At 42.6% G+C, this 210327-nt stretch overlaps 1 long non-coding RNA gene and 86 other non-coding genes across 88 annotated transcripts; all 87 read right to left on the reverse strand.

Moving 5' to 3' along the window:
• Positions 1-32273: 32273 nt before the first annotated feature.
• Positions 32274-32345, reverse strand: trnam-cau. Its single transcript has one exon. It is a non-coding gene; the product is annotated as a tRNA-Met (tRNA).
• Positions 32346-32643: 298 nt separating this feature from the next.
• trnal-aag lies at positions 32644-32725 on the reverse strand. Its single transcript has one exon. It is a non-coding gene; the product is annotated as a tRNA-Leu (tRNA).
• Positions 32726-33528: 803 nt separating this feature from the next.
• Positions 33529-33610, reverse strand: trnal-aag. Its single transcript has one exon. It is a non-coding gene; the product is annotated as a tRNA-Leu (tRNA).
• Positions 33611-34413: 803 nt separating this feature from the next.
• Positions 34414-34495, reverse strand: trnal-aag. Its single transcript has one exon. It is a non-coding gene; the product is annotated as a tRNA-Leu (tRNA).
• A 997-nt stretch (positions 34496-35492) lies between these two features.
• Positions 35493-35564, reverse strand: trnam-cau. Its single transcript has one exon. It is a non-coding gene; the product is annotated as a tRNA-Met (tRNA).
• A 5467-nt stretch (positions 35565-41031) lies between these two features.
• trnal-aag lies at positions 41032-41113 on the reverse strand. Its single transcript has one exon. It is a non-coding gene; the product is annotated as a tRNA-Leu (tRNA).
• An 811-nt stretch (positions 41114-41924) lies between these two features.
• On the reverse strand, positions 41925-42006 carry trnal-aag. The gene has a single exon. It is a non-coding gene; the product is annotated as a tRNA-Leu (tRNA).
• Positions 42007-42447: 441 nt separating this feature from the next.
• Positions 42448-42519, reverse strand: trnam-cau. The gene has a single exon. It is a non-coding gene; the product is annotated as a tRNA-Met (tRNA).
• Positions 42520-42816: 297 nt separating this feature from the next.
• Positions 42817-42898, reverse strand: trnal-aag. The gene has a single exon. It is a non-coding gene; the product is annotated as a tRNA-Leu (tRNA).
• Positions 42899-43339: 441 nt separating this feature from the next.
• Positions 43340-43411, reverse strand: trnam-cau. The gene has a single exon. It is a non-coding gene; the product is annotated as a tRNA-Met (tRNA).
• A 297-nt stretch (positions 43412-43708) lies between these two features.
• trnal-aag lies at positions 43709-43790 on the reverse strand. Its single transcript has one exon. It is a non-coding gene; the product is annotated as a tRNA-Leu (tRNA).
• A 441-nt stretch (positions 43791-44231) lies between these two features.
• Positions 44232-44303, reverse strand: trnam-cau. The gene has a single exon. It is a non-coding gene; the product is annotated as a tRNA-Met (tRNA).
• Positions 44304-44600: 297 nt separating this feature from the next.
• trnal-aag lies at positions 44601-44682 on the reverse strand. The gene has a single exon. It is a non-coding gene; the product is annotated as a tRNA-Leu (tRNA).
• Positions 44683-45493: 811 nt separating this feature from the next.
• Positions 45494-45575, reverse strand: trnal-aag. Its single transcript has one exon. It is a non-coding gene; the product is annotated as a tRNA-Leu (tRNA).
• A 441-nt stretch (positions 45576-46016) lies between these two features.
• On the reverse strand, positions 46017-46088 carry trnam-cau. Its single transcript has one exon. It is a non-coding gene; the product is annotated as a tRNA-Met (tRNA).
• Positions 46089-46572: 484 nt separating this feature from the next.
• Positions 46573-46644, reverse strand: trnam-cau. Its single transcript has one exon. It is a non-coding gene; the product is annotated as a tRNA-Met (tRNA).
• A 298-nt stretch (positions 46645-46942) lies between these two features.
• On the reverse strand, positions 46943-47024 carry trnal-aag. Its single transcript has one exon. It is a non-coding gene; the product is annotated as a tRNA-Leu (tRNA).
• A 2255-nt stretch (positions 47025-49279) lies between these two features.
• trnal-aag lies at positions 49280-49361 on the reverse strand. Its single transcript has one exon. It is a non-coding gene; the product is annotated as a tRNA-Leu (tRNA).
• A 441-nt stretch (positions 49362-49802) lies between these two features.
• trnam-cau lies at positions 49803-49874 on the reverse strand. The gene has a single exon. It is a non-coding gene; the product is annotated as a tRNA-Met (tRNA).
• A 381-nt stretch (positions 49875-50255) lies between these two features.
• On the reverse strand, positions 50256-50327 carry trnam-cau. The gene has a single exon. It is a non-coding gene; the product is annotated as a tRNA-Met (tRNA).
• Positions 50328-50627: 300 nt separating this feature from the next.
• On the reverse strand, positions 50628-50709 carry trnal-aag. Its single transcript has one exon. It is a non-coding gene; the product is annotated as a tRNA-Leu (tRNA).
• Positions 50710-52823: 2114 nt separating this feature from the next.
• trnal-aag lies at positions 52824-52905 on the reverse strand. The gene has a single exon. It is a non-coding gene; the product is annotated as a tRNA-Leu (tRNA).
• Positions 52906-53348: 443 nt separating this feature from the next.
• On the reverse strand, positions 53349-53430 carry trnal-aag. The gene has a single exon. It is a non-coding gene; the product is annotated as a tRNA-Leu (tRNA).
• Positions 53431-54427: 997 nt separating this feature from the next.
• Positions 54428-54499, reverse strand: trnam-cau. The gene has a single exon. It is a non-coding gene; the product is annotated as a tRNA-Met (tRNA).
• Positions 54500-54799: 300 nt separating this feature from the next.
• On the reverse strand, positions 54800-54881 carry trnal-aag. The gene has a single exon. It is a non-coding gene; the product is annotated as a tRNA-Leu (tRNA).
• Positions 54882-55498: 617 nt separating this feature from the next.
• trnam-cau lies at positions 55499-55570 on the reverse strand. Its single transcript has one exon. It is a non-coding gene; the product is annotated as a tRNA-Met (tRNA).
• A 297-nt stretch (positions 55571-55867) lies between these two features.
• On the reverse strand, positions 55868-55949 carry trnal-aag. Its single transcript has one exon. It is a non-coding gene; the product is annotated as a tRNA-Leu (tRNA).
• Positions 55950-56580: 631 nt separating this feature from the next.
• trnam-cau lies at positions 56581-56652 on the reverse strand. The gene has a single exon. It is a non-coding gene; the product is annotated as a tRNA-Met (tRNA).
• A 1028-nt stretch (positions 56653-57680) lies between these two features.
• trnam-cau lies at positions 57681-57752 on the reverse strand. Its single transcript has one exon. It is a non-coding gene; the product is annotated as a tRNA-Met (tRNA).
• A 485-nt stretch (positions 57753-58237) lies between these two features.
• On the reverse strand, positions 58238-58309 carry trnam-cau. The gene has a single exon. It is a non-coding gene; the product is annotated as a tRNA-Met (tRNA).
• Positions 58310-58607: 298 nt separating this feature from the next.
• On the reverse strand, positions 58608-58689 carry trnal-uag. The gene has a single exon. It is a non-coding gene; the product is annotated as a tRNA-Leu (tRNA).
• A 998-nt stretch (positions 58690-59687) lies between these two features.
• trnam-cau lies at positions 59688-59759 on the reverse strand. Its single transcript has one exon. It is a non-coding gene; the product is annotated as a tRNA-Met (tRNA).
• A 298-nt stretch (positions 59760-60057) lies between these two features.
• On the reverse strand, positions 60058-60139 carry trnal-uag. The gene has a single exon. It is a non-coding gene; the product is annotated as a tRNA-Leu (tRNA).
• Positions 60140-61138: 999 nt separating this feature from the next.
• On the reverse strand, positions 61139-61210 carry trnam-cau. The gene has a single exon. It is a non-coding gene; the product is annotated as a tRNA-Met (tRNA).
• A 1043-nt stretch (positions 61211-62253) lies between these two features.
• trnam-cau lies at positions 62254-62325 on the reverse strand. Its single transcript has one exon. It is a non-coding gene; the product is annotated as a tRNA-Met (tRNA).
• Positions 62326-62623: 298 nt separating this feature from the next.
• trnal-uag lies at positions 62624-62705 on the reverse strand. The gene has a single exon. It is a non-coding gene; the product is annotated as a tRNA-Leu (tRNA).
• Positions 62706-64569: 1864 nt separating this feature from the next.
• Positions 64570-64651, reverse strand: trnal-uag. Its single transcript has one exon. It is a non-coding gene; the product is annotated as a tRNA-Leu (tRNA).
• A 1864-nt stretch (positions 64652-66515) lies between these two features.
• Positions 66516-66597, reverse strand: trnal-aag. The gene has a single exon. It is a non-coding gene; the product is annotated as a tRNA-Leu (tRNA).
• A 441-nt stretch (positions 66598-67038) lies between these two features.
• On the reverse strand, positions 67039-67110 carry trnam-cau. The gene has a single exon. It is a non-coding gene; the product is annotated as a tRNA-Met (tRNA).
• A 381-nt stretch (positions 67111-67491) lies between these two features.
• On the reverse strand, positions 67492-67563 carry trnam-cau. Its single transcript has one exon. It is a non-coding gene; the product is annotated as a tRNA-Met (tRNA).
• A 1246-nt stretch (positions 67564-68809) lies between these two features.
• trnal-aag lies at positions 68810-68891 on the reverse strand. Its single transcript has one exon. It is a non-coding gene; the product is annotated as a tRNA-Leu (tRNA).
• Positions 68892-69344: 453 nt separating this feature from the next.
• On the reverse strand, positions 69345-69426 carry trnal-aag. The gene has a single exon. It is a non-coding gene; the product is annotated as a tRNA-Leu (tRNA).
• A 453-nt stretch (positions 69427-69879) lies between these two features.
• On the reverse strand, positions 69880-69961 carry trnal-aag. The gene has a single exon. It is a non-coding gene; the product is annotated as a tRNA-Leu (tRNA).
• Positions 69962-70958: 997 nt separating this feature from the next.
• trnam-cau lies at positions 70959-71030 on the reverse strand. The gene has a single exon. It is a non-coding gene; the product is annotated as a tRNA-Met (tRNA).
• Positions 71031-71327: 297 nt separating this feature from the next.
• trnal-aag lies at positions 71328-71409 on the reverse strand. The gene has a single exon. It is a non-coding gene; the product is annotated as a tRNA-Leu (tRNA).
• A 631-nt stretch (positions 71410-72040) lies between these two features.
• On the reverse strand, positions 72041-72112 carry trnam-cau. The gene has a single exon. It is a non-coding gene; the product is annotated as a tRNA-Met (tRNA).
• A 472-nt stretch (positions 72113-72584) lies between these two features.
• Positions 72585-72656, reverse strand: trnam-cau. The gene has a single exon. It is a non-coding gene; the product is annotated as a tRNA-Met (tRNA).
• Positions 72657-73140: 484 nt separating this feature from the next.
• trnam-cau lies at positions 73141-73212 on the reverse strand. The gene has a single exon. It is a non-coding gene; the product is annotated as a tRNA-Met (tRNA).
• Positions 73213-73697: 485 nt separating this feature from the next.
• Positions 73698-73769, reverse strand: trnam-cau. Its single transcript has one exon. It is a non-coding gene; the product is annotated as a tRNA-Met (tRNA).
• Positions 73770-74067: 298 nt separating this feature from the next.
• Positions 74068-74149, reverse strand: trnal-uag. Its single transcript has one exon. It is a non-coding gene; the product is annotated as a tRNA-Leu (tRNA).
• A 999-nt stretch (positions 74150-75148) lies between these two features.
• trnam-cau lies at positions 75149-75220 on the reverse strand. Its single transcript has one exon. It is a non-coding gene; the product is annotated as a tRNA-Met (tRNA).
• Positions 75221-75704: 484 nt separating this feature from the next.
• Positions 75705-75776, reverse strand: trnam-cau. The gene has a single exon. It is a non-coding gene; the product is annotated as a tRNA-Met (tRNA).
• Positions 75777-77189: 1413 nt separating this feature from the next.
• Positions 77190-77271, reverse strand: trnal-uag. Its single transcript has one exon. It is a non-coding gene; the product is annotated as a tRNA-Leu (tRNA).
• A 5645-nt stretch (positions 77272-82916) lies between these two features.
• trnal-aag lies at positions 82917-82998 on the reverse strand. Its single transcript has one exon. It is a non-coding gene; the product is annotated as a tRNA-Leu (tRNA).
• Positions 82999-83441: 443 nt separating this feature from the next.
• trnal-aag lies at positions 83442-83523 on the reverse strand. Its single transcript has one exon. It is a non-coding gene; the product is annotated as a tRNA-Leu (tRNA).
• Positions 83524-85072: 1549 nt separating this feature from the next.
• On the reverse strand, positions 85073-85154 carry trnal-aag. Its single transcript has one exon. It is a non-coding gene; the product is annotated as a tRNA-Leu (tRNA).
• Positions 85155-85588: 434 nt separating this feature from the next.
• On the reverse strand, positions 85589-85670 carry trnal-aag. Its single transcript has one exon. It is a non-coding gene; the product is annotated as a tRNA-Leu (tRNA).
• A 1549-nt stretch (positions 85671-87219) lies between these two features.
• trnal-aag lies at positions 87220-87301 on the reverse strand. The gene has a single exon. It is a non-coding gene; the product is annotated as a tRNA-Leu (tRNA).
• Positions 87302-87735: 434 nt separating this feature from the next.
• On the reverse strand, positions 87736-87817 carry trnal-aag. The gene has a single exon. It is a non-coding gene; the product is annotated as a tRNA-Leu (tRNA).
• Positions 87818-89380: 1563 nt separating this feature from the next.
• On the reverse strand, positions 89381-89462 carry trnal-aag. The gene has a single exon. It is a non-coding gene; the product is annotated as a tRNA-Leu (tRNA).
• A 434-nt stretch (positions 89463-89896) lies between these two features.
• Positions 89897-89978, reverse strand: trnal-aag. The gene has a single exon. It is a non-coding gene; the product is annotated as a tRNA-Leu (tRNA).
• A 6594-nt stretch (positions 89979-96572) lies between these two features.
• On the reverse strand, positions 96573-96654 carry trnal-aag. Its single transcript has one exon. It is a non-coding gene; the product is annotated as a tRNA-Leu (tRNA).
• Positions 96655-98203: 1549 nt separating this feature from the next.
• Positions 98204-98285, reverse strand: trnal-aag. The gene has a single exon. It is a non-coding gene; the product is annotated as a tRNA-Leu (tRNA).
• Positions 98286-98725: 440 nt separating this feature from the next.
• Positions 98726-98807, reverse strand: trnal-aag. Its single transcript has one exon. It is a non-coding gene; the product is annotated as a tRNA-Leu (tRNA).
• A 431-nt stretch (positions 98808-99238) lies between these two features.
• Positions 99239-99320, reverse strand: trnal-aag. The gene has a single exon. It is a non-coding gene; the product is annotated as a tRNA-Leu (tRNA).
• Positions 99321-100689: 1369 nt separating this feature from the next.
• On the reverse strand, positions 100690-100771 carry trnal-aag. The gene has a single exon. It is a non-coding gene; the product is annotated as a tRNA-Leu (tRNA).
• Positions 100772-102273: 1502 nt separating this feature from the next.
• On the reverse strand, positions 102274-102355 carry trnal-aag. Its single transcript has one exon. It is a non-coding gene; the product is annotated as a tRNA-Leu (tRNA).
• A 6367-nt stretch (positions 102356-108722) lies between these two features.
• Positions 108723-108804, reverse strand: trnal-uag. The gene has a single exon. It is a non-coding gene; the product is annotated as a tRNA-Leu (tRNA).
• A 4152-nt stretch (positions 108805-112956) lies between these two features.
• On the reverse strand, positions 112957-113038 carry trnal-uag. The gene has a single exon. It is a non-coding gene; the product is annotated as a tRNA-Leu (tRNA).
• Positions 113039-114962: 1924 nt separating this feature from the next.
• trnal-uag lies at positions 114963-115044 on the reverse strand. The gene has a single exon. It is a non-coding gene; the product is annotated as a tRNA-Leu (tRNA).
• A 3039-nt stretch (positions 115045-118083) lies between these two features.
• Positions 118084-118165, reverse strand: trnal-uag. The gene has a single exon. It is a non-coding gene; the product is annotated as a tRNA-Leu (tRNA).
• A 1925-nt stretch (positions 118166-120090) lies between these two features.
• On the reverse strand, positions 120091-120172 carry trnal-uag. The gene has a single exon. It is a non-coding gene; the product is annotated as a tRNA-Leu (tRNA).
• Positions 120173-125951: 5779 nt separating this feature from the next.
• On the reverse strand, positions 125952-126033 carry trnal-uag. The gene has a single exon. It is a non-coding gene; the product is annotated as a tRNA-Leu (tRNA).
• Positions 126034-128512: 2479 nt separating this feature from the next.
• On the reverse strand, positions 128513-128594 carry trnal-uag. The gene has a single exon. It is a non-coding gene; the product is annotated as a tRNA-Leu (tRNA).
• Positions 128595-129402: 808 nt separating this feature from the next.
• trnal-aag lies at positions 129403-129484 on the reverse strand. The gene has a single exon. It is a non-coding gene; the product is annotated as a tRNA-Leu (tRNA).
• A 13000-nt stretch (positions 129485-142484) lies between these two features.
• Positions 142485-142566, reverse strand: trnal-aag. The gene has a single exon. It is a non-coding gene; the product is annotated as a tRNA-Leu (tRNA).
• A 3013-nt stretch (positions 142567-145579) lies between these two features.
• On the reverse strand, positions 145580-145661 carry trnal-uag. Its single transcript has one exon. It is a non-coding gene; the product is annotated as a tRNA-Leu (tRNA).
• Positions 145662-147013: 1352 nt separating this feature from the next.
• On the reverse strand, positions 147014-147095 carry trnal-aag. The gene has a single exon. It is a non-coding gene; the product is annotated as a tRNA-Leu (tRNA).
• A 782-nt stretch (positions 147096-147877) lies between these two features.
• trnal-aag lies at positions 147878-147959 on the reverse strand. The gene has a single exon. It is a non-coding gene; the product is annotated as a tRNA-Leu (tRNA).
• Positions 147960-149506: 1547 nt separating this feature from the next.
• On the reverse strand, positions 149507-149588 carry trnal-uag. Its single transcript has one exon. It is a non-coding gene; the product is annotated as a tRNA-Leu (tRNA).
• Positions 149589-150940: 1352 nt separating this feature from the next.
• Positions 150941-151022, reverse strand: trnal-aag. Its single transcript has one exon. It is a non-coding gene; the product is annotated as a tRNA-Leu (tRNA).
• Positions 151023-151804: 782 nt separating this feature from the next.
• trnal-aag lies at positions 151805-151886 on the reverse strand. Its single transcript has one exon. It is a non-coding gene; the product is annotated as a tRNA-Leu (tRNA).
• A 4319-nt stretch (positions 151887-156205) lies between these two features.
• On the reverse strand, positions 156206-156287 carry trnal-uag. Its single transcript has one exon. It is a non-coding gene; the product is annotated as a tRNA-Leu (tRNA).
• A 1190-nt stretch (positions 156288-157477) lies between these two features.
• On the reverse strand, positions 157478-157559 carry trnal-aag. The gene has a single exon. It is a non-coding gene; the product is annotated as a tRNA-Leu (tRNA).
• A 2283-nt stretch (positions 157560-159842) lies between these two features.
• trnal-aag lies at positions 159843-159924 on the reverse strand. The gene has a single exon. It is a non-coding gene; the product is annotated as a tRNA-Leu (tRNA).
• Positions 159925-161465: 1541 nt separating this feature from the next.
• On the reverse strand, positions 161466-161547 carry trnal-uag. The gene has a single exon. It is a non-coding gene; the product is annotated as a tRNA-Leu (tRNA).
• An 18665-nt stretch (positions 161548-180212) lies between these two features.
• On the reverse strand, positions 180213-209792 carry LOC118319219. 2 transcript variants are annotated; one of them, XR_004795923.2, is made up of 4 exons: positions 208604-209792; positions 185301-185433; positions 184945-185018; positions 180213-182751 (listed from the first exon to the last, which is right to left on the reverse strand). It is a non-coding gene; the product is annotated as an uncharacterized LOC118319219 (long non-coding RNA). The 2 variants fall into 2 exon arrangements; XR_004795924.2 differs by having other exon boundaries at positions 180213-182786.
• Positions 209793-210327: the final 535 nt, after the last annotated feature.

The raw sequence follows: 210327 nt of genomic DNA on the forward strand, positions 1-210327 counted from the left end.
CGCTAAATCTCGTTCACACTGGTGAGAACAAAGGTGAAATCACAGAGAGCTACGACAACCACTGCCGAGCGGCGTTCTATTTTTTTGTGCGGCCACGGCACTGTGTGCCAAATCTGTCACACAGTCTACTGCTGTGTCTCAAGAATACCCATACCTCAGTTAGTACACTTACATGTGTTACACTGCGTACACAGCACACTCACTGACATGGGGCATGAATTCTGACAAGGTAGCGTTGTCCCACATCGAACACGGCTGTGGTGCCGCAAGTCGCCATGAACGTGGCTCGTCAAGATCACGGCTGCTTTTGCTCACTGTTTCAACAGTGTACGCACCCATTGGTGGCATCACTTGAAAATATTTATTCTGCCACACAGCCAAGATGGAGACCACTGGGGGTCCACTGTTTTCCACTCCACTTGTTGATCACTTTGAGCGCACCATCTGGGTGCTTGTGGTTTGTAGTGCATGTTGCCGTACTTCTCGGGGAGTACACAGATGAGACATTTTCACATCTCTGCTTTGTTTGGTGCTTTGTTCTGCTGTTAGTCCTTCATGGAGTGTCAACAGTGCAATTTCCAGCACTCTGTCCACTTCCTGGGCATTACTTTTCCAGATATTTGGCCATACAAAAGGTGAACTTTTATCCTGCTAGTGGTAGAAGAGGAACGGTCAGAACCCAATTACAATTTGGCAGTATCTGTTAATGTATCCATCCAAACAGTCCCTTGCCTGCATTATGGTGGGTGAACACAGGTTTTCTAGTGAACTATTTCGTTTAAGAGAAGTACAAAATTAAGCATTTGTAGAAAAATGTCCACTGTTACCTTTGTTTCCAGTGTTAATGCTCATCCGGGCTACTCACATCTTGACATGAGACTGAAATCCTCCAACTGTCCAATAGGTGCATTCATCTTCTTCTTAGTGAACTGCTCATCTCCATTCTTTTCTTTTCTCTCACTGTACAGCCATCCGAGGAGAGTTGGAACAACACGCAATAATGGCACAACACCCACAAGTGTTTTCCCCAAATGATTAACTGCTGTATAACCAATTTCTCAGATTGTTTCTCCTTTCATTTATTGTTTTTGTATCTTTGAGTTTCTTTAATTTCCCATCCCACGTGATATCCTTTCCTTCTTACAAGGTTTCCTCAACTCTCCTATACACTATTCTCTTCTCACCAACCCCTCTTCAATGTTGTTCTCTCATGCCCTCCCGATCCCCTCTAGCTCTCTTTTCTTCTCTGCTCCTTTTTCTCCTGTCTTCTCCTCTCCTTTCACCTCTGGCTCTTCACTTTTCTCCCCAAGCATTTTCCTACTTTTTCTTGGACTTGTGAACGTTCTGTGGAGTCACCGGGTCTTCTGTTAAGCTCCTCCTAAACCCTGGGAACAGGAGATAAGGAGGTGGAGGAGGTAGATCCATCCTCCTCAGGGTCTTTTTCCCTCATACTCCATCTCAAACCCTGTGATCTCCTTCTTTGCTCAAGCTCTGAGTTTCTCACTTGTTTTCCTGCAACCCCCCCCATCTCATTTTCCTGCAATATACAGAATTTCTCTTGCATGTTTTTTATTTCCAACTTTTACTTCTTGTATCTTCCTATATGTTTGTAAGCGATGTTGTTGCCCTGCTACTCCCCATGTCAAATGTCTTGTCTCTCTTGCTCTCTGTTCATCTCCCTCCCTCTCCCTATCTTTCCCACTGATCACAGCGGCGCCAGCGCTTTAAGCTGTGTGGATCTTCAAAAGAGCAACAGTAACTCCACTTTTCTCCTGGTGGCAATTTCTTCCTTGCTAAGGTGCCAAGGATGTTGGAGCCAAAGTCTTTGCGAGGCGTGGAGAGGAAAAGTGAAGGGAGAAAAAAAAAGATGAAAAGACAAAGAAACAGATTAAATACAAAGCTCAGTGGGACGAAAACAGAGGGGAAATCCAGAGTGAGAGCAAACACAATGTGAAATTCTCTCCTATGACATTGTGTTTGAGGATCACGGCAGGATTGGTGCTCAAGTGTCAGAGAAAATTCGACTTAATAAGTCAATCTAAGAGAGGCAATCTTTAATGGAAGGGTATCTGGAGTTCAACATGACACAATCACGCAATTGGACTGAATGTGTTGCTCCGCCACTCACTGAGCAGAGTAGATAAAACTCACTGGACTTGCTGATCACTGTACGGGCACGAAGGAGTGGGCAAACGTTTCTTATTACCCCTCCCAGCATTGCGCTTTAGGGCATTTCCAGGGTAGAGGCAGTTACACTTCAAGTTTGCAACACTGAAGAGATCCAAAACGTCTACTTCACGGTCGTCTGACCAACAACATGCCAGTAACTTTACATCTGAACTCAAGGGATAAGAAGGGTACGGAACCTCATTGCATTCACTGAATAAAAAAAATGTGCCACTTTTTTTCTCGTAATTGCGAGAAATGATCTTGTAACGACGAGATATGAGATCTCGCAATTGCTGCTTAACACAAGACAGTGAGTAGTCATGGCGCTATCGCAGTCGATCTGCTTTTACTTCCTTCTCGATTTGAGACACTGGGATGACGTGCATATTAGCATGTCAACATTGCACAGGCATCTCAAGACGTTGGGGTTATTCAGGCGGAAAGCCCTGTCTGACGTGCTGGAAGTCTCTCTTCTCCTGCCGGAGCAGTTAGACCAACATGGGATGCTTTATGGATATAAATTCATGCATCCGAAATGCATCCAGCCTGGCTTGGTGGCGACTCAAAGAACTGTCCGGCACCTGCTCAAAATCCTAGATCCCCGAGGAGTAAAGCTGAGGAAACGCCTGTCCACAAATCCAGATCAGTATCTCGTAATTACGAGATTTTTTTCTTTTCTCAATAGTGATAACATGATGTAAAGACACATTCATATTTCCCCTTCAAAACAAAAAGGGGGAAAATGAATGAGAGGTAAACTGTGTGGTGAGTGAGAAGAACAGAAAATCCATTAAACTTGCACTTGCACTTACTTAACCTCTCATTCCTGCTTCCTCTATCCACAAGCCCGGGCCTTTGAATTTAGCACAAGAAATTCAAATTAAGTTCCTACATCTGTGGCTGAGCATTTAGAATCTAATCTGTCCCCTGTCTCTCTTGGATTCTGGCTTTAAAAGCTGCGCTCCGAAAGTTTGACATCAGGGGGTTTGAACTCGGCTGAGAGGTTGGCAGGAGCCACATTGTTCTTTCCCACACTTTGCTGCTGTAAGGGTGAGTGTCAGAGACAGAGCTGCTCATTAGGAGGAGAGTCGGTGGGTATGCACGACAGGCTGGATTATGGTGAGCGGCTGGAGGGACAGCAAAGAGGGAGGTGTGTGCTGGCAGATGCAGGACAGAGTGACAAAACCTGAAGTGGGATAAAACGACACTCCAGACACAAAGTACATATGTAGTGTGTAAAAAGCACTGTTTCTGTCAATTTCTACATGAAGTATCAACTTGAAGTAACAACTTCCCTGTCTCATTTCTACAAGAGCAACATTGTGTGGCTGTTATGACATATTGACAAATTCCTGGCCACAGCCACATTTCAACAATAGGTATGATGGCTACAACTACTAAATATTGTCCTGCTAAATAAATGGATGCAGTGCATTATAATATTGATATCATCATAAATAACAAAGGCTTTTAGTGTTATTACTTGTGACTCTTGTCCTTTAGTAGCAAAGATAAGAATGGCTTGATGCTATTGTAAAGTCGGAGGTTGGGGGTGGATGGATTGACTAACAAGATCTCAGACTTTAACATGAGAGGCAGCAGTGAATTGATAGTTTCACACAACCGTCATCGGTATCATTTGACCACCACCACGATCTTTGCCTAACCACATATGCACAAACGGCCAGTTAAACTTACACAAACGTTTCACCATCACTGATTCCCAAAAAACAAAGTTAACAATAATAAACCCTCCATCATAGTTTCTAAACATCATTTCAAGGTGCCATAAATTATGGCTATAGTTGTTCACTGTAGAGTGTCTTGTCACACACACCTCTTCCCTTTGCCGTGAAACACATGAACACTGGGCCGCAGCTGTACAGAATATATTTGTATAGTTTATCATTACGCTACACCTGTTTGGTGTGTTCTGCCTCATTGTTATCTGTTGTAATTCACCAACCCCTTCGGAGCTTAGTATCAAATCTTATCTGTGAACTACAAGGACAACAAATGTCATGGTCTGATGCCAGCTTTGTTCCTTGAGGCATCCAAAATCAATTTAAAACAAACTGACGAGAGTCCAGCCCAAATATCACTGATATGTTGGAAAAACTACTTGCATCCGCAGGATGTTCTGGGAGAATTTTTTAAAAAATAAATAATTTAATGTGTAATTAAGATGGATAACTTTTGTTCTACTTTCTTTTTTTCTTCATTTATGTGGTGAAAGCAGAAAGGATTGAGGAGAGGCAAAAGTTAAGCAGAACCATATCATTTGAATGTTAATTGTATAAGCTACAGTGTGTTTGCCCTGCTATAGGCAAGGATGCGCCCATTTCCTTTATTAATTACTCTTCCACTGAGTCTTGTCTTGGAATCTACTGTTTTGTTTCACTGCTTTAAAACGTACAAGTTTGTATCCCCAGCTGAACCGCACAGATAGTGGCGCAATTGTACCTAGGTTGTTACCTGAATGGGGTTAACAAATGGGCTGTCATTTGCATTCACATTCAACTGAATCCATGAGAACGCAGCGGTCGTACTTGAGCGATGACAAAGAAACCACAGGAGGAGGGAAGACAAACACAAGGGCAGGCACATATATATAATGTTTCTCTTTTGTTGTCTTTGATGACACATAAGGTCAATATTCTAGTTGTTACCACGGTTTGGAACAACGTTAGAAGATCAATAACTTCCTCTCCCTGTGCGTGGCCTTATGTGCAGTGCTGATAGCTTGTTTTGCTTGGCCAAGAAGAAAATTGGCAAGAGTGCTCCATCCTTTCTTCTCTCGAGAGCAAAGAACCCAAATCGCAGAGACAGTGATTAAACACAAGACCAAACTTCCAAACAGAAGCGCACAGTAAATTTAACAATGGGACCACTCGGTGGAGCAGTGAATAACTGTGACTGAGGCAGGGTAGATACAATAGTGACGGTAAGAAAGCGGGTGAAAAGAGGGACAGGTTATGGTAAAAGAAGAAGAACTAAGGAAATGCCGAAGTATTTAATAAGATATAAATGAACAGAAATTATGACATGCCATGAAGGTAGTATTGTCCCCGTCCTCTCATCTTACATTCCCCCTGCTTCTCTTAAAATGCAAAGCTCAACAACTGCTTCCAAAGTTTGCCAAAGTCTCTCCTGTACGTTAGAACGACAACAATACCAAAGTTATTCTGAATCAACCAACTAGTTCACCCCCTTCACCTTTCAATCTGAGTTTCTAAAAACAGGAATGGTTAATTCAATAATGGTTGCATTCTGTTTGGGTGCTCCTGTTGTACTTAGAAAACACCTTTAGACTCAAATATCCCGTTTATACCTGGCATTAACATGCATTTTGGGTAATCCGATTGCAGTCGGATAGAGCTTGTCCACTTGATGTACAAGTAACTTGAGAAACGTCGAGGACAGATTGTGATCCGATTTGGCCAGAACTCTTCCATAGTCAAGGACACACTCTGACCACAGTGAACAATGTAATAGCAACTGCATTTTCAATCCACACACAATATATACATTGGTGGAAATATCGATCGCACATAACCGTTCAAAACTTGCGAGATAGCAGCAGCTAGCAGCCGTTAGCCAGAAAACACACAAAGTCGGCCTTGCTTTAGTCCTCATGTTATTCAAGGCACCTGTGGATAAAATGAGAAAGAGACCAAACCAAAAGTATGCAAATAAACAAGACTGCCTCAAAGATGGCTGCCATCTTTTTCTATTGTCTTTCTTTGTCTATCTTGTTTTGTTGTTTTTTCGTGGTGCTGTGCAAATGGGAGAAGGGTGTTACATGAACTGGACAGAGCAATCCGTTTGCAATTTGGTCTCAGTGTGGACACTGGAGACACATTGATAATACCAGGTGTGAATGTGAACAGGTGAAAATCAGATACAATCTGGATATGAAACATATATTAGTGCTGGTGTAAATTGAATCATAATGCTGCAGACAGAAATCAGATAACTTTAGCTATGACATAATACTACTAAAAGTGGCATTATTGGTTAAAAGTGTGATTGGGGAATTTTTTTTACTGTGAAATTAGAACATTGAGCAGAGGCATTCAAAATTTAGAAAAAAGTCTATTATGAAATAGAAATGAAGTCATGAAAACGGGAATGAAACAGCAATACATGAGTTTGTGTTTAATTGTTTTACATCATAGCAACAATGCACACCTGTGAATGTCAGCAAACAGCTCAAATTTAGAACTTTTTGTGCTGCAGCCAAGAGCTGCAGAGCATGAGCTAAAAGAGACCCACGAGGCACAACACCCAGAGCTCTGCCCTGTGAAGCCAGACAGATGCCAAGACAGATGGACATGAGCTGATAGAAAGTCGACAGAATGAAGGAAGCTCGGAGAGGAGTTAAAGGAAACAGATGAACAGGGGACTAAAATGAAACAGAGATCAATTCTTTATCAATGTACCCAGAAACTAAAATCCCTTTTGGCTCAACATTACCATAATTGCAATTGCCGCTGGTTTTTTCTTTGTTCTTCCAAGTGTCCATAACAATTGATTTTACTGTTCATTTAATTCATATATTTCCTTGTTGTAATTGCCAACTCATTCCCACGTGACTCCTATGGATATCTTTGCACAGCTTTTGTGCAGAGAGAAGGATAAAATAAAAAAGCAGGGAGGATGAAAAGCAGGAGGAGAACAAGTAGACTTTTGTGCAAGTACTTTCTGAAGAGACGTGTACTGAAGTTTGAAACAACTTACTGCTGTGAGCCCCTCTTTACATTCTGCTCACCCAAACTTGGAAAACCAGCTACCTGTAGCGCCATCAGCATCAGCATCACTACCATCTGACTTCAGACATCTTGTGAAGGCAGAACTTCCAGTCATCAAATTGGAGAGATTAGTGCGATATATGTTTTCAGTTATGAAGTGCAGAATCTTTAACAATTTAACAAATAAAAGCTGTAATGGCCCTTCATAGCAAAAAGGTTCCCCACTCATGCGATACTGTGTGCAAATACTGTAGGCACACAAGCAAGGAAGCAAATGACCCTGACCAACTTCAGATGAGTATTGCACCACTAAGAGGGCCGATCGATCTACACAATGGTACTACAATGGTAACATTTGCACGGACGAGTATCTTTTTATTTAGTCAGACACTAAGTTGTTATTTGTGCCACACTGATGAAGGAGAATTGTCATATATGCAGTTGATTTTATTCAAATAGTGTTTAATTTAAAAAAAGATGGAATACAAGTGAAAACTAGAGTGGTACTCTAGAGCTTACACTCGAATGTATACCTCCACCAAGGCCCAAGAGTTTCCCTTAAATTCAATCAAGCTTAAGCAAATTGCTCACACTCATAGATATCAGTCATCAACATCCCTTGTATTATTCACTGGGAAATCAGTGAAAATGGTTGAAAAAACATACAAACAAAACCAATGGCCTTTTGCACAATGTTAAAGATAGTGATAAGAACTTCCTCAATCAGCCCGTTTGTCCAGATTTGCGTCAAAATTTGCCGTGTCCCATCCTCCCATCTAGTTTTGTGGAAATCCATTCTGGAGTTTCTGTGTAATCCTGCTGACAAACAAACTATTCAACTGACAAAAAAACAAACAAAAACATAACCTTCTTTGCAGAGGTACAAAAGCAAGCTACATTTCTTCCAGTCATTGACTGTGGTGTCATACATGTAGCCTGCAAGTGGCAACCTCATTGGCTAAAGCCACTCAACACCACAAACCGCATCTGGTGTTCAACATTGCATGAATACGTATGAAATTGTACATCCCATTTCTGTAAAAAAAAATATACCTTCCCGCTTACCAAATCCTCCCCCCCTGTGGTGAGACAGGGAAAGAACATTTCAAATATAACCCGCATGATAGCAAGCACGGTGACATCTCCATCCAACCATCCATTTTCTACCGCTTTATCCATTTAAGGGTCACGGGGGGCTGGAGCCAATCCAAGCTAAAATTGGGCGAGAGGCGGGGTACAGCCTGGATAGGTCGCCAGCCTATTGCGGGGCCACATACAGAGATGGAAAACCATTCACACCTACAGTCAATTTAGAGTCTTCAATGAACCTAACCCCATTCTGCATGTATTTGGACTGTGGGAGGAAGCAAGAGAACCCACACCGGGAGAACATGCAAACTCCACACATAAAGGCCCCGGTTGGTTTGAACGGGGATTCGCACCCAGAACCTTCTTGCTGTGAGGTGAAAGTGCTAACCACTACACCACCGTGACATTTGCCCTTTTTTAATTGTAAAAGAAAAATAACATTAAAACCAACAAAACAAATGTGATCATACATTTGCATGTCACTCCAACATGAGTGGAGTGCCGGGTTAACAGCTGCTCAGACGCAGCGACAGAACAGAGAGCCAGAAAGTCAGTGGTTGTAAATGCTGCTATAAATGTCTCCACGACCCTCCCCTGGGCAAAACTCAGAAAACTTGAACAATGAAAATGATACCCAGCTATTACAAAAAAAATGTAGCTTCCCATTAAAACTCACACTTATTACGACGCATTCGAGTCATTTTAAGCCACAGATCTGTGATCACTCGTGAGTGATGTTACCACCCAGGCCTTTGTTAATAGCTATTTCACTCTGGTGTGTGCGACTTAATAGCCAATAAGCAGAGGGACTCCCATATCCTTTTTGTGAACAGACAACTGAGGTGCACCTCCACTCCCTCTGCTCCTCGTCCGCCCCGCCTGTGCTTATCTCTCCTCCCCCGCACTCATTCTCCATTCCCTCTCAAGGCCTTTCCCTCCACCCACTCCGCACCTCCACTCTTTCTTTCTTTCTCTTTATCTCTCTCTAGCTGCTCATGCTGGACACTGAAGTAAGATCCTTGGTTGCTGACAGCCCACCTCTCCTCCCACACACACACACACCTTCCTCAGAGCCCACGCAGCGCACAGATCAGGACTTCCTTTCAAGTCTCCTTTCAACTCACCAGAGTGCATTAATATGAATACACGTCTCATTATTCCATGCAATTGTACACATTCAAAGTCATCGGCCTGCCACTCAAAAGCCGAACATGATAAACTGATCCTTGACAAAAAACAATCGTCTGAAGTGCGTAGGTACACATTGTGGGGGGAAGGAAATAGATGAACTAACGTACTCATAAGTAGAGGGGACAAGTTGAGCCTTTAAATTATTTTTATTTCTTTTTATTTCTTTTACCCTAAACCAGAAAAATCCGCATATTGGTTTGAATCATAACACAAGGCCCCAATTCAAGCATTATATTGCCTTGGATGTTATTTTCTTGATAGCGATGGGGTGAAAAGCCTTTTTTCTCTTCAAATTCTTGTTTGATGAAAACAAACAGAGTTATCTCACTGGCAGAGACCTTCTCTTTCTTTCATAAACAGCAAAGTTTCAATAGTGAATATACATTCATTTATTTAGTAGGGTGAATTTATTGTGGAGACGTCTGCAGTTTGGTTGCATCAGTCTCCTAACATCACCCTCTTTTTGATACCTCTTATCGCTGTGCACATTGTCTACGAGTGGTGTGTATGTTGTTGCACTAGATCAGTGTTACTCATTGCACGGCAAAGCTTTAATTGGTGGCTCGCATTGCACATCCACCGCGGCCAATACACAAAGCCCAGAGAGAGCTCCGAGTTTCAATGTGTAACTGAACGCAGCATCGGCGTTCTGTGCAGTGACCCCTCATGCTTTCCATGTGAATAAAGGCAGCGAATACAGTACCAGGTCCCAAATGCGACCAAAAATCTGCGTAGTGCGATCAAAAAAATGATTTGGTTGCACCAGTGCACCTGACATTGAGCTGCTCTGTCTGTGTGGAGCGTTACGTTTTTTCTCCACCAGCCTACAGCGAAGAAGACTACCACGGTCTGAGCCAATCAGAGGCAGAGAAGGGCAGGCCTTCGTCTCTCACTGCCGGTCACACGCAGAGCACACACAGAGGGGCAGACCTAGGATAGCAGAGAGTGAACTGGTCTAGAATCTGGTTGTACTTCACCAAAATCAGTGGCGACAAGGCCCGTTGCCACAAGCGTAACAAATGTTTCGCAAGTAAAGGCGGTAACACGAGCGTTCTGTCGAAACATTTAGTGAAAGTGAAAGTACACTACTTCAGCTGGTCCAAGCCACAGACCAGCCCAAAGTCCCTTCACAGCCACAGTCAGTGGGAGGATGACTGAGGAGAGGGTGCTGAGGGGGGAATTTGTATCAAGATTCAGTGATATGAATTAGTACAAAGACATGTTCAACTTCAACGCATGCATACTTACCCTCATCCCAGTATTAAGGTAGGCCTAAGACTTGTTAGGCGCTGTTGTGTGACAACAAATTAGGCAGATATGTGAGGCTGGAGTGGATTTTGTTTTTTGTGGTGGCTTGCCTGTTGACTTTATTCTGCTACTGCAGCTCACTTAATAGTGAGGATCACTGCACTAGATAAGGGACAGGGCATCATGCATTTCTGTAAACTCGCTTGTGGCTCATGCAGACACTTTCTGACACGTTCCCCACGTGTAAAGCTCCTATTTCTTCTTATTATTAGTTAGTTAATTTTTGTGCGTTTCAAAGTAAAAGTTGTACATGCAACCCCTTTATCAGACTTTTCTTGGTATTTTAAATGAAATCAATTGTACTTCCATAAATCTTTAATAGATCCTCATCTTTCACTCACATTCCATGCAGATTGCGGACAAAGGGACCAGGGACTGCTAAAGTCAGACTCTGCTTTACACGGTGCCAATGTTGATCCTCCACCCTGCTGATCTCCTGCTGGGCCAGATCTCTTGCTACAGCAGCTCCCTGGCCGGAATTCACCATTTACATTACCACGTTTCCAATTTTTGTCAAATTATGCATTTTTATGATGCATTATACATTTGATCACAAATTATCCAGAAATTCCAGCTGGGTTATAATTAGTTTTCTTTTCTCTTTCAGAAGTAGTGTGTTAATGCAAACGTTTTTTTCCCAAATTCTGCATCGTGACCAATTTTAGATTGCAACACACACAATCATCAGCCAGAAATTCGCCTTTAGAGGAAATGTACTGTGCATAAACAGGAGTTTAGAGACTTTTATTTTGTCAACTGTATTTTTTTTTTTAAATGTGACTATAAACAATATGTTAATTTGGAGCAACATCTTTCAAAGCAGGCGTGTTGCTTGCAGCGCTGCAGTGTACTGCTGACTTGCATGACGCACAAGTGGCAACCCACTGTGATGTCACCCAGGGGTGGGACTGACTGGGAGCGGACCCACCTACACCTGCAACCTGCACCTATTGGACGTTACCAGCTGTCCATCACCCTGTATCCACTGAAGCAATGCATCCGGTGATTTATTGTCAATTTTACTGTAAATGAGATCACAATTTACAAAATGAACATCATACTGTATTGAAGGAGACTTGAAACAAGAGGTTGAGACCATAAACTCCTTGGGAAAAGGTTTACTGACGTTAGAAATCATGTGAGAAGCAGTCATTTTCTCATAGACTTCTATAGAAACTGACTTCTTTTTGCAACCAGTGGAGTCGCCCTCTGCTGGTGATTCCAGATAATACAGGCATCAGGCATTCAGCATTGTCTTAATTTTCCGGGCCCAGAAACTATTATCATAGTCTGTTGTGATGCACTATGTTACACAAAGGGTTTCTCTGCGACTGCTCCTTTCTCTACGGCTGCATTTTTGTCATTTCTAACTCAAGTGTGGTCCTTGAGTTAGACTCACTTCTCACAACACTATCTCATTATCGGTAAAATGCACCATCAAGTAACAACGTAAATCTGGCTTTGAGTGCCAAAAATATTCGTCGAAATGTAAATTATTGGTTTGTAACTCTACAAGTTGACACGTACTGGACAAGCACAGACTCACACATCAACTGGAGGTTTTGCAAGAGAATGAAATACAGAGCTGTTACTCACAGCTGCTGAGCGGTTTCGTCTTTCACAGCGTCCGTGATTCACAGCCAGTTATTAAGGCTCTATACAGACTCAAAGGGAATCCCTTTCAATCCAAGGGCAACAAAGAGTCCTCTTTCTGTGAGTGGAATAATGCCGTGTGCTCGCAGTTAATGTTTTTTCTGCATGTTTCTCACTGTAGTACTGGATGCCAAAGTTTGCTTGTGTAGTATGTTCTGAGATACGTCTCCACCGTAATGGAAAAATCCATCACCATGGCAACAGACAGGCACCTTTCCTGCTGTTTTCCCAGTGTTTCTAATTTCCAAGGCAATGTAGGGAAAGGGTTAATGTGCCTGGAGATGATCTGTCCACATGCCAGCACATGCTCTTAGACATACTTTGGTAAGACAACACCACTGCACTCTCATTTTATAGTCCATTCCCATTGTGTATATGTGTTTTGTGTTCTTTTTTTCAGTTTGCCATCCCTGACCTGTCCATAGCTACCTGTGGATCATTACCTCGTCAGTTCCTCTGACCTGCTGCCTGCTTCACTGGCTGCACCTCATTAATTATCGGCCTCTGTGTGCTGTCAGTGTTTTCCCACAGTATTTGTCAGAGCTACCGTAATGGTTTTTGTCCTACTTCTCGAGAGGCCATTGTACCTTAAGCGTATAAAATCACAGAACACGACAGGACAGACAAGTTAGCGCACTTGTGGGAAGTGCTGCCAATCCAAATGTGACAGATCAGAACAGTGCAGAAGCTGATTCTGCCTGGAGGGTTGTTACAACAGTAAAATAGAAGCAGGGAATTAACTTTATTGACACTAATTATGTCCTTTCTGGTCTTATCCACCAATCATAGCGCTTTACAGTACAGTTGCCATTCACCTGTTCACATACATTCATCCAGCGCTGCTTTATCTAGTGCTTTGTCTGCCCAGTCCACCCAGGGTCAATTTGAGTTTCAGAGTCTGTGGAAGGGGCGATATATACGACTGATAATTGAGCCACTGACCCTGCAATAGTCGACGACCCACACTTAGGTGAGATGGGGTCCACACATTTCTACTCCTTGCACGTCACACTTTTCCTCCTTAATTCCTGTTTGTCGACAGTACCCTTTAATATTTTTTTGCTTAATGTGGAAATCAGACTAGACTGTATGTTTGTCACTCGAGATGGTCACTGTGTGACAGGAAGTCATAAATACAATTAACAAACAAAAGCCAAAATAAGCAGATTTGTCCTGCAAATGCCCAAGGCTACATTAGCCGCCACTAGCATTACAAACCAAAATCTTAGACATAACTGTCAGCTGTCCAGTTCCATTGTGGGTAATATGCAAAGCAGATTTTCACAAGGAAAACAAATGTTTGACATAAAAGGAGGAGATTTTTGGTTTTGATATATCTTTTTTCTATTCATTCTAACAATGTCACAGTGGTGGAATGCTTGATGGGTAGAGTACACTCATGCTAATTGACATGAATACTGGTCTTTCCTCTGATCCAATAGCCTGAATCAATTTTTATTGCCAATAGTAATTCAGCTTAACATCTCCACCATTCATAGTCAAAGGCTCTCTCAACCATTTCCCCTAAGCAACAGGAAAAAGTAGAAATTGGAAACTGCAAAAATAAAACAGCAAAGTCAGACTCTGTGGCGCAATGGTAGTGCATCTGACTCCAGATCGGAAAGGTGCGTGTTCAATTCACCTCAGGGTTAAATGTTCTCCCGAACTTCCCTGTTGTGGGATGATTAAAGGAATATCTTATAAACCCTTTGCGTTGGGCCTCAGTTTTCACCACCTTTGAACTTCAAAAGGCTCATCTTCACAAGGTATCTCAGTAAATGCCCCACATGAAGTATATAACCTTTCCCACGAGTTCTTAACAGACTGCACATATTCAGTTGCGCTCCATGCTTTTTTTTCTAAGTCATGTCCTGCACCACATTCACAAACACCTGGCAGATTGTACCTCTGCTCTCTGCTGCACTCCGCCTTTTGTTCATTTCCTTCCTCGGCTGGTGCAAATGTTTAACCTGTTGTTATTCCTCCAGCCCGGAATTCGGGTCACTTGGATGAAAATGTTACTGTAGCTCATTGTGTACACAATTCTGATTGGGAAGAGGCTACGCCTGTGTTTATAGAACGTTTCGTTTACAAGTGATTGAACCGGAAAGTCCGAATCTGTCAATATCTTTCCATCTTTACCGGACTTTCGGCACTGTCTTTTTTCTTTCGCGCTGTTTTTTTCTTTTGGCGCGGTGTTTACACTTTCGGCGCTGTGATTTGCACTTCAGGGCCACCGTAGTATATTCACATACGCACACACACACACACACACGCACATACACACTCAAACACATGTTCACTCAGGCTGTATATTCACATACACTCACACACACACACACACACACGCCATTAAGTTAATTAACTAATACATCTTTCCAGGCTCTGGTCACATTTATCACAGTGGGTATAATGTTACTCACAGGGGACAGCGGGCGATGGCCTGTAACAACAAAGAGTTTTTCAACAAAAACGTATCTACGTTTCTAAGGGGAGCAGAGGGGGAAAGACAGGAAATGGATGGTGGAAAGGAACAGAATCAGAGGGATAACTCACACGCACATACACACACACACACACACACACACACACACATTACCTTCCACAGGTTGCTATGTCAATACATGCAGCTTCCCAGTGCAGTCATGTGCCTACATCACAGCTGGTTTACTTATGGAAGACTAATAATGGAAGACCCTGTAATGGAAGACTGGAACAACCATCTATCCCCCTTTTCACTTGTAATATCCATTACTAATATTTGTTTATTATCATATAACAGTTTTGCTCTAAGACATAATTTGACCTTTTGGCTTTTTTGCCCAGAATAAAATGAAATGTAAATAAATGTGAAATGACAGCCAGCCCCAAGGTACTTCGCTATGAGGTAATGACTACAAGATCAGCAGAGGAAAATGACATAAATCTTCTCATTTAACTCAAAGAAGCAAATAGACGTCTGAGCTGTAGCACCGTTGCTGCTAAATTTACCCCAAACTGACCCAGAATCCGAAATTGAACTCACAATTGAGCTTTAAGTGTGTCCGGTAGCTTCCGCTTGCTACTAGCAGTGCAGATAGCAGAGTTTTTAACTCATTGATTGACTGTTTCTTACCAATATACATCTGCAGTCCGACTCTTTAAGCATGCGCTGTCTTTTCATGATGATTCAGAACTGTGTGAGAAGTTACAGCAAAGTCCTGAGAACATTTATTTCTGCTGCTATTCCAAACTACTACTCCTGCCCAGGATTAGAAAGCTGATAGGAACTTGTGTGAAAGACAGACCAAAAACAGATATTACAAGAATAGTGAATTTTTACACACACACACACACACACACACACACACACAAGAATAACTTATAGAGGTCCACAGCGGTACCCATTCAACGCAGGTCGGCCTGAAGTCGGTATGATGGGATTAGATTCAGTAGTTTATCTGTCCGTGAAATGTAATTCTGAAGTAAACTCTTACACACGGTACAATAGCCTTTCATTTATTCCCTGCACGCAGAGATATGAAGAGTGGGTGTGCCTCACTGTAGCGGATAGCAGATGATATCCCTTAAATGCACATTATATTACAGCACTCATCCACGCTAGCAGGCATTCAATCCAGAGAGCTGTAGGATATGAAATTAGTATGTAATATGATTAGGGAAGGATGTAATACAAAATAATTTAATTTGACGGAGTGGGTTCAAGCCAAACAAAAGAAGACAGAGAGAAGGAACGCTCTTTTTCCTTCTCTGTGCTTTTCTTCGGCATGATGGGATCGGGTTTTTCCATTAACACTGCAGCGATGACAGGTTTACAATGCTCTCTGTTGGCACTCAAACTCAACTGAAGGCAGGAGATAAGAGCTTCAGCCCGCTACCTACTGCTCCGTCCCTGCTCGGGTCTCTCTCACGCTTCTCTTTCTCTCTAGTCTCTGGTTTGAAAGTGGATTTGTTGGCGGGAGATAAGAAGATGAGCAAGCGCAGCCTCTTTTATTTCTGCTCGCTCGCAAGCTCCCCTTCCTCCTTATAAGACTCTTATATTCACCTACAATCTTAGACTCTCTCATTCAGTCAGCAGCCTCCTGTTATATCCCCCGCTCTCAGTCCTTTAGTTTCACAGTCTCACATCCTCCAGTTTCTGATACTTAACTGGAAGACGGGCGATAAGAGGAGCGGCTTGATACCTGCTGCTACATCCCGGATCATTCACTTCATTGGATTTATCCATCTCTCGCTGTCTTTTGCTTTCCTGCAAAAAAATGGATAAAGGCAGACAAGGTGTCTCTTTACTCCTGGGATGATCATGAAAAACATGTACTTGAGAAAAGTTTTGGTGATTCACAAACATATACATTTTAAAAAAAAAACTTTCTTGATCTTATAAAAAATAAGAAGCAAAATGTATAAACGTCTAATGTTCAGTCAATCACTGACTTTTTTGTCCACCACATGACCATATTATCACAAATGATTATTTACACATCGAGCAGACACAGAGCAATGATAGCATTAAATCTGAGTTGTGATTTATACAATTTCGTATCATGAAAATCAAATACCGTTGCTCCTTTTTGCTCTGTTTGATCACCAACTCCTGGGGAAAATCTCTCTCTTTAGCTGCTAAATCCGCCACCGTGTTCACCTTTGAGGATCCATTTTTGCAGGTAGCACCAGGTCTGTTTATCACTGAAAACAGGAAGTTTGATCTGAGCCAGACTAAACCAAAACGGCAAAGTAAAACAATAAGCGAAAACAGACATTGAAAAGCTCCGTAGAGCAGAGGGAAACTGCAGTGGGGACAGACGTTCTGTTTGGCTTTCTTATGGTTAAGATAAAAAGCAATTAGCACCGTTTTTTAAGGAAAAGCAAAAAAGGACATTGAACTTTGAGTGAACAAGCTTCGGTCAAAGACAAGCAGTAAACATGCAGAAAGTGATTGTTATATGTTACTAATCATGTTGAATCCCTAACAGATTTGTGATCTCATTTGAATTTGGAACGGCTGTGGCTCAATTGATTGAGTGTATTGACCATTAACTGTAGGTTTTAGTGTATGGCTCCTTTCCTCCATGTGTCCTTGAGCAAGGCACTCAGCCTGATGTTTATTTATGTGCTGTATATGAGAAACTGCAAATTATATCCGAAAGGTGGCTACCTGACCAAACAATATATTCTTTTGCATCCCTAGTTCATTTTTTCTCCAGTTCTGAACCAGTGCCCATTTTTATCCATTACTGCCCAGATGATTAATGATGACACTGATAGATGAGTGTATCAAAACCAGCCCAAGCTTCCCAAGAAAATTGGAAGAAAAAGACATCAATTAAAAGATAAATCCTTTTTCGATGTATAATTGCATGCAACGGTGCCTAAAAAACACCGTGTTCACAGTAGAGAAACAGACACTGTTGTGTTTTTTTTAGAAAGAAGAGTAGAGCATCACTTCAGTGTTTTCACAGTGGAGTAGCAGAAGTGACAGGGAGCTGGGTGGACACACTGTTTCCCCGTTTAGGAGCAACACACATATTGGCCAGCTGTTGGCACGTGGGCAGTGTCTGGGCAAGGTAACAAACATCCACACTCCGCTGCTGCAGTGCTGCCAGCGACCACTGCCTGCGGACACACTCCTCTCTGGAACAGAGAGGGATGTGGCAATGGCCCCCCTGCTGCGTTCTGAATTGCTCTGGTGTGGCACCAAACACTGCCACTGCTGGAATTCAGCAGCTTTGGCTTTTATTCAGAAAATGTTGTATTGTGCAAGTGGACGGGCCCACAGGAGTGACTGATGGGCCTGAGCAGGATCAGAGATGGAGATGCATGGACTCCACTCTCCTACCTAAACTCACCAGCTGTATCTTATGAAAGAAAGCGTTATAGATTCTTACAAATTTAAAGTTGAATACGTGCACAATTAAGTACGCCCTTGCCGTTTACCTGAGGTAATCTAGAAATTGCTGTGTAGCTGACATTACTCACTGAGTCACTAGCTTAAGTATGTTTTTTCATACGCTAATGACTTTACTTGAGTTACTATGATGTAATCTTTTCACAATTGAGTTTTAGCCTTTTCTGTGACCGTGTAATTGCAACTGGTGGCCATACCGACAGCTGTTTAGCTGAGACTGCACTGAGACTTACGCTACTTCCACTTCTCCTCCAAACTCCGTCGAAGGACGTCGCTTATCACCGTCTCCATAAGGTAACATATTAACTATGCATAAGTAGCTCATACAATCCCACTTCAAAATCACTGAACTATCGCTTTAAACAACCAAGGCTTGTGTTTCAGATGGAAAAAACAGAAACATTACAGGAATGTAATAACATACAAAATAAGGTTTAATTAATTATACGGCACATGCTCGGTTTCACAAACCCTGGATGGTATTTTCACATTGCAAGTAATCTATTCCAGGACTATGATATGTTTTTATTTTACAGAGAGGCTTTATTCATTGAAATTCTGTCCTCAGCATGATGTCTATATTGTAAGCGAAGATCTCGGGATGACATTGTACTTTTATTTAGGAATCTTCAATAACTTTTACAGCGAAGGCTTTGTTTCTTTCAAACAGCATGTCGCTCATACTGGAATGAAAAACCTCATATTGATTTGCAGACAGAGAGAAACAGAGAGGCAGCCGGTGCTTGAATGAATGAATCACTGTCAGAGAGCTTTTGTCTATTATGGATACATTGTATTGCCTCTCTAGAATAAATATGCAATATATTGGTTTTTTTTCCACATCATGGGAAGTGAAGGCATCACTTCTTTTATTTGTGTTAACACTTCATCTGGCGAACGCATGAATCTTTTATGTACAGACAGGCATTCAGGGTATTAGCGACACAGTAGTCGGAAGCAGATATGGAAGCAGTACAGGGTTGTGTGTCAGAAGAGCTTGGCGTGTGGGTGACGCTGGCAGGGAGTGCACTGGCCTTAAAAGCTGTAAAGGTCAAATTTCCACTAGTATCAGGGGAAAAAAAAAACAAGAATAGGGCAGTGGAGGAAAGAGAGGATGTTATAAAAGAAAAACAAAGTTCTTGGGTGATTGGTGTTTTGCTCGACTTGCCCATTAACCGCTGAGAACACATAGCAGGTAATCATGCACTGTCGAGTATACACTGTGGCTGCATGCTGACACTTAACAGCAGATGTGTGCGGTGTTGTTTTCAACTTTTTGGGTTTGCAGGTCACTTGTCTACCTTCTCTAACCGTATTGTTAGTCACCGACACTCCCAAAGCCATGGAGTTAAACGAAACGCAGTCCCCAACACATATAGGCTACACAAACGTCTGTTCAGACCTAACATACAATGTCACACGTTATACATAGCTGACAAAATGGCTGACTACGTCCTCTCTTCAGGCGTGTTAGTTAGTTGGTTGGTTTTCTTAAGGAATCAATCAACATTTTGAGAAATCTGCTTTCTCAATTTGTCTCTGAGAAATAAATTAGACGATTCACTCAGCTCTCATGTCTTTGTTAGGGACTTAGGTGAAGCTGGAAACAGCTAGCCTAGATCTATGTCAATTCCCACTAAAAACTTTTGCAGCTGCCTAATGAACCAAGTGTACCTTCTTTGTTCAATCTGTACAAAAACATGAATGTAAAAATGAGAATTTGTTGTTTGAGAGTGAGTGAAAATGTTGGCTTTTGTTTTGCCTTGGTTCGTTGTTTCATAGCTTAGCTAAACACATCCTGATTCCGGTTACATAGGCTTCCTAATAAACAGATTGGAGAAAGAAAGAGATCCAGGGGTGCAGTGTGGCTGAGTGCAATTGAGCAGAGGAGGTCAATGGCCGATCCTGTGACAAAGTAGGACAGGCAGGATTCTTAATAAACACCATCTTCAAAGAAATGAGGTTCAAGCACGTCGAAGGGTTCGGCCGAATACCACGGTTTAAGGCAACATCATAATTTTGTAGCGAGACAAATGTTCGTATTCAATCATGATCATATTTTCCCGGACAAAAAGATAATTAGGCTTTCTGTTGGGAATAAAAATGAAGCAAGTAGCATTAATGTTAAGAGATTCAGTTTTCAGCTTGGTGCCTGTACCAGTGTTATCCATATTTCACATCACGGCGTTAAATATTTTGAAGACTGGTGCAGACAGCCTCATCACGTCTCCTGGAATTCAAAAGATGCTGGCCAACGACGTAACATCTCAGATATCTCATATTTTCTTTGATTTTACACTTTTAAAGCATGTCAATGCTGGGTTTAATTTGGTTAGGGTAAAATCAAACGACAACTTCCTTCGAACCGATCAAAACGTCAGCACTACAATAAAAAAGCCCATCCATCTACCGCTTTTCTTTTGCTTTTCTGCCACATTTTAATATCTGCCAACGTCAGAGGAAAGGGAAAACTCTGGGGCAGAAGGTGCCGCTAATGCGCCCGTTAAGCTGGTTGCCAACCGCCATTAAAAACCAACAAAGAAGAGTGTGCAACCAATCGCGTTGCGACCCCTTAGCTGGCTGTACCTCCATCTTAGTTAAGAATGTTAGCATGCCATAGTTTGCTAATCACCACTAAGCAGTCACTTGCAGCTGAAGCTACTTTCGTCTCCAGCGTTGCAGGTATTTGGTCCCAAACCAAATTACTGGACAATTTAAATGTAAGAATCGATAGTAAAGCAAAATAAATAGATTTTGTAGGACTGACTTCACAGGATTCTTAACACTACACATTACTCAAAAGGCAATATTGTTTTCACTCAGCAGTGTGAGGCAGAGAGCAAGAGACAGAGAGAATAAAAGAAAGAGCAGAGAGGGTGACAAAGAGGAAATCATTGCTATGAAGCTCCTCTTCGACAGAAGCTTCTCCTGTATGAGTCACTGTCAGGCTGCTTCTGCCCACCGCTGATGGAAAATCCTGTTGATGAAGCGCCAGTGCCTGGCTAATCCAAGGCCTTTGGCAATGGAGGTCAGTGGAATCAAACTGGTACAAAGGGGGAAACAAAAGCAGCTTTTCTTCGGCATAGTCAATAATCTGGAACTCAATTTGACCTCCTACTGATATCCCAGAGACACAGTCCATTCGTTTTTGGATTATTACTGATTCAAAGATGAGTAAAAGCCTTTGTTCTGGTGGTATTAACAGTGAGCGGACGGTGGGTACTGATAAAGTCTAATTAGAGTTTTTAAAGTAAAGTTTGTGTTTCTGACATGAACTATTAACCAGGAGCAATATCGTTTCAGGAATATTAGGGGTTACGGTTAGGGTGGGTGATAGTTGGGACATTGATAGGGCTACAATCCCCACATTGTGTCCTTTCACCCATCCTTCTGACCATATTTTATCTGGAAATTAAAAAGGGACTAGAAATAAATTTGTAAATTTTTTAAGAAATGAATGTATGAAAAATTCGAAAGCAGCACTTGCAATATGACACAATAATATGGGTTAGGGTTAGAATATGATATAATTTCCTCAAAATAAAATTGTCAAGTGCATGTTTTTCTCCTTGGTTTTTAAAGGGGGATGTGGTGATGTGTGGTGATGTGCTCGGGGAAGTAATTTGATTTTCCCACATATTAATCATCAACCTAATGTCCTGTTTGTATCATGAACTACTCCGCACGCATGCAGTGCCAGATGGACAATACATAGGTGTATCTGCGTCTGTGCATGCATGCATGCATGTATGCATGCTTGTGTGTGTTTGTGTGTGTGTGTGTGTGTGTGTGTGTGTGTGTGTGTGTGTGTGTGTGTTTGTGTGTGTCTGTGTGTGTCTGTGTGTGTGTGAGAGAGAATATGATGTGTTCATCCTCTGTGGGGGCATGTTTAAAAAAGGTAGAGGACTTCTTTGACTCTGAGTTAAAGAAAAAAGACAGACAACAATTGAGGACTAATCTAGTGTCCAGTTCAATTCAAAGTGAGAAAGGTGTTCAAATCCAGTAAGGTTCAACTGTGTTAATTGATTACTGAAGGCTGCATCTGATAGTTGATGGATTGTAGATAGCCTCCTGAATTCCTTTTCCCACTCTCGCCTCACTTTTTCAGTCTTCAGAGAACTGACAGTGCATACATATTGGTCCACCTGTCTGCACCAGTCTTCAAAATATTCAACGCCGTGATGTGAAATATGGATAACACTGGTGCAGGCACCAAGCTGAAAACTGAAACTCTTAACATTAATGCTACTTGCTTCATTTTTATTCTCAACAGACGGCCTAATTATCTTTTTGTCCGGCAAAATATGATCATGATTGAATACGAACATTTGTCTCGCTACAAAATTATGAAAATGAGCCCATTTGGTTGCACATCAGTGCTTTTTTATGAGCTGCTGCAGTAAAGAGGAAAAACCAGACGGATACACGACTGGACTGCATGATGGACTCACTGTGGGTGTGGTGCTAATTTTTGAAAACATGCAAGATGAATTCATCTACTAGAAGTCTAATCCAAGCAGAGCAGAACTCACAGTCCTGCTGTAGTCTTTGAATTAATGGTTCATCAAAGCTGGTGATGTCCAAAACTGGAAACTTTAGTTTAGCTGTTAATCTTGAAATCTGAAGTCAGTAAAGAGGCCCCTCACTGGTTTTTCATGTCATATGTGTTTCTTTTGTTTTTTGGCGCCACTTGGACATATTGTCACCTCGTACATACAGTGATTGTTAAACCTTATGTTGTTGGCAAACAGTTATCGATTTAAGAATCCTTGCGTGTGCGTGTGCGTGTGCCCGTGCGTGTCTCAGTGAGTTATTTTGCCCTCCCTGTGTCTGATGCTTTTGAGGGAGTAAGTATATTACAGCAGCAGATATGTTGTGGAATGTGAAAAGTTCAAATATAGATTGAAGCGACTTATGCAAATTTTGCGTTATCCGCTACGTGACATTTGCATTTTCTGATGTGAGTGCTGCAAAATTTGCATCTTCTCGCGTCTTTGCATTGACTTTGAATGCAGTCATCATTGTGCATTGTGCAAAAGAATTGGTGTTTGGTGTGAACACACCATAATGCTTTCACCCTGAACTTTCAGAATTAAGAGCCAGAGAGGACACTGTTAATATTACTTTATATTTACACCAGTTAATATCAAAGTTGTCCTTAACTTTATATTCATGTAATAAATATACAAAAGTCCATTAGAGGTTAATCTGCAAAAAAGACAAATCGGTTGTAATGATTATCTGCTTAAAGTAATCTATTTGACCCACACAGACGTGATCATGTCCGACTTATTTTGAAACATAAACTGCCTCTACCTGCAACGTAACCTTCTAACCACTTGACCAGACAGTAGTTTTCCACCAGTGGCAGAGTCCATTTGAAAAACGTCACAAAAACCCAGACAAAGCAAATAACAACAACTCTGTGTTTGCTGCCACTGTGGCCCCATTAAAACAACTGGCTGCCACTGACTCTTTGGGGCCTTTCAGTTTTATACTCAGACAAGCCACTGCAGGTAAACAATCTACTGGGATGCTGTGTATGTTGCTTTGGGTAGAAGGTGTCCAGCAAATGGCCGATTTGTAGGTGGTGACCTGACTTGTGTCAGTCTCGCAGGAACAATTTTATCAGTGGTTGGAGACTGTAGAAGGGAGGGGGGGGGGGGGGTTTGTTTGGACACCTTCAGCTTTGGATGTTGTCCAGCATACCAAAGAGAGTGTGGGTGGTGCTCATGTAAAGAAAAAGTTCCTCTCCATGACTTGGAGATTTGTGTTTTTGCACAGAGAGATTGACACACAGAAGCTCTGACAGAGTGATTGGCGTGAAAGCCTCTTAAAGGATTTCCGAAAGAATGAGATGCAGATGACAACTGAGCGATGGAAACTCTGCAGAGGCATATCTAAACACACACACACAGTCACACACACACAGACTCACAAAGAGAAAACAATACATACCACGGTTTCACGGCTGATGGAAAAATAAAACATTTTCTCAAAAATCTATTCAGCTTAAAAAAAACAAAATCACACATGAACACACTGTTACGCACCATCTTCATATTGATCAGTAAAGCTGAGGAAGGCGCTTGCCATCTTCATTAAGTGCTCAAGTTTAAGTCAGCATGAAGGTGAGAGAAATGAGAATTAGGGGTGTGTGTGTGTGTGTGTGTGCTTGTGTGTGTTCTTACATGACTACTTTACAAAACAGGGTTTACTGCTGTACCTTTTTCATCTGTAAAATGTTGATATAGTAAGTATAATAAGTAACACGTTGTGTACATTTTGTTGCAAGTTCAATGCAGGATCGGAATACATCCTCCACCACTGATCAGTGCACACCGTTGCCTGTGTAGTGCAGAAAACATTTTGTCCATCTCATTGCTTCCTTCCGTAGAGGCTTCTTTTTCTTTCTGTAGCTGCGTGAAGACCGGTGAGCCTCTGAACTATACTCATCCACTTCAGTCATCCGTCCCATTAAAACCTTGCAGGTCATGGAACGACAGTGAGTTGAGGGTCATTTGCTCCTCCAGACAGTGCTGGGCGTTGTTTCACAGGGGGGCGATGCTGCCTGCAGTGGGCACACACTTGAAAGCAGGGAGCAAGAGTCTCCTGTGCACAGCAAGCACCACTCATAAAACACAGCCACATGACTGTCGGTTACTGCTGCTACTGCCCGCACAGCGGCACATACACAACAAATACACAACATCCTTTCCTTTATTGCAATTGTTAGCTGCGCAAATTGTATTTCATGAGGTACATACAGATGGTACAAATGGCACAGATGATGCGTCAACAGCTTCTCCCATTGTAAAAAAAAAATTAAAAAATGTAGTCAACTTATCCAGGGGTTGCCATTTTGTGCTGGTGACGTCATTTGGAGTCTGCACAGTAGTGATCGCTGATACACCTGCTCAACCAATAGTGAATGAATTACAACTGTCAATCATGACATTGTCCTTAGCATCAAATAATTAAAAACACCCGCACCGGAGACAATTAAAGGGGCAGTTAGCGATTTTGGAGAGAGCTTGTCTGTCTCTTTGTTGTTGTCGTCGAGATTTTACGTCTCTGGTCGGGCCACGAACCCGGGACCTCTGGTAACCCAGGCTGTGAGGAAATGATCGCTGATTTTTACAAAATGTGTATTGCCTTAGAATCGCTTACTGCCCCTTTAACACTTGAACTACCTAACATGTCAGAAGCCATCTTTGGCAAAAAGGTATTTGACATGTACTGTACTGGACCATGTCCCATCTCCTAACATGGAGCAGCAGCATTCATGACCTATGCTGCAGCCATCCACCAGGGGGCGGACAAGATGTTTTGGCTTCCTTTTTGGGGCGCTGTCATGTATGCATGTATGTATGTATACACTGTCATTGCTCTCTCACTCCTCTCATTTCCCTTCACTTCTTTACTGACCGCAATCAAATAAATGCAGAATGTGCTAACTGTGTGATATGTTGTATATGTGTTCTTTTTAACTTAATTACTTGAACTGGTATGTACCAACCAGGAGTAGCATTCTTAATTCCATTGCATTCTGTACAATACAATGACAATACATTTTATTCTATTCTTTCTATCTAAATGCCTTCAAAGCTCAGGTCAGCTGATGATATTTCCAAATATAAAAAAAACAAAACATTGATTATGCAAAATTGCTTAACTAACTCAGGGAACACTTTTATGCTGGACATTACAGTTCTAATTTGAATTCCTGATACTGCGAGATACATTGCCCTCCACATTGTTGTCTTCTCAGGTTTCCTAGAGGAGCTTATCAGTAAACGTCTGGCAGATGAGACCCCCCTCTCTTTTTCTTTTCTCCCCGGAGACAAACGTCTTCATATAAAGAAGTTCAATTTACTATCTCTTCCCATCTCTAGCAGTCTGTATCTCCACCTAAAGCTGAGGCGAAACTTACCCCTGTCATCTCTAGACCTGGTTACACCTCTCCCTCGGCTTCATAAGTCCCTCGTAAGTCTTCAAAGGCCTAAATAGTGCGAGTAAAAACATAAAACAGGGTTTTAACTGTCTTACAAAGGAGATTGTTCTCCCTTTACACAGTTTTAATACTAGAATGCAGAGATTTAGCCGTTTGGAGGCACATTTCTGAACAATGGACCACGAATCATATTACTTTCCCACTCGGCATGGATCAGGAAATCACAAGGATTAATAAAACACTGAATAAATGATATGCTGAATCATGATCATATTTGGAAGGTCACTGAAGGTACACCAATGCCAAAGACACTAGTGTGACCACTGTACACCATCCACATTTCATTTGTATCCAAATTTGCTAACTGGCAATGTTTCTGCTGCACAACCTGTACAGCTGTATTGGTGCATCCACTCACTTTGCTGTCACACATAAACATGAGAATGAAAAAAGGACGGAGGGAGGATCACAGCGCTAAATGGCTATCGCACTGGCGCGTCAGACATGAATTTGCGTGCTCGCGGTATTCACGTCTTCGCATTGACTTTGTATGTAATCTACTCACAACAATAATTTGCGTCGCGTGCGGTGTGAAAGCAACCATAACTCTCAGCGGCAGATTGCACGTATTGCACATACTTTTATCTTTATATATCAAATTTTATTGTACAGTTTTTCACTTATTGCTCTTCTCATTTTACAACAATACTTTTTATTTGGTCTTTTTTTGCGCCAAAACACCAATGCAAATCACCTGTATGTGAAAGCCTACTTAGCAATAAGCACAATCCTGATTCTGGTTGATGAGCTTGTAAATGTAAGGGTGATGGTTAGGGTGACATGGCAGAGAATCAGCACGATTACTTTACGGAATATAAGCAAATACATTGAAATACACAAACTTCCCAGGTCTATGGTACTTCTACCTCATATCTCTTGTAGTAAAGTAAGACAAACTATTTTGGCCTGATGGCTTTGATCTGGATTAATGCTTAGTGCACTAAAAAAAAAAGATTCTCGATGTAAACATACATATATATACCATCTGTATGTGTACCAAAATAAATTGCATTGAATTTATACAGAACGTGATCTACAATATTGGAATGTTGTTGAAAATCACCTGGACTGCATTAATTGTTTTCTATTGATATTTATGACCTGACATACCTGTATGCATACTGTAAGTTTAGTCTTAAGTGTAAATAAAATATTCGTAGATGTTAATGTAAATTCAGGAATTTCCCAGCTTGGAATAAATAAAGTAACTTTCTATCTATCTATCTAATGCTCAGGGTTAAAATAAAGCAAGGGATTTATAAGACAGTATTTCATTGCTGCATTGCATGAATTAAAAAAAAATAGAGGTTGAATAAATGGTTGGATGGGCTAAGATAGATAATGAGAAAATTGTTTACAAAGCACGGCTATTATTGCCTGCAGGTCCATTGTGCAGCATTTTTAATACAAATAAAGTTGGTCTGAAGTGTCAGAAAAAGAAAGCTGTTCACTTAAGCTCTCTTGGCCTTTGTGCATGCAATTTTGAGATGGTCCCTGACCTATGTTCATACGTTTCCTACTTCTAGGTGCTCATCTTAAACCCAGATTTAAGGTGAGCACAGAGGGACTTTCCTTCTTCAGGAGATGAATGCCAGATTCTGGATACACTACACATCAGTTTGCACCATGACGCTCCAGCATCCTAGTAATTCATCAACAAGCAAAAAAATTTTTTTGTGGCGTAAGCAGCCATGACCCACAATGCCCCCATCTTGTACACAGATTATTCTCCCCTCATTCCTCTACAGTGCTATGAAATAAAGGTATTACATGTAATTACGTTAGAAATAAAAGGGATAAAGAGCACTTTTATATAAGTTATATAAGTTGTATGAATAATGATACCCATAACAAAATGATGACTAGATTATGGTACTGGGTACAAGGGGTATTATGTTGATGTGACAGGTAAACAGAGTGAGGAATGAACAAGTATTAAATAATATTGAATATTCGAATATTCTTTATGTTCGTTTCTGTTTTGGGTGCAGAATGTCTTCATATGTGATTTAATGTCTTTGCATTTGTTCACAACCCTAAAATAGTCCTCAACATTTTTCCATTAGTGCGTTTACGTTAGAGGATGAAACAGAGCTGTTAATTATAGTACAGGCTGTGACACCTATATAAACCATCATACTGTATGTAATTGGCAGTTGTAGCTGAATAATAAGATTATGTTGCTAAATTTGACTGATTCAGTGGATTATATGACTGATTATTAATAAAAACAAAAATTGAACCAGGAAGGCTTCTGCAGCATACTGATGACATGCTCTAAGCTTACAAAAGAAATGAGTGGATGGATGAACAGGGGATAACAGTGAGGGAGAAGGGGCCAGATCTGCCCACAGCTACAAGGTCTTATCCATCTCTCCTCATGTGGACTATTTTTACCTCCCCCTTAATCCCTTTATTTTATTTTTTTTAATCTTAACACACACACACACACACACACACACACACACACACACACACACACAGATACACGGGAATGGAATCACACAAGTGTGGTTGCAGTCCTATTTGTGTCCAAGTGTGTGGATATGTCTGCCTGTATTAGTATCTAATTGTCATACTTTTACATTTATGTATGCACATGTGTGTGTGTATGTGTGTGTGTGCGTGTGGTTGTGTGTGTATGTGTCTGTGTGTGTGTGTGCTTGCATATTTCTTTGATCAATGCGAGCAGGGCTTGCACTAAGCTTGCTCCTGTCTGTCACAGAGGCTAATCATGGGCTTAATGTAGCAAGTTGGGATGTGGGTTTGATATTATATAAAGAAAGCGTCACACACACTTTACTACTCACATGCAAGCAAACACACAGAGACACACACACAACCCCCCACAGCCACATATTACATTATGGATTACAAGTTTTCTTGCTTTGGATAGAGTGAGACACAAGGAAAAATAGTAGTCACTTTTGCAAATCACTATCTGTGCACTAATTCCTGGAAGCTTAGAGATTTAATTGGCCAACAATGACAGCAGAGGTCTTACTTTATGTGAGATGCATAAAAACTTTCAGAATATACATTTGGAGAGTTTGATGTTGTCGGACGAGCCAAAGGGTGCAAAAGTGAAATTGTGAGGGCATCAGTGGGGTAGGAGTGCAATCTAACAGACTTAGATAACTAAAAGTAATGACATAAACGGATTTTTCTGCATGCTTAGATCTGTGGCAGTGTATCTATAGTGTGTGCTCCAATTAAAGTCAACTGAGCTGAGCAAATTAAACTTTGATGGACTTCTGCACACAGCGATCCCTGCATGTTATTGGCACTAGCCTCCTGTGAGTCGATGTGCCTGGTGCAGTCTGTGATTGTATTGTGTATTCTTAGCTAAAGTGAGATCCCATATTGACAAAGACGCGAGGGCTAGCAAAACGTGAAATTAATATGATAATCATAGTAGAGGGGCAGTAAGCGTTTCTAACGCAATACACGTTTTGTAAAAATCAGCGAATATTTCCTCACGGTCCTCTAGCTGTCAATTTTGCGTTTGCGCTGAATAAAACCTGGGTTTTCTGCTCAGTCCTGGCTCTGTAAATCGAAAACAAAAAAATGGTGCTGTCTGCACCACACAACACTGTGTGCAGTTTGTAAACATCACTCCCGACACCTTAAGAGACGTGCTAGTGAACGGCGTTACACCTCAGGGGTTTTGGCATAGTGGTTAGCGCATCGGTCTCCCATACTCAAGACTGTGGGTTCGTGGCTCAGTCAGTGCAATAAAATCATCAACAACAAACAAAGAGAAAAACAAGCTTTCTCCAAAATTGATTGAAGGATTAGCCAGTTTGGTATAAAGATTGGTTTGTTCAGCTGGTATAGCTTAGTGGGGTACACTGCTGACTGTGATACAGCTCATTTGGTTCAATTCCCCGTCAGTGTGTGGCTTAAATCCAGCGTGGACCCTTAACACTACCTGCCTACCTCTGATATGACAGAAACAAGTTATTATGAGTTGCTTTAGACAAAAGCATCAGCTAAGTGAATTTAATGTAGATTAAAAAATGTGCATCATGTCAAACATTAATGGTCTCATGATGTTATCAAACAAAATGTGTCCCCATTGACTCTTACATAGAGCAACCAACACTTCAAGATCACTTATTTACATGGTACTCACTACATCACACGTGTTCCAGCTGCATTGTTTCAGTCATTGGACTACTGTCAAAATATATCCTAATGTAGAATAGACATTAGACAAAGGTAATAATAAATTAATAATAATCGACGCACTTTTGCGTGTGCTACACAGTAAAAGCAGGATCATAAATAAAACAAGCATTAGAACAGTTGCTTTTTAAAAGAAAAGTCTTAGACCTTTTTTGAAGGCTTCGACTGTCTGTGGGGCCCTCAGGTGGTCTAGAAGTGAGTTCCACAGATGAGGGGCAGCAGATCAGAAGGCGCGGTCTCCCATGGTCCGGAGTTTGGTTCTGGGGGGATGAAGGCGGTTGTCATTTTGTGAACGGAGGTTTCAGGTTGAAGTTTGCTGGGTGAGGAGTTCCTTGAGGTAGAGTGGAGCATTGCCATGGATGCACTGGTGGGTGAGCAGAGCGATTTTGTACTGGATCCTGGAGGACACGTGGAGCCAGTGAAGGGCGAGAAGGATGGGGGTTATGTGTTAATATTTTACGCACTCTCATCAGGATCCTAGCAGCACTGTTTTGTATATGCTGGAGTTTCTGCAGACTCTTGCTAGGGATCTCGATGAGAAGTGCGTTGCAGTAATCCAGCCTGGAGGAGACAAAGGGGTGGACGAGTTTTGTGGCATCGGAAAGGGTGAATGTGGGGCGGAGTTTGGCAATTTTCTTGAGGTGGAAGAAGGGTGATTTGCACAGATGTTTGATATGATTTTCAAAGGTAAGGTGTGGGTCCAGTCTCACACCGAGGTTGATGAGAGGGGGATGTCTTTTATGGAAAAGCGGATGGTGGTTATGAGGGATGACTGGACCTGATGTGGGGTGCCGACAAGAATTGCTTCAGTTTTGGAGCTGTTTAACTGAAGGAAGTTCTGACTCATCCAGGCCTTAATCTCCTCCAGGCAGGAGGTCAGTGTGGATGCTGAGCACGAAGATGAAGGCAGAGCAGCAGAGGGGGTTGGGTAAGTTCTGAGGTAGAGTTGTGTGTCATCAGCGTAGCAATGGAAATTTCATGCTGGCTGATAATGAAGCCAAGGGGGAGCATGTGCAGAATGAATAGGATTGGACCAAGAACATTCAAGGTAGGCATAATATGGAGCCCCGCAAGTTTCCTTTAGCAGAGGACGGTTTCGATCCATCGACCGTTGGGTTATGGGCCCAGCACGCTTCCTCTGCGCCACTCTGCTCTTCTATATTTGAAAAATTATCCCCCCAAATATTTGTGTGATCTTCATTCATTTTCTAATATGCACCTTGAAAGTAAGTACAAGACAGCGCTAGAACTGAATGATTTCAATTCAATTCAATTCAATTTTATTTGTATAGCGCCATATCACAACATACATTGTCTCAAGGCACTTTACATAGTGAGGTCAATATTACAATATTACAGGGGAAACCCAACAAATCCCACAATGAGCAAAGCACTTGGCGACGGTGGAGAGAAAAAAACTCCCTTTTAACAGGAAGAAATCTCTGACAGAACCAGACTCAGTTGTGGGCGGTCATCTGTCTCGACCGGTTGGGGTGAGGAGAGAAATGAGGAAGAGGTGGGCAGAAAGAGGGTGGGAGGCGAGACAGTAGGAGAGAAGAGAGAGAGAGGACAGTTGTACAACCGCCGCTGTAATCTCTACCAGACTGATACTTATAATTAAAAAATACAAAGTAAAGTGTCGTAATGCGTTACTGGCATGCAATAAATGCTCAAACCAAAATCATGAAACATGTTATCTCCCCTCCATTGTGAAAGTACCTTCCTGAACTCCTGATCTTGAAGGATTCAACATTCAAAGGCCTGTATGATGTAACTCTAATCCATAACATACAGACCAGGTCTTTGAACAGAGTGAAGTGGCAGTGGTGGGATTGGACCCACGCCTCCTTAGAGACTGGAGCTTTAATCCAGCGCCTTAGCTGGAGTAAGTTTTGGGGTATTTTGTTCTGCTTACTACCGTCATATGGAATGTGCTTGATGAAGATCCTTCTCATGGCATTGGACAGTCAAGGTAGGCATAATATGGAGCCCCCCAAGTTTCCTTTAGCAGAGGATGGTTTCGATCCATCGACCTCTGGGTTATGGGCCCAGCACGCTTCCTCTGCGCCACTCTGCTCTTCTATACTAGAAAAATTATCCCTCCAAATATTTGTGTGATCTTCATTCATTTTCTAATATGCACCTTGAAAGTAAGTATAAGACAGCGCTAGAACTGATTGAATTGCAAGGTAAAGTGTCTTAATGTGTTACTGGCATGCAATAAATGCTAAAACCAAAGTTCATGAAACATTTTATCTCTTCCATTGTGAAAGTACCTTCTGGAACTGCTGATCTTGAAGTATTCAACATTCAAAGGCCTGTATGATGTACCTCTAATCCGTAACACACAAACCAGGCCTCTGAACGGAGTGAAGTGGCAGTGGTGGGATTTGAACCCACGCCTCCTTAGAGACTGGAGCCTTAATCCAGCGCCTTAGACCACTCGGCCACACTACCTTGATAAAGTACTTTTTTTCTTCCAAATTGTGATGGCTTTGTGTAGAAACATAGTTCAATCTGGAGCAAGAGTTCTGCAACGTATCGTGGCCTCTTTGGGCAAGCCGCTTCATTGGAAAGTTACACAAAACACACCAAAGGGAAGAATAATCTTGCTAACCCTAAAGTTTTGTTTAGCTCTAATCTAAACCGCGGAAATGTCAACATGGTGGAGGATATCAGCACTGTTTTGATGATCTTTCACCACCATTACCTCTATGATGTCCAGGGACACTTGACCAAAGATTTCCATCAACAAGCGGCTATGTCAAGGCCAACATCACCAGCTTTGGGATATTTTGTTCTGCTTATGACCTTCATATGGAAGGTGCTTAATGAAGATCCTTCTAATAGAATTGGAAAGTCAAGGTAGGGATAACATGGATCCCCCCAAGTTTCCTTTAGCAGAGGATGGTTTCGATCCATCGACCTCTGGGCCCAGCACGCTTCCTCTGCGCCACTCTGCTCTTCTATACTAGAAAAACTATCCCCCCAAATATTTGTGTGATCTTCATTCATTTTCTAATATGCACCTTGAAAGTAAGTACAAGACAGCGCTAGAATTGAATGATTTGCAAGGTAAAGTGTCGTAATGCGTTACTGGCATGCAATAAATGCTCAAACCAAAGTCATGAAACATGTAATCTCTAACATTTTGAAAGTACCTTCTGGAATTGCTTATCTTGAAGTATTCAACATTCAAAGGCCTGTTTGATGTACCTCTAATCCGTAACACACAAACCAGGCCTTTGAACAGAGTGAAGTGGCAGTGGTGGGATTTGGACCCACGCCTCCTTAGAGACTGGAGCCTTAATCCAGCGCCTTAGACCACTCGGCCACACTACCTTGATAAAGTACTTTTTTTCTTCCAAATTGTGATGGCTTTGTGTAGAAACATAGTTCAATCTGGAGCAAGAGTTCTGCAACGTATCGTGGCCTCTTTGGGCAAGCCGCTTCATTGGAAAGTTACACAAAACACACCAAAGGGAAGAATAATCTTGCTAACCCTAAAGTTTTGTTTAGCTCTAATCTAAACCGCGGAAATGTCAACATGGTGGAGGATATCAGCACTGTTTTGATGATCTTTCACCACCATTACCTCTATGATGTCCAGGGACACTTGACCAAAGATTTCCATCAACAAGCGGCTATGTCAAGGCCAACATCACCAGCTTTGGGATATTTTGTTCTGCTTATGACCTTCATATGGAAGGTGCTTAATGAAGATCCTTCTAATAGAATTGGAAAGTCAAGGTAGGGATAACATGGATCCCCCCAAGTTTCCTTTAGCAGAGGATGGTTTCGATCCATCGACCTCTGGGCCCAGCACGCTTCCTCTGCGCCACTCTGCTCTTCTATACTAGAAAAACTATCCCCCCAAATATTTGTGTGATCTTCATTCATTTTCTAATATGCACCTTGAAAGTAAGTACAAGACAGCGCTAGAATTGAATGATTTGCAAGGTAAAGTGTCGTAATGCGTTACTGGCATGCAATAAATGCTCAAACCAAAGTCATGAAACATGTAATCTCTAACATTTTGAAAGTACCTTCTGGAATTGCTTTTCTTGAAGTATTCAACATTCAAAGGCCTGTATGATGTACCTCTAATCCGTAACACACAAACCAGGCCTTTGAACAGAGTGAAGTGGCAGTGGTGGGATTTGGACCCACGCCTCCTTAGAGACTGGAGCCTTAATCCAGCGCCTTAGACCACTCGGCCACACTACCTTGTTAAAGTACTTTTTTTCTTCCAAATTGTGATGGCTTTGTGTAGAAACATAGTTCAATCTGGTGCAAGAGTTCTGAAACGTATCATGGCCTCTTTGGACAAGCCGCTGCATTGGAAAGTTACACAAAACACACCAAAGGGAAGAATAATCTTGCTAACCCTAAAGTTTTGTTTAGCTCTAATGTAAACCGCGGAAGTGTCAACATGGTGGAGGATATCAGCACTGTTTTGATGATCTTTCACCACCATTACCTCTATGATGTCCACGGACACTTGACCAAAGATTTCCATCAACAAGCGGCTGGCTCAAGGCTAACATCACCAGCTTTGGGATATTTTGTTCTGCTTAGGACCTTCATATGGAAGGTGCTTCATGAAGATCCTTCTAATGGCATTGGAAAGTCAAGGTAGGGATAACATGGATGCCCACAAGTTTCCTTTAGCAGAGGATGGTTCCAATCCATCGACCTCTGGGTTATGGGCCCAGCACACTTCCTCTGTGCCACTCTGCTCTTCTATACTAGAAAAACTACCCCCCCAAATATTTGTGTGATCTTCATTCATTTTCTAATATGCACCTTGAAAGTAAGTATAAGACAGCGCTAGAACTGAATGATTTGCAAGGTAAAGTGTCGTAATGCGTTACTGGCAAAAAATAAATGCTCAAACCAAAGTCATGAAACATGTAATCTCTTCCATTGTGAAAGTACCTTCTGGAATTGCTTATCTTGAAGTATTCAACATTCAAAGGCCTGTATGATGTACCTCTAATCCGTAACACACAAACCAGGCCTTTGAACAGAGTGAAGTGGCAGTGGTGGGATTGGACCCACGCCTCCTTAGAGACTGGAGCTTTAATCCAGCGCCTTAGCTGGAGTAAGCTTTGGGGTATTTTGTTCTGCTTACTACCTTCATATGGAAGGTGCTTAATGAAGATCCTTCTCATGGCATTGGACAGTCAAGGTAGGCATAATATGGAGCCCCCCAACTTTCCTTTAGCAGAGGATGGTTTCGATCCATCGACCTCTGGGTTATGGGCCCAGCACGCTTCCTCTGCGCCACTCTGCTCTTCTATATTTGAAAAATTATCCCCCCAAATATTTGTGTGATCTTCATTCATTTTCTAATATGCACCTTGAAAGTAAGTATAAGACAGCGCTAGAACTGATTGAATTGCAAGGTAAAGTGTCTTAACGTATTGAACTCTCGCGGTAACGTATTGTGTCACTTCCGGTTGATGTCGCTTCTGTGAACTGTGTTTATCCACCGCTCCTCCTCGTCTCTCTTTAACACTGCGGTTTCCTCTATCTATTGGGAAACGATCCGCTCCACTCTCCCTTGTTTAGTCTAAACACTCACAGCTGTCTTCCTATTCCAGCGACTCGCTCGCTAACTCACAGCTCTTATCTGCGCTCCTCACCGTAGCTTAGCTAGTTAGCTTTAGCAGCTAACAATGGCTTCTTCCTCTCCTGCTGTCTCCTGCTCTGTCTGCTCCATGTTTAGTTACTCCTCTGCCTCCTTTAGCGATAGTGATACTTGTAGTAAGTGTAGTTTGTTTGCTAGGATGGAGGCGAGGTTCAGTCTGTTAGAAGCGCGACTCTGCACCGTGGAGAGTAAGTCGTTAGCTGAGATTGTTAGCCAGTCGCCGCTAGCCGGTGCTAGTCGCTCCAGTGTAGCTTCTTTAGCTCCTTCAGCTCCCCCAGCAGCTCCCGAGCAGCCGGGAGGACAGGGCGGCTGGGTGACTGTCCGCAATAAGAGGCATAGTCCTAAACTGAAGCCCACGGTTCACCACCAACCACTTCACGTCTCTAATAAATTCTCCCCTCTCGACACACCCGCTGAGGAAACAACTCTGATCATTGGTGACTCTGTTTTGAGGAACGTGAAGTTAGCGAAACCAGCGACCACAGTCTGTATCCCAGGGGCCAGAGCAGGCGACGTTGAATCCCACCTAAAACTGCTGGCTAAGGATAAACGTAGATATGGTAAAATTATTATTCACGTCGGCAGTAATGACACCCGATTACGTCAATCGGAGGTCATGAAGATGAATATTGATTCGGTGTGTACTTTTGCAAGAACAATGTCGGACTCTGTAGATTTCTCTGGACCCCTGCCCAACTTGAACAGTGATGACATGTATAGCCGTACATCATCACTAAACCGCTGGTTGTCGAGGTGGTGTCCAGATAACAATGTGGGCTTCATAGATAACTGGCGCACCTTTTGGAGAATTCCTGGTCTGATGCGGAGAGACGGCATTCATCCAACTTTGGATGGTGCAGCTCTCATTTGTAGAAACCTGACTCGGTTACCTAGACGGTCAACCCCGTGACTTTTCAGAGTTGGGACCAGGAAGCAGAGTTGCAGTCTTACACGCTTCTCTGCGCTTCTATTACAGCAGTCACCCCCACAAAACCCCATAGAAACTGTTTCTGCCCCACGACCACTTCAACTATCTAATCCAAAGGGAAATAAAAGAGGTGTAATTCACACAAATCTCATAAAGATCAACACAAAGCCTATAAATGAACCTAACAATAGAACAATAAAATGTGGATTATTTAATATTAGGTCACTCCCATCTAAATCTTTGTTAGTGAATGATCTGATAACTGATCAGCACGTTGATTTATTCTGTATGACTGAAACCTGGCTACAGCCAGAAGAATATGTTAGTTTAAATGAATCAACACCTCCCTCTTATAATAATACTCATATTCCTCGGACCACAGGACGAGGAGGAGGAGTAGCAGCAATCTACCAAGCAGACTTATTGCTTAAGGCTCGACTTAACCATAGTTTTAACTCATTTGAAAGCCTAACTCTTAGCCTCCTTCACCCTAGCTGGAATTGTCAAAAACCAGTTATTGTAGTCGTTGTTTATCGACCACCAGGCCCTTACTCTGAATTTTTATCTGAATTTTCAGACTTTTTATCTGAGTTGGTGCTTAGCACAGATAAAGTTATTATAGTGGGTGACTTCAACGTTCATGTGGATGTTGCCAACGACAGTCTTAGTTCTGCCTTTAATTCGCTCATAGACTCAATTGGTTTTACTCAACATGTAAACAAACCCACTCACTGTTTTAATCACACCCTCGACCTCGTTCTGACCTATGGCATAGACATTGACAATCTTATAGTATTTCCTCAAAACCCTCTGTCCGATCACTACTTAGTTACATTTGAATTCTCCATTAATAACTTTACTGAATTTGGAGAAAAGTTCTATTACAGCAGGTGTCTATCAGAAAACTCTGTTAGTAAATTCAAAGAAACAGTTCCTTCGTTATTTACTCTACTGCCATGTGTCGATACAGTGCAGGATCGTTATCAAAACTTTACTCCCATACAAATTGATGATGTTGTTGATAGTGCAGCAGCCTCACTACGTTCCACACTTGACACTGTCGCCCCTCTGAAAAAGAAGACAGTCAAACAGAGGAGGATAGCTCCATGGTTTAATGCACAGACACGCGCTTTAAAACAGACGTCACGTAGGTTAGAAAGGAAGTGGCGTTCCAATAGTCTAGATGATTCTCACCTAGACTGGAAAAATAGTTTAATTACATATAAGAAAGCCCTCCGAAATGCCAGAACCAATTATTTTTCTTCACTAATAGAGGAAAATAAAAACAACCCCAGGTTCCTCTTCAGCACTGTAGCCAGGCTGACTGAGAGTAAAAGCTCTACTGAACAGTCTATTCCTCCAACTCTAAGTAGCAATGATTTCATGAGTTTCTTTACTAATAAGATTATTACCATCAGAGAAAAAATTTACCAGCTTCTTCCCACTAATGGCACATGGTCCAGTACTGTAGGTTCTGAACCAATAGTATCGCCTAATTTTTATTTAGAATGCTTCTCCCCTATAGATCTGGCTGAGCTGACTTCACTTGTCACTTCATCCAAGTCATCAACCTGTCTTTTAGATCCTATTCCATCAAGGCTATTTAAGGATATATTACCTTTAATTAATAATTCCATATTAGATCAGATCAATTTATCTATATTGACAGGCTATGTACCAAAGGCCTTTAAGGTGGCAGTAGTTAAACCTCTGCTCAAAAAACCAACTCTGGACCCAGATATCTTAGCTAACTATAGACCCATATCAAACCTCCCCTTTATCTCTAAAATCCTTGAAAAAACTGTTGCTAACCAGTTATGTGACTATTTACACAGGAATAGTCTGCTTGAAGACTTTCAGTCAGGTTTTAGAAAACATCATAGTACAGAAACAGCACTACTGAAGGTTACCAACGACCTTCTCATGGCCTCAGACAGTGGATATGTTTCTATTCTCGTCCTTTTAGATCTTAGTGCTGCATTTGATACCATCGATCACAAAATTCTGTTACAGAGACTAGAACACATTGGGATTAAAGGAACAGCACTAGAATGGTTTAAGTCCTACTTATCTGATAGATTTCAGTTTGTTAACGTTAATAACAAATCTTCCATGCATACAAAAGTGAGACATGGAGTACCACAAGGTTCTGTACTGGGACCGATACTTTTCACTCTATATATACTTCCTTTAGGCAATATTATAAGAAAACGCCGCATCAATTTCCATTGCTACGCTGATGATACCCAGCTGTATTTATCTATAAAGCCAGATGAAACTAATCAGGTCGACAAACTTCTGGATTGTCTTAAAGACATAAAGGCCTGGATGACTTATAATTTTTTACTTCTAAACTCAGAAAAAACTGAGGTCATTATACTCGGCCCTAAACACCTCAGAGAAACATTATCTGATCATATAGTTACTTTGGATGGCATTACCTTGGCCTCCAGCTCTACTGTGAGAAACCTTGGAGTTACCTTTGACCAGGACATGTCCTTTGACTCACACATAAAACAAGTCTCTAGGACAGCCTTCTTTCACCTGCGCAATATCAAGAACATTAGAAACATCCTCTCTCAAAAGGATGCTGAAAAACTAGTCCATGCTTTTGTTACTTCTAGACTGGACTACTGTAATTCATTACTGCTAGGATGCCCCAATAAGTCTGTGAAAAGCCTCCAGCTAATCCAAAATGCCGCAGCTCGAGTTCTGACAGGAACTAGAAAAAGAGATCATATTTCTCCAGTGTTAGAATCTCTGCATTGGCTTCCTGTAAAATTTAGAATAGAATTCAAAATACTGCTCCTAACCTACAAAGCCCTTAATAATCAAGCTCCATCATATCTTACAGAGCTCCTAGTTTCATATTATCCCAATAGATCACTTCGCTCTGTAAATGCAGGATTACTTGTGGTTCCCAGAGTCTGTAAAAGTAGAATGGGAGGCAGAGCCTTCAGCCACCAGGCTCCTCTCCTCTGGAACCAGCTCCCAGTTTGTGTCAGGGATGCAGATACCCTGTCTACATTTAAAGTTAAACTTAAAACCTTCCTTTTTGATAAAGCTTATAGTTAGAACTGCTCAGGTGTTTAATAAACCATTTCTTTATTATGCTGTTATAAGCCTAGACTGCTGGGGGAACTTATATCATGAGCATCTTTCTCCCTCTCCCGTTCTCTCCTTCTCCCTCTTTCTCTCCCTTTATATCTCTCTCCTTCTCCCACCTTTTCAATCTCTCTCTCTCTCTCTCTCTGCCCCCATGTATCTACATTACATGTCACTAACTCTGTTTTCTCTCTCCCCTAGTAGATCTGACCCCAGATCTGCAGGATCCAAACCCGTCATTATTATTATTACTATCATTATTATTAATAACATCATTGTATTTATAAGTATCAGTTTTCACTAATTATAAGTATCAGTCTGGTAGAAATTAAAGCAACTGTTATACTACCCCCCCCATCCCCCGATATGTTTACAGTACATGTCACTAACCCTGTTTGTGTTTTCTATCTCTCCTAGTGTATCTCTGACCCCAGAGCTGCAGGACCCAAACCCGTCATTATTATTATTATTGCTATTATTAATATTAATATTAATATCATCACTATATAATGACAACAACATAATTGTATTTTTTAATTATAAGTATCAGTCTGGTAGAGATTACAGCGGCGGTTGTACAACTGTCCTCTCTCTCTCTTCTCTCCTACTGTCTCTCCTCCCACCCTCTTTCTGCCCACCTCTCCTCTCTTCCTCCTCTCTCTCCTCACCCCAACCGGTCGAGACAGATGACCGCCCACAACTGAGTCTGGTTCTGTCAGAGATTTCTTCCTGTTAAAAGGGAGTTTTTTCTCTCCACCGTCGCCAAGTGCTTTGCTCATTGTGGGATTTGTTGGGTTTTCCCTGTAATATTGTAATATTGACCTCACTATGTAAAGTGCCTTGAGACAATGTATGTTGTGATATGGCGCTATACAAATAAAATTGAATTGAATTGAATTGAATTAATGTGTTACTGGCATGCAATAAATGCTCAAACTAAAGTCATGAAACATGTAATCTCTTCCATTGTGAAAGTACCTTCTGGAATTGCTTATCTTGAAGTATTCAACATTCAAAGGCCTGTATGATGTACCTCTAATCCGTAACACACAAACCAGGCCTTTGAACAGAGTGAAGTGGCAGTGGTGGGATTTGGACCAACGCCTCCTTGGAGACTGGAGCCTTAATCCAGCGCCTTAGACCACTCGGCCACACTACCTTGTTAAAGTACTTTTTTTCTTCCAAATTGTGATGGCTTTGTGTAGAAACATAGTTCAATCTGGTGCAAGAGTTCTGCAACGTATCATGGCCTCTTTGGACAAGCCGCTGAATTGGAAAGTTACACAAAACACACCAAAGGGAAGAATAATCTTGCTAACCCTAAAGTTTTGTTTAGCTCTAATGTAAACCGCGGAAGTGTCAACATGGTGGAGGATCTCAGCACTGTTTTGATGATCTTTCACCACCATTACCTCTATGATGTCCACGGACACTTGACCAAAGATTTCCATCAACAAGCGGCTGGCTCAAGGCTAACATCACCAGCTTTGGGATATTTTGTTCTGCTTAGTACCTTCATATGGAAGGTGCTTAATGAAAATCCTTCTAATAGCATTGGAAAGTCAAGGTAGGGATAACATGGATCCCCACAAGTTTCCTTTAGCAGAGGATGGTTCCAATCCATCGACCTCTGGGTTATGGGCCCAGCACGCTTCCTCTGTGCCACTCTGCTCTTCTATATTTGAAAAATTATCCCCCCAAATATTTGTGTGATCTTCATTCATTTTCTAATATGCACCTTGAAAGTAAGTATAAGACAGCGCTAGAACTGATTGAATTGCAAGGTAAAGTGTCTTAATGTGTTACTGGCATGCAATAAATGCGCAAACCAAAGTTCATGAAACATTTTATCTCTTCCATTGTGAAAGTACCTTCTGGAATTGCTTATCTTTAAGTATTCAACAGTCAAAGGCCTGTATGATGTACCTCTAATCGGTAACATACAAACCAGGCCTTTGAACAGAGTTAAGTGGCAGTGGTGGGATTTGAACCCACGCCTCCTTAGAGACTGGAGCCTTAATCCAGCGCCTTAGACCACTCGGCCACACTACCTTGATAAAGTACTTTTTTTCTTCCAAATTGTGATGGCTTTGTGTAGAAACATAGTTCAATCTGGAGCAAGAGTTCTGCAACGTATCATGGCCTCTTTGGGCAAGCCGCTTCATTGGAAAGTTACACAAAACACACCAAAGGGAAGAATAATCTTGCTAACCCTAAAGTTTTGTTTAGCTCTAATGTAAACCGCGGAAATGTCAACATGGTGGAGGATATCAGCACTGTTTTGATGATCTTTCACCACCATTACCTCTATGATGTCCAGGGACACTTGACCAAAGATTTCCATCAACAAGCGGGTGGCTGAAGGCCAACATCACCAGCTTTGGGATATTTTGTTCTGCTTAGGACCTTCATATGGAAGGTGCTTAATGAAGATCCTTCTAATAGCATTGGAAAGTCAAGGTAGGGATAACATGGATCCCCACAAGTTTCCTTTAGCAGAGGATGGTTTCGATCCATCGACCTCTGGGTTATGGGCCCAGCACGCTTCCTCTGCGCCACTCTGCTCTTCTATACTAGAAAAACTATCCCCCCAAATATTTGTGTGATCTTCATTCATTTTCTAATATGCACCTTGAAAGTAAGTATAAGACAGCGCTAGAACTGATTGAATTGCAAGTTAAAGTGTCTTAATGTGTTACTGGCATGCAATAAATGCTCAAACTAAAGTCATGAAACATGTAATCTCTTCCATTGTGAAAGTACCTTCTGGAATTGCTTATCTTGAAGTATTCAACATTCAAAGGCCTGTATGATGTACCTCTAATCCGTAACACACAAACCAGGCCTTTGAACAGAGTGAAGTGGCAGTGGTGGGATTTGGACCAACGCCTCCTTGGAGACTGGAGCCTTAATCCAGCGCCTTAGACCACTCGGCCACACTACCTTGTTAAAGTACTTTTTTTCTTCCAAATTGTGATGGCTTTGTGTAGAAACATAGTTCAATCTGGAGCAAGAGTTCTGCAACGTATCATGGCCTCTTTGGGCAAGCCGCTTCATTGGAAAGTTACACAAAACACACCAAAGGGAAGAATAATCTTGCTAACCCTAAAGTTTTGTTTAGCTCTAATGTAAACCGCGGAAATGTCAACATGGTGGAGGATATCAGCACTGTTTTGATGATCTTTCACCACCATTACCTCTATGATGTCCAGGGACACTTGACCAAAGATTTCCATCAACAAGCGGGTGGCTGAAGGCCAACATCACCAGCTTTGGGATATTTTGTTCTGCTTAGGACCTTCATATGGAAGGTGCTTAATGAAGATCCTTCTAATAGCATTGGAAAGTCAAGGTAGGGATAACATGGATCCCCACAAGTTTCCTTTAGCAGAGGATGGTTTCGATCCATCGACCTCTGGGTTATGGGCCCAGCACGCTTCCTCTGCGCCACTCTGCTCTTCTATACTAGAAAAACTATCCCCCCAAATATTTGTGTGATCTTCATTCATTTTCTAATATGCACCTTGAAAGTAAGTATAAGACAGCGCTAGAACTGATTGAATTGCAAGTTAAAGTGTCTTAATGTGTTACTGGCATGCAATAAATGCTCAAACTAAAGTCATGAAACATGAAATCTCTTCCATTGTGAAAGTACCTTCTGGAATTGCTTATCTTGAAGTATTCAACATTCAAAGGCCTGTATGATGTACCTCTAATCCGTAACACACAAACCAGGCCTTTGAACAGAGTGAAGTGGCAGTGGTGGGATTTGGACCAACGCCTCCTTGGAGACTGGAGCCTTAATCCAGCGCCTTAGACCACTCGGCCACACTACCTTGTTAAAGTACTTTTTTTCTTCCAAATTGTGATGGCTTTGTGTAGAAACATAGTTCAATCTGGAGCAAGAGTTCTGCAACATATCATGGCCTCTTTGGGCAAGCCGCTTCATTGGAAAGTTACACAAAACACACCAAAGGGAAGAATAATCTTGCTAACCCTAAAGTTTTGTTTAGCTCTAATGTAAACCGCGGAAATGTCAACATGGTGGAGGATATCAGCACTGTTTTGATGATCTTTCACCACCATTACCTCTATGATGTCCAGGGACACTTGACCAAAGATTTCCATCAACAAGCAGGTGGCTGAAGGCCAACATCACCAGCTTTGGGATATTTTGTTCTGCTTAGGACCTTCATATGGAAGGTGCTTAATGAAGATCCTTCTAATAGCATTGGAAAGTCAAGGTAGGGATAACATGGATCCCCACAAGTTTCCTTTAGCAGAGGATGGTTTCGATCCATCGACCTCTGGGTTATGGGCCCAGCACGCTTCCTCTGCGCCACTCTGCTCTTCTATACTAGAAAAACTATCCCCCCAAATATTTGTGTGATCTTCATTCATTTTCTAATATGCACCTTGAAAGTAAGTATAAGACAGCGCTAGAACTGATTGAATTGCAAGGTAAAGTGTCTTAATGTGTTACTGGCATGCAATAAATGCTCAAACTAAAGTCATGAAACATGTAATCTCTTCCATTGTGAAAGTACCTTCTGGAATTGCTTATCTTGAAGTATTCAACATTCAAAGGCCTGTATGATGTACCTCTAATCCGTAACACACAAACCAGGCCTTTGAACAGAGTGAAGTGGCAGTGGTGGGATTTGGACCAACGCCTCCTTGGAGACTGGAGCCTTAATCCAGCGCCTTAGACCACTCGGCCACACTACCTTGTTAAAGTACTTTTTTTCTTCCAAATTGTGATGGCTTTGTGTAGAAACATAGTTCAATCTGGTGCAAGAGTTCTGCAACGTATCATGGCCTCTTTGGACAAGCCGCTGAATTGGAAAGTTACACAAAACACACCAAAGGGAAGAATAATCTTGCTAACCCTAAAGTTTTGTTTAGCTCTAATGTAAACCGCGGAAGTGTCAACATGGTGGAGGATATCAGCACTGTTTTGATGATCTTTCACCACCATTACCTCTATGATGTCCACGGACACTTGACCAAAGATTTCCATCAACAAGCGGCTGGCTCAAGGCTAACATCACCAGCTTTGGGATATTTTGTTCTGCTTAGTACCTTCATATGGAAGGTGCTTAATGAAAATCCTTCTAATAGCATTGGAAAGTCAAGGTAGGGATAACATGGATCCCCACAAGTTTCCTTTAGCAGAGGATGGTTCCAATCCATCGACCTCTGGGTTATGGGCCCAGCACGCTTCCTCTGTGCCACTCTGCTCTTCTATATTTGAAAAATTATCCCCCCAAATATTTGTGTGATCTTCATTCATTTTCTAATATGCACCTTGAAAGTAAGTATAAGACAGCGCTAGAACTGATTGAATTGCAAGGTAAAGTGTCTTAATGTGTTACTGGCATGCAATAAATGCGCAAACCAAAGTTCATGAAAAATTTTATCTCTTCCATTGTGAAAGTACCTTCTGGAATTGCTTATCTTTAAGTATTCAACAGTCAAAGGCCTGTATGATGTACCTCTAATCGGTAACATACAAACCAGGCCTTTGAACAGAGTTAAGTGGCAGTGGTGGGATTTGAACCCACGCCTCCTTAGAGACTGGAGCCTTAATCCAGCGCCTTAGACCACTCGGCCACACTACCTTGATAAAGTACTTTTTTTCTTCCAAATTGTGATGGCTTTGTGTAGAAACATAGTTCAATCTGGAGCAAGAGTTCTGCAACGTATCATGGCCTCTTTGGGCAAGCCGCTTCATTGGAAAGTTACACAAAACACACCAAAGGGAAGAATAATCTTGCTAACCCTAAAATTTTGTTTAGCTCTAATGTAAACCGCGGAAATGTCAACATGGTGGAGGATATCAGCACTGTTTTGATGATCTTTCACCACCATTACCTCTATGATGTCCAGGGACACTTGACCAAAGATTTCCATCAACAAGCAGGTGGCTGAAGGCCAACATCACCAGCTTTGGGATATTTTGTTCTGCTTAGGACCTTCATACGGAAGGTGCTTAATGAAGATCCTTCTAATAGCATTGGAAAGTCAAGGTAGGGATAACATGGATCCCCACAAGTTTCCTTTAGCAGAGGATGGTTTCGATCCATCGACCTCTGGGTTATGGGCCCAGCACGCTTCCTCTGCGCCACTCTGCTCTTCTATACTAGAAAAACTATCCCCCCAAATATTTGTGTGATCTTCATTCATTTTCTAATATTCACCTTGAAAGTAAGTACAAGACAGCGCTAGAACTGAATGATTTGCAAGGTAAAGTGTCTTAATGCGTTACTGGTATGCAATAAATGCTCAAACCAAAGTCATGAAACATGTTATCTCTTCCATTGTGAAAGTACCTTCTGGAACTGCTGATCTTGAAGTATTCAACATTCAAAGGCCTGTATGATGTACCTCTAATCCGTAACATACAAACCAGAGCTTTGAACAGAGTGAAGTGGCAGTGGTGGGATTGGACCCGCGCCTCCTGAGAGACTGGAGCTTTAATCCAGCGCCTTAGCTGGAGTAAGCTTTGGGGTATTTTCTTCTGCTTACTACTTTCATATGGAAGGTGCTTAATGAAGATCCTTCTTATGGCATTGGATAGTCAAGGTAGGCATAATGTGGAGCCCCGCAAGTTTCCTTTAGCAGAGGATGGTTTCGATCCATCGACCTCTGGGTTATGGGCCCAGCACGCTTCCTCTGCGCCACTCTGCTCTTCTATATCAAAAAAATTATCCCCCCAAATATTTGTGTGATCTTCATTCATTTTCTAAAATGCACTTTGAAAGTAAGTATAAGACAGCGCTAGAACTGAATGATTTGCAAGGTAAAGTGTCTTAATGTGTTACTGGCATGCAATAAATGCTCAAACCAAAGTTCATGAAACATTTTATCTCTTCCATTGTGAAAGTACCTTCTGGAATTGCTTATCTTGAAGTATTCAACAGCCAAAGGCCTGTATGATGTACCTCTAATGCGTAACACACAAACCAGGCCTTTGAACAGAGTGAAATGGCAGTGGTGGGATGTGAACCCACGCCTCCTTAGAGACTGGAGCCTTAATCCAGCGCCTTAGACCACTCGGCCACACTACCTTGTTAAAGTACTTTTTCTTCCAAATTGTGATGGCTTTGTTTAGAAACATAGTTCAATCCCGTGCAAGAGTTCTGCAACGTATCATGGCCTCTTTGGGCAAGCCGCTGCATTGGAAAGTTACACAAAACACACCAAAGGGAAGAATAATCTTGCTAACCCTAAAGTTTTGTTTAGCTCTAATGTAAACCGTGGAAATGTCAACATGCTGGAGGATATCAGCACTGTTCTGATGATCTTTCACCACCATTACCTCTATGATGTCCAGGGACACTTGACCAAAGATTTCAATCAACAAGCAGGCGGCTGAAGGCCAACATCACCAGCTTTGGGATATTTTGTTCTGCTTAGGACCTTCATATGGAAGGTGCTTAATGAAGATCCTTCTAATAGCATTGGAAAGTCAATCCCAATTCCCAATCCTGATGGCTTTGTTTAGAAACATAGTTCAATCCCGTGCAAGAGTTCTTCAACGTATCATGGCCTCTTTGGACAAGCCGCTGCATTGGAAAGTTACACAAAACACACCAAAGGGAAGAATAATCTTGCTAACCCTAAAGTTTTGTTTAGCTCTAATGTAAACCGCGGAAGTGTCAACATGGTGGAGGATATCAGCACTGTTTTGATGATCTTTCACCACCATTACCTCTATGATGTCCAGGGACACTTGACCAAAGATTTCCATCAACAAGCGGCTGGCTCAAGGCCAACATCACCAGCTTTGGGATATTTTTTTCTGCTTACTACCTTCATATGGAAGGTGCTTAATGAAGATCCTTCCTATGGCATTGGACGGTCAAGGTAGGGATAACATGGAGCCCCACAAGTTTCCTTTAGCAGAGGATGGTTTCGATCCATCGACCTCTTGGTTATGGGCCCAGCACGCTTCCTCTGCGCCACTCTACTCTCCTATATTAGAAAAATTATCCCCCCAAATATTTGTGTGATCTTCATTCATTTTCTAATATTCACCTTGAAAGTAAGTATAAGACAGCGCTAGAACTGAATGATTTGCAGGGTAAAGTGTCCTAATGCGTTACTGGCATGTAATAAATGCTCAAACCAAAGTCATGAAACATGTTATCTCTTCCATTGTGAAAGTACCTTCCGGAACTCCTGATCTTGAAGTATTCAACATTCAAAGGCCTGTATGATGTACCTCTAATCCGTAACATACAAACCAGGCCTTTGAACAGAGTTAAGTGGCAGTGTTGGAATTTGAACCCACGCCTCCTTAGAGACTGGAGCCTTAATCCAGCGCCTTAGCTCGAGTAAGCTTTGAGGTATTTTGTTCTGCTTACTACCTTCATATGGAAGGTGCTTAGTTAAGATCCTTCTAATGGCATTGGAAAGTCAACGTAGGCATAATATGGAGCCCCGCAAGTTTCCTTTAGCGGAGAATGGTTCCGATCCATCCACCTCTGGGTTATGGGCCCAGCAAGGATCCTCTGCGCCACTCTGCTCTTCTATACTAGAAAAACTATCCCCCCAAATATTTGTGTGATCTTCATTCATTTTCTAATATTCACCTTCAAAGTAAGTATAAGACAGCGCTAGAACTGAATGATTTGCCATGCGTTACTGGCATGCAATAAATGCTCAAACCAAAGTCATGAAACATGTTATCTCCCCTCCATTGTGAAAGTACCTTCCGGAACTCCTGATCTTGAAGTATTCAACATTCAAAGGCCTGTATGATGTACCTCTAATCTGTAACATACAAACCAGGCCTTTGAACAGAGTTAAGTGGCGGGATTTGAACCTAAGCCTCCTTAGAGACTGGAGCCTTAATTCAGCGCCTTAGACCACTCGGCCACACTACATTGATAAAGTACTTTTTTTCTTCCGAATTGTCATGGCTATTACCTTCCATATGAAGGTACTAAGCAGAAAAAAATATCCCAAAGCTGGTGATGTTGGCCTTGAGCCCAGCACGCTTCCTCTGCGCCAATCTGCTCTTCTATACTAGAAAAACTATCCCCCCAAATATTTGTGTGATCTTCATTCATTTTCTAATATGCACCTTGAAAGTAAGTATAAGACAGCGCTAGAACTGAATGATTTGCAAGGTAAAGTGTCTTAATGTGTTACTGGCATGCAATAAATGCTCAAACCAAAGTTCTTGAAACATGTTATCTCCCCTCCATTGTGAAAGTACCTTCCGGAACTCCTGATCTTGAAGTATTCAACATTCAAAGGCCTGTATGATGTACCTCTAATCTGTAACAAACAAACCAGGCCTCTGAACAGAGTTAAGTGACAGTGGTGGGATTTGAACCCACGCCTCCTTAGAGACTGGAGCCTTAATCCAGCGCCTTAGACCACTCGGCCACACTACCTTGTTAAAGTTCTTTTTTTCTTCCAAATTCTGATGGCTTTCTGTAGAAACATAGTTCAATCTGGTGCAAGAGTTCTGCAACGTATCATGGCCTCTTTGGGCAAGCCGCTGCATTGGAAAGTTACACAAAACACACCAAAGGGAAGAATAATCTTGCTAACCCTAAAGTTTTGTTTAGCTCTAATGTAAACCGCGGAAATGTCAACATGCTGGAGGATATCAGCACTGTTTTGATGATCTTTCACCACCATTACCTCTATGATGTCCAGGGACACTTGACCAAAGATTTCCATCAACAAGCAGGCGGCTGAAGGCCAACATCACCAGCTTTGGGATATTTTGTTCTGCTTAGGACCTTCATATGGAAGGTGCTTAATGAAAATCCTTCTAATAGCATTGGAAAGTCAAGGTAGGGATAACATGGATCCCCCCAAGTTTCCTTTAGCAGAGGATGGTTTCGATCCATCGACCTCTGGGTTATGGGCCCAGCACGCTTCCTCTGCGCCACTCTGCTCTTCTATACTAGAAAAATGATCCCCCAAAATATTTGTGTGATCTTCATTCATTTTCTAATATTCACCTTCAAAGTAAGTATAAGACAGTGCTAGAACTGAATGATTTGCCATGCGTTACTGGCATGCAATAATGCTCAAACCAAAGTCATGAAACATGTTATCTCTTCCATTGTGAAAGTACCTTCCGGAAGTCCTGATCCTGAAGTATTCAACATTCAACATTGGACCCACGCCTCCTTAGAGACTGGAGCTTTAATCCAGCGCCTTAGCTAGAGTAAGCTTTCATTAAGCACCTTCATATGGAAGGTGCTTAATGAAGATCCTTCCTATGGCATTGGACGGTCAAGGTAGGGATAACATGGAGCCCCACAAGTTTCCTTTAGCAGAGGATGGTTTCGATCCATCGACCTCTGGGTTATGGGCCCAGCACGCTTCCTCTGCGCCACTCTGCTCTTCTATACTAGAAAAATTATCCCCCAAAATATTTGTGTGATCTTCATTCATTTTCTAATATGCACCTTGAAAGTAAGTATAAGACAGCGCTAGAACTGAATGATTTGCAAGGTAAAGTGTCTTAATGTGTTACTGGCATGCAATAAATGCTCAAACCAAAGTCCTTGAAACATGTTATCTCCCCTCCATTGTGAAAGTACCTTCCGGAACTCCTGATCTTGAAGTATTCAACATTCAAAGGCCTGTATGATGTACCTCTAATCTGTAACAAACAAACCAGGCCTCTGAACAGAGTTAAGTGGCAGTGGTGGGATTTGAACCCACGCCTCCTTAGAGACTGGAGCCTTAATCCAGCGCCTTAGACCACTCGGCCACACTACCTTGTTAAAGTTCTTTTTTTCTTCCAAATTCTGATGGCTTTGTGTAGAAACATAGTTCAATCTGGTGCAAGAGTTCTGCAACATATCATGGCCTCTTTGGGCAAGCCGCTTCATTGGAAAGTTACACAAAACACACCAAAGGGAAGAATAATCTTGCTAACCCTAAAGTTTTGTTTAGCTCTAATCTAAACCGCGGAAATGTCAACATGGTGGAGGATATCAGCACTGTTTTGATGATCTTTCACCACCATTACCTCTATGATGTCCAGGGACACTTGACCAAAGATTTCCATCAACAAGCGGCTATGTCAAGGCCAACATCACCAGCTTTGGGATATTTTGTTCTGCTTATGACCTTCATATGGAAGGTGCTTAATGAAGATCCTTCTAATAGAATTGGAAAGTCAAGGTAGGGATAACATGGATCCCCCCAAGTTTCCTTTAGCAGAGGATGGTTTCGATCCATCGACCTCTGGGCCCAGCACGCTTCCTCTGCGCCACTCTGCTCTTCTATACTAGAAAAATTATCCCCCCAAATATTTGTGTGATCTTCATTCATTTTCTAATATTCACCTTGAAAGTAAGTATAAGACAGCGCTAGAACTGAATGATTTGCAGGGTAAAGTGTCCTAATGCGTTACTGGCATGTAATAAATGCTCAAACCAAAGTCATGAAACATGTTATCTCTTCCATTGTGAAAGTACCTTCCGGAACTCCTGATCTTGAAGTATTCAACATTCAAAGGCCTGTATGATGTACCTCTAATCCGTAACATACAAACCAGGCCTTTGAACAGAGTTAAGTGGCAGTGTTGGAATTTGAACCCACTCTTCCTTAGAGACTGGAGCCTTAATCCAGCGCCTTGGCTCGAGTAAGCTTTGAGGTATTTTGTTCTGCTTACTACCTTCATATGGAAGGTGCTTAGTTAAGATCCTTCTAATGGCATTGGAAAGTCAACGTAGGCATAATATGGAGCCCCGCAAGTTTCCTTTAGCGGAGAATGGTTCCGATCCATCGACCTCTGGGTTATGGGCCCAGCAAGCTTCCTCTGCGCCACTCTGCTCTTCTATACTAGAAAAACTATCCCCCCAAATATTTGTGTGATCTTCATTCATTTTCTAATATTCACCTTGAAAGTAAGTATAAGACAGCGCTAGAACTGAATGATTTGCAGGGTAAAGTGTCCTAATGCGTTACTGGCATGTAATAAATGCTCAAACCAAAGTCATGAAACATGTTATCTCTTCCATTGTGAAAGTACCTTCCGGAACTCCTGATCTTGAAGTATTCAACATTCAAAGGCCTGTATGATGTACCTCTAATCCGTAACATACAAACCAGGCCTTTGAACAGAGTTAAGTGGCAGTGTTGGAATTTGAACCCACGCCTCCTTAGAGACTGGAGCCTTAATCCAGCGCCTTAGCTCGAGTAAGCTTTGAGGTATTTTGTTCTGCTTACTACCTTCATATGGAAGGTGCTTAGTTAAGATCCTTCTAATGGCATTGGAAAGTCAACGTAGGCATAATATGGAGCCCCGCAAGTTTCCTTTAGCGGAGAATGGTTCCGATCCATCGACCTCTGGGTTATGGGCCCAGCAAGCTTCCTCTGCGCCACTCTGCTCTCCTATACTAGAAAAACTATCCCCCCAAATATTTGTGTGATCTTCATTCATTTTCTAATATTCACCTTCAAAGTAATTATAAGACAGCACTAGAACTGAATGATTTGCCATGCGTTACTGGCATGCAATAAATGCTCAAACCAAAGTCATGAAACATGTTATCTCCCCTCCATTGTGAAAGTACCTTCCGGAACTCCTGATCTTGAAGTATTCAACATTCAAAGGCCTGTATGATGTACCTCTAATCTGTAACATACAAACCAGGCCTTTGAACAGAGTTAAGTGGCAGTGGTGGGATTTGAACCCAAGCCTCCTTGCCATGCGTTACTGGCATGCAATAAATGCTCAAACCAAAGTCATGAAACATGTTATCTCCCCTCCATTGTGAAAGTACCTTCCGGAACTCCTGATCTTGAAGTATTCAACATTCAAGGGCCTGTATGATGTACCTCTAATCTGTAACATACAAACCAGGCCTTTGAACAGAGTTAAGTGGCAGTGGTGGGATTTGAACCCAAGCCTCCTTAGAGACTGGAGCCTTAATCCAGCGCCTTAGACCACTCGGCCACACTACCTTGATGAAGTACTTTTTTTCTTCCGAATTGTCATGGCTCTTACCTTCCATATGAAGGTACTAAGCAGAAAAAAATATCCCAAAGCTGGTGATGTTGGCCTTGAGCCCAGCACGCTTCCTCTGCGCCAATCTGCTCTTCTATACTAGAAAAACTATCCCCCCAAATATTTGTGTGATCTTCATTCATTTTCTAATATGCACCTTGAAAGTAAGTATAAGACAGCGCTAGAACTGAATGCGCTAGAAATGATTTGCAAGGTAAAGTGTCGTAATGCGTTACTGGCAAAAAATAAATGCTCAAACCAAAGTTCATGAAACATGTTATCTCTTCCATTGTGAAAGTACCTTCCGGAACTCCTGATCTTGAAGTATTCAACATTCAAAGGCCTGTATGATGTACCTCTAATCTGTAACATACAAACCAGGCTTTTGAACAGAGTTAAGTGGCAGTGGTGGGATTTGAACCCACGCCTCCTTAGAGACTGGAGCCTTAATCCAGCGCCTTAGACCACTCGGCCACACTACCTTGTTAAAGTACTTTTTTTCTTCCAAATTCTGATGGCTTTCTGTAGAAACATAGTTCAATCTGGTGCAAGAGTTCTGCAACGTATCATGGCCTCTTCGGGCAAGCCGCTGCATTGGAAAGTTACACAAAACACACCAAAGGGAAGAATAATCTTGCTACCCCTAAAGTTTTGTTTAGCTCTAATGTAAACCGCGGAAATGTCAACATGGTGGAGGATATCAGCACTGTTTTGATGAGCTTTCACCACCATTACCTGTATGATGTCCAGGGACACCTGACCAAAAATTTCCATCAACAAGCGGCTGGCTCAAGGCCGACATCACCAGCTTTGGGATATTTTGTTCTGGTTAGTACCTTCATATGGAAGGTGCTTAATGAAGATCCTTCTAATAGCATTGGAAAGTCAAGGTAGGGATAACATGGATCCCCACAAGTTTCCTTTAGCAGAGGATGGTTTTGATCCATCGACCTCTGGGTTATGGGCCCAGCACGCTTCCTCTGCGCCACTCTGCTCTTCTATACTTGAAAAACTATCCCCCCAAATATTTGTGTGATCTTCATTCATTTTCTAATATGCACCTTGAAAGTAAGTATAAGACAGCGCTAGAACTGAATGATTTGCAAGGTAAAGTGTCTTAATGCGTTACTGGTATGCCATAAATTCTCAAACCAAAGTCATGAAACATGTTATCTCTTCCATTGTGAAAGTACCTTCCGGAAGTCCTGATCTTGAAGATTTCAACATTCAAAGGCCTGTATGATGTACCTCTAATCCGTAACATACAAACCAGAACTTTGAACAGAGTGAAGTGGCAGTGGTGGGATTGGACCCACGCCTCCTTAGAGACTGGAGCTTTAATCCAGCGCCTTAGCTGGAGTAAGCTTTGGGGTATTTTGTTCTGCTTACTACCTTCATATGGAAGGTGTTTAATGAAGATCCTTCCTATGGCATTGGACGGTCAAGGTAGGGATAACATGGAGCCCCACAAGTTTCCTTTAGCAGAGGATGGTTTCGATCCATCGACCTCTGGGTTATGGGCCCAGCACGCTTCCTCTGCGCCACTCTGCTCTTCTATACTAGAAAAATTATCCCCCAAAATATTTGTGTGATCTTCATTCATTTTCTAATATTCACCGTCAAAGTAAGTATAAGACAGCGCTAGAACTGAATGATTTGCAAGGTAAAGTGTCTTAATGTGTTACTGGCATGCAATAAATGCTCAAACCAAAGTTCTTGAAACATGTTATCTCCCCTCCATTGTGAAAGTACCTTCCGGAACTCCTGATCTTGAAGTATTCAACATTCAAAGGCCTGTATGATGTACCTCTAATCTGTAACAAACAAACCAGGCCTCTGAACAGAGTTAAGTGGCAGTGGTGGGATTTGAACCCACACCTCATTAGAGACTGGAGCCTTAATCCAGCGCCTTAGACTACTCGGCCACACTACCTTGATAAAGTATTTTTTTCTTCCAAATTGTGATGGCTATTACCTTCCATATGAAGGTACTAAGCAGAAAAAAATATCCCAAAGCTGGTGATGTTGCCCTTGAGCCCAGCACGCTTCCTCTGCGCCACTCTGCTCTTCTAAATTAGAAAAATTATCCCCCCAAATATTTGTGTGATCTTCATTCATTTTCTAATATGCACCTTGAAAGTAAGTATAAGACAGCGCTAGAACTGAATGATTTGCAAGGTAAAGTGTCGTAATGCGTTACTGGCATGCAATAAATGCTCAAACCAAAGTCATGAAACATGTTATCTCTTCCATTGTGAAAGTACCTTCCGGAACTCCTGATCTTGAAGGAATCAACATTCAAATGCCTGCATGATGTACCTCTAATCCGTAACATACAAACCAGAAATTTGAACAGAGTGAAGTGGCAGTGGTGGGATTGGACCCACGCCTCCTTAGAGACTGGAGCTTTAATCCAGCGCCTTAACTGGAGTAAGCTTTCGGGTACTTTGTTCTGCTTACTACCTTCATATGGAAGGTGCTTAATGAAGATCCTTCTAATAGCGTTGGAAAGTCAAGGTAGGGATAACATGGATCCCCACAAGTTTCCTTTAGCAGAGGATGGTTTCGATCCATCGACCTCTGGGTTATGGGCCCAGCACGCTTCCTCTGCGCCACTCTGCTCTTCTATACTAGAAAAACTATCCCCCCCAATATTTGTGTGATCTTCATTCATTTTCTAATATGCACCTTGAAAGTAAGTATAAGACAGCGCTAGAACTGAACGATTTGCAAGGTAAAGTGTCTTAATGCGTTACTGGTATGCCATAAATTCTCAAACCAAAGTCATGAAACATGTTATCTCTTCCATTGTGAAAGTACCTTCCGGAACTCCTGATCTTGAAGTATTCAACATTCAAAGGCCTGTATGATGTTCCTCTAATCCGTAACATACAAACCAGGCCTTTGAACAGAGTTAAGTGGCAGTGGTGGGATTTGAACCCACGCTTCCTTAGAGACTGGAGCCTTAATCCAGCGCCTTAGACCACTCGGCCACACTACCTTGATAAAGTACTTTTTTTCTTCCGAATTGTCATGGCTATTACCTTCCATATGAAGGTACTAAGCAGAAAAAAATATCCCAAAGCTGGTGATGTTGGCCTTGAGCCCAGCACGCTTCCTCTGCGCCAATCTGCTCTTCTATACTAGAAAAACTATCCCCCCAAATATTTGTGTGATCTTCATTCATTTTCTAATATGCACCTTGAAAGTAAGTATAAGACAGCGCTAGAACTGAATGCGCTAGAAATGATTTGCAAGGTAAAGTGTCGTAATGCGCTACTGGCAAAAAATAAATGCTCAAACCAAAGTTCATGAAACATGTTATCTCTTCCATTGTGAAAGTACCTTCCAGAACTCCTGATCTTGAAGTATTCAACATTCAAAGGCCTGTATGATGTTCCTCTAATCTGTAACGTACAAACCAGGCTTTTGAACAGAGTTAAGTGGCAGTGGTGGGATTTGAACCCACGCCTCCTTAGAGACTGGAGCCTTAATCCAGCGCCTTAACTGGAGTAAGCTTTGGGGTATTTTGTTCTGCTTGCTACCTTCATATGGAAGGTGCTTAATGAAGATCCTTCCTATGGCATTGGACGGTCAAGGTAGGGATAACATGGAGCCCCACAAGTTTCCTTTAGCAGAGGATGGTTTCGATCCATCGACCTCTGGGTTATGGGCCCAGCACGCTTCCTCTGCGCCACTCTGCTCTTCTATACTAGAAAAACTATCCCCCCCAAATATTTATGTGATCTTCATTCATTTTCTAATATTCACCTTGAAAGTAAGTATAAGACAGCGCTAGAACTGATTGAATTGCAAGGTAAAGTGTCTTAATGTGTTACTGGCAAAAAATAAATGCTCAAACCAAAGTCATGAAACATGTTATCTCTTCCATTGTGAAATTACCTTCCGGAACTCCTGATCTCGAAGTTTTCAACATTCAAATGCCTGTATGATGTACCTCTAATCCGTAACATACAAACCAGAACTTTGAACAGAGTTAAGTGGCAGTGGTGGGATTTGAACCCAAGCCTCCTTAGAGACTGGAGCCTTAATCCAGCGCCTTAGCTGGAGTAAGCTTTCATTAAGCACCTTCATATGGAAGGTGCTTAATGAAGATCCTTCCTATGGCATTGGACGGTCAAGGTAGGGATAACATGGAGCCCCACAAGTTTCCTTTAGTAGAGGATGGTTTCGATCCATCGACCTCTGGGTTATGGGCCCAGCACGCTTCCTCTGCGCCACTCTGCTCTTCTCTACCTGAAAAACTATCCCCCCAAATATTTGTGTGATCTTCATTCATTTTCTAATATACACCTTTAAAGTAAGTACAAGACAGCGCTAGAACTGAATGATTTGCAAGTTAAAGTGTTGTAATGCCTTCCTGGCAAAAAATAAATGCTCAAATCAAAGTCATGAAACATGTTATCTCTTCCATTGTGAAAGTACCTTCCAGAACTCCTGATCTTGAAGTATTCAACATTCAAATGCCTGCATGATGTACCTCTAATCCGTAACATACAAACCAGAACTTTGAACAGAGTTAAGTGGCAGTGGTGTGATTGGACCCACGCCTCCTTAGAGACTGGAGCTTTAATCCAGCGCCTTAACTGGAGTAAGCTTTGGGGTATTTTGTTCTGCTTACTACCTTCATATGGAAGGTGCTTAATGAAGATCCTTCCTATGGCATTGGACGGTCAAGGTAGGGATAACATGGAGCCCCACAAGTTTCCTTTAGCAGAGGATGGTTTCGATCCATCGACCTCTGGGTTATGGGCCCAGCACGCTTCCTCTGCGCCACTCTGCTCTTCTATATTAGAAAAACTATCCCCCCAAATATTTGTTTGATCTTAATTCATTTTCTAATATACACCTTGAAAGTAAGTACAAGACAGCGCTAGAACTGAATGATTTGCAAGGTAAAGTGTCGTAATGCCTTACTGGCAAAAAATAAATGCTCAAACCAAAGTCATGAAACATGTTATCTCTTCCATTGTGAAAGTACCTTCCGGAACTCCTGATCTTGAAGTATTCAACATTCAAAGGCCTGTATGATGTACCTCTAATCAGTAACATACAAACCAGGCCTTTGAACAGAGTTAAGTGGCAGGGGTGGGATTTGAACCCACGCCTCCGTAGAGACTGGAGCCTTAATCCAGCGATTTAGCTGGAGTAAGTTTTGGGATATTTTGTTCTGTTTACTACCTTCATATGGAAGGAGCTTAATGAAGATCCTAATAATGGCATTGGACGGTCAAGGTAGGGATAACATGGAACCCCGCAGGTTTCCTTTAGCAGAGGATGGTTTCGATCCATCGACCTCTGGGTTATGGGCCCAGCACGCTTCCTCTGCGCCACTCTGCTCTTCTATACTAGAAAAACTATCCCCCCCAAATATTTATGTGATCTTCATTCATTTTCTAATATTCACCTTGAAAGTAAGTATAAGACAGCGCTAGAACTGATTGAATTGCAAGGTAAAGTGTCTTAATGTGTTACTGGCAAAAAATAAATGCTCAAACCAAAGTCATGAAACATGTTATCTCTTCCATTGTGAAATTACCTTCCGGAACTCCTGATCTCGAAGTTTTCAACATTCAAATGCCTGCATAATGTACCTCTAATCAGTAACATACAAACCAGGCCTTTGAACACAGTAAAGTGGCAGTGGTGGGATTTGAACCCACGTCTCCTGAGAGACTGGAGCCTAAATCCAGCGCCTTAGACCACTCGGCCACACTACCTTGTCAAGGTGCTTTTTTTCTTCCCAATCCTGATGGCTTTCTGTAGAAACATAGTTCAATCTGGTGCAAGAGTTCTGCAACGTATCATGGGCTCTTCGGGCAAGCCGCTGCATTGGAAAGTTACACAAAACACACCAAAGGGAAGAATAATCTTGCTAACCCTAAAGTTTTTTTTAGCTCTAATGTAAACCGAGGAAATGTGAACATGGTGGAGGATATCAGCAATGTTTTGATGATCTTTCACCACCATTACCTCTATGATGTCCAGGGACACTTGACCAAAGATTTCCATCAACAAGCGGCTGGCTGAAGGCAAACATCACCAGCTTTGGGATATTTTGTTCTGCTTAGTACCTTCATATGGAAGGTGCTTAATGAAGATCCTTCTAATAGCATTGGAAAGTCAAGGTAGGGATAACATGGATCCTCACAAGTTTCCTTTAGCAGAGGATGGTTTCGATCCATCGACCTCTGGGTTATGGGCCCAGCCACTTCCTCTGTGCCACTCTGCTCTTCTATACTAGAAAAACTATCCCCCCCAAATATTTGTGTGATCTTCATTCATTTTCTAATATTCACCTTGAAAGTAAGTATAAGACAGCGCTAGAACTGATTGAATTGCAAGGTAAAGTGTCTTAATGTGTTACTGGCATGCAATAAATGCTCAAACCAAAGTTCATGAAACATGTTATCTCTTCCATTGTGAAAGTACCTTCCGGAAGTCCTGATCTTGAAGATCTCAACATTCAAAGGCCTGTATGATGTAACTCTAATCCGTAACATACAAACCAGAACTTTGAACAGAGTTAAGTGGCAGTGGTGTGATTGGACCCACGCCTCCTTAGAGACTGGAGCCTTAATCCAGCGATTTAGCTGGAGTAAGTTTTGGGATATTTTGTTCTGTTTACTACCTTCATATGGAAGGAGCTTAATGAAGATCCTTATAATGGCATTGGACGGTCAAGGTAGGGATAACATGGAACCCCGCAGGTTTCCTTTAGCAGAGGATGGTTTCGATCCATCGACCTCTGGGTTATGGGCCCAGCACGCTTCCTCTGCGCCACTCTGCTCTTCTATACTAGAAAAACTATCCCCCCCAAATATTTATGTGATCTTCATTCATTTTCTAATATTCACCTTGAAAGTAAGTATAAGACAGCGCTAGAACTGATTGAATTGCAAGGTAAAGTGTCTTAATGTGTTACTGGCAAAAAATAAATGCTCAAACCAAAGTCATGAAACATGTTATCTCTTCCATTGTGAAATTACCTTCCGGAACTCCTGATCTCGAAGTTTTCAACATTCAAATGCCTGCATAATGTACCTCTAATCAGTAACATACAAACCAGGCCTTTGAACACAGTAAAGTGGCAGTGGTGGGATTTGAACCCACGTCTCCTGAGAGACTGGAGCCTAAATCCAGCGCCTTAGACCACTCGGCCACACTACCTTGTCAAAGTGCTTTTTTTCTTCCCAATCCTGATGGCTTTCTGTAGAAACATAGTTCAATCTGGTGCAAGAGTTCTGCAACGTATCATGGGCTCTTCGGGCAAGCCGCTGCATTGGAAAGTTACACAAAACACACCAAAGGGAAGAATAATCTTGCTAACCCTAAAGTTTTTTTTAGCTCTAATGTAAACCGAGGAAATGTGAACATGGTGGAGGATATCAGCACTGTTTTGATGAGCTTTCACCACCATTACCTCTATGATGTCCAGGGACACTTGACCAAAGATTTCCATCAACAAGCGGCTGGCTGAAGGCCAACATCACCAGCTTTGGGATATTTTGTTCTGCTTAGTACCTTCATATGGAAGGTGCTTAATGAAGATCCTTCTAATAGCATTGGAAAGTCAAGGTAGGGATAACATGGATCCTCACAAGTTTCCTTTAGCAGAGGATGGTTTCGACCCATCGACCTCTGGGTTATGGGCCCAGCCACTTCCTCTGTGCCACTCTGCTCTTCTATACTAGAAAAACTATCCCCCCCAAATATTTGTGTGATCTTCATTCATTTTCTAATATTCACCTTGAAAGTAAGTATAAGACAGCGCTAGAACTGATTGAATTGCAAGATAAAGTGTCTTAATGTGTTACTGGCATGCAATAAATGCTCAAACCAAAGTTCATGAAACTTTTTATCTCTTCCATTGTGAAAGTACCTTCTGGAACTGCTGATCTTGAAGTATTCAACATTCAAATGCCTGCATGATGTACCTCTAATCCGTAACATACAAACCAGGCCTTTGAACAGAGTTAAGTGGCAGTGGTGGGATTTGAACCCACGCCTCCTTAGAGACTAGAGCCTTAATCCAGCGCCTTAGCTGGAGTAAATTCAGGGATATTTTGTTCTGCTTACTACCTTCATATTGAAGGTGCTTAATGAAGATCCTTCCTATGGCATTGGATGGTCAAGGTAGGGATAACATTGAACCCCGCAGGTTTCCTTTAGCAGAGGATGGTTTCGATCCATCGACCTCTGGGTTATGGGCCCAGCACGCTTCCTCTGCGCCACTCTGCTCTTCTATACTAGAAAAACTATCCCCCCCAAATATTTATGTGATCTTCATTCATTTTCTAATATTGACCTTGAAAGTAAGTATAAGACAGCGCTAGAACTGATTGAATTGCAAGGTAAAGTGTCTTAATGTGTTACTGGCATGCAATAAATGCTCAAACCAAAGTCATGAAACATGTTATCTCTTCCATTGTGAAAGTACCTTCCGGAAGTCCTGATCTTGAAGATTTCAACATTCAAAGGCCTGTATGATGTACCTCTAATCCGTAACATACAAACCAGGCATTTGAACAGAGTTAAGTGGCAGTGGTGGGATTTGAACCCACGCCTCCTTAGAGACTAGAGCCTTAATCCAGCACCTTAGCTGGAGTAAGTTCAGGGATATTTTGTTCTGCTTACTACCTTCATATTGAAGGTGCTTAATGAAGATCCTTCCTATGGCATTGGACGGTCAAGGTAGGGATAACATGGAGCCCCACAAGTTTCCTTTAGTAGAGGATGGTTTCGATCCATCGACCTCTGGGTTATGGGCCCAGCACGCTTCCTCTGCGCCACTCTGCTCTTCTATATTATAAAAATTATCCCCCCAAATATTTGTGTGATCTTCATTCATTTTCTAATATGCACCTTGAAAGTAAGTATAAGACAGTGCTAGAACTGATTGAATTGCAAGGTAAAGTGTCTTAATGTGTTACTGGCATGCAATAGATGCTCAAACCAAAGTTCATGAAACTTTTTATCTCTTCCATTGTGAAAGTATCTTCTGGAACTGCTGATCTTGAAGTATTCAACATTCAAATGCCTGAATGATGTACCTCTAATCCGTAACATACAAACCAGAACTTTGAACAGAGTGAAGTGGCAGTGGTGGGATTGGACCCACGCCTCCTTAGAGACTGGAGCTTTAATCCAGCGCCTTAGCGGGAGTAAGCTTTGGGGTATTTTGTTCTGCTTACTACCTTCATATGGAAGGTGCTTAGTTAAGATCCTTATAATGGCATTGGACGGTCAAGGTAGGGATAACATGGAACCCCGCAGGTTTCCTTTAGCAGAGGATGGTTTCGATCCATCGACCTCTGGGTTATGGGCCCAGCACGCTTCCTCTGCGCCACTCTGCTCTTCTATACTAGAAAAACTATCCCCCCCAAATATTTATGTGATCTTCATTCATTTTCTAATATTCACCTTGAAAGTAAGTATAAGACAGCGCTAGAACTGATTGAATTGCAAGGTAAAGTGTCTTAATGTGTTACTGGCAAAAAATAAATGCTCAAACCAAAGTCATGAAACATGTTATCTCTTCCATTGTGAAATTACCTTCCGGAACTCCTGATCTCGAAGTTTTCAACATTCAAATGCCTGCATAATGTACCTCTAATCAGTAACATACAAACCAGGCCTTTGAACACAGTAAAGTGGCAGTGGTGGGATTTGAACCCACGTCTCCTGAGAGACTGGAGCCTAAATCCAGCGCCTTAGACCACTCGGCCACACTACCTTGTCAAGGTGCTTTTTTTCTTCCCAATCCTGATGGCTTTCTGTAGAAACATAGTTCAATCTGGTGCAAGAGTTCTGCAACATATCATGGCCTCTTCGGGCAAGCCGCTGCATTGGAAAGTTACACAAAACACACCAAAGGGAAGAATAATCTTGCTAACCCTAAAGTTTTGTTTAGCTCTAATGTAAACCGTGGAAATGTCAACATGGTGGAGGATATCAGCACTGTTTTGATGATCTTTCACCACCATTACCTCTATGATGTCCAGGGACACTTGACCAAAGATTTCCATCAACAAGCGGCTGGCTCAAGGCCAACATCACCAGCTTTGGGATATTTTTTTCTGCTTACTACCTTCATATGGAAGGTGCTTAATGAAGATCCTTCCTATGGCATTGGACGGTCAAGGTAGGGATAACATGGAGCCCCACAAGTTTCCTTTAGCAGAGGATGGTTTTGATCCATCGACCTCTGGGTTATGGGCCCAGCACGCTTCCTCTGCGCCACTCTGCTCTTCTATACTTGAAAAACTATCCCCCCAAATATTTGTGTGATCTTCATTCATTTTCTAATATGCACCTTGAAAGTAAGTATAAGACAGCGCTAGAACTGAATGATTTGTAGGGTAAAGTGTCCTAATGCGTTACTGGCATGTAATAAATGCTCAAACCAAAGTCATGAAACATGTTATCTCTTCCATTGTGAAAGTACCTTCCGGAACTCCTGATCTTGAAGTATTCAACATTCAAAGGCCTGTATGATGTACCTCTAATCCGTAACATACAAACCAGGCCTTTGAACAGAGTTAAGTGGCAGTGTTGGAATTTGAACCCACGCCTCCTTAGAGACTGGAGCCTTAATCCAGCGCCTTAGCTCGAGTAAGCTTTGAGGTATTTTGTTCTGCTTACTACCTTCATATGGAAGGTGCTTAGTTAAGATCCTTCTAATGGCATTGGAAAGTCAACGTAGGCATAATATGGAGCCCCGCAAGTTTCCTTTAGCGGAGAATGGTTCCGATCCATCCACCTCTGGGTTATGGGCCCAGCAAGGATCCTCTGCGCCACTCTGCTCTTCTATACTAGAAAAACTATCCCCCCAAATATTTGTGTGATCTTCATTCATTTTCTAATATTCACCTTCAAAGTAAGTATAAGACAGCGCTAGAACTGAATGATTTGCCATGCGTTACTGGCATGCAATAAATGCTCAAACCAAAGTCATGAAACATGTTATCTCCCCTCCATTGTGAAAGTACCTTCCGGAACTCCTGATCTTGAAGTATTCAACATTCAAAGGCCTGTATGATGTACCTCTAATCTGTAACATACAAACCAGGCCTTTGAACAGAGTTAAGTGGCGGGATTTGAACCTAAGCCTCCTTAGAGACTGGAGCCTTAATTCAGCGCCTTAGACCACTCGGCCACACTACATTGATAAAGTACTTTTTTTCTTCCGAATTGTCATGGCTATTACCTTCCATATGAAGGTACTAAGCAGAAAAAAATATCCCAAAGCTGGTGATGTTGGCCTTGAGCCCAGCACGCTTCCTCTGCGCCAATCTGCTCTTCTATACTAGAAAAACTATCCCCCCAAATATTTGTGTGATCTTCATTCATTTTCTAATATGCACCTTGAAAGTAAGTATAAGACAGCGCTAGAACTGAATGATTTGCAAGGTAAAGTGTCTTAATGTGTTACTGGCATGCAATAAATGCTCAAACCAAAGTTCTTGAAACATGTTATCTCCCCTCCATTGTGAAAGTTCCTTCCGGAACTCCTGATCTTGAAGTATTCAACATTCAAAGGCCTGTATGATGTACCTCTAATCTGTAACAAACAAACCAGGCCTCTGAACAGAGTTAAGTGACAGTGGTGGGATTTGAACCCACGTCTCCTGAGAGACTGGAGCCTAAATCCAGCGCCTTAGACCACTCGGCCACACTACCTTGTCAAGGTGCTTTTTTTCTTCCCAATCCTGATGGCTTTCTGTAGAAACATAGTTCAATCTGGTGCAAGAGTTCTGCAACATATCATGGCCTCTTCGGGCAAGCCGCTGCATTGGAAAGTTACACAAAACACACCAAAGGGAAGAATAATCTTGCTAACCCTAAAGTTTTGTTTAGCTCTAATGTAAACCGTGGAAATGTCAACATGGTGGAGGATATCAGCACTGTTTTGATGATCTTTCACCACCATTACCTCTATGATGTCCAGGGACACTTGACCAAAGATTTCCATCAACAAGCGGCTGGCTCAAGGCCAACATCACCAGCTTTGGGATATTTTTTTCTGCTTACTACCTTCATATGGAAGGTGCTTAATGAAGATCCTTCCTATGGCATTGGACGGTCAAGGTAGGGATAACATGGAGCCCCACAAGTTTCCTTTAGCAGAGGATGGTTTTGATCCATCGACCTCTGGGTTATGGGCCCAGCACGCTTCCTCTGCGCCACTCTGCTCTTCTATACTTGAAAAACTATCCCCCCAAATATTTGTGTGATCTTCATTCATTTTCTAATATGCACCTTGAAAGTAAGTATAAGACAGCGCTAGAACTGAATGATTTGCAGGGTAAAGTGTCCTAATGCGTTACTGGCATGTAATAAATGCTCAAACCAAAGTCATGAAACATGTTATCTCTTCCATTGTGAAAGTACCTTCCGGAACTCCTGATCTTGAAGTATTCAACATTCAAAGGCCTGTATGATGTACCTCTAATCCGTAACATACAAACCAGGCCTTTGAACAGAGTTAAGTGGCAGTGTTGGAATTTGAACCCACGCCTCCTTAGAGACTGGAGCCTTAATCCAGCGCCTTAGCTCGAGTAAGCTTTGAGGTATTTTGTTCTGCTTACTACCTTCATATGGAAGGTGCTTAGTTAAGATCCTTCTAATGGCATTGGAAAGTCAACGTAGGCATAATATGGAGCCCCGCAAGTTTCCTTTAGCGGAGAATGGTTCCGATCCATCCACCTCTGGGTTATGGGCCCAGCAAGGATCCTCTGCGCCACTCTGCTCTTCTATACTAGAAAAACTATCCCCCCAAATATTTGTGTGATCTTCATTCATTTTCTAATATTCACCTTCAAAGTAAGTATAAGACAGCGCTAGAACTGAATGATTTGCCATGCGTTACTGGCATGCAATAAATGCTCAAACCAAAGTCATGAAACATGTTATCTCCCCTCCATTGTGAAAGTACCTTCCGGAACTCCTGATCTTGAAGTATTCAACATTCAAAGGCCTGTATGATGTACCTCTAATCTGTAACATACAAACCAGGCCTTTGAACAGAGTTAAGTGGCGGGATTTGAACCTAAGCCTCCTTAGAGACTGGAGCCTTAATTCAGCGCCTTAGACCACTCGGCCACACTACATTGATAAAGTACTTTTTTTCTTCCGAATTGTCATGGCTATTACCTTCCATATGAAGGTACTAAGCAGAAAAAAATATCCCAAAGCTGGTGATGTTGGCCTTGAGCCCAGCACGCTTCCTCTGCGCCAATCTGCTCTTCTATACTAGAAAAACTATCCCCCCAAATATTTGTGTGATCTTCATTCATTTTCTAATATGCACCTTGAAAGTAAGTATAAGACAGCGCTAGAACTGAATGATTTGCAAGGTAAAGTGTCTTAATGTGTTACTGGCATGCAATAAATGCTCAAACCAAAGTTCTTGAAACATGTTATCTCCCCTCCATTGTGAAAGTACCTTCCGGAACTCCTGATCTTGAAGTATTCAACATTCAAAGGCCTGTATGATGTACCTCTAATCTGTAACAAACAAACCAGGCCTCTGAACAGAGTTAAGTGACAGTGGTGGGATTTGAACCCACGCCTCCTTAGAGACTGGAGCCTTAATCCAGCGCCTTAGACCACTCGGCCACACTACCTTGTTAAAGTTCTTTTTTTCTTCCAAATTCTGATGGCTTTCTGTAGAAACATAGTTCAATCTGGTGCAAGAGTTCTGCAACGTATCATGGCCTCTTTGGGCAAGCCGCTGCATTGGAAAGTTACACAAAACACACCAAAGGGAAGAATAATCTTGCTAACCCTAAAGTTTTGTTTAGCTCTAATGTAAACCGCGGAAATGTCAACATGCTGGAGGATATCAGCACTGTTTTGATGATCTTTCACCACCATTACCTCTATGATGTCCAGGGACACTTGACCAAAGATTTCCATCAACAAGCAGGCGGCTGAAGGCCAACATCACCAGCTTTGGGATATTTTGTTCTGCTTAGGACCTTCATATGGAAGGTGCTTAATGAAAATCCTTCTAATAGCATTGGAAAGTCAAGGTAGGGATAACATGGATCCCCCCAAGTTTCCTTTAGCAGAGGATGGTTTCGATCCATCGACCTCTGGGTTATGGGCCCAGCACGCTTCCTCTGCGCCACTCTGCTCTTCTATACTAGAAAAATGATCCCCCAAAATATTTGTGTGATCTTCATTCATTTTCTAATATTCACCTTCAAAGTAAGTATAAGACAGTGCTAGAACTGAATGATTTGCCATGCGTTACTGGCATGCAATAATGCTCAAACCAAAGTCATGAAACATGTTATCTCTTCCATTGTGAAAGTACCTTCCGGAAGTCCTGATCCTGAAGTATTCAACATTCAACATTGGACCCACGCCTCCTTAGAGACTGGAGCTTTAATCCAGCGCCTTAGCTGGAGTAAGCTTTCATTAAGCACCTTCATATGGAAGGTGCTTAATGAAGATCCTTCCTATGGCATTGGACGGTCAAGGTAGGGATAACATGGAGCCCCACAAGTTTCCTTTAGCAGAGGATGGTTTCGATCCATCGACCTCTGGGTTATGGGCCCAGCACGCTTCCTCTGCGCCACTCTGCTCTTCTATACTAGAAAAATTATCCCCCAAAATATTTGTGTGATCTTCATTCATTTTCTAATATTCACCTTCAAAGTAAGTATAAGACAGCGCTAGAACTGAATGATTTGCCATGCGTTACTGGCATGCAATAAATGCTCAAACCAAAGTCATGAAACATGTTATCTCCCCTCCATTGTGAAAGTACCTTCCGGAACTCCTGATCTTGAAGTATTCAACATTCAAAGGCCTGTATGATGTACCTCTAATCTGTAACATACAAACCAGGCCTTTGAACAGAGTTAAGTGGCAGTGGTGGGATTTGAACCCAAGCCTCCTTGCCATGCGTTACTGGCATGTAATAAATGCTCAAACCAAAGTCATGAAACATGTTATCTCTTCCATTGTGAAAGTACCTTCCGGAACTCCTGATCTTGAAGTATTCAACATTCAAAGGCCTGTATGATGTACCTCTAATCTGTAACATACAAACCAGGCCTTTGAACAGAGTTAAGTGGCAGTGTTGGAATTTGAACCCACGCCTCCTTAGAGACTGGAGCCTTAATCCAGCGCCTTAGCTCAAGTAAGCTTTGAGGTATTTTGTTCTGCTTACTACCTTCATATGGAAGGTGCTTAGTTAAGATCCTTCTAATGGCATTGGAAAGTCAACGTAGGCATAATATGGAGCCCCGCAAGTTTCCTTTAGCGGAGAATGGTTCCGATCCATCGACCTCTGGGTTATGGGCCCAGCAAGCTTCCTCTGCGCCACTCTGCTCTTCTATACTAGAAAAACTATCCCCCCAAATATTTGTGTGATCTTCATTCATTTTCTAATATTCACCTTCAAAGTAAGTATAAGACAGCACTAGAACTGAATGATTTGCCATGCGTTACTGGCATGCAATAAATGCTCAAACCAAAGTCATGAAACATGTTATCTCCCCTCCATTGTGAAAGTACCTTCCGGAACTCCTGATCTTGAAGTATTCAACATTCAAAGGCCTGTATGATGTACCTCTAATCTGTAACATACAAACCAGGCCTTTGAACAGAGTTAAGTGGCAGTGGTGGGATTTGAACCCAAGCCTCCTTGCCATGCGTTACTGGCATGCAATAAATGCTCAAACCAAAGTCATGAAACATGTTATCTCCCCTCCATTGTGAAAGTACCTTCCGGAACTCCTGATCTTGAAGTATTCAACATTCAAAGGCCTGTATGATGTACCTCTAATCTGTAACATACAAACCAGGCCTTTGAACAGAGTTAAGTGGCAGTGGTGGGATTTGAACCCAAGCCTCCTTAGAGACTGGAGCCTTAATCCAGCGCCTTAGACCACTCGGCCACACTACCTTGATGAAGTACTTTTTTTCTTCCGAATTGTCATGGCTCTTACCTTCCATATGAAGGTACTAAGCAGAAAAAAATATCCCAAAGCTGGTGATGTTGGCCTTGAGCCCAGCACGCTTCCTCTGCGCCAATCTGCTCTTCTATACTAGAAAAACTATCCCCCCAAATATTTGTGTGATCTTCATTCATTTTCTAATATGCACCTTGAAAGTAAGTATAAGACAGCGCTAGAACTGAATGCGCTAGAAATGATTTGCAAGGTAAAGTGTCGTAATGCGTTACTATTAGTTACTGGCAAAAAATAAATGCTCAAACCAAAGTTCATGAAACATGTTATCTCTTCCATTGTGAAAGTACCTTCCGGAACTCCTGATCTTGAAGTATTCAACATTCAAAGGCCTGTATGATGTTCCTCTAATCCGTAACATACAAACCAGGCTTTTGAACAGAGTTAAGTGGCAGTGGTGGGATTTGAACCCAAGCCTCCTTAGAGACTGGAGCCTTAATCCAGCGCCTTAGACCACTCGGCCACACTACCTTGATGAAGTACTTTTTTTCTTCCGAATTGTCATGGCTCTTACCTTCCATATGAAGGTACTAAGCAGAAAAAAATATCCCAAAGCTGGTGATGTTGGCCTTGAGCCCAGCACGCTTCCTCTGCGCCAATCTGCTCTTCTATACTAGAAAAACTATCCCCCCAAATATTTGTGTGATCTTCATTCATTTTCTAATATGCACCTTGAAAGTAAGTATAAGACAGCGCTAGAACTGAATGCGCTAGAAATGATTTGCAAGGTAAAGTGTCGTAATGCGTTACTATTAGTTACTGGCAAAAAATAAATGCTCAAACCAAAGTTCATGAAACATGTTATCTCTTCCATTGTGAAAGTACCTTCCGGAACTCCTGATCTTGAAGTATTCAACATTCAAAGGCCTGTATGATGTTCCTCTAATCCGTAACATACAAACCAGGCTTTTGAACAGAGTTAAGTGGCAGTGGTGGGATTTGAACCCACGCCTCCTTAGAGACTGGAGCCTTAATCCAGCGCCTTAGACCACTCGGCCACACTACCTTGTTAAAGTTCTTTTTTTCTTCCAAATTCTGATGGCTTTCTGTAGAAACATAGTTCAATCTGGTGCAAGAGTTCTGCAACGTATCATGGCCTCTTCGGGCAAGCCGCTGCATTGGAAAGTTACACAAAACACACCAAAGGGAAGAATAATCTTGCTACCCCTAAAGTTTTGTTTAGCTCTAATGTAAACCGCGGAAATGTCAACATGGTGGAGGATATCAGCACTGTTTTGATGAGCTTTCACCACCATTACCTGTATGATGTCCAGGGACACCTGACCAAAAATTTCCATCAACAAGCGGCTGGCTCAAGGCCGACATCACCAGCTTTGGGATATTTTGTTCTGGTTAGTACCTTCATATGGAAGGTGCTTAATGAAGATCCTTCTAATAGCATTGGAAAGTCAAGGTAGGGATAACATGGATCCCCACAAGTTTCCTTTAGCAGAGGATGGTTTTGATCCATCGACCTCTGGGTTATGGGCCCAGCACGCTTCCTCTGCGCCACTCTGCTCTTCTATACTTGAAAAACTATCCCCCCAAATATTTGTGTGATCTTCATTCATTTTCTAATATGCACCTTGAAAGTAAGTATAAGACAGCGCTAGAACTGAATGATTTGCAAGGTAAAGTGTCTTAATGCGTTACTGGTATGCCATAAATTCTCAAACCAAAGTCATGAAACATGTTATCTCTTCCATTGTGAAAGTACCTTCCGGAAGTCCTGATCTTGAAGATTTCAACATTCAAAGGCCTGTATGATGTACCTCTAATCCGTAACATACAAACCAGAACTTTGAACAGAGTGAAGTGGCAGTGGTGGGATTGGACCCACGCCTCCTTAGAGACTGGAGCTTTAATCCAGCGCCTTAGCTGGAGTAAGCTTTGGGGTATTTTGTTCTGCTTACTACCTTCATATGGAAGGTGTTTAATGAAGATCCTTCCTATGGCATTGGACGGTCAAGGTAGGGATAACATGGAGCCCCACAAGTTTCCTTTAGCAGAGGATGGTTTCGATCCATCGACCTCTGGGTTATGGGCCCAGCACGCTTCCTCTGCGCCACTCTGCTCTTCTATACTAGAAAAACTATCCCCCCCAATATTTGTGTGATCTTCATTCATTTTCTAATATGCACCTTGAAAGTAAGTATAAGACAGCGCTAGAACTGAACGATTTGCAAGGTAAAGTGTCTTAATGCGTTACTGGTATGCCATAAATTCTCAAACCAAAGTCATGAAACATGTTATCTCTTCCATTGTGAAAGTACCTTCCGGAACTCCTGATCTTGAAGTATTCAACATTCAAAGGCCTGTATGATGTTCCTCTAATCCGTAACATACAAACCAGGCCTTTGAACAGAGTTAAGTGGCAGTGGTGGGATTTGAACCCACGCTTCCTTAGAGACTGGAGCCTTAATCCAGCGCCTTAGACCACTCGGCCACACTACCTTGATAAAGTACTTTTTTTCTTCCGAATTGTCATGGCTATTACCTTCCATATGAAGGTACTAAGCAGAAAAAAATATCCCAAAGCTGGTGATGTTGGCCTTGAGCCCAGCACGCTTCCTCTGCGCCAATCTGCTCTTCTATACTAGAAAAACTATCCCCCCAAATATTTGTGTGATCTTCATTCATTTTCTAATATGCACCTTGAAAGTAAGTATAAGACAGCGCTAGAACTGAATGCGCTAGAAATGATTTGCAAGGTAAAGTGTCGTAATGCGCTACTGGCAAAAAATAAATGCTCAAACCAAAGTTCATGAAACATGTTATCTCTTCCATTGTGAAAGTACCTTCCAGAACTCCTGATCTTGAAGTATTCAACATTCAAAGGCCTGTATGATGTTCCTCTAATCTGTAACGTACAAACCAGGCTTTTGAACAGAGTTAAGTGGCAGTGGTGGGATTTGAACCCACGCCTCCTTAGAGACTGGAGCCTTAATCCAGCGCCTTAACTGGAGTAAGCTTTGGGGTATTTTGTTCTGCTTACTACCTTCATATGGAAGGTGCTTAATGAAGATCCTTCCTATGGCATTGGACGGTCAAGGTAGGGATAACATGGAGCCCCACAAGTTTCCTTTAGCAGAGGATGGTTTCGATCCATCGACCTCTGGGTTATGGGCCCAGCACGCTTCCTCTGCGCCACTCTGCTCTTCTATACTAGAAAAACTATCCCCCCCAAATATTTATGTGATCTTCATTCATTTTCTAATATTCACCTTGAAAGTAAGTATAAGACAGCGCTAGAACTGATTGAATTGCAAGGTAAAGTGTCTTAATGTGTTACTGGCAAAAAATAAATGCTCAAACCAAAGTCATTAAACATGTTATCTCTTCCATTGTGAAATTACCTTCCGGAACTCCTGATCTCGAAGTTTTCAACATTCAAATGCCTGTATGATGTACCTCTAATCCGTAACATACAAACCAGAACTTTGAACAGAGTTAAGTGGCAGTGGTGGGATTTGAACCCAAGCCTCCTTAGAGACTGGAGCCTTAATCCAGCGCCTTAGCTGGAGTAAGCTTTCATTAAGCACCTTCATATGGAAGGTGCTTAATGAAGATCCTTCCTATGGCATTGGACGGTCAAGGTAGGGATAACATGGAGCCCCACAAGTTTCCTTTAGCAGAGGATGGTTTCGATCCATCGACCTCTGGGTTATGGGCCCAGCACGCTTCCTCTGCGCCACTCTGCTCTTCTCTACCTGAAAAACTATCCCCCCAAATATTTGTGTGATCTTCATTCATTTTCTAATATACACCTTTAAAGTAAGTACAAGACAGCGCTAGAACTGAATGATTTGCAAGTTAAAGTGTTGTAATGCCTTCCTGGCAAAAAATAAATGCTCAAATCAAAGTCATGAAACATGTTATCTCTTCCATTGTGAAAGTACTTTCCGGAACTCCTGATCTTGAAGTATTCAACATTCAAATGCCTGCATGATGTACCTCTAATCCGTAACATACAAACCAGAACTTTGAACAGAGTTAAGTGGCAGTGGTGTGATTGGACCCACGCCTCCTTAGAGACTGGAGCTTTAATCCAGCGCCTTAACTGGAGTAAGCTTTGGGGTATTTTGTTCTGCTTACTACCTTCATATGGAAGGTGCTTAATGAAGATCCTTCCTATGGCATTGGACGGTCAAGGTAGGGATAACATGGAGCCCCACAAGTTTCCTTTAGCAGAGGATGGTTTCGATCCATCGACCTCTGGGTTATGGGCCCAGCACGCTTCCTCTGCGCCACTCTGCTCTTCTATATTAGAAAAACTATCCCCCCAAATATTTGTGTGATCTTAATTCATTTTCTAATATACACCTTGAAAGTAAGTACAAGACAGCGCTAGAACTGAATGATTTGCAAGGTAAAGTGTCGTAATGCCTTACTGGCAAAAAATAAATGCTCAAACCAAAGTCATGAAACATGTTATCTCTTCCATTGTGAAAGTACCTTCCGGAACTCCTGATCTTGAAGTATTCAACATTCAAAGGCCTGTATGATGTACCTCTAATCAGTAACATACAAACCAGGCCTTTGAACAGAGTTAAGTGGCAGTGGTGGGATTTGAACCCACGCCTCCTTAGAGACTGGAGCCTTAATCCAGCGATTTAGCTGGAGTAAGTTTTGGGATATTTTGTTCTGTTTACTACCTTCATATGGAAGGAGCTTAATGAAGATCCTTATAATGGCATTGGACGGTCAAGGTAGGGATAACATGGAACCCCGCAGGTTTCCTTTAGCAGAGGATGGTTTCGATCCATCGACCTCTGGGTTATGGGCCCAGCACGCTTCCTCTGCGCCACTCTGCTCTTCTATACTAGAAAAACTATCCCCCCCAAATATTTATGTGATCTTCATTCATTTTCTAATATTCACCTTGAAAGTAAGTATAAGACAGCGCTAGAACTGATTGAATTGCAAGGTAAAGTGTCTTAATGTGTTACTGGCAAAAAATAAATGCTCAAACCAAAGTCATGAAACATGTTATCTCTTCCATTGTGAAATTACCTTCCGGAACTCCTGATCTCGAAGTTTTCAACATTCAAATGCCTGCATAATGTACCTCTAATCAGTAACATACAAACCAGGTCTTTGAACACAGTAAAGTGGCAGTGGTGGGATTTGAACCCACATCTCCTGAGAGACTGGAGCCTAAATCCAGCGCCTTAGACCACTCGGCCACACTACCTTGTCAAGGTGCTTTTTTTCTTCCCAATCCTGATGGCTTTCTGTAGAAACATAGTTCAATCTGGTGCAAGAGTTCTGCAACGTATCATGGGCTCTTCGGGCAAGCCGCTGCATTGGACAGTTACACAAAACACACCAAAGGGAAGAATAATCTTGCTAACCCTAAAGTTTTTTTTAGCTCTAATGTAAACCGAGGAAATGTGAACATGGTGGAGGATATCAGCAATGTTTTGATGATCTTTCACCACCATTACCTCTATGATGTCCAGGGACACTTGACCAAAGATTTCCATCAACAAGCGGCTGGCTGAAGGCCAACATCACCAGCTTTGGGATATTTTGTTCTGCTTAGTACCTTCATATGGAAGGTGCTTAATGAAGATCCTTCTAATAGCATTGGAAAGTCAAGGTAGGGATAACATGGATCCTCACAAGTTTCCTTTAGCAGAGGATGGTTTCGATCCATCGACCTCTGGGTTATGGGCCCAGCCACTTCCTCTGTGCCACTCTGCTCTTCTATACTAGAAAAACTATCCCCCCCAAATATTTGTGTGATCTTCATTCATTTTCTAATATTCACCTTGAAAGTAAGTATAAGACAGCGCTAGAACTGATTGAATTGCAAGATAAAGTGTCTTAATGTGTTACTGGCATGCAATAAATGCTCAAACCAAAGTTCATGAAACTTTTTATCTCTTCCATTGTGAAAGTACCTTCTGGAACTGCTGATCTTGAAGTATTCAACATTCAAATGCCTGCATGATGTACCTCTAATCCGTAACATACAAACCAGGCCTTTGAACAGAGTTAAGTGGCAGTGGTGGGATTTGAACCCACGCCTCCTTAGAGACTAGAGCCTTAATCCAGCACCTTAGCTGGAGTAAGTTCAGGGATATTTTGTTCTGCTTACTACCTTCATATTGAAGGTGCTTAATGAAGATCCTTCCTATGGCATTGGACGGTCAAGGTAGGGATAACATTGAACCCCGCAGGTTTCCTTTAGCAGAGGATGGTTTCGATCCATCGACCTCTGGGTTATGGGCCCAGCACGCTTCCTCTGCGCCACTCTGCTCTTCTATACTAGAAAAATTATCCCCCAAAATATTTGTGTGATCTTCATTCATTTTCTAATATTCACCTTCAAAGTAAGTATAAGACAGCGCTAGAACTGAATGATTTGCAAGGTAAAGTGTCTTAATGCGTTACTGGTATGCCATAAATTCTCAAACCAAAGTCATGAAACATGTTATCTCTTCCATTGTGAAAGTACCTTCCGGAAGTCCTGATCTTGAAGATTTCAACATTCAAAGGCCTGTATGATGTACCTCTAATCCGTAACATACAAACCAGAACTTTGAACAGAGTGAAGTGGCAGTGGTGGGATTGGACCCACGCCTCCTTAGAGACTGGAGCTTTAATCCAGCGCCTTAGCTGGAGTAAGCTTTGGGGTATTTTGTTCTGCTTACTACCTTCATATGGAAGGTGTTTAATGAAGATCCTTCCTATGGCATTGGACGGTCAAGGTAGGGATAACATTGAACCCCGCAGGTTTCCTTTAGCAGAGGATGGTTTCGATCCATCGACCTCTGGGTTATGGGCCCAGCACGCTTCCTCTGCGCCACTCTGCTCTTCTATACTAGAAAAACTATCCCACCCAAATATTTATGTGATCTTCATTCATTTTCTAATATTCACCTTGAAAGTAAGTATAAGACAGCGCTAGAACTGATTGAATTGCAAGGTAAAGTGTCTTAATGTGTTACTGGCATGCAATAAATGCTCAAACCAAAGTCATGAAACATGTTATCTCTTCCATTGTGAAAGTACCTTCCGGAACTCCTGATCTTGAAGATCTCAACATTCAAAGGCCTGTATGATGTACCTCTAATCCGTAACATACAAACCAGAACTTCGAACAGAGTTAAGTGGCAGTGGTGTGATTGGACCCACGCCTCCTTAGAGACTGGAGCTTTAATCCAGCGCCTTAACTGGAGTAAGCTTTGGGGTATTTTGTTCTGCTTACTACCTTCATATGGAAGGTGCTTAATGAAGATCCTTCCTATGGCATTGGACGGTCAAGGTAGGGATAACATGGAGCCCCACAAGTTTCCTTTAGCAGAGGATGGTTTCGATCCATCGACCTCTGGGTTATGGGCCCAGCACGCTTCCTCTGCGCCACTCTGCTCTTCTATACTAGAAAAACTATCCCCCCCAAATATTTATGTGATCTTCATTCATTTTCTAATATTCACCTTGAAAGTAAGTATAAGACAGCGCTAGAACCGATTGAATTGCAAGGTAAAGTGTCTTAATGTGTTACTGGCAAAAAATAAATGCTCAAACCAAAGTCATGAAACATGTTATCTCTTCCATTGTGAAATTACCTTCCGGAACTCCTGATCTCGAAGTTTTCAACATTCAAATGCCTGTATGATGTACCTCTAATCAGTAACATACAAACCAGGCCTTTGAACAGAGTTAAGTGGCAGTGGTGGGATTTGAACCCACGCCTCCTTAGAGACTGGAGCCTTAATCCAGCGATTTAGCTGGAGTAAGTTTTGGGATATTTTGTTCTGTTTACTACCTTCATATGGAAGGAGCTTAATGAAGATCCTTATAATGGCATTGGACGGTCAAGGTAGGGATAACATGGAACCCCGCAGGTTTCCTTTAGCAGAGGATGGTTTCGATCCATCGACCTCTGGGTTATGGGCCCAGCACGCTTCCTCTGCGCCACTCTGCTCTTCTATACTAGAAAAACTATCCCCCCCAAATATTTATGTGATCTTCATTCATTTTCTAATATTCACCTTGAAAGTAAGTATAAGACAGCGCTAGAACTGATTGAATTGCAAGGTAAAGTGTCTTAATGTGTTACTGGCAAAAAATAAATGCTCAAACCAAAGTCATGAAACATGTTATCTCTTCCATTGTGAAATTACCTTCCGGAACTCCTGATCTCGAAGTTTTCAACATTCAAATGCCTGCATAATGTACCTCTAATCAGTAACATACAAACCAGGCCTTTGAACACAGTAAAGTGGCAGTGGTGGGATTTGAACCCACGTCTCCTGAGAGACTGGAGCCTAAATCCAGCGCCTTAGACCACTCGGCCACACTACCTTGTCAAAGTGCTTTTTTTCTTCCCAATCCAGATGGCTTTCTGTAGAAACATAGTTCAATCTGGTGCAAGAGTTCTGCAACGTATCATGGGCTCTTCGGGCAAGCCGCTGCATTGGAAAGTTACACAAAACACACCAAAGGGAAGAATAATCTTGCTAACCCTAAAGTTTTTTTTAGCTCTAATGTAAACCGAGGAAATGTGAACATGGTGGAGGATATCAGCAATGTTTTGATGAGCTTTCACCACCATTACCTCTATGATGTCCAGGGACACTTGACCAAAGATTTCCATCAACAAGCGGCTGGCTGAAGGCCAACATCACCAGCTTTGGGATATTTTGTTCTGCTTAGTACCTTCATATGGAAGGTGCTTAATGAAGATCCTTCTAATAGCATTGGAAAGTCAAGGTAGGGATAACATGGATCCTCACAAGTTTCCTTTAGCAGAGGATGGTTTCGACCCATCGACCTCTGGGTTATGGGCCCAGCCACTTCCTCTGTGCCACTCTGCTCTTCTATACTAGAAAAACTATCCCCCCCAAATATTTATGTGATCTTCATTCATTTTCTAATATTGACCTTGAAAGTAAGTATAAGACAGCGCTAGAACTGATTGAATTGCAAGGTAAAGTGTCTTAATGTGTTACTGGCATGCAATAAATGCTCAAACCAAAGTCATGAAACATGTTATCTCTTCCATTGTGAAAGTACCTTCCGGAAGTCCTGATCTTGAAGATTTCAACATTCAAAGGCCTGTATGATGTACCTCTAATCCGTAACATACAAACCAGGCATTTGAACAGAGTTAAGTGGCAGTGGTGGGATTTGAACCCACGCCTCCTTAGAGACTAGAGCCTTAATCCAGCACCTTAGCTGGAGTAAGTTCAGGGATATTTTGTTCTGCTTACTACCTTCATATTGAAGGTGCTTAATGAAGATCCTTCCTATGGCATTGGACGGTCAAGGTAGGGATAACATGGAGCCCCACAAGTTTCCTTTAGTAGAGGATGGTTTCGATCCATCGACCTCTGGGTTATGGGCCCAGCACGCTTCCTCTGCGCCACTCTGCTCTTCTATATTATAAAAATTATCCCCCCAAATATTTGTGTGATCTTCATTCATTTTCTAATATGCACCTTGAAAGTAAGTATAAGACAGTGCTAGAACTGATTGAATTGCAAGGTAAAGTGTCTTAATGTGTTACTGGCATGCAATAGATGCTCAAACCAAAGTTCATGAAACTTTTTATCTCTTCCATTGTGAAAGTATCTTCTGGAACTGCTGATCTTGAAGTATTCAACATTCAAATGCCTGAATGATGTACCTCTAATCCGTAACATACAAACCAGAACTTTGAACAGAGTGAAGTGGCAGTGGTGGGATTGGACCCACGCCTCCTTAGAGACTGGAGCTTTAATCCAGCGCCTTAGCGGGAGTAAGCTTGGGGGTATTTTGTTCTGCTTACTACCTTCATATGGAAGGTGCTGAATGAAGATCCTTCCTATGGCATTGGATGGTCAAGGTAGGGATAACATGGAGCCCCACAAGTGTTCTTTAGCAGAGGATGGTTTCGATCCATCGACCTCTGGGTTATGGGCCCAGCACGCTTCCTCTGCGCCACTCTGCTCTTCTATACTAGAAAAATTATCCCCCAAAATATTTGTGTGATCTTCATTCATTTTCTAATATTCACCTTCAAAGTAAGTATAAGACAGCGCTAGAACTGAATGATTTGCAAGGTAAAGTGTCTTAATGCGTTACTGGTATGCCATAAATTCTCAAACCAAAGTCATGAAACATGTTATCTCTTCCATTGTGAAAGTACCTTCCGGAAGTCCTGATCTTGAAGATTTCAACATTCAAAGGCCTGTATGATGTACCTCTAATCCGTAACATACAAACCAGAACTTTGAACAGAGTGAAGTGGCAGTGGTGGGATTGGACCCACGCCTCCTTAGAGACTGGAGCTTTAATCCAGCGCCTTAGCTGGAGTAAGCTTTGGGGTATTTTGTTCTGCTTACTACCTTCATATGGAAGGTGTTTAATGAAGATCCTTCCTATGGCATTGGACGGTCAAGGTAGGGATAACATGGAGCCCCACAAGTTTCCTTTAGCAAAGGATGGTTTCGATCCATCGACCTCTGGGCCCAGCACGCTTCCTCTGCGCCACTCTGCTCTTCTAGATTAGAAAAATTATCCCCCCAAATATTTGTGTGATCTTCATTCATTTTCTAATATGCACCTTGAAAGTAAGTATAAGACAGCGCTAGAACTGATTGAATTGCAAGGTAGAGTGTCTTAATGTGTTACTGGTATGCAATAAATGCTCAAACCAAATTTCATGAAACTTTTTATCTCTTCCATTGTGAAAGTACCTTCTGGAACTGCTGATCTTGAAGTATTCAACATTCAAATGCCTGCATGATGTACCTCTAATCCGTAACATACAAACCAGAACTTTGAACAGAGTGAAGTGGCAGTGGTGGGATTGGATCCACGCCTCCTTAGAGACTGGAGCTTTAATCCAGCGCCTTAGCTGGAGTAAGCTTTGGGGTATTTTGTTCTGCTTACTACCTTCATATGGAAGGTGCTTAATGAAGATCCTTCCTATGGCATTGGACGGTCAAGGTAGGGATAACATGGAGCCCCACAAGTTTCCTTTAGCAGAGGATGGTTTCGATCCATCGACCTCTGGGTTATGGGCCCAGCACGCTTCCTCTGCGCCACTCTGCTCTTCTATACTAGAAAAATTATCCCCCAAAATATTTGTGTGATCTTCATTCATTTTCTAATATTCACCTTCAAAGTAAGTATAAGACAGTGCTAGAACTGAATGATTTGCCATGCGTTACTGGCATGCAATAAATGCTCAAACCAAAGTCATGAAACATGTTATCTCCCCTCCATTGTGAAAGTACCTTCCGGAACTCCTGATCTTGAAGTATTCAACATTCAAAGGCCTGTATGATGTACCTCTAATCTGTAACATACAAACCAGGCCTTTGAACAGAGTTAAGTGGCAGTGGTGGGATTTGAACCCAAGCCTCCTTGCCATGCGTTACTGGCATGCAATAAATGCTCAAACCAAAGTCATGAAACATGTTATCTCCCCTCCATTGTGAAAGTACCTTCCGGAACTCCTGATCTTGAAGTATTCAACATTCAAAGGCCTGTATGATGTACCTCTAATCTGTAACATACAAACCAGGCCTTTGAACAGAGTTAAGTGGCAGTGGTGGGATTTGAACCCACGCCTCCTTAGAGACTAGAGCCTTAATCCAGCACCTTAGCTGGAGTAAGTTCAGGGATATTTTGTTCTGCTTACTACCTTCATATTGAAGGTGCTTAATGAAGATCCTTCCTATGGCATTGGACGGTCAAGGTAGGGATAACATTGAACCCCGCAGGTTTCCTTTAGCAGAGGATGGTTTCGATCCATCGACCTCTGGGTTATGGGCCCAGCACGCTTCCTCTGCGCCACTCTGCTCTTCTATACTAGAAAAACTATCCCCCCCAAATATTTATGTGATCTTCATTCATTTTCTAATATTGACCTTGAAAGTAAGTATAAGACAGCGCTAGAACTGATTGAATTGCAAGGTAAAGTGTCTTAATGTGTTACTGGCATGCAATAAATGCTCAAACCAAAGTCATGAAACATGTTATCTCTTCCATTGTGAAAGTACCTTCCGGAAGTCCTGATCTTGAAGATTTCAACATTCAAAGGCCTGTATGATGTACCTCTAATCCGTAACATACAAACCAGGCATTTGAACAGAGTGAAGTGGCAGTGGTGGGATTGGACCCACGCCTCCTTAGAGACTGGAGCTTTAATCCAGCGCCTTAGCGGGAGTAAGCTTGGGGGTATTTTGTTCTGCTTACTACCTTCATATGGAAGGTGCTGAATGAAGATCCTTCCTATGGCATTGGATGGTCAAGGTAGGGATAACATGGAGCCCCACAAGTGTTCTTTAGCAGAGGATGGTTTCGATCCATCGACCTCTGGGTTATGGGCCCAGCACGCTTCCTCTGCGCCACTCTGCTCTTCTATACTAGAAAAATTATCCCCCAAAATATTTGTGTGATCTTCATTCATTTTCTAATATTCACCTTCAAAGTAAGTATAAGACAGCGCTAGAACTGAATGATTTGCAAGGTAAAGTGTCTTAATGCGTTACTGGTATGCCATAAATTCTCAAACCAAAAGTCATGAAACATGTTATCTCTTCCATTGTGAAAGTACCTTCCGGAAGTCCTGATCTTGAAGATTTCAACATTCAAAGGCCTGTATGATGTACCTCTAATCCGTAACATACAAACCAGAACTTTGAACAGAGTGAAGTGGCAGTGGTGGGATTGGACCCACGCCTCCTTAGAGACTGGAGCTTTAATCCAGCGCCTTAGCTGGAGTAAGCTTTGGGGTATTTTGTTGTGCTTACTACCTTCATATGGAAGGTGTTTAATGAAGATCCTTCCTATGGCATTGGACGGTCAAGGTAGGGATAACATGGAGCCCCACAAGTTTCCTTTAGCAAAGGATGGTTTCGATCCATCGACCTCTGGGCCCAGCACGCTTCCTCTGCGCCACTCTGCTCTTCTAGATTAGAAAAATTATCCCCCCAAATATTTGTGTGATCTTCATTCATTTTCTAATATGCACCTTGAAAGTAAGTATAAGACAGCGCTAGAACTGATTGAATTGCAAGGTAGAGTGTCTTAATGTGTTACTGGTATGCAATAAATGCTCAAACCAAATTTCATGAAACTTTTTATCTCTTCCATTGTGAAAGTACCTTCTGGAACTGCTGATCTTGAAGTATTCAACATTCAAATGCCTGCATGATGTACCTCTAATCCGTAACATACAAACCAGAACTTTGAACAGAGTGAAGTGGCAGTGGTGGGATTGGATCCACGCCTCCTTAGAGACTGGAGCTTTAATCCAGCGCCTTAGCTGGAGTAAGCTTTGGGGTATTTTGTTCTGCTTACTACCTTCATATGGAAGGTGCTTAATGAAGATCCTTCCTATGGCATTGGACGGTCAAGGTAGGGATAACATGGAGCCCCACAAGTTTCCTTTAGCAGAGGATGGTTTCGATCCATCGACCTCTGGGTTATGGGCCCAGCACGCTTCCTCTGCGCCACTCTGCTCTTCTATACTAGAAAAATTATCCCCCAAAATATTTGTGTGATCTTCATTCATTTTCTAATATTCACCTTCAAAGTAAGTATAAGACAGTGCTAGAACTGAATGATTTGCCATGCGTTACTGGCATGCAATAAATGCTCAAACCAAAGTCATGAAACATGTTATCTCCCCTCCATTGTGAAAGTACCTTCCGGAACTCCTGATCTTGAAGTATTCAACATTCAAAGGCCTGTATGATGTACCTCTAATCTGTAACATACAAACCAGGCCTTTGAACAGAGTTAAGTGGCAGTGGTGGGATTTGAACCCAAGCCTCCTTGCCATGCGTTACTGGCATGCAATAAATGCTCAAACCAAAGTCATGAAACATGTTATCTCCCCTCCATTGTGAAAGTACCTTCCGGAACTCCTGATCTTGAAGTATTCAACATTCAAAGGCCTGTATGATGTACCTCTAATCTGTAACATACAAACCAGACCTTTGAACAGAGTTAAGTGGCAGTGGTGGGATTTGAACCCAAGCCTCCTTAGAGACTGGAGCCTTAATCCAGCGCCTTAGACCACTCGGCCACACTACCTTGATAAAGTACTTTTTTTCTTCCGAATTGTCATGGCTCTTACCTTCCATATGAAGGTACTAAGCAGAAAAAAATATCCCAAAGCTGGTGATGTTGGCCTTGAGCCCAGCACGCTTCCTCTGCGCCAATCTGCTCTTCTATACTAGAAAAACTATCCCCCCAAATATTTGTGTGATCTTCATTCATTTTCTAATATGCACCTTGAAAGTAAGTATAAGACAGCGCTAGAACTGAATGCGCTAGAAATGATTTGCAAGGTAAAGTGTCGTAATGCGTTACTGGCAAAAAATAAATGCTCAAACCAAAGTTCATGAAACATGTTATCTCTTCCATTGTGAAAGTACCTTCCGGAACTCCTGATCTTGAAGTATTCAACATTCAAAGGCCTGTATGATGTTCCTCTAATCCGTAACATACAAACCAGGCTTTTGAACAGGGTTAAGTGGCAGTGGTGGGATTTGAACCCACGCCTCCTTAGAGACTGGAGCCTTAATCCAGCGCCTTAGACCACTCGGCCACACTACCTTGTTAAAGTTCTTTTTTTCTTCCAAATTCTGATGGCTTTCTGTAGAAACATAGTTCAATCTGGTGCAAGAGTTCTGCAACGTATCATGGCCTCTTCGGGCAAGCCGCTGCATTGGAAAGTTACACAAAACACACCAAAGGGAAGAATAATCTTGCTACCCCTAAAGTTTTGTTTAGCTCTAATGTAAACCGCGGAAATGTCAACATGGTGGAGGATATCAGCACTGTTTTGATGAGCTTTCACCACCATTACCTCTATGATGTCCAGGGACACCTGACCAAAAAGTTCCATCAACAAGCAGCTGGCTCAAGGCCGACATCACCAGCTTTGGGATATTTTGTTCTGGTTAGTACCTTCATATGGAAGGCGCTTAATGAAGATCCTTCTAATAGCATTGGAAAGTCAAGGTAGGGATAACATGGATCCCCACAAGTTTCCTTTAGGAGAGGATGGTTTCGATCCATCGACCTCTGGGTTATGGGCCCAGCACGCTTCCTCTGCGCCACTCTGCTCTTCTCTACCTGAAAAACTATCCCCCCAAATATTTGTGTGATCTTCATTCATTTTCTAATATGCACCTTGAAAGTAAGTATCACACAGCGCTAGAACTGAATGATTTGCAAGGTAAAGTGTCTTAATGCGTTACTGGTATGCCATAAATTCTCAAACCAAAGTCATGAAACATGTTATCTCTTCCATTGTGAAAGTACCTTCCGGAAGTCCTGATCCTGAAGTATTCAACATTCAAATGCCTGCATGATGTACCTCTAATCCGTAACATACAAACCAGAACTTTGAACAGAGTGAAGTGGCAGTGGTGGGATTGGACCCACGCCTCCTTAGAGACTGGAGCTTTAATCCAGCGCCTTAGCTGGAGTAAGCTTTCATTAAGCACCTTCATATGGAAGGTGCTTAATGAAGATCCTTCCTATGGCATTGGACGGTCAAGGTAGGGATAACATGGAGCCCCACAAGTTTCCTTTAGCAGAGGATGGTTTCGATCCATCGACCTCTGGGTTATGGGCCCAGCACGCTTCCTCTGCGCCACTCTGCTCTTCTATACTAGAAAAATTATCCCCCAAAATATTTGTGTGATCTTCATTCATTTTCTAATATTCACCTTCAAAGTAAGTATAAGACAGTGCTAGAACTGAATGATTTGCCATGCGTTACTGGCATGCAATAAATGCTCAAACCAAAGTCATGAAACATGTTATCTCCCCTCCATTGTGAAAGTACCTTCCGGAACTCCTGATCTTGAAGTATTCAACATTCAAAGGCCTGTATGATGTACCTCTAATCTGTAACATACAAACCAGGCCTTTGAACAGAGTTAAGTGGCAGTGGTGGGATTTGAACCCAAGCCTCCTTGCCATGCGTTACTGGCATGCAATAAATGCTCAAACCAAAGTCATGAAACATGTTATCTCCCCTCCATTGTGAAAGTACCTTCCGGAACTCCTGATCTTGAAGTACTCAACATTCAAAGGCCTGTATGATGTACCTCTAATCTGTAACATACAAACCCGACCTTTGAACAGAGTTAAGTGGCAGTGGTGGGATTTGAACCCAAGCCTCCTTAGAGACTGGAGCCTTAATCCAGCGCCTTAGACCACTCGGCCACACTACCTTGATAAAGTACTTTTTTTCTTCCGAATTGTCATGGCTCTTACCTTCCATATGGAGGTACTAAGCAGAAAAAAATATCCCAAAGCTGGTGATGTTGGCCTTGAGCCCAGCACGCTTCCTCTGCGCCAATCTGCTCTTCTATACTAGAAAAACTATCCCCCCAAATATTTGTGTGATCTTCATTCATTTTCTAATATGCACCTTGAAAGTAAGTATAAGACAGGGCTAGAACTGAATGATTTGCAAGGTAAAGTGTCTTAATGTGTTACTGGCATGCAATAAATGCTCAAACCAAAGTTCTTGAAACATGTTATCTCCCCTCCATTGTGAAAGTACCTTCCGGAACTCCTGATCTTGAAGTATTCAACATTCAAAGGCCTGTATGATGTACCTCTAATCTGTAACAAACAAACCAGGCCTCTGAACAGAGTTAAGTGGCAGTGGTGGGATTTGAACCCACGCCTCCTTAGAGACTGGAGCCTTAATCCAGCGCCTTAGACCACTCGGCCACACTACCTTGTTAAAGTTCTTTTTTTCTTCCAAATTCTGATGGCTTTCTGTAGAAACATAGTTCAATCTTGTGCAAGAGTTCTGCAACATATCATGGCCTCTTCGGGCAAGCCGCTGCATTGGAAAGTTACACAAAACACACCAAAGGGAAGAATAATCTTGCTACCCCTAAAGTTTTGTTTAGCTCTAATGTAAACCGCGGAAATGTCAACATGGTGGAGGATATCAGCACTGTTTTGATGAGCTTTCACCACCATTACCTCTATGATGTCCAGGGACACTTGACCAAAAAGTTCCATCAACAAGCAGCTGGCTCAAGGCTGACATCACCAGCTTTGGGATATTTTGTTCTGGTTAGTACCTTCATATGGAAGGTGCTTAATGAAGATCCTTCTAATAGCATTGGAAAGTCAAGGTAGGGATAACATGGATCCCCACAAGTTTCCTTTAGCAGAGGATGGTTTCGATCCATCGACCTCTGGGTTATGGGCCCAGCACGCTTCCTCTGCGCCACTCTGCTCTTCTCTACCTGAAAAACTATCCCCCCAAATATTTGTGTGATCTTCATTCATTTTCTAATATGCACCTTGAAAGTAAGTATCACACAGCGCTAGAACTGAATGATTTGCAAGGTAAAGTGTCTTAATGCGTTACTGGTATGCCATAAATTCTCAAACCAAAGTCATGAAACATGTTATCTCTTCCATTGTGAAAGTACCTTCCGGAAGTCCTGATCCTGAAGTATTCAACATTCAAATGCCTGCATGATGTACCTCTAATCCGTAACATACAAACCAGAACTTTGAACAGAGTGAAGTGGCAGTGGTGGGATTGGACCCACGCCTCCTTAGAGACTGGAGCTTTAATCCAGCGCCTTAGCTGGAGTAAGCTTTCATTAAGCACCTTCATATGGAAGGTGCTTAATGAAGATCCTTCCTATGGCATTGGACGGTCAAGGTAGGGATAACATGGAGCCCCACAAGTTTCCTTTAGCAGAGGATGGTTTCGATCCATCGACCTCTGGGTTATGGGCCCAGCACGCTTCCTCTGCGCCACTCTGCTCTTCTATATTAGAAAAATTATCCCCCCAAATATTTGTGTGATCTTCATTCATTTTCTAATATGCACCTTGAAAGTAAGTATAAGACAGTGCTAGAACTGAATGATTTGCCATGCGTTACTGGCATGCAATAAATGCTCAAACCAAAGTCATGAAACATGTTATCTCCCCTCCATTGTGAAAGTACCTTCCGGAACTCCTGATCTTGAAGTATTCAACATTCAAAGGCCTGTATGATGTACCTCTAATCTTTAACATACAAACCAGGCCTTTGAACAGAGTTAAGTGGCAGTGGTGGGATTTGAACCCAAGCCTCCTTGCCATGCGTTACTGGCATGCAATAAATGCTCAAACCAAAGTCATGAAACATGTTATCTCCCCTCCATTGTGAAAGTACCTTCCGGAACTCCTGATCTTGAAGTATTCAACATTCAAAGGCCTGTATGATGTACCTCTAATCTGTAACATACAAACCCGACCTTTGAACAGAGTTAAGTGGCAGTGGTGGGATTTGAACCCAAGCCTCCTTAGAGACTGGAGCCTTAATCCAGCGCCTTAGACCACTCGGCCACACTACCTTGATAAAGTACTTTTTTTCTTCCGAATTGTCATGGCTCTTACCTTCCATATGAAGGTACTAAGCAGAAAAAAATATCCCAAAGCTGGTGATGTTGGCCTTGAGCCCAGCACGCTTCCTCTGCGCCAATCTGCTCTTCTATACTAGAAAAACTATCCCCCCAAATATTTGTGTGATCTTCATTCATTTTCTAATATGCACCTTGAAAGTAAGTATAAGACAGGGCTAGAACTGAATGATTTGCAAGGTAAAGTGTCTTAATGTGTTACTGGCATGCAATAAATGCTCAAACCAAAGTTCTTGAAACATGTTATCTCCCCTCCATTGTGAAAGTACCTTCCGGAACTCCTGATCTTGAAGTATTCAACATTCAAAGGCCTGTATGATGTACCTCTAATCTGTAACAAACAAACCAGGCCTCTGAACAGAGTTAAGTGGCAGTGGTGGGATTTGAACCCACGCCTCCTTAGAGACTGGAGCCTTAATCCAGCGCCTTAGACCACTCGGCCACACTACCTTGTTAAAGTTCTTTTTTTCTTCCAAATTCTGATGGCTTTCTGTAGAAACATAGTTCAATCTTGTGCAAGAGTTCTGCAACATATCATGGCCTCTTCGGGCAAGCCGCTGCATTGGAAAGTTACACAAAACACACCAAAGGGAAGAATAATCTTGCTACCCCTAAAGTTTTGTTTAGCTCTAATGTAAACCGCGGAAATGTCAACATGGTGGAGGATATCAGCACTGTTTTGATGAGCTTTCACCACCATTACCTCTATGATGTCCAGGGACACTTGACCAAAAAGTTCCATCAACAAGCAGCTGGCTCAAGGCCGACATCACCAGCTTTGGGATATTTTGTTCTGGTTAGTACCTTCATATGGAAGGTGCTTAATGAAGATCCTTCTAATAGCATTGGAAAGTCAAGGTAGGGATAACATGGATCCCCACAAGTTTCCTTTAGCAGAGGATGGTTTCGATCCATCGACCTCTGGGTTATGGGCCCAGCACGCTTCCTCTGCGCCACTCTGCTCTTCTCTACCTGAAAAACTATCCCCCCAAATATTTGTGTGATCTTCATTCATTTTCTAATATGCACCTTGAAAGTAAGTATCACACAGCGCTAGAACTGAATGATTTGCAAGGTAAAGTGTCTTAATGCGTTACTGGTATGCCATAAATTCTCAAACCAAAGTCATGAAACATGTTATCTCTTCCATTGTGAAAGTACCTTCCGGAAGTCCTGATCCTGAAGTATTCAACATTCAAATGCCTGCATGATGTACCTCTAATCCGTAACATACAAACCAGAACTTTGAACAGAGTGAAGTGGCAGTGGTGGGATTGGACCCACGCCTCCTTAGAGACTGGAGCTTTAATCCAGCGCCTTAGCTGGAGTAAGCTTTGGGGTATTTTGTTCTGCTTACTACCTTCATATGGAAGGTGCTTAATGAAGATCCTTCCTATGGCATTGGACGGTCAAGGTAGGGATAACATGGAGCCCCACAAGTTTCCTTTAGCAGAGGATGGTTTCGATCCATCGACCTCTGGGTTATGGGCCCAGCACGCTTCCTCTGCGCCACTCTGCTCTTCTATACTAGAAAAATTATCCCCCCAAATATTTGTGTGATCTTCATTCATTTTCTAATATTCACCTTCAGAGTAAGTATAAGACAGTGCTAGAACTGAATGATTTGCCATGCGTTACTGGCATGCAATAAATGCTCAAACCAAAGTCATGAAACATGTTATCTCCCCTCCATTGTGAAAGTACCTTCCGGAACTCCTGATCTTGAAGTATTCAACATTCAAAGGCCTGTATGATGTACCTCTAATCTGTAACATACAAACCAGGCCTTTGAACAGAGTTAAGTGGCAGTGGTGGGATTTGAACCCAAGCCTCCTTGCCATGCGTTACTGGCATGCAATAAATGCTCAAACCAAAGTCATGAAACATGTTATCTCCCCTCCATTGTGAAAGTACCTTCCGGAACTCCTGATCTTGAAGTATTCAACATTCAAAGGCCTGTATGATGTACCTCTAATCTGTAACATACAAACCCGACCTTTGAACAGAGTTAAGTGGCAGTGGTGGGATTTGAACCCAAGCCTCCTTAGAGACTGGAGCCTTAATCCAGCGCCTTAGACCACTCGGCCACACTACCTTGATAAAGTACTTTTTTTCTTCCGAATTGTCATGGCTCTTACCTTCCATATGAAGGTACTAAGCAGAAAAAAATATCCCAAAGCTGGTGATGTTGGCCTTGAGCCCAGCACGCTTCCTCTGCGCCAATCTGCTCTTCTATACTAGAAAAACTATCCCCCCAAATATTTGTGTGATCTTCATTCATTTTCTAATATGCACCTTGAAAGTAAGTATAAGACAGGGCTAGAACTGAATGATTTGCAAGGTAAAGTGTCTTAATGTGTTACTGGCATGCAATAAATGCTCAAACCAAAGTTCTTGAAACATGTTATCTCCCCTCCATTGTGAAAGTACCTTCCGGAACTCCTGATCTTGAAGTATTCAACATTCAAAGGCCTGTATGATGTACCTCTAATCTGTAACAAACAAACCAGGCCTCTGAACAGAGTTAAGTGGCAGTGGTGGGATTTGAACCCACGCCTCCTTAGAGACTGGAGCCTTAATCCAGCGCCTTAGACCACTCGGCCACACTACCTTGTTAAAGTTCTTTTTTTCTTCCAAATTCTGATGGCTTTCTGTAGAAACATAGTTCAATCTTGTGCAAGAGTTCTGCAACATATCATGGCCTCTTCGGGCAAGCCGCTGCATTGGAAAGTTACACAAAACACACCAAAGGGAAGAATAATCTTGCTACCCCTAAAGTTTTGTTTAGCTCTAATGTAAACCGCGGAAATGTCAACATGGTGGAGGATATCAGCACTGTTTTGATGAGCTTTCACCACCATTACCTCTATGATGTCCAGGGACACTTGACCAAAAAGTTCCATCAACAAGCAGCTGGCTCAAGGCCGACATCACCAGCTTTGGGATATTTTGTTCTGGTTAGTACCTTCATATGGAAGGTGCTTAATGAAGATCCTTCTAATAGCATTGGAAAGTCAAGGTAGGGATAACATGGATCCCCACAAGTTTCCTTTAGCAGAGGATGGTTTCGATCCATCGACCTCTGGGTTATGGGCCCAGCACGCTTCCTCTGCGCCACTCTGCTCTTCTCTACCTGAAAAACTATCCCCCCAAATATTTGTGTGATCTTCATTCATTTTCTAATATGCACCTTGAAAGTAAGTATCACACAGCGCTAGAACTGAATGATTTGCAAGGTAAAGTGTCTTAATGCGTTACTGGTATGCCATAAATTCTCAAACCAAAGTCATGAAACATGTTATCTCTTCCATTGTGAAAGTACCTTCCGGAAGTCCTGATCCTGAAGTATTCAACATTCAAATGCCTGCATGATGTACCTCTAATCCGTAACATACAAACCAGAACTTTGAACAGAGTGAAGTGGCAGTGGTGGGATTGGACCCACGCCTCCTTAGAGACTGGAGCTTTAATCCAGCGCCTTAGCTGGAGTAAGCTTTCATTAAGCACCTTCATATGGAAGGTGCTTAATGAAGATCCTTCCTATGGCATTGGACGGTCAAGGTAGGGATAACATGGAGCCCCACAAGTTTCCTTTAGCAGAGGATGGTTTCGATCCATCGACCTCTGGGTTATGGGCCCAGCACGCTTCCTCTGCGCCACTCTGCTCTTCTATATTAGAAAAATTATCCCCCCAAATATTTGTGTGATCTTCATTCATTTTCTAATATGCACCTTGAAAGTAAGTATAAGACAGCGCTAGAACTGATTGAATTGCAAGGTAAAGTGTCTTAATGTGTTACTGGTATGCAATAAATGCTCAAACCAAATTTCATGAAACTTTTTATCTCTTCCATTGTGAAAGTACCTTCTGGAACTGCTGATCTTGAAGTATTCAACATTCAAATGCCTGCATGATGTACCTCTAATCCGTAACATACAAACCAGAACTTTGAACAGAGTGAAGTGGCAGTGGTGGGATTGGATCCACGCCTCCTTAGAGACTGGAGCTTTAATCCAGCGCCTTAGCTGGAGTAAGCTTTGGGGTATTTTGTTCTGCTTACTACCTTCATATGGAAGGTGCTTAATGAAGATCCTTCCTATGGCATTGGACGGTCAAGGTAGGGATAACATGGAGCCCCACAAGTTTCCTTTAGCAAAGGATGGTTTCGATCCATCGACCTCTGGGCCCAGCACGCTTCCTCTGCGCCACTCTGCTCTTCTAGATTAGAAAAATTATCCCCCCAAATATTTGTGTGATCTTCATTCATTTTCTAATATGCACCTTGAAAGTAAGTATAAGACAGCGCTAGAACTGATTGAATTGCAAGGTAAAGTGTCTTAATGTGTTACTGGTATGCAATAAATGCTCAAACCAAATTTCATGAAACTTTTTATCTCTTCCATTGTGAAAGTACCTTCTGGAACTGCTGATCTTGAAGTATTCAACATTCAAATGCCTGCATGATGTACCTCTAATCCGTAACATACAAACCAGAACTTTGAACAGAGTGAAGTGGCAGTGGTGGGATTGGATCCACGCCTCCTTAGAGACTGGAGCTTTAATCCAGCGCCTTAGCTGGAGTAAGCTTTCATTAAGCACCTTCATATGGAAGGTGCTTAATGAAGATCCTTCCTATGGCATTGGACGGTCAAGGTAGGGATAACATGGAGCCCCACAAGTTTCCTTTAGCAGAGGATGGTTTCGATCCATCGACCTCTGGGTTATGGGCCCAGCACGCTTCCTCTGCGCCACTCTGCTCTTCTATATTAGAAAAATTATCCCCCCAAATATTTGTGTGATCTTCATTAATTTTCTAATATGCACCTTGAAAGTAAGTATAAGACAGCGCTAGAACTGATTGAATTGCAAGGTAAAGTGTCTTAATGTGTTACTGGTATGCAATAAATGCTCAAACCAAATTTCATGAAACTTTTTATCTCTTCCATTGTGAAAGTACCTTCTGGAACTGCTGATCTTGAAGTATTCAACATTCAAATGCCTGCATGATGTACCTCTAATCCGTAACATACAAACCAGAACTTTGAACAGAGTGAAGTGGCAGTGGTGGGATTGGATCCACGCCTCCTTAGAGACTGGAGCTTTAATCCAGCGCCTTAGCTGGAGTAAGCTTTGGGGTATTTTGTTCTGCTTACTACCTTCATATGGAAGGTGCTTAATGAAGATCCTTCCTATGGCATTGGACGGTCAAGGTAGGGATAACATGGAGCCCCACAAGTTTCCTTTAGCAAAGGATGGTTTCGATCCATCGACCTCTGGGCCCAGCACGCTTCCTCTGCGCCACTCTGCTCTTCTAGATTAGAAAAATTATCCCCCCAAATATTTGTGTGATCTTCATTCATTTTCTAATATGCACCTTGAAAGTAAGTATAAGACAGCGCTAGAACTGATTGAATTGCAAGGTAAAGTGTCTTAATGTGTTACTGGTATGCAATAAATGCTCAAACCAAATTTCATGAAACTTTTTATCTCTTCCATTGTGAAAGTACCTTCTGGAACTGCTGATCTTGAAGTATTCAACATTCAAATGCCTGCATGATGTACCTCTAATCCGTAACATACAAACCAGAACTTTGAACAGAGTGAAGCGGCAGTGGTGGGATTGGATCCACGCCTCCTTAGAGACTGGAGCTTTAATCCAGCGCCTTAGCTGGAGTAAGCTTTGGGGTATTTTGTTCTGCTTACTACCTTCATATGGAAGGTGCTTAATGAAGATCCTTCCTATGGCATTGGACGGTCAAGGTAGGGATAACATGGAGCCCCACAAGTTTCCTTTAGCAGAGGATGGTTTCGATCCATCGACCTCTGGGTTATGGGCCCAGCACGCTTCCTCTGCGCCACTCTGCTCTTCTATACTAGAAAAATTATCCCCCAAAATATTTGTGTGATCTTCATTCATTTTCTAATATTCACCTTGAAAGTAAGTATAAGACAGCGCTAGAACTGAATGATTTGCAAGGTAAAGTGTCTTAATGCGTTACTGGTATGCCATAAATTCTCAAACCAAAGTCATGAAACATGTTATCTCTTCCATTGTGAAAGTACCTTCTGGAACTGCTGATCTTGAAGTATTCAACATTCAAATGCCTGCATGATGTACCTCTAATCCGTAACATACAAACCAGAACTTTGAACAGAGTGAAGTGGCAGTGGTGGGATTGGATCCACGCCTCCTTAGAGACTGGAGCCTTAATCCAGCGCCTTAGACCACTCGGCCACACTACCTTGTTAAAGTTCTTTTTTTCTTCCAAATTCTGATGGCTTTCTGTAGAAACATAGTTCAATCTGGTGCAAGAGTTCTGCAACATATCATGGCCTCTTCGGGCAAGCCGCTGCATTGGAAAGTTACACAAAACACACCAAAGGGAAGAATAATCTTGCTACCCCTAAAGTTTTGTTTAGCTCTAATGTAAACCGCGGAAATGTCAACATGGTGGAGGATATCAGCACTGTTTTGATGAGCTTTCACCACCATTACCTCTATGATGTCCAGGGACACTTGACCAAAAAGTTCCATCAACAAGCAGCTGGCTCAAGGCCGACATCACCAGCTTTGGGATATTTTGTTCTGGTTAGTACCTTCATATGGAAGGTGCTTAATGAAGATCCTTCTAATAGCATTGGAAAGTCAAGGTAGGGATAACATGGATCCCCACAAGTTTCCTTTAGCAGAGGATGGTTTCGATCCATCGACCTCTGGGTTATGGGCCCAGCACGCTTCCTCTGCCCCACTCTGCTCTTCTCTACCTGAAAAACTATCCCCCCAAATATTTGTGTGATCTTCATTCATTTTCTAATATGCACCTTGAAAGTAAGTATCACACGCGCTAGAACTGAATGATTTGCAAGGTAAAGTGTCTTAATGCGTTACTGGTATGCCATAAATTCTCAAACCAAAGTCATGAAACATGTTATCTCTTCCATTGTGAAAGTACCTTCCGGAAGTCCTGATCCTGAAGTATTCAACATTCAAATGCCTGCATGATGTACCTCTAATCCGTAACATACAAACCAGAACTTTGAACAGAGTGAAGTGGCAGTGGTGGGATTGGACCCACGCCTCCTTAGAGACTGGAGCTTTAATCCAGCGCCTTAGCTGGAGTAAGCTTTCATTAAGCACCTTCATATGGAAGGTGCTTAATGAAGATCCTTCCTATGGCATTGGACGGTCAAGGTAGGGATAACATGGAGCCCCACAAGTTTCCTTTAGCAGAGGATGGTTTCGATCCATCGACCTCTGGGTTATGGGCCCAGCACGCTTCCTCTGCGCCACTCTGCTCTTCTATATTAGAAAAATTATCCCCCCAAATATTTGTGTGATCTTCATTCATTTTCTAATATGCACCTTGAAAGTAAGTATAAGACAGCGCTAGAACTGATTGAATTGCAAGGTAAAGTGTCTTAATGTGTTACTGGTATGCAATAAATGCTCAAACCAAATTTCATGAAACTTTTTATCTCTTCCATTGTGAAAGTACCTTCTGGAACTGCTGATCTTGAAGTATTCAACATTCAAATGCCTGCATGATGTACCTCTAATCCGTAACATACAAACCAGAACTTTGAACAGAGTGAAGTGGCAGTGGTGGGATTGGATCCACGCCTCCTTAGAGACTGGAGCTTTAATCCAGCGCCTTAGCTGGAGTAAGCTTTGGGGTATTTTGTTCTGCTTACTACCTTCATATGGAAGGTGCTTAATGAAGATCCTTCCTATGGCATTGGACGGTCAAGGTAGGGATAACATGGAGCCCCACAAGTTTCCTTTAGCAAAGGATGGTTTCGATCCATCGACCTCTGGGCCCAGCACGCTTCCTCTGCGCCACTCTGCTCTTCTAGATTAGAAAAATTATCCCCCCAAATATTTGTGTGATCTTCATTCATTTTCTAATATGCACCTTGAAAGTAAGTATAAGACAGCGCTAGAACTGATTGAATTACAAGGTAAAGTGTCTTAATGTGTTACTGGTATGCAATAAATGCTCAAACCAAATTTCATGAAACTTTTTATCTCTTCCATTGTGAAAGTACCTTCTGGAACTGCTGATCTTGAAGTATTCAACATTCAAATGCCTGCATGATGTACCTCTAATCCGTAACATACAAACCAGAACTTTGAACAGAGTGAAGTGGCAGTGGTGGGATTGGATCCACGCCTCCTTAGAGACTGGAGCTTTAATCCAGCGCCTTAGCTGGAGTAAGCTTTGGGGTATTTTGTTCTGCTTACTACCTTCATATGGAAGGTGCTTAATGAAGATCCTTCCTATGGCATTGGACGGTCAAGGTAGGGATAACATGGAGCCCCACAAGTTTCCTTTAGCAGAGGATGGTTTCGATCCATCGACCTCTGGGTTATGGGCCCAGCACGCTTCCTCTGAGCCACTCTGCTCTTCTTTACTAGAAAAATTATCCCCCAAAATATTTGTGTGATCTTCATTCATTTTCTAATACTCACCTTCAAAGTAAGTATAAGACAGCGCTAGAACTGAATGATTTGCAATGCGTTACTGGCATGCAATAAATGCTCAAACCAAAGTCATGAAACATGTTATCTCCCCTCCATTGTGAAAGTACCTTCCGGAACTCCTGATCTTGAAGTATTCAACATTCAAAGGCCTGTATGATGTACCTCTAATCTGTAACATACAAACCAGGCCTTTGAACAGAGTTAAGTGGCAGTGGTGGGATTTGAACACAAGCCTCCTTAGAGACTGGAGCCTTAATTCAGCGCCTTAGACCACTCGGCCACACTACATTGATAAAGTACTTTTTTTCTTCCGAATTGTCATGGCTATTACCTTCCATATGAAGGTACTAAGCAGAAAAAAATATCCCAAAGCTGGTGATGTTGGCCTTGAGCCCAGCACGCTTCCTCTGCGCCAATCTGCTCTTCTATACTAGAAAAACTATCCCCCCAAATATTTGTGTGATCTTCATTCATTTTCTAATATGCACCTTGAAAGTAAGTATAAGACAGCGCTAGAACTGAATGATTTGCAAGGTAAAGTGTCTTAATGTGTTACTGGCATGCAATAAATGCTCAAACCAAAGTTCTTGAAACATGTTATCTCCCCTCCGTTGTGAAAGTACCTTCCGGAACTCCTGATCTTGAAGTATTCAACATTCAAAGGCCTGTATGATGTACCTCTAATCTGTAACAAACAAACCAGGCCTCTGAACAGAGTTAAGTGGCAGTGGTGGGATTTGAACCCACGCCTCCTTAGAGACTGGAGCCTTAATCCAGCGCCTTAGACCACTCGGCCACACTACCTTGTTAAAGTTCTTTTTTTCTTCCAAATTCTGATGGCTTTCTGTAGAAACATAGTTCAATCTGGTGCAAGAGTTCTGCAACATATCATGGCCTCTTCGGGCAAGCCGCTGCATTGGAAAGTTACACAAAACACACCAAAGGGATGAATAATCTTGCTACCCCTAAAGTTTTGTTTAGCTCTAATGTAAACTGCGGAAATGTCAACATGGTGGAGGATATCAGCACTGTTTTGATGAGCTTTCACCACCATTACCTCTATGATGTCCAGGGACACTTGACCAAAAAGTTCCATCAACAAGCAGCTGGCTCAAGGCCGACATCACCAGCTTTGGGATATTTTGTTCTGGTTAGTACCTTCATATGGAAGGTGCTTAATGAAGATCCTTCTAATAGCATTGGAAAGTCAAGGTAGGGATAACATGGATCCCCACAAGTTTCCTTTAGCAGAGGATGGTTTCGATCCATCGACCTCTGGGTTATGGGCCCAGCACGCTTCCTCTGCGCCACTCTGCTCTTCTCTACCTGAAAAACTATCCCCCCAAATATTTGTGTGATCTTCATTCATTTTCTAATATGCACCTTGAAAGTAAGTATCACACAGCGCTAGAACTGAATGATTTGCAAGGTAAAGTGTCTTAATGCGTTACTGGTATGCCATAAATTCTCAAACCAAAGTCATGAAACATGTTATCTCTTCCATTGTGAAAGTACCTTCCGGAAGTCCTGATCCTGAAGTATTCAACATTCAAATGCCTGCATGATGTACCTCTAATCCGTAACATACAAACCAGAACTTTGAACAGAGTGAAGTGGCAGTGGTGGGATTGGACCCACGCCTCCTTAGAGACTGGAGCTTTAATCCAGCGCCTTAGCTGGAGTAAGCTTTCATTAAGCACCTTCATATGGAAGGTGCTTAATGAAGATCCTTCCTATGGCATTGGACGGTCAAGGTAGGGATAACATGGAGCCCCACAAGTTTCCTTTAGCAGAGGATGGTTTCGATCCATCGACCTCTGGGTTATGGGCCCAGCACGCTTCCTCTGCGCCACTCTGCTCTTCTATACTAGAAAAATTATCCCCCAAAATATTTGTGTGATCTTCATTCATTTTCTAATATTCACCTTCAAAGTAAGTATAAGACAGTGCTAGAACTGAATGATTTGCCATGCGTTACAGGCATGCAATAAATGCTCAAACCAAAGTCATGAAACATGTTATCTCCCCTCCATTGTGAAAGTACCTTCCGGAACTCCTGATCTTGAAGTATTCAACATTCAAAGGCCTGTATGATGTACCTCTAATCTGTAACATACAAACCAGGCCTTTGAACAGAGTTAAGTGGCAGTGGTGGGATTTGAACCCAAGCCTCCTTGCCATGCGTTACTGGCATGCAATAAATGCTCAAACCAAAGTCATGAAACATGTTATCTCCCCTCCATTGTGAAAGTACCTTCCGGAACTCCTGATCTTGAAGTATTCAACATTCAAAGGCCTGTATGATGTACCTCTAATCTGTAACATACAAACCAGACCTTTGAACAGAGTTAAGTGGCAGTGGTGGGATTTGAACCCAAGCCTCCTTAGAGACTGGAGCCTTAATCCAGCGCCTTAGACCACTCGGCCACACTACCTTGATAAAATTTTTTTCTTCCGAATTGTCATGGCTCTTACCTTCCATATGAAGGTACTAAGCAGAAAAAAATATCCCAAAGCTGGTGATGTTGGCCTTGAGCCCAGCACGCTTCCTCTGCGCCAATCTGCTCTTCTATACTAGAAAAACTATCCCCCCAAATATTTGTGTGATCTTCATTCATTTTCTAATATGCACCTTGAAAGTAAGTATAAGACAGCGCTAGAACTGAATGCGCTAGAAATGATTTGCAAGGTAAAGTGTCGTAATGCGCTACTTGCAAAAAATAAATGCTCAAACCAAAGTTCATGAAACATGTTATCTCTTCCATTGTGAAAGTACCTTCCAGAACTCCTGATCTTGAAGTATTCAACATTCAAAGGCCTGTATGATGTTCCTCTAATCTGTAACATACAAACCAGGCCTTTGAACAGAGTTAAGTGGCAGTGGTGGGATTTGAACCCAAGCCTCCTTAGAGACTGGAGCCTTAATCCAGCGCCTTAGACCACTCGGCCACACTACCTTGATAAAGTACTTTTTTTCTTCCGAATTGTCATGGCTATTACCTTCCATATGAAGGTACTAAGCAGAAAAAAATATCCCAAAGCTGGTGATGTTGGCCTTGAGCCCAGCACGCTTCCTCTGCGCCAATCTGCTCTTCTATACTAGAAAAACTATCCCCCCAAATATTTGTGTGATCTTCATTCATTTTCTAATATGCACCTTGAAAGTAAGTATAAGACAGCGCTAGAACTGAACGATTTGCAAGGTAAAGTGTCTTAATGCGTTACTGGTATGCCATAAAGTCTCAAACCAAAGTCATGAAACATGTAATCTCTTCCATTGTGAAAGTACCTTCCGAAACTCCTGATCTTGAAGTATTCAACATTCAAATGCCTGTATGATGTTCCTCTAATCCGTAACATACAAACCAGGCCTTTGAACAGAGTTAAGTGGCAGTGGTGGGATTTGAACCCACGCCTCCTTAGAGACTGGAGCCTTAATCCAGCGCCTTAGACCACTCGGCCACACTACCTTGTTAAAGTTCTTTTTTTCTTCCAAATTCTGATGGCTTTCTGTAGAAACATAGTTCAATCTGGTGCAAGAGTTCTGCAACATATCATGGCCTCTTCGGGCAAGCCGCTGCATTGGAAAGTTACACAAAACACACCAAAGGGAAGAATAATCTTGCTACCCCTAAAGTTTTGTTTAGCTCTAATGTAAACCGCGGAAATGTCAACATGGTGGAGGATATCAGCACTGTTTTGATGAGCTTTCACCACCATTACCTCTATGATGTCCAGGGACACTTGACCAAAAATTTCCATCAACAAGCAGCTGGCTCAAGGCCGACATCACCAGCTTTGGGATATTTTGTTCTGGTTAGTACCTTCATATGGAAGGTGCTTAATGAAGATCCTTCTAATAGCATTGGAAAGTCAAGGTAGGGATAACATGGATCCCCACAAGTTTCCTTTAGCAGAGGATGGTTTCGATCCATCGACCTCTGGGTCATGGGCCCAGCACGCTTCCTCTGCGCCACTCTGCTCCTCTATACCTGAAAAACTATCCCCCCAAATATTTGTGTGATCTTCATTCATTTTCTAATATGCACCTTGAAAGTAAGTATAAGACAGCGCTAGAACTGAATGATTTGCAAGGTAAAGTGTCTTAATGCGTTACTGGTATGCCATAAATTCTCAAACCAAAGTCATGAAACATGTTATCTCTTCCATTGTGAAAGTACCTTCCGGAAGTCCTGATCTTGAAGATTTCAACATTCAAAGGCCTGTATGATGTACCTCTAATCTGTAACATACAAACCAGAACTTTGAACAGAGTGAAGTGGCAGTGGTGGGATTGGACCCACGCCTCCTTAGAGACTGGAGCTTTAATCCAGCGCCTTAGCTGGAGTAAGCTTTGGGGTATTTTGTTCTGCTTACTACCTTCATATGGAAGGTGTTTAATGAAGATCCTTCCTATGGCATTGGACGGTCAAGGTAGGGATAACATGGAGCCCCACAAGTTTCCTTTAGCAGAGGATGGTTTCGATCTATCGACCTCTGGGTTATGGGCCCAGCACGCTTCCTCTGCGCCACTCTGCTCTTCTATACTAGAAAAATTATCCCCCAAAATATTTGTGTGATCTTCATTCATTTTCTAATATTCACCGTCAAAGTAAGTATAAGACAGCGCTAGAACTGAATGATTTGCAAGGTAAAGTGTCTTAATGTGTTACTGGCATGCAATAAATGCTCAAACCAAAGTTCTTGAAACATGTTATCTCCCCTCCATTGTGAAAGTACCTTCCGGAACTCCTGATCTTGAAGTATTCAACATTCAAAGGCCTGTATGATGTACCTCTAATCTGTAACAAACAAACTAGGCCTCTGAACAGAGTTAAGTGGCAGTGGTGGGATTTGAACCCACACCTCATTAGAGACTGGAGCCTTAATCCAGCGCCTTAGACTACTCGGCCACACTACCTTGATAAAGTATTTTTTTCTTCCAAATTGTGATGGCTATTACCTTCCATATGAAGGTACTAAGCAGAAAAAAATATCCCAAAGCTGGTGATGTTGCCCTTGAGCCCAGCACGCTTCCTCTGCGCCACTCTGCTCTTCTATACTAGAAAAACTATCCCCCCAAATATTTGTGTGATCTTCATTCATTTTCTAATATGCACCTTGAAAGTAAGTATAAGACAGCGCTAGAACTGAACGATTTGCAAGGTAAAGTGTCTTAATGCGTTACTGGTATGCCATAAATTCTCAAACCAAAGTCATGAAACTTGTGGGGCTCCATGTTATCTCTTCCATTGTGAAAGTCCCTTCCGGAACTCCTGATCTTGAAGTATTCAACATTCAAAGGCCTGTATGATGTTCCTCTAATCCGTAACATACAAACCAGGCCTTTGAACAGAGTTAAGTGGCAGTGGTGGGATTTGAACCCACGCCTCCTTAGAGACTGGAGCCTTAATCCAGCGCCTTAGCTGGAGTAAGCTTTGGGGTATTTTGTTCTGCTTACTACCTTCATATGGAAGGTGCTTAATGAAGATCCTTCCTATGGCATTGGACGGTCAAGGTAGGGATAACATGGAGCCCCACAAGTTTCCTTTAGCAGAGGATGGTTTCGATCCATCGACCTCTGGGTTATGGGCCCAGCACGCTTCCTCTGCGCCACTCTGCTCTTCTATACTAGAAAAATTATCCCCCAAAATATTTGTGTGATCTTCATTCATTTTCTAATATTCACCTTCAAAGTAAGTATAAGACAGCGCTAGAACTGAATGATTTGCCATGCGTTACTGGCATGCAATAAATGCTCAAACCAAAGTCATGAAACATGTTATCTCCCCTCCATTGTGAAAGTACCTTCCGGAACTCCTGATCTTGAAGTATTCAACATTCAAAGGCCTATATGATGTACCTCTAATCTGTAACATACAAACCAGGCCTTTGAACAGAGTTAAGTGGCAGTGGTGGGATTTGAACCTAAGCCTCCTTAGAGACTGGAGCCTTAATTCAGCGCCTTAGACCACTCGGCCACACTACATTGATAAAGTACTTTTTTTCTTCCGAATTGTCATGGCTATTACCTTCCATATGAAGGTACTAAGCAGAAAAAAATATCCCAAAGCTGGTGATGTTGGCCTTGAGCCCAGCACGCTTCCTCTGCGCCAATCTGCTCTTCTATACTAGAAAAACTATCCCCCCGAATATTTGTGTGATCTTCATTCATTTTCTAATATGCACCTTGAAAGTAAGTATAAGACAGCGCTAGAACTGAATGATTTGCAAGGTAAAGTGTCTTAATGTGTTACTGGCATGCAATAAATGCTCAAACCAAAGTTCTTGAAACATGTTATCTCCCCTCCATTGTGAAAGTACCTTCCGGAACTCCTGATCTTGAAGTATTCAACATTCAAAGGCCTGTATGATGTACCTCTAATCTGTAACAAACAAACCAGGCCTCTGAACAGAGTTAAGTGGCAGTGGTGGGATTTGAACCCACGCCTCCTTAGAGACTGGAGCCTTAATCCAGCGCCTTAGACCACTCGGCCACACTACCTTGTTAAAGTTCTTTTTTTCTTCCAAATTCTGATGGCTTTCTGTAGAAACATAGTTCAATCTGGTGCAAGAGTTCTGCAACATATCATGGCCTCTTCGGGCAAGCCGCTGCATTGGAAAGTTACACAAAACACACCAAAGGGAAGAATAATCTTGCTACCCCTAAAGTTTTGTTTAGCTCTAATGTAAACCGCGGAAATGTCAACATGGTGGAGGATATCAGGACTGTTTTGATGAGCTTTCACCACCATTACCTCTATGATGTCCAGGGACACTTGACCAAAAAGTTCCATCAACAAGCAGCTGGCTCAAGGCCGACATCACCAGCTTTGGGATATTTTGTTCTGGTTAGTACCTTCATATGGAAGGTGCTTAATGAAGATCCTTCTAATAGCATTGGAAAGTCAAGGTAGGGATAACATGGATCCCCACAAGTTTCCTTTAGCAGAGGATGGTTTCGATCCATCGACCTCTGGGTTATGGGCCCAGCACGCTTCCTCTGCGCCACTCTGCTCTTCTCTACCTGAAAAACTATCCCCCCAAATATTTGTGTGATCTTCATTCATTTTCTAATATGCACCTTGAAAGTAAGTATCACACAGCGCTAGAACTGAATGATTTGCAAGGTAAAGTGTCTTAATGCGTTACTGATATGCCATAAATTCTCAAACCAAAGTCATGAAACATGTTATCTCTTCCATTGTGAAAGTACCTTCCGGAAGTCCTGATCCTGAAGTATTCAACATTCAAATGCCTGCATGATGTACCTCTAATCCGTAACATACAAACCAGAACTTTGAACAGAGTTAAGTAGCAGTGGCGGGATTTGAACCCAAGCCTCCTTAGAGACTGGAGCCTTAATCCAGCGCCTTAGCTGGAGTAAGCTTTCATTAAGCACCTTCATATGGAAGGTGCTTAATGAAGATCCTTCCTATGGCATTGGACGGTCAAGGTAGGGATAACATGGAGCCCCACAATTTTCCTTTAGCAGAGGATGGTTTCGATCCATCGACCTCTGGGTTATGGGCCCAGCACGCTTCCTCTGCGCCACTCTGCTCTTCTCTACCTGAAAAACTATCCCCCCAAATATTTGTGTGATCTTCATTCATTTTCTAATATACACCTTGAAAGTAAGTACAAGACAGCGCTAGAACTGAATGATTTGCAAGTTAAAGTGTCGTAATGCCTTCCTGGCAAAAAATAAATGCTCAAATCAAAGTCATGAAACATGTTATCTCTTCCATTGTGAAAGTACCTTCCGGAACTCCTGATCTTGAAGTATTCAACATTCAAATGCCTGCATGATGTACCTCTAATCCGTAACATACAAACCAGGCCTTTGAACAGAGTTAAGTGGCAGTGGTGGGATTTGAACCCACGCCTCCTTAGAGACTAGAGCCTTAATCCAGCACCTTAGCTGGAGTAAGTTCAGGGATATTTTGTTCTGCTTACTACCTTCATATTGAAGGTGCTTAATGAAGATCCTTCCTATGGCATTGGACGGTCAAGGTAGGGATAACATTGAACCCCGCAGGTTTCCTTTAGCAGAGGATGGTTTCGATCCATCGACCTCTGGGTTATGGGCCCAGCACGCTTCCTCTGCGCCACTCTGCTCTTCTATACTAGAAAAACTATCCCCCCCAAATATTTATGTGATCTTCATTCATTTTCTAATATTCACCTTGAAAGTAAGTATAAGACAGCGCTAGAACTGATTGAATTGCAAGGTAAAGTGTCTTAATGTGTTACTGGCAAAAAATAAATGCTCAAACCAAAGTCATGAAACATGTTATCTCTTCCATTGTGAAAGTACCTTCCGGAAGTCCTGATCTTGAAGATTTCAACATTCAAAGGCCTGTATGATGTACCTCTAATCCGTAACATACAAACCAGGCATTTGAACAGAGTTAAGTGGCAGTGGTGTGATTGGACCCACGCCTCCTTAGAGACTGGAGCTTTAATCCAGCGCCTTAACTGGAGTAAGCTTTGGGGTATTTTGTTCTGCTTACTACCTTCATATGGAAGGTGCTTAATGAAGATCCTTCCTATGGCATTGGACGGTCAAGGTAGGGATAACATGGAGGCCCACAAGTTTCCTTTAGAAGAGGATGGTTTCGATCCATCGACCTCTGGGTTATGGGCCCAGCACGCTTCCTCTGCGCCACTCTGCTCTTCTATATTAGAAAAACTATCCCCCCAAATATTTGTGTGATCTTAATTCATTTTCTAATATTCACCGTCAAAGTAAGTATAAGACAGCGCTAGAACTGAATGATTTGCAAGGTAAAGTGTCTTAATGTGTTACTGGCATGCAATAAATGCTCAAACCAAAGTCATGAAACATGTTATCTCTTCCATTGTGAAAGTACCTTCCGGAAGTCCTGATCTTGAAGATTTCAACATTCAAAGGCCTGTATGATGTACCTCTAATCCGTAACATACAAACCAGGCATTTGAACAGAGTTAAGTGGCAGTGGTGTGATTGGACCCACGCCTCCTTAGAGACTGGAGCTTTAATCCAGCGCCTTAACTGGAGTAAGCTTTGGGGTATTTTGTTCTGCTTACTACCTTCATATGGAAGGTGCTTAATGAAGATCCTTCCTATGGCATTGGACGGTCAAGGTAGGGATAACATGGAGGCCCACAAGTTTCCTTTAGCAGAGGATGGTTTCGATCCATCGACCTCTGGGTTATGGGCCCAGCACGCTTCCTCTGCGCCACTCTGCTCTTCTATATTAGAAAAACTATCCCCCCAAATATTTGTGTGATCTTAATTCATTTTCTAATATACACCTTGAAAGTAAGTACAAGACAGCGCTAGAACTGAATGATTTGCAAGGTAAAGTGTCGTAATGCCTTACTGGCAAAAAATAAATGCTCAAACCAAAGTCATGAAACATGTTATCTCTTCCATTGTGAAAGTACCTTCCGGAACTCCTGATCTTGAAGTATTCAACATTCAAAGGCCTGTATGATGTACCTCTAATCAGTAACATACAAACCAGGCCTTTGAACAGAGTTAAGTGGCAGTGGTGGGATTTGAACCCACGCCTCCTTAGAGACTGGAGCCTTAATCCAGCGATTTAGCTGGAGTAAGTTTTGGGATATTTTGTTCTGTTTACTACCTTCATATGGAAGGAGCTTAATGAAGATCCTTATAATGGCATTGGACGGTCAAGGTAGGGATAACATGGAAGCCCGCAGGTTTCCTTTAGCAGAGGATGGTTTCGATCCATCGACCTCTGGGTTATGGGCCCAGCACGCTTCCTCTGCGCCACTCTGCTCTTCTATACTAGAAAAACTATCCCCCCCAAATATTTATGTGATCTTCATTCATTTTCTAATATTCACCTTGAAAGTAAGTATAAGACAGCGCTAGAACTGATTGAATTGCAAGGTAAAGTGTCTTAATGTGTTACTGGCAAAAAATAAATGCTCAAACCAAAGTCATGAAACATGTTATCTCTTCCATTGTGAAATTACCTTCCGGAACTCCTGATCTCGAAGTTTTCAACATTCAAATGCCTGTATGATGTACCTCTAATCAGTAACATACAAACCAGGCCTTTGAACAGAGTTAAGTGGCAGTGGTGGGATTTGAACCCACGCCTCCTTAGAGACTGGAGCCTTAATCCAGCGATTTAGCTGGAGTAAATTTTGGGATATTTTGTTCTGTTTACTACCTTCATATGGAAGGAGCTTAATGAAGATCCTTATAATGGCATTGGACGGTCAAGGTAGGGATAACATGGAACCCCGCAGGTTTCCTTTAGCAGAGGATGGTTTCGATCCATCGACCTCTGGGTTATGGGCCCAGCACGCTTCCTCTGCGCCACTCTGCTCTTCTATACTAGAAAAACTATCCCCCCAAATATTTGTGTGATCTTAATTCATTTTCTAATATACACCTTGAAAGTAAGTACAAGACAGCGCTAGAACTGAATGATTTGCAAGGTAAAGTGTCGTAATGCCTTACTGGCAAAAAATAAATGCTCAAACCAAAGTCATGAAACATGTTATCTCTTCCATTGTGAAAGTACCTTCCGGAACTCCTGATCTTGAAGTATTCAACATTCAAAGGCCTGTATGATGTACCTCTAATCAGTAACATACAAACCAGGCCTTTGAACAGAGTTAAGTGGCAGTGGTGGGATTTGAACCCACGCCTCCTTAGAGACTGGAGCCTTAATCCAGCGATTTAGCTGGAGTAAGTTTTGGGATATTTTGTTCTGTTTACTACCTTCATATGGAAGGAGCTTAATGAAGATCCTTATAATGGCATTGGACGGTCAAGGTAGGGATAACATGGAACCCCGCAGGTTTCCTTTAGCAGAGGATGGTTTCGATCCATCGACCTCTGGGTTATGGGCCCAGCACGCTTCCTCTGCGCCACTCTGCTCTTCTATACTAGAAAAACTATCCCCCCCAAATATTTATGTGATCTTCATTCATTTTCTAATATTCACCTTGAAAGTAAGTACAAGACAGCGCTAGAACTGAATGATTTGCAAGGTAAAGTGTCTTAATGTGTTACTGGCATGCAATAAATGCTCAAACCAAAGTCATGAAACATGTTATCTCTTCCATTGTGAAAGTACCTTCCGGAAGTCCTGATCTTGAAGATTTCAACATTCAAAGGCCTGTATGATGTACCTCTAATCCGTAACATACAAACCAGGCATTTGAACAGAGTTAAGTGGCAGTGGTGTGATTGGACCCACGCCTCCTTAGAGACTGGAGCTTTAATCCAGCGCCTTAACTGGAGTAAGCTTTGGGGTATTTTGTTCTGCTTACTACCTTCATATGGAAGGTGCTTAATGAAGATCCTTCCTATGGCATTGGACGGTCAAGGTAGGGATAACATGGAGGCCCACAAGTTTCCTTTAGCAGAGGATGGTTTCGATCCATCGACCTCTGGGTTATGGGCCCAGCACGCTTCCTCTGCGCCACTCTGCTCTTCTATATTAGAAAAACTATCCCCCCAAATATTTGTGTGATCTTAATTCATTTTCTAATATACACCTTGAAAGTAAGTACAAGACAGCGCTAGAACTGAATGATTTGCAAGGTAAAGTGTCGTAATGCCTTACTGGCAAAAAATAAATGCTCAAACCAAAGTCATGAAACATGTTATCTCTTCCATTGTGAAAGTACCTTCCGGAACTCCTGATCTTGAAGTATTCAACATTCAAAGGCCTGTATGATGTACCTCTAATCAGTAACATACAAACCAGGCCTTTGAACAGAGTTAAGTGGCAGTGGTGGGATTTGAACCCACGCCTCCTTAGAGACTGGAGCCTTAATCCAGCGATTTAGCTGGAGTAAGTTTTGGGATATTTTGTTCTGTTTACTACCTTCATATGGAAGGAGCTTAATGAAGATCCTTATAATGGCATTGGACGGTCAAGGTAGGGATAACATGGAACCCCGCAGGTTTCCTTTAGCAGAGGATGGTTTCGATCCATCGACCTCTGGGTTATGGGCCCAGCACGCTTCCTCTGCGCCACTCTGCTCTTCTATACTAGAAAAACTATCCCCCCCAAATATTTATGTGATCTTCATTCATTTTCTAATATTCACCTTGAAAGTAAGTATAAGACAGCGCTAGAACTGATTGAATTGCAAGGTAAAGTGTCTTAATGTGTTACTGGCAAAAAATAAATGCTCAAACCAAAGTCATGAAACATGTTATCTCTTCCATTGTGAAATTACCTTCCGGAACTCCTGATCTCGAAGTTTTCAACATTCAAATGCCTGTATGATGTACCTCTAATCAGTAACATACAAACCAGGCCTTATAACAGAGTTAAGTGGCAGTGGTGGGATTTGAACCCACGCCTCCTTAGAGACTGGAGCCTTAATCCAGCGATTTAGCTGGAGTAAATTTTGGGATATTTTGTTCTGTTTACTACCTTCATATGGAAGGAGCTTAATGAAGATCCTTATAATGGTATTGGACGGTCAAGGTAGGGATAACATGGAACCCCGCAGGTTTCCTTTAGCAGAGGATGGTTTCGATCCATCGACCTCTGGGTTATGGGCCCAGCACGCTTCCTCTGCGCCACTCTGCTCTTCTATACTAGAAAAACTATCCCCCCAAATATTTATGTGATCTTCATTCATTTTCTAATATTCACCTTGAAAGTAAGTATAAGACAGCGCTAGAACTGATTGAATTGCAAGGTAAAGTGTCTTAATGTGTTACTGGCAAAAAATAAATGCTCAAACCAAAGTCATGAAACATGTTATCTCTTCCATTGTGAAATTACCTTCCGGAACTCCTGATCTCGAAGTTTTCAACATTCAAATGCCTGCATAATGTACCTCTAATCAGTAACATACAAACCAGGCCTTTGAACACAGTAAAGTGGCAGTGGTGGGATTTGAACCCACGTCTCCTGAGAGACTGGAGCCTAAATTCAGCGCCTTAGACCACTCGGCCACACTACCTTGTCAAAGTGCTTTTTTCTTCCCAATCCTGATGGCTTTCTGTAGAAACATAGTTCAATCTGGTGCAAGAGTTCTGCAACGTATCATGGGCTCTTCGGGCAAGCCGCTGCATTGGAAAGTTACACAAAACACACCAAAGGGAAGAATAATCTTGCTAACCCTAAAGTTTTTTTTAGCTCTAATGTAAACCGAAGAAATGTGAACATGGTGGAGGATATCAGCAATGTTTTGATGATCTTTCACCACCATTACCTCTATGATGTCCAGGGACACTTGACCAAAGATTTCCATCAACAAGCGGCTGGCTGAAGGCCAACATCACCAGCTTTGGGATATTTTGTTCTGCTTAGTACCTTCATATGGAAGGTGCTTAATGAAGATCCTTCTAATAGCATTGGAAAGTCAAGGTAGGGATAACATGGATCCTCACAAGTTTCCTTTAGCAGAGGATGGTTTCGATCCATCGACCTCTGGGTTATGGGCCCAGCCACTTCCTCTGTGCCACTCTGCTCTTCTATACTAGAAAAACTATCCCCCCCAAATATTTGTGTGATCTTCATTCATTTTCTAATATTCACCTTGAAAGTAAGTATAAGACAGCGCTAGAACTGATTGAATTGCAAGATAAAGTGTCTTAATGTGTTACTGGCATGCAATAAATGCTCAAACCAAAGTTCATGAAACTTTTAATCTCTTCCATTGTGAAAGTACCTTCTGGAACTGCTGATCTTGAAGTATTCAACATTCAAATGCCTGCATGATGTACCTCTAATCCGTAACATACAAACCAGGCCTTTGAACAGAGTTAAGTGGCAGTGGTGGGATTTGAACCCACGCCTCCTTAGAGACTAGAGCCTTAATCCAGCACCTTAGCTGGAGTAAGTTCAGGGATATTTTGTTCTGCTTACTACCTTCATATTGAAGGTGCTTAATGAAGATCCTTCCTATGGCATTGGACGGTCAAGGTAGGGATAACATTGAACCCCGCAGGTTTCCTTTAGCAGAGGATGGTTTCGATCCATCGACCTCTGGGTTATGGGCCCAGCACGCTTCCTCTGCGCCACTCTGCTCTTCTATACTAGAAAAACTATCCCCCCCAAATATTTATGTGATCTTCATTCATTTTCTAATATTCACCTTGAAAGTAAGTATAAGACAGCGCTAGAACTGATTGAATTGCAAGGTAAAGTGTCTTAATGTGTTACTGGCAAAAAATAAATGCTCAAACCAAAGTCATGAAACATGTTATCTCTTCCATTGTGAAAGTACCTTCCGGAAGTCCTGATCTTGAAGATTTCAACATTCAAAGGCCTGTATGATGTACCTCTAATCCGTAACATACAAACCAGGCATTTGAACAGAGTTAAGTGGCAGTGGTGTGATTGGACCCACGCCTCCTTAGAGACTGGAGCTTTAATCCAGCGCCTTAACTGGAGTAAGCTTTGGGGTATTTTGTTCTGCTTACTACCTTCATATGGAAGGTGCTTAATGAAGATCCTTCCTATGGCATTGGACGGTCAAGGTAGGGATAACATGGAGGCCCACAAGTTTCCTTTAGCAGAGGATGGTTTCGATCCATCGACCTCTGGGTTATGGGCCCAGCACGCTTCCTCTGCGCCACTCTGCTCTTCTATATTAGAAAAACTATCCCCCCAAATATTTGTGTGATCTTAATTCATTTTCTAATATACACCTTGAAAGTAAGTACAAGACAGCGCTAGAACTGAATGATTTGCAAGGTAAAGTGTCGTAATGCCTTACTGGCAAAAAATAAATGCTCAAACCAAAGTCATGAAACATGTTATCTCTTCCATTGTGAAAGTACCTTCCGGAACTCCTGATCTTGAAGTATTCAACATTCAAAGGCCTGTATGATGTACCTCTAATCAGTAACATACAAACCAGGCCTTTGAACAGAGTTAAGTGGCAGTGGTGGGATTTGAACCCACGCCTCCTTAGAGACTGGAGCCTTAATCCAGCGATTTAGCTGGAGTAAGTTTTGGGATATTTTGTTCTGTTTACTACCTTCATATGGAAGGAGCTTAATGAAGATCCTTATAATGGCATTGGACGGTCAAGGTAGGGATAACATGGAGGCCCACAAGTTTCCTTTAGCAGAGGATGGTTTCGATCCATCGACCTCTGGGTTATGGGCCCAGCACGCTTCCTCTGCGCCACTCTGCTCTTCTATACTAGAAAAACTATCCCCCCCAAATATTTTTGTGATCTTCATTCATTTTCTAATATTCACCTTGAAAGTAAGTACAAGACAGCGCTAGAACTGAATGATTTGCAAGGTAAAGTGTCTTAATGTGTTACTGGCATGCAATAAATGCTCAAACCAAAGTCATGAAACATGTTATCTCTTCCATTGTGAAAGTACCTTCCGGAAGTCCTGATCTTGAAGATTTCAACATTCAAAGGCCTGTATGATGTACCTCTAATCCGTAACATACAAACCAGGCATTTGAACAGAGTTAAGTGGCAGTGGTGTGATTGGACCCACGCCTCCTTAGAGACTGGAGCTTTAATCCAGTGCCTTAACTGGAGTAAGCTTTGGGGTATTTTGTTCTGCTTACTACCTTCATATGGAAGGTGCTTAATGAAGATCCTTCCTATGGCATTGGACGGTCAAGGTAGGGATAACATGGAGGCCCACAAGTTTCCTTTAGCAGAGGATGGTTTCGATCCATCGACCTCTGGGTTATGGGCCCAGCACGCTTCCTCTGCGCCACTCTGCTCTTCTATATTAGAAAAACTATCCCCCCAAATATTTGTGTGATCTTAATTCATTTTCTAATATACACCTTGAAAGTAAGTACAAGACAGCGCTAGAACTGAATGATTTGCAAGGTAAAGTGTCGTAATGCCTTACTGGCAAAAAATAAATGCTCAAACCAAAGTCATGAAACATGTTATCTCTTCCATTGTGAAAGTACCTTCCGGAACTCCTGATCTTGAAGTATTCAACATTCAAAGGCCTGTATGATGTACCTCTAATCAGTAACATACAAACCAGGCCTTTGAACAGAGTTAAGTGGCAGTGGTGGGATTTGAACCCACGCCTCCTTAGAGACTGGAGCCTTAATCCAGCGATTTAGCTGGAGTAAGTTTTGGGATATTTTGTTCTGTTTACTACCTTCATATGGAAGGAGCTTAATGAAGATCCTTATAATGGCATTGGACGGTCAAGGTAGGGATAACATGGAACCCCGCAGGTTTCCTTTAGCAGAGGATGGTTTCGATCCATCGACCTCTGGGTTATGGGCCCAGCACGCTTCCTCTGCGCCACTCTGCTCTTCTATACTAGAAAAACTATCCCCCCCAAATATTTATGTGATCTTCATTCATTTTCTAATATTCACCTTGAAAGTAAGTACAAGACAGCGCTAGAACTGAATGATTTGCAAGGTAAAGTGTCTTAATGTGTTACTGGCATGCAATAAATGCTCAAACCAAAGTCATGAAACATGTTATCTCTTCCATTGTGAAAGTACCTTCCGGAAGTCCTGATCTTGAAGATTTCAACATTCAAAGGCCTGTATGATGTACCTCTAATCCATAACATACAAACCAGGCATTTGAACAGAGTTAAGTGGCAGTGGTGTGATTGGACCCACGCCTCCTTAGAGACTGGAGCTTTAATCCAGCGCCTTAACTGGAGTAAGCTTTGGGGTATTTTGTTCTGCTTACTACCTTCATATGGAAGGTGCTTAATGAAGATCCTTCCTATGGCATTGGACGGTCAAGGTAGGGATAACATGGAGGCCCACAAGTTTCCTTTAGCAGAGGATGGTTTCGATCCATCGACCTCTGGGTTATGGGCCCAGCACGCTTCCTCTGCGCCACTCTGCTCTTCTATACTAGAAAAACTATCCCCCCCAAATATTTATGTGATCTTCATTCATTTTCTAATATTCACCTTGAAATTAGTATAAGACAGCGCTAGAACTGATTGAATTGCAAGGTAAAGTGTCTTAATGTGTTACTGGCAAAAAATAAATGCTCAAACCAAAGTCATGAAACATGTTATCTCTTCCATTGTGAAATTACCTTCCGGAACTCCTGATCTCGAAGTTTTCAACATTCAAATGCCTGCATAATGTACCTCTAATCAGTAACATACAAACCAGGCCTTTGAACACAGTAAAGTGGCAGTGGTGGGATTTGAACCCACGTCTCCTGAGAGACTGGAGCCTAAATTCAGCGCCTTAGACCACTCGGCCACACTACCTTGTCAAAGTGCTTTTTTCTTCCCAATCCTGATGGCTTTCTGTAGAAACATAGTTCAATCTGGTGCAAGAGTTCTGCAACGTATCATGGGCTCTTCGGGCAAGCCGCTGCATTGGAAAGTTACACAAAACACACCAAAGGGAAGAATAATCTTGCTAACCCTAAAGTTTTTTTTAGCTCTAATGTAAACCGAAGAAATGTGAACATGGTGGAGGATATCAGCAATGTTTTGATGATCTTTCACCACCATTACCTCTATGATGTCCAGGGACACTTGACCAAAGATTTCCATCAACAAGCGGCTGGCTGAAGGCCAACATCACCAGCTTTGGGATATTTTGTTCTGCTTAGTACCTTCATATGGAAGGTGCTTAATGAAGATCCTTCTAATAGCATTGGAAAGTCAAGGTAGGGATAACATGGATCCTCACAAGTTTCCTTTAGCAGAGGATGGTTTCGATCCATCGACCTCTGGGTTATGGGCCCAGCCACTTCCTCTGTGCCACTCTGCTCTTCTATACTAGAAAAACTATCCCCCCCAAATATTTGTGTGATCTTCATTCATTTTCTAATATTCACCTTGAAAGTAAGTATAAGACAGCGCTAGAACTGATTGAATTGCAAGATAAAGTGTCTTAATGTGTTACTGGCATGCAATAAATGCTCAAACCAAAGTTCATGAAACTTTTAATCTCTTCCATTGTGAAAGTACCTTCTGGAACTGCTGATCTTGAAGTATTCAACATTCAAATGCCTGCATGATGTACCTCTAATCCGTAACATACAAACCAGGCCTTTGAACAGAGTTAAGTGGCAGTGGTGGGATTTGAACCCACGCCTCCTTAGAGACTGGAGCCTTAATCCAGCGATTTAGCTGGAGTAAGTTTTGGGATATTTTGTTCTGTTTACTACCTTCATATGGAAGGAGCTTAATGAAGATCCTTATAATGGCATTGGACGGTCAAGGTAGGGATAACATGGAACCCCGCAGGTTTCCTTTAGCAGAGGATGGTTTCGATCCATCGACCTCTGGGTTATGGGCCCAGCACGCTTCCTCTGCGCCACTCTGCTCTTCTATACTAGAAAAACTATCCCCCCCAAATATTTATGTGATCTTCATTCATTTTCTAATATTCACCTTGAAAGTAAGTACAAGACAGCGCTAGAACTGAATGATTTGCAAGGTAAAGTGTCTTAATGTGTTACTGGCATGCAATAAATGCTCAAACCAAAGTCATGAAACATGTTATCTCTTCCATTGTGAAAGTACCTTCCGGAAGTCCTGATCTTGAAGATTTCAACATTCAAAGGCCTGTATGATGTACCTCTAATCCGTAACATACAAACCAGGCATTTGAACAGAGTTAAGTGGCAGTGGTGTGATTGGACCCACGCCTCCTTAGAGACTGGAGCTTTAATCCAGCGCCTTAACTGGAGTAAGCTTTGGGGTATTTTGTTCTGCTTACTACCTTCATATGGAAGGTGCTTAATGAAGATCCTTCCTATGGCATTGGACGGTCAAGGTAGGGATAACATGGAGGCCCACAAGTTTCCTTTAGCAGAGGATGGTTTCGATCCATCGACCTCTGGGTTATGGGCCCAGCACGCTTCCTCTGCGCCACTCTGCTCTTCTATACTAGAAAAACTATCCCCCCAAATATTTATGTGATCTTCATTCATTTTCTAATATTCACCTTGAAAGTAAGTATAAGACAGCGCTAGAACTGATTGAATTGCAAGGTAAAGTGTCTTAATGTGTTACTGGCAAAAAATAAATGCTCAAACCAAAGTCATGAAACATGTTATCTCTTCCATTGTGAAATTACCTTCCGGAACTCCTGATCTCGAAGTTTTCAACATTCAAATGCCTGCATAATGTACCTCTAATCAGTAACATACAAAGCAGGCCTTTGAACACAGTAAAGTGGCAGTGGTGGGATTTGAACCCACGTCTCCTGAGAGACTGGAGCCTAAATTCAGCGCCTTAGACCACTCGGCCACACTACCTTGTCAAAGTGCTTTTTTCTTCCCAATCCTGATGGCTTTCTGTAGAAACATAGTTCAATCTGGTGCAAGAGTTCTGCAACGTATCATGGGCTCTTCGGGCAAGCCGCTGCATTGGAAAGTTACACAAAACACACCAAAGGGAAGAATAATCTTGCTAACCCTAAAGTTTTTTTTAGCTCTAATGTAAACCGAAGAAATGTGAACATGGTGGAGGATATCAGCAATGTTTTGATGATCTTTCACCACCATTACCTCTATGATGTCCAGGGACACTTGACCAAAGATTTCCATCAACAAGCGGCTGGCTGAAGGCCAACATCACCAGCTTTGGGATATTTTGTTCTGCTTAGTACCTTCATATGGAAGGTGCTTAATGAAGATCCTTCTAATAGCATTGGAAAGTCAAGGTAGGGATAACATGGATCCTCACAAGTTTCCTTTAGCAGAGGATGGTTTCGATCCATCGACCTCTGGGTTATGGGCCCAGCCACTTCCTCTGTGCCACTCTGCTCTTCTATACTAGAAAAACTATCCCCCCCAAATATTTGTGTGATCTTCATTCATTTTCTAATATTCACCTTGAAAGTAAGTATAAGACAGCGCTAGAACTGATTGAATTGCAAGATAAAGTGTCTTAATGTGTTACTGGCATGCAATAAATGCTCAAACCAAAGTTCATGAAACTTTTAATCTCTTCCATTGTGAAAGTACCTTCTGGAACTGCTGATCTTGAAGTATTCAACATTCAAATGCCTGCATGATGTACCTCTAATCCGTAACATACAAACCAGGCCTTTGAACAGAGTTAAGTGGCAGTGGTGGGATTTGAACCCACGCCTCCTTAGAGACTAGAGCCTTAATCCAGCACCTTAGCTGGAGTAAGTTCAGGGATATTTTGTTCTGCTTACTACCTTCATATTGAAGGTGCTTAATGAAGATCCTTCCTATGGCATTGGACGGTCAAGGTAGGGATAACATTGAACCCCGCAGGTTTCCTTTAGCAGAGGATGGTTTCGATCCATCGACCTCTGGGTTATGGGCCCAGCACGCTTCCTCTGCGCCACTCTGCTCTTCTATACTAGAAAAACTATCCCCCCCAAATATTTATGTGATCTTCATTCATTTTCTAATATTCACCTTGAAAGTAAGTATAAGACAGCGCTAGAACTGATTGAATTGCAAGGTAAAGTGTCTTAATGTGTTACTGGCAAAAAATAAATGCTCAAACCAAAGTCATGAAACATGTTATCTCTTCCATTGTGAAAGTACCTTCCGGAAGTCCTGATCTTGAAGATTTCAACATTCAAAGGCCTGTATGATGTACCTCTAATCCGTAACATACAAACCAGGCATTTGAACAGAGTTAAGTGGCAGTGGTGTGATTGGACCCACGCCTCCTTAGAGACTGGAGCTTTAATCCAGCGCCTTAACTGGAGTAAGCTTTGGGGTATTTTGTTCTGCTTACTACCTTCATATGGAAGATGCTTAATGAAGATCCTTCCTATGGCATTGGACGGTCAAGGTAGGGATAACATGGAGGCCCACAAGTTTCCTTTAGCAGAGGATGGTTTCGATCCATCGACCTCTGGGTTATGGGCCCAGCACGCTTCCTCTGCGCCACTCTGCTCTTCTATATTAGAAAAACTATCCCCCCAAATATTTGTGTGATCTTAATTCATTTTCTAATATACACCTTGAAAGTAAGTACAAGACAGCGCTAGAACTGAATGATTTGCAAGGTAAAGTGTCGTAATGCCTTACTGGCAAAAAATAAATGCTCAAACCAAAGTCATGAAACATGTTATCTCTTCCATTGTGAAAGTACCTTCCGGAACTCCTGATCTTGAAGTATTCAACATTCAAAGGCCTGTATGATGTACCTCTAATCAGTAACATACAAACCAGGCCTTTGAACAGAGTTAAGTGGCAGTGGTGGGATTTGAACCCACGCCTCCTTAGAGACTGGAGCCTTAATCCAGCGATTTAGCTGGAGTAAGTTTTGGGATATTTTGTTCTGTTTACTACCTTCATATGGAAGGAGCTTAATGAAGATCCTTATAATGGCATTGGACGGTCAAGGTAGGGATAACATGGAACCCCGTAGGTTTCCTTTAGCAGAGGATGGTTTCGATCCATCGACCTCTGGGTTATGGGCCCAGCACGCTTCCTCTGCGCCACTCTGCTCTTCTATACTAGAAAAACTATCCCCCCCAAATATTTTTGTGATCTTCATTCATTTTCTAATATTCACCTTGAAAGTAAGTACAAGACAGCGCTAGAACTGAATGATTTGCAAGGTAAAGTGTCTTAATGTGTTACTGGCATGCAATAAATGCTCAAACCAAAGTCATGAAACATGTTATCTCTTCCATTGTGAAAGTACCTTCCGGAAGTCCTGATCTTGAAGATTTCAACATTCAAAGGCCTGTATGATGTACCTCTAATCCGTAACATACAAACCAGGCATTTGAACAGAGTTAAGTGGCAGTGGTGTGATTGGACCCACGCCTCCTTAGAGACTGGAGCTTTAATCCAGCGCCTTAACTGGAGTAAGCTTTGGGGTATTTTGTTCTGCTTACTACCTTCATATGGAAGGTGCTTAATGAAGATCCTTCCTATGGCATTGGACGGTCAAGGTAGGGATAACATGGAGGCCCACAAGTTTCCTTTAGCAGAGGATGGTTTCGATCCATCGACCTCTGGGTTATGGGCCCAGCACGCTTCCTCTGCGCCACTCTGCTCTTCTATACTAGAAAAACTATCCCCCCCAAATATTTATGTGATCTTCATTCATTTTCTAATATTCACCTTGAAAGTAAGTATAAGACAGCGCTAGAACTGATTGAATTGCAAGGTAAAGTGTCTTAATGTGTTACTGGCAAAAAATAAATGCTCAAACCAAAGTCATGAAACATGTTATCTCTTCCATTGTGAAATTACCTTCCGGAACTCCTGATCTCGAAGTTTTCAACATTCAAATGCCTGCATAATGTACCTCTAATCAGTAACATACAAACCAGGCCTTTGAACACAGTAAAGTGGCAGTGGTGGGATTTGAACCCACGTCTCCTGAGAGACTGGAGCCTAAATTCAGCGCCTTAGACCACTCGGCCACACTACCTTGTCAAAGTGCTTTTTTCTTCCCAATCCTGATGGCTTTCTGTAGAAACATAGTTCAATCTGGTGCAAGAGTTCTGCAACGTATCATGGGCTCTTCGGGCAAGCCGCTGCATTGGAAAGTTACACAAAACACACCAAAGGGAAGAATAATCTTGCTAACCCTAAAGTTTTTTTTAGCTCTAATGTAAACCGAAGAAATGTGAACATGGTGGAGGATATCAGCAATGTTTTGATGATCTTTCACCACCATTACCTCTATGATGTCCAGGGACACTTGACCAAAGATTTCCATCAACAAGCGGCTGGCTGAAGGCCAACATCACCAGCTTTGGGATATTTTGTTCTGCTTAGTACCTTCATATGGAAGGTGCTTAATGAAGATCCTTCTAATAGCATTGGAAAGTCAAGGTAGGGATAACATGGATCCTCACAAGTTTCCTTTAGCAGAGGATGGTTTCGATCCATCGACCTCTGGGTTATGGGCCCAGCCACTTCCTCTGTGCCACTCTGCTCTTCTATACTAGAAAAACTATCCCCCCCAAATATTTGTGTGATCTTCATTCATTTTCTAATATTCACCTTGAAAGTAAGTATAAGACAGCGCTAGAACTGATTGAATTGCAAGATAAAGTGTCTTAATGTGTTACTGGCATGCAATAAATGCTCAAACCAAAGTTCATGAAACTTTTAATCTCTTCCATTGTGAAAGTACCTTCTGGAACTGCTGATCTTGAAGTATTCAACATTCAAATGCCTGCATGATGTACCTCTAATCCGTAACATACAAACCAGGCCTTTGAACAGAGTTAAGTGGCAGTGGTGGGATTTGAACCCACGCCTCCTTAGAGACTGGAGCCTTAATCCAGCGATTTAGCTGGAGTAAGTTTTGGGATATTTTGTTCTGTTTACTACCTTCATATGGAAGGAGCTTAATGAAGATCCTTATAATGGCATTGGACGGTCAAGGTAGGGATAACATGGAACCCCGCAGGTTTCCTTTAGCAGAGGATGGTTTCGATCCATCGACCTCTGGGTTATGGGCCCAGCACGCTTCCTCTGCGCCACTCTGCTCTTCTATACTAGAAAAACTATCCCCCCCAAATATTTATGTGATCTTCATTCATTTTCTAATATTCACCTTGAAAGTAAGTACAAGACAGCGCTAGAACTGAATGATTTGCAAGGTAAAGTGTCTTAATGTGTTACTGGCATGCAATAAATGCTCAAACCAAAGTCATGAAACATGTTATCTCTTCCATTGTGAAAGTACCTTCCGGAAGTCCTGATCTTGAAGATTTCAACATTCAAAGGCCTGTATGATGTACCTCTAATCCGTAACATACAAACCAGGCATTTGAACAGAGTTAAGTGGCAGTGGTGTGATTGGACCCACGCCTCCTTAGAGACTGGAGCTTTAATCCAGCGCCTTAACTGGAGTAAGCTTTGGGGTATTTTGTTCTGCTTACTACCTTCATATGGAAGGTGCTTAATGAAGATCCTTCCTATGGCATTGGACGGTCAAGGTAGGGATAACATGGAGGCCCACAAGTTTCCTTTAGCAGAGGATGGTTTCGATCCATCGACCTCTGGGTTATGGGCCCAGCACGCTTCCTCTGCGCCACTCTGCTCTTCTATACTAGAAAAACTATCCCCCCCAAATATTTATGTGATCTTCATTCATTTTCTAATATTCACCTTGAAAGTAAGTATAAGACAGCGCTAGAACTGATTGAATTGCAAGGTAAAGTGTCTTAATGTGTTACTGGCAAAAAATAAATGCTCAAACCAAAGTCATGAAACATGTTATCTCTTCCATTGTGAAATTACCTTCCGGAACTCCTGATCTCGAAGTTTTCAACATTCAAATGCCTGCATAATGTACCTCTAATCAGTAACATACAAACCAGGCCTTTGAACACAGTAAAGTGGCAGTGGTGGGATTTGAACCCACGTCTCCTGAGAGACTGGAGCCTAAATTCAGCGCCTTAGACCACTCGGCCACACTACCTTGTCAAAGTGCTTTTTTCTTCCCAATCCTGATGGCTTTCTGTAGAAACATAGTTCAATCTGGTGCAAGAGTTCTGCAACGTATCATGGGCTCTTCGGGCAAGCCGCTGCATTGGAAAGTTACACAAAACACACCAAAGGGAAGAATAATCTTGCTAACCCTAAAGTTTTTTTTAGCTCTAATGTAAACCGAAGAAATGTGAACATGGTGGAGGATATCAGCAATGTTTTGATGATCTTTCACCACCATTACCTCTATGATGTCCAGGGACACTTGACCAAAGATTTCCATCAACAAGCGGCTGGCTGAAGGCCAACATCACCAGCTTTGGGATATTTTGTTCTGCTTAGTACCTTCATATGGAAGGTGCTTAATGAAGATCCTTCTAATAGCATTGGAAAGTCAAGGTAGGGATAACATGGATCCTCACAAGTTTCCTTTAGCAGAGGATGGTTTCGATCCATCGACCTCTGGGTTATGGGCCCAGCCACTTCCTCTGTGCCACTCTGCTCTTCTATACTAGAAAAACTATCCCCCCCAAATATTTGTGTGATCTTCATTCATTTTCTAATATTCACCTTGAAAGTAAGTATAAGACAGCGCTAGAACTGATTGAATTGCAAGATAAAGTGTCTTAATGTGTTACTGGCATGCAATAAATGCTCAAACCAAAGTTCATGAAACTTTTAATCTCTTCCATTGTGAAAGTACCTTCTGGAACTGCTGATCTTGAAGTATTCAACATTCAAATGCCTGCATGATGTACCTCTAATCCGTAACATACAAACCAGGCCTTTGAACAGAGTTAAGTGGCAGTGGTGGGATTTGAACCCACGCCTCCTTAGAGACTAGAGCCTTAATCCAGCACCTTAGCTGGAGTAAGTTCAGGGATATTTTGTTCTGCTTACTACCTTCATATTGAAGGTGCTTAATGAAGATCCTTCCTATGGCATTGGACGGTCAAGGTAGGGATAACATTGAACCCCGCAGGTTTCCTTTAGCAGAGGATGGTTTCGATCCATCGACCTCTGGGTTATGGGCCCAGCACGCTTCCTCTGCGCCACTCTGCTCTTCTATACTAGAAAAACTATCCCCCCCAAATATTTATGTGATCTTCATTCATTTTCTAATATTCACCTTGAAAGTAAGTATAAGACAGCGCTAGAACTGATTGAATTGCAAGGTAAAGTGTCTTAATGTGTTACTGGCAAAAAATAAATGCTCAAACCAAAGTCATGAAACATGTTATCTCTTCCATTGTGAAAGTACCTTCCGGAAGTCCTGATCTTGAAGATTTCAACATTCAAAGGCCTGTATGATGTACCTCTAATCCGTAACATACAAACCAGGCATTTGAACAGAGTTAAGTGGCAGTGGTGTGATTGGACCCACGCCTCCTTAGAGACTGGAGCTTTAATCCAGCGCCTTAACTGGAGTAAGCTTTGGGGTATTTTGTTCTGCTTACTACCTTCATATGGAAGATGCTTAATGAAGATCCTTCCTATGGCATTGGACGGTCAAGGTAGGGATAACATGGAGGCCCACAAGTTTCCTTTAGCAGAGGATGGTTTCGATCCATCGACCTCTGGGTTATGGGCCCAGCACGCTTCCTCTGCGCCACTCTGCTCTTCTATATTAGAAAAACTATCCCCCCAAATATTTGTGTGATCTTAATTCATTTTCTAATATACACCTTGAAAGTAAGTACAAGACAGCGCTAGAACTGAATGATTTGCAAGGTAAAGTGTCGTAATGCCTTACTGGCAAAAAATAAATGCTCAAACCAAAGTCATGAAACATGTTATCTCTTCCATTGTGAAAGTACCTTCCGGAACTCCTGATCTTGAAGTATTCAACATTCAAAGGCCTGTATGATGTACCTCTAATCAGTAACATACAAACCAGGCCTTTGAACAGAGTTAAGTGGCAGTGGTGGGATTTGAACCCACGCCTCCTTAGAGACTGGAGCCTTAATCCAGCGATTTAGCTGGAGTAAGTTTTGGGATATTTTGTTCTGTTTACTACCTTCATATGGAAGGAGCTTAATGAAGATCCTTATAATGGCATTGGACGGTCAAGGTAGGGATAACATGGAACCCCGTAGGTTTCCTTTAGCAGAGGATGGTTTCGATCCATCGACCTCTGGGTTATGGGCCCAGCACGCTTCCTCTGCGCCACTCTGCTCTTCTATACTAGAAAAACTATCCCCCCCAAATATTTTTGTGATCTTCATTCATTTTCTAATATTCACCTTGAAAGTAAGTACAAGACAGCGCTAGAACTGAATGATTTGCAAGGTAAAGTGTCTTAATGTGTTACTGGCATGCAATAAATGCTCAAACCAAAGTCATGAAACATGTTATCTCTTCCATTGTGAAAGTACCTTCCGGAAGTCCTGATCTTGAAGATTTCAACATTCAAAGGCCTGTATGATGTACCTCTAATCCGTAACATACAAACCAGGCATTTGAACAGAGTTAAGTGGCAGTGGTGTGATTGGACCCACGCCTCCTTAGAGACTGGAGCTTTAATCCAGCGCCTTAACTGGAGTAAGCTTTGGGGTATTTTGTTCTGCTTACTACCTTCATATGGAAGGTGCTTAATGAAGATCCTTCCTATGGCATTGGACGGTCAAGGTAGGGATAACATGGAGGCCCACAAGTTTCCTTTAGCAGAGGATGGTTTCGATCCATCGACCTCTGGGTTATGGGCCCAGCACGCTTCCTCTGCGCCACTCTGCTCTTCTATATTAGAAAAACTATCCCCCCAAATATTTGTGTGATCTTAATTCATTTTCTAATATACACCTTGAAAGTAAGTACAAGACAGCGCTAGAACTGAATGATTTGCAAGGTAAAGTGTCGTAATGCCTTACTGGCAAAAAATAAATGCTCAAACCAAAGTCATGAAACATGTTATCTCTTCCATTGTGAAAGTACCTTCCGGAACTCCTGATCTTGAAGTATTCAACATTCAAAGGCCTGTATGATGTACCTCTAATCAGTAACATACAAACCAGGCCTTTGAACAGAGTTAAGTGGCAGTGGTGGGATTTGAACCCACGCCTCCTTAGAGACTGGAGCCTTAATCCAGCGATTTAGCTGGAGTAAGTTTTGGGATATTTTGTTCTGTTTACTACCTTCATATGGAAGGAGCTTAATGAAGATCCTTATAATGGCATTGGACGGTCAAGGTAGGGATAACATGGAACCCCGCAGGTTTCCTTTAGCAGAGGATGGTTTCGATCCATCGACCTCTGGGTTATGGGCCCAGCACGCTTCCTCTGCGCCACTCTGCTCTTCTATACTAGAAAAACTATCCCCCCCAAATATTTATGTGATCTTCATTCATTTTCTAATATTCACCTTGAAAGTAAGTACAAGACAGCGCTAGAACTGAATGATTTGCAAGGTAAAGTGTCTTAATGTGTTACTGGCATGCAATAAATGCTCAAACCAAAGTCATGAAACATGTTATCTCTTCCATTGTGAAAGTACCTTCCGGAAGTCCTGATCTTGAAGATTTCAACATTCAAAGGCCTGTATGATGTACCTCTAATCCGTAACATACAAACCAGGCATTTGAACAGAGTTAAGTGGCAGTGGTGTGATCGGACCCACGCCTCCTTAGAGACTGGAGCTTTAATCCAGCGCCTTAACTGGAGTAAGCTTTGGGGTATTTTGTTCTGCTTACTACCTTCATGTGGAAGGTGCTTAATGAAGATCCTTCCTATGGCATTGGACGGTCAAGGTAGGGATAACATGGAGCCCCACAAGTTTCCTTTAGCAGAGGATGGTTTCGATCCATCGACCTCTGGGTTATGGGCCCAGCACGCTTCCTCTGCGCCACTCTGCTCTTCTATATTAGAAAAACTATCCCCCCAAATATTTGTGTGATCTTAATTCATTTTCTAATATACACCTTGAAAGTAAGTACAAGACAGCGCTAGAACTGAATGATTTGCAAGGTAAAGTGTCGTAATGCCTTACTGGCAAAAAATAAATGCTCAAACCAAAGTCATGAAACATGTTATCTCTTCCATTGTGAAAGTACCTTCCGGAACTCCTGATCTTGAAGTATTCAACATTCAAAGGCCTGTATGATGTACCTCTAATCAGTAACATACAAACCAGGCCTTTGAACAGAGTTAAGTGGCAGTGGTGGGATTTGAACCCACGCCTCCTTAGAGACTGGAGCCTTAATCCAGCGATTTAGCTGGAGTAAGTTTTGGGATATTTTGTTCTGTTTACTACCTTCATATGGAAGGAGCTTAATGAAGATCCTTATAATGGCATTGGACGGTCAAGGTAGGGATAACATGGAACCCCGCAGGTTTCCTTTAGCAGAGGATGGTTTCGATCCATCGACCTCTGGGTTATGGGCCCAGCACGCTTCCTCTGCGCCACTCTGCTCTTCTATACTAGAAAAACTATCCCCCCCAAATATTTATGTGATCTTCATTCATTTTCTAATATTCACCTTGAAAGTAAGTATAAGACAGCGCTAGAACTGATTGAATTGCAAGGTAAAGTGTCTTAATGTGTTACTGGCAAAAAATAAATGCTCAAACCAAAGTCATGAAACATGTTATCTCTTCCATTGTGAAATTACCTTCCAGAACTCCTGATCTCGAAGTTTTCAACATTCAAAGGCCTGTATGATGTACCTCTAATCAGTAACATACAAACCAGGCCTTTGAACAGAGTTAAGTGGCAGTGGTGGGATTGGACCCACGCCTCCTTAGAGACTGGAGCCTTAATCCAGCGATTTAGCTGGAGTAAATTTTGGGATATTTTGTTCTGTTTACTACCTTCATATGGAAGGAGCTTAATGAAGATCCTTATAATGGCATTGGACGGTCAAGGTAGGGATAACATGGAACCCCGCAGGTTTCCTTTAGCAGAGGATGGTTTCGATCCATCGACCTCTGGGTTATGGGCCCAGCACGCTTCCTCTGCGCCACTCTGCTCTTCTATATTAGAAAAACTATCCCCCCAAATATTTGTGTGATCTTAATTCATTTTCTAATATACACCTTGAAAGTAAGTACAAGACAGCGCTAGAACTGAATGATTTGCAAGGTAAAGTGTCGTAATGCCTTACTGGCAAAAAATAAATGCTCAAACCAAAGTCATGAAACATGTTATCTCTTCCATTGTGAAATTACCTTCCGGAACTCCTGATCTCGAAGTTTTCAACATTCAAATGCCTGTATGATGTACCTCTAATCAGTAACATACAAACCAGGCCTTTGAACAGAGTTAAGTGGCAGTGGTGGGATTTGAACCTAAGCCTCCTTAGAGACTGGAGCCTTAATTCAGCGCCTTAGACCACTCGGCCACACTACATTGATAAAGTACTTTTTTTCTTCCGAATTGTCATGGCTATTACCTTCCATATGAAGGTACTAAGCAGAAAAAAATATCCCAAAGCTGGTGATGTTGGCCTTGAGCCCAGCACGCTTCCTCTAAGCCAATCTGCTCTTCTATACTAGAAAAACTATCCCCCCAAATATTTGTGTGATCTTCATTCATTTTCTAATATGCACCTTGAAAGTAAGTATAACACAGCGCTAGAACTGAATGATTTGCAAGGTAAAGTGTCTTAATGCGTTACTGGTATGCCATAAATTCTCAAACCAAAGTCATGAAACATGTTATCTCTTCCATTGTGAAAGTACCTTCCGGAAGTCCTGATCTTGAAGATTTCAACATTCAAAGGCCTGTATGATGTACCTCTAATCCGTAACATACAAACCAGGCCTTTGAACAGAGTGAAGTGGCAGTGGTGGGATTTGAACCCACGCCTCCTGAGAGACTAGAGCCTAAATCCAGCGCCTTAGACGACTCGGCCACACTACCTTGTTAAAGTTCTTTTTTTCTTCCCAATCCTGATGGCTTTCTGTAGAAACATAGTTCAATCTGGTGCAAGAGTTCTGCAACGTATCATGGGCTCTTCGGGCAAGCCGCTGCATTGGAAAGTTACACAAAACACACCAAAGGGAAGAATAATCTTGCTAACCCTAAAGTTTTTTTTAGCTCTAATGTAAACCGAGGAAATGTGAACATGGTGGAGGATATCAGCAATGTTTTGATGAGCTTTCACCACCATTACCTCTATGATGTCCAGGGACACTTGACCAAAAAGTTCCATCAACAAGCAGCTGGCTCAAGGCCGACATCACCAGGTTTGGGATATTTTGTTCTGGTTAGTACCTTCATATGGAAGGTGCTTAATGAAGATCCTTCTAATAGCATTGGAAAGTCAAGGTAGGGATAACATGGATCGCCACAAGTTTCCTTTAGCAGAGGATGGTTTCGATCCATCGACCTCTGGGTTATGGGCCCAGCACGCTTCCTCTGCGCCACTCTGCTCTTCTATACCTGAAAAACTATCCCCCCAAATATTTGTGTGATCTTCATTCATTTTCTAATATGCACCTTGAAAGTAAGTATAAGACAGCGCTAGAACTGATTGAATTGCAAGATAAAGTGTCTTAATGTGTTACTGGCATGCAATAAATGCTCAAACCAAAGTTCATGAAACTTTTTATCTCTTCCATTGTGAAAGTACCTTCTGGAACTGCTGATCTTGAAGTATTCAACATTCAAATGCCTGCATGATGTACCTCTAATCCGTAACATACAAACCAGGCCTTTGAACAGAGTTAAGTGGCAGTGGTGGGATTTGAACCCACGCCTCCTTAGAGACTAGAGCCTTAATCCAGCACCTTAGCTGGAGTAAGTTCAGGGATATTTTGTTCTGCTTACTACCTTCATATTGAAGGTGCTTAATGAAGATCCTTCCTATGGCATTGGACGGTCAAGGTAGGGATAACATTGAACCCCGCAGGTTTCCTTTAGCAGAGGATGGTTTCGATCCATCGACCTCTGGGTTATGGGCCCAGCACGCTTCCTCTGCGCCACTCTGCTCTTCTATACTAGAAAAACAATCCCCCCCAAATATTTATGTGATCTTCATTCATTTTCTAATATTCACCTTGAAAGTAAGTATAAGACAGCGCTAGAACTGATTGAATTGCAAGGTAAAGTGTCTTAATGTGTTACTGGCATGCAATAAATGCTCAAACCAAAGTCATGAAACATGTTATCTCTTCCATTGTGAAAGTACCTTCCGGAAGTCCTGATCTTGAAGATTTCAACATTCAAAGGCCTGTATGATGTACCTCTAATCCGTAACATACAAACCAGGCATTTGAACAGAGTTAAGTGGCAGTGGTGTGATTGGACCCACGCCTCCTTAGAGACTGGAGCTTTAATCCAGCGCCTTAACTGGAGTAAGCTTTGGGGTATTTTGTTCTGCTTACTACCTTCATAAGGTGCTTAATGAAGATCCTTCCTATGGCATTGGACGGTCAAGGTAGGGATAACATGGAGCCCCACAAGTTTTCTTTAGCAGAGGATGGTTTCGATCCATCGACCTCTGGGTTATGGGCCCAGCACGCTTCCTCTGCGCCACTCTGCTCTTCTATATTAGAAAAACTATCCCCCCAAATATTTGTGTGATCTTAATTCATTTTCTAATATACACCTTGAAAGTAAGTACAAGACAGCGCTAGAACTGAATGATTTGCAAGGTAAAGTGTCGTAATGCCTTACTGGCAAAAAATAAATGCTCAAACCAAAGTCATGAAGCATGTTATCTCTTCCATTGTGAAAGTACCTTCCGGAACTCCTGATCTTGAAGTATTCAACATTCAAAGGCCTGTATGATGTACCTCTAATCAGTAACATACAAACCAGGCCTTTGAACAGAGTTAAGTGGCAGTGGTGGGATTTGAACCCACGCCTCCTTAGAGACTGGAGCCTTAATCCAGCGATTTAGCTGGAGTAAGTTTTGGGATATTTTGTTCTGTTTACTACCTTCATATGGAAGGAGCTTAATGAAGATCCTTATAATGGCATTGGACGGTCAAGGTAGGGATAACATGGAACCCCGCAGGTTTCCTTTAGCAGAGGATGGTTTCGATCCATCGACCTCTGGGTTATGGGCCCAGCACGCTTCCTCTGCGCCACTCTGCTCTTCTATACTAGAAAAACTATCCCCCCCAAATATTTATGTGATCTTCATTCATTTTCTAATATTCACCTTGAAAGTAAGTATAAGACAGCGCTAGAACTGATTGAATTGCAAGGTAAAGTGTCTTAATGTGTTACTGGCAAAAAATAAATGCTCAAACCAAAGTCATGAAACATGTTATCTCTTCCATTGTGAAATTACCTTCCGGAACTCCTGATCTCGAAGTTTTCAACATTCAAATGCCTGCATAATGTACCTCTAATCAGTAACATACAAACCAGGCCTTTGAACACAGTAAAGTGGCAGTGGTGGGATTTGAACCCACGTCTCCTGAGAGACTGGAGCCTAAATCCAGCGCCTTAGACCACTCGGCCACACTACCTTGTCGAAGTGCTTTTTTTCTTCCCAATCCTGATGGCTTTCTGTAGAAACATAGTTCAATCTGGTGCATGAGTTCTGCAACGTATCATGGGCTCTTCGGGCAAGCCGCTGCATTGGAAAGTTACACAAAACACACCAAAGGGAAGAATAATCTTGCTAACCCTAAAGTTTTTTTTAGCTCTAATGTAAACCGAGGAAATGTGAACATGGTGGAGGATATCAGCAATGTTTTGATCTTTCACCACCATTACCTCTATGATGTCCAGGGACACTTTACCAAAGATTTCCATCAACAAGCGGCTGGCTGAAGGCCAACATCACCAGCTTTGGGATATTTTGTTCTGCTTAGTACCTTCATATGGAAGGTGCTTAATGAAGATCCTTCTAATAGCATTGGAAAGTCAAGGTAGGGATAACATGGATCCTCACAAGTTTCCTTTAGCAGAGGATGGTTTCGATCCATCGACCTCTGGGTTATGGGCCCAGCCACGTCCTCTGTGCCACTCTGCTATTCTATACTAGAAAAACTATCCCCCCCAAATATTTGTGTGATCTTCATTCATTTTCTAATATTCACCTTGAAAGTAAGTATAAGACAGCGCTAGAACTGATTTAATTGCAAGATAATGTGTCTTAATGTGTTACTGGCACGCAATAAATGCTCAAACCAAAGTTCATGAAACTTTTTATCTCTTCCATTGTGAAAGTACCTTCTGGAACTGCTGATCTTGAAGTATTCAACATTCAAATGCCTGCATGATGTACCTCTAATCCGTAACATACAAACCAGGCCTTTGAACAGAGTTAAGTGGCAGTGGTGGGATTTGAACCCACGCCTCCTTAGAGACTGGAGCCTTAATCCAGCGCCTTAGACCACTCGGCCACACTACCTTGTTAAAATTCTTTTTTTCTTCCAAATTCTGATGGCTTTCTGTAGAAACATAGTTCAATCTGGTGCAAGAGTTCTGCAACATATCATGGCCTCTTCGGGCAAGCCGCTGCATTGGAAAGTTACACAAAACACACCAAAGGGAAGAATAATCTTGCTACCCTTAAAGTTTTGTTTAGCTCTAATGTAAACCGCGGAAATGTCAACATGGTGGAGGATATCAGCACTGTTTTGATGAGCTTTCACCACCATTACCTCTATGATGTCCAGGGACACTTGACCAAAAAGTTCCATCAACAAGCAGCTGGCTCTAGGCCGACATCACCAGCTTTGGGATATTTTTTTCTGGTTAGTACCTTCATATGGAAGGTGCTTAATGAAGATCCTTCTAATAGCATTGGAAAGTCAAGGTAGGGATAACATGGATCGCCACAAGTTTCCTTTAGCAGAGGATGGTTTCGATCCATCGACCTCTGGGTTATGGGCCCAGCACGCTTCCTCTGCGCCACTCTGCTCTTCTATACCTGAAAAACTATCCCCCCAAATATTTGTGTGATCTTCATTCATTTTCTAATATGCACCTTGAAAGTAAGTATAAGACAGCGCTAGAACTGATTGAATTGCAAGATAAAGTGTCTTAATGTGTTACTGGCATGCAATAAATGCTCAAACCAAAGTTCATGAAACTTTTTATCTCTTCCATTGTGAAAGTACCTTCTGGAACTGCTGATCTTGAAGTATTCAACATTCAAATGCCTGCATGATGTACCTCTAATCCGTAACATACAAACCAGGCCTTTGAACAGAGTTAAGTGGCAGTGGTGGGATTTGAACCCACGCCTCCTTAGAGACTAGAGCCTTAATCCAGCACCTTAGCTGGAGTAAGTTCAGGGATATTTTGTTCTGCTTACTACCTTCATATTGAAGGTGCTTAATGAAGATCCTTCCTATGGCATTGGACGGTCAAGGTAGGGATAACATTGAACCCCGCAGGTTTCCTTTAGCAGAGGATGGTTTCGATCCATCGACCTCTGGGTTATGGGCCCAGCACGCTTCCTCTGCGCCACTCTGCTCTTCTATACTAGAAAAACTATCCCCCCCAAATATTTATGTGATCTTCATTCATTTTCTAATATTCACCTTGAAAGTAAGTATAAGACAGCGCTAGAACTGATTGAATTGCAAGGTAAAGTGTCTTAATGTGTTACTGGCATGCAATAAATGCTCAAACCAAAGTCATGAAACATGTTATCTCTTCCATTGTGAAAGTACCTTCCGGAAGTCCTGATCTTGAAGATTTCAACATTCAAAGGCCTGTATGATGTACCTCTAATCCTTAACATACAAACCAGGCATTTGAACAGAGTTAAGTGGCAGTGGTGTGATTGGACCCACGCCTCCTTAGAGACTGGAGCTTTAATCCTGCGCCTTAACTGGAGTAAGCTTTGGGGTATTTTGTTCTGCTTACTACCTTCATATGGAAGGTGCTTAATGAAGATCCTTCCTATGGCATTGGACGGTCAAGGTAGGGATAACATGGAGCCCCACAAGTTTCCTTTAGCAAAGGATGGTTTCGATCCATCGACCTCTGGGCCCAGCACGCTTCCTCTGCGCCACTCTGCTCTTCTATACTAGAAAAACTATCCCCCCCAAATATTTATGTGATCTTCATTCATTTTCTAATATTCACCTTGAAAGTAAGTATAAGACAGCGCTAGAACTGATTGAATTGCAAGGTAAAGTGTCTTAATGTGGTACTGGCAAAAAATAAATGCTCAAACCAAAGTCATGAAACATGTTATCTCTTCCATTGTGAAAGTACCTTCCGGAACTCCTGATCTTGAAGTATTCAACATTCAAAGGCCAGTATGATGTACCTCTAATACGTAACATACAAACCAGGCCTTTGAACAGAGTTAAGTGGCAGTGGTGGGATTTGAACCCACGCCTCCTTAGAGACTGGAGCCTTAATCCAGCGATTTAGCTGGAGTAAGTTTTGGGATATTTTGTTCTGGTTAGTACCTTCATATGGAAGGTGCTTAATGAAGATCCTTCTAATAGCATTGGAAAGTCAAGGTAGGGATAACATGGATCACCACAAGTTTCCTTTAGCAGAGGATGGTTTCGAGCCATCGACCTCTGGGTTATGGGCCCAGCACGCTTCCTCTGTGCCACTCTGCTCTTCTATACTTGAAAAACTATCCCCCCAAATATTTGTGTGATCTTCATTCATTTTCTAATATGCACCTTGAAGGTAAGTATAAGACAGCGCTAGAACTGAATGATTTGCAAGGTAAAGTGTCTTAATGCGTTACTGGTATGCCATAAATTCTCAAACCAAAGTCATGAAACATGTTATCTCTTCCATTGTGAAAGTACCTTCCGGAAGTCCTGATCTAGAAGATTTCAACATTCAAAGGCCTGTATGATGTACCTCTAATCAGTAACATACAAACCAGGCCTTTGAACAGAGTTAAGTGGCAGTGGTGGGATTTGAACCCACGCCTCCTTAGAGACTGGAGCCTTAATCCAGCGATTTAGCTGGAGTAAGTTTTGGGATATTTTGTTCTGTTTACTACCTTCATATGGAAGGAGCTTAATGAAGATCCTTATAATGGCATTGGACGGTCAAGGTAGGGATAACATGGAACCCCGCAGGTTTCCTTTAGCAGAGGATGGTTTCGATCCATCGACCTCTGGGTTATGGGCCCAGCACGCTTCCTCTGCGCCACTCTGCTCTTCTATACTAGAAAAACTATCCCCCCCAAATATTTATGTGATCTTCATTCATTTTCTAATATTCACCTTGAAAGTAAGTACAAGACAGCGCTAGAACTGAATGATTTGCAAGGTAAAGTGTCTTAATGTGTTACTGGCATGCAATAAATGCTCAAACCAAAGTCATGAAACATGTTATCTCTTCCATTGTGAAAGTACCTTCCGGAAGTCCTGATCTTGAAGATTTCAACATTCAAAGGCCTGTATGATGTACCTCTAATCCGTAACATACAAACCAGGCATTTGAACAGAGTTAAGTGGCAGTGGTGTGATTGGACCCACGCCTCCTTAGAGACTGGAGCTTTAATCCAGCGCCTTAACTGGAGTAAGCTTTGGGGTATTTTGTTCTGCTTACTACCTTCATATGGAAGGTGCTTAATGAAGATCCTTCCTATGGCATTGGACGGTCAAGGTAGGGATAACATGGAGGCCCACAAGTTTCCTTTAGCAGAGGATGGTTTCGATCCATCGACCTCTGGGTTATGGGCCCAGCACGCTTCCTCTGCGCCACTCTGCTCTTCTATATTAGAAAAACTATCCCCCCAAATATTTGTGTGATCTTAATTCATTTTCTAATATACACCTTGAAAGTAAGTACAAGACAGCGCTAGAACTGAATGATTTGCAAGGTAAAGTGTCGTAATGCCTTACTGGCAAAAAATAAATGCTCAAACCAAAGTCATGAAACATGTTATCTCTTCCATTGTGAAAGTACCTTCCGGAAGTCCTGATCTAGAAGATTTCAACATTCAAAGGCCTGTATGATGTACCTCTAATCCGTAACATACAAACCAGAACTTTGAACAGAGTGAAGTGGCAGTGGTGGGATTGGACCCACGCCTCCTTAGAGACTGGAGCTTTAATCCAGCGCCTTAGCTGGAGTAAGCTTTGGGGTATTTTGTTCTGCTTACTACCTTCATATGGAAGGTGTTTAATGAAGATCCTTCCTATGGCATTGGACGGTCAAGGTAGGGATAACATGGAGCCCCACAAGTTTCCTTTAGCAGAGGATGGTTGCGATCCATCGACCTCTGGGTTATGGGCCCAGCACGCTTCCTCTGCGCCACTCTGCTCTTCTATACTAGAAAAATTATCCCCCAAAATATTTGTGTGATCTTCATTCATTTTCTAATATTCACCTTGAAAGTAAGTATAAGACAGCGCTAGAACTGAATGATTTGCAAGGTAAAGTGTCTTAATGCGTTACTGGTATGCCATAAATTCTCAAACCAAAGTCATGAAACATGTTATCTCTTCCATTGTGAAAGTACCTTCCGGAAGTCCTGATCTTGAAGATTTCAACATTCAAAGGCCTGTATGATGTACCTCTAATCCGTAACATACAAACCAGAACTTTGAACAGAGTGAAGTGGCAGTGGTGGGATTGGACCCACGCCTCCTTAGAGACTGGAGCTTTAATCCAGCGCCTTAACTGGAGTAAGCTTTGGGGTATTTTGTTCTGCTTACTACCTTCATATGGAAGGTGCTTAATGAAGATCCTTCCTATGGCATTGGACGGTCAAGGTAGGGATAACATGGAGCCCCACAAGTTACCTTTAGCAGAGGATGGTTTCGATCCATCGACCTCTGGGTTATGGGCCCAGCACGCTTCCTCTGCGCCACTCTGCTCTTCTATACTAGAAAAATTATCCCCCAAAATATTTGTGTGATCTTCATTCATTTTCTAATATTCACCTTGAAAGTAAGTATAAGACAGCGCTAGAACTGAATGATTTGCAAGGTAAAGTGTCTTAATGCGTTACTGGTATGCCATAAATTCTCAAACCAAAGTCATGAAACATGTTATCTCTTCCATTGTGAAAGTACCTTCCGGAAGTCCTGATCTTGAAGATTTCAACATTCAAAGGCCTGTATGATGTACCTCTAATCCGTAACATACAAACCAGAACTTTGAACAGAGTGAAGTGGCAGTGGTGGGATTGGACCCACGCCTCCTTAGAGACTGGAGCTTTAATCCAGCGCCTTAACTGGAGTAAGCTTTGGGGTATTTTGTTCTGCTTACTACCTTCATATGGAAGGTGCTTAATGAAGATCCTTCCTATGGCATTGGACGGTCAAGGTAGGGATAACATGGAGCCCCACAAGTTACCTTTAGCAGAGGATGGTTTCGATCCATCGACCTCTGGGTTATGGGCCCAGCACGCTTCCTCTGCGCCACTCTGCTCTTCTATATTAGAAAAACTATCCCCCCAAATATTTGTGTGATCTTAATTCATTTTCTAATATACACCTTGAAAGTAAGTACAAGACAGCGCTAGAACTGAATGATTTGCAAGGTAAAGTGTCGTAATGCCTTACTGGCAAAAAATAAATGCTCAAACCAAAGTCATGAAACATGTTATCTCTTCCATTGTGAAAGTACCTTCCGGAACTCCTGATCTTGAAGTATTCAACATTCAAAGGCCTGTATGATGTACCTCTAATCAGTAACATACAAACCAGGCCTTTGAACAGAGTTAAGTGGCAGTGGTGGGATTTGAACCCACGCCTCCTTAGAGACTGGAGCCTTAATCCAGCGATTTAGCTGGAGTAAGTTTTGGGATATTTTGTTCTGTTTACTACCTTCATATGGAAGGAGCTTAATGAAGATCCTTATAATGGCATTGGACGGTCAAGGTAGGGATAACATGGAACCCCGTAGGTTTCCTTTAGCAGAGGATGGTTTCGATCCATCGACCTCTGGGTTATGGGCCCAGCACGCTTCCTCTGCGCCACTCTGCTCTTCTATACTAGAAAAACTATCCCCCCCAAATATTTATGTGATCTTCATTCATTTTCTAATATTCACCTTGAAAGTAAGTATAAGACAGCGCTAGAACTGATTGAATTGCAAGGTAAAGTGTCTTAATGTGTTACTGGCAAAAAATAAATGCTCAAACCAAAGTCATGAAACATGTTATCTCTTCCATTGTGAAAGTACCTTCCGGAACTCCTGATCTTGAAGTATTCAACATTCAAAGGCCAGTATGATGTACCTCTAATACGTAACATACAAACCAGGCCTTTGAACAGAGTTAAGTGGCAGTGGTGGGATTTGAACCCACGCCTCCTTAGAGACTGGAGCCTTAATCCAGCGATTTAGCTGGAGTAAGTTTTGGGATATTTTGTTCTGGTTAGTACCTTCATATGGAAGGTGCTTAATGAAGATCCTTCTAATAGCATTGGAAAGTCAAGGTAGGGATAACATGGATCACCACAAGTTTCCTTTAGCAGAGGATGGTTTCGATCCATCGACCTCTGGGTTATGGGCCCAGCACGCTTCCTCTGCGCCACTCTGCTCTTCTATACTTGAAAAACTATCCCCCCAAATATTTGTGTGATCTTCATTCATTTTCTAATATGCACCTTGAAGGTAAGTATAAGACAGCGCTAGAACTGAATGATTTGCAAGGTAAAGTGTCTTAATGCGTTACTGGTATGCCATAAATTCTCAAACCAAAGTCATGAAACATGTTATCTCTTCCATTGTGAAAGTACCTTCCGGAAGTCCTGATCTTGAAGATTTCAACATTCAAAGGCCTGTATGATGTACCTCTAATCCGTAACATACAAACCAGGCATTTGAACAGAGTTAAGTGGCAGTGGTGTGATTGGACCCACGCCTCCTTAGAGACTGGAGCTTTAATCCAGCGCCTTAACTGGAGTAAGCTTTGGGGTATTTTGTTCTGCTTACTACCTTCATATGGAAGGTGCTTAATGAAGATCCTTCCTATGGCATTGGACGGTCAAGGTAGGGATAACATGGAGGCCCACAAGTTTCCTTTAGCAGAGGATGGTTTCGATCCATCGACCTCTGGGTTATGGGCCCAGCACGCTTCCTCTGCGCCACTCTGCTCTTCTATATTAGAAAAACTATCCCCCCAAATATTTGTGTGATCTTAATTCATTTTCTAATATACACCTTGAAAGTAAGTACAAGACAGCGCTAGAACTGAATGATTTGCAAGGTAAAGTGTCGTAATGCCTTACTGGCAAAAAATAAATGCTCAAACCAAAGTCATGAAACATGTTATCTCTTCCATTGTGAAAGTACCTTCCGGAAGTCCTGATCTAGAAGATTTCAACATTCAAAGGCCTGTATGATGTACCTCTAATCCGTAACATACAAACCAGAACTTTGAACAGAGTGAAGTGGCAGTGGTGGGATTGGACCCACGCCTCCTTAGAGACTGGAGCTTTAATCCAGCGCCTTAGCTGGAGTAAGCTTTGGGGTATTTTGTTCTGCTTACTACCTTCATATGGAAGGTGTTTAATGAAGATCCTTCCTATGGCATTGGACGGTCAAGGTAGGGATAACATGGAGCCCCACAAGTTTCCTTTAGCAGAGGATGGTTGCGATCCATCGACCTCTGGGTTATGGGCCCAGCACGCTTCCTCTGCGCCACTCTGCTCTTCTATACTAGAAAAATTATCCCCCAAAATATTTGTGTGATCTTCATTCATTTTCTAATATTCACCTTGAAAGTAAGTATAAGACAGCGCTAGAACTGAATGATTTGCAAGGTAAAGTGTCTTAATGCGTTACTGGTATGCCATAAATTCTCAAACCAAAGTCATGAAACATGTTATCTCTTCCATTGTGAAAGTACCTTCCGGAAGTCCTGATCTTGAAGATTTCAACATTCAAAGGCCTGTATGATGTACCTCTAATCCGTAACATACAAACCAGAACTTTGAACAGAGTGAAGTGGCAGTGGTGGGATTGGACCCACGCCTCCTTAGAGACTGGAGCTTTAATCCAGCGCCTTAACTGGAGTAAGCTTTGGGGTATTTTGTTCTGCTTACTACCTTCATATGGAAGGTGCTTAATGAAGATCCTTCCTATGGCATTGGACGGTCAAGGTAGGGATAACATGGAGCCCCACAAGTTACCTTTAGCAGAGGATGGTTTCGATCCATCGACCTCTGGGTTATGGGCCCAGCACGCTTCCTCTGCGCCACTCTGCTCTTCTATATTAGAAAAACTATCCCCCCAAATATTTGTGTGATCTTAATTCATTTTCTAATATACACCTTGAAAGTAAGTACAAGACAGCGCTAGAACTGAATGATTTGCAAGGTAAAGTGTCGTAATGCCTTACTGGCAAAAAATAAATGCTCAAACCAAAGTCATGAAACATGTTATCTCTTCCATTGTGAAAGTACCTACCGGAACTCCTGATCTTGAAGTATTCAACATTCAAAGGCCTGTATGATGTACCTCTAATCAGTAACATACAAACCAGGCCTTTGAACAGAGTTAAGTGGCAGTGGTGGGATTTGAACCCACGCCTCCTTAGAGACTGGAGCCTTAATCCAGCGATTTAGCTGGAGTAAGTTTTGGGATATTTTGTTCTGTTTACTACCTTCATATGGAAGGAGCTTAATGAAGATCCTTATAATGGCATTGGACGGTCAAGGTAGGGATAACATGGAACCCCGCAGGTTTCCTTTAGCAGAGGATGGTTTCGACCCATCGACCTCTGGGTTATGGGCCCAGCACGCTTCCTCTGCGCCACTCTGCTCTTCTATACTAGAAAAACTATCCCCCCCAAATATTTATGTGATCTTCATTCATTTTCTAATATTCACCTTGAAAGTAAGTATAAGACAGCGCTAGAACTGATTGAATTGCAAGGTAAAGTGTCTTAATGTGTTACTGGCAAAAAATAAATGCTCAAACCAAAGTCATGAAACATGTTATCTCTTCCATTGTGAAATTACCTTCCGGAACTCCTGATCTCGAAGTTTTCAACATTCAAATGCCTGTATGATGTACCTCTAATCAGTAACATACAAACCAGGCCTTTGAACAGAGTTAAGTGGCAGTGGTGGGATTTGAACCCACGCCTCCTTAGAGACTGGAGCCTTAATCCAGCGATTTAGCTGGAGTAAGTTTTGGGATATTTTGTTCTGTTTACTACCTTCATATGGAAGGAGCTTAATGAAGATCCTTATAATGGCATTGGACGGTCAAGGTAGGGATAACATGGAACCCCGTAGGTTTCCTTTAGCAGAGGATGGTTTCGATCCATCGACCTCTGGGTTATGGGCCCAGCACGCTTCCTCTGCGCCACTCTGCTCTTCTATACTAGAAAAACTATCCCCCCCAAATATTTATGTGATCTTCATTCATTTTCTAATATTCACCTTGAAAGTAAGTATAAGACAGCGCTAGAACTGATTGAATTGCAAGGTAAAGTGTCTTAATGTGTTACTGGCAAAAAATAAATGCTCAAACCAAAGTCATGAAACATGTTATCTCTTCCATTGTGAAAGTACCTTCCGGAACTCCTGATCTTGAAGTATTCAACATTCAAAGGCCAGTATGATGTACCTCTAATACGTAACATACAAACCAGGCCTTTGAACAGAGTTAAGTGGCAGTGGTGGGATTTGAACCCACGCCTCCTTAGAGACTGGAGCCTTAATCCAGCGATTTAGCTGGAGTAAGTTTTGGGATATTTTGTTCTGGTTAGTACCTTCATATGGAAGGTGCTTAATGAAGATCCTTCTAATAGCATTGGAAAGTCAAGGTAGGGATAACATGGATCACCACAAGTTTCCTTTAGCAGAGGATGGTTTCGATCCATCGACCTCTGGGTTATGGGCCCAGCACGCTTCCTCTGCGCCACTCTGCTCTTCTATACTTGAAAAACTATCCCCCCAAATATTTGTGTGATCTTCATTCATTTTCTAATATGCACCTTGAAGGTAAGTATAAGACAGCGCTAGAACTGAATGATTTGCAAGGTAAAGTGTCTTAATGCGTTACTGGTATGCCATAAATTCTCAAACCAAAGTCATGAAACATGTTATCTCTTCCATTGTGAAAGTACCTTCCGGAAGTCCTGATCTAGAAGATTTCAACATTCAAAGGCCTGTATGATGTACCTCTAATCAGTAACATACAAACCAGGCCTTTGAACAGAGTTAAGTGGCAGTGGTGGGATTTGAACCCACGCCTCCTTAGAGACTGGAGCCTTAATCCAGCGATTTAGCTGGAGTAAGTTTTGGGATATTTTGTTCTGTTTACTACCTTCATATGGAAGGAGCTTAATGAAGATCCTTATAATGGCATTGGACGGTCAAGGTAGGGATAACATGGAACCCCGCAGGTTTCCTTTAGCAGAGGATGGTTTCGATCCATCGACCTCTGGGTTATGGGCCCAGCACGCTTCCTCTGCGCCACTCTGCTCTTCTATACTAGAAAAACTATCCCCCCCAAATATTTATGTGATCTTCATTCATTTTCTAATATTCACCTTGAAAGTAAGTACAAGACAGCGCTAGAACTGAATGATTTGCAAGGTAAAGTGTCTTAATGTGTTACTGGCATGCAATAAATGCTCAAACCAAAGTCATGAAACATGTTATCTCTTCCATTGTGAAAGTACCTTCCGGAAGTCCTGATCTTGAAGATTTCAACATTCAAAGGCCTGTATGATGTACCTCTAATCCGTAACATACAAACCAGAACTTTGAACAGAGTGAAGTGGCAGTGGTGGGATTGGACCCACGCCTCCTTAGAGACTGGAGCTTTAATCCAGCGCCTTAGCTGGAGTAAGCTTTGGGGTATTTTGTTCTGCTTACTACCTTCATATGGAAGGTGTTTAATGAAGATCCTTCCTATGGCATTGGACGGTCAAGGTAGGGATAACATGGAGCCCCACAAGTTTCCTTTAGCAGAGGATGGTTTCGATCCATCGACCTCTGGGTTATGGGCCCAGCACGCTTCCTCTGCGCCACTCTGCTCTTCTATACTAGAAAAATTATCCCCCAAAATATTTGTGTGATCTTCATTCATTTTCTAATATTCACCTTGAAAGTAAGTATAAGACAGCGCTAGAACTGAATGATTTGCAAGGTAAAGTGTCTTAATGCGTTACTGGTATGCCATAAATTCTCAAACCAAAGTCATGAAACATGTTATCTCTTCCATTGTGAAAGTACCTTCCGGAAGTCCTGATCTTGAAGATTTCAATTTTCAAAGGCCTGTATGATGTACCTCTAATCCGTAACATACAAACCAGAACTTTGAACAGAGTGAATTGGCAGTGGTGGGATTGGACCCACGCCTCCTTAGAGACTGGAGCTTTAATCCAGCGCCTTAGCTGGAGTAAGCTTTGGGGTATTTTGTTCTGCTTACTACCTTCATATGGAAGGTGTTTAATGAAGATCCTTCCTATGGCATTGGACGGTCAAGGTAGGGATAACATGGAGCCCCACAAGTTTCCTTTAGCAGAGGATGGTTTCGATCCATCGACCTCTGGGTTATGGGCCCAGCACGCTTCCTCTGCGCCACTCTGCTCTTCTATACTAGAAAAATTATCCCCCAAAATATTTGTGTGATCTTCATTCATTTTCTAATATTCACCTTGAAAGTAAGTATAAGACAGCGCTAGAACTGAATGATTTGCAAGGTAAAGTGTCTTAATGCGTTACTGGTATGCCATAAATTCTCAAACCAAAGTCATGAAACATGTTATCTCTTCCATTGTGAAAGTACCTTCCGGAAGTCCTGATCTTGAAGATTTCAACACTCAAAGGCCTGTATGATGTACCTCTAATCCGTAACATACAAACCAGAACTTTGAACAGAGTGAAGTGGCAGTGGTGGGATTGGACCCACGCCTCCTTAGAGACTGGAGCTTTAATCCAGCGCCTTAGCTGGAGTAAGCTTTGGGGTATTTTGTTCTGCTTACTACCTTCATATGGAAGGTGTTTAATGAAGATCCTTCCTATGGCATTGGACGGTCAAGGTAGGGATAACATGGAGCCCCACAAGTTTCCTTTAGCAGAGGATGGTTTCGATCCATCGACCTCTGGGTTATGGGCCCAGCACGCTTCCTCTGCGCCACTCTGCTCTTCTATACCTGAAAAACTATCCCCCCAAATATTTGTGTGATCTTCATTCATTTTCTAATATTCACCTTCAAAGTAAGTATAAGACAGCGCTAGAACTGATTGAATTGCAAGGTAAAGTGTCTTAATGTGTTACTTGCATGCAATAGATGCTCAAAGCAAAGTTCATGAAACATGTTATCTCTTCCATTGTGAAAGTACCTTCTGGAACTGCTGATCTTGAAGTATTCAACATTCAAATGCCTGCACGATGTACCTCTAATCCGTAACATACAAACCAGAACTTTGAACAGAGTGAAGTGGCAGTGGTGGGATTGGACCCACGCCTCCTTAGAGACTGGAGCTTTAATCCAGCGCCTTAGCTGGAGTAAGCTTTGGGGTATTTTGTTCTGCTTACTACCTTCATATGGAAGGTGCTTAATGAAGATCCTTCCTATGGCATTGGACGGTCAAGGTAGGGATAACATGGAGCCCCACAAGTTTCCTTTAGCAGAGGATGGTTTCGATCCATCGACCTCTGGGTTATGGGCCCAGCACGCTTCCTCTGCGCCACTCTGCTCTTCTATACTAGAAAAATTATCCCCCAAAATATTTGTGTGATCTTCATTCATTTTCTAATATTCACCTTCAAAGTAAGTATAAGACAGCGCTAGAACTGAATGATTTGCCATGCGTTACTGGCATGCAATAAATGCTCAAACCAAAGTCATGAAACATGTTATCTCCCCTCCATTGTGAAAGTACCTTCCGGAACTCCTGATCTTGAAGTATTCAACATTCAAAGGCCTGTATGATGTACCTCTAATCTGTAACATACAAACCAGGCCTTTGAACAGAGTTAAGTGGCAGTGGTGGGATTTGAACCCAAGCCTCCTTAGAGACTGGAGCCTTAATTCAGCGCCTTAGACCACTCGGCCACACTACATTGATAAAGTACTTTTTTTCTTCCGAATTGTCATGGCTATTACCTTCCATATGAAGGTACTAAGCAGAAAAAAATATCCCAAAGCTGGTGATGTTGGCCTTGAGCCCAGCACGCTTCCTCTGCGCCAATCTGCTCTTCTATACTAGAAAAACTATCCCCCCAAATATTTGTGTGATCTTCATTCATTTTCTAATATGCACCTTGAAAGTAAGTATAAGACAGGGCTAGAACTGAATGATTTGCAAGGTAAAGTGTCTTAATGTGTTACTGGCATGCAATAAATGCTCAAACCAAAGTTCTTGAAACATGTTATCTCCCCTCCATTGTGAAAGTACCTTCCGGAACTCCTGATCTTGAAGTATTCAACATTCAAAGGCCTGTATGATGTACCTTTAATCTGTAACAAACAAACCAGGCCTCTGAACAGAGTTAAGTGGCAGTGGTGGGATTTGAACCCACGCCTCCTTAGAGACTGGAGCCTTAATCCAGCGCCTTAGACCACTCGGCCACACTACCTTGTTAAAGTTCTTTTTTTCTTCCAAATTCTGATGGCTTTCTGTAGAAACATAGTTCAATCTGGTGCAAGAGTTCTGCAACATATCATGGCCTCTTCGGGCAAGCCGCTGCATTGGAAAGTTACACAAAACACACCAAAGGGAAGAATAATCTTGCTACCCCTAAAGTTTTGTTTAGCTCTAATGTAAACCGCGGAAATGTCAACATGGTGGAGGATATCAGCACTGTTTTGATGAGCTTTCACCACCATTACCTCTATGATGTCCAGGGACACTTGACCAAAAAGTTCCATCAACAAGCAGCTGGCTCAAGGCCGACATCACCAGCTTTGGGATATTTTGTTCTGGTTAGTACCTTCATATGGAAGGTGCTTAATGAAGATCCTTCTAATAGCATTGGAAAGTCAAGGTAGGGATAACATGGATCCCCACAAGTTTCCCTTAGCAGAGGATGGTTTCGATCCATCGACCTCTGGGTTATGGGCCCAGCACGCTTCCTCTGCGCCACTCTGCTCTTCTCTACCTGAAAAACTATCCCCCCAAATTTTTGTGTGATCTTCATTCATTTTCTAATATTCACCTTGAAAGTAAGTATCACACAGCGCTAGAACTGAATGATTTGCAAGGTAAAGTGTCTTAATGCGTTACTGGTATGCCATAAATTCTCAAACCAAAGTCATGAAACATGTTATCTCTTCCATTGTGAAAGTACCTTCCGGAAGTCCTGATCCTGAAGTATTCAACATTCAAATGCCTGCATGATGTACCTCTAATCCATAACATACAAACCAGAACTTTGAACAGAGTGAAGTGGCAGTGGTGGGATTGGACCCACGCCTCCTTAGAGACTGGAGCTTTAATCCAGCGCCTTAGCTGGAGTAAGCTTTCATAAAGCACCTTCATATGGAAGGTGCTTAATGAAGATCCTTCCTATGGCATTGGACGGTCAAGGTAGGGATAACATGGAGCCCCACAAGTTTCCTTTAGCAGAGGATGGTTTCGATCCATCGACCTCTGGGTTATGGCCCAGCACGCTTCCTCTGCGCCACTCTGCTCTTCTATACTAGAAAAATTATCCCCCAAAATATTTGTGTGATCTTCATTCATTTTCTAATATTCACCTTCAAAGTAAGTATAAGACAGTGCTAGAACTGAATGATTTGCCATGCGTTACTGGCATGCAATAAATGCTCAAACCAAAGTCATGAAACATGTTATCTCCCCTCCATTGTGAAAGTACCTTCCAGAACTCCTGATCTTGAAGTATTCAACATTCAAAGGCCTGTATGATGTACCTCTAATCTGTAACATACAAACCAGGCCTTTGAACAGAGTTAAGTGGCAGTGGTGGGATTTGAACCCACGCCTCCTTAGAGACTGGAGCCTTAATCCAGCGCCTTAGCTCGAGTAAGATTTGGGGTATTTTGTTCTGCTTACTACCTTCATATGGAAGGTGCTTAATGAAGATCCTTATAATGGCATTGGAAAGTCAACGTAGGCATAATATGGAGCCCCGCAAGTTTCCTTTAGCAGAGGATGGTTCCGATCCATCGACCTCTGGGTTATGGGCCCAGCACGCTTCCTCTGCGCCACTCTGCTCTTCTATATTAGAAAAACTATCCCCCCAAATATTTGTGTGATCTTCATTCGTTTTCTAATATACACCTTGAAAGTAAGTACAAGACAGCGCTAGAACTGAATGATTTGCAAGGTAAAGTGTACTGATGCGTTACTGGCATGCAATAAATGCTCAAACCAAAGTCATGAAACATGTTATCTCCCCTCCATTGTGAAAGTACCTTCCAGAACTCCTGATCTTGAAGTATTCAACATTCAAAGGCCTGTATGATGTACCTCTAATCTGTAACATACAAACCAGGCCTTTGAACAGAGTTAAGTGGCAGTGGTGGGATTTGAACCCACGCCTCCTTAGAGACTGGAGCCTTAATCCAGCGCCTTAGCTCGAGTAAGATTTGGGGTATTTTGTTCTGCTTACTACCTTCATATGGAAGGTGCTTAATGAAGATCCTTATAATGGCATTGGAAAGTCAACGTAGGCATAATATGGAGCCCCGCAAGTTTCCTTTAGCAGAGGATGGTTCCGATCCATCGACCTCTGGGTTGTGGGCCCAGCACGCTTCCTCTGCGCCACTCTGCTCTTCTATATTAGAAAAACTATCCCCCCAAATATTTGTGTGATCTTCATTCGTTTTCTAATATACACCTTGAAAGTAAGTACAAGACAGCGCTAGAACTGAATGATTTGAAAGGTAAAGTGTCGTAATGCGTTACTGGCAAAAAATAAATGCTCAAACCAAAGTTCATGAAACATGTTATCTCTTCCATTGTGAAAGTACCTTCCGGAACTCCTGATCCTGAAGATTTCAACATTCAAAGGCCTGTATGATGTACCTCTAATCCGTAACATACAAACCAGGCCTTTGAACAGAGTTAAGTGGCAGTGGTGGGATTTGAACCCACGCCTCCTTAGAGACTGGAGCTTTAATCCAGCGCCTTAGCTCGAGTAAGCTTTGGGGTATTTTGTTCTGCTTACTACCTTCATATGGAAGGTGCTTAATGAAGATCCTTATAATGGCATTGGAAAGTCAACGTAGGCATAATATGGAGCCCCGCAAGTTTCCTTTAGCAGAGGATGGTCCCGATCCATCGACCTCTGGGTTATGGGCCCAGCACACTTCCTCTGCGCCACTCTGCTCTTCTATATTAGAAAAACTATCCCCCCAAATATTTGTGTGATCTTCATTCATTTTCTAATATACACCCTGAAAGTAAGTACAAGACAGCGCTAGAACTGAATGATTTGAAAGGTAAAGTGTCGTAATGCGTTACTGGCAAAAAATAAATGCTCAAACCAAAGTTCATGAAACATGTTATCTCTTCCATTGTGAAAGTACCTTCCGGAACTCCTGATCTCGAAGTTTTCAACATTCAAAGGCCTGCATAATGTACCTCTAATCCATAACATACAAACCAGGCCTTTGAACACAGTAAAGTGGCAGTGGTGGGATTTGAACCCACGTCTCCTGAGAGACTGGAGCCTAAATCCAGCGCCTTAGACCACTCGGCCACACTACCTTGTTAAGTGCTTTTTTTCTTCCCAATGGTGATGGCTTTCTGTAGAAACATAGTTCAATCTGGTGCAAGAGTTCTGCAACGTATCATGGCCTCTTTGGGCAAGCCGCTGCATTGGAAAGTTACACAAAACACACCAAAGGGAAGAATAATCTTGCTAACCCTAAAGTTTTTTTTAGCTCTAATGTAAACCGAGGAAATGTGAACATGGTGGAGGATATCAGCAATGTTTTGATGATCTTTCACCACCATTACCTCTATGATGTCCAGGGTCACTTGACCAAAGATTTCCATCAACAAGCGGCTGGCTGAAGGCCAACATCACCAGCTTTGGGATATTTTGTTCTGCTTAGTACCTTCATATGGAAGGTGCTTAATGAAGATCCCTCTAATAGCATTGGAAAGTCAAGGTAGGGATAACATGGATCCCCACAAGTTTCCTTTAGCAGAGGATGGTTTCGATCCATCGACCTCTGGGTTATGGGCCCAGCACGCTTCCTCTGCGCCGCTCTGCTCTTCTATACTAGAAAAATTATCCCCCAAAATATTTGTGTGATCTTAATTCATTTTCTAATATACACCTTGAAAGTAAGTACAAGACAGCGCTAGAACTGAATGATTTGCAAGTTAAAGTGTCGTAATGCCTTCCTGGCAAAAAATAAATGCTCAAATCAAAGTCATGAAACATGTTATCTCTTCCTTGGTGAAAGTACCTTCCGGAACTCCTGATCTTGAAGTATTCAACATTCAAATGCCTGCATGATGTACCTCTAATCCGTAACATACAAACCAGAACTTTGAACAGAGTGAAGTGGCAGTGGTGTGATTGGACCCACGCCTCCTTAGAGACTGGAGCTTTAATCCAGCACCTTAACTGGAGTAAGCTTTGGGGTATTTTGTTCTGCTTACTACCTTCATATGGAAGGTGCTTAATGAAGATCCTTATAATGGCATTGGAAAGTCAACGTAGGCATAATATGGAGCCCCGCAAGTTTCCTTTAGCAGAGGATGGTCCCGATCCATCGACCTCTGGGTTATGGGCCCAGCACGCTTCCTCTGCGCCACTCTGCTCTTCTATACTAGAAAAATTATCCCCCAAAATATTTGTGTGATCTTCATTCATTTTCTAATATTCACCTTCAAAGTAAGTATAAGACAGCGCTAGAACTGAATGATTTGCCATCCGTTACTGGCATGCAATAAATGCTCAAACCAAAGTCATGAAACACGTTATCTCCCCTCCATTGTGAAAGTACCTTCCGGAACTCCTGATCTTTAAGTATTCAACATTCAAAGGCCTGTATGATGTACCTCTAATCTGTAACATACAAACCAGGCCTTTGAACAGAGTTAAGTGGCAGTGGTGGGATTTGAACCCAAGCCTCCTTAGAGACTGGAGCCTTAATCCAGCGCCTTAGACCACTCGGCCACAGTACCTTGAGAAAGTACTTTTTTTCTTCCAAATTGTCATGGCTATTACCTTCCATATGAAGGTACTAAGCAGAAAAAAATATCCCAAAGCTGGTGATGTTGGCCTTGAGCCCAGCACGCTTCCTCTGCGCCACTCTGCTCTTCTATACTAGAAAAACTATCCCCCCAAATATTTGTGTGATCTTCATTCATTTTCTAATAAGCACCTTGATGAGCTTTCACCACCATTACCTCTTTGATGTCCAGGGACACTTGACCAAAAATTTCCATCAACAAGCGGCTGGCTCAAGGCCAACATCACCAGCTTTGGGATATTTTGTTCTGGTTAGTACCTTCATATGGAAGGTGCTTAATGAAGATCCTTCTAATAGCATTGGAAAGTCAAGGTAGGGATAACATGGATCCCCACAAGTTTCCTTTAGCAGAGGATGGTTTCGATCCATCGACCTCTGGGTTATGGGCCCAGCACGCTTCCTCTGCGCCACTCTGCTCTTCTATACCTGAAAAACTATCCCCCAAAATATTTGTGTGATCTTCATTCATTTTCTAATATGCACCTTGAAAGTAAGTATAACACAGCGCTAGAACTGAATGATTTGCAAGGTAAAGTGTCTTAATGCGTTACTGGTATGCCATGAATTCTCAAACCAAAGTCATGAAACATGTTATCTCTTCCATTGTGAAAGTACCTTCCGGAAGTCCTGATCTTGAAGATTTCAACATTCAAAGGCCTGTATGATGTACCTCTAATCCGTAACATACAAAACAGGCCTTTGAACAGAGTTAAGTGGCAGTGGTGGGATTTGAACCCACGCCTCCTTAGAGACTGGAGCCTTAATCCAGCAACTTAGACCACTCGGCCACACTACTTTGATAAAGTACTTTTTTTCTTCCAAATTGTGATGGCTATTACCTTCCATATGAAGGTACTAAGCAGAAAAAAATATCCCACAGCTGGTGATTTTGCCCTTGAGCCCAGCACGCTTCCTCTGCGCCAATCTGCTCTTCTATATTAGAAAAATTATCCCCCCAAATATTTGTGTGATCTTCATTCATTTTCTAATATGCACCTTGAAAGTAAGTATAAGACAGCGCTAGAACTGAATGATTTGCAAGGTAAAGTGTCGTAATGCGTTACTGGCATGCAATAAATGCTCAAACCAAAGTCATGAAACATGTTATCTCTTCCATTGTGAAAGTACCTTCCGGAACTCCTGATCTTGAAGTATTCAACATTCAAAGGCCTGTATGATGTACCTCTAATCTGTAACATACAAACCAGGCCTTTGAACAGAGTTAAGTGGCAGTGGTGGGATTTGAACCCACGCCTCCTTAGAGACTGGAGCCTTAATCCAGCGCCTTAGCTCGAGTAAGATTTGGGGTATTTTGTTCTGCTTACTACCTTCATATGGAAGGTGCTTAATGAAGATCCTTATAATGGCATTGGAAAGTCAACGTAGGCATAATATGGAGCCCCGCAAGTTTCCTTTAGCAGAGGATGGTTCCGATCCATCGACCTCTGGGTTGTGGGCCCAGCACGCTTCCTCTGCGCCACTCTGCTCTTCTATATTAGAAAAACTATCCCCCCAAATATTTGTGTGATCTTCATTCGTTTTCTAATATACACCTTGAAAGTAAGTACAAGACAGCGCTAGAACTGAATGATTTGCAAGGTAAAGTGTCGTAATGCGTTACTGGCAAAAAATAAATGCTCAAACCAAAGTTCATGAAACATGTTATCTCTTCCATTGTGAAAGTACCTTCCGGAACTCCTGATCCTGAAGATTTCAACATTCAAAGGCCTGTATGATGTACCTCTAATCCGTAACATACAAACCAGGCCTTTGAACAGAGTTAAGTGGCAGTGGTGGGATTTGAACCCACGCCTCCTTAGAGACTGGAGCTTTAATCCAGCGCCTTAGCTCGAGTAAGCTTTGGGGTATTTTGTTCTGCTTACTACCTTCATATGGAAGGTGCTTAATGAAGATCCTTATAATGGCATTGGAAAGTCAACGTAGGCATAATATGGAGCCCCGCAAGTTTCCTTTAGCAGAGGATGGTCCCGATCCATCGACCTCTGGGTTATGGGCCCAGCACACTTCCTCTGCGCCACTCTGCTCTTCTATATTAGAAAAACTATCCCCCCAAATATTTGTGTGATCTTCATTCATTTTCTAATATACACCCTGAAAGTAAGTACAAGACAGCGCTAGAACTGAATGATTTGAAAGGTAAAGTGTCGTAATGCGTTACTGGCAAAAAATAAATGCTCAAACCAAAGTTCATGAAACATGTTATCTCTTCCATTGTGAAAGTACCTTCCGGAACTCCTGATCTCGAAGTTTTCAACATTCAAAGGCCTGCATAATGTACCTCTAATCCATAACATACAAACCAGGCCTTTGAACACAGTAAAGTGGCAGTGGTGGGATTTGAACCCACGTCTCCTGAGAGACTGGAGCCTAAATCCAGCGCCTTAGACCACTCGGCCACACTACCTTGTTAAGTGCTTTTTTTCTTCCCAATGGTGATGGCTTTCTGTAGAAACATAGTTCAATCTGGTGCAAGAGTTCTGCAACGTATCATGGCCTCTTTGGGCAAGCCGCTGCATTGGAAAGTTACACAAAACACACCAAAGGGAAGAATAATCTTGCTAACCCTAAAGTTTTTTTTAGCTCTAATGTAAACCGAGGAAATGTGAACATGGTGGAGGATATCAGCAATGTTTTGATGATCTTTCACCACCATTACCTCTATGATGTCCAGGGTCACTTGACCAAAGATTTCCATCAACAAGCGGCTGGCTGAAGGCCAACATCACCAGCTTTGGGATATTTTGTTCTGCTTAGTACCTTCATATGGAAGGTGCTTAATGAAGATCCCTCTAATAGCATTGGAAAGTCAAGGTAGGGATAACATGGATCCCCACAAGTTTCCTTTAGCAGAGGATGGTTTCGATCCATCGACCTCTGGGTTATGGGCCCAGCACGCTTCCTCTGCGCCGCTCTGCTCTTCTATACTAGAAAAATTATCCCCCAAAATATTTGTGTGATCTTAATTCATTTTCTAATATACACCTTGAAAGTAAGTACAAGACAGCGCTAGAACTGAATGATTTGCAAGTTAAAGTGTCGTAATGCCTTCCTGGCAAAAAATAAATGCTCAAATCAAAGTCATGAAACATGTTATCTCTTCCTTGGTGAAAGTACCTTCCGGAACTCCTGATCTTGAAGTATTCAACATTCAAATGCCTGCATGATGTACCTCTAATCCGTAACATACAAACCAGAACTTTGAACAGAGTGAAGTGGCAGTGGTGTGATTGGACCCACGCCTCCTTAGAGACTGGAGCTTTAATCCAGCACCTTAACTGGAGTAAGCTTTGGGGTATTTTGTTCTGCTTACTACCTTCATATGGAAGGTGCTTAATGAAGATCCTTATAATGGCATTGGAAAGTCAACGTAGGCATAATATGGAGCCCCGCAAGTTTCCTTTAGCAGAGGATGGTCCCGATCCATCGACCTCTGGGTTATGGGCCCAGCACGCTTCCTCTGCGCCACTCTGCTCTTCTATACTAGAAAAATTATCCCCCAAAATATTTGTGTGATCTTCATTCATTTTCTAATATTCACCTTCAAAGTAAGTATAAGACAGCGCTAGAACTGAATGATTTGCCATCCGTTACTGGCATGCAATAAATGCTCAAACCAAAGTCATGAAACACGTTATCTCCCCTCCATTGTGAAAGTACCTTCCGGAACTCCTGATCTTTAAGTATTCAACATTCAAAGGCCTGTATGATGTACCTCTAATCTGTAACATACAAACCAGGCCTTTGAACAGAGTTAAGTGGCAGTGGTGGGATTTGAACCCAAGCCTCCTTAGAGACTGGAGCCTTAATCCAGCGCCTTAGACCACTCGGCCACAGTACCTTGAGAAAGTACTTTTTTTCTTCCAAATTGTCATGGCTATTACCTTCCATATGAAGGTACTAAGCAGAAAAAAATATCCCAAAGCTGGTGATGTTGGCCTTGAGCCCAGCACGCTTCCTCTGCGCCACTCTGCTCTTCTATACTAGAAAAACTATCCCCCCAAATATTTGTGTGATCTTCATTCATTTTCTAATAAGCACCTTGATGAGCTTTCACCACCATTACCTCTTTGATGTCCAGGGACACTTGACCAAAAATTTCCATCAACAAGCGGCTGGCTCAAGGCCAACATCACCAGCTTTGGGATATTTTGTTCTGGTTAGTACCTTCATATGGAAGGTGCTTAATGAAGATCCTTCTAATAGCATTGGAAAGTCAAGGTAGGGATAACATGGATCCCCACAAGTTTCCTTTAGCAGAGGATGGTTTCGATCCATCGACCTCTGGGTTATGGGCCCAGCACGCTTCCTCTGCGCCACTCTGCTCTTCTATACCTGAAAAACTATCCCCCAAAATATTTGTGTGATCTTCATTCATTTTCTAATATGCACCTTGAAAGTAAGTATAACACAGCGCTAGAACTGAATGATTTGCAAGGTAAAGTGTCTTAATGCGTTACTGGTATGCCATGAATTCTCAAACCAAAGTCATGAAACATGTTATCTCTTCCATTGTGAAAGTACCTTCCGGAAGTCCTGATCTTGAAGATTTCAACATTCAAAGGCCTGTATGATGTACCTCTAATCCGTAACATACAAAACAGGCCTTTGAACAGAGTTAAGTGGCAGTGGTGGGATTTGAACCCACGCCTCCTTAGAGACTGGAGCCTTAATCCAGCAACTTAGACCACTCGGCCACACTACTTTGATAAAGTACTTTTTTTCTTCCAAATTGTGATGGCTATTACCTTCCATATGAAGGTACTAAGCAGAAAAAAATATCCCACAGCTGGTGATTTTGCCCTTGAGCCCAGCACGCTTCCTCTGCGCCAATCTGCTCTTCTATATTAGAAAAATTATCCCCCCAAATATTTGTGTGATCTTCATTCATTTTCTAATATGCACCTTGAAAGTAAGTATAAGACAGCGCTAGAACTGAATGATTTGCAAGGTAAAGTGTCGTAATGCGTTACTGGCATGCAATAAATGCTCAAACCAAAGTCATGAAACATGTTATCTCTTCCATTGTGAAAGTACCTTCCGGAACTCCTGATCTTGAAGTATTCAACATTCAAAGGCCAGTATGATGTACCTCTAATACGTAACATACAAACCAGGCCTTTGAACAGAGTTAAGTGGCAGTGGTGGGATTTGAACCCACGCCTCCTTAGAGACTAGAGCCTTAATCTAGCGCCTTAGCAGGAGTAAGTTTAGGGATATTTTGTTCTGCTTACTACCTTCATATTGAAGGTGCTTAATGAAGATCCTTCCTATGGCATTGGACAGTCAAGGTAGGGATAACATGGAGCCCCACAAGTTTCCTTTAGCAGAGGATGGTTTCGATCCATCGACCTCTGGGTTATGGGCCCAGCACGCTTCCTCTGCGCCACTCTGCTCTTCTATATTAGAAAAACTATCCCCCCAAATATTTGTGTGATCTTCATTCATTTTCTAATATACACCTTGAAAGTAAGTACAAGACAGCGCTAGAACTGAATGATTTGCAAGGTAAAGTGTCGTAATGCGTTACTGGCAAAAAATAAATGCTCAAACCAAAGTTCATGAAACATGTTATCTCTTCCATTGTGAAAGTACCTTCCGGAACTCCTGATCCTGAAGATTTCAACATTCAAAGGCCTGTATAATGTACCTCTAATCCATAACATACAAACCAGGCCTTTGAACACAGTAAAGTGCCAGTGGTGGGATTTGAACCCACGCCTCCTTAGAGACTGGAGCCTTAATCCAGCGATTTAGCTGGAGTAAGTTTTGGGATATTTTGTTCTGCTTACTACCTTCATATGGAAGATGCTTAATGAAGATCCTTCCTATGGCATTGGACGGTCAAGGTAGGGATAACATGGATCCCCATAAGATTCCTTTAGCAGAGGATGGTTTCGATCCATCGACCTCTGGGTTATGGGCCCAGCACGCTTCCTCTGCGCCACTCTGCTCTTCTATATTAGAAAAATTATCCCCCCAAATATTTGTGTGATCTTCATTCATTTTCTAATATGCACCTTGAAAGTAAGTATAAGACAGCGCTAGAACTGATTGAATTGCAAGGTAAAGTGTCTTAATGTGTTACTTGCATGCAATAGATGCTCAAACCAAAGTTCATGAAACATGTTATCTCTTCCATTGTGAAAGTACCTTCTGGAACTGCTGATCTTGAAGTATTCAACATTCAAATGCCTGCATGATGTACCTCTAATCCGTAACATAAAAACCAAAACTTTGAACAGAGTGAAGTGGCAGTGGTGGGATTGGACCCACGCCTCCTTAGAGACTGGAGCTTTAATCCAGCGCCTTAGCTGGAATAAGCTTTGGGGTATTTTGTTCTGCTTACTACCTTCATATGGAAGGAGCTTAATGAAGATCCTTCCTATGGCATTGGACGGTCAAGGTAGGGATAACATGGAGCCCCACAAGTTTCCTTTAGCAAAGGATGGTTTCGATCCATCGACCTCTGGGCCCAGCACGCTTCCTCTGCGCCACTCTGCTCTTCTAGATTAGAAAAATTATCCCCCCAAATATTTGTGTGATCTTCATTCATTTTCTAATATGCACCTTGAAAGTAAGTATAAGACAGTGCTAGAACTGAATGATTTGCAAGATAAAGTGTCGTAATGCGTTACTGGCATGCAATAAATGCTCAAACCAAAGTCATGAAACATGTTATCTCTTCCATTGTGAAAGTACCTTCCGGAACTCCTGATCTTGAAGTATTCAACATTCAAAGGCCTGTATGATGTACCTCTAATCTGTAACATACAAACCAGGCCTTTGAACAGAGTTAAGTGGCAGTGGTGGGATTTGAACCCACGCCTCCTTAGAGACTGGAGCCTTAATCCAGCGCCTTAGCTCGAGTAAGATGTGGGGTATTTTGTTCTGCTTACTACCTTCATATGGAAGGTGCTTAATGAAGATCCTTATAATGGCATTGGAAAGTCAACGTAGGCATAATATGGAGCCCCGCAAGTTTCCTTTAGCAGAGGATGGTTCCGATCCATCGACCTCTGGGTTATGGGCCCAGCACGCTTCCTCTGCGCCACTCTGCTCTTCTATATTAGAAAAACTATCCCCCCAAATATTTGTGTGATCTTCATTCATTTTCTAATATACACCTTGAAAGTAAGTACAAGACAGCGCTAGAACTGAATGATTTGCAAGGTAAAGTGTCGTAATGCCTTACTGGCAAAAAATAAATGCTCAAACCAAAGTTCATGAAACATGTTATCTCTTCCATTGTGAAAGTACCTTCCGGAACTCCTGATCCTGAAGATTTCAACATTCAAAGGCCTGTATAATGTACCTCTAATCCGTAACATAAAAACCAAAACTTTGAACAGAGTGAAGTGGCAGTGGTGGGATTGGACCCACGCCTCCTTAGAGACTGGAGCTTTAATCCAGCGCCTTAGCTGGAATAAGCTTTGGGGTATTTTGTTCTGCTTACTACCTTCATATGGAAGGAGCTTAATGAAGATCCTTCCTATGGCATTGGACGGTCAAGGTAGGGATAACATGGAGCCCCACAAGTTTCCTTTAGCAAAGGATGGTTTCGATCCATCGACCTCTGGGCCCAGCACGCTTCCTCTGCGCCACTCTGCTCTTCTAGATTAGAAAAATTATCCCCCCAAATATTTGTGTGATCTTCATTCATTTTCTAATATGCACCTTGAAAGTAAGTATAAGACAGCGCTAGAACTGAATGATTTGCAAGGTAAAGTGTCGTAATGCGTTACTGGCATGCAATAAATGCTCAAACCAAAGTCATGAAACATGTTATCTCTTCCATTGTGAAAGTACCTTCCGGAACTCCTGATCTTGAAGTATTCAACATTCAAAGGCCTGTATGATGTACCTCTAATCTGTAACATACAAACCAGGCCTTTGAACAGAGTTAAGTGGCAGTGGTGGGATTTGAACCCACGCCTCCTTAGAGACTGGAGCCTTAATCCAGCGCCTTAGCTCGAGTAAGATGTGGGGTATTTTGTTCTGCTTACTACCTTCATATGGAAGGTGCTTAATGAAGATCCTTATAATGGCATTGGAAAGTCAACGTAGGCATAATATGGAGCCCCGCAAGTTTCCTTTAGCAGAGGATGGTTCCGATCCATCGACCTCTGGGTTATGGGCCCAGCACGCTTCCTCTGCGCCACTCTGCTCTTCTATATTAGAAAAACTATCCCCCCAAATATTTGTGTGATCTTCATTCATTTTCTAATATACACCTTGAAAGTAAGTACAAGACAGCGCTAGAACTGAATGATTTGCAAGGTAAAGTGTCGTAATGCCTTACTGGCAAAAAATAAATGCTCAAACCAAAGTTCATGAAACATGTTATCTCTTCCATTGTGAAAGTACCTTCCGGAACTCCTGATCCTGAAGATTTCAACATTCAAAGGCCTGTATAATGTACCTCTAATCCATAACATACAAACCAGGCCTTTGAACACAGTAAAGTGCCAGTGGTGGGATTTGAACCCACGCCTCCTTAGAGACTGGAGCCTTAATCCAGCGATTTAGCTGGAGTAAGTTTTGGGATATTTTGTTCTGCTTACTACCTTCATATGGAAGGTGCTTAATGAAGATCCTTCCTATGGCATTGGACGGTCAAGGTAGGGATAACATGGAACCCCACAGGTTTCCTTTAGCAGAGGATGGTTTCGACCCATCGATCTCTGGGTTATGGGCCCAGCACTCTTCCTCTGCGCCACTCTGCTCTTCTATACTAGAAAAACTATCCCCCCCAAATATTTATGTGATCTTCATTCATTTTCTAATATTCACCTTGAAAGTAAGTATAAGACAGCGCTAGAACTGATTGAATTGCAAGGTAAAGTGTCTTAATGTGTTACTGGCAAAAAATAAATGCTCAAACCAAAGTCATGAAACATGTTATCTCTTCCATTGTGAAAGTACCTTCCGGAACTCCTGATCTCGAAGTTTTCAACATTCAAATGCCTGCATAATGTACCTCTAATCAGTAACATACAAACCAGGCCTTTGAACACAGTAAAGTGGCAGTGGTGGGATTTGAACCCACGTCTCCTGAGAGACTGGAGCCTAAATCCAGCGCCTTAGACCACTCGGCCACACTACCTTGTCAAAGTGCTTTTTTTCTTCCCAATGCTGATGGCTTTCTGTAGAAACATAGTTCAATCTGGTGCAAGAGTTCTGCAACGTATCATGGCCTCTTCGGGCAAGCCGCTGCATTGGAAAGTTACACAAAACACACCAAAGGGAAGAATAATCTTGCTAACCCTAAAGTTTTGTTTAGCTCTAATGTAAACCGAGGAAATGTGAACATGGTGGAGGATATCAGCAATGTTTTGATGATCTTTCACCACCATTACCTCTATGATGTCCAGGGACACTTGACCAAAGATTTCCATCAACAAGCGGCTGGCTGAAGGCCAACATCACCAGCTTTGGGATATTTTGTTCTGGTTAGTACCTTCATATGGAAGGTGCTTAATGAAGATCCTTCTAATAGCATTGGAAAGTCAATCCCAATTCCCAATCCTGATGGCTTTCTGTAGAAACATAGTTCAATCTGGTGCAAGAGTTCTGCAACGTATCATGGCCTCTTCGGGCAAGCCGCTGCATTGGAAAGTTACACAAAATACACCAAAGGGAAGAATAATCTTGCTACCCCTAAAGTTTTGTTCAGCTCTAATGTAAACCGCGGAAATGTCAACATGGTGGAGGATATCAGCACTGTTTTGATGAGCTTTCACCACCATTACCTCTATGATGTCCAGGGACACTTGACCAAAAATTTCCATCAACAAGCGGCTGGCTCAAGGCCAACATCACCAGCTTTGGGATATTTTGCTCTGGTTAGTACCTTCATATGGAAGGTGCTTAATGAAGATCCTTCTAATAGCATTGGACGGTCAAGGTAGGGATAACATGGAGCCCCACAAGTTTCCTTTAGTAGAGGATGGTTTCGATCCATCGACCTCTGGGTTATGGGCCCAGCACGCTTCCTCTGCGCCACTCTGCTCTTCTATACTAGAAAAACTATCCCCCCAAATATTTGTGTGATCTTCATTCATTTTCTAATATTCACCTTCAAAGTAAGTATAAGACAGCGCTAGAACTGAATGATTTGCCATGCGTTACTGGCATGCAATAAACGCTCAAACCAAAGTCATGAAACATGTTATCTCCCCTCCATTGTGAAAGTACCTTCCGGAACTCCTGATCTTGAAGTATTCAACATTCAAAGGCCTGTATGATGTACCTCTAATCTGTAACATACAAACCAGGCCTTTGAACAGAGTTAAGTGGCAGTGGTGGGATTTGAACCCAAGCCTCCTTAGAGACTGGAGCCTTAGTCCAGCGCCTTAGACCACTCGGCCACACTACCTTGAGAAAGTACTTTTTTTCTTCCAAATTGTCATGGCTATTACCTTCCATATGAAGGTACTAAGCAGAAAAAAATATCCCAAAGCTGGTGATGTTGGCCTTGAGCCCAGCACGCTTCCTCTGCGCCACTCTGCTCTTCTATACTAGAAAAACTATCCCCCCAAATATTTGTGTGATCTTCATTCATTTTCTAATAAGCACCTTGATGAGCTTTCACCACCATTACCTCTTTGATGTCCAGGGACACTTGACCAAAAATTTCCATCAACAAGCGGCTGGCTCAAGGCCGACATCACCAGCTTTGGGATATTTTGTTCTGGTTAGTACCTTCATATGGAAGGTGCTTAATGAAGATCCTTCTAATAGCATTGGAAAGTCAATCCCAATTCCCAATCCTGATGGCTTTCTGTAGAAACATAGTTCAATCTGGTGCAAGAGTTCTGCAACGTATCATGGCCTCTTCTGGCAAGCCGCTGCATTGGAAAGTTACACAAAACACACCAAAGGGAAGAATAATCTTGCTAACCCTAAAGTTTTGTTTAGCTCAATGTAAACCGAGGAAATGTGAACATGGTGGAGGATATCAGCAATGTTTTGATGATCTTTCACCACCATTACCTCTATGATGTCCAGGGACACTTGACCAAAGATTTCCATCAACAAGCAGCTGGCTCAAGGCCAACATCACCAGCTTTGGGATATTTTGTTCTGGTTAGTACCTTCATATGGAAGGTGCTTAATGAAGATCCTTCTAATAGCATTGGAAAGTCAAGGTAGGGATAACATGGATCCCCACAAGTTTCCTTTAGCAGAGGATGGTTTCGATCCATCGACCTCTGGGTTATGGGCCCAGCACGCTTCCTCTGCGCCACTCTGCTCTTCTATACTTGAAAAACTATCCCCCCAAATATTTGTGTGATTTTCATTCATTTTCTAATATGCACCTTGAAAGTAAGTATAAGACAGCGCTAGAACTGAATGATTTGCAAGGTAAAGTGTCTTAATGCGTTACTGGTATGCCATAAATTCTCAAACCAAAGTCATGAAACATGTTATCTTTTCCATTGTGAAAGTACCTTCCGGAAGTCCTGATCTTGAAGATTTCAACATTCAAAGGCCTGTATGATGTACCTCTAATCCGTAACATACAAACCAGGCCTTTGAACAGAGTTAAGTGGCAGTGGTGGGATTTGAACCCACGCCTCCTTAGAGACTAGAGCCTTAATCCAGCACCTTAGCTGGAGTAAGTTCAGGGATATTTTGTTCTGCTTACTACCTTCATATTGAAGGTGCTTAATGAAGATCCTTCCTATGGCATTGGACGGTCAAGGTAGGGATAACATGGAGCCCCACAAGTTTCCTTTAGTAGAGGATGCTTTCGATCCATCGACCTCTGGGTTATGGGCCCAGCACGCTTCCTCTGCGCCACTCTGCTCTTCTATATTAGAAAAATTATCCCCCCAAATATTTGTGTGATCTTCATTCATTTTCTAATATGCACCTTGAAAGTAAGTATAAGACAGCGCTAGAACTGATTGATTTGCAAGGTAAAGTGTCTTAATGTGTTACTGGCATGCAATAGATGCTCAAACCAAAGTTCATGAAACTTTTTATCTCTTCCATTGTGAAAGTATCTTCTGGAACTGCTGATCTTGAAGTATTCAACATTCAAATGCCTGAATGATGTACCTCTAATCCGTAACATACAAACCAGAACTTTGAACAGAGTGAAGTGGCAGTGTCGGGATTGGACCCACGCCTCCTTAGAGACTGGAGCTTTAATCCAGCGCCTTAGCTGGAGTAAGCTTTGGGGTATTTTGTTCTGCTTACTACCTTCATATGGAAGGTGCTTAATGAAGATCCTTCCTATGGCATTGGACGGTCAAGGTAGGGATAACATGGAGCCCCACAAGTTTCCTTTAGCAGAGGATGGTTTCGATCCATCGACCTCTGGGCCCAGCACGCTTCCTCTGCGCCACTCTGCTCTTCTACATTAGAAAAATTATCCCCCCAAATATTTGTGTGATCTTCATTCATTTTCTAATATTCACCTTCAAAGTAAGTATAAGACAGCGCTAGAACTGAATGATTTGCAGGGTAAAGTGTACTGATGCGTTACTGGCATGCAATAAATGCACAAACCAAAGTCATGAAACATGTTATCTCCCCTCCATTGTGAAAGTACCTTCCGGAACTCCTGATCTTGAAGTATTCAACATTCAAAGGTCTGTATGATGTACCTCTAATCTGTAACATACAAACCAGGCCTTTGAACAGAGTTAAGTGGCAGTGGTGGGATTTGAACCCAAGCCTCCTTAGAGACTGGAGCCTTAATCCAGCGCCTTAGACCACTCGGCCACACTACCTTGAAAAAGTACTTTTTTTCTTCCAAATTGTGATGGCTATTACCTTCCATATGAAGGTACTAAGCAGAAAAAAATATCCCAAAGCTGGTGATGTTGGCCTTGAGCCCAGCACGCTTCCTCTGCGCCACTCTGCTCTTCTATACTAGAAAAACTATCCCCCCAAATATTTGTGTGATCTTCATTCATTTTCTAATATTCACCTTGAAAGTAAGTATAAGACAGCGCTAGAACTGAATGATTTGCAAGGTAAAGTGTCTTAATGCGTTACTGGTATGCCATGAATGCTCAAACCAAAGTCATGAAACATTTTATCTCTTCCATTGTGAAAGTACCTTCCGGAACTCCTGATCTTGAAGTATTAAACATTCAAAGGCCTGTATGATGTACCTCTAATCCGTAACATACAAACCAGGCCTTTGAACAGAGTTAAGTGGTGGGATTTGAACCCACGCCTCCTTAGAGACTAGAGCCTTAATCCAGCACCTTAGCTGGAGTAAATTCAGGGATATTTTGTTCTGCTTACTACCTTCATACTGAAGGTGCTTCATGAAGATCCTTCCTATGGCATTGGACGGTCAAGGTAGGGATAACATGGAGCCCCACAAGTTTCCTTTAGTAGAGGATGGTTTCGATCCATCGACCTCTGGGTTATGGGCCCAGCAAGCTTCCTCTGCACCACTCTGCTCTTTTATACTAGAAAAACGAACCCCCCAAATATTTGTGTGATCTTCATTCATTTTCTAATATGCACCTTGAAAGTAAGTATAAGACAGCGCTAGAACTGATTGAATTGCAAGGTAAAGTGTCTTAATGTGTAACTGGCAAGCAATAAATGCTCAAACCAAAGTTCATGAAACTTTTTATCTCTTCCATTGTGAAAGTACCTTCTGGAACTGCTGATCTTGAAGTATTCAACATTCAAATGCCTGCATGATGTACCTCTAATCCATAACATACAAACCAGAACTTTGAACAGAGTGAAGTGGCAGTGGTGGGATTGGACCCACGCCTCCTTAGAGACTGGAGCTTTAATCCAGCGCCTTAGCAGGAGTAAGCTTTGGGGTATTTTATTCTGCTTACTACCTTCATATGGAAGGTGCTTAATGAAGATCCTTCCTATGGCATTGGACGGTCAAGGTAGGGATAACATGGAGCCCCACAAGTTTCCTTTAGCAGAGGATGGTTTCGATCCATCGACCTCTGGGTTATGGGCCCAGCACGCTTCCTCTGCGCCACTCTGCTTTTCTATATTAGAAAAATTATCACCCCAAATATTTGTGTGATCTTCATTCATTTTCTAAAATGCACCTTGAAAGTAAGTATAAGACAGCGCTAGAACTGACTGATTTGCAAGGTAAAGTGTCTTAATGTGTTACTGGCATGCAATAAATGCTCAAAACAAAGTCATGAAACATGTTATCTCCCCTCCATTGTGAAAATACCTTCCGGAACTCCTGATCTTGAAGGAATCAACATTCAAATGCCTGCATGATGTACCTCTAATCCATAACATACAAACCAGGCCTTTGAACAGAGTTAAGTGGCAGTGGTGGGATTTGAACCCACGCCTCCTTAGAGACTGGAGCCTAAATCCAGCGCCTTAGACCACTCGGCCACACTACCTTGTTAAAGTACTTTTTTTCTTCCAAATTCTGATGCCTTTCTGTAGAAACATAGTTCAATCTGGTGCAAGAGTTCTGCAACGTATCATGGCCTCTTCGGGCAAGCCGCTGCATTGGAAAGTTACACAAAACACACCAAAGGGAAGAATAATCTTGCTAACCCTAAAGTTTTGTTTAGCTCTAATGTAAACCGAGGAAATGTGAACATGGTGGAGGATATCAGCACTGTTTTGATGATCTTTCACCACCATTACCTCTATGATGTCCAGTGACACTTGCCCAAAGATTTCCATCAACAAGCGGCTGGCTGAAGGCCAACATCACCAGCTTTGGGATATTTTGTTCTGCTTAGTACCTTCATATGGAAGGTGCTTAATGAAGATCCTTCTAATAGCATTGGAAAGTCAAGGTAGGGATAACATGGATCCCCACAAGTTTCCTTTAGCAGAGGATGGTTTCGATCCATCGACCTCTGGGTTATGGGCCCAGCACGCTTCCTCTGCGCCACTCTGCTCTTCTATACTAGAAAAATTATCCCCCAAAATATTTGTGTGATCTTAATTCATTTTCTAATATACACCTTGAAAGTAAGTACAAGACAGCGCTAGAACTGAATGATTTGCAAGTTAAAGTGTCGTAATGCCTTCCTGGCATGCAATAAATGCTCAAACCAAAGTCATGAAACATGTTATCTCTTCCATTGTGAAAGTACCTTCCGGAAACTCCTGATCTCGAAGTTTTCAACATTCAAAGGCCTGCATTATGTACCTCTAATCCATAGCATACAGACCAGGTCTTTGAACAGATTTAAGTGGCAGTGGTGGGATTGGACCCACGCCTCCTTAGAGACTGGAGCCTTAATCCAGCGCCTTAACCGGAGTAAGTTTTGGGATATTTTGTTCTGCTTACTACCTTCATATGGAAGATGCTTAATGAAGATCCTTCCTATGGCATTGGACGGTCAAGGTAGGGATAACATGGAGCCCCACAAGTTTCCTTTACCAGAGGATGGTTTCGATCCATCGACCTCTGGGTTATGGGCCCAGCACGCGTCCTCTGCGCCTCTCTGCTCTTCTATACCGAAAGAACGATCCCCCCAAATATTTGTGTGATCTTCATTCATTTTCTAATTTGCACCTTGAAAGTAAGTATAAGACAGCGCTAGAACTGAATGATTTGCAAGGTTAAGTGTCTTAACCTGAAGCTCTGGTTTATTTCCACCACAGCCAAGCCACATCTACCACCAGGGTCCAGCTCCAGACCATTTTTTTGCCCACCCACCCCTACAAGTTGTGGAAGGTGAAGTTGGTCTGTCTCAATACTGACTGTGGGCAGCACCAACTCACAAGAGCGGGGCTAGACAAGAGGGCACGAGGGTCTTGGACATGGACAGGATCTACAACATGGTGATAGAGACTCTAACCTGCATCAAATGTAGATCCACCAACGTGTCAGACTGTCCTTAGACAACTGGACTTTGTTCATAAATCTGAATTTCGGGTCCTCACACAGAAGTAAGTGACATGTTTTTTGTCTCTTGCTTTGTAAAATAGAAATATGTAAAACAATTCTTACTGATATATTTAGATGACACAGGCAAACGGATCAAGGTTTGCCTGTGACATCCGGGTGATCCGGCTTCTGTGGGAGAGAGGCCACGGGTTGTAAATCAATTTCGAGAGAACCACACAGAGGAGTGCCTGCATTGTGTGGCAAGATACATCACTGAGTGTGTGGACTTTCTACAGCGTCCCGGACTGTTGCCCATGGCATTCCTTGAGCTTCCAGAGCCAGCTGTGGTGCCAAGTGTTAAGTGGCTCCTGTCCGTCTACAGCCAGGACATTTTAACACGGCTGGAGGACATCAAGGCCAGAATAACATCGACATATGGCACCATTCTGAAAATGGACTCAACCAAAAAGGTTAACTAATCTTTCCTTTGTTAAAATAGGCTATTAAAATAAATTATCAACTACTGCCTGTATTCCAGTGTTTAATGAATGATTTTCACAGTTGTGCTATAAATGTTGTTGTGTTTCAGATCACCAAGAAGCTGTCTGGGACAGCCAAGGGGACAGCACTCTGGCTCACCTCTGTGATAAACGAGTATGGCCAGATACTCTTAAGTGTGCTGACGGCTCAGGAGGGACTAGGCTTGGACATGACGGCAGAAGACCTGATAAAGAGATACCAGCAGGCTGTTGTGGATCCCCCTGTTGCCTTGTATGTGGACTATGGCTGCTGTGCTGAGTGAGGAGAGACCAAGCTGAAGGCCAGATTTAGTTGGTGGACAGACCTTACCATAAGGCTGGATATCTGGCACTTCATGCGCCGTCTTGCCCTGGGATGCACAACAGATGCTCATCAGCTGTATCCAGTATTTATGTCACGCCTATCAGCATGCATATTTTAGTGGGATGCAGCTGATGTAACTCTGCTGCGTGAAGTAAAAAAGACTTCTGCTTCAGTCCCAGGGCTTTCCCTCCCTCACCAATGGTGACATCGATAAACATCTCTCCAGGGAGGCATGCTGGGGCACTGCAATGTCTCCTCTGTCACCACCTGGGTCTCTGTCTAATTAATAATGTGTATTCAGGGAATGACCAGAGGAGGGAGGGAGGCATAGAATTATTATTGTGTACTAAGGGTCAAGAAAGTGAAAGTACATGTCTTGGAGTCCCAGTGTGTCTGGGTGTGTGTAGATGTATTGGTGGGTGTCTGCACCAGGGATGTGTACAGACAGACTCAGAAAACTGAGCCAGAATGTACTCTTTTCTGCATCATCTCACCTTCAGTTTGATTTGACAAATATTTGGTTTTGCCTGTGTGAGGGAAGATGAGAAAATGAGATTTAAGATAAAACAGATTCATTTACTCCCTGAGTGTGGTGCATGCGTGTCAGGTGGGGATGGAAAATAAGCTTTCTGACAGTTTCTAAAACCTATCACGACTCAAACGCCGGACTCAAATCCACTGTTTATCCACATAACAGATGTAAAGAAGCATTCCACACCCTCAAGAAATATAAAAAAAAACTAATATAAAAGTGCAATTGACAGTATAATGCATGTTTTGAGGATGTGTGTGGTTACCAGGCAGTGTGCACTCTTCTGGTCTCACTTAAGAAGGGAACCAATGACACACACACACACACACACACACACACACACACTCTCTCTCTCTCTCCCTCGGTTGAGAGATTCAGAGAGAAATAGTAACCCAGATTAGAACCACATATATATACACACAAAGCCAAAAAGACTCTCACTGGATGTAAACTAACTATTCAAACAGTGTCCACTGTTATCGTGGCTCCTATCTTACTACATGTTCCTTTTACATTCCTCTGGACTGCACTTCTTTCTTTTTATGTTCAGTATAGCAGCAGTGCTTGCATTCTATTTTGCAGGCAGAATAAATCTGAAAATATAGGCTGAAAAAACACAGTACACATACGTCGACCATATTATCATACAAGCTGTCCTCGCAAATATGTTACTCAGTTGTCTATTTACACATCCAGTGGACCTGGAGCCACATTAGCATTCATTTGGAGAGGGGTTTATGGCCACCTCATGACTTTTAGGTCATTTTTCACTTTCCTTGTTTTGCTTGATTGTTCCATCTCCTGGGGGGGAAAAATACTGGTTCCTCCTTTGTTAAATGCTTCAAAGTATTGACCAACCACAGGTCTGAAGAGTTTGAGATAATTTTGCAGTGACTTTTTTCACATTACCTCAATATCTTTTGTTCCATTATTCCTATAAGATATTGATTAGTGCTTCATGAGGAGAACTGTTAATTTTTTGTATAGTTATATATTTTTAAAGCACAGCAGGTGCCTGATAATGACCAACTGGATTAACTTGATCCACTGGATCATGCCATCCTGTAAACTAGCAATTTAAATTAAAAACATATACAGTAATTAAATGGCTCAAAGAAGGCTTGTGGCCTTGTGTAGATGTGTAGCAAAACCCTCATGAGGGCACAACATAAGAGGTACTGTCACAATTGAAAATATGTGCAGGCAAATAATGAGGTGATATTTCTTAATGCACTTTTACGAGCTGTAGTGGGATTTTCATGACCAGTCTGACAAGCTTGTTTCATGGCTGATGTCAGGAAAGTAATTCATAGCCCCGGGGTTCCTTCCGACAGGTGGAGGAGGGCTTTGAATGAAGTGTATCGCTCCTTTCTTCAAGGGGTTTGAAGTGCTTGTGATAATGAAAGTTATGATTAGGCTTTAATAAAGGTAAGAGTTAATATTGGAGGGAAACGGTCTGAACATGTAACTTTTCAGGTATGACACATTGCCTGCTGCAAGTCTTGGACATCCATTGTTCTAAAAACCAATTAAAAAGTAGCTTGCAGAGACAATGCTGTACTGACTGATATAATCTATTATAGCATACAACACTTGGTTTGTATTTTCAACCATCACATACTGTTCCAGAGCTGGGAATAGATGATCCCCAGTAGACGTTGCCCCCCATACCTTCTTAACAACCACAAAATAAGTGTGCAACATGGCACAACAGAAAAAACTGCCAATCCCAGCTGACATTGGGCGAGAGGCGGGGTACACCCTGAACAGGTCGCCAGCCTATCACAGGGCCACATACAGAGACAGACAACCATTCACTCTCACATTCATACCTACCGTCAATTTAGAGTCTTTAATTAACCTAACCCCATTCTGGCATGTCTTTTGACTACGGGAGGAAGCCAGGGAACCCAGAGAGAACACGGGGAGAACATGCAAACTCCACAAATAAAGGCCCTGGTTGGTTTGAATCAGGACTCGAACCCAGAACCTCCTTGCTGTGAGAGGACAGAGCTAATCACTACACCACCGTGGAGCCCATGGTCAGGGAATCCTTACCACAAGAAACTGAATGAAAAATCACAAAGAACAAATATATCTAAACGACTGGAGACCGATTTCGGCCTAGTGCAATACCAACAACCTGGTGACGAGCAGACGAAGAGTCTCAGTTTATGAACAGCAGGTAAAGAGTTGATTCGAGTCAGGTATGTCAGCCAGCCAGGATCCTGGGAAAACAGACCACGCCCACTGCTGCACCAGCAATCAAACACACACACACACACACACATACACCGGAGGAACTCAGGAACGAAAAAGAAAATCATTAGTTAAGCCGGGCAATTTTAGAAATGCTGTTGTTAAACTCCAACTCACGCTGTCCGAGTAAATCGTCTGCGATATGAAGCCAAAGCTCAGAATTGTTGTGCTCACACTGTACGGTTCCGACCGCCAGTCACGACTTGACTGTTCACACTGTGCGCGTGAAATGCCCGTCGGCTTCTCTGAGGCAGAGAAGTTTGTGTTTACCATAGAAGAAGAACGCTGACGGGACACAAACGCGCGTTATCTGTGTGCTCAAGCACGCACTATATGTCCGATAACGGAGCGAAGGGACCATCCACCCGTAGGGATACACTCCAACACACTGACTATTTGTTATATTTAATATACTATTTATTTCTTATAGTTGAAACCAAATTGAGCATGCTTGCCACAGCGCAGTCGGCCGACCCAAATTTCAGGCATGTCAGAAATTTATCGGATCCTCTCGCTCCCCCCTGTGAACTGCACGGCAAACAACATACGACTCAGAAATCGAGGCTTAAAGTGTATGCCCGGCTTAAGTCACTGCTTGAGCCACGACAGTAGTCCCTTGACATATTAAGTTTATTAAACAATTACGTTCATTCGGTAATTTTCTGTCTATATATGATAGGTTTTTTTTTTTTTGTTAAGGTAAAGTCAATATGATTAGATTTGTGCCCAAATAAAAAGCCTTTGATAAATGGGCGTAGCAGCCAGCAGCGTTACGACTTCTGTTTTCAGCGTCTTCATCGGGGTGCGTTAAAACAGTTGGCAGCTCACAGGCAAAGCTGGTGTCAGCTGCCAGGCAACCAGAGCAGCACCGAGTGCAGTCAAGAAATTGGCTGCGACATTGATCAATTCCAACGAGGCATCAATATTTTAAATGTTAGCAAATTCATCACAAACAAGCAATACCACCAAAAATCATACGGAAAAAATATTTACCAGGCCATTTTTATTCCTGTTTTTCAGGCCTTCGCACTGCACTTACTGTTATGTTTCCACAATAGCCACAGTTTTTTTAATTAAATCTATGAAATTAAGACTTCCAAGTGGGAATTTCCTAATGTGAAGCATCTTTTAGGGAAAAGCTGGGATTTTGCGGGAAATTGCCCCTGGCACAGGCCTTTCTATGCCAGTGTCTGGTATGCGCTCGTGCATGCGTTTGTATGATAGGTCCCCATGGTGACCACGTGGAGGAATGGTTCAGTTTGCCACCTGAGTGTGTGGAGGCACACCATCTGGTACCATAGTGCCACAGTACAAAGTATGCGAGCTGGTTTCACAAGGAGCACAGAACGTATGTGCAGTTTGCCGACATGCATGCGGGATGGGAAATGAGTCATGCGGGATTTAAAGTATGCTGCTGCAACTCTGCATTGCACGTATTGGTTTGTTTGTGTCTCAGGGGAGAGAGACACGGAGAGAGTAATAAGGTGTTGTCCACTGACCTTGCAGAGTGGCACCAGGAGGCGAAGCAACGTTTGTTGGTATTTAGGCACTCAACGATGGCACAGAGGCAGTCATTGTGTGTGTGTGTGTGTGTGTGTGTGTTTGTGTGCATGCGTGCATGCATACGTGCATGTGTGTGTGTCAGAGAATCCTAACTGGCTGCTGCTATTGTCCCTCAGGGTGGACACAGCAGATGGACGAGAGCTCACACACACACACACACACACACACACACACACACACACACACACACACAGAGAGAGAGAAACCAATTCCCAGACTGTGTTTATGATGAAACTGTGATAGTTAAACATATTTAAAGCAACTTGAAGATGAGAGTGCAGTAAATATATATATTTGCGCAGCAGCGTTGTACAGCACAGTGTTTTGCTACAGGACCTCTCTGCAGGGCAGGTGTAATAATGTTTCCGTTTTACAAGATTCATTCAGTCATTAGTTTGATGAACATGAACACTCTCCGAGAAGACGTGCTGTGCACTGTAGTTTACATTGTGCATCACAAACGCAGACAGTGGATCGCTTCACAGCACAGCGAGCACATCATTTGTGATCAGCGGCGACCTGCTTGGGGTGGAGCAGGACAGGCCGGTTTGCCCGCAGGACAACTGCAACAGCTGGGCCATAGTTGCTCCCACAGCGGCATGATACCTGCTGGCTCTACACTACATATACGGCTCATGTCTGCACACACAAACACGTGTGGTCATTTTATAAACCGCACATTTAGAATTTGGATTAGGGTGACAGAGGCCCGGCACTGGGTGTGGCCCAGGGGCTCTGTAGCGCCCCCTGGAATAAACAATTGGTATACGAAAAAAAAATTCTATGTATCCTACAAGAACGAAATATGGGGGGGTTAATGCATCCTGTCGAGACATACAATAAACGCATTATCAAAATTTCCTGTGACCAACAGGAAGTCGGCCATTTTGTGTCAAAGTCCATGTTTCGCGTTCCATACTTTAATGAACTACTCCTACAAATTTCACATGAGCAACTTCAAATTTCTTGTGTGTCATCTAAGGACCCATGGGATGAAACGATGTTAGAAGCTTGAGTGTACGTCAGAGGCCCATGCTGTGCCGATCCCTCGCCGTGAAAAAGGAAGTTGTTCGTAATCGAAGCTACATGCTCCGATCGGACCCAAACTTCTCAGGCATGATAACAATCTTGCCCTGAACAGATTACCATGTCAATATTGGACATAGGTCATAGTGCCGCCTACTGGCAACAGGAAGTAACATGTGTCTACACTTTTACGTCCTCTGCCTTATAGGTTGACCACATCAACGTCAAATTTGGTCAGCTAAGTTGTGAGAAGTTCATGACATGATACTATGAAATTGTTCGCCATCAAATACGAATACATGTTTGGGGCACTTGCAATGATCTGTGTCTCACCAAACTTGGCAGACATGTTCAGAGTGGCAAATTGCGATGTCTGAAATGTGTCTTTTGTCCAATTGTGTCAAAATGGCTCCACAGCGCCCCCTACAACACTTGGTAGTCAACGCCTTTAAATTTGACGTAGAAGAACCAAATTCGGTCGGCAAGTGCATCTAGCGACGACCTACGAATAACCCTCTGGAGCCATTAGCTCCGCCCAACCGGAAGCCGACCATTTTGATTTTTATTTGGCAGAAAATGGAAAAATCGAAGGTGTCGTAATTTTACCACCTCCTCCTTGGCGGTTAATTGAATCCACTTCAAACTTGGGTGACGTGTAGATGAGACCTTCCCGATCAAATGGTACATAGGATTTTATAGTCTACGTCGAAAGGCGCGGAACGGGAAGTGTTTCTTACTGGGCCAGTGATGCTTCGACAGGCACGAAACACGGCACAGACATTACAAACGAGGACAGGTTTGATCCGATACGAGTTTTGCATTTGGCCGTAGCGGCCCCCGGGATATAATAAACATCAAGCCAACCGCGCCTTCGAAATTTCAGCGGCAAACATGTCTCCGGTCTGAGAGAAAGTCTCGCGGCGTCACTGAGTGAACCCGACAGGGAGGCGGCAATTTTGAAGCGGGGACGCGGGGGAGAGGGATCCGCGCGTCCCAGACATCGAGAGTTCTCGGGCCCGATCATCGCTGCTCGCAGCTTTAATTGACATTTATTATTATTATTATCAACATTTTTATAAATCACTGAATTGCTTCCACTGGTTTATTTGTGTCTGCATTTGTGTTGTATAAGAGTAAAGGACTGAGCCTGTGCTGCTGATTGTAATGCTTGAATAACACCTACATTGTGTGATGACATTGTGTAATAGTTCAGCACTTTTTTAAAATTAAATATACTTTTCCCATCTACCTGACAGTCAACAACGATTGTACAATTACTGACAACTGCACGTTGAACAGCGGGTTCAGTATAAGTGGTGTAGGGCCAAATAAACCAATAATCTTGCACAACCCAAATAGAAAATACCCTCCATTCAAAAGGGAGTATTGATTAAAATGCAATCTTCGAGCACCCCTTTTACTGTAGACATCTTCTGTATCTTGAAGGAAAGTTAATGCACTTACACCCTCCCAACAGTGTGTGATGCAAGCAACCTATAGAAAAATGCATTCACTTAACAAATGAAAGAGGCACACAAACATACACATACACACAGAAGGACTGAGGGTATTCAGTGACACAAAGACCACCTTCAAGAGCTAAGGGAATGCATATGTCAACTGAGATAAAGACATTAAATACTGACAGTGAAGCACATTGAATTTAGAAGACGCAAACATGCTCTCTCTCCCTCTCACACACACACACACACACACACACAGAGAGAGAGCGATAAACAAGAGGCCATGTTTAATTCATTCCTGTAACTGAGTAGGACTTATCTTGTTTGTGCGGGCGGTGGAGATAACACGCGTGTGTGCACACACACACACGTATGCCCTCTCTAACACATTCATAAAAACCTGCTTAGACAAGAAGTGCAAAGAAATGTGACATCACCTATTTGCGCGCACACTCGCCCTAAGATGTACCAGTCATAGGTGGCCATAGAACAGAGCTGAGGCCCCTCCCTCCTCGGAGAGCTGGGATGAAACAGCTTAGACACAAAGGGAACTGTAAGATAATGATTAAACTGGATTTAACTGGAGAGCAGCTAGGTTTGACTGGCACTGTCAAAATGCCACAGTTTCCAATATGACACACCCGCTCCGTCCTTCTGTGGACCAAAGTGGCTTGAGCCCCGTAATAACATTCATTATGATCATATTGTGAAGAGGATTCTTTCTTTTTTGCTGTTGCCACTGTCAAGTAAATATGTTTCCAGTTCGCTCCCAGCTCCCTTTAACAAGCGGCGCAATCATTCTCTTCAGTGTGTCAGCTTTCATTCTTTCAGAGGCTGAGTTGAGAGAAGAACTCAACCACTTTTCCCCTAGTTTTTTTTATTTTTTTTATCTCAATGTGAGTTATTTACCCAGCAATTATCCACCACTGTTTGGTTCTTAATTGCTTCTCATGAATCAGTTTATTCGCAGTGTTGCACTGCCAAGATTTGCGTTTGTTTTTGTTGCCACTGTGTGGTAACTGTAAGCCTGAAAACTCTAGATCGCTTAAGGAAGCTCTCGGCTGATTTGACACCGGAAAACTGTGATGGTTAGTATGACGCGGGCCGCGATTATGGTTGTTTAAATGTCTCTTGCACTAAAAATATCCGACAGCGAAACCTACATTATAAGCTTGTGAATGCTGAGGCATTTAGCAGAGTCTAACACAAGATGGAAATGTAGGATACCTCCTTTTCGGAACGTGAGCCTGCAAAATCCTGATGTGCAAACAAACTCCTGCACTGATTTGTACCAACTTTGTTTAGAGGCTCACAACTTTATGGAGTGCCCCTCTAACGGTGTAAATTGCTGAATGTGGCTCCTCAAAGGCCTGACATTGGTATTGATAACAACTAAGACTCAATTCTTTTTTTTTTTTATCCCAACCAGTTGTATTTGCCCAGAGTCTAAACAAATTACCTCAGCCGATTGGGCAATAACAAACAGTGAGAACGTCATGTAGCTGCTTACTGCTGGCGAACTTGCTGCTGCGAGAGTCTTCATCACACTTACATTTTCAACCAATACATATAGATAGAATATACAACAGAACAATCTGTATTTGTAACATAAACTGTGTCTTTTGATTTAGTGTTTTCCTGCCGGGGTGTAGTTCGAGCGCAGCCTTTGGGAGAGTGTTTGAGCACCTGTGTGTGTGTGTGTGAGTGTGTGTGTGTGTGTGTGTGTCAGGACAGGTCATGTGCAGTATGCCAACATGGGGAGCAGGGGCAGCAGTACAATGGGAAGCAGCTGGATAGGGAGTTTCTTAAGGGGACGGGGGGGCGTTTTAGGACTTCTGCATTGCAGCGATGCAGGGAACGACTCTGACCTTCCACACTCCAACAAAGGCAATTACCTGCGAAAGATATATCCCTTTACTCATACATATAGTTACAGTATTATTCACCTCGCTAATTCCTGTCACACTTTGCAAAACACAATTCCAAAGCGCTTTACAGTTCTCAGCACTTTGCAAAGAACAACAAAATGAGGCATGAAATATAAAAGTAAGCCAAAATGTATTAATGCATTAAAAAAATGGCTTTAAACAGCAGTTATAGCCATTGCGTTACAGCAATTAAAAAATGACTCAGAGGGTTTGTCATGGCATCAAAATGCACATGGACATGAGAAAATATTTCAGCAAGTACAGATTTCAATGTAGAAAAGACGCTTTAGTGATATAGAAATAATTTTTTGTCTATGTCCCTTTCCTTAACGAGTGTGTCCATCATCAAACAACTACTGCCTGGAACGAAGAGTGTGTGCAGAAGCACCAACCTACGGAGCCCCAGAGAGGACATGGGAAGAAAAAAAAGAGGTGTAGTTCCCGGAAAGACATCGAAAAACTTGATGCTTCCGGGTCAGTTCAGCACGGCACTGAAGCCAAACACAATAGTGGAGTCACCGGACTTGGTTGTGATTTCTTGAAGACGTTTCACTTCTTACCCGAGAACTGAATAGGTCTCTTGGATGAAGGTGAAACGTCTTCATAAAATTACAATGAATTGTAACCGGTTGCTCCTGATTCATCGCCCTCGCGGAATACTAGGACGTGGATGAATGAGAATCTCCACAGACACGACAGCGGAGCGCACACACCTGTGGAAGAGGTGTATAGAGTTCTGTTTCGAGATTGGCATCACATTAGTGGCTTGGCAGTAGACACGGTTTTAACATAAGTGAGGGAAATCCAAACTACTGACGCAAGCAGACAACAGTCGCAAAGTGTATTGACTGGGCAGTTCTGTTTAAAATCCTTAGCAATTAGCATTAGTTACGTTACAGCTTTTGTGTAACATAACTAAATCCCTTTTTTTCTTCTTCTTCCAAGTCACTTCTGGGGCTCCATACCAACCAAGTGTCAGGCTGCTTGAAAACTAAAAAAAAAAGGAAGAGAAAATATACTATAGAGGAAACAATGTCCGACTGTTCAAACCATTCAACAAAATAAGCTTGTCAATCACCAGCGTCTCCTTAGAGAAAATCACTGGCAAAGGTTGACTGCTAATTCCACGACTCCCATGGTGACCGTTACCATTATTCCCGGTGGACATGCTCATGAATCCTAGTTTTCAGAGAGGCTGTGTAATCTGAGCGGTGCGTCGAGATCACAGGAGGCCGAGCTTTTATTGTGAAAAGTCATGCTCGCAAACGTCTAATTGGCTGTCAAAATGTCACCGATGGTCATTAGAGACTATTTGCCGCGCTGAATTCCAGTCAGAGAGCTGAGGTCTCACAGAGGGTATGCGTATTGATAACAAATCGGAGAGATTATATGTCAGTGTGTGTTGCGTGTGTTCATCACCATCACCTCTTCATCACAGCCAGTATTCCCTCAACTCCATCACCTCAAACAGCAGTGAAAATCGAACAGGTCACCTGGGCTTCCCCATTGATTTACAATTTGGACTAAGTGCCAAAGATACAGACTACAGGGCAGGCCGAGAAAAAAAAAATACACTCATCAGCAATTCCACTGTCAGGAGAGAGAATTAGAAATAAGCCATTGCCCTGCGCTGGCACAGAATGGACACTGTGACAGAGAATGAAAAAAAGCAACACTTAATGCTTTGCAGAATCATTAAAGACAGGGAAAACGCAGAATCATTAAAGAGATAATTAGAATATAACAAGTACAATGGGGCAAAAAGACAGAAGATTGAACAACGAATTAAAATGCCCATTTCTGAAATTTAAAAAATACTGATTACTTGCTCTGCATTCCTTTCTTGTAAAAGAGAAAAAACAAAAGTTTGACTATTTAATCGGAGTCCAGGGATCAGCCTATTTTTAAAATCATATTATATTTTGTACTGCTACTTCTCTGATAATATGTTGGAGATGGTATCATGGCATCGGCCTCTGTTCTGTCTGTGCTTTAAGAATGGGGCTTGACCCAGGAAATGGTTAGCCTTTAGCTTAGCATAGAGACAGGAACCAACACAACTGAACCTGACTGATTTAAATGGTGGAGTTACATAATGCCCACTACCTGCGACTACAGTGTGAGTAGTACTACTAAAACTACAAATTATTAATTTTTACATAAACTGCTAACAAAGGTCATGTACTATGATCAAAAGCTCCAGAACAACTACTACAGGTCATTTTCCTGGGATTCCTAACGGATGTGCAGTTGAGAATTAATCCAGTGTTTAGGCCAACATAGACACAAAGGCCTTACAGTGTTCAGAGAAAAATTTGAATCAAATTTTTAAGAGCTCTTTCTGCTGATGCTCATGTAATATCATCTTCATATAATCTTCAGGACCACTATTAAATGTACCTGGTGGTGACATAGTTCTTTCAACAGCAAATTGCTGTTATAGAGCTCAACAGTGACCTCACACTTTTTGAACGGCTCTGGTTCCGAAGGTGAATTTCCCACTCATTTACTCCATTGTCATTTCATAAACTCCTTATATAGAGAGTTTTAAGCCTGGAACGAAGCCAATAAACCATGAGAGGAATCGTTGCCATAAAACGTATTATTCTGAGCAAAAAAAGGCAAAGGTACAAGACTGTAAATACTTATTTTAAGAATGAGGGAACTACTCATACCATAAACCATTGCGAACACCTTTCCAAATACTTCCAACCGACAGTTTTGCTTAAATTTAACCTTCATCATCATCAATAAAGCATTTATACTGTTGCCAATAGTCTTCTAATGTATTGCAGCTTGTGTTTTGTTTGCGTATTTAGTATATAATGATTGTGGAGTTCATTGGAAGCAGTAACTCGTGCTGGGTTCCATTACATCTCGGAGCTCAGAGGTCAGGGTTGGTGGGGTTCCTTTGATACTACCAGTCGGAATTCCGACTCGGGAGGGCGTTCGAGTTGCAACCTCTGACTCTGATGTCTGTAATTCCGAGTTCTGAGGAATAACGCAAAAGACAACCCCGACGTCTGAGCACCAAGTTCCGAGGTACAATGGAGCGCAGCATCACTAGTCTGTATGTAATTCAGGGGTGTGGTAATCGTGTCCATGGTAACAGATTGTGGGTAGCGTATTATTTCTCAAGGACATGGCGAACAAAACATGTTTATTCTATTAAAACAAGGCTGATATCATATGGACTTGTGGCTTCTACCATCACATTCACAATCTCGTATCTTGTGCTAAGTCTATCATGGATGGTTACGACATTGTGGCTAGTAATTAAGATGTAAATGTGGAATATGAATATGGTATTTTTGCTTCCGGATCCTCACTGTTGAGCTCCATTTTCTGTCTGTGCCCAGTTAGTGAGCTATAGAGGTGTTTATTAGCATCGATTCGTAAATGTGTAGACAACTAAGCTGTTTCCCTCCGATTCCCGTCTTTTTAAGCTGAACAAAGCTAACCACATCATGCCCTCAGCTCTGTTCTGAAAGGCCCTGCAGGCCCATAGTGAATGCGATTTTAATATTTCAGCCGGTTAGACCTTCTCTGTACTGTGAGGTTGAAGCAACTCCTCCCTCAGTCTCCTGTTAGCTTTGTTGCACATCTTAGGGCAGGTCAAATCACGCCATTACATTATTCCATGGAGCCTTGTGACCATGCGTAATCCACAAGTGCAGAGGCCTAATCCTTTAGGGACACCTACGGCTGTAGGGTGGTTATGTTGCAATCGCCGTCACAGAGTGTAGGTTCCTCGTGGGGAAAAATCCCGAAGCAAGCAGGAGCAGGTTGTTCATACAGCTAACATGGTGACACGTCACAGAGAACGGGCGGAATGAGTAACGTTCATCGCGGCTGCAGGGCCCACTCCATGGTCCCTCTGTCATTCCTGTTGGCTCACTGGTATGCACCTAAATTAATGTTATCACTAACCTCTAAAGTAAAGTCAAAATGTCTGCTGTGAAAACAGGCCTATTTAGTGTGATACCTGAAGTTGCGCCACACATATCACAATGGATCATTCGCATTCACATCCTGGCCTGTTTGCATTGTGCTTTGCTCCGGGGCACTCGGGCAGTAGCTTAAAGATCGGCGTGCATGTACTGATTTTCTTGTCTGGCATTTGAGCCCTAATTACTTTTCAAAAAACTAATTAGTGGCCTTCTACTCAATGCTCTAAATTTAGATTTTTAATTTTTTTTTTACATGCAGTGACTTCAGCGCACTGTGGGCTCGCAGCCAGCTCCCGTGTCCGTGGATTTGACACCATTGCTCTCCAGTGGCTGCTTTGTGCAACTGCGGCTGGGTGTACCGACAGGTATTTGATCTGAGGAGGGGGCCGCCTGCACCGCTGCGAGCTCGTACACTGCTGCAGAAGGACGGAGCCTGTGGATTGCCTCGGTCCCATCGAGCCGAGGAAAAGGGGGAGAAGTGACGACGCAACGCCGCCTGTCACGCTCTGCATTCTCTCGCAATTCTAATGGAAGATTTGAAAGTTGCTCCCTCAATTTGCTTCATGGCCTTTACTCTCTGCCCTCCCCCCTTGCTCACTCTCCCGCTCCACCTCTTCGCCCCCGTTCTCCCTCACGCTCAGAGAGTCTGGCTGCACACAGACCACGGAAGCAACCGTGGATGCCAGGGCCGCCCGCCTCGCCGTCACACTATCTCTTTTTCTGACAAATGCAGCAAGACAGAAGAGGGAAGCGAGAGCCGGAGATGAATCGAGAGAAGAGGCTTTCTTCACTGAGAGTGATGCAGGACGGCTGAGGGGAAAGAAAGAGAGAGACAAGAGAGGAGGAAGAGGGGGTAAAGGAACGACAAGAGCTAGACAGTGGGAGGGAGGCAAAAGACGACACTGGTAAGGAACCAGAACAAAAGTGCCAGTGAGGCAATTGAATGAAATGAATAAACTGTAAAGACGAGAGTAAAGAAAGTAGGAGGAAGTAGAGGGAAGAAAAGAGAGTAGGATGTGATGGAGACTCCCATTACTTGCAGGGTAAAAAAATCGTTATGGATCTGAATGAACCTGAAAACCAAGCCGGATCACAAATCTGAACAGACCTTATTAAATTAGACCTTCAGTAATTGGACGGAGAGAAATCAAGAGATGGCGGCTGAGTATCCCTCGTTCACAACTATCACTTCGAAAAACTACAGTAGACAAGAGGAGCGTTTTGTAAAATATGCCCCAATAACAATTCATCTGAAATAGCAAATTTTGGGAAATAATAGAATGTTTTAGTTTCACTTCCAAAGTCGATAAAACACCCTGTTACTAACTAGGAGATGCAGAGTAGATCGTAATTTCACCAAATACAAATTTAATACCTCTGAATCAAATAATGATCATTAGTCATTTAATAACAACTAATACAAGTGAAACTGAAATAAAAGTGATCAGTTGGAATGTCGAGTCCATGCTGGGATCCTCTTACGTATTAGACATATTGACACATAGCTCCAAGACCTATTCACTCATTTGCATATCTGACTTTGCGATAATTAACTACCCACTCACATTAATGTATATTTTTGCATAGTCTACACTGCATCAGAGCTGTGAACACAGCTACTTTAACGGCAGCAATGGAGAAAGTAGTGCATGTCACCGTGATTTGCCTGGTGTTTTAACATGAGAGTATTATTTTGTGTCATAGCATGGACAGTCAATTGACTTTAAAACCACAAAAATGATATCATGAGCTGTCAGCCATGGAGGGGCTGTGTTCTCTGAAGTCTCCAATTTCCAAATGGAATGTTACTGAATGTGAAAAGGACGTCAGGTGGTGTGTTTTCCTGCCTGTCACCCGTCCCCCGCAGCTCCGAACAGTGGGGGGCCTCTGACTCAGCGAGAGAGAGACCACATGTATTTATCTGCGTAATTACCACTGTCTGTCTCGCTCTCTGGTGTTTCCTTTCATCGCCATCCGTCGCGCCACCCCCCCCCCAACTCGCTCTCCTCTCTCGTTCCTGTCTGCGGTCGCAATTCCCTCCTCCGTCCCCGCGCTCTTTGTTTTCTCCCTGCCACCCCATTTCTTCACTTTTCCCTCTGCACTTCACACTCTCATCCTCATTACTCCCAGTGACTATTTTTGCAAGCCGCAATCAGACAGCGGGATCTGCCCCCTGCGACTCTGGCTGGCTGGTAAACCGTCCACCCCCGTCTGTCCGTCCACCCCTGCGTCCTTCTGTGTGCCTTTAGAAATCCCATCATCATCCACAGCTCGCAAAAACCTCTGCGCCTCTGTCTCCCTCTCGGCTTCCCTGTTATCTTCCACGCTTTCTGCCAGCTGGCAGTCTGTGGTATGAGATAGGTATAAAAATCTGATTCACCCTGCTGAAACAAGTATTAACTAGTTCCCGGGAGAAGAGGCTTGACTCTAATCCACTGGCTGATAGGATGCCGATAGGGGTGTTTCTGGCTGGAGGCAGCGAATAAAAGAAAAAAACACACTTACCAAGAAAGTTGTTGCCTTCAGCACCTTATATCAAATTAAAACTATTGAGGTTTCTCCTTTAATCTATCAGATCAAATGAGAATTTATTGCCGTGGCTTCATTCCATTTGTACATTAACTGATGACCTGACCTTTTAAGTCTTTTATCAAGCCAAGATGCCAACCGTGCAATGGTTCTTACATTTGAATGTGTCTGCTATTCCGCCCTCTTTGAGATCGTATATTGTTTGTATATTATGTACATACCTCTAAATTCTTAATTCCTTTTTTTGTTGTTTTATTTTATTCTATTTATTGCCAATTCTTTTGTCTACCCCTGAATTTTCCCTTTGTGGGATCAATATAGATTATCTTATTTTCTTGTGAGGTAAATATCTTTGGGTTCTTGGAACTTTTGACAGGCCGCTTGCTGCTAATTTCAGATATTTTATCGATAAACCAGTTCCTCAATTTATCGAAAATTAAAATAACAGTGGGAATGATCATTTGGAACCATTGCTTTTTACTTATTTCAATTTCTTGCAGTGACACGAGCTAAAACAACAGCTGTATTTTCAGTGGTTGGCTCATCCACTGGGTTTTTTAATAGTTTATATGCGGTAACTTTGGAAGCAGGAGAACTGAAAAATGAAACTTAGAATACAAAAAACTGAACATTAAAACCTTCATGTAATTAAGGCTTTAAGAAGCTCCCCTTTTGTAGGTCTTTGCTTTTCTTTATCCAGAACTAACCGGTAATTCGCCAGGCTCATGCAACACAATCACTATGGTCTGTCTCACTTCACACATCCCACTGGGTATTGAGCATCTACTTGTAACACATAACATGCAGAGAGAATTTTTAAAAACACTTTTACCCTTGAATAATCCAACCTGAGCCAAAAAGCTTTAAACAAACCCCCGAAAACCCCAACCCTAACACACAGCCGCTTGTTGGGACTCGTCGGGTTCAGGTCAGGTATATGAAGATACATGATTTTAACTGGGCAGTAATCAACAACTGTAGAACTCCATCAGTTCAACTTGCTGCACAAATCTAATTGAACAGTTGCAGAGTTTTAAAAACATCCTGACAACATCAAGTGCAATGATTACTATTTTAGGTATGAATTATTTATTCTTATTGTTAATTTATTATGCTGGGAGCTGAGTCTCGAAAATGTCACTCTTTGCATGTACATGTTTGGAATGATAATAGAGAAACTTGAACCTTACACAGAAAAACCCTACACCTTTATTAGCTGAGAAGAAACGATTAATAAGATAATTACAAAGCAGAACAGAATTAAAGAGGCTGGGGTATTGCATATGCCATAGATATAAAACATTGCAGTGATGTAATTAAATCTAGACACATGCGACTACGTTGTTTTATGATTGTGAGGTAGACCAGCACACCACAATATAGTGCAAGATTAGTCCTTTTATCCGTTATAGTAGTGAGTTCATCCTGTTCTCATAGTTATATTTGACAGCAGTTGTTGATGGAGGACCGGAATGTGTGAGACCAGAGTAGTTCTGCTGCCAGGGGCAAATGAAAGCAGTGAGAGTTCGGGGTCTTGTCTCGGGTCCCGAGTGGTCGCGGCATTATTTTAAATGACAAACAGCCTGAGCTGCACATACGCTGCTCTGCCAATTCACAGCTATTCTGCAAACTTGTAATTCTCTGAACGCTCCCTCAGAGGAGCTGCACAACTGTAACAACGTCTCGAACCTCTCAAACGTACCGCAGATCTTGCACAGATCACAATCACCTTTTTCATTTGCTACTGTTACCTCTTAACGCCTAGGAAGAAAACACTTGGGTGCAATTTTTGCAATGTGAAAAGCACAGTTTTCACTCGCAACTGAGCATGAGTATAGTATTGTGTGCAAGATACATGATCTCAGAGCGGGGAATGTCACACCCACAAAAACGTTGAGTAGCATCGGCTGATAGTCAACATAGCTTCCAGACACATAGTCACCACAAGTGGACAGTAAATTAAGGATTTCAAAGAGGTAATATCATATCCTTTATGGGACAGAGCGCTGTTCTGGTCAGATTTAAGTCGATTTATTGTTTCCAATTCCAAATGATATTAATTCTTTTGCTTTTAAAGGTCAAGCACTTGACCTCGCTTGCCCTGATGACATGCCACTGACGTTCAGAATGTATTTTTAGCTGGTAAAGGAGTTTTACAGCTGACGTGACCACTGCCAGAGAGCTTAACAAAAATAATGTTCTCTAAACTTGTGAGGAGAAGAGGAAATCTCTGTATTCCCCACAGGTGATGAGTTGATTGTAGGGTTTTCCAAATAGCTGGTCATCAGCAACTTCGCATATTAGCTGGCCGTCTTTTACGCAGATCAGGTTGTTGGGAGACTGTTAAGGGTTGATTGAGAACAACTGAGTTAATCTTTCATAGAAGGGCGGCTTCTAATTTGCCCCATATATGACATGTTGAGATGGAAAAAACACAGTACCACTCAATATGTTTTCATAGTCATGTGAAAAACATTCAAACATTGTCTCCAAATCTTTGTCCAATTAAAAGATTGAATGTGCAAGAGGCACGGGATGTCTTTAGTGCGACTGTTAGTGTTGTCTTCCTGTGATTTGAACAGATTTTACCGTGACGATCCTGGTAGGCCGACTGGGTTACCGCAGCAGACGAAAGGAAAATATGGCAAATGTTGAAGCATCGGACATATAACGCATGCGACAATTTCAGCACGACAGTGTACAATGTACTGAATAAAATAGAGCCAGGTGAGAGGAAATGTGGGGAAATAGCAGAATCAATGTGCAAAGTGAAAAATAAAGCAAAAAACACATGTTTTTTCCACTGGCAGAACTATTAGGTTAAATACAACAAGTGCGCTGTGTTTTCAGCAGCAGGTACCACGGTTCAACTCCCAGGGTACCAGCATATTTACTGTGTGACAGACCCCTACTCTCTCTTCATTTCTGGTCTCTCCTTTAATGAATTACTATCAAAATAAATCTTGGAAAAAAAGATAATGATTTGTAAGTGGAGTGGGTGGTGGTGATTGTCACTTGCCAAGAGCTTCAGCTGTCTTTTTGCATTTACAATATGGTTGTGCTGTTTAATACGCCCTTTAATACACGAGCGCCATTTCTTCAGGGCAGACGGGACACACAGTGACTCACTATCATAAAGACGGGCTGGGGTTAACTTCAGTTTTTCAACATTGTTGCACTGGTAAAAAAAAATTTAAAAAGTACATCAAAATCCAAATCGTGTTTTATAAGAAATGATATACGATCATACAACAACATGTAAAATGTTTAACAAGGAAATATAGGAATATGACATGGACAGAGAAAGGGCAACTTCAAACATTCACATTCTAGAGACGCATTTGTGCTGCTGCATTTCAGTTCAATTTTTTGGGGGGGCAGGCTTGAGCCTTTATTGACAGGACAGCATGTTAGTGTGAAGGGGGGGAGGACATGCAGTAAGAGGCCGGGGTCCGACCTGGCGGCCACTGCAGGACTCTTGCCTCCGTGCACGGGGCGCCGGCGCAGCCGAGCGGGCTCACCGACGCCCTTATTACATTTCATGTCAAACAAATCAACACATGATGATTGTGGTGTTGATGATGGTCTGGGTCCAGTCCAGGTCATTTTTATTCCAGGCAGCTTGGTTATCATCAGGGTCTGTCAGGTTGGAGTGGATTTCTGAAAAATCGAGCATCCGCAGTTCAATATCTCTGCTGGGGAAACGAAAAGCATAAACAATCAAAGAGGATGAATATATATGGAGGACGAATGCTTTGACTGACAAGTAATGTCTGGAAAGCGGCGTGGAGAATACGGCTGCTGCGCACCAAAGATGAAAACATGTCAAAACAAGCCTATCTCTTTATGAGAACATGGCCGAACATGTTCGTACACATTTACCAGGTAATGACTGAGGTCTGCGCGGAGGTGGAAATGCTTTTCGTTTCAGATCCGACAATCATCGGCAGATACAGAAGGCATTGCACTGCACGTTTTCTCATTCTCATATACTGTACTGTCTGTTTTAAAATGTATGCTTTTCTTATCTCAAGCTGTTATCATCATTATCTCCCAGTGTTCAATTGATTTGGTTCGTGGATGAATTTCCTTTTAACCTGGACTTCATGTTGCTTGTTTTGCTTTCAATTTTAATGTGATTAAATAAGTTCCGGGAAATACACATGGGTGGTCGCCACCGGAACTGAAGTCACAATTGTTTAGCGTACATTAAGATAAATGTACTTCTATATATATATTCACCCATGCTGTACATTTTTATGTTTAGTACACACTGAAAAGTTGTGCAACACGACAGTACCTAAGCACATCAGAGAGGCAAAGCATGACACGCCTAACTGAATCATTGAGCCATTGACTAGAGCCGAGAATGGTAAACACTAAATATTGAATGAAGGACTAGCATCAGCAGCTCTTCCCTAAAAATACGATTCGCGCCTCTTCAGTTATACATACACAAGTTGTGTGGTTAAAGCGGCACATTAGCAGCAGCAGCAGCCTCAGCGCTCTGCCTCAGGAAGTGGGGCGTCGGCAGAGCAGTGCCTGTACCACGCTGTGATCGGTGGCGAGGTTGACGAGGATCCTCGGCGGCAGGTTGACCTTTCTCTCCGGTCCCTGCAGGAAGTAGAAGCGCCGATGTGCCGTCCTCGACCAGGACGGAGATGTCAAGTGACGAGAAGTGGAAACGTTCAAAAAAAAGGCTCAGCAGACTGGCCAGTCCCGTGACGGCTGATCTCTGACATGTTGGAGCGCGGACGACCTCGTGATGATTGATGAGATTCTATTTTATTTTTTTTCGCCCGTTCGCTGACTATATAGCACAACTCCCTTCAAATTGTCTTTTTGCGATATTACACTACATTCACTTTTCGCTGATGCTTTTGTCCACAGCGACTTACAATGACCGACAGTGTTTGTTCTGAAGATAAACCGAAATGATTATCTTTTTGCGCATATCTGACGTGTAGCACAGTGATTGCTTGATTCAACTCGTATAAGAATGGCGAAGAGTAGCGTGATTTAGCCTTTGAAAAACTTTGAAGCTGATGTTGAATTTATCTTTTGGATTTTGGTCAGACACGTGAGTAGACTTAAACTACACCTTAGCTAAGTTGTTTACTCATTGTAGTGGCTGCATTCTGCATTTCCACTTCATTCCTTTGTTTTTGTTTTGCAGCGTAAATGTATAAATCCAGGTATCTGTGATAAGGCTTTGAGGGTTACACGCCACATTGAAAACATGTATCTCATATTACCAGATCTAACCTTCCCCTTGCAAATAATATATATATATTGTTTATGTTACTGCTATTTGCTCAACAGACCCAACGCATAGATTTTACTCATTGGTCTCAACATTAAAAATATGTTTCTCCAAATCCCAAAATTCAAGATATTAAGTTTGCATGACACATCTCTTCCAAGACCAAAGAAAGCAGATGTGTAGTCAGGGGGATTTTCTGCTGAGGGCTTCTTGGCAGTTACCTCTCATCCTCGCCCCCCTGTTTTCACCCCCTTGTTTCCCTTCCTCTGTTCTTCATGGTCAAACCGCAGGAGACAAGCTAAGGTTGAGAAACTTCTGGTTAAGGGTCTCTGTCGGCAGTTTCTCCCATCCCCTCCCTCTCTCCTGTCTCTCTCTCTCTCTCTTCTCAGCCGTCCTGCAGAGTACGGAGTCAGCTTTGACTAATTGGATTTTGGGAGAAAGCAGCGAGAGGCTCACAGAGGTGTGAAGGAGAGGGAGATGGACGGAGAGACAAGGAGACAGGCGGAGGGGGTGCATGCATGCATGCATGGATGGATGGATGGATGGATGGATGGATGGATGGATGGATAAATAATAAAAGGATGACTCACGAGTCCTTGTTTTTCTCGGGTAAGCGAGGATGAGCAGATGAGTGTAAGGCGTCAACAGTTAAGGACGTAACCCACTGTAAAACCACAAATCATTTTCACATGTCACAGTTGTTTTTGAATGGAATTAACAACTAAAATACAGTGCATCCTTTACGGATTCCGAAGACGTCTGCATTCGTGTTTTGATAGACACAACTGGAGGGAAGCTGTAATCCCAATCAGAAAAACAGCAGAAGTTTCACAATAGACATTACAGTCCTTAACCAACAACAGGACTTTGTTGTTTCACTTCAGCTTTAACAATCAAACGCAGTATTTCCCACACTAGTAGCTGCCCAGGAGAGGTTTGACCTTACCTGGTGTTAGCTGAGGACCTTGATCATTCACGTTCCCCGTCCCGGTTTTCCAAGCAGGTCTGGGATCCGAACCGCCGATTTTCCAACATCACGTTTCCGTCTCTTGCCACACCAACAGGGTGTTGAGAGGATACTGTACAGATGATGGTTTTAATACAGTTCACCTTCTAGCACTGCAAAACATTGAGTATGCGAAACACAGTATGAAAAATGGAAAAAGGGACTGTTGGGTTGACCTCAGTCCCTTTTTTTAAGACAGGAGGAAACATTTACACTTCCAACGGGAAAACTGGGTCGCAAAAGTTGTCATTGTTATGGTTGTTGTTATAAAATGTATCCGAGACTTTATGGAGTTGATTTTTGGAGCTCTGATATGGTCATGGGCAACAAACTCCTCCTCGCCAAGGTGATTTTACCGTTGCAAAGGACGACTCCCCATGCGGGGCCAGAAGATCAGAGGCCCCTCCGCCGTGACAGTTTTCTGTTGCTTTTATAGGCTTTACTGTGAGTCAAAAGAAAGTAGATAAAAACTGAGCTGGTCCCAGGGAGCAGACGGAATTGGCGCAGCTTGCTCATTCACTTTTATATCATTATTTATTCCCTTCTTCGATGGGCCCAGATGAAAGGACACTCCCCTTGGAACTCCTCTTTGGCCTGACCTAAACTTTAATGCTCTATTGTTTTATGTTTTCCACACGAATAGCGGCCCTCTAATAATTAATGACGCCCACATTCCTTTGGGGCCGATCTCATTCGCAGGAGATGGACATCAAACATATTCCTGATTAGCTTTGATTCATACACCATGAATTTCTTAAACACGTGTATAAGCCAGCAGTTGCATACACTGCTATATTCTGATACTCATCTAGTATATAAGAAAATGAAAGACTGAACCTGATCATTTGTATACGAGTACTGACTAATTGCTTCGTTAAGAATAGGATTTTCTTTGGTTGATGTGGCGACACAGCTACCAGGATTTTTAAGGAGATAAGCGATACTCAGTTTTTTTTCTGTTTGATCCGCATCATCCTTTTTTTTTTAACTCATCTCGTATATAGATCTGGCCACAAAATAGAAACGTGCACCACCTTTCCCTCTGTACAAAGTGCAGTGGACTCTACTTTGGCTCATTAAACTGACTTTGCTCCTGAAGGCAGGTTGTGCAGCAACTAAAAAAAGTTGCAGGGGGGAACTGGGCAGCGTTTGGTCAGTGGCGTACTTTGGATGTGGATAGATGCCTGGGCACTCGCAAATAATTGGGCAGATTGTGATTTCAATGTGTCTTGTGTCCTCAGTTAAACGTCTCCTAAAAAACTCGCCGGCTAATGTCGCAGATGTATTTCAGGCACTGATTTGGCCCAGGGAAAAAAAGGGGCAAGTGCCAAGACCACATTATAAGTTCCTCCATAGCTGACGTCTCTCAGTAACTTTAATTGGAGCTGCAACGAATGTGCATCTGTGTGTATGTGCTTGTGTACGCGTGTCTACAGAGATTATTATAATTGGACATTAAGTTAAAAAAAAAGCAACCACGCAGATGTTTCCCGCAGCCTAATGACCCCCCTGCTACCCATTTACAACAATCACAGAAGCACTCGTGCACACACACACACACACACAAGCATCATTTTGTAAATTAAAAGTCTCATTATTTGTCTCCCTGTCTTAACTTCTGTGTGACTTCAGCACGTCACAGACGCAAATGCATGCATATGAAAAACACGTCCGTCTGCCCACACGCTCACAGGCGTTATGTTTGCGCATAAGTCCGCACACTCCATTTCACTCAGTTCACACAGCTCGGGCAGCGATTGCTTGAGTGCGCAGTGTAATGAACTCCGTGCGTAACACGCTTAATGATGTTAAAGGAAATCAGCTGAGAGCATCCTTGCTGTGCAACCGCACGCGACGATAAATATGATTGCTCGCACGCAGCTGTTCCCCTTCATCTCTTATTTGTGTCTGCTGTTGTTCATGAGACAGATGCGGCACTTTTTTTTTTTTCCAAACTTCCGATTTTTTTCCCGCCAGAGTTCAGACAAATGTGTTTCCTCACTGCATTTATTTACAGTCTTGCTTTAGTATAGCAGCGCTAAATTGGACTGTGAGCAATGCAGAAAACTTCTGCGCATGAAGTCTTTTCGGATGGTAAAACTGCAGTCTGGCAGAAATTAGGAAGCATTAAGTGAAAATAAACAGAGGGAGCAAGCGTAGTCCTGAAGTATATGGAATTTGTTGTGTGTGTGTGTGTGTGTGTGTGTGTGTGTGTGTTTCTTGCCTTTTTTGTTTCAGCACAACAAATAATACAGTGGAACCATATCACACTGGTTATTAAAAACAAGGAAGCTCAGGAAGAATTACAGTGATTACAGGGTAACTCTGGTGGAGAGGCGTGAGTGCTTTTTGTTGTGAGTGCAATTTGCTACCTGCATTCATTCAGCCGGAATAAATCTGGTTCTGCTCGCGCTGCTTTGCCCGGTGGAGGAATGGCAATGTGCTCAGTTCTCCTTTAGACGGACAAAGCACACCTACTGCACATACAGAGTTTCAGCGAGGGTAGATGTGGCTTTATCTTAGTGTGAAGCTGCGTAAAGCGAGCCCTGGTCGCCCACCGCTCCATGATAAGAGCACACAGTTTGAACACACTTTATTTTGCTTTTTTGGGGGAAGAATTGGGGTCGTTATGCGGCTAGAAATAATATAATCAAAGAAGAAAAATTGAGATGACGACAATAATTGGTTTCTAAGGAGCGAAAATTACTCCGGCCACAGCTCTAAATTGTATTCAAGCACAAACAGAGCAGCATGGGTTGCAAAATGATTAGCTCTGATGTAAAGTAAATATGTATTGTGGCTTAATCAGGAAAGACAAACTGTCAAGGACTTTTAATAATAAATGTGAGAGAAGACTACTTGCAGGTGAATGAATAAACTCGCTTCTGCCTGTAGATCAGATCAGAATGTGTGAAGGAGTGCCTTGCATTACCCAAGGCTAACAGCAGCATATTAACATGCTTATAATAATAATAATGCAATCATTTTAGCTTATTTAGCAGGTATGGAATCGTAGTTTAGTTTGTCAGTATGCCAACAATTGCCAAGCCAGATTCATCCTCGGGGGGCCATGAATGTTGGCGGTGGTACGATCTGCGACTCCTCAAGTCTGCATGCTTTAGTGTCCTCTGGCAATATGCTGAAGCCTACATTGCCTGTGACGGCTGTGTGCCAGCAGTGTGGGAAGTACGAATGTGTGTGTGAATGGGTGAATGTGACTTGTACTCTAAAGCCCTTTGAGTGGTCAGCAAGACGATTTACAATTCCATTTATTCAAATCTTCAGGACAATCCACCCATTAGTTGTTGAGATATCAGAGACATCTGAGGCCGTTCCAAAGTGATAGACGGACTGACCAACCGACAAAGCCTTCAGACCATCGCCATCCCCGGAGCCATGCCATTAGCATGGCTTAAAACCTTGCGTGGCTCTTTGAGCTGTGAGTTGCCCTAAATAGTCGTCTGAGAGTGGATCTCAGCTGGATGAACACTTTTGAGGACAATCCTCCCGGTGGCTGCCGACACCTCCTCTGTGACCTTGCTTTTATCCACTTGGCAGTGGAACTGAATGGTTTAATGAGCATGGAGACAAGAAAGAATGATGATCATGTGCAAAACCAGTTTCCAACCCATTTGTGGACTCACGGGAGTCGTGGAGTAGTGCTTTCCACCATCATCATTAAGACTAATAGGGACATTATAGAGCTCTAAACACACGTAGAATTGGAGCAGTTTGAAAAGGTGCCATAGGGGGTTTGGGAAGGTGAATACCTAATTATGAAATGACTACATGACGTTTACTTAAGTCAGATATTGTTTTAGAAAACCTATCTTATCAATCGCACACAGTTTCCCTTTAGCCTTGCTTCATCGTTCATCGTAATTTGTTTCTGCTCCTCTTTCCACCTTTCCTTATACAGTATTTGCTCTGCTATAACCTCTGCCAATCCTTTATAATGAGCATTGAGTTTCCATGGTAACCAAAGGCCCCAGGTCCGATTGATCGTCAAGGGTCTGCAGACATCAGCTCCACTCTGTTTATTTTGCACAGTCCATCTTTTCAAGTCGCGTCTAGGCAAGTCTATATATAGAGTGCCTTTAACAGAGTCTGCTCACTGGATAACAAAAGGCGCACTGCATATCACAGGAAGGATAATTAGGAAAACATATAAAACATATACACAGCAGCTAATATCAATACACTTGCCCCTACCTGAGGTGTCCTTGAGAAAAGAAGGAATCCCTGAATGCCGTCACAGAAGTCTGTGAGCTGTGACCACCCTTTCAACCAACATGTCTGAAGAAAGATCAGTAGAGAATAGTACTTTCTATTGTCCAATTAATAAAGAGTAGAGCCACATGGGAAGAAAGAAAGAAAGACAGTAAAAGAAGTGAATTCAGGTGTTTGTATGGAGCTCTTGACAAGGGAGTATAGGGGGATGTTTTGCCACAGTCGTGGAAGAAAAATGATAAAAAAAGGAGGAAAATATTTCCCTTCAGGATCGTGGCCTCAGCTCCACCAATTTTAACATTTTTTTATTTTCCGCCATGCTAGCAATGTGGCTCTAGAGATGGCAATGTCCGCCATTCTACAACTTTTGTCCTCACAAACATACTTCAACAACTATTGGATGGATTTAGTTTTGTCATGGTTCTTGTAGTGGGTGTATACAGAAGGTTGTACTGAAAATGAAAGCCCTGGACTCTTGGTGTGCTTGGGCTCAATCATAGATTACACATGTACACTACATACAATACACAGCATGCTCTCATGCGTGGTAAAGAGACATATAATAACTTTATGGATTTGTTGGTGGTCCGCTGACTCAACTCCGCCTTATGGTCCCAGTGTACCCAATGGCCAGTGCATCACTATGAGGATTCACTCCCAGCCTCACACAAACAGAACAGAGCCATACATACAGTCGCGGAGCAAAACCATATACGCACCACCACGCTCACTAATCCACACATGAATCCTAATGGGACATCTCGGCCTATGGCAGAATTTGAAGAATGGGAGTGAATGTGAGATGCCTTTTCCCTGCAAAACGTATTTTTATTGCACCCAGTGCTTGTGCAACAACATCACTGAAGTGAAGGCTCTTTACCTGTGGCTGAGTTGTCTTTAAATAAAATGTGTGTCTTTGCCTGTTGGTTTGTAAGGCTGCTGCTGTGCAACTACTTGAAAAATGACCATGAAGCTTTTACTCTGATTTTTTTTTTTAAGGATTCAAATGCAAAACCAGAAATGAATTAATAAATAAATGTGCATGAGAAAACAAAGTTCTTTGGTGAAGGATATAACGGGATGTCACCAAATTAAAAATAAATGAGCTGAGTTTCCTTGCACCTCCTGGGGGAAGGGAAATGTTAATCACGCACAGTTCCTGCATGTGCTGTAGTCCTGAGAAGAGGTGTGCACACAATACAGTGGGGATGCTTTAAGTGAGTTTGGATTGCTGTCCTGCGTTCATCAGGTATCCTGGAATTTGTTTACCTCCCTCATCAAATGAGGCCCAATCTGTCCATCTTTGGCTCAGCAAGAAATATCTGCCTTTACAACTATACAGTATATATGCAGCCATGCCTGCAGCTCATAGAGTTTTGGTAGTTTTTTTGCCTAAACAATGAGCTTCCCCATGTCTGCCGTGACATCTACAAGCCCACAGAAGACGACATGCATGCTATCAACCGCGAAGGGACGAATCTGGGCACAGACGCTGGGATGTGCCACTTCAGGGTACAAGTCTGAATAAAACAATGCTTTCCTGGAGTGTGGATCGCCGTCAGTGGCGCCGCTCTGCCAGTGTGTGGGTTTACATAGAAAATAATACGGTGCTGGCTGGTTTGACGTGCATCAGAAAACACACTGTCAATAAAGGTGTGTTTGGGTACACAATGTGATTTGTTGAGCTTTAACGATGGCGTTTTCTTTGTGGGTTGCCATATTAAAATGCAGTACACCTGGCTGCAGACTGAATTTGTATCTCAGTGAAGAAAAGCTATCCTCCCCGGCTGGTTGATGGACTTGTAGCTCAGGTACACACCACCTGTGCTCCGATTGTCAAATGGCTTGTTTTACGCATCCATATGGATTTTCGGTACCCCGGAGCAATTTTTGCCTTTTGCTTATTAACCGACATGTCAGTTGGTTTGGCTCCATCACTGAAGTGGTCATTAATTCTCTTTTAAATTTATAGCCAAGTCACAGGATTGGAATAGAAAAATAATTTTATTGTTTTTGGAAGCCTAGAGTGAGGGGTAGAAAAAAAAGATTGATGATGAAGGTTGAGTTAATTTTGTGTTCAGTGCACGAACGCAAAGTCTCACCAACATGGTTCTTAAATTCCTGGGACACTGACAATGTCCACAATGGGGGGGGGGGCACATTTCCTGTTTCATAAGAGGGTTTAGTAAGTGAATTGTGTGAACAATTGTGTCAAATTATTCATTTGAGATCTTCCTTTTTCCACATAATGTGAATTAATAGGAGCAATCTCCTCCTGCCATTTGTGTCCACCCTCTCCTGAAACATTGTCTGCAGGGAGAGACATTGATTGACCAGTAATACATCTGTATCCCCCTGGTGAGAATTGACTTTGGTCCTTCATGTGCTCGCCAAAGATCTGTGGGGACTATTAATCGAGTTTCTCAGAGCTCTCGGTCGAGATGGAGCTGATGCTGCTGGCGTTGACATCAGAGGAGTGTCTGATGGAGCTGTGCACTCATCCACTCCAGCTGCTTGTGGTAAAGTGAGACTTGGGAGCCACCCTACTCAGACAATCCAATCATTTACTTCTGTGAACATCGATGCTTCTGTCAGGCCCAAGATGATCCAGCTGGACGCATCCAAAGGCTCCAGGCGTTGAGGACACATTGGCTGGTCAGTGTCCCTTGTGTCTGTTGGCATGCTGTACATGGCAAGCGGCGTTCGCAGCAGTAAGCTTGTCTGACATGGGGAGAAACCAAATCCAAAACAGGCTCAGTTCATGGTTTTGTGATGGTATTTCACATGTGTATGTGTCAGCAGGCAGAAAAACCACTAAGGGTTACTCTTCTGCCCGAATAGTAACATCAGCAGCCTCGCTCAGTTTCCTGAGAAATGAAAGAGACAGTTGCGAGGGGTGAAATGTGCAATGTCATGCCCAGTCATTATTTCTGCTGTGACACTAGTGAGACCAATCGCGGGTCAGTCACACCTTTACCTTCAACCCTGATGTTTTGTTAGACCTTCCACTGCTGGCATCACCCCAAACTGTTATACATGTGCCAGCCCAGACTATATAGAAATGTCTGTCTTATTTGATTATTCTGCACATTGCAAGTTTTATCAGTGCCAGGACAGGAAGTGGTGTGCCCTTTATCTAACACAGAGGGAGTGGAGATCAAGATTGTGGATGGCAGCACATGACATCCACCTTAATGACCTTAATGATATTAATAATGTTTCCCTCCCATCACAGACTTAATTTTTTTACTTTAGTAATCTTCCCTTAACCTTAAGCATGCCCTAGATTTCATGTGCAAATACTGTACAAATATTCAATTTTAATTGAATACACTAGCAAATTAGCACTGAAATTCAAAAAGCTGAGAGAATTACAAGAGACAGAATAAAAAAGATGACACAATCAAAGCAGCAGAACTCCAAAATCAAAATAGAATGGGCACTACATTTCCCACGATGCAACAAAATACAATGTTTAGTTAGAGCCTCCGCACCTTTCAAACTTTACAGTTTGTAACGCCGGCTTTCTGATATAAATACGGCAAACTCCCCTCAAACTTACAATAGATATATTATACAAATATTTATATATGGTGAATATTAGTCCTAAATGTGAGTAAATGAGTGAATTCCTCTGCGATCCTTGTCCGTCTGGTGATGTGCTTGTTTGTCACTGACAGGCAGGTCTGTGGCGAGGCAGCATCTCCACAAGGTTACATAGCACCAGGTAGTGGAGACATCTAATTGAAGGCCAAGACCTGTGTGGAAGAGAAAGCCCGAACACTCAACTCCAATCTGAACTTCAGATGTTTCTGTTTTTGTTCATGCCAAATTTTTAAAAAAGCAGTCCTCCACTCTCATTTGCTTCCCTGTCGTCCAAAACTCTTAGGACAATATACCACAGTGCTGCTCCTCTGCATGCTGAGAGACAGCCTTTGTTGCACCACATTATATCAAGAAGAGTTTATTACACTTCTAGGATTTAGCATTTAGCTTGATTGGAAATGCATTATGCACGCAACAAGGTTATTACACTGTTAGCTGAGCTTTTACATTAGCAGCTTTAACATTACGATATACCTCAGTTGCTCCAGCTAAAGGTTTGAAACACACACACACACACACACACGTGTATGATATGCAAAATAATGAATGGGGTTTGATATTGTATAGAGGTGTAAAGGACATTTCCTGTGACCTGGGTATTTGCTATGTCAGCACTGTTCTTGCAAGTGTGTGGTACCAGAATTGGACAGGGGAAATGCTATCTATACATACCAACAACATGTGGTATATATATATATATATATATATACAGTGAACAGTGTTCTTATATCCTGTCTCAGTGGGACTTGGGTGGCGCCACCAACAAATATTAAAAACACAAGTATTCCATTAAAATCCAAGTGCAAAATTCCCAAAATACCATCAATAAACTTATCCAGTGCAAATGGGCTTATTCAAGTTTTTGTTAAGCGTTATATGAGAAGATTGATACCAACGTCTTTATAATGAATAGAAAGCTATGGCTAGCAGCATGAAGACTGTATGCGGGGGGAAATAATTAGATTAATCTCAATCGCTCAAACGTGAATGGTCACCACTGGTCACCAAGAAAAAGCCAGTTGCCAGAAAACCACAACTTATATATCGATTAAACAAACCAGATGCAACATGCTGATTAGAAATCGTTGGCACTGCTTTTCTACATGCAGCCAGGCGTACTGTTCTTCCTTTTGTTTCAATTTTATCTTTTTAAGATAAGCAATTAGAAAAAAGACCTGGCTCTAGCTTCATATTTTCATATTTGATGCACAGGGATGAAACTGGAATCAATCGTAATTCAAAAAAGGGGGGGGGGGGGCACACACACACAATTCCAAAAATACAGCAGCATTGGTCTGCATCCTCTACTTCCGGATCAATGTGTTTACAGCCTTTCAGTCTTGTTTAAAATGAAAAATTTGTCACAGTTTTTGAAAACTGCCCTGACTCGATCATCCATCACCGGGGAGCGTCCGTTTGGTTTTATCAGTGTTTCTGCACTGTCATTATCTGACTGTGTTAGAGTTCAGTGTTTGCCTGTCTCTGCTGCACTATATCACACTCAGCCAACTGCCAATCAACTGACAGCCAGGATTAAAGCTGATGTATTGTGTCAGTCATCGTACAACGATTACTGATATAAACTACAGCATTTGTTTAAATTCACATAGTAAATGTTATAGCTATATAGGCTACAGTATATAATGTCACCTACATAAACGTGTGACCTCATCGATGGCTGTCATTATGTTTAACGCTGTCAAGGCCAGAGAGGAAGGAGGAACAGAATAATGTCATGATTTCCGCAGAGAGCACCAGATAAAGAGGAGAAAGTCAAAGAGTTAGAAGAAGGAAATTATCAAAAAGAAAGGAGCAATCTGTGTGGAGTAAACAGGGGGAAAAGTCGATTGGAACCATGTTCAAGGGTTCAAATGCTCTCTCCAAATATTCGTCCACTCGGAACAAGAGGTTGAGAATTGGATGAGACATTAAAGAGAATGACAGGGATGTTCACATTTCTCCTGCTGAGAGCTTAGAAGGATAGAAAGAAAGAAAAAGACACTTGGACGGAGGCAAGAGGGAATGGGAAAGTGATGTGGAGAAAGAGGACTTTCTGTTCTTAGACAACAAAGTAGATGAGTAAAGAGGCAGCCACAGCGTTGCTGTTGGACTTTCTTTCTGTAGAAAGTATCTGAATCCGGTACGCCAGCAAAGTTTTCACTGAAATATGAATTAAGTGGTGAAGGTTTCCGAATTTTTGAAAACAATGGGTCCTTGATTTTAGAACGACGCAGACAAAAGCAGCTTCTCCTTTGTCTTTGGCAAAGGCCACTGTTGAACTAAAACCTTCAGTTTTTATGTTTTTGCAAATAAACAAATGGAGTTGAGATTAGCTGCAAGAGATTCAAAAGATGACTTGAGATTTCCATGTGTCCAGCTGATCAGTCTTAAAATGAGTGGTCTTAAATGTAAACTTGATGGCCACACATGGTGGCATGCTAAAGGTCTGAGGTCAAAGCTGCATATAGTAGGCCACATGAAAAGTCAAGTTCTCTTAGCAGTTGAGGATTCGTGCAGAAGATGTCAAATGAAAGAAACCCAATGGTTTCCTATGGTTTCACTTTTAACACTATAAAGTATAAAAAGGGTGAACGCTCACTAATGACCTCGGCGAATGTATCTCTATCCCTGGTGACATTGGAGGAGGGTAAACTTCCCCCAAAATGCAACGAAGAGCAGGACAGGGCTGCTCTTCTAAAGCGACATTGTAGCGTCCGGGTGTGTTGTTGTGTCAAAGCCTGGTTTTCTCTCGGTGAAAGTGCTACACAGTGACTGCGTTCTTCGTAAACGGGGCTTTCTTTAATTTAATGTGCAGAAATCCAAAGACTGACTGTTAATCGCTAAGCTGCGATTAGTCGTCGTTGTTTCGAGACGGGTTTAGCGGAAATCTCAATTCAGAAAACGGAGCAGAACAATCTGCTGTCTGTTGAAATGTTTGGATGGCGTGGAAAGCCTAACTGGTCCAAAAAAAATCTTCCAGAAGGAAACATATTTGTACTGTTTTTTTAGCAGCATATTGAAGAATGTTTGCACACTCGCATATTGTGTTTTTCAAACAGATAAGCATTCTCCGAATAATAGCCTACACAATCGGCTGGCTGTTGAAATATCATATTTTACAGTATTTAGAAAAGCAAACGGAGCTTGATCCCGCCGTTCGGAGTGAGAGGCTGGGTGCTGCAGGGTTTCTGGCTTGTCTTCAACATATTGTCCAGTGCTTTTGCCTTGTCCCGACTAGTAGTAGTAGTGAGCCACGGAGGAAATCAGCCTCAGATTGTTCGGAGGGTTTTAATCCCCCAAAGTTATGTAGCCTACCACAGTCCCGGGCTGTGCTTCAGTCCTTCCCCACACATGGATGAACTGCTGATTGTACTTCCACTTTCAGACGGATCAAACCTAATCTAATCACAGACACAATGAAGGGGAAAGATCAGGGGGGCGGGGGGGCTGGGAGTTTTTACAGTGCTCTGGAACGTCGAGATTCCACCCACAGCTTGTCTGTTCTCATCACGGAGACACTTGCGCCGTACTTTTAAAGCTGTTAGTGTGATTGCTGTGCATAATTACATTGTGCAATGAATGACAAGCGACCCCTTTACCATATGCTAGTGGGTCTTGCACTCACATTGCAGAAAGACACTGAATTGGCATTGTTAATTGTCACGGTCCGCTAGGACCAAGACCTCTTGAGAAGACTGGTGAATTGTTTTGTTTCTTGGTGGACTTTATTATTTATGATTTCATTGATTGCCCTTCCTTGTGTGTGTGTCTCTGTTTATGTGAAGTTACTTTCTTTTGATCCCTTGCGTTTTGTCCATCTGGAGTTTGGTGTTTCCCGTTTCATTTTGCATGCACTTCCTGTTGTCCTGTGTCTAAACCAACCCTGTGATTGTCTACCCGTGTCTAATTACCTCTGCCCTCCTGTCTTTATAGTCTTTGTGCTTCCCTGTTGGTCCATCCTGCTAAGTCACGTGTCAGCGCTGTACTGTGTTTGCTCTGTTCCCTGGTTATGTTCCTGAGTGTTCCCTTATGTTTTGCCGCCTGAATTTGAGTTTAATTTTATTTATTTTCTAATCTAAAGACTAGAAGTCTGTTTTTTGTTGCTTTTTATGAAAGACCCCCTTTTTTTTTTTTTGCCAAACCGGCATTTGGGTCCTGCTCATCGAAACCGGACAGTTAATGTTGACATTTATAACATTTAATACATTTCAATTTCAACATGTTTGTCTTGCAATACACCATATTTACGCTGCAGCCATTTTCCTTTGATGACCTGCGGTACTCAAAAGCTTTTATACACAGAATAATGTCATACTGGTGCAATCCAGGTTGTTGCAAGTCGTATTCAACATAGGGAATCTGTTACCAGTGACTTGCTCCCCGACTGATATGAAGAGGAAACAAAATATGTTGATTTGTCCATGACACATCCGAAACCCTTCCAGACTTTCACTATACATTGTCTCTTCGGTCACTGGTCAGTTGGGAAGCGATTGAAATGATAAAGATTTGTCACATTCCCAATTGTTCATCCGACTTGCGACATTATTGCACTGCTGTGAGCGTGACGTCCCCTCTCTCAGACAGTTCCGTGGCCTTGCAGCTCGACACACACACACCAAACTCAACCTTGGCTTGTTATTATCCTACTGGTGTTTTTTCCCCAGACAGCCTTGTTCTCACAGGGGAGCCCCAGCGAATACAGACAGGTTACACGGAGTCCACGTCGGAGGCCCCGTGTTCAAAGACGTGTGTTTCAGTCAAGTTTCCGATGACGAGTGTTCCCTGTAGCGCGTGCAGAGGGAGGCAGTAATTACCTGGATCTCTTCAGATGCTCACACAAGATACACTAATGTGCACGTAACGCATTCAGATATAGAAACAGGCAAGCCGACGCTATACTGCTCTGCTGGGCGCTTTAATGAGAGACTGCACAGGAGACAATGTTCCTCACGGTGTAAATACTGTTTGCATGTGGTATATTAAGGTAAACATGCCTCCTCCTCATCAAACCCACACACACACAATAATCTCCTCATGTCAGTTGGCTGACTGAAAGGCCTGCACAGCTGTTTCTCTTATGCTCTCATGTACTACATTTGCATTTCTTTTCATATCCATGTCAGACACCGCCTCCTGAGTTGTACGAACCAATCAGCTTGCTTTCACGCACAGGTCTGCGCGACACAAAGCGCCTCTCCATTAGTTCGCAGATACATATATTATGTATCTTTGGAGATGCATTACTCCTGCCTTCAGTCTGCAGAAGAAAAAATGTTCTTGTACTCAGTTAGTTTATCCTCCCAGCAAGCAGCCCCCAAAGACAGCTCATTTGATTTTAAAGACATCATTTGTTTTTACTCCTGTGAAGTTAATACCATTTGACAACCTGCTTCCAAAAGTTGTTTACGTTGACTGTCAGTTTTTCATCTGTATGAATTTATAAGTGAGTGTGTTTATTCACTTTTGTATTTGTGTATATGTTTGAATAGGAACAATGGAATCATCCCAGTTTTCACCACAAATGCCCAACATCAAGGCAGCAAGTCCAAATCAAAGTGTGTGTGTGTGTGTGTGTGTGTGTGTGTGTGTGTGTGTGTGTAGAGCTGCAACAGTTAATCGATTAATGCAAGAAAAAGTAAAAATTCTCTGATCTCAGATTCTTAAATGTAAATATCTTCTCGTTTCTTTGCCCCTCTGTGACAGTAAACTGAATATATTTTGTGCGTGAGCAAAACAAAAAACTCCATCTTGGAGTTTTGGAAAACACAATCGACATTTTTCACAATTTTATGGCTTTTTTGGACCAAACAACTAATCGATTAATCGAGAAAATAATCAACAAGTTAATCGATTATGAAACTAATCCCTAGTTGCAGCCCTATGTGTGTGTGTGTGTGTGTGTGTGTGTGTGTGTGTGTGTGTGTTGTTTTTCCTTACTATATCTACATCCCCCAGATGAAATTATGAATAACATCAATTACTCACGCCAATGTTTTTAATGATTCTACTTGGGCTTAGTTCCATTTCCCCCAAACACATTCGACTGCACTCTGGGGTGTTTGACAATTTTGCCTGCATCACTTCCCCGTCAGCCCAGGCATTCCCTGTCCTTTTATGAAACCATTGGTTTGCAACATCTGCGTTTGAGTATTTTCTCTGTGTCAGTTAAGCATCGTGAGTGCTGTCTGTGTGACTTGGCGCTCTTGTCCTGCGCAAACTAAATAAGCTGCTTCCACAGTTTCAAAGGCGGCGAGATTTCTCTGCTCCTGAAAGCCTTCTTCGTGTTAAACGCCTTATTTTAAACAAACCTCATGAGCGGCTCCGACAGGCTCGGCTATGAGTCATTACAATTTTCAACCATCAGCCTGAGAGCTGCTGCCGGCTGTCTCCCTTGTGAGATAAAGCTGTCTGAGGCTGAGGCTGTTTATCACTGTGTTTGCTTAAGTGTCTTCTAACAGACAATATCACCATCGAGATAAAAGAGAAACGAAGGAGGCGCCGCACACAGATGGCCTCCCCCTCTGTAATCCACTGCCTCGCGTCAGAGGAGCGACGCTCTCCTCTCCTCTCCCCTCTCTGTCTTTGTCGGTATTTGACGCGCTCGTTCGGCGTCGCGACAGTTTCCTACCAACAAAGACGAGACAATTAGATGGGTTTACAAATGTCGAGTCAAAAATGTTTTCTGGAGTGCCAGTGACTTGTGCCGCTGAGGGAGCAGCCGCCACAGGAGTGTGCCAAGTGTCTGGCCTGCTGGTGCGCGTATGCACGGGACCACTTAACCAATGACGGTCACATTATGGGCTGCGCGACGCTGCAGTGGTTGGCGCTGTCTCCTCACAGAGAGAAGGCTCTGGGATCGGCCCAGACGGACCAGAGGCCTTCCTGTGTGGAGCTTGCATGCTCTCCCAGTGTATGCGTGTCTTCTCTCCGGGTTCTCCGGCTTCCTCCCACCAGAGCCGGCCCTAGCCCATACGGGGGCCCTAAGCAGAATTTGATTGGAGGGGGAGCCCCAGGAAGCCACTAATACTATAGTCAATGCTTGATTGTTTCGCACACCTTCTGTAAATCCAACACACCCATTGTCAATTTGATGAGTTGTAGATGTGTCGCTTACATTATACCATTCCTTTTTTGTGACACTGTCTTTATCTTTGACTTCATACGCTATTGCCTTTTCCATCAACTGACTGACAACTAAGCAGCCGCTTAGTTCGCTTATGCCTTGGGTCGGCCCTGCGACCCACTCAGGTTTAGGTTAGTTGGAGACTCTAAATCGACCAAAGATGTGAAATGTGAGAGTGAATGTTTTTTTTGTGTGTCTGAAAGTTGGTCCTGCGATTTGTTGGCTTCCTGTCCAGGGTGAACCCCGCCTCTTGCCCAATGTCAGCTGCGATTGGCTCGCGATTGAGCGCGCACACATTAGCCATTACATTGGCTAATGTAATGGCCCCCCCCCCCCCCCCCCCATGCAACTCACAACATGTCTGTACGATCTAGGCCTTGACTTTGTTGAAAATTGTATGTTGAAGAAAAATCTTGGCACAATTTCCCTTTTCCACGAGGAAAAAACCGACCTCTGTATGATTATCGTACCTCGTCCGAAGTGACCAAATATTTGCTATCTTTTGACAAGAGACTGAAAGCAGTGGGTCGTGAAAGCAAAGTTTGCCCCAAATCATTTTCTATGGGATGTGATCTATCCAAGTTCACAGTGCAAAAAAACATCTCTACCCAAAATCCCACACAGCAGCAGTGTGTTGAGACACATTAACTAACCATAACCGGGCAGATTGACACTTCTTGACACGGTCCGTGTGTGGTCTGTACTACAGCTGTCATTAAATGACATGAGTGGGGTAGAACAAGTGGAAGGGGAACAAGGTCAAGCAGCACCAAGTATTTAAAAACAAAAACGGACCAAAAAAAAACCGGATATCCCTGTTAGTATTTTATTATATTGTTCACTCGATAATTTATTCGGTTAAATGTGTAAATGGAATCAACATCATTCATCATCCAACCCTCTGTGCATTTTGCCTCTCACTCACACCACAAGGCAGAAAAGTTTAGGGCTCCTGTGCCTTGCTCAAAGACGTGGACTGGACGGGCCTGGAAAAGGAACTGCCAACCCCCCGTGACTAATGAACGACTCACTGTAGCTAAACAACATCCAACCAGTTAAGTTCAAGGTGACGTCTTCAAATGACCAGTTTGTCTTTTCGGAATAGAGAGTGGGCACGTTTGAAATGAAAATGTTTGGCATATGTGTGTGTATGTGCACAACCCTTCCTTCATTTGGGCAAGGCGCAAGATAATAGAAGGAAAAGGGAGGTTGTTCTTCGTTGAAATTTCATTTTATGAATTTGGTGTGATAGAGGAGGATAAAAATGTAATAAATGGATATCTAGCTCTATTGAATTTGGCAAGCGCTGTAATGTAATGAGGCTAAACTGCTGCAGAATCCCAGCTGAGGTCGAGGGAGCAGATAACATTTTCTTCATTGTGCTTATCACCTCAGCGAGTTCTGTGAAGCAAATCTGCCAGGTACCTGGCTGAGTGCTGTTTCACCATCAAATGTGCCGTTATCCATATCAGTGATAAGAGCTTATTAGTTTAAGAGCAGCACACGGGGCAAAGCATGCTGGGAGAGTAAAGCAGGTGAGCGCGAGTGAGATGGATGGAGGATCATTAAGAGGACAGACTTTCTCTGTGTGTGTGTGTGTGTGTGTGTGTGTGTGTGTGTGTTGTGGACTGCCCGTAGTTGCCAAGGTGACAACATCAGTGATCACAACCATTAGTCACAGATTTTTTTTGGGGGGGGGGGTTGGGGGGGTCACACCAGCACCCCGAGACTCTGAGCTCTTTACCCCACGGTCCAACCACACACAGGGCTGCTGACCAGCGTCTGCTGGGACATGGGCACTTGGACCGTTTCCGGGACTTCCCCGGTGAATCTCTCTCCGAAACCAGTGGCTAGAGGAGACACTGAGTGAGCGGGATCATTAAAGAGGGAGTGAGTCGATGACTCTCCCGCGAAAAAATGCTATGACTCACCGCCTCCCGTCTCATATGTCTCCGTGGCCCCTCGGAACCTTGTTGTGCAAAATTTCGGTTTCATGAAGGGGCTTAGGTTTCGTTTCACACCCCCGGTCTAACGAAATACAGCGTTGTGATGAATAATGAATCACAATGAGAGAACATGATTAGTGGCAGGGAAACATTCGGGAAGTGAAAGCTAAAACTGCCGCTGCTCAGAAAGCAGGGGGACGACCACCGGAGGTCAAAGGCAGGAGAGCGGGATGGTGCTTATGTAGATCATTGTAATGCCTCTTTCCGGTCACACCACTTTGTTTTTTCTCACCGTTAGTCTGTTAAACAAAAAAAGCCACTGTTCAGGAACTCATGGTTTCAAAATAAGAGCGGTCAGCCAATGTAACGCTTTTTTAGATAATCTCTGCTGTCGCAGTAGCAGCCTGTGTCTTCTCTTTTTTCACACTTTGCTCAAGTCGGGTCACGGAACGCAACCGGTGTGCTATCTGACGACGCTTGCTGCGCCCCCGAAGGCGCCGGGGAAAATCGGGGCGGAGGGACGCAGTGGATTCGAGCAAATGGAGATAATTCGAGCACAGTTTCAAGGCACTCCTCCTCGAAGGCGCGCGCGGCGTTGCACTTGGCCGAGCACACGAAATCTGTGTGAAGACCAGTGTGAAGGATGGAAAAAAGGGAAAAAGCGTGAGAGGAGAGTTTTGCTCACGCCTAGTTTCTCAGCTCCACACATCGTTTTTAGTAACGGTAGACAATTTTTGCTCTAATTTATCATTATGGAGTAAATGTTGACTGCAGGATATAATGGTTACAGAATAATGACACCAAGTGTGTTGCCTCGCTTTCACCATTCATTACTGAATAGTAAAGGAACCGACAGGTCTGGTAAAATCTGAATGGATTTTTTTTTTTGCACGGTCCATTTGTCCCTCGATGTGGGAGATTTGTCACGGTCCTCCCAATGGCCAGTCCAACTATGGAGAGTGTTACTGGATTTTGGATTCATTAGCCAAAAACAAACATCTGTGATGAATTGTCCCCTTGAGAATCTAAATAATGTTCTCTGATGGATAAGCAGTGGTGAAAATGACTATATTCTGTTATAATCAAGCGGCAGCAACATTGTTGTAATCAAGCGGCACCAACACTGCCACTGTCTTTATTTGAAGTCACATCTGATCTCTGATTTTGATCCTATTGGTAACCAGCAAACTTCTGGTCCGACAGCGTTTCAATCATTTAACAACAGAAACTTGTTTTGTTTTTTTCCCCGTTCTACACTATAGGGAAATACAGAATCAAAATGAAAAGCATTACTGACGACCAAGCATCTCCTCTACCTGCAAATTTAATCAAAGCAACTGTAAATTATACATAATATGTATTAATTATAAATGTTATCAACTCCATCAGGCCCATTCAAACTGGATCCCCCAGATTTCCTAAAATATTTCAAATGTAAAATACTATTCATACTATGGCTTGTCTGAATACTTGATGGTTACTATTTACTGAGAAGTCCATCCATATAGCCCTGCAGTGTGTCCTGCTAATGGACAGTTTTGATCATTAGTCTGTCTCAATCAATAGCTTTCCATCTTGCATTGGTCCATTTTTTAAAATGATGTGCGCCAACGCAGAGTGCCATCGCATTCATAAATTGTCTGCACTCGTCCTCACCGGTTGCTGCTTGGAATCCCGAGTTTCATTCCGTGCACGCGAATGCGGCCGCATGTGCACGCATGACGGCGTTCTCTTTTCCGAGCTGCAATTTATGTGGTCGAAACACGTTCTGTTACCTCGGTTCGGTTTTTTTTGCACAGCGCGCACACTTATCACTTTTTAAATCCAACCCCCCTCTGCTTTTTATGTAACTATGTCTGATTGTATTGTTTGTTATATTCCATTGATGTTATTTCCTGATGTAAAGCACTTTGAATACCTGCTGGTTGCTGTAAAGCGCTGTATAAATAAATGTTGAATTAATTGACTAGTTATTGGTTGACTTCCCTTGGAGAGGAGAGAAAACCCGTTTACCTGACTGCTGTTCCCGCAGTTCACTCTCTCGTTTGAGGTTTTTCTCTCTCTCTCTCTATCCTCGTGAAGGATAGTTACGCTTCATCCTCTATTATTATATTGACAATTTGCTTTGACATGAGGGGGAGGCGGGGGGGGGGCCTTGTTTAATTTGCGGGGCCCCATGCAACGTGCGTAGCGAGCGCATAGGGAGATCAGGCTCTGATTAGATCCAGACAGACTACAAAAGGCACTGCACACTAACTTCTACAGACAACTCTCTCTCCTCCGTCTAGCCATGCTCACATCACATGCGCTCCCCGCTCTCTCTCTCTCTCTCTCTCTCTCTCTCTCTCTCTCCGCTCCTCCATCATCTCCTTATCATGTGAACATAGGCTACAACTGTTTTATCTACATATTTCCACTGCAATTCTCTGCATCAACATTTAGGGAATGAACGTTCCCCGAAAGTACAACGGCATTGGATGCATTATGGATGAACTTTGCAATTCATCAGCGGATCACATGCGCTCCGAGCCATAGGTGGGGACTCTGATCCGTCGCACCACTAATGCATTCCCTAACCCGTTACCTTAACCATCACAACTAAGTGCCTAACCCCAACCCTTCCCCTAACCCTAACCTAAACCTAGATGTAACCACAGTGCTTAAAGAAGCCTTAACCCCTCAAACAGCCCTTTTCGAGTTGTAAGAATTTTATGGGTTTGAACCAAAATGTCCTCACAACCACGGAGAGACATATTTGCACACATACACCTAAGTCATTAAATCCTGTGCCAATAACATTGTTTGTGAGCTAACGGGGCTACTAGGTTTACTGCCTAAGCATACAGGCTTTTGAACACGCACACGCACACGCACACGCACACACACACACACACACCACACACACACAGCTGGGCGCGTAATGTGCCAGATGCCATTGGCTGAACGCACAGTGGGCAGAGTCGGAATGGAACCGACTCCAGCTCAGTGGCATCAGAGTAATGGATGGCACAGCGGCTCATTACATGCAAACACAACCTGGTTTGGTTGGGGTCCCCTTTTGAGGATGGGAACGTCATCCAGCGGCGGCAGAGTCACAACAAAATAGCAGCAATGCATTGGCCACAGAAGTGCAACAAGCATTGACGGCAATGCAATCAAAAGTTTTGGACGGTAAAATGTCACTTAAACCGACTCAGGACTTTCATGCGTGATCGGTTTACGGCAAAATGGCCGCAAAGAAAATGGCGATTCGATCGAACTCGATCTCATTTCCATGAACAGCCGGCTCAGGTATTATTTCAGCTAACATGTCCGCTCGCATGCCCGTCACCACGCGTACGAGTCGGCACGTCGTTGCCATGTCACTACGAGAGCAGAGTCTGTGATTCGTGTGCAGCAGTCCGTCTAATACTTGTCAAGGCGTTTCGCAGTTTGCTCGTAATTGCCCGGCGTGCCTAATTGGGCTCTTGATTTGACATTAGTCTCGCAATTTAATGAGCCGCGGCAAAAGCACATTAACCGATTATTGGCTTTTTAAAAAGTCACAAAGTTTTAAGAGCCACTGTAACTATCAGGTTTACAGGTTTGATACATGTAGGAAAACACCATAAACCCATGCAAACAAAGCAATTCAAACCTCGCCGGATGTTCTAGCGGCTGAAAGATCGCCTCACACTGCCTAGTCGCACATCATGCTGTCAGCATCACACACTCACAAAGTGTTAATGTTGTACTATTTAATATGTGCTTACATAATTCCAAGCATTGCCGCCACTTTCAGTGAGCTACATTTATCCTGCCTGACATTCAAACAGCGAGAGGAGCTTAAAAAAATCAAAGGGGGAAGATGTCGTCTTCTTTTCTTTTCTCTTTTTCGGTGAGAATAGCTTGGATAAAAAAAGGCGAGCGCATCTGAAATGTCAGTGTAAAGTGGAGGAGCGGAAGGATGGAAAAAGACAAAATGGTTGAATTTCAAAACGACAAGGCCGGAGAGTTTAGGACGAGTGCGGGGAGGAGGAGGAGGAGGAGGAGGAGGAGGAGGAGGAGGAGGAGGAGGAGGAGGGAAGAAAGGCCGGAAATAGATTCAAGAAGTGAAGAGGAGAACGAGGAGGGATACATGCAGTAGCTCAAAAAAGGAGGGAGATGGAATTGAGGAAAAAAAAAAGGGTGACAGGAAAGATTAGAGGAGGAGAAAGAGACAGGAGAACAACGGGAGAGGTGAGGAGGAAGAGGGTGCTGAAATATTGCACAAGAACAGTATAGATAGGAGGAGGGGAAAGGCTGAATACGATGGGACAGACCATCAGGACATGAGGCAGCGGCGGGCCCTGTCCTCCTCACCTGCCACCACACACACACACACACACACACACACACACACACTTCCTGCAAACTAAATAAATGCAAAAGTGCAAAAGCATAAACATATGTACAACTGCCTGTAACACACACACACACACACACACCCGCAAACTCAGTCTCAATGTTTTTCTCATCTCATTATCTCAAGTGCTTCCCTTTGATTTTCACACTCATACAAACATATTTTTGTTTCATAAACTCCGCATTCGAATTCGGTGTCGGACATTTACGTCGGTGTAGACTTTGAGTCAGCATCGCTTCGAACCTTTTGCATTTTGAATGTGGCGCACTGCAGTTGCGTTATCTAGTCTGCAGAAGGAGGCACTGAGGCCGCGCGCTGACACATCCCTCACTTGACTTCTCCTCGTCCTTTTACAAAACTCCTCTGCGCCAAACGGACTAAAGCAAATGTACCGCACCGTAAATACCCGGACTGAGACCGCTTCCGTCCGTGAAAAAAAAGAGGAAGATAAATACTGCCTTGAATTGAAAATACATAAAGGCATTAAGGGGGAACCAGCCAAACCAAAGGCTGAGGCGCTTGAAGGCTTTGAAGTGCACCGGATATATTAATCTATCCGTCGTCCTCAATGTGCAGCAGGGACCAACGAGAAAGACACAAGCAAATCAACGGAGAACACGTCCCAAAGAAAACGCTGGCAAACTTACTGAGGCCAACTTGCCGCGGTTGATTGCCCGAATGCAACTTTCGCTTTTGGCCGGGTCGTGAAGCGCCTCCAGTTCTCGCTCCGTCCTCAGCGGCAATGATCCGACCCGCTCTGCGGCGGCAACACACATTTCCCCGTAGAGGTCTCGGCAACTTTATTTCCTGGAGCACTCCTTCTCGTCTCACGTCCACTTTTGGCTCCGCGTTTCCACCTCCGAGATTGCCCCCCCCCCCTTTTTCGCTGTGTGCGCGTGAACCCCACAAACTTAGGAGGCCTGGGACCCAGGTGAATTCTGGGAGCTCATTTAAATGTGCCCGCTCTGGATCCCCCTCCATTGGGAAAGGGGTTTCCCCTCCGGCGGAAAATTTGCCGGTCCCAATCACAACCGATTATCTGACAGTGGGCGGGGTTTCATACCGTGAGGCAGAGAGAGGCAACTTTTGTACAGAACCAAGGCCGCCGCTGACGGACGAGGATTTGCTCGCAGTACCTGATATTTTTGTTCACATGTTCTCCCACAAAAAGGACAGCAATCGTTCACAGACGTCTCCTCTCTGCTCTCCTCTCTCGGAAAATCGAACGTGAACCGAGGGGCTCGGGACTCACACACATTTGAGTACTGGCTTGTCTCTTACTCTAACAAAAAGAATAGTTGCTCATCCATTTCTCTCTACTACTCTCTCTCTCTGCTTTTCTTTTCTTGACAGTTGCCATGATGCCTTTTTCGGCGATTGGCGCATAACAGCTACACGTGAGTTTCCTTCACCCTAACCCTGACCTGACAGGCTGACGACCCTGAAGCACATGTGTTGTATCTATTGGGTTATATCATGTGCGCTGAAAAATAATATATATATATATATTTTTTGTATTGATGAATAGTCTGTATGGACCTAGAGGCCGGGGGGCTGCCAGGCCGTCGTCTTTTACTATCTCCTGTTCCTTGACCTCAGTGGAAGAGGTCATGAGGTCAAGGAACAGGAGTAAAGCTATATCTGATGCACTTTGACACTTGCAGGCTCATTTTGAGAGTGTCAAATACCCCGACTTAGCTGGAACGGAAGGCCAGAGAGGAGGGGGAAACCGTGTGTGCTCACTGTGGCCGGCTCAGTTTGGACACTGACGGAGGGTTGGGACCCCCGGCAGGGAGACGCCTGGAGGGCGGAGGAGGACACCGCTGGACATCCAGTTTCATGGACAGCTGGAACAATACAGCAGCCGGGCGCAAAGAGCCAAAAGAGGGGGGGAAAGAAAAGAGAAGGCCAAAGCTTGGTGGGTCAGGCTAAAAACAGAGAGACGGTTCACCTTCGGTCTTGTTTGCGTTGCACTCCTGTGCTCTCCTCTTTATGTTTGGCGTTTCTTCTTCAGTCCCTTCCTCTTTCCGTCTCCTCGCTCAGCCCGCTGCTTCCTTTGTATCGCATTTCATAGGCGTTGGTTGCCAAGGTAACTGACATGAATTCATTTGGCCATCGATTCAGTGCTCTACTTGTTAATATTTACCCCTGCAGTCCTCAGCGCGTCTGCGTGTCCAAAGCTTTCCAAGGCTGTGCTGTCTCCGGGTGCGCATGTGTGCGTGTTTGCAACTTTTGTCAACTTGTGTGAGTCCGGCAAAATGTTTATATCAGGATTTGGGATCTTTTAAGGGTTTTTTTTCTCCGCGCAGACTTTCCAAGGTTGTCTCGAGGTGATAAGTACGTCTCCAGGAAATATAAGTAAGTCAATGTGCTGTCCTATAAAGTCACGGAGACGCGACCGTGTGTGTTTGAGAATGAGAGAGAGAGACAGAAAGTACACGTGCTTCCATCTTTGTGGGGACCAGTTTGCGTGATATTCCTTATGGAGTGACGACATTTTGGTTCGTCCTCACTTTCTGAAACATCTTCGAATGGCCACTCTGGGGTTCAGACGTGGTTTCCGGGTCCAGGTTAGAATCAGTTGTGATTGTAAAGATTATGGTGATTAAGGGCTGGGGAATGAAAAGGGAAATGAAAGTGCGCAAGTGTGTGTGTGTTTGTGTGTGTGTGTGTGTGTGTGTGTTTGTGTGTGTGTGTGTGTGTGTGTGCGTGTGTGCGTGTGTGTGTGTGTGTGTGTGTGTGTGCGTGTGTGTGTGTGTGTGTGCCTGCGTGCGCGCCTGTTTCATTGTTTCTGCAGAGAGAATTGAAACTTTATAGAGAGAGAGAGGGTGAGAGATGAAAAGAGGTATGGAGTACGACACGGAATATTTAGGACCAACAAGCACGCACGCACGTACACACACACACACGCACACACACACACATGAGAGTGACCCATGAGAGTCACACTGTTTCACTGCACAGTATACATTACACACAGTATGTGGAGTGATATGACACAGATCATTCACACGCTCTGCTCTCACTCCTCTCCACACACACACACACACACACACGCACACACACACCTGACTTCATTATCTGCGATGGGGATGTCAGCAGCAGCAGCAGCAGCAGCAGCAGCAGCAGCAGCAGCAGCAGCAGCAGCAGCAGCAGCAGCAGCAGCAGCAGCAGCAGCAACCATGGTAACAAGTCGACTGCTGAGATTCACAGCCACTTCACACCAACGCATCATTAATGTCATTTAACTCGCCCCTCGGTGACACTCTCTCTCTCCCAGTCTGTTTTCGTCTTTCACCCCCCAACACCCCCTCCCGTCTCTCCCGCTTTCTTCTCACACGCCCCACCTTCACCCCCCCCCACCACACACACACACACACAAACACACACACACTCCTCCTCCTGTGCTTTGCTTTTCCTTCCCCACCCATTTATCTCACGCTATCTCTCTCCCCCTGAGTCCGATTTTTAACACAGGGCTTTGCTGATGACTCACAAATACCTGGTTGCTCCTGGTGCGTGCGTGTGTGTGTGTGTGTGTGTGTGTGTGTGTGTGTGTGTGTGTGTGTGTGCGTCAGGCTGCAACACCGCAGTGAGCAGCTGCACTGGAGTCACCTCACTGACAGTGACGCATGTATTCTCACTGTGTGCATCAAAAGTCCGCTGCAACTCATC

The sequence above is a fragment of the Scophthalmus maximus genome, chromosome 9 (assembly GCF_022379125.1).
Source record: "Scophthalmus maximus strain ysfricsl-2021 chromosome 9, ASM2237912v1, whole genome shotgun sequence".
Taxonomy (NCBI): Eukaryota; Metazoa; Chordata; class Actinopteri; order Pleuronectiformes; family Scophthalmidae; genus Scophthalmus; species Scophthalmus maximus.